General features: G+C 41.2%; 11 protein-coding genes and 2 long non-coding RNA genes across 16 annotated transcripts; 8 read left to right on the plus strand and 5 right to left on the minus strand.

Annotated features, from left to right (window-relative positions):
- Nucleotides 1–1,556: 1,556 nt before the first annotated feature.
- Nucleotides 1,557–26,414, minus strand: slc27a6 (solute carrier family 27 member 6). The gene is made up of 10 exons (XM_085414744.1): nt 25,835–26,414; nt 22,556–22,765; nt 15,780–15,938; nt 14,034–14,158; nt 11,648–11,842; nt 4,893–4,983; nt 4,596–4,794; nt 2,417–2,514; nt 2,078–2,208; nt 1,557–2,004 (listed from the first exon to the last, which is right to left on the minus strand). Exons 1-10 carry the CDS (start codon nt 26,310–26,312, stop codon nt 1,828–1,830), a joined length of 1,863 nt encoding a protein of 620 aa, XP_085270870.1. The 5' UTR covers nt 26,313–26,414; the 3' UTR covers nt 1,557–1,827.
- A 14,574-nt stretch (nt 26,415–40,988) lies between these two features.
- LOC146666630 (uncharacterized) lies at nt 40,989–41,959 on the plus strand. The gene is made up of 4 exons (XR_014912786.1): nt 40,989–41,122; nt 41,376–41,614; nt 41,702–41,802; nt 41,895–41,959. It is a non-coding gene; the product is annotated as an uncharacterized LOC146666630 (long non-coding RNA).
- Nucleotides 41,960–41,968: 9 nt separating this feature from the next.
- Nucleotides 41,969–46,490, plus strand: LOC146666631 (uncharacterized). Its single transcript, XM_085410989.1, has 8 exons — nt 41,969–42,079; nt 42,569–42,763; nt 43,260–43,346; nt 44,033–44,286; nt 44,365–44,490; nt 45,390–45,530; nt 45,984–46,095; nt 46,273–46,490. Exons 2-8 carry the CDS (start codon nt 42,664–42,666, stop codon nt 46,488–46,490), a joined length of 1,038 nt encoding a protein of 345 aa, XP_085267115.1. The 5' UTR covers nt 41,969–42,079; nt 42,569–42,663.
- On the minus strand, nt 46,283–49,896 carry LOC146666632 (uncharacterized). The gene is made up of 6 exons (XM_085414745.1): nt 49,601–49,896; nt 48,568–48,701; nt 48,131–48,278; nt 47,771–48,019; nt 47,401–47,671; nt 46,283–47,050 (listed from the first exon to the last, which is right to left on the minus strand). Exons 1-6 carry the CDS (start codon nt 49,618–49,620, stop codon nt 46,850–46,852), a joined length of 1,023 nt encoding a protein of 340 aa, XP_085270871.1. The 5' UTR covers nt 49,621–49,896; the 3' UTR covers nt 46,283–46,849.
- Nucleotides 49,897–54,032: 4,136 nt separating this feature from the next.
- On the plus strand, nt 54,033–64,848 carry prrc1 (proline-rich coiled-coil 1). Of its 2 annotated transcripts, none has more exons than XM_085414746.1 (9): nt 54,033–54,150; nt 56,405–56,537; nt 58,012–58,395; nt 59,924–60,069; nt 60,285–60,387; nt 60,479–60,642; nt 61,220–61,323; nt 61,695–61,797; nt 63,297–64,848. In XM_085414746.1, exons 2-9 carry the CDS (start codon nt 56,444–56,446, stop codon nt 63,510–63,512), a joined length of 1,314 nt encoding a protein of 437 aa, XP_085270872.1. In that variant the 5' UTR covers nt 54,033–54,150; nt 56,405–56,443; the 3' UTR covers nt 63,513–64,848. The 2 variants fall into 2 exon arrangements, with proteins under 2 accessions (XP_085270872.1, XP_085270873.1); XM_085414747.1 differs by lacking the exon at nt 54,033–54,150 and adding an exon at nt 54,269–54,291.
- A 1,565-nt stretch (nt 64,849–66,413) lies between these two features.
- On the plus strand, nt 66,414–69,791 carry lage3 (L antigen family member 3). Its single transcript, XM_085414749.1, has 3 exons — nt 66,414–66,515; nt 69,020–69,148; nt 69,245–69,791. Exons 1-3 carry the CDS (start codon nt 66,469–66,471, stop codon nt 69,357–69,359), a joined length of 291 nt encoding a protein of 96 aa, XP_085270875.1. The 5' UTR covers nt 66,414–66,468; the 3' UTR covers nt 69,360–69,791.
- A 1,363-nt stretch (nt 69,792–71,154) lies between these two features.
- wdr45 (WD repeat domain 45) lies at nt 71,155–76,549 on the minus strand. The gene is made up of 11 exons (XM_085414748.1): nt 76,405–76,549; nt 76,143–76,229; nt 74,811–74,885; nt 74,383–74,487; nt 74,098–74,203; nt 73,925–74,019; nt 73,763–73,842; nt 73,463–73,671; nt 72,694–72,795; nt 72,453–72,598; nt 71,155–71,559 (listed from the first exon to the last, which is right to left on the minus strand). The coding sequence occupies exons 2-11, from the start codon at nt 76,189–76,191 to the stop codon at nt 71,450–71,452; spliced, it is 1,077 nt and encodes a 358-aa protein (XP_085270874.1). The 5' UTR covers nt 76,192–76,229; nt 76,405–76,549; the 3' UTR covers nt 71,155–71,449.
- Nucleotides 76,550–77,248: 699 nt separating this feature from the next.
- LOC146666636 (hatching enzyme 1.2) lies at nt 77,249–82,646 on the minus strand. The gene is made up of 10 exons (XM_085411385.1): nt 82,595–82,646; nt 82,467–82,499; nt 82,301–82,366; nt 81,832–81,881; nt 81,308–81,377; nt 81,126–81,240; nt 80,387–80,559; nt 80,010–80,091; nt 79,802–79,923; nt 77,249–77,298 (listed from the first exon to the last, which is right to left on the minus strand). Exons 1-10 carry the CDS (start codon nt 82,644–82,646, stop codon nt 77,249–77,251), a joined length of 813 nt encoding a protein of 270 aa, XP_085267511.1.
- A 619-nt stretch (nt 82,647–83,265) lies between these two features.
- zcchc9 (zinc finger, CCHC domain containing 9) lies at nt 83,266–88,391 on the plus strand. Of its 2 annotated transcripts, none has more exons than XM_085414751.1 (6): nt 83,266–83,307; nt 84,632–85,046; nt 86,736–86,886; nt 86,972–87,064; nt 87,478–87,546; nt 87,816–88,391. In XM_085414751.1, the coding sequence occupies exons 2-6, from the start codon at nt 84,648–84,650 to the stop codon at nt 87,926–87,928; spliced, it is 825 nt and encodes a 274-aa protein (XP_085270877.1). In that variant the 5' UTR covers nt 83,266–83,307; nt 84,632–84,647; the 3' UTR covers nt 87,929–88,391. The 2 variants fall into 2 exon arrangements, with proteins under 2 accessions (XP_085270877.1, XP_085270876.1); XM_085414750.1 differs by lacking the exon at nt 83,266–83,307 and adding an exon at nt 83,327–83,821.
- Nucleotides 88,392–94,824: 6,433 nt separating this feature from the next.
- xrcc4 (X-ray repair complementing 4) lies at nt 94,825–123,075 on the plus strand. The gene is made up of 8 exons (XM_085414752.1): nt 94,825–94,953; nt 99,187–99,321; nt 101,037–101,227; nt 104,506–104,672; nt 106,391–106,522; nt 106,758–106,897; nt 113,872–114,013; nt 122,594–123,075. The coding sequence occupies exons 2-8, from the start codon at nt 99,189–99,191 to the stop codon at nt 122,691–122,693; spliced, it is 1,005 nt and encodes a 334-aa protein (XP_085270878.1). The 5' UTR covers nt 94,825–94,953; nt 99,187–99,188; the 3' UTR covers nt 122,694–123,075.
- Nucleotides 123,076–126,144: 3,069 nt separating this feature from the next.
- On the plus strand, nt 126,145–162,755 carry vcanb (versican b). Its single transcript, XM_085414754.1, has 16 exons — nt 126,145–128,484; nt 129,728–129,805; nt 130,830–131,252; nt 133,751–133,925; nt 134,356–134,483; nt 134,901–135,197; nt 141,011–141,715; nt 145,207–145,340; nt 145,606–146,911; nt 148,074–148,187; nt 148,291–148,404; nt 152,906–153,064; nt 153,725–153,807; nt 159,321–159,465; nt 160,900–161,082; nt 161,188–162,755. Exons 2-16 carry the CDS (start codon nt 129,739–129,741, stop codon nt 161,433–161,435), a joined length of 4,281 nt encoding a protein of 1,426 aa, XP_085270880.1. The 5' UTR covers nt 126,145–128,484; nt 129,728–129,738; the 3' UTR covers nt 161,436–162,755.
- Nucleotides 162,756–176,625: 13,870 nt separating this feature from the next.
- Nucleotides 176,626–201,151, minus strand: hapln1b (hyaluronan and proteoglycan link protein 1b). 2 transcript variants are annotated; one of them, XM_085414755.1, is made up of 6 exons: nt 200,806–201,151; nt 184,544–184,676; nt 183,200–183,363; nt 182,573–182,771; nt 181,476–181,778; nt 176,626–180,007 (listed from the first exon to the last, which is right to left on the minus strand). In XM_085414755.1, exons 2-6 carry the CDS (start codon nt 184,647–184,649, stop codon nt 179,718–179,720), a joined length of 1,062 nt encoding a protein of 353 aa, XP_085270881.1. In that variant the 5' UTR covers nt 184,650–184,676; nt 200,806–201,151; the 3' UTR covers nt 176,626–179,717. The 2 variants fall into 2 exon arrangements, with proteins under 2 accessions (XP_085270881.1, XP_085270882.1); XM_085414756.1 differs by lacking the exon at nt 200,806–201,151 and adding an exon at nt 185,076–185,100.
- A 28,359-nt stretch (nt 201,152–229,510) lies between these two features.
- Nucleotides 229,511–232,340, plus strand: LOC146666641 (uncharacterized). The gene is made up of 2 exons (XR_014912787.1): nt 229,511–230,262; nt 231,477–232,340. It is a non-coding gene; the product is annotated as an uncharacterized LOC146666641 (long non-coding RNA).
- The last annotated feature ends 23,967 nt before the right edge of the window (nt 232,341–256,307 follow it).

Below are 256,307 nucleotides of genomic sequence, written 5' to 3' on the forward strand. Positions count from 1 at the left end.
TGTGAATGTCTCGTTTCCTGTTTTACTTTGATAGTCTTGTGTCCTTTGCTAATGTTTCCAGTTTTGCTTCCTTCCCGTCTCGCTATGTGTAATTTCTCCCAGCTGTGCTCTCCTCTTGTGTCTCATTCCCTTGTTTTCCATCTGTGTATTTAAGCCTTTTTGTCTTCCTCTGTTTGTTGCCGGATTATCTGTGCATCACTTGCTGCATTTTTCCGTGTTCCATGTCTCTACTGTTGGCCAAATGGCGCTTTCTGAAGCACTGAAGCTTGTATTGAAAAACGGTTCATTACGCAAAGCTTTTCAAAAGTCATCTTTGGTGACATCTGGTGGCCAAAAATATGAAGCGCAGCTCAAATCTACAACTTAGAATGAACTGCTTCATTATGATTGCCCACACTGAAGAGCTGAATTGACAGCTTCTGTTTGATATCATGTGACAGTTTTTTCTGATATCGTGTTTTAAAGTTTTTTCCAGTTTAGGTTTTTCTAGTTTAGTCATTCTGTTCTTTGCATTTGTTTGTATTTTTCTTGGCCGTCATAAATGCTCACTTTCATTTTAAGTCTGTCACCATCTGTATTTGGGTCCACACTCTCTCCACTCTGCCCAGTTCAACTGAGCCCTTGTCTCATGCCTGCCACAAATATTCAAAATATTACCCAGAAGTTACAATAAACCATATTAAATTGTTGCATTATCTAGTTTAGAGAGCTGCTAACTCTCTTAGAGTGGACCAGCTTCCATGAAGGTCTTTCTGTGAGTCATGCAATGTGCTCACATCCAGTGGCTATGGCATGAACTGCATCACAAAAAGAAAATGTGAAAGAGCTTATTTGATTGTTTATGCGATCACTTTGCTGAGGTAAGGGAGTGACAGGCTCAGGTTATCACTGCTACACTGTTGTCTAATGAGATCGAAGACAAGCAACAATGCTCCACCAGCTTGTAGAGTGTTATTAACTCACTATAATTAAGCATTTCTTTTCGCACATGAACTGCAGCCCTGGTAAGAAAAACATAAATTGACTGTTCATGTTCAGGCCATGACCAGGGGCATCTACAGGTTGATCTATACAGAAATGCAGAAGAAATGTGTATGGGCATAGACATAGAGAGAGGTAACTTCATTGTGTTGATTCTGGAATATTCTGGATTACTGCAATAGGACGGGGCTGCACAGCGTCAACGTGTTAGCACGGTTAGCTCGTTAACACGTTGACGCTGTCCAGCCCCATGCACGGGGCCATCTGCCGGTAACTCGTTAACGGAGGTTTGCTGAGTTAATGCAGTTATGGCGTTAACATCATTTTAACAAGATTAACGCTGACAGCACTAACTAAAATCAACCAACTGGCAAAACAAGAGCTGAGGAAATCTAGTATATTTGTCAGTGAGCTTAAAAATCCTATCCATCAAAAAAATGTGCTTCCAAAACAATGACAGTAGTCATTTTATACATTTTCTGACAGAAAATCCGGTTGAGGAGTTCCATGAAAAAGAGGGTGCAGGCACAGTGAGATATGATTGGGGAAAAATCTGACCAGAATTACACACAGAATGATGTAAAAAGGTATAATTTATTGTCTGAATTCTTCCAAAATTGCATTTATTATTACTACTAATATCTACAGTGTCATCAAATCCAAAAGATCTGAAGATCTTTTCTAGTTTTCCATTTGAAGTATTTCATTAGGCTTAGTCATTGGATTGCTGTGACATAGTAACACATTCAGGTTCATATTATGTGTCAGATGTTTAATATTCATTAAACATTTTCAAACTCTTGTGCACTATTTAAAACTGTATAGTCACACTCATACTTGTGAGTTCTATAGCTTGTGCTCTCCAGCACTGATGCTCTGGTAGATCGTGTCTGTCAGAGGAATGTAGCTCTTTTGCTTGTAGTCCAACACATAGAGAGGATCAACGACTTTTGAGGGGTTGAAACCACTCTGCACCAGATGGAACTTTTGCTGTTTGAAGGTACTTGTCGTTTCCATGACCTCCTGAGAGGAAAAAACAATCTGAGTTACTTCAGAGTAGCAGGATGTTTAAACTGATTTTAGTAACATATTTTACCTGAAGCCTTATGAAAAGTGGACGAGCGTATCCTGGTAGATCCCTCACTACATGCTCAAACAGCTTCTTTCCATCAAATATGAAGCCCGGTCTTACAATGATTGATGCCATTCCTCCTCTGCCCTCGTGTCCTGTGAACAACATGGATCAATGTTAAGGGATACTGTTTTTCACTGATGCCACATGGACATCCTGCTTGTGTTTAATTGGCTAAGGACAGCAAAAATGTAGCACTTGGCGAAGTAGATATTGTGGATATTTAAAAAAAGAAAACATCTATACTACAAGTTCTCACAGTCTTAGTAACTGCATTAATAATTAAGCATGGCGACATGATACCTGGTACTTGCACTCCATACACGTTGACTTCTTGGATAAAATCTACCAGCCCAAGAATCTCTGTCACCTCTGTCGTGGATACATTTTCACCCTTCCACCTGAAATTGGGGGGGAAAAAATTAATTGGTAGAAGCATAGTCTGTGTCAGACCAGGCTTTACACTCGTATGGTAACAACCTGTGTTACTGCTGGCATCTGTCCTTTTTAATTTTTTGATTTTTTGTTTAATCCTTATTCAGTGTGGGCCTTTGGCAAGTCTTTCCCAAGGGTAAACTGATCTCTTGTTTTTCCTTGCTTCGTAGGAGTTGCCAGGGCCTTGTCACTGATTCTGTTCATATTTTTTTAAAAGCTAAAGGTAGCCAAATAGTGGATGATTTACACTCTGTTGTTCTCAAGATCTCACATCTGCTTTTTTCTCATAATGTGGTTCAGGTGGCTTCATCAAATGACCTACAGCTTGCCTTCAAATCTTAACTAGAAAAGAAGTGGACTGACCACACTGGCCAATGACAAGTTACTGCCCCAAGCAGAGGAGTTCAAGTTCACAAGTGAACAAGAAAACCAAGCCTACCTCATCATAGAAGCAAGAGAGAGAGATAACTAAAGCCATAGTGGCTCAGACGTCACCTGGATTGATAAGGTCCGTGTCACAAATTGAGGAACCAGGACACACAGATAAGTAGTGGGCTACTGGAAAAAGCAGGTACAAGTGAGCAAGGGATGAGAACAGGGCCTGTTAAATGGACTTCTTATATAGCTCTTATCTACTCTAAGCACTCAAAGCTTTTTACACAACTTACCTCATTCACTAATTCACACAAGCACTTTTTTTCTAAGCTGTTGGAACGCTACTATGCAAGTAACCCCAGCAAAAGTGGTTACATGAAGAGGATGTGGGACCTATGGAATCCTCAATACCCAACATCTAGACTGACGGCAAAATAACTGGTAGCTCAGTGTTCCGACATTCAGAAGCAACTGGTATCACAACTGGACAATGATGAGGTACGACACAAATGCTATGGGAAGAGGGAGCCAGGACATTTCTTTTGGCTGTAGTACTCACGATTGGGCACCAAGCCCAAAAGTACACCTGGTGTGTTGAAGGCACTGAGTGTAAGAACAGCTGACCTGAGCAATAGGATCATGGCTAAGCTGGAAAACTGAACCCCTAGTGGCCAAATACCAGAACTATGTGAAGAACCCTTCGAAGGTCTACTAGAAGATGTGCATGCAGCATCCAACAGTCCCTGCTGCGACCATCACTGAAAGCAGCAGCTGATCTACTGACTGCAGTCACTGAGCATCTGGCTAACTGAAGGCCGGACTGTCCTGTTCGAGGACATCATCAGATAGACCAAGTGGCTGACATCCAGAAATCCTACCAGTGGCTGGACAAAGCTGGACTGAAAGACACTAATCGTGGCAGCGCAGGAACAAGCTCTGAGCACACGATCCATACAGGCTGGGGTCTACCACACCCGGGAAGACTGCAGTTGCAAGCTGTGCAAAGATGCCACTGATGCCACAATCTAGCACCTAACAGCAGGGTGCAAGATGCTAGCAGACAGGGCATACATGGAATGCCATAACCAGGTGGCTTGCATAATACACAGGAACATCTGCGCCTAGTAACTCCCAAGGCTAAATGGGACATGCCCCCATTCAGAATGACTGAGCTAAGATCCTGTGGGACTTCCAGACAGACAAACTGATGATGACTAACCAATATTGAAACGGTGGAGGAAGATGGCTGTAGTGATAGATGTAGCTATACAGAGTAATAAGCTAACTACACTTTCGAGAGGCGCAAGAAGTGTCAAGGGCTGAGAGAGAAACTCAAGAAGAGGTGGAGCGTAAAGGCCACTGTGGCAATCAGAGCACTTATGGCAATGAAGCCTAAGCTGGGCAAGTGGCTTCAACAGATCCCAGGACCAACATCCAAGATCTCTGTCCAGAAGAGCGTAGTCGTAGAAGCAACAAAGATACTGTACAGGACCCTCAAGCTCCCAGGCCTCTGGTAGAAGACCCGAGCTCGAAGGACATGAGCTTGAAGGATCAAGAGCATATGGTCTTGATCCTTCAAGCTCAGGTCTTTTACCAGAGGCTACATAGAAGTCTATATAGAAAATGTATGCAAATCAAATCTAAGAACATCGTAAACATCTTATCTAAGTACCTGAATGTGTCTCCGACTCGGTCTCTAAAGAAAATGAAGCCCTCATGGTCTTCCGCCATGAGATCGCCTGTGTTAAAGTAGGCATCACCCTTGACAAACACATTTCTCATCAGCTTCTTTTCAGTCAGTTCCTTGCTTCCAGCGTAGCCAAAGAATGGGCTAATAGCGCTGACCTTGGAAAGTAAAAGCCCCATCTCACCTAAGAATAACAGAAGTTCAAAATCAATACAAATACTTGTTCAAAACGTTCAAGTTTAAAAGGGAAGAATAAGAAATGAATTTGTATTCCAACCTTACCCTTGTCCACTCGCCGGCAGAAACCATACTGATCTTTCACTGGTTCATCTTTCACAATGTCATACTTCACCAAATCATACTTAAACAGGAGCTACACAAAATGTCAAAAGGAAATAGTGTTATGGTGGGTAACTGATGAACAGAGTAATCAACTATGAGGATTGGAACACCATGTGGATTGAGAGAAGTATCTAAGCAGCTTTAAAGTCCTGAAAAAAAAAATCAATACCTTTTGTAGTCACTGTCAAAAAAACAAAACAAAAAAAACTTTATACATAATTTCTACATCTTAGCAGATGGCATTAACTCACTGTAGACATTAAAATGTGCTAGTTTCAATAAGAATAGCTAATTAGCCCACAGATCTGCTTAATGCTAAATGTCTTTAAGGGCATTTAAACATATACATTTGCATTAATATGTAAAGCCAGCACACACCACTTCTAAACAATAGTGCAACAGTGGAAATGGTCTGTAGCACCAAGTTCCTGGAAGTACAGAAAACAGACACTCAGTGATGCAGATCAGAGCTCTTCCTAAGACAGTTCTGCATCGCCTGCACTTCTTTGCAGCGGTTGAGGAGAGCTCACCCACCCTCTCCTATCCTTAACACTTTCTATGTGCATATCTGTTTGCTTGGGAGCTCGCAGTGCCACAAACTGGAAATCTGTAGAGAGGGTGGGGACAGCAGAGAAGATCAATGTGTGTTCACTTTCCCCCATCCAGGACATTCTGCAGAAACGCTATCTGACCAGAGCAAACAAAATCCTACAGAAACCCTCTCATCCCCAACATGGTCTGTTCTCTCTCCTGACATCTCGGAAGAGGTTCTGCAGCATTCGTACCAGAACAGCAAGATTCTGCAGCTTGTACCTTTCCTGCTGTATTCAGAGCCAGGCAGGTATTTTTGTTGTAATGTACAGTGTTGGTGTATAGAAGGAATGACAAAAGTCAGTCAGTCAGTCAAGCTTTTGTTAACCAATAGGTAATGAAACTAAATGCTAAATAATTAATGGATTGGTTCTTACAATTTAGCCCAATGATTTTCACAACTACAGAGGAAATGCTCACATACAAATTATAAACAATATGGAAAACTAGATACAATGAAACTATGAAAACTGTATGAATAAACCCTTGTTTCTTCATATGTTGTTTTTAAGGAGCCAGACTAACATATAACAACCAGTGTTGTGTCTACACTTACACATCCTCAAGAGTAATTAGCTGAAAATTTGAAAACTATTAAAAGAAATTTCAAGAAAGCTTGCCTAAGAGATTTCAGATGTGTTGACGAACAATAGTGTTGATGCCGACTATTGACCTTCAGGTCCATTAGAATTGTAAAAACTCTGCTTTGCTTTGTACATTCTATTTACATGTTTGTATATGTTTCAGTTGACAGCTGGACACATTTAGCATTTTCCTAGCAAAATATAAAGAAACTAGAGAATGCATTTACTAAAGAAAATGCAGTGTGAATTGCTAAAAGCTGAATGACTTGAGCTGAATTGTTGAAATATTTGGGAAAATTGTTGAAGCTGCTAAAACACAATTTTCCTGAAAGCCAAAGTGCAGAACTGTTGAAAGCTGAATCACACAACAATGCAGAAGTGTCACATTTAATCTGCATTTCATGGGAAAAACACAAACAGTACATTGCTAAATATGAAAAATGCCAGCAAAGCATGATGACGTACATGCTCAGCCGAAAGATTAAGGAGAATGATAATACGGAATGTTTTAGGACAAATTAAAATGCGTGTAAAACATTTTGAGTATCTATTAAATAAACATTAGAAACAAAATGACTGATATAAGAAAAGCAGATTTATGGTCAGAAGAATTCAGAATAAATAACAAAGCTCACATACTCTGAATCACTTCAAGACCTCAATCATGTTTTTAAATGTCTAAACTCAAGAATATCACATCAAAAGGTTTAATATTTACTGAGCAAATGTAAGCTGCTCTGTGTGTGTGTGTGTGTGTGTGTGTGTGTGTGTGTGTCAGGGAGGGTGAGGATGCAACAGAAAATGATGACTGACTATTGAATTGACCTCAAATGTATCTAAATGTATCTAAATGGATTGAATTGGAATTAACAGATTTTCATATTCTGCTTTTGCATTTGTTCTCTGTATTAATTAGCCTTAAGGTTTGTGTTTTCTAGCGCTATCTTGTTTGTCCTAGTTTCTCACTAATAAAAAGTGGCTTCAGGCTTTGCACAGAACAGGTATGATACATAAATATGTAAACTACTCCCCACTTTTAGACAAATAACTGAAGGTACTATTAATAATTTCAATAGAATATTTACTTTTATAGATGGGTCTAAAAGTACATGAGTCTTTGTTTTTGTTTAATACAAGACATTTGATTGACAAGTTATGTGATCAGATGGACATCTATGCCACCTACAAAGACTTACTTTCAAGACTTATATTTTTCAAAGTATATTAAATTAATAAAAAAACAAATATGGTTATTTGCCTTTTATATATACTCATAATACAGCCACTTTATTAGATACATCTGTTCAGCTGCTTAATAACACACATACAGTATGTTAAATGGACAAGTTCCTAGGATAGTGCTTTTCTATCCCACCTGAGAACTCAAAGTGCTTATCTAATCAGCCAATCACACGCCAACAACTCAGTGCATTTATGTTTTTAGGTATAATCAAGATGACAAACTAAAGCTGAAATTGAGCACCAGAATAGTTAAGAAAGGGGATTTAAGTCACTTTTAATGTAGCATAGTTGTTAGTGCCAACAACACAAAAGAGACAACTCGTCAGGCCAGGACTCTACAGTCCATCTACACCTACAGTGTACTCTTACAACGATGAGGATGTACACATGGGATAGGGAGGGAAGCTGGTTTGAGCGGGGACAGATGAAAAGGGAAAGACCATCTCTCAATCTCTGAATGGAAGCGGGAGTCATCTTTCAACATCTTACAATGCTGTGATTGCAGCCATTCCCCAACCTTCTGTGAATGGTACTCATGGCCTTGATCAATGGTCAAGGTAATTCGCATTTTAGTGATCTAGAAACTGAATGTAATTAGGGCAGTTATAAAATGTATAAAGAAGGTCCAATCTAATACACTTTATATTAATAGACACTCATTATTCCATAACATTTTCATAATTGTAGACCAACAAAAGAAATCTAAACAATACATTTTAACTGCATGTTACAGAACTGACACTACTTTTAACCATATGTTTTATAACTTCACTTTTACAACTTCTTTTATAACATTGTGGGTCAAATGAAAAGTCACCTGGACACATCTAAGAATAGCTGAAGTCAGAGATTAGAGCCAAATACATGGATCCACTCTTATGTAAGTCCACTGATTAACAACAGCCAGCATTAATACCTACCAAAGCCACAGTAAAGCAACTTCACTACTCATTCTTCTCCACAGTCACAACAGACTTACAGTACATGTATAACTATGTAAGAAGTTGTTTAATAATCTGACATTAGTATTACATGTATGACATATTCAATGTATGACAAGTTTTTAGTTTGTGTAATATCACCTTGATGAGGGTGCTGTGTATTCTACTGGGTTGAGATGATGCGACAGACTTGACACTGAATAATATCCCATATCCTAAATATATCCTTGGGCTACCTTTGCAATACAGTGTTGGTCATTATTTATTAGCACTGTGAAGTGCTGTCCAATCAGTTTTGAATCTGAACCTGAGCAGGTTCTAAACTACTTGCACAAAGGCGGTTGTTTGATTGTTGGGTTTTTCTCTTTATTATTGTAGTCTTTCCTTTATAATATGACTTTGTAAATAAAGCTGAACTGAATCAGTAAATACTAGCGGCAGTCATGGGTAATCCAGTATGTTAAAGATCATGAAGGAGTTCTCTCCATGCCCGTACTTTTATGTTCCTCTCAATTTGTTAAGTTCATCTTGGTTTCATCAGGCCTTGAGAGAGGACTTTCAGACCTTGAAAATGTATCTTTTCAAGAGTTCTTGAGTTAGATGGTGCAAAGCTGCTTTTCTTAATCACAGAAATAATTATACCATCATGCACTTTAGATTTAGACTGACATTTTGCACTGGAATAATAGTGGCAATTGATTCAGTGAGCTGTTAAAAATGACCATCAACTGTGCCAGGGGTGGTGGGCATTCAGTTCAATTTAGTTTTACTTACATAGCTCCAACTGTAGATGGGGCTGATGAAACTACCTGTGAGCCCATTATCTACATTTTTGAACCTCTGAAAATGTATGTAAATGGCTGTGACTCCTAAAAAGTTAATGCAGTACTTCTGTAAAACTCCTTGAATGAAAGCTGTCTGAACATTAATCCCGTATTGACTGTTTGCTTTAAAATCCATCTGCAGTGGTTTAGAAAGGCAATATTATTAAAATGATCTTTGCCCAACAAATAATAGACCCAACTGTATTCATGGATGGGCAGAAGTGTAGTAAAGCAACAGGGTTATGTGAAGAACATTGTTAAGAAATGTCAACATCCGCTCGCTTACGAAAAAGGGACATTTCGTCCAGAATCTCCTCACAGACCATAAGTTTGACTTTTTCTGTTTGACTGAGACGTGGCAACAGCCCAATGACTTTTCGCAGCTCAACAACTCCACTCCTGGGTTTGTTTACACCTGCCAGCCTCGTGAGTCCAGCCGTGGTGGAGGTATCACGGTAATCTATTGCAAGATCTTTCTTTCAATGTCAAAATAACCTTTTCTATGCCCAAGAACCCTTGTACCATTTCTTTTCAGAATTTTAAGAAAACCCATCCTGACACCCTTTCTTTTGCTTTCTCTACTTATTTGCATTTTCATAACCTGCTCACCCAAGAGGACTTGGTTTCCTATTATAACTCTAGTCTCAATAATATTCTAAACTCTGTTGCCACACTCTAAACCAAACCTGTATCATTCCCTCAGTCAGCACCCTGCTGAGAGAGTTTACAGCTGAACTCAGGCTTCTGAAAGCAAAAGGCCGACGGCTTGAACGCCTCTATAATAAGAAAACTGGTCTTACTATTCATAAGGAAATGTTTAATAATCATGTTTTGTATTATAAAGAGTGTATTAATCAAACAATATCTGCTTATTACTCCACCATGGTCTGTGCAAATGATGATTCAACCAAGACACCGTTTTCACTGTTCAACTCTTCTTTCAGGTCACCAGATTTTTACCTGCTCATCCAAGACCTGGTTTGTTCCACGTAGCGCTTCCTTTGCATTTCCACTCCCATCACACTCTTTTTCTGCTTTCCAACTTCCCTCTGTCACTGATATTTCAGAACTCATCTGTAAGTCAAAACCTGGTCAAGGCCTGTTTACCCTCTTTGCTTCCCCTCATATCTGCTATCATTTATTCTTCACTTACTACTGGAACTGTTCCTGCTTCCTTCAAAGTTGCTGCCATCGCCCCAATATTGAAAACAAAAACAAAACGCAAAACAAAGCAAAACAAAACAAAGTCTAGATCCCAATAACTTTGATAATTTTTGTCTTATTTCCAATCTACCATTCCTCTCAAAAATTCTTGAGAAGATAGTTGCCACACAACTCCACTCATACTTAACTAATAATAATCTGTATGAACAGTTCCAGTCTGGTTTTCGGCTCTCCCATAGCACTGAAACAGCGCTTATAAAAATAACCAGTGATCTTCTTATGGCAGCTGACTACAGTTTACTTTCCATTCTTATTCTCCTCGATCTGAGAGCTGCTTTTGATATAATAATGTGTATGTGTTAGTCCCCATAGGGAAATAGTTCTTCTGCATTTAACCCATTCACCCAGTGAAGCAGTGGGCAGCCACCAATGCAGCGCCCGGGGAGCAGTGTGTAGGGACGGTACCTTGCTCAGGGGTACCTCAGGGTAGCCATTCAGTGGAGTTGAACCCCCGACCTTCCGATCATGGGGCCACCACTCTACCTACTGAGCTATCCCTGCCCTGAGCTATCCCTTGACACCGTCTCTCACTCCATTCTCCTTAGTAGGTTAGTCTCCATCGGTCTCTCCCATACTCCACTAGCCTGGTTGTGGAGTATGTCTCATCACACTCCGTTTATTCGACTCAAATCCTTCACCTCTCAGCCCTTTCGTCTGGTCACTGGCATATCAAAGCAACCTGGAATCGTCAGTTTTTACCTCCTCGAGCCATTGCTCGTTGATGCAGTAATTCATTTTATATTTGTAATATTTATATTTAATTTCATATTTGCCTTGAGGCTTAACAACACAAAAAATTAGATTTACTGAGGTTCGACTTAGGGCACTACATGCAATAGTTACTATGACAATAATAACATGAATAATAAAACTCACATGTTTTACACAAGAATTGTGGACAAATTCCAAAGCAGAATCTGTCTTTAGTCTTGTATTAAACAAAAATGTTTTTAATCATTTTATTTGATGTTTCAGTGTTTTAAGACCAGCAAGTAAGACTTTAGACTTATTTAAGAGCTTGATGTCATTAGAAATGCAGCTTCCCTTAATGAGCATTCCTTATAAAGAAATTATTTTGTTATGATGGTGAAGTGAATCTGTGCAGTTCTACTGACATGTCAAATTACTTGACATTATAACATGATTTATTATAATTATTATAATTATTATAATTTACTTTTGTCTACCTTCTCTTATGAAAGCACACACCAAGGTAGTGCTCGTTTACTAGAGAGTAGCGTGTAGGCTTGGTCACACACACATGGAATAGCTTATTTCCATGCACTTACCCTGTAAAAGAAGTTGGAGCGGCCTACTGATCCAATCTTGCCAATGTGGTTCATGAAACACAGATTTCCTTCAGTGGAGCCATATACTTCACACATTTTGATTTTCCCAAAGCGACTTTGGAACTCCTGCCACACATCCTGATGCAGCCCATTTCCCACTCCCATCCGCACCTTATGAACTTTATCAAGCTCTGTCTGATGGAGAGAAAAATACAAATACATCAGCACAAGATTTCTGAAAAGTATTACGAAATCATTTATTTAAAAAACTGTTAAGTGGGAAATAATTTCCACTTAATAAATGTCTCTGATTATTACACTGACAGGGTGGCATATAAATAGGAAAAGGCTATGTTATGTAATGTGTTTTAAAGAAATGTTTAAGTGCATGTTCAGTTTATTTCATTTTATTTATACAGCGCCAAATCACAACAACAGTGGGAAGGAAAAACACCCTTTTAACAGGAAGAAACCTCAGGGAGAACCAGATTCTGGGGAGGGGCAGCCATCTGCCCATCTGCCCAGGGAATCTCCCAGCAGCCGACACCTATTGCAGCATAACTAAGGGAGGATTCAGGATCACCTGATCCAGCCCTAACTACATGCTTTAGCAAGAAGGAATGTTTTAAGCCTAATTTTAAAAGTAGAGATAGTGTCTGTCTCCTGAATCCAAACTGGAAGCTGGTTCCACAGAAGAGGGGCCTGAAATCTCAAGGTTCCCCCTCCCATTCTACTTTTAAATACTCGAGGAACAACAAGCCCGCAGTGCGAGAGTGAAGTGCTCTAATGGGGTGATGTGGTACTATAAGGTCATTAAGATAAGATGGGGCCTGATTATTGATATATGAAGGGAAACCAATACAGGAGAAATATGCTCTCTCGTTCTAGTCTCTGTCAGTACTCTTGCTGCAGCATTTTGGATTAACTAAAGGTTTTTCAGGGAGTTTTTAGGACAACCTAATAATAATGAATTACAATAGTCCAGCCTAGAAGTAATAAATCCATGAACTAGTTTTTCCAGCCACTCTGAGACAGGATATTTCTAATTGTAGAGATATTGCACAAATGGAAGAAAGCAGTCCTACATATTTTTTAAGGAGGAAGTAATTACTGAGGTTAACTCAGAAAGCTCAATTGAAGAAAAAGACTAAATGCATTTCAATGGTACTGAAAGCAGCTGTAGATAATGGTCTAATAATGATGGTGCATATGTTCCAGGTACTCATGTTTTAGGGGACTATATCTATTAACTTTGTCCTCCTTACTTAGAATGTGCATTTCTAGGGCATGTTGCAAGGTTTATAATTTACACTGTGTAGAAACACAGTATAAGTGTCACAAATATGACCGCCATAAATAATTAAGAATTGTATAAAGAGGATATACAAATAGGGATATCCTTTGTAGACTAGCTACAGTTAGCTAACTGGTCCTAGTCTAAAGTCCTAGTCTCTATGGAATTTGGAGCCAAATATCCAGTGCGATATGATGACATCTATGGTATTTGCTTAGCTGGTGGTATTTGCTTTGCATAATCAAAGTGCAGAACAGGACATTGAGTAATTAGTATCCATCCTTGTCAGCACATATTTTGTGAAAAGGTTCTTGTGTCTTGTGTACGTTTCATTTACCAATCACTGATGATTGGTAAATCATCGGCGGCCAACCTTTCACCCACACAGCCAAATGACACAGAACATGGACAAAGAGGACTTTGAATTCATGAATGGATGAGCTTGGCCCTGACACTGTGTGTGCGTGCATTTCTACATGATGTAAGGAGGGCAGGAACAGTAAACAATGGTCCTGCTTATTTTTCTGTCACAGTTGTGAACAGTATTACTTGAATGACTCAGTGGAGCAGTTACAATGACAACTTCCATTAAAAATAATAAAAGAAAAATACTTATTGACATAAACTCTAACAATAACATAGTAATATTATAAGAACATCTAACAGAACATTTTAGGTACATCTATAATTTTGTCTGCTTCTCCTTATTTAGTCCCTTTGCTCTGTCAACCATTACTATATGCAGATTATCTGGACCCTTTTCTAACCTCATGGTTTAGTAACATATTTAGACGGATGAAAATTGTGATGAGATATTAACAGAAAAAAATGTCTGTGTCATTTCCAGCTGAGCCTAGGTGAGAAGAGCAAGTAATTGTTGCATGCACTTTCTGTATGTCACCCCACGCCAAAGCCAAACATATTGCCAGGAGTGAGAATGCATCTGACACAACATCTGTCCTGCCCTGATCTACTTATATTATCTAGAGCTGTTAAAAAGTTTGAATTTCAAATGACGATGGTTTTACACCATAATGTAACAAGAATAAACTAATTTAGGGTAGTGAGTGGGTCCAGCCAGCAACAGGTTACCTTTGTCTGGTTGCAGAGGTACCTGCAGAGTTCACCAATATACTGGAAAATAGTAACATCATGTTTTCTGCAGTCATTCCAGAACTGAGAGGCTGAGAACTTCTTCTTCAAGACTAAGGTTGCACCTATGGTAGAATAGACAACAATGCAGTTAATAACACTGTTATGGGATGAAATTAGAATGATTCCTCTTTTTAATACATCTGTTAAGCTCTGTTTTATTATACTGGCCCACAGAAAGACAAGTACAAAACATAATGCAGTAGTGACATGCAAACTGGGAGCTGCCTGAGAGCTGAAGTCTCTGCATTCCATTGTACTATCCACAAGAAAGCCTACATCATGACAGTCAAGTGCTCAGTGGGTATAATATGATACTATGAGGTTTTTAAAATAACAGAGTTCGTGATCGTTCTTGATTGGATTTAACATGGAGGCGGCTAAGAGAAGCTAACGTAAGAGACATTAAAGTTCTATTTCTAGTCCCTGTTAGTATTCTCATAGCATTTTGGACCCTCTGAAGGTTGGTACTAGAGGCCAAGGTAATGCCATCAAGATTAAGGATATACTAACCTGATTTTTGGATTGGCTATAGGCCCAACCCTTACCCCCCAAAAATCAGATATCACTGTCAATTCTTTCCTTGGTTAGAAAAAAAACCAAAAACAAACACAACAACAAAAAAAACCCAGCCTTCGCAACATCTAGCCAACCCAATAACACTTTTGAGGACTTCAGTATAAAAGTCTACAATCAACAGACCCCATCATAATTGATTTTTAAGAAAGTTTGCAAATGGTGCAAACCACTGATTCCACTCAATAACAGAAAAACCAGATCAGATTTTGCCCTATAATTTCCTTCTTTTAAATTCAGATAACACTGAGGTCATTTGTACTTGGCCCTAAAAATCTTAGACATATGGGATCTAACCCAATGCTTAGTCTGCATGGCATTGATTTTGATCAGGATATGTGCATATTAACTATCAGGGCATTAGCTTTACCAAGGATTGTTTTCAGAACTTGTCAAGATGTTGATCTCAGAATGTGAAGGATTCAGCATCACTAACTTTGGCATAGATGGAACAGATCCGCAAAGCAGTTAATCATCAATACTATGAAACAACAAACAAAAACTCCTCGAAATTACTCCATAAGCAGAAGAGAATGAACCGACTGATGAATTCAAAAACATACGAGATTACTTTTATGTTCAAACTGCAGAAACAGTTTTCAGTGTACTTAACAACAATAATATTCCCATCTGAGAATCTTGCAGAATAAAATAAAGCTGCTTGTTAAAGTGAAACATGAGATCTTCAAAGAGGTTTGGTAGTTACATTGTGCTGAGTAGACAATGTCTGCAGCTCTGAAAAACAGCCAATATTCAATATTCAATGCCAATAGAACCAACTCTCTGAAGCATGGAACTTAAATCATAAAAGCAGCAAAAGCAAGTTGCTGGGTGTCATAAGAACACGTCTCTGTGTAATCTTATCATCTTGAATTATAAAACAGTCCAAGATAAATCTTGCTTACATCCTTAAACAATAATGTCAATAGGGCTCATTTACTAATATTTGCATGGAAACATCTTAACCTGTGCAAAAAGTTCACATGCAAAATTACCATCGATTACCATATCTTTTTTTTCTCACAGCTATACTTACTACAGCAAGTATAGCTATACTGTCAGACCCTAATCGTGAAGGGATTAGCAATGCAGAGATATTTGTAGACCTACCTAGCTCTATAGTTCCACCTACACCAATCAGGGATGCTGCGCTGTGATAGAGTGGCAAGGTGACATAAATTACATCATCTTCAGTTGCCCCAAATGCCCAAAAACCTGCTGCTGCCTTCAGGCTCTGGAGGTGAGAGATCACTGCAGCCTTAGGAAGACCTGTGGGGAAATAACCGCATAACGTTATATTTGGGACGCTAAATTTACAAAATAGCAAATAGCATGCTTTTGATTGAATAAGCGGCCATCTGAAGAACAATTCAAGCTTGAATTCTGCATAAATGAAGTGAACACCTTTTTGGGATGCGAAGCTCTCGGTCCAATAATGAAAGAGGAGGGTATACCATAGATGCAATAATGCCAGTCACCAACCTTTCAACCTTTCCCACTCTGTGCTGTCCCTGTTTTAAAAGCCCATCCCTACCTCTGACCTTGAAGTCGAGGTTTCTGAGATTTGAACTGTCTGAGTAAGTAAATGCATCTATGCCGTCAAGTTGAAAATCCTACATTGCCTAGTTCTCGAGTTATGGCACTCACAAACTCGGGTGTCCATGCCACCTGCGTGTCCCGCCAGGGTGGCAGCAATACCTCAACTTTTATGGCTTAAGGGATAGAAATCATTGTCCCCACTGTATAGATGGGACAAACCCTGTGTTGAACCAGTTTCTGTGTTCATGTGACAAAGAAAAACACAATATGACAAAACTATACATAGATAGTTGTACTTTATTAAGCAAACTGTGTAACCTTTCATAGTGCAGGCTGGTAAAAGTAAATTAATGTTAAACTTAGTAACTAGTAAAAACATCCATCAGGCAGTTTGAGCAATGACAAGGAAATTAGGATCATTTGTCCTTCAAAATCTTTTCAGTTCACCAGTATTTCTGGCCTAATTTAAACACAAGCAGCAGTTTATTCTTCAGTATCACATTTATGTTAAGATCATAACTCTGACTCAGCCATTCCAATAAGCCAATCTCTTTTAAACATCAGTATATGGATATCCCCAAATTATTATGTTCCCCTGACTATCCTTCACACATGGGATGATGGAATAATGAGTCTGGTGTGTGGTGTGCACCGGCTTTCTTGCTCCAAACATTTCAATGTTTTCACTAACTTGTTGTGCAACTTTAGATCATGTAAATCACAAATACAGTTTCCATGTCAAATACTGTAGAATGTATGAATGAGTAATTTAAACTGTATTAAAAATGAAAACAGAATTTTATCACCTTCATGCTCCCCCAACCGACACAACCATCCTGCCCAAATACAGGCTTGAGATTTTAGGCTCTCTTTTCTAGGCAACTGCTTCTGATCTCATCCACAATGCTCGACACCAACACATGAAGCGCTTTTTTAATAATATAATATAATATTCTTTGTGAGTACTGAACTGGTCATCACACTTTCATCAGTTTGCTTCTCAAACCCTCAAACCACCCTGCTTATAAACCACTTGCACAGCTATATAACAAGAGTATATCAGATAGAGTAACATTACACTTTACAGACTGCATAAAATAGAACATCCACTCTTCAAGAGTAATTTTATCGAAAACAATGGACAACACCAATACTTCTTAGCCAACAGGCTTCAGTTCATCTCAGAATGGTTAAAACATACCTTCTTAGTTGAGCCCTGGCTAGATGTTGAACAGGCACTATGCAAGGATCTAGAGATTTCAGACCTACCATTTATTAGCTCAAACATCAAAAGACATGAATGCTTTAAAAGTATCAACATCAGCTTTTCTCTGACAGCATGGTGGGAGTTTCTAAAAATAACGGAGTCTTCATTAATCCCATGCAAACGTACACCTATCTGGAATAACCCTGACATATTACAAAACAATAATATGATTAATTTCCCAGAATGGAGTTGTAAAGGAATTAAATACTTAGAACATATATTAGAGGGAACAGAATTTATTCCATTTGACAGACTAGTTGCACAATATGGGATCAACAAGACAAGATTTTTAGAATATCAACAAATTAAATCCATAGTAAAAAAGAAATTTAACCTCAGTCAAGTTGAATTACAAACACCACTAAGTGCGGCACATTTTCTTACTCTTAAATCCCCCAAATTATTATCTAAAATATACAGAACACTTTCTAAATTAGATGAATCAATATCCCTTCCTATTGCAAAGTGGGAAGCAGATTTATCAGTCAGCTTAGACCAAAACTTCTGGTCTCAGATTTGCTTAAAAACCTTTAAATTAATTAAAAATCCCAGTCTGCAATTAATACAATACAAAATACTACATAGAGTGCACTATACAGGTCATCGGATGTTCAAGATGGGCTTTACATCTTCCAACAACTGCTCACACTGTCAAGGCAATACACCAGACAATTACATCCACGCTCTTTGGTTCTGTCCACCAGTGCAAAAGTTTTGGCGCGAGATATGTGAAGACTTATCAAAGTGTCTGAAATGTAACATTCCAACCTCCCCCTTAGTGTGTTTACTGGGCAGCTTAGATAATGTCACTTCAGAAAAGAATATAGCCCATATGATTTTCACTGCCCTATGCATAGCCAAGAAAACAGTCCTCATGAACTGGAAAAATAAAAATAATCTTAATTCTAACCAATATAGAAATTATCTATTAGATTACATTAGTCTTGATACAGCCTCTGCCACCACATCAGATCAATTGCTCTGGACTCCTTTTATCAGCTCCATCACCTAGTGGGGGTGGGGGGTCATAGTTTGGTCCTGCCTTCACTGTTGTGATTGGTGTGGGGGTAGGGACAGGCTTAGGGCGTCGGGGGGTTCCCCGGAGGCATCTTCCTTGGGGGGCTCAACCCGGGGTAGCGGTCATGTCCGGTTGGGGGCTCTGTTGGCTCTCAGGTGACTGTTTCCTCGCGGCTGCGTGCAGCGGGGCTAGGGGAGGGTCTGTGCTGACGGACATGGGTTACTGACCTGGTAGCCTGGCTGGCCCTGGGTGGGTCCGGGATGGGCGTGAGGTTCTGGGGGCGCTCCGTCTCTGGGCTGGGGCTCGGGCCGGGCCTCGGGGGCTTGGATCCTGGTTGGTGTGTTGCCGGGGTTGTGGGCGGGTGGGTGCATGGGGGCCCGGCCCTGGAGCAGGGTGCCGCCGGTGCGTCGAACCACCTGGGGGGCTCTTCAACTGGTGGGGGAGATGGTCACATCTTGCAGGAGCTTTCCTCTCTTCAGGAACTCTCTCTGCAGGAGGGGGAGATACAGGAGAGGTGGAGGAAGATCTCAGCCTGGGCGTTTATTGTCTTATGTAGTCTGGAAGATGAGTGGATGGTGGGGTGGGTGCAGTTTTCTCTGTGGTGGGGTTGGGTGGACTGTCCCGGGCTCTGTGGGGCCGGGAGGCGCTGCTGCACTGGGCCCCGGTCTGGATGGGCCTGGGCCCCCTTTCCCTGGCGGGTCGCGGAGTGTGGGAGTGCCTACTGGGGTCAGCGGGGGAGCTGGCCCCAGGGAGGGGTTACCTGCCCCTCCCTTCCTTCCCTCCCCATCTCCAGCTGCCTCCCTCTTCCCGCTCCACCACAACCACCCACACATGCAGGGCCTTGGAGTAGGGGTATGTCACCAGGGTGCAGAGGAGGCTACCCCCCCTCTGTCCCCTTCTGGTTGCCTCTGCCTCAATTTTATCTCACAACTTAGACATTCACATTATTCACACTCTCATTACACATACATATAGGATCTTGGGGGTGGGCACAATCACGGAGTCCAAATTACCATCAGGGTGTACACCTCACCCCTGGCGTCGCTGCCCACCTCTCAATTTTAAATACACTTAGTCATTGAGGGCTATCAGGAGGGACTATGCGCTTACCTGCTGCTCCTTGGCAGGTAGCTCCATGCCCTCCTGTGTTTTAATTGCACCTTAGAACACACATGCATCAACACTACAATGAGCGGGTGGAGGGAGGTTTGGAGTCTTCTCCCACCCCCATTCTCTGCGGCCTGCTGGAGCGGGAGGGCTAGGTGGAGTTGGCCGTCCGACTGCGGTCTGGAGTGTGGGGCCTCCCTGCTGCTACGGAGTCGGGGTGGTCTGCCTCTCCCCACCGCAGGGAAAAGGGTAACACCACCTGGGTCTGGGTGCAGTTCCCCCCTCCAGGGGCAAGGGTACCTAGACCCGGTTTGTAGAGTACGCTTGGGGAGTGTGATCGTGTGTACAGCGTCTCTTTATGTCTGTCTCCACGTTGGTTGAGTGTGGAGTGAGTGCATATGAGAGCATGAGGGGGGGAATGGATGTTTGTGTCTGTGTGTGCCTGTATGTCTGTGTCTATATGTCAGGCTGGGTATCAGACGCCACCTCTCTGGGGACACCTCAGGCCCTCCAAGGTTTGGAGGCCTATCTCCACCTACCACCACTTCCCCTGCCGGTGGCGGACTCCCTCAGGTGTCGGTGCGTTGGTGGTTCTTTGTGTCCGGGGATGGGCGTCCAGGTACACACCGGCTCACTCCTTGGCGGCCGCTTATCGGGGCCTGGAGCCTGGGGCTCGCTCGGGCCCCTTTGGAGGTGGGGTGCCCCCGGCCTCTCGGCCTGGGGCTCGGTCACTCAGGCACAGCTGGCGGCCGGCGGAGCTCACGGGCGCGTCACTGCAACCCCCCCTGGCTTCTGCTCCGCGGCTGCTGAGTGAACCCTCATCTGGGACTCTCCTCAGCTCTTACTGGGACAGTGGCGTGGCTGCCCCTCTGTTGGTCTTCCTTGGTCTCTTGTGTTCTGGGGGCCTCTGGATGTCTGGAGTTTTGATCTCCTCCATCCCTGCTTCACACCCCGGAGGACGGGGCTGTGGCCCCCCCACACTCCCTAGCAGATCGTTACATGGAGAAACCTTTGGAATACAAGCGCGCTGATCCACACAGGTATGCACATGGGTGTTCACTGCTCGTAGACCCAAATTACACCTTTCTTGGCTGCTACTTCGAAGCACATCTGTCCTGCGTGCTGCACAACAACATTGAATATTTAGTATTTACTGCTGTTTACACTTAGCTAGATTAATGCGATGGTGTTGTGTTTAGTATGTTGCTTTATTATTATTTTTTGTCTTTTTTTGCTTGTTTTCTATTCTTCTCTCAACAGGTGATCCAGGAGATTTTTATTTTTTTTCTCCCCCCCTTTCTCACTGTCCCTCTCCCCTTCTGTTTTTCCTTTCCTTCCTCTTTCTTTCTCCCTTTCCTATCTCTCACTCATGTCTGTCCCGTCTGTAACATCTGAAAATAAAATATAATAAATAATAAAAACAAAGATCGACCAAATGGACCAATACGGCAATGCCACGATGATCCATTTGGCAAAGTAAATCCATTGGGTATCCTTGTTGGTCTTCAGACAACAATTCTGATGGCTAAAGAACCAAATGGGACAGGCGAGAAGAGAAAAAAAAAAAAAAGAAAAAAAAAAAAAAGAAAACAATGGACAACTGGTACAATTTGTCCCAACATATAAATAAGCACCACTCATTAATTAATAATTGGGGGTCACTGCACCTAGTGCTCCGATTATCCCTGGGACCACTGTTACCTTCACCCTTTACACACTCGAGCTCTTCTCTAAGCCCTTGGTATTTCTTAAGCTTCTCATGTTCCTTATTCCTGATGTTGCTGTCATTCGGTATTCCTACGTCTATCACTACGGCCGTCTTCTTCTGCTTCTTGACCACCATTTTGTCCGTCTGTATCTGGAAGTCCCACGGGATCTTAGCTCGGTCATTCTCGGCCAACCTAGGGGCCGTCTCCCATTTTGATCAATTTCTGTAATGTTGCCTTCTGGTAGTGTGATCCCCCTCAGTTCGGACTACTGTCCCTCTCTTTGTTATCATCTAACTACACTTCTCCAGTCTGAATGACATTCCAATGTCGTTGCTGTATATCCTGGTGGTGTGGATCAGTGAACCGATGTCTCATTTACTCTTGGCACACAGCTTAATGTCATCCATGTAGAGGATTGCTCCATTCACTCTGGCAGTCTTGGCTGACTGTTTGGTCTACCAGTAGATGGGGTTTTGGGCCTCTGGTACTCTTGCTAATTCCTTTCTTCTGCCCCACTCATGTATTGAGCCATGTGCCTGTTCATCTTACTGGACCCTGTTCAGGGAGGTTGCTGTGGTCTGCTCTGAGACCGACTAACCAGTAAGCATTGCCGTTATGGGTTGCGTCCTTATCCCATATGCTCTTCCAGTATTACACTGTCTTCAGCCTTGGTGCTGCTCTTCTCATATTGCTCTGCCAATGAGAGCGCACCTTGGCTGGTGCCGTGGAGAACAGCTGGTTTATTCTCCTGCCTGGTGTACCTCTTCAAGTGGCAGGCCAAGGCTGTGAGTTTTTGCTTGGCAGTTTCCAAAGCCTCTGGTATGGACAGCTTGCTTCTTAGGCACCTTCTTCTGAAGATTCGATAGTTAGCTAACCTCCCTCCGTGCTACTTTAATCTTGGTCTCTAGTCTCCTTCTCCAGGTAGGGTACTGCTTCTCATGGCTGTTCAACTTGTAGTCAAGAATCTCACTGCTGTAGTGTACATCAGATGGTTAGCCTCGGTAATGGTTGCAGCAGGTATTGCCCGTAGCTACGCAGGATCCAGGTGTCAAGCTTCGCCATGATCCCATCTCTCAGGTCATTTCCTCTCGCACTCAATGATCCTTCTTCCAGCGCGCTTGGTACCCAATCTCGGATGCGGGTGACGATACACCCCCCCCCCCCATGACCTGTCGTCCTGGCTCCCCCTTGCTGTAGCATTTGTGTTGTACCTTGTCAATCTCTAACCATATATATATACACTCACCAGTTGTTCCTGACGTAAAGATGTAGAGTGTAGGAGTTTTGAGAGAAGTGGCAGCATGCAGTGCTGCTGGTACAGGCTTCTCAGATGCAGATTCAAGCTTATCCAGCAGAGAGTGCACCTCCGTGTGTTTGGTCCAGCTCCTCATTGCCCACACCTGGATGTTGTCCGACAGCAGACTGTTTAGGATGCCATCCAGGTCTTCCACTAAGTCTAAGACATAGAGACACTTATATCATAAAAGGTTACCTTGACTTTGCTTACTCCTGTAAACTAAATTGATCCTAAAACTGAAAATTTAGGTTTAGGAAGGTTTGATTGCAAATGTACATGTACAAATGTGTTTTCTCAGTGAGACGTAGAAGCATCTTGCAAACAGGAAGCCAATTATATACCATGACACTTAATCTCACAGAATAAAACGTTTAATTGTAGTTTATGGATCATTATGTGCCTTTTTTTTTTTTACCTACAGTGCAAGTAGTGACTGTAGGTGAAAATGGAACTGCATCAGTGTTTGCAAATATCTTTCTGTATGACTGACCTTAAAATTCCTGCAGGAAGTTTTTGTCAGGTACCTGAACGGAAAGGACTTAAGTCACACATGTAATGGTTTCTTCACAGTGAAGCTGTCTATGTATTCCATTATTCAGAAGACAGAATTATAGAAATAGTAGAAGCAAAACAATATTTCTAATAATTGCAAACATAATTTGTAATTATGTTAGCATAGCAGCCATTTCTTCAGCATAAGAGAAAGTTGGTAATTTGTTTTGTTTTTTTAACCTATACACTACGTGTCATGAATTTAAAGAAAGAAAGAAAGAAACAGGAATCCTTGGACACTGCTCGCATAATAGACAGGTTTTTGACGGGGCTCCCACAGAAATGCAAAGCAGAAGGTGAAGCATCGGCAAATATGCTTCCAATAAGAAGATTTTACTGTAAAAACAAAGGCGGGGCCTAGCAAAAAAAAGTCTGGGTTCACAATTTAAAGCTGTTCTACGGCAATGGAGGTTGATCAAGCCTTGAAAGCTGGTGCTGCTGGATTACTAACAACCCCCTCTGTCTGTATAAAAGCAGCGTTGGCACCCACTGTGTGGTACCATACCCGAGTGAGCATCAGCTGAACAGTACTTTACAGCAGAAAGTGGTGTGTTGCTACAAACATGCTGAGATTGTAGAAAGATTGCCAAGGGTGTGCTCAGCTGTTAAAGCTGCCACAAGGTGGCTACTTTGATGTGTCAAAGGTTTAGAATACATTTTGGTATATAAATTGATATAAATTGATTCTCTGATTTATTTTTTAACTCCAACTACTTATTTGTATTTTGCTTTCATTTCAGAATCCAATGAGGCATTAAACTGCACGATTTTCAATAAAAAACTTGAAAAACTGGGGTGTGTAAACTCTAAAAACTAACCACGGTTGTAGTGAGGACAGCATTTCTGACAACATCATGTTTGTCTGGTTGAGCAATCTGTCACTCTGTCACATGATTACGACATGGTTAATCCAATTAAATGTACAAACAGGAAACTTTCAGTGAAACTTAATTTGTATTAAACATATATTTGCTTATCACCAATTTTTTTGATCCATCCATTGAATTTCTGAATAAATTCCATCCCAAAGCAGATTTGTGGATTTGTGGAATGATCTATATTTAAATTGCAGCTAACATTACACAAACTTATAATAATCTTACAAGGGATCAGCAAGTTACAAGATTTTAATGAGGAGCTATTAAGTTCATCAAATTTTATTTTGTCATCTATTATTCATGTGTTACTCACAGGTGTTGGTTCACTTGTGAGTTCAGGGAAGTAACTAAGTACACTGAGTCAAGTAATATGCATAAGTAGCATTAAGTACATATGATTTTCACTTAAGGCTACTTAAGGGAAAAGTTAATTAATCATGACATCCATAAGTGAAAGTAAGCCAGGTTTGATACCTGCAGTTCAGAACATGAAAGTTGTCAAAGATGTGCCTGACTATCAGAACTGGGAAAAGTTACAATTACACCAAAACTGCATGCACGTTTTAAAACGTATATCTGCCATTAATAAATCCGCACTTTAGTGTTGCGGCTTCATTACTTGGCCAATTAAACTTTAAAGAGGCCTAATATGAAACATTATTCGCAGTACTTGAGAGGTGAAATCCTCACGTGTTTTACACTGCTTAACAAATTCATTAGCTCGCCTGTCGTAAAAACAAAGAAAAGGAAACAAATATTTTACAAATTTGTCCAAACTTGAAACTGAATTCATGTTTTTATACCAAAATTTGAGTAGTCAGAAATGAATCAACCATAACTTCAGGTGCTATTTTTATGTTCAGAAATGCAAGTATATAAATGAAATGTAAAATTCATGAACAATAACAATAATTATATTTTTGCATAAACTATATCATATAATGACTTTTCCTGTGACTGTTTTTGATTTCAGTACGTTTTTACAGGGAATACATTGTAAAGACAGACAAAGCTCTGGTGGAGGGTACCAGGTTACTTGTGGCTGGTGGTATAGCCAGTCAGGAGAAGATAGCCAAGACTGCCCAGTCCCCAGTGTCCACCCTTACCTAACTGGAAAATGTGGTAAAACTGGTAACAGCCAGCCTGGGTTCTGAAGATGCAGAAACCCTGGTGGACAGCATACCTGTTTGTTTCTATACTGGCAAATATCTGCTACTTTATTTGTGTAAATTTGCTTCTTATGTAAATCTACAGTGCTTAACAAACGTATTAGATCACTTCTCCTAATAAGAAGAAAACAAATATTTTGGAAATATGTCAAAAACGTGTTTAAAACAACAACAAATTCACATTTTAGACCCGAATTTCAGTCTGCAGAAATTAGTCAAGCATTACAGTCAACCACTAAAACGTTTTTTCCCTGTTCAGGAAAGCAAGTAAAATATAATAATAAATAATAATAATAAATAGTAATAAAATGTAAATAAAATACCATTTAAACTAATGGACGATAGAAATGATATTTTAGCATTAATATATCATTTTGAACTTGTACCTACTAGTGGATTAACTTAATTATAGAAACACACACAAAGCTTACTGGCAGAATAAGCTCCTGTGCTACATTGCAAGGACAAATTTGAGACAAAAATAAAAGATGTTGCGTAATATATATAGAGAAAACTATCAATACACAATATTAAAATATCGAGAAAGAATGTTGAATGCTGTACATGAAGATAAAACTGTTTCTAGAGCCACTGTGGTGTATACCGCTTCAATGAAATGAGACTTTTACCTGAACCAACTATTAGAGTTTTAGCTCCACAGGAGTTAAAGCAGTGCAACAGAGACTTGGACTTGATGTTAGTGTTGAGGAAAGCAACCGAGCAGCCGACCTTCGCTAACCCGAACCAAACGCACAAAAAGTCGGGCTCGTTGTTCATGAGCAAGGCAACGCAGTCTCCTTTCCTCAAGTTGGCTTTCTCCAGGAACACATTTGCCAGTCTATTGCTACGCCGATCAATGTCCCGGTAGGTGTGGACGTTCCCGTCGTAGATTACAAACGGTTTGTCCGGGATGCGCTGTACCTGCTGGAGGAACCTGTCCAGGACCGTGCGCACGCTGGAAGTCAGCTTGAATACCTCCAGTTTCACACCGTATCTGACGACTTTCTGCAGAAAAAGAAGATCTCTCCAAAAGTATGGGAAGCAGAGTTTTTGCAGAACATAAACTGATAAAGCAAGAGCCACGAGAATGGACAGACACAGAGTCATGCTCACGGCTAAGGACCACGAGAGGAGAGGAATGTCACACTGAAAGGTAGCCACTGCGCCCCCTTCAACGTCCCAGGTAATAAACACGGTGTGGCAAGTGGCGTAACAGGGACCGTCCAGAAATGTCAATTTCCGCAACATAAGAGTAGAAGATCACAAATGCTGCCTTCAAAATAAAAGGTGATTAACTTACAAAACATCACCTGTGGCGGTTTGCTTTTTCAAATGATCTCTCACGCATGCATGGTGTTAGATGGAAAGAATTAAGATGCATGTGAAGATTGTGAGACAGGAAGCCCTGAATGCATGTGTAAGACCTTGGTGTCAGCAGATATTTTATATTAAAGCACTCTGTTCACAAGTGGCATCCCCATCTTTAATCAGGATTTGTGAACTTCCATCTAAAATCATACCGCCAATAACCAGGATAACTGTTATTTAAATAACTAAAGCTACTGTGCAGTACAAAAGGAAAATATGCTCAAGACAAATGTATTTAGCCTGAAACTGTTCAAGACAGAAGCCCCGAATCGCATTTTATTTTGAAGGGCAAACTTAAATATTTCCTGTTTTACTGCCTACTAAAATCAACATGACCGCGTGTTTGTGGAAGTGAAATCATGTGACAGTTGTTGTGGAGATGAGTGGGAGGGCATGCTGAGCCTCACCCCTTATTTAAAAAGATAATAGAACGACTGTATTCTGGAAGTAAATAGTGAGAAGCGGCTGGTACATTCTGTCTGCAATGATATAGCACAGCTGAAAGTAGTAGGGAAGTAAGGAAACCAAAGACAATGAGTTATTTTGACCTTCCGCTGCAAATAGCCTCATGTGTCTAAACTCCACAATATTGAACAAAACATCAGTTATTTGGTATATTAAGTAAGACCACTTTTAAAAGATATCACTAAATTTAACTACTGTAATCGTCTCCGCGAGAGGTGGATAAAAGAGGCTATGTTAACAGCAGTGTTGGGACTAACCCGTTATTAAGTAACGCGTTACAGTAATTACGTTATTATTGTGGTAACGAGCACGGTAACTAGTTATTATGCCAAAACCGGGAACGCGTTACTCGTTACTGGGATTTAAATAGGCTCGTTATTCGTTACTTCGTGTGGCGGCATCGCGGAGCTTCCACAGATTCAGTAACATTAGCAAGTGGTGGAGGCCAGCAGGTGGATGAAGGAAAAGGGAGGCAGGAGCAGAGACCCGAAGCAGCCGCTGGTCCGAGAGTATCAGGTGAACTGAACTTCAGGTAAGAAGTTATAACCTGCAGTCCATCTGGGTCAGATATGAACCAAGTTTAGTTGGAGTTTATTTTCGTTATGCTGACTTTTTCGTACTTCGTGCTAGCTAGCATGACGGAGTTTCTATACAGCTGGGTGGTGCTATGTTACTGATGTTGAACTTTATTTTGTTCATAAGGTTAATTATTAGAGTTGCCAACCGTCCCATAAAAAACAGAATCGTCTCGTATTCAGAGAAAATATCATGTATTTCGTATTTAGGTGAAAAGGAACAGTTTGTCCTGGACTTCAGCTACAATGAAAAAGACACAAAGCTGCAGTTATTCTGTGTTTACGCTGCACAGCTGCCTCTTCTTCTCTCATCCTCTCACCCTCTCTCTCTCCTGATTCTACTTCAATCATGAAACTGATCAATGATCAGCTGATCGGCTCTCTTGTTTATTTATCGCCCACTTTGCGCCAGAAAGAGGAAACCAGCGGATGTCGCGCTAAACAACAGCTGCACTTTTAAGCTTGATCAGCTGTTGTTAGAATTTATTTAATATTAATTTCTAGTATCAGCTGATGTTTGCTGGAGCCACAGCTGTAAACCTGCTGGTCATGATATGGTTTGGTTATGTGATGAGAGGGAAACATGAAGATGAAACCAGGAGATGTCCTTACTGGATCATCAGAGCTGTGATGGAGAAACAGGTTTACCTTTTAGTTAACATGAATGAGTTGAAGGGAAGTTATGAACTGTTTCTGAGAGACAAATAACACCAGGATCCTTTTCTAAGTAGCTGACAGCTGGTAACTGTGCAGGGGCGGGTCTAGCAAAGTGTTGCCAGGGGGCCAGGTAGGGCATTAAAAGGGAAAGGGGGGCACAAGGAAATACTTTCTTATTCTCATTTAAAATGTCTCACTTGTAAAAAAATAATTATCTGAGTCTTGCAACAAACAATTGATAAATTGATACATATATACCATCAGAACAGTGTACATCACTGTCACAACAGTGTTTATTTTTATTCAAAGGCTTTATGATTTTTCCTATAATGGCGGCCGGTCTCTAGTCAAAATGCCCGGGACGATTTTTCTGTCCCAGTCCAGCCCTGTAAGCAGCTCATCTGCAGTCTGGTGTTACCTACATCTTCCTATTCAGAAGGCAGAATTTCCGAGTTCTGAGTACAATCGAAAGCACCACGACTGCAGTTTTTGTGTTGGATGTAAAAAGCAGGCTAGGATAGAATCAGGCGTGGGATTTCTCTCGTGGAAATGTGCACATTATTTTTTCCTTTCTATTGGTAGGTGGCACAGTGCACTTGTGGCAAGTAAGCAAGCTAGAAGACTGGCAAAGTTATGGAAGCAACACATTAACAAGAGAATTCTGAGTAAAACCAAAGTTACTTTCCCTAGTAACTAGTTACTCTGAAAGTAACGAGTAACTTGAAGTAACTGAGTTACTTTTGATAGAAGTAACTAGTAATGTAACTAAGTTACTAATTTAAAGTAACTTACCCAACACTGGTTAACAGCCTCTCTGATCTATTACTGCACAGCTCAATAGGGAAATTGAGTAGAAAGCCACACTAATGGCCAAATTATCTGTTCAAACTGTAAGAAGACAGAGCTCAGTATTAAGGTAAGCGGCTTAAGCAAAGTTTGCCACTCTGTTTATTTAAAATAACCAGAAATAATTATATGATAGGGTGTTTTTTTCCGTTTTTGTGTGTGCTGCTCCTTCTTGATGATTGCACTGTCCTTGTTAGGTTCACCTCTATTATTAACTGATAATTTCCATATGTTTTTTTGAATTAATCTACATCTTTCATTCTTTTGTGACTTGTCATGTGTCCTGTGTATTCCTAGAATTCAGTTCTCTACCATTTCTTTTCTGGAATTTCTCCTTCTGCTGGTTTCAATCTGTATTATTTGGACCCTTTTGTTATACAGTACTTTGCAAAAGTCTCCGAATTTCTTTAAATTGTGCTAGTAACTAGTAGTGGTGTGATGTGCTGTGTTGAGAAATCCAGGAAGTCTTTTATGTAACGTACAACAAGGATTGCTTCCTTTATAAAAGCGCCCCCAAGCCAGTAGAAGCAAGACAGAATACACTTGTCTGGATAATAGGGAGATAGGTGGAGAAGTGAATTTTCAAAGAGTAAAGACAGTGAAAGTAAATAAGTTTAAATGCCTGAGGTCAGCCATCCAAAACAACACACATTGTACAAGAGAGTAAAGGCATTTTGGAGTGGGTGGAGATTACTGTCAGGGGTAATATGGAAAAGTGGTAGTAACAAAACACAGGAGGCACAGCAGGAGGTAGAAGGGTAGAGGATGTTAAGATTTTCATTGGTACTGAACAAGGATGGATGTGATTAGAAATCAGTATATAACAGGAATAGTAAATATATTGGAGAAAGGATGTTGAATATGAAGCTGCAGACAGGAGGAAAAGAGGAAGACCTCAGAGTAGGTTCGTGGATGTAGTGAAGCAGTACATGCAGATTGTTGGTAAGCTGGCACCACTGATGTGACACCGAATTTCTTCAGGAACTATAACCAGAGGGTGACTCTGGAGGCCAAGGCCACTCAGGTCAAGAGTGGTGTTAGTTTATGGTTACTATGCAGAAATTATCTTCTGTTTAACTTTTGCTATGGTAAAAATATTTACTGTTGTTTGATAGAGCTCTGGGTTTTCCCCAGGAGGCAACCTCTTTAAAGGTTCACCAGCAGTCACATTAAATTAAAATTTCTGTAGCTTAGAAGAATACGAATGAAACAGAGACCAGAGACCTACTTATACAGCCCGAGAGTCACCTTATTTGGGCCCTATCACTATTTAAATGTTTATAATAATAAGAGAGGGGCTAATAATATATTTAGAGAATATTTGTTCATAGTAGTCAAAAACTAACTTTTGATAGTGGATATATTTAAATGTGGAAACATATCATTATCTACAGCCTCATTCTATACATATACATAAAAACATAGATATAGTCCATACATTACTACAAACATACATACATTTAGTGGTCGCCAAGCTTTATCAAAATCGTTGGTTTTTGGACACTGGTTACTTTATAAATCTTTTTTAGTCTAGTCCTTGTGCAGAAGAAAGTTTTTTGTTTGTTTATTGAGTCACTTAACAATGAGCTATGAAACATTCAAAAATGACACCTAACAACAGGTTTTATAAACAGACGGAGGTCAGTAGAGAGACAACAGGGAGTGTCTACAGCCATCAACAAAAACAGTGGAAGATCTGTCATGGATTGGAGGTCCATTTGTTGTTATGTTGGAAACTGAAGCAGTGTCGTTGTAATAATCAATGGAGATATCGAAAGGCAGCCAACATTCAAATGAGAGCTTTACAAATCCTTCGGAAGCCTGGAGAACTACTTCCTGAAGACTACAACTACAAGAAGAAGAATTACAAGAAAGCTATAGTTCAGGCTGTGTTGGAGAAAAAAGGTGGTAATGCCAATGACTGATTTTCAAAATCTGTTTTAACCATGCAAATTAAAGTGTATTAGATGGATTAACCTGATGGATATGGCTGGGCATGTAAGGCAGATCTGCAAATGGGCGACAGGACTGAGCGCGACAAACAAAGTGGCCGCATGATCCCTTTATTAGAAAATTAGGAGACTACTACCCCCCCCCCCCCCCCCCCCCCCAAAAAAAAAAAAAAAAAGGCTGCTTAGACTAGTATACAAATTGTCATGGGCCTCGGTGTGCGGCTGGAATTTTCTATCAGAGTCCTGAGCCTACCTGGAATCCACTCCTGGCCAGTTCCTCTCACCTGGAGCTGAACCCATGTTGGTAGCTGGTTTTCATATTTCAAGCTCTCTTTGTGATTTTCCTTGCTGACCATAATTTTTTTGTGCTACAGTTCCTGGATTCACCTTGTCTCAACCCTCTGGCTTACGCTCCTCTCTCAGACTCAGGATACCAAACCACTATTTTGGAAATCACACTGAGCCTCACCTGCCTGCTGTCCTGCCACCACACTCCATCAGGAACCTCCAGATCCCCGAGCCACGTTACCCAGGTCACGCCACTTCACGCCACATCAAGTTCTGTGTTTCGTTGTGTTTTGTCCTTGCCTCTTAGTCTAACCAATAAATATATTGTAAAACCACCTGCTGTCTCTGTTCTGGGTTTCTGCACCTGAGTCCAGTTTTGGTACTGACCACTCTGTCCTGTGACACAAATTCCCTAAATTTAAGGTTTTCCTACTTAATTTTCAGTTTTTGTTCAGTTTCTTGCTTTTTTAACTGACAGTTTCTCTTGAGAGTACGTGCTCTAACAATTGCCCCAAAAGTTCACTCTTGCTTATCTTTACTAAGATAACAAGAGTGAAATGCACTACAAAACAGCATTAACCTATATTAACCTCTCCAGGCTTCTGAAGGATATCTAAAGATCTCGTTTGAATGTTGTCTGCCTTTCAATGTCTCCATTCGTTATAGTCATAAAATTCTACCTTGTAATTAACTTGGGCATCATCTGGGAAGTTTATGTACTGTCTTCTCAATACACAAATGGCCTTGAACACTCTGTGAAAGACTTTACACGCTGTTGGGTCACTAACTCCACATAAATCCCCAGTTTCTTGGTGAAAGGTGCCATCACCAGTGTGTGAATGTGTGTGTGAATGGGTGAATGACTGAATGTAGTGTAAAGCGCTTTGGGGTCCTATGGGCTAGAAAAGCGCTATACAAATGCAGGCCATTTACATGCCGAAAAACATAAGGTTATGAGCACCTGCAGACTTATTGGAACAGGCAGTCCTCTTTGGTTAACAGATGAAAGACTGGGTTCCAAAAGGGAAATGATCCCCCCAGCATTTACTTTATGCATTCAAAAACAGTCTCAAACTGATGTTTTGTAGTGGGTCACTTCTGTCAGCAAGAATTTGTCTAGCAGGTGGTATTCAGTGACCATCACTGAGATACTCCAAGTAATCCATGTGTCCTCTTCAGCAAACAGCACTAATGTAAAGTTAGACCTGCCTGCTGGGAGCTTTTATTTAAACCTCAATTTATGCCTGTATTAGCTCTAATCCTCCTTCAGGAAACAAGTTTGTTAGTTAGGAAAAGGCTTAGTCTAGTACTGTTTTATACTTTGACTGAGGAAACAGAGTTCTGTTAGTCTGCATTTAAAGGTTGTTTAAATCTAGGACTAACTTTAATCTCTGTCTGGGAAACTCTCCCTTATTGATTAAATTTATACCCGATTATGTTCTGATCAGTATGAATTATGGTTCTGTGTCTACTACAACATTTAGAATCAGAGAGACTTTATTAATCCCAGAGGGAAATTGAGTTGTCATAGCAGCAAATATACAACAAACATCAAGCACTCATATAAAGTGAGTGTAAAAACAGAGATTTTGATAGATAAATATTAAGATAAATAGATAAACAGATATAGGTATAAATATACATATAAATTTAAGTATGTGCGCAAATAAATGTCGTGGTGTATAAAAGTGACAGGGTGCATTGATGTGTGATTAATTCTGTTCCATATGTGTGAACCTGACCCAAGTGGATGAATTAAAGAGTGTGATAGCAGATTCTTCATATCATGTGTTTGTGTACACACTTGTATTTACATATCGGAAAATATCGGGCATTAAAGAAATAATATTATATTTTAAATATGCCAAAGCACGGTGATCAAGTCAGTTATCTCCTTAGCTGAAATTTGATTTTGAAGTGGTTTACAGAGTCACATGTGGATTTGCTAATATGTTGGTCAGTCTCTTCAGTCATGCACCAAATGTGTAACTGAAACTCACCCTGCCTTTCTACACAACTTATTTCATTCTGATTGGATCTTGTGTCAAGAGCGGGGTCTGCAGCAGTTTGAGTTTATTTTGTAGTTTTGATTCCTTTTGTTATATTGAAATATGTTAAGTTCATGTGGTATTATTGAAGTTTAGTCTAGTTGTGTTATCACCTATGTCTCTGTGTTTGTGAGGCTTTTCCTGTCTTGTGTGTCAGTCTAACATATGTTTCTTGTCTGTTTCATGTTGTCAAGCTTGTGCTATCATGTCTACCGATTTTTCCATTTTTATTCTGATTTTCCTGTGGCATCATGTTCATTTGTGTCAGCTGTGTCTCCCCAGGTGTTTCCACTTCCCTCATTACCCTCTTGCGTATTTAACCAAACAAGGAAGAAGAAAATGATCAGAGATGTAGTCTATCAGAATAAAAACTAACAAAAATGAACAACTGTCAACAACTGGAGCTTTTATTCTTTCAAGGGAGTGAAAACATCAAATACAAGGTTTCATGCAAGTTCCTCGAACGGTGAACATTCCATAACATATTATTTCCATCATTTCCCTCCTGTTTATGCAATCATGCTTTAAAATAAAGCATGACACAACACACATTATAGATAAAAGTATATATGCATATACAGTCATTTAATCAAGGCTAAGTTGTGTCTCTTCTGATTTTCAATGTGCTCGTCCTAAGTGCTTTACACTTCAGCTACTGCCTTTATGCCTTCATAATCTCTGTTCTCCAGCTCATGATAATACTGGTCCATGTGTGGATTTGGTGATAGGTACGTCTTCGCCACAGCAGTCTCTATCAGCCTTTGGGCCTATTTTTATTATGTTTTATCAATCCCACCCTCCTTTGTCTTAAAACTGTCACACAATGACACATTTCCTTCTATTGGCTTCTCAAAAAACAGTGATGAGTCTTTGGGCCGGTCCCCTCAGACACGGGATGCAACAGCACCTGCAACTGCTACAGAGACTAACACAGAACAGATTAGAGTGCTCCATCTCGTCTAATGGATTGTCTGCCCCCTGAGTTTTCAGCTCCTCTGTTAGTGTAGTTAATCCCACCAATGCTCTTGTCATAGATCCATCAGGAGTAGTATTGCTAGGTATGACAGTTCAACAGCTAGATCTGAACATTTTACTTACTCTATTAGCATATCTAATGCCATTCTGTTTTGCCATGTTATCAGAGAGGTTGCTTGCAGCTGTTCTGAAAACCCCTCTACTGTGATTCAAGGATCTTTGTTGATTATAATGAGGTAATTTATCCAATCAACATTTTTATTAATAGTCACTGTAAAAGGCATAACAAGATAAGCTATGGCACATGTACCTTTCCACTCCGCAGGTAGTTTAGCGCACAGCTTCTTATTCCCACACAGCCACCAAATATCTGCTCTGCCAGTGGCATAGTTTAAAAACCAGCATCCCTTATAGAAATTGGCGTCAGAGGTTATGTTTATGGCAGTGTTGCACCACTCTAGCTTACCCAAGTTCCTACCTTCACCGGCCCTTGTGAAGGAAGTCTAGTTTCCAGACTACATGAGTGCATCAGGAGGGACTTGTGGTTTAACTGCAGGAAATAAATAGTGGTGAGTGTGACAAGCAGTGTCATTAGGCAGTGAGGAGTTTGGGAACAGCTGCAGAACATACTTTAGGCTTTTTGGGTTGTTATTTCTATTAAGTCTAAATGGCACATTGCCGAGGTGTGGTCTTGCTGGAACACAGGGCACACAGGCTGAAACCACAGATTGCTGGGCTGTCTAGAACATCCAATCTTGCTATACATTCTTATCAGAGTAACCAGTTTCTATTTCTAATACTTTCTCTGGATCTTGTTTTTATTTTGTTTTACCTGCCTCAGAGTTTTCTGTAGTGTGGTTAGTGGTTAGTTAGTAGTCATGTTTTGGTTAATGTCAGTAATCTGTGTATTTGTTTCTGAAGCTTCAGGGGCGAGATCAATACTGTTGCTACAGAAAAGAAACCGTTAGTTAAGTCTATCACTGAAAAGCATTCAGATTCTCCGGCACACAGGACAGTATTGTTTAGTGGTTGGAGGCCCTACACTGGCTGCCATCTGTGTGATGGGGGTGCTTTCTTTACAGGAAACAAAGGTGTATTGCACAGGGAATCTGGACACTCTCTTTTTAACCCTGCCTTCCTTAAACCTTCAACTATTGGTTTTATACCTTCTCTTATAAGCTTCTTTTTTTAGTGGGTACTGTCTTTGGTGAGGCCAATAAAATGCTTTGGGGTATGGCTTGAATGATTATTTTTACTGGTTCATTTGTATGGCCTAGGGTCCATTCAAATCAGATTGATTCAAATATACAGAAAGCAGCATTCAGGAAACCAAAAACCAAAAACTGGGTCATGTAAAAGCCAACGGTGAGGTAAATATGATGATTTGGTGAATTTGAGTAAATTAAATGAAGTCTGACGCGTGTCTTTCTCCCCAAGTTGTATGACTTAGTCTCAGTGTGTTTTTCTCATACTTCCTGTTTTATTCTGATAGTCACTTGTCCTGTGTGCATCATGTTCAGATTTGCTTCCCTGTCTCAATTAGATCATGTATATATAATGTCTGCATTTCCTCCTGCTCCTCATCGTTATTTTTCTCTAGCTGCGTGTTCCACCTGTTTGTATATCTGGGGCCCTGCCAGTGAAGTTACAGTGGTCCCTCGCTATAACGCGATTCATCTTTCACGGCCTTTGAGCAATTTTACATGCTTTTTGTGTGTGTGTTGTTTTTTTTTACAGTGCATTATATTCTGTGTCGTGATTGGCTGTAGACCATTGTCAATCAATCGGTCCTGTACAGTACAGAATGCGTAAAGCTTGTCAACTTTACATAAATCTTTGATCGCTAGCAGTGTGACTCTGAAGGGCTGTACTGTATGTTTGTAAGTTTTCTCCCCAACAAACACAACAATGTTGATGAAACGTTTTTCACAGTCAAAGGCATCTGTGGGTGCCTTTGGTTTCATTCTGTAATACTGGACTTATTTTTCTACCAAGGTTTGAACTTTGAGAGTTTGAGAGAGTCATGCCTGTCTGAGACAAGTGTATAAAGTGTGTAAAGTTGGCTACTTTGCAGATTTAACCTATCGCGGGTTATTTTTTAGAACGTAACTACCACGATAAACGAGCGACCACTGTATTCATATTTACCAGCAAAATAAAGCTGTTTTGAGCTCAGTCCTGTCTCTGAGTCTCCATATTGGGTCCGCAACTCTGCCTGCCATACACAGCATAACCTAACAGGTGATTTAACTTCCCATATTTCTGTCCGTCACTATGCTTTGAAGTCAGGGAAGGAAAAGACAAATTCATTTTCATTAACATCAAGTAATCCACTGATTTGATTTGATTTGATTTGGTATTTGCCTATAAATGGTTTGTTCTAAAAGAAACTGCTAATAGCTCAGGGCCAGAATCAGGATCATTTTATGATTAGTTTGCCAAAATATAATAAAATTTTCTTTTTTTATGCTGGTAACTATGTCCTATAGGAATAAAACTGCTTGCCACAATTTCACATTTCTGAATAAAAATGGCAAACAAAGCATTTACCTTAATTGTCTTCTGCCAGTATAATTTCACTCAACATGTATCTCTTTGAATGAAGCATATTTAACAGGGTAGATTTTACTTGCCTGTTTAATGAAGTGCTGCTGTTCAGCAGCTTTATGACTCCCTTCATATGTCGTGTCCACTGTAGTGTCCACTGTAGTGTCCACTGGTATACTTCAAGGTGGTTCTAGATCCCAAGCTGTTTGCTGAGTAGAGCCAAACCATATCTAGCTCAACCTCATGCACTAGCTCAGTTTCCTTCTGTGGTGGCAGATTTCTTTTCTCATGCATTAATCACATATTTTAATCATATCACTTTAGAATAGCAAGAGCACTCCTGTCACTTAGTTGTATGCATGTGCACTACAAGTGGGCCTTATGCTCCACACACACAGTGAGGCCATTGTAATGGGAGACATAAAACAGATAGTGAGACTCCTTCTACTTATCAGGGATTTAAATCCTTAGGTGATGGCTAAGCAGAAAACAAGGTCATAATTCTCTCTCTGAGGGAGAAGGTTTTAAGGATGGGACTGAAGATATAGAGATGTTGTTTGTTTGAGAGTGTTCTGGAAAGGTATAAAAGAGTCCAGGGCGGTGTCCATCCTCATAAAAATGTTTGGCGTTTGATCTGAACGATTTCTCCACATTGCAATGTGTTAAAAGTAAAAAATAAAGTATACATTATTATTATTATTATTATTATTATTATTATTATTATTATTATTATTATTATTATTATTACATTAATACATTACTTGTCAGTTGCAGGTTATTGTTAAAATTTCCACAACACTTCCTCGCCAGAAAGGTGTAGTTCCATGTCTCAAGAGCTAATTTCAGCAGCCAAGGATTGGATCACCAGGGCTACTACCTTTGACTGCCGCCTGACTCACAATTTTGTAAACCAGTTTTACACTGTGTGTATGTCATTAATGCTTTTTATAACAAGATGTTTCTGCTAGGGATAAATATAAATAAACACAAATAATTAACTGAATCGTCAGAAACCTTGAAAGCTTTTTAGAGTGACTAGAGATTTGAGACTTTGAGATTCATCATGTGAAGCTACCTGCTGTGGTGACTCCTTGTGTGTAAGGGGTCAACCAAAAGTAACTTTTTCACTGTGACAGCACAATGATGTATTAGTTAGCACTTCACAGCAAGAAGGTTCTGAATTCAAAAAGTCTTTTTATGTAGACTTGGTTGCATGTTTTCCTTGTGCCTGTATGAATTATTTCCAGGTACTCTGACTTCCTCCTAGGAGCCGAAGGACACACATACTTGAATGTTTCACTCTTTGTCAGGAGTGCCATGCTGGTGACTTGTCCACACGGTGACTGCTATGATAGGCTCCAGCTCACTGACTGAAAGTGCAGATGTTTTGTTATAATGTAGATGACATTTTGTAAGGTATAGAAATTAGGGATGTCCGAGCTTAGTAGATTTGCCAAATAATCATTGCTATTGGCACCAGATGTACTAATACTAATCTAATTGTTTTACATTTTAATTGATACCCAATGTTTTTTTAAATAATTTTGTCCTAACCAGATGGAGCATGGCTGGTGAAAAAACAACTTAAATTCGTTAATCTTGGCCTGATCTTTTTATTGACATTGTTATTGCTAGTTCTTTTAAAGGCTAAAAAAATTTAGCTTTCTCTAAAAGTTGCATGGACTTTCCCTTAGCAACAGGGTGAAGAGTTCAGTCACTCAGGACGGACTCTGAGTAGAGTCAAAAGGAGCCAGTACAGGCAGACACCTCCAGGTTTGGCAAGGTGTCCCAACCAATCATGTCCTATTGTAGTGTAAAGCGCTTTGGGGTCCTTAGGGACTAAGTAAAGCGTTATACAAATACAGGCCATTTACCGTTGGCAGGAGGCCCTGGCACAGACCTGGGACTCACTGGAGAGAATATATCTAGCCTTCATGTTTCCCCAGATAATCTGAAGGAGGTGGCGAGGGCGGTCTGGGCTTCCCTGCTTAGGCTGCTGCCCCAACAACCCGAGTTCTGGTAAGCAGAAGAAAATGGATGGATGATTAATCATTTTGTAATATTAGATTTTGATCTTTTATTGAAGTGGATGTCATGAATTTTCAACCAGCGTGCATCGTTAATATTGCACAGCGCAACGCATCACACTTTTCAGTCGCAGTTTATTTGTTTTTCGGATGTTTATTTCAGGCATTTTTCTTTCACTGTAACACGTAATGTTAATGTTGTTAATGCATGATGCGAAGTGCCGTACAGTTAAATGGCATGATCCATTATTGAAGAATCCGATTAATGGTTTAAAATGCCTTTGTTTAGTGAGCTTTTGACATTAAATGGTTTTTGAATTTAGCTTGTCGGTTAGTCAAATTTATTTTAAAGAAATAAAAGCATGAATAATCATGAAGATGTCCAAAAATCTTTTGTATATATTTTGTATATATTTAGCTTGCATATTCTAGCATGCTAAAAAAAAAAAAAAGCAAAAGAAGGCCAAGGGAAAAGAAAAATGTAATTATTGCCTCAACAACAGCATTAGTCCTCAAGTCTTTAACAATTAAAATGTGTTTATTTTTCAGCTTGTACAGTTTTGTAGTTTATGATTAACAGCAGTAGAAGGACACTATATATCACAGAGATCGTCTAAATTATTGGTATATATGTCTTCTTTCACCTATCATAGTGATGTGCAAACGGGTGTAAAACTGCATCACCACAAACATGTGTTTGCTCACTCAGTTGATGATCAGACAGCCAAGACGTGGTTTGTGACACATCATACACAAGAAAAAGTACATTAAAACACAGAATATGATGATGAGTTTATCATGAGGCGAGCTGAAGGAGAAGTATATGGAACGCCAGGACTGCCATAATGAATTAATTAAATACACCATTAAATAATTAATTAAATGTGTCAATAATTAATTAAAATTGGAATTAATTAATTAAATAAATAGTTATGACACATGTAATTAATTAATTATTGACACATTTAATTAATTATTTATGTATTTCACATTTTAATTAATTATTGACACATTTAATTAATTAATTATTGACACATTTAATTAATTATTTATGTTTTTCACATTTTAATTAATTATTGACACATTTAATTAATTATTGACACATTTAATTAATTATTGACACATTTAATTAATTATTTAATGATATATTTATTTATTTCATTTTGGCAGTTCTGGCGCCTGGCTCTCATCATGAAATAATTTTATCTGTCAGCCTCACTCATCAAACTCAGGGGGCGGGGTTAACGCTCTCCCTGTGGCTTGTCTGACATCTGATTGGTTAAACTGTAAAGCAAGTCCAGACAGATCGATCCCTGATAATAGATTGATGTACTCCCAGTAAATCTCACTCCGATCCTTTAGGTGGTGATATTCATTTTTAACTTTGCTTGGATGCGCTATGCAGTTGGAAGCAAGAAGTTGCCGCCATAAAAATCAAGACACTTGACAATACTTGTGTACCTCAATTGATACATTGCACGACGTGTACGAGAAATGTCAAAAAGCTGTCCGGAGCTGCTGAGAGAAGCAGCGAATTTAATTGAAGAAGCTCTGAGGACAAATTCCCCAACTCCGTCAGCTCAGACACAGCAGATACCTGCGGCACCATTACATACACCTGTCCAAAGTAAGTAACGTCAGCCACGTGTTATACTAATTGATGACTTAGCACACAGTTAAATCTTAGCAATCAATATGAGCATCTAAATTTCAGTGGGCGGGGGTTGTGCACCTAGGTTTATGTGTGGTAGTTAGCTAATTATGCTTTGTGTGTGACTCACTTTCGTTGTGTGTGGATGGGGCATGAAACTAGATAGTCAGTAAAACGCCCTTATTTTGCAGCACCATGCCTGGTGCTGATGTGTAGCGTTAGTGACGTTTAAAATGATGCTAAGCTGAAAGTTCAGACTGTTGTAGCTGACTGGTGGTCTGTTCCGCTGGGATATTTTCTTTGTGTTGCAGCCGAGCTAGCAAGGCTCTTTGCTCCGTATAATGGTGGGAGTAGAAGAAATATGATAAGACGGTCAGCACAGAGCCTAGTACCTAGAAGAAGCTACACACATACGTTCTGTTGCTTGGCTGATCACAAGGCTAACAAAGTTCCAAGCATTCAGCTTAAAGCAGACCTCCATGCTGCAGGACTTGGAGAGCAAAAAGTGACATTTTCAGGTAAGTCTGATAGTAGAAATTTACCAGAGCCCAGTTTTGATTGTGGTTCACTGTAGGTTTTTTTGTTTGTTTGTTTTTTGTTTTTATAATTTTTAGCGTGAATGTGATAAATATTTTGTCATTTTAATTTAAATTGGACTTAAATTTCAACTGTGTGATTGTTATTTTGTGGCTATTAGATAGTACTGGCTTGTTTTCAAATATGTGGGTGTTTGATTGAATGGATATTATCTGTTTATTCTTTTAAATACAGGGAATGACAATGATCCCGAGACTGTAAGAACTAAACTGATGGAAGTGTTTCCAAAGCTCCAAGAAGGGGGAGGATTTGAGTTTCTAAAAATTACAGGATCTACTCGTAGTCGAAATCTTGCATTGCTTCAATGTCCCAGCACTGGATATACCATTGGGTATCTGAAAGACCCATCTGCAATGATTGGGCAGGCTACAATCTACATCCGTCCACTTCAACAGGACTTGCACTTTGATTGTGTACATAAATCTATATTGTCATCATTGTCATCAAATAAATAGCATTGTGGAATTTAAATTTATAAATGGATGTTTTTTATCTTTTAGGAGAGCTCAGGTCATGCCTCTGGTCCACTCATCTCCTGTATTACTTGTCAGAAGGAATTTTCCTTTTCTGAAATAAAAATGCACAGAGACAGCTGTGCTGGGTATGTACTAACAAAGACATATGTGTACTACATATTCATTTTACATTAGGAAAATGAGAGAGTATGACTATGTCAATTTTGTTAACTTCAAGGACATCCACGCAGGAATCACATAGAGAACGAGAGGGAGGCCATGTTGAAGAAAATGATAGAGAGCAAGCCACAGTCAGTGAAAGTGTGCCAGTTAGGCCTGAAACATCAGAAACCTCAGCTCAAAGTGCAGTAGTACCAGTAGTAACTGGTACTGAGGAGTTTGTTCACAAAGAACCTGACAATGGTCTGTGTAAACACATAGAGGTGCTATAAGTTTGCAAACAACTTACATTCATTCAGTAAAAAAAATATTACCTTTAATAAAATTACTTTAAAATAAGTAGTACTGCATGTAATCAACAATGTAATTCATGACTATTAATGTTAAAATACTTTCTTGGGTTCTTAATGTTGTTTGGAAACCCTGAAAGTGATGCTAGGGTAACTGAAACCAGGAATCAAACCTCATTCTGTGCAGAAATGGAATATTTAGAATATTTCTGGTAATATGTATTAGAAGATTGATTGGGTGAATGCGACTGTAGCATAAAGGCCTTTTAGTGTTTGTGGTAAAACACTATATAGGTACTAGGCCATTTGCCTTTTGGTGCTGCACTGAATGACATTTTTCAGGTGTTCTTCATCTTTGACTGTAAAGGAATGCATATCTGCATGTAACATGTTAAGAAGGTTTTTTCTATGTGTAATTTTTTCATTTATTTTTGCGGTCTAGATTGGGTGGTGATTAAAGATCCAGCTCATGCTGCCAAAGTTTTCAGAGAAAATCTACTTCGGGAACATGCATCTGGGACACCACTTCAGCTGAGGATGGATGTGAGGGACTCTGAGGAGGACAGAGACCGGGCACTTCTCTCATTCTATAAACGGCAACAAGAATGGGCATGTCCACTTCATTGTACCCTTGATGGTTAGTAATAGAAATCTATTGTGTTAAATAAATTAAATTAGTTAAATGTCTTTCAATGGAGTTGTCTTAGTGGCTTACTGATTTCATGTGGCTGAAATGCATCATACGATGAGCTCCGTTGGCCAATCATGCTAACTACAATGACAGTTATAGTGTTTTTACTCTATCACACAGAATTAGCCCTGTTACTGTGAAAAACTGAATTGAATATTAAAAAAATTTAATTTGTTACAGGTTAATAAGTTGGTTGTGAATGGGCCCAGTGGTCCTAAATAATATACCTTACCACTATTAATATAAATGTGTATTGTACAATACTCCTCTTTTTTTGTTTTCTGGCAGGGTCAGGATTCTAGGATTCCAACCAAAATAATATTGCTTTCTCTTTAAAAAAAAAAAAAAAACAATGTTTTTAATTAAATAGGTTTGGCAATAATACTCAGCCATTTTTTATTTTTTATTTTTGTACAGTGTAATCATCTGTATTTTATTTCAGGTGATGCTGCTGTTGGACAAGGGGTGATGCGGTACTTTGTGACAACAATAATATCCAAACTCCAGTTTGGATTCAGAGTAGATCTTGGTAAGTGTACCACTATTTTCATATGCTTTTGTTGTGGAATTTTTCCATTAAAGAAAGCCTGCAGACGAGCGGTGAGCGGTAGCTAACATTCTTTAATCCAAACACACAAAGAACAGACAACCAAGCTTGGTGGAGCCTGCATGTCCGCGGGACAGACGGTCAGCAGAGTCTCTCTGAGCCCAGCATGGCTCTCAGTTAAATACCTTTTTCAGGAACAAAAAGCAGTACACAGCTGTTTCACACCTTAAGGTTCACACTCCCTTGCTACCTCCCAGAGTCCTCGAAGAGACAAGACTCTTCCTGTGGAGTTGTCTGCTTCCCTAACTTCCTTACTAGACCCCCATCATTTGTCTTGCTGTATGAGTGTGAGACTTGTTAAAATCCAGTGGCACCAAGGCATTATACGATAAAATAATGTGATTAATACATAAGTAAAATAAATTCTATATACACGGTATTTCACCACTTTTAAATGTATTTTACTCTTATGTGGTGTTTGTGTCTGGATTTTTTTTTTTTTTTTTTTTAGAAATTAACTAAAGGATAATATTGGTATATATTATCATAATTACCTCACTCTCCTTGCTTTAAAGCTTGTGATAATTTTGAAAATCCAGTTTTACATAAAGCACTGGCAAATTTAAAAAAGTAAAATAAAGAAAACTCTGCTTTCTTGGTACTTCTAGGAGGAATGGGTCGAACACTGCTATTTGAGGGTGAACCGGACCATCTGGTCCCAGCAACATCAGAGGTACTTATCGAGAGCAGCCTCTTCCGGGTTGCAGGAAGGATGTTGGCCCACACCTTTTTGCATGATGGTCCCCGTGTCACAGGATTAAGTCCTGCAATAATTCACGTGCTGTTCAATGGTGACCCGGAATTGGCAACAATTGTTATAGAAGACTGTCCTGATCTGCACATCAGGAGTATCATACAAATGGTATGTAAAATTAAAAAAATTATTGAATTACAATCAGTGTGTGGACTACCACAATAACTTGTTTAATCTTAATTTTAGCTTGAACTCGAAGAACTTACTCAGGAACAGCAAGACACAGTCTCTGATCTTTCCCTGTCTTGGGATCTCCCAGCAGTAAATAAAACAAATAGGAGATGGCTGCATAACAAACTTCTAGTGCATGCGGTAGGTTCTTGCTGGTTAAGTATCAAAGACATTGTTGTAGTTGTTGAAATTAATAAGCAGACGGATTTGTATAGAGTAGCTTTTTATTCTACACTGGCAGGCAATGGTCATGTTTCCTTTTTTCCCCCCCCTTTTTATTAGTGCCGAAATTAGTTTTGTAAATATTTGGTTTTTAAGCACTAAAATTTACCATTCTCCCAGTCAAGTTGAAATTCTTCTTCTTTATTTTTTTTTTTCTTAAATCATGCACATATTTTTTTCATAACCAAAAGCTGACCTTGTCCTTCATACCTGGAAGTGTTGGCACTCACACCCTAATTCCACAAATGCGCGCACACAAGATGAAACTTCAAATACAGAAATCCCTTTACAAAATATCTTCAGGCTGTAGTATACTGACAGCAGTTAAAAAATTTACTGTATGTTTGTGTTTTTAAAATTCCCTTCTTAAAATAAACACATTCCAAATCACTACTTGATTTAGAAAGGGAATCCTCCCACTCACCCATCAGTTGTGCCTTCAGCAGAACAGTTATCTCAAGTCTGCATTACCACGTTTTGCACTTAAATAGGCATTAAAGACACATTGTAGTTAATGAAAAAAGTTACCTTAGCAATTTTTTTTATTTATTTATTTTTTTAATGCAGAATGTGGTTTGATGTTGGGAAAATAACAAAGCCCCCATAAAATATGTGTGTGTGAATTGAAGAGTATATTACTGTAAACTGTGCAAATTTATTATATTTGTCTTTGGTGTATACAGTCTACTACAGTGTAAATAGATATGGCAAAGCACGTCAGTGTGTCTTCATGTAAATTTCCTCTACCGTGCCAACTTGTGTAGAATTCAGGAGGATATTTGTTCTTATACTATGGCTTGTGTCTCTCTGCCTGGAAGGTTATTGGGAGAACCATGCGCCAACTCAAACAGCTGAGAAAGGGAATCAAGGATGTCATGGTATGGTCCCTGCTAACGAGTAGGCCAGATGTTGTCCCGCTTCTTTTCCCACGAATGGCAGAAATGCAGTTCACACCACAGGTAAACCAGTTCTTTCTCATCACTGATAAGAGCGGTCCCCAACCTTTTTTGCACCATGGAATGGTTTATGTCCGACAGTATTTTTAGAGACCAGCCTTAAATCTGTAGTGGATTAATACAAGAAAATAAAACCAGTACCACTAACAAAAAAAGATGTATTCATAGCACACGGGTAAAGAACCAAGGATACCGAGTTAACGATAAAAACCCTGAAAACCATAAATTTCACACCTGAGCATCAACTCTCACAGCCCTGTACCTCATGACTCACCGACCGTTCCGTGGCCCAGGGGTTGGGGACCAGTGATTTATGAGACCTTATTTATAAATGTATTTGATGAACTTTCCATGAAATAATATACTGAAGTTGGTGTTTCCTATTAATAAAAATGGTAAAATATATTCTTTTCACCAGTACTTTAGACTAAGTTGTCCTCTTCCATGTTCTATCAGATGGTAATAGACAAAATCACATGGCCAGCTCAGGATAGTGATGAAGATGAGGAATTTGATGTTGAGTCCATGTGCCGCATCACTGGATTTCTACGGATCTTCATTGAAACTGGTATAGGCACCTTTTTTTTTTTCCTTTTTTTAAATAAAGCTATTGCTCATATTGCAAATGCTTGATAATAAGCATTTAAAGTTATAATGTATGAAATTCATAATTTCACTGTATATTCTCTGCAGCATGATGAACAATTAACTAAATGTTTTCTTAACTCCATTTCTGACTTTCTAGCTTCATCAAGTAGACTGGCCCAACTGATGAAATTCTGGGTTGGCTGGGAGATGCTTCCTCCTGAACTCAATGTGGAGATCTCTGGTGGCACCTTTCCGACAGCGTCTACTTGTTTTGAAACGCTAAAGCTGCCAGCTCATTTCCAGACATACCAAGACTTCGAGGAAGCACTTATTTCTGCAATAAATAGTGCACACACAGGTTTTGGACTGGTTTAAGATTTTTCAGGCTGAAATTTCGCCATAGTTCAAACAGAAAGCAACCAAAGGCGAATGAAACACATGTTTAATGGTTCACATTTTTCTAAAAAGCAATTTTACATTTTGATATAAAATGGGAGAGACAGCAGTTCTGCATCCCAAGCTGTCATGTCTTTTTTTTTTTTTTTTTTTTTCCCACAATTACAATAAAACAAATTATAATTTTGTTAACCAAAAAATTATGTGACAAATGTCATGATGGGGGAAAAACTTGAAAGAAAGAAAGGAACTTGTAAGATTATGTGAGGGGAAGCAAATTGTTTTACATTGCATGTCTGTTTGTTTTAGCATGCTAAATAAAAAGCTTGGATTGTATATCAGTCTCCTATGGTTCTTGACAGAATTTGGACGGTCTCCAAGTAAGATCCGATTGCATCTGTCAATGAAACTCCTGGAACTGGCAAAGTAGCAAGCTCTTCATCTGATAGCTCACGGCCCAGCTGAATGTCAGGTACTGATGTAGCGCCTCCATGGTTAGTGTGAGGCCCGTTCCAGTCAATCCCGTAGTCTTCAGAAACCTGAACGTGGAATAATCTTTAGTGTTGTAGTTACAACTACTTTAATAATGCTTTAGGTCATTGCACAACCTATTTGGGACTTTTTTTTGGTCCGCATGTTGGTGAGTATTTAAATAATATGTTAACAATCAAATACTATAAAACAGTACAATTGTGCATAGGCTAGAAAAATGTACATGCGACAAAGAAATCTTAGCTCAAAACGTTGGAGAGCTTAGGTTTGAATCGCTGACTATCACCTTTTAGCACATGGGTTTTCTCCCCTAGTCAAAAACTAAACAGTATGTAGCAGGGTTTTGTTTTTGTTTTTTGTTTTTTTTAACTTTGTTAAAAGGCGGTTGTTCTCTAACCTCTGAAGGATCCTCCACGGGGCCTTGGTCTCTGTATCTTATCCAGAGTTGCTGTGGTGACTGATTCCGTTCAGTTCTAAGACCATGACTGTTCCATGCATCTTGGAAAGAGTCTAGGTTGCTCTGTATGTGTGGACGGAAAACTCGGTGCAAGGCGTACAGATGGATTTCACTGTCTGGATTAAGTGTTCCCTGATGTTCCAGTGAAGTGAACAGCTGATAGAAAAGGTCTAGGGCATGCTCGTAGACATCTCTCCACATCCTCTCTATTCTGTGATTAAAATAAAATTGAAAATTTTTATGTGATGTAATTTTCATAAAGCATTACACTGGTAGAGTCTATAACACAGCAACAAAACATGTTATTTACCGCTGATTGTGGACACTTCGGCCTGTGATGTGAGAGTTCCTGTTGGTGCCTCTGCTCCTGATCATGAATTCAGCTACATCGGCATTCTCCCCACCTTTATCAGACCGAACCCTTGATGGCAGTCCGTACTGCTCAACAGCAGCAATAAAGCTCTCCAAGACTGTTCTAGCTCTGTTGTTGCCAGCCACTGTCAAGTAGACAATTAGTCGACTGAATCCATCCGTGCCACCATGGACAACAAATCTCCATCTGTGAGACAATATGTAAAACACACACACAAAAAAAACAACCTTTTTGTAGAACAATTATTTAAAATATCTATAATATGGTTAATGATTCCTATGTCAATACCACTGATACCTTATTAGCTTATGGTTGCCGTCAATGTGCCATAAGGAGTTTGGACCTGGAACAGAATACTGCCGTCGTCTTAATACATGCAGCCGTAGACGTCTGATGTTCACTCCTTCTGCATCGACTCTGCGTAAAGACTCCCGCAGTCTTGAGACTGAGAGGTGGGCAAAAATAACCACAAACTAACTGGCCACTTCATTAGAAATACCTATATTAACCACCTGACCAATATTGTAAAAATATCTACCAGTAGAATTTCAAATATTCATCAGTTAGTGATACTGTCATGGTCACTTTTGAGGAAAGAGTGTCAGTATAATAAACTGCATAACAAATCATGGTGCTTAGGAAAGGATACATACACAATCATGAGCTTAACTTTAGCTTGGCTCACTAACAGATCACTTATTCATAAATTTCAATAACAGGCTTATTATACTCACCAGGGACACGCACACCTCTTGCATTCAGAAATCCATGCATTAGCTTGTAGCCGGTGTTTGGATGGCTTCTGTGGACTTCATTTACAATACGATCCAACTCCTCATCAGTAACAGATGAATAGAGGTCTGTCTTTCTACACAGATGAAAAACACTGAGTAATGTTGGAGTTTACGAAATATTATCTTAGACTGGTCGACAATCAGGTCTATAAGTGATGACCTGATGAATCCTGCTTCCACGCTCAAACTGCTCTGTGTTTTTTAAGGCTGTTGTGCTTTTAACACGTTTTAATGCTTTGCATCTTGGTCTATCTAATCTCAACAAGCCCCTAAAAACAGTTAGTGATCACTGTCGGCCTCTCTAGGGTTTCATTACCACTGTTGATTTTAAAAACCAGTTTTTAAAACCTGGGTGTAACTGCAGCCCAGCCCATGCAGCAGTATATTAATGACTAACCTATATTAATGACTGGGTGGATTATCTCGATTGTTCTCCTGACTGAAGTTTTGTCCATTTACAGCAGGGGTCTCGAAGTCCGGGCCTTGAGGGCCGATGTCGTGCAGGTTTAAATGTGTCCTTGACCAAAACACAGCTGATTTAAATGGCTAAATTACCTCCTCAACATGTCTTGAAGTTCTTCAGAGGCCTGGTAATGACCTAATTATTTGATACAGGTCACTGTGTCTATGCTGTGTAGCTAGCGATCACATAGCACATCATTATATACCAACTAGCCCAACTTCATTAACCCCACAAAACGTTTATTTTCCTGTCTTCATTTATGTGAAGTGATAGCAGAGCTGTACATCTTAATTTGATTTAGAAAATCTCTTGGTGTGAACATGCAATATTATACTTAGATGGAAACTAGCTAGCTAACTTCCTGCTAACTTCTAACTTCGTTAAATTGCATAAATTCTGTTTTCATGGATGCCTGGATGTTAAACTTAATTGTTGCACCTGGTAAAGGAGCAACGCTGATAATTTTATTACAGAATTTAGACAGTTTTTCAATTCTCAGTGAGTAAATACCTTAAGCCGTTTTGTTCCATACGCCTCCTGATTGTCCTTTCAGACACTCCGAACCTCGTCGCAATTTCACTCGCTGTCAATCCACAGAGAACATGATGCTCGAAAACGTCAATCGGTATATCAAAAGCGGGGCGTCCCGTTCCGTGAGTTTGCCGCTGTTCCGCGATGCTTTGCTGGAGTACTTCATGTAAGTTTGCAGTCACTCTACCATCAATGTCTTGGTTGGAGAGTGCGGAAATAAGTCCAAGAATTTCAATAAATTCCTCAGTTTTATTTGTCACATGCTCCGGCTGAGCAATTCCTGCTTCAACATTATCTGCTAGGTCTAAAATATCTCTTACCAACTCGAGAGCGATTTCACGAAAATCCCCCATGACGGTAGCGATGTTTTGCATGGAGCCACTCCAGACCAAAGCAATGGTTTTGACTCGATCAGCGTTAACCCCGCCCCCTGAGTTTGATGGGTGAGGCTGACAGATAAAATTATTTCATGATGAGAGCCAGGCGCCAAGACTGCCAAAATGAAATAAATAAATATATCATTAAATAATTAATTAAATGTGTCAATAATTAATTAAATGTGTCAATAATTAATTAAATGTGTCAATAATTAATTAAAATGTGAAAAACATAAATAATTAATTAAATGTGTCAATAATTAATTAATTAAATGTGTCAATAATTAATTAAAATGTGAAATACATAAATAATTAATTAAATGTGTCAATAATTAATTAATTACATGTGTCATAACTATTTATTTAATTAATTAATTCCAATTTTAATTAATTATTGACACATTTAATTAATTATTTAATGGTGTATTTAATTAATTCATTATGGCAGTCCTGGCGTTCCATAGAAGTACAGCCTGCTGCTAGGGCAAGACAAACATCAATCGCAGAGTCCTTTGGTGTTGCAGGCAGATACTGTTGCAGAATTTTGGAAAGCGACTTATGTCTAGACTTAGGTTTTTGTGTCTATGTTTAAAAGACGAGAATTCACCACATCCTTAGAATTACAGAATCCCATTTGTTCACATTTTAGCGCACCTAAAGTGGATTATATAGACTATCCTGTATCTTTAAACATATATAGCATACTTACAGTAAAACAGCAACAGCAAGGGGTTATATAACAAATAATAAAATCAGAATCAGAATCAGAATCAGAATACTTTATTGATCCCTGGGGGAAATTATTTTTTGTTACAGTGCTCCATTTTAAACCAACATTAAGACAAGACAGACAATATGCTAACTAAGAATAGTACAATATATACATATATATACATACATACATACATAAGTCACTTATAAATAAATATTTGGAAAAGAAACATGTGTAGTTGTAGCAGCAAACAGTGTGTTAAGTGGATGCGTTGTACAGGGAGATGGCCACAGGCAGGAATGATTTCCTGTGTCGTTCAGTGGTGCTTTTCGGTAATCTCAGTCTCTCACTGAACGAGCTCCTGTGACTGACCAACATGTCATGGAGTGGGTGGGAGGTGTTATCCAACATTGTCTTTATCTTGGACAGCATCCGCCTCTCCGACACCACCTTGAGGGAGTCCAGCTCCATCCCCACAACATTGCTGGCCTTACGGATCAGTTTATTAAGTCTGTTGGCATCTGCGACCCTCAGCCTGCTCCCCCAGCATGCAACAGCATAGAGGATCGCACTGGCCACCACAGACTCATAGAAAATCCTCAGCATTTTCTGGCAGATGTTGAAGGACCTCAGTCGCCTCAAAAAATAGAGACGACTCTGGCCCTTCCTGTAAAGTGCTGTGGTGTTTTTAGCCCAGTCCAGTTTATTGTCAATGTGTACTCCAAGGTATTTATAGTCCTCCACAATGTCAACACTGACCCCCTGGATTGAAACAGGGGTCAAGTGTTTCCTGGTCTTCCTGAAGTCCACGATCAGTTCCTTAGTCTTTGCCACGTTGAGCTGCAGATGATTCTGCTCACACCACGTGACAAAGGAGTCGACCACAGCCCGGTACTCTGTCTCATCATCCCTGCTGATGCATCCAACCACCGCAGAGTCATCAGAAAACTTCTGAAGATGGCAGGTCTCTGTGCAGTGGCTGAAGTCTGTGGTGTAGAGGGTGAAGAGGAAGGGGGAGAGGACAGTCCCCTGTGGTGCCCCTGTGTTGCTAATCACCTTGTCAGACACACACTGTGGGAGACGTACATATTGTGGTCTTCCTGTCAGGTAATCAACAATCCAGGACACCAGAGAAGCATCCACCTGCATCGCTGCTAACTTATCACCCAGGAGGGTCGGCCTGATGGTGTTGAAAGCACTGGAAAAGTCAAAAAACATGACCCTCACAGTGCTCGCCGGCTGGTCCAGATGGGTGTAGACACGATTGAGCAGGTAGATGATGGCGTCCTCTGTTCCGAGACGAGGCTGATAAGCGAACTGAAGGGGATCCAGATGTGGTCTTACTATGGGTCGCAGCTGGTCCAGGATGAGCCTTTCCAGGGTCTTCATGATGTGGGAGGTCAGTGCCACGGGCCTGTAATCCTGGGGGCCACTGGGACGAGGCGTCTTTGGTACAGGGACGAGGCATGATGTCTTCCACATCACCGGGACCCTCTGCAGACTCAGACTCAGCATAAACAGTTTATGAAAGACTCCACACAGCTGGGGGGCACAGGCCTTGAGGACAAGGGGACTCACTCCGTCTGGTCCAGCAGACTTGCCTGAGTGAAGTCTCCTCATTTGCATCTCAACCTGGTATTGAGTGAAGGTGATGGGTGGGGGAGGGGTGTCAGGAATCTCACAGGAGGCAACATGTGAAGAGAGAGGCTGGCACAGTGGTGTGGCTCTGGATTCCAGGCTGACTGCAGGTGAGGTTGTGGGGGTGGGAGCAGACACTGTGGTGTCGAATCTATTGAAAAACAGATTCAACTCGTCGCCACTTAGGGGAATTTCACCCCCAAGAACTATAAAGTCTTCTTAAAAACCAGAAAAGGTCGCACAGGTTTAGGGATGCACAACTGAGGCAGATTGGGTCCAATATTGATATGTCTTTAATTAAGCTTATAAAAATAAAAAAAGAATAAGACAATAGAAGTTGACTGTGGTATAGCTTATTCTATAACAGTGTCCTGGATTACATAAAACCATACACTGAACTGGACTTAGGAAGGCCTGAGAATTGCTGGGAATATGTAGTGGCCACCAGCTGCGTAACGACACCAGGTATCCGTACGGCTCGTGGCCCGCACACCTTGACAGTGCCTACAGGGTCCTCTGGCACTTGGTCAGCAGACTGGTGACACTGATGCAGGGCCTCCAAAACTGGCCCTGGTGCCTGGGACACGGAAGGTGAATTAAACAAAGACCCACCATATGCCCCAAACAGCTCTTGATAAGAGCGGTCACATTCATCCCTAAAATGCCAAGAACAGAGGGCATGGCAGCAGGAGTGTCTCTCAGTACAAGGATCCAACAAGAGGACATTTCCTTTCCACACAGGAGTACACTGAGCTCTAAATAACCAATAAAACGAATGGAGAGCCCATTAGCAGCCCAAAGCTGCAACCAATGGCATGAATGAAGGCATTCTTGTCCCCAAGGTGCAAAATGTGTCAAAAAGAAACTCTCTGTGATGGTGGAAACCATAGACCCAGTATCCACCAAGCACGGGACAGTCAACCCATTTATCAAACCATCAATCTCAACAGACAGCAACTTAGGGACTTGGTAGGGACTGCACTACCAAGTCCAATATTGATATGTCTAACCCTAACCCTTTTATAAATTTATAAAAAATAAAAAAAGAATAAAACAATAAAAGCTAAGTGTGGTATAGCCTATTCTATAACAATGTCCTGGATTACATAAAACCATACATTGATCTGGACTTAGGAAGTGTGGAAAATAACCCACCACCAAAGGTTCCACGGCTACTGGTGTGTCCTCGCTTCACTGTAATAAAAACACAACACAACACGTTAAAAGTCAAAGAAAAACTCTAAAAGAGCACCAAGTTCGTTGCGCACAGTCAGGAGACAGTGTACATTTTAATAAAACAAGAAACCAGTCACACGCACAACCCTTTAAAACAAAATACAGAATACACAGACTGAATAGCTTGCACCACACGAGTAAATAGTGGCCTGTACTCCGGCTACAGAGACAACTAAAATGTTTCTCAGCTTTGTTATAATTTTCAATTCAGTCACATTTTAAATGCAGGTATTACATTTTCAGGGTTTTTTTATTCCTTGTATGATCACTCTTCATAAGTAAGAAGTCTGATGGCTTGTATACATTATTATGGTATAGTTTGAAATACACTACTTGTGATTTAAATTTTCCAAACACACAGTTTCACACAGCCGATTCCAGCCTGAATTTTACTTGGAATCAGATCGGAAAGGGAAATCAGTAGCCTCTCACATCACTAGTTTCGTAAGCCACGTAAGACGGCGGCAGGCGTCACGCTGGAGCAGACGTGGCAAAGCACCACGTCATCACTGTGGGTCGGCGCTTTATTATTATTTATGGGTGTATTGTGTTAGTACCGCCAGCAGGTGAGTAGTTAAATTACTTGTTCTGTAGAGATTATCATAATAGTGGCACGTGTCATGCTGAGTCTTTTTTAGAGAATTAGATAAAGATGTGTATGGTACTTTGTCCGTTTTGCTGTTTTTCTTTGGGGTTGTGAGGCACGTGTAAGTTGTGAACAGTCTTAAAAAACGCTACACTGCATTCATTTGGATCTCCTGTCGTTCTGTGGCGTGGCAGACACGGAACAAACCTTGTGTGTCCGCGTCAGACGATATAGATCCGCTTTGTTTCAGAGCACAGCGCTTGCCTCTTCGTGTGCGAAACTTAAGGTTTAACCCTGGGTTTTTGTACTACGAAGGTGGTTCATGTCTTACTGGGGTAAATCGCTGTAGTAGGTTGTGCTGCAAAGCCTGACCTGCAGCAGTCTAGATTCCAGATTAGAAAGGACCATGCGTGAATTCATGGTCTGCTGATCAATCAGAAAATATGATCACGCTTCCTGGAAGACCTCTGTGGAGACCGTAAGAGGGTCTTCTGTTGGGATCAAACAATTTTATTACTATATGCTCCTAAAACAGCGCATCTGATAACCTGCTCCCAGCATGTTATCTTCTGAGTTTTGGATTAAAATGCGTTGCAATACAGATTATTTTCTCTGGGAATATGTTTTACATGCGCAGCTTAATGCCCAAGTTTAACAGGGAATCTATGTGGGAACCTATGACGTCACTGTAAACTCCTGACGTACCATGTAACCTGAGGTGCACCTCCCGAGAATGTAATTACACAGTGGGTCAGTGCAGACTGCAGCTGTTATGATTGGTTTGTTCAACGCGCTTGAATCCTTATTTGCATTTCTGGCTACTTTTTCACCACAGTTGTTTTTTTGTTGTTTTTATTTAACAATAAGATAAAATCACTGCCTCAGAATGATCCATCTAAGGACTCACAAATCTACAAAACCAGTCAAAACTTTGGACACACCTTCTCATTTAATATTTTTTAAACTTTATTTTCATGACTATTTGCATTGTAGATTCTCACTGAAGGCACCAAAAAATAAATGGACACATATGGAATTATGTAGTAAACGAAAACTTGTTTTAGGCTCTTCAAAATAGCCTCCCTTTGCTTTGATTACTGCTTTGCACACGCTTGGCGTTCTCTCGATGAGCTTCGTGAGGTCGTCACCTGAAATGGTTTTCCAACAGTCTCGAAGGAGTTCAGAGATACTGAGCACTTGTTGGCCCTTTTGGCTTCACTCTGCGGTCCATCTCATCCCAGACCATCTCAATTTGGAATGGTTGTAATTAGGTTTAGGTCAGGTGATTGTGGAGGCCAGGCCATCTGATGCAGCACTCCATCACTCTCCTTCTTGATCAACTAGCCCTTACACAGGCTGGAGGTGTGTTTGGGGTCATTGTCATGTTGGAAAAATAAATGATCAACTAAATCCATTGGGATGGCGTTTTGCTGCAGTATGCATACTGACATAGGAGGGTGCAGCCATGCTGATTCTGTGTGCACTACACACAGGCATAAATGTGGGCAACAACACTTTTGTTTTCATAGGCTCCTCGAATCCTCAAAGGTTCTCTGCAGAAGTCTAAATCAGGCACAAGTCTACCTTACTTAAGCCAATAAATGAGGCTCAAACTGTGCGATGCATTGTCACAGGAAGGTGCATGTATCAATTTGTTGATTTAGAAAACCGAGGATACCTGTTCAATCAATAAAAAGAAGTTCACAATAATCTGCACTGGACGGCAGGCAGGCCAGTTCAGCACCCTTACTCTTTTAATACAAAGACATGCTCTTGTAATAGATGCAGTGTGTGATTCAGCATTGTCTTGCTTAAATATGCAAGGCCTCGACATCATCTGAATGGGAGCATATGTTTCTTTAAAATCTGTATATACCTTTTAGTATTGATGGAGCTGGTCTACCTGCAAACAACCATGGCATCACCAGTGCAATACTTTAGTTTATATCCACTAACTTAAAGCTGAAAGTCAGTACTAAAATATTGATTGTTTGATAGACAAAAAACATTGGTAGTGTGCAAAAAAAAAAAATAGAAAATTGTGTCTGTGTTCATATACTTATAGATTTAACTTGAGAAATTTCTAAATTTCTTCCTTGGTGTGAAAAAAGGTTTAATAAACATTATTGTCAGTCAAACTTTATGTGCTATAGTTCCCAGAGTGTACATGCAGGAAATGAACAATCGACCGACAAGTTGAACACAATATAATTCATCACAACATCTTATTGCAGCAATTCTGGGCTGAAGTTAAAATAAATACTACAGAGAATATGATGGAAGAAAGTGGGATTGAGACTACACCTCCTGCCAGCCCCACCCCTCTGACTGTGGGTGGCCCAGTCGGAAGCCTGCCCACCACTGCTGGTAAGACATTTGATGTGCAAATCAACATTCCCTTTGCTTGTAGCTTAGCTGAGTCGAGATTTTAAATGTCATTTGCTACAGTTCACATTGTTGATACAAATTCAAGATTGGTAATACGTGTAAATAAATTTTAATTGTGTTGATGTGGACATTATGGATACAACATCTATCAATTTTCTACCACTTATCCAGAGCTGGGTTGCAGGGAAGTAACAATAACAGAGAAGCTCAGCCATGTGGCTCCGCTTAGAAATTCTGTTCATAACAGAATCAATGACAAAGTGCATCCCTGATGAAGTCCAACATCCTCTGGAAACAAGTCCAACTTGTTGCTGGCAATGCTAATTAAGCACTCGCTGTGGTTGTACAGGGACTGAATGGCTTGTAATATTAAAACTGGAAAATTAATATTCAATTAAGACACTCACTTGCAACAGTATTGATACCGATTGTGCTGTCTTTGCCTTCTTCAGCTGGCAAGGCAAGGCAAGTTTATTTGTATAGCACAATTCAACAACAAGGTGATTCAAAGTGCTTTACAGAGACATTAGAAACAAGAACAAATAAAAAGCATGATTTAAAATTGATTAAAACAAGCAAATAAACTAACTAATTAACAAACAAACAAACAAACAACAGTATATAAAATCAAAACAGATAAAATCAGAACAGTAGATAAAATCAGTAGTTAAATGTAAGTTTTGAAATTTAAGCTTAAAGTGTGGATTTGGTGCTTTATTCAAATGCAGCTGAGAACAGGTGAGTCTTCAACCTGGATTTAAATAAACTGAGTGTTTCAGCTGATCTGAGGCTTTCTGGGAGTTTGTTCCAGATATAAGGAGCATAAAAGCTGAATGCAGCTTCTCCGTGTCTGGTTCTGACTCTGGGAACTGATAAAAGACCGGATCCAGATGACCTGAGGGATCTGGAAGGTTCATACCGGGTCAGGAGGTCATTGATGTATTTTGGTCCTAAACCATTCAGAGCTTTATAGGCCAGCATCAGAACTTTAAAGTCTATCCTCTGACGGACAGGCAGCCAGTGTAAGGACCTCAGAGCTGGACTGATGTGGCACACAACATGACAGCCAAACATGGCTCCTCCTTTCCTCAAAAGCTATAGTAGTTAACATTCATAACTCTAAATAGCAGTTTAGGAGTAAGAAGAGTAAGAAGTAAAACTCTCATTTCAGCAATATCAAAGTATTACACAGTTATCATAAATATTTACCTGTGCGGTGTGAATGTTAATATTAGCAATTTTACTTCTAGCAGTTACCTAATAGCGAGATGTTGCAAGGTAACCCGAGCAGAGAGTCTAGAGAACTAATTCAAGCAAATAAAGAGTGAAATCAGACGGGTTTCAGGCCTAAAGAGCAGAGCTGAGGATATAAAGACCTGCAGAGTGAGAAAATGGCAAGCAGATGAGTAGAGGGAAAGCTCTCTCTGATTGGATGTTTCTCTTTGTTTTTCAGGTCTGTCCACTTCGCTCCCTCTCCCAGGAACAATCAGTTCCCCCTCAGTCTCGACTTCTCTCCCCAGTGTCCCACCACTTCCTGCCTTCAGCAGCCCTCTGGCTGCACCGCTTTCCCTTTCTTCCCAATTTCCCCCCGCCTCAACACTGGCCTCACCTTTCACCAGCAGCTCTCCCGTCCCTCCTGCTGCCTCCTTCTCTTTGCCTCCTCAGGCCTCTTCCATCAGACCTCCTTCTACTGCTTCCAGCATGTTGCCCCCTCCTGTAGGTCCACCTGTATCGAGCTTCTCCGTGGGTGCAGGATATGACATCACACGGGGTCATGCTGGTCGAACCCCACAGACACCGCTGATGCCAACATTTTCCAGTCCTGCTTCTATACCAGGTCAGAGTGAAAAATGTGAAGCTCGGGTGAAATTTTCGAATCTGATAAACACATTTATGCTCTTTTAAAAACTGGAACCAAATCAGTTTGACACCCAGAATACCCACATACTAGCCAACACTAAATATTACTATCAAATTAGATACTCATTTGCAACAGTATTGATACCAACAGAGGCATCTTTGCCTTCTCCAGTTGAAAAACACCTTCACGTTATACCTGAACAGGCAAGCACACCTCGCTTGACTAGCTGTCATTCACAACACTGAACAACCCTTTTGAAAGCAATTTTGGAAGGTCCGTGAAACTCCAGTTTCTACACCACTGGCACTTAACGTTTAGTTAAGTTATCATTAAGGATGCGGCTCGTGGTTATGGCTAATAACAAATCAAAAACATCAATGTGGGAGCAATGCTATCAGAACTGCCCATCTATATTATTATAATGGACCTAAGAACTGTTGTTTCTTATGAAGTCCCAGTAAAGTCAGCGGTCGAGTAGCAAGCCCCAAGTATGACTGGAGGTGCATTGAGTGTGAGAGAAGCTGACCTGAGAGAGAGGATCATGGTGAAGCTGGAAACCTGAACCCTTCATGGCCGATTACCAAGACAAATGTGAAGTACCCTCTGAAAGTCTGCTAGACGATGTGAATGCAGCATTATGGACAATCCATTACTGGGATGATTAGGAAACTAACCAGCCGATCTACATTATGACAGTAGTGATCACAGAGATGTTTGGCCACCAGATGAACAGCCACAAGGAGCAGTGCCCTCCATGGAGAAGGAGACTGGAGGCCAAGATCAAGGCAGTGTGGAAGGAAGTCAGCCAACTATTGGAGCTGCAGAAAGGTGCAATGAGGAAAGGGGTACCCAAGAAGTACAGCAAACTGTCCATACCTGAGGCCTGGGAAACTGCCATGCAAGGACTCACAGCCCTGGCCACATGCTTGAAGAGGTGTTCCAGAGAGATATGAGGCAGAAGAATAAACCAGAAGTTCTCCACAGAACCATCCAAGATGTACTCTAGGTGGCAGGTGACCAATATGAGACGGCACAGAGGCACTAATCATGGCAGCACAGGAACAAGCTTTAAGTACAAGATAGACGCCCGATAGTGTGGTACCACACCTGGGAAGACCTCATGTGCAGGTTTAGGGCCCCTGAGACACATAACAACAGGGTGTTGAAAGCTGAAATGAATGTCCCTTAACTTAGAAGTAAGACACAAGGGTAATAAATCATATTTTTTACAGTAGTCCTCAAACTCACAGCAGATTTCCAGAGCAGAGAAAGATCTAGCGTTGTTAGCTGAATTCCAAGACGACTGTGTAGTTAAAGTCTGTCAGACTACAGAATCAGAGACTGGAGAAGCAACTGCATGGGCTACCGCAGCAGCAACCTCACAATCTAGCCAATAGGGAAGCGCAAAACAGAACAGCAGCAGATGCTCAGAGGACATTCTGTAAACAATTGATTTATTTAAAAAAAAAAGTACAACTTGTTAAAAAATGTTCCATATTTTCAGGTGTGGTGTCCAACCCCATGCTTCAGCAGTCAGTCATTAGAGGAGGATTAGATACTGGATCTTCAATCACGTTCCCGGAGGAACAGGAGGATCCCAGAGTGTCTGGAGACACCAACAGTGGTGGAGGCATCTGGGGCTTTTTTAAGGTAGAATACAAATGTGTGAAAGGGGACTTTTGAAGCTTGATGTTCCCTATAGCTTTTTTGCGATATGGTTGGACATATTTTTCAAACATAAAAAGTCTTTACAATGATGAAGTTCTTCTTTAATTAAAGTTAATAGGAACAGTTGGTTAAGTGTGGTGTGTGTGTGTATATATATTTTTGGGTAGTCTTATTCTGTGTGTATTGTGTCCCCTCAGGGAGTAGCAGGAAACGCTGTAGTAAAGACAGTCTTAGACAAAACCAAACACTCTGTGGAGTCCATGATCACTACTCTTGATCCTGGCATGGCCCCATACATCAGTAAGTTACCCTGTTTTACCCAATTTAAAAAAAAAAATGTACAAAACATTCAAATGTTCTTAATAAATGTTTCTGTGTTGTTCATCCTCAGAGTCTGGTGGGGACATTGACATCGTTGTGACTTCAGATAAGGAGATGAATGTGGGGGCAGTTAGAGATGCTTTCCAGGAGGTTTTTGGGCTGGCCATGGTCACCGGAGAGTCTGGTCAGTCAAACATTGCTCCACAGCCTGTGGGCTATGCCGCCGGTGTCAAGGTCAGTGGACTTCGCTTTTACGTTACTTCATTTCTTTCTCGTTCAACTTTTTTCAAGCATCAAATGTTTGTTTTCCTTGAATAGGTTTTATAGCTTATTTATTTATAAATGACATGGCTTTTAAGACCATCACGTGTGAAGATAAAAATGTATATAAATCATGCAGTGCTAGATTTGTTAAGAGGAAATATTTTGAGAACTGAGTCTTAATATTGTGGGAAAAACGAAACACAAAATAGGTTGCTTCTGAAAAATTGTGTGTAACCTTTTAATCATAATAACTGGATTGCATAGAGAGTTCCACATTTTATGAGTCAAGGCTCATTTTAGTTAATATCTCTACGCACAGTAAAAGAGAAAAATGTTAATTATGATGATGTATTAGTTTATTAAAATATCAGTCTGGTCATTTTTAAGTTTACTTATTTTTTTCTTAGTTCAAAATAAAATGCTGAAATATCCCAGTTACATAAGTATTACTAGTGTCTGAGTTTGTTTCAGTTTAGTTCTTGACAGCACTGATGTTTGCAGCTTCAGTCATACATGTGTGTGTCTGTCTGTCCCTGCGTGTCTGCAGGGGGCTCAGGAGCGCATTGACAGTCTGCGTCGAGCTGGTGTGATCCACGAGAGACAGCCAGTGGTCTCTTTAGAAAACTTCATTGCTGAACTTTTTCCTGACAAGTAAGAAGGTTTTGACTGACTTCTGAAAAGAAAGCACACACATTCTTAGAGGCCTAGCGGACTTTCTATCTCACAAACAGTGCACAGTACTGCTGTAAACAGCTTGGAGCATCCCATAAAAAACAAAAAAATGTGTGGATGCTGGGCTACAACAGTTTTCATCTACAACAGGACAGAAATGCTTTTTGACATTTCTATTCACCTTTCATCTTCCATTATTTACTTTATAATTAGTCATGTGTTGAATAAAATGCAAGCCAAATATTCACATGTTTGATGCAGTTTGATGTTTTTTTGTGGCAACAAACAAAAGCGTTAACATTTAGTTAAAAGCTCTAAAAACAACAACAAAACCTTCTTTTTGTTTCCAGGTGGTTTGACATCGGATGTTTGATCCTCGAGGACCCTGGTCAGAACATTCACATCGAGCTCTTCACTCAGGCGACCCCTGTAGCATTAGAGCACGTCCAGCAGGTATCATTTGGTTTACAAAGGAAGAGCTTTTCTGGTTGAAGTTTAAATATTTAAAAAAAATGTTCAGGAAAAAGAAACTTTTACAATTTATAAAACCAAACAGAAGTAAAACTGTGCGGGTGAGGGTGGCGTGGAGTTTTTTGGCTGTGTATACTGTATGTATGGTTGCTCCTGGGGCCTTGTATCTGTACGTGGAAAAAATGGTGGTCATGGGGAATGTTGAAATGAAGCCCTGCCTGCTTAAAAAGGCCTGTTACTTTCTATAGTCAAGCTAAACCAACACTGCTTGAGTAAGTATTGTAGGTTTCCCTTAGTTTTTGATTTGTTATACAGTGGTCCGTCGTTATATCGCGGTTCAGTTTTCACGGCCCCGCTGTTTTTTTTTGTTTTTTTTGTTTTTTTGTTTTGTCACAGTGCGTTGTGTTCTGCGTCCTGATCAACTGTAGACCATTTTCAATCAATTACATCGTGCCGTGTCTCCTGTACAGTACAGTTGCGTCCAGCTTGTCAAATTTACATAAATCTTCGCTAGCAGAAGACAACAAACACAAAAGGATTATAAGGAGCATTAAGTGAAACCAAAACGTCCGATAAGTCAAACTTTACTGAACTCATTCTTCTTGCTTCCTCTACTTCCGTACCATTGATTCATTAATGTTGAATTCTCTCGCAGCTGCTCTGTGCCCATGTTCTGGACCTGAAAACAGGGTTTGATCTTTGGTTTCATTCGATAATGCTGGACTTATTTTCGAAGATTTGAAGTTTGAGAGTGTTTAAACAAGAGAGAAACGTGTGAAAATGTCGATCCCCTTTCTGAGAAATGTGTATAAAGTGTGTAGTGAGGGGTTTTACAGCCTTAAACCATCTATAATAATTGTAAAAAATAAAGTTCGCTACTTTGCGGATTTCACCTATCGCGGGTTATTTTTTGAACGTAACACCCGCGATAAACGAGGGAACACTGTACACTCTACTGACAAAAGTATTGGCTTGCCTGGTTTTACACTCAAACAAATTTGAGTAGCATCCCATTGTTTATCCACAGACTTGAATATGTTGTCCGCCCAACCTTTACAGCTGTAATTCTTCTGGGAAGGCTTTCCACAAGGCAGGTAATGTGTTAGTGGGAAGGTCATGAAACTGGCAAACATATCTTGGGATGCTAGAACTAAACCCAACTCCTGAGCAAATAAGAGGGACCCATTGACAAATGTTTTTAAAAGCAATCTTCACGCCTAAGTGTTTGATTTTTATACACCTTAAAGTGATTGGAATCCCTGAATTTAATGATTTGGAAGGGTGAGCAAATACTTTTGGCAATATCCTGTCATGCTGGTAGAAGATAAAGTTTCCCACCTTTTTCAGGCTCTACAGTTTTCTCTTGACTTTTTGTCTTTGAACAAAAAATGTCAGGTTGTACCGTAGAATTATTTTATTCAAAATCTCCCATGTAGAAACCTGCTACAACTCACAGTGTTTTTGTAACCTTCCCCATATAGGCTCAGTCCATGACCCCTCCTGACTACAGCCTGCGCTGGTCAGGTCTGAGTGTTACCGTGGGTGAGGTCCTGGAGCAAAGCCTTCCCAACATCAACAGAACAGACTGGCACCAGGCCATGACAGGCCTAACCCAACGCCAGATGATCCACAGTGCTTCCAAAGCTCTGGCTGGTATCTACAAACAGCAGTTGCTTCCCAGGACTACGTCAGGCTGAGTGCGTCAAGTTTCTGTGACATACTGAGAGGAGGTGGACAGTAAACTAGCTGATGGGACATGAAGGTTCCACGTACCTCCCTCCATCCGTCTGTCCTGCACAACAAAGCCAACTGCACATTTCGTTAAAGATGTTTGTGCCCACAGACGTTTTGCTGGCATTCTCGTGTATTTTAATGGGTTTTACTGAAAATTTAGATTCCATTTTGTTACGATCAAGCTATAATGCATTATGATCCTCTCCATCCTTTTTAAAATGTTTATCAGTATAAGCACATATTAAGGCAAAGTTTAGTGTTTTATTTAGGCATTCTTATTGTTTGTCCCATTTGTACTTTTCTGTACCCTAAGTCCAGTTTAGAGGGAGTAATGCAGCAACTACCTGATGTGATTAGGCTGAGTGCAACATCAAGAAGCCCTACAATATAGGAAAAAATCTTTTTTAGGGGGGAGAATTTTCTACCATGCCCTAGGGCCATTATTACCAGCTACTCCCTATACAATGTACTAACTGCATGCCAACATTGCAGTTATCAAACATTAATTGTTATGATTTACTTTTATTTGTTGATACAATGCTCAATTAATACAAAAATAAATATATGTGACCATTTAACCCAAACAAAAAAAAAGAGCCATGTCATTACAACATATCTATACATAAAAATCTTAATTTCACATATTGTTACCTTGATAAGTGTGACCTAAATTAACTTTGTAGCAAACAGCCGACATCTTCCTGATGCTACTGACCTCCATCAGCAGGATAGTACATCCTTCAGCATCACAAAAACTGCTAATGGATGGCTCAAGGACTGTAGCATGGAGTGTTGAGATTGGCCCAAGCCTTCCCTGATATAAATCCAGTGGAGGGCCACGAGTCATATTTGCAGATTCATTGGATAGCCACCCAATTAGTGAAGTATTTTGATTTCTTGTCCTACATAAAGACCATGACTGACGTGAATGCTAATACAAATTTATACATAAAGTGTTTCTGTCCCATGCAGCTAAACCATAACAATGATTTACTTAATTTATTTCTTAGGGCTTCAAGTGGTAAGAAACTGTCAGAAACACTAGATCTAACTTTCTGTCAGTTACAGTTGGGTGTAAAGAATATTCTTATGCATATCTTGTGCTGTGCCTTTTTACATAAATCACTTTTTAATGCTGATTTGGATGCCCCCCTCCTTAACCAAAGGATATATCACTGCTATATAATACTGTGCAGAATTCTTAAGGAACATTGGAGTTTCCTGAGAAGTCCAGCATAACATTCAACTCCAAAAACATTTTTTCTGTTCATTACTGGAAATAAATGACTATCAACAGTCTGGAAGTGTGTTTGGGGTTATTCTCCTGTTGAAAAATAAATGATATCCAACTAAATGCAAACTGGATGGGATGGCGCTGCAGGATGCTGTGGTAGCCGTGCTGATTCAGTGTGTCTTCAATTTTGAATAAATCCCCAACAGCGTCACCAGCAGACCACATTATCACACGTCCTCCACGTGTTTCACGATGGGAACCATGCATGTAGAGACAGTCTATTCACCTTTTCTGCATCACACAAAGACAAGGCAGGTGGAACCGAAGATCTCAAATTTGGACTCATCAGACCAAAGCACAGATTTCCACTGGTCTAATGTCCATTCCTTGTGTTTCTTGGCCCAAACAAATCTCTTCTGCTTGTTGCTTTTACTTAGTAGTGGTTTCTTGCCAGCTAATTGACCACGAAGGCCTGATTTGTGCGATCTCCTCTGACCACTGTGCAGTTTCCACTGAACAGTTGACGTAGAGATAGTTAAAATATCAATACTACAGTCTAAATATCAGGAGAGCAAATCAATATGCTTTCAGATGTGTGGCTACATGTTGTTGGAACTCTGTGTGGCATTTATCTGGGCTCTAATCTGAGGTGCTGTCAACTTGCTATTTCTGAGGCTGGTGACGCAGATTAACTTATTCTCAGCAGCAAAGGTGACTCTTGGCTTTGTTTCCTGGGGCGGTCCTCATGTGAGACAGTTTTGTTGTAGCGCTTGATGGGTTTTTGCAACTGCACTTGGGGACACATTCAAAGGGACACATTCACATTCTCTGCATTATTGTAGAGTCTTTGCCTTGTGAAGACCATTGAGGCAACTGTTGTTGTGATGTGGAGCTATATAAATAAAATTGAACTGAACTGAATACCATCATAATGAAGCCATGATGGCTTCAGGAAGATATGAACAAAGCAGTTATTAGTTGTATTAGTTGCTTTTAAACACAAAAAAGAAACCACCTTGAGGCATTCCAAATAGATTTGACTGGCGGTTCTATCCATACAGTTTTATGTAGTGATGAAACGTGAAATTAACGTATTGGTATTATTGCGTATTGCCCAATACCCAATCCCAATACCTCAAAGTAGCTGCCCAAGTGCCAGGAGGTGTTTCAGGTTGGGTGCAGGTTGGAAGACTTTGATTAGAAATTTGGAATTAGTGGCTGCTAATTTTATAGCAGAAAAGTTACACTTCACATTTCTTTTGCAAAAAGTTTCCTTTTCAAAATAAATAAATGAAAACGTCAAAGAAGTCACAACCAGGCTACCTTTTTGACATGTTTTTGACATGTGACGTGTATTTTCTCCATAATTTCTTAAAAATGTATTTTTCATTTCAAATTTCTGTTGTCTTTTCGGTTGGATTTCATCCATTTTGAGTTAGTATACTGTTGTTATTATTATTATTATTGCAAAAATCTATTTTTCGTTTATATTAGTGAATTTAAATGTTATTCACACCTAGTTTTGTTAATTTTTAGTGTATTTTCAGTTCACTAAAAATATTTATTTCTATTGTTGTGCAGTATTCACTGTTGTAATACTGCATTCTGCCACTGGGGACAGCTGTCCTTTTCCTCATACATGGAAAGCGTTTCCGTTTCCGGTTCGTTTCAGCACAACAATCGCAATGGCGGCAGCTGGAGAAGCTAACGGAGGAACAGGCAAACTGGAGTTGTATCCTTTATTGTTGTCAATATTTACCACTGAGGTCTATGAAAACTTTAATGATATTTTCTACTAGCGAAGGGCAAAGCGAGGCTTCTTGAAACAACGAAACATTCGAAGTATTTGTGCCGGTAATTGTATTGAGGTTTCGAAATAACCTGAATCTGAATCTGGGCTCTTTCTGTTTGGGTGTGTTAGGTTGACTTTTAAGCTTAATAGGAGTTTGTGTCATCAGGTTTGTTCTACACTGTCAAGCGAAGCTAGAAGCTGGCATAGAGTTTGAAGTTTAAACATTTTTAAATCATCCTCTAAAGAAACTTTCCTTAATTTTATTTACTACTCACCGATGACTGTAACTACTGTGGATGTTGTAACATTATGTTTGAGTCTGGAGTTTTGGTTATAGTTAGGGTTGCCAACTCCCTGAAAAATAAATAAGGGACACCTCGTGGCCAGGGCCGGGCGACCCAGTTGTCTTCACCCTTCCCAGTGTGGTGAATTTTCTAGCTCTTTTTTTGTGTGTGAAATTATTTTTTTAACCATTTGACTTGAATTTGATTTAAGTAGATGTGTATTCTTTGTGATATGAACACATGTGAAACAAATGATCATTTAGCCATTTATTTTTAGCTCAAAATGACAACATTAACACGATAAAACAGGTCTCCTTCTTAAACAGAAGCCTGTCATGCTTAACTTTTGAGAATATAAGTAAATCTTTCTTTAACTCTGTCCTGCTTAACTTAAAATAATATAAAACAATAGAAAGAAAAACATTCTTGTAACAGTGCACATTTAGTGCATTTAGTACAATTTGCTTCAGTTGAGGTATTATTTCAGCTTTTCTAATGCTAATCAGCTGCTCCTGTTTGTAAACCCGCTTGTTCCCATGATTACGCATCTTAACTCATCATCATTATTCATCTATGTATTACTTTTATGTATTAGTCATCAATTTGTTGTAATCATCTATCCTTGCAGTTGTTTATTACACAAAATAAATTATATTATCACACTTCTGGCCACATAGCGCTGATATTCACTGCACATGCCCATATTAACTTTTTCCAGCCAGGTGTTTTCCTTTTCCCATTCTTCCCTTTCTCTGAGGGGAACAAACATTGCTGCTCTAATGCTGGGCTCACACTGTGCGGTTTTAGGCCCATTTTGAGCCGATTTTTGAGTGATCGGACCGATTTTGGCCTTCATCGTGCATCGTGTAGTATACGTGGGGTAACGAGAAGTGATTAACACCTCACGACCAGCTCCCGATCAATCAATCGCTCGTGAGGGTCTCACCACAGCCGCTCACACTGCTCGCGCGCAAACACGTAAACGTTGGTGTAAAAGATGGAGCAGCACAGCTGATCTGGACACAAGCGATGGAGGCACAACTTGTAGAACTTTGGAAAGCTCATCCGAGCCTTTTCGATGTGGCATCACAAAATTATCACGACCACAACAACCGTGAAAATAGTTGGATTTACATTGCTGCTCAATCACAGCTGCCTGATCATGTTTTTCATTAGCAATTTAGCAAAGTTGATGGTGGTGGTGTGTCTGTGTGAGTGAAAGACAGAGAGAGCGAGCGCGACAGATTTTCTGTTATAACCTTCATTTTATGGAGGCACAGTGTGAGCACTCAGGTCGCATCAGAGCATCGGGCGGTATAGTGTGAGACCTGCATCGTGACCTACCAACTTCTAACCCCTGCGAGTCAATCATGCAGTTTGAGCAGGAGCTGAATATCGCGACTGAAAAAATCGCAGTGTCTGCCCAGCTTTAGGTGTACTGTCGTCCGAGACGTGCACCGCAGTGTCGGCGTTTGTTTCCCTGTTGGCCATGCTTCTTGTTGTGGTCATCTGTTGTCTTCCGGTATTTTCTCCGCAAGCGACCTTTCCTCGACCAATGAGATGAGCGGTAATCTGAATTGTCATACTCGAATTGTCATAAGTGTGCTGTCAGCTCATTGGTCACAAAGCAGGAGAGGGGCTGGGAATTATGTTTTCAAACAAAGCGTTAATTCCATTAAAAGTTATAGACTACTTTTGATTCTCACTGTATTACGGGACAAAGTGCGTCCCTTATTAGCTCAATACGGGACGTGTACTTTTGTTTCTAAATACGGAACGATTCCGTATTTTAAGGGACGGTTGGCAACCCTAGTTATAGTGAACCTGCACCTTCCTGTTGTTTAAGAGATATTTGCACAAGAAGAGTCAGTGAGAATAAAGAAAAGGGGTGAAAAAAAATGTTAAGAAATAGGTCGCTTGTAATAAATGGGTGTGTTTTTCAAGCTTTTATTTTTTAAAGCATAAATATATTCCTTATGGTGGGGCAGTGTGTCAGTAACAGATTATAGTAAGGATGAAGCCTTTTTAATGCAGCAAATAGCATTTTCCATTGCAAGTAGGGCAAAATGAGAGAACAGAGTCAGAGATGAAAAACCCGGCCTCTTTTATTTTTCTCTTTTGTCTCAGCCATGTCCTCAGTCTTCCTTGACCCTCGTGCAGCTCTCTGGATGTTCCCTTCCCATCATCTCGTGAGGCCACCATCGCTCTGCGGTCGCTCTCCCCGGACAAAGAGCCCCGGAAAGGCGGCATAAGCAAACTGATTACAGTGTCTGGAAGCACGCTTTCTGTGTGAGATTATCTTCCTTGGCTCCTTCATAGCCTGTATCAAACTGAGCCCTAACATCTGTGTCCTTTTTGTACTAAAAATCCTTCGCTGTGTTTCAGGAGGTGGAGCGCTGATGAAGCACGAATCCTCAGAGTGTCTGTGAACTCGTTTCTCGATCATCTATCCCTTGTTATGGAGACCATGGAGATGTTTGGTCCACCTGTTGCCGTATGATGTATAACAAGTGATTCTGGACTCTGTTTTTGATGCTTGGAACTAACTGAGGTTTGATTAAGTGAGCTAAAGTCACTGGCACCTTCGAACACAGTAAAAGGTGGTTGATGAAGTGGAACTGAGGGGGAGATCATGACACTGGCTCAGTGCTCAGTTGAATAATTTCTACAGCTGTGATTGAAATAGATTCACAGAATGTATCTGATGGGGGTATAACCATAATAATTCTTTTCAAAAATAAAAATGTATGATTATACAAATATTTAAAACTAACTGAGGTTAGTTTTAAATATTAGTAAGTTCAGTCTTGCTTTATTTGGCTACAGCTTCTAGATGCCTTTTAATTTTGTTTTGCCGGCAATCATAAAGTTACCATTTTGGACAGCTAAAAAGATACTCTCACTGAATGTGTATGTGTTCAGATGAAGACTTCTCATCCAAACAATGAATTAAAAATCTGTCCAGCTATCACTACGTAAACCAGTCCGAGGCTTAGACCATCAAACTGATAGAACTTTATAAAAATGAGAACTTTTTGGCACTTGTTTTCTCACACAGTTACTTTTGAGATCATTTATGTACATGTAAATAAAGAGTTTGATTACTGAAAGTAGTGCTGCAACAATTCAGCAACAAATTCGAATAACTCGATTATTAAAAAAAATTCAACACACATTCTTTGCTCCGATGCTTCATTTAGTAGATGGCTCTGTAGCGTGCCATTGTCACCATGGAAATGTGAGTGTTTTACCCACATTTGCGATTAAAAACATACTTGCAATAGACACTAACTTAGGAGCAAGTTGTGGACCTAAGAGCAGACCACAGTAACCTCCTTGAACAGGGTCCAGTAACCATCACAGTGGCAGATATCTAATAAAGGGTCTCCAGTATGAAGAGTTGGACAGCAGCAGGTCCCGACATGCTTCACGCATACTGACTGAAGAAGCTGATTCCACGAGCATATGGCAGCACAAATGAACCAGCTGCTAATCGTTGAGAAACACCCAGAATTGCTAACTGAAGGTCCCATCAAACTACAAGCCAATAACCTGCCTGAGCACCACATGGAAACTCCCATCAGGAATCATAGTGGCTAAGATGAACAAGCATATGGCTAAATACATGAGTGGGGAACAGAAGAGAATAGGAACACCAGAGGAGCGAAACACCAGCTACTGACTACAAGACCACCTGTGATTTAGTGCCCCACACCTGGATCCCAGAATGCCTAGAATTGTACAAGATCATTAGGACCCTAAGACCCTTCATCGAGAACTCAATGGGGATGTGGCGTACAACGCTAGGGGCAAACTTCAAGCCCATAGCACTGTAGCTCTGTCCCCACTGCTGTTCTGCTTAGGCCTGAACCCCCTCAAGTCAGATCATTGACAGGAGTGTCTACGGATACTGACTACGGAATGGAGCAATCATCTGCCACCTCCTCCATGTAATAAGCTCAATGCCTTTTATCCATTACCTGCTCCTACATGACGTTTGTGCAATCAGAGTAAACTTCTGTCATGCTACTCTTATCTAATTTTTACTGCACTACCAACTTCTTAACCATGTTTAAAAAGAACAAAATATACATAAAATAAGTACATGTTCTTTAAAAGGAAATACTCCCCAGAGAGTGGCAGCTCTGGAGGTTTGTGATCTGCTACAGCAGCATGACAAAGCAACATTTCCACGTAAGTGCTTTTTGTTTATGCCATGAAATGTGCACCATACATTCACTAATGTAACAGGCAAATAACAGGGCTTCATGTTCTGCTTTCTTAGCAAAAGTGAATTCAAATTTTAGTATCATTTTAATTCAATATTAGTTTCCAAGACATACCACATATACATTCCTGTTTTTGTTATATAACATGAACTTTTCAGAGTGATGGTTAACAGCCCAATAGAAAACTTTATATTTACACTGCTATACACTAAGTAAAACTGATTACATAAAACTTCATATAACAGACTCTTTGCATTAAGTCTGTGCTCCTCAGATTCACAGCAGGAGATAATTCATTAAAATCAGTCTTTTTCCATTCATAATCCTCATGTTCATCTAGAACTTGTTTCTCTGTGTGGCCTTAAAAGTCGTCATCATCACATATGTCCAGATACACATCGAAGGCCTCTCGATTGCAGTTTCCATCAGGGGTGAACACATACTTATGGAAGGTCCCGTCCACACATATGGCTGCAGGAGACAAAACAGAACTACAATGACAATTTTCTTTTTTAAAGAAGTTTAAAGAGTTTAGCACTGTGGCTCTACGGCATATGGAGAGAGAGAGAGAAAAAAAAAAGGCACAATGACACAAATTCTTGTTCTTGTTAAAATATCAGATGCCATATGTAAATACAAGTGAACTCATGCTAAGTGTAAAACATGCGTCCATGGTGCATACAGTGCAGAATGGTCATTATGGGAGTTTTTTTCTGGACTACTTTTTTTTTTTAAACCACAAAGGCCGACACACACATGATCCAGGGCTGCAGCTACCGATTGTTTTAGTAATCCAGCAATCCACTGAATATTCAAGCTATAAAGTTTGTTTTTCTTCACATGCCACTATCGTATTTATTTATTTTTTTTAATAATTGCAGACATGGGTAAAATGTTTGTGTTTACATCCTTAAAACGCATTAAAAACAGCATCAAAGCAAAGAATCTTATGAATTTTGGTAAAACTCCCATCACTATCAAATCCTAACCAATAAAGAAAACGGGATCAGCTGTTTGAGAGTCTATAGGTTGGTGTGCTTCCAGTGTGGCTCTCTCCCCTCCCCATCTTGACTCTCGGGATGTTACACTGTGACCGACTTCTTTTTCAGATTCCCGATAAGCATTATTTCGCCACACATCTCCTCCTTTATTGTTGAGCCCCAATAGCAGGGTCTCTGGTGCTATGCTACCATGTCCTCACGCCGGAAGTCCCGGCTCTTCCTTCTTTGTTTAGCAGTGAACGAGCCAACCATAACATGCTAGGTGTGAATTTATGGTTATGTCACTGTAACAACCAATGCAGTCATGTTGCTGTGTTGTGTATATGACAAAAGACAACATTTATATTTTGACGTTTCCCTCACCAATGACTGAGTTGACGTTCTTGGAAGTATTCTTTCCAAAAGCACAGATACAGGCACACTCAGCAGGCACAGTAAAGCTGGCCAATGACCATTGGCTGTCCACATACTGACCAATCACAGGACCCACCTTCCCAACACGTGCCAGCCTGTGGGATGAAGAGGAGCAGAGGCGTGAGGATCACGATGGTGTGTGTGTGTGTGTGTGTGTTAAAAGGACTCAATTAGCAGAAAGTGGTCTTACGCAGAGCGACGGTTGAGTTTGGTGTCTTTGAGTGCAAAGATGTGAACTGTGCCTTTGTCACTGGATGCGCACAAGAAGGATGAGTCATGGCTGAAGTTGATGCTGGAAAGAAAAACCACAAGTATCATTTTACAACTGCCAAATGTAATGTAACCGAGCTACAGGCCATTCTGTAGCTCTGTTACATTAAAACCCTCACCTCATATTTCATGACTTTTCCTAAAATCAGTTTATTCATCATGCAGAATAAATATGGAATAAGAAGGCCTTTTTCTTTGTCTTTAATTTCTCTGATCTTGATGGAGGAACAGAATTAATGTATTGTTCTATTGCCAAAAAAAAAATCCTAGTTTTTAAGATGTAAGATATATATTAGTTTAGACTATTGTAATTCATTTAATTAATTAAAGAAATTACCAGAGAACATAATGTGCCCATTAACACATAATGGGCCAGATTCAGCAACCCCTGTTGATGTTACAACGTATGGTTAATATCAACTGAAGCTGTGCAGTGGTGATCTTTTTTTGAATGAAATGTGTAGACAGATATTTTTGTAACTGGCTCTATTCATATACATTCATAGGAGTTTTAGGAAGAGGGCATTTATTTATTTATTTTTGATTTATTGGGTGAAGGATCTCTGTAACGCTAAGTGTGCTCCTTGCTGCATGCACTGAGGTCTGATTCTGAGAGGTTTTGAAGACACAGGAACATTGAAATATTCTGGAACATCGGTGCACTACCCATTTACTACTTGAGTGTTTACCAGTAAAGAGTGGCAGGGTCTGTTCCTCTGCGCAGCTCCACCAGTTTGTCCCTGGTCGTTGTGTCGAACAGGCGGATGAGGGTTCCTTTACGAGAGGCTGAAGCTGCCACGCTGCCGGGCTGGTTGAGTGCCACACAGGCAATCTCGCTCTGATGGGCGTTGATAGTAAAAGGGGCAGATGATGTTCCAGGTTTGGTGTTGGACAGGTCCTGAATAAAAAGCAACATGTTAGACTACGACTTTTACGACACAGACATTTTCTTCAGGAGAAATAAAACGTCCTGTTTGTTTGTGACTTACAACCAGCTGCAGGCTGCCACATTTGTGACCTGGGAAGACCAGAAGCTGTTTCTCCAAACTGGGACACAAATCACAAAGACCTGAAAGAAAGAATTCACTGTATTCAAAATGCTAAGCAGGATGTTGCAATGGAAAAACAGCTCTACACAAGTAGTATGATACCTTTGGGGTTATCTCTGGTGTCAAACTCAAAAAGCTTGACAGGGTTGTCTGGAAAACTGTACACATAGATCCTGTTCTTCAGCACAATGATGATCCTAGAGGGAGCAAAGGCAACTATCATTTTGACAGTTCAGTGACAATAAACAGCATGTGTGAGGTGATGTAAAACTCACTTGTCGTGTCTCATGCGGACAGCCAGAACAGGCTTGGTGAAGGTGAATTCCAGCACCAGTTTGTCCTTAGGATCCCGTGACTCCCGAGCATCGTCCCAAATCAACACTGAGACATTGACATTGTTTTGTTAAAAACTTATTTTTCCATCATGTTTTTAAGGTGCACTCACATATCTTGGGTATAGCAAACACCTCTCATAATAATGACTCCCCCCCCCCACACACACACACACACACACACCGGTCAAAGCTGTACAATGCACGTCCTACTTTAAACCAACTCACCAGATATTTCTGAGAATTTAGGATTGACTCCACCTCCAATTATGGCCAGCAGGTTAGAGCGATGCAGCATGGAGCACAGGGCTACACTGCCAACCTGCTCATGGTCTGCAAATGACACAAACACATATTCAAGTCCTTTTTAGGGAAAGGTGCACAAGAACAATGTTTTCCTTGTATTCTCGTTATGAAAGTCATCGTTTTCCCAGCATTTCAGCCACTTGAGGTACCACGAAAAACATTTAAATACACTAATAAAAGTCTGAAAAGTATTAACATCTATAAACACATAACATGTCTGAAATATTCATGAAACATTTGAAAATAATTACCAAAATGTCTTGAAAAATATTGGTAGCATGTCTAGAAATAATGAATGAGCTCTCTCTCAGGCACTGCTCTACATGTGAAAGCCGGGTCAGAGGACTCACCCAGGTGGCCCTTCTCCATCAGCGGCTCCACGTTGTAAATCCTGACCCCCGTCTCCATAGCGCAGCAGAAACAGCCTGGTGATGATTAGAGGACAGAGAAGATTTAAACCTATGAATCATTCTTATTCAGCTTTGGCAAATCTAACATGTTAGCTGCCTGGAGCCGTTTACAGCCCAGTAATAATCCTCCAAACTGAACCAGGTGCTGGGGACATCAGGGGCTTTTTCATTGTGTTGCCTCCATAGTTCTCTGTAATATTCTGGATATTTATAATTGAGCTACTTGTATATATTAAAGTTATTTCTTATATTTTGTAACTTTGTAATCTATTTTATTATCTAATTTAGTTCAGTCTGTTGCTGTTCCTATCGTCTTGGAGCAACTGTAAACACATAATTTCCTTAGGAATTAATAAAGTATTCTGACTCTGATTCAAGTGCTACATGATAGTGCTAGCAACAGCAACAGTAACAGACTCATCAGACTGATTTTGCTATTATATACTAGTTTAATATATTCTTTCTAAATAATGCTGTTTATCTTCTATATTATCTGCACATGTCCAAAACACACCTCTCTAACTCTGTCTCCAAACTACTCAACCCACACCTTCCCTCTGATCTACACATTCATCAACATATTGCAATACATTTTCAGTTTAGACAGAAGATAAGTCTCAGCGCTGCCTTGTTGGGGGAAGGCTGTGCTCACCAAGCAGTGACCAGGTCAGAAAATCAGACGATTAACCGGCAAAACAAGTAATCACTGGTAGTTAATGAACGTGTGGATGGATATCAGGAGAATAACTGAAGGTACATATAGATTTTCCTTTATCACACATTTGCCTGGTTCTGTATTTCTTACTAATTCTGTTTTTGTATATGTAATATGTTTAACCACAACCAGCTTAATACATGTAGTTTCTGTCTGGCGGTTAGCTCGTAAATCGTTCTGGGTTTTTCACAGCAGTGTTCAGTTTCATCTATGTGTATTATTCTAATATCATACCCATCCAACCTAATTTACCAAATTAGGTTGGTAAACTTTATGTTGAAAAGCTCTGAAAAGAATGTAGTTACAGAACAAAGCCATTTCCCTTGAAGGCCTTCCCTTTGTGTAGCCAGAGAACGTGCCACCGTTCTCACACCACTTTCTCTAGTTTCATTGTACCCATTGTTATCTTGTTCTTTTGGGTGTGCATTTTCCCCTTTGACGTTAATATGAATAAAATTTTCGAGCCTCTGTAAATCTGCCAGGTTTCTCCTCAGTAACTCAACTTAGTTTGGTTCTAAAACGTGCACCAACTCAGTTCATGAACAAAGGCAACTTACTTTGGTCCTGATTGAACTGCAGGCTGTTTACTCCTCTCTGCTGGGCCATGGCTCTCAAACAAGCTATTACCGGTAAACTGCAGCAACCTGAGAAAGATGGGACAAAAGAATAGGACGGATCTTCAGCCCACAGTCTTCGTTTTTCTCTGGATGCTTTAAGCTGAGCAACACAAGCTGGCAGAGGCAGCTAGCCACATTAGCAGGAGGCAGAAGCGATCATTTGTTGGTTTTCTCTGGATTTAAATACATATGCAAGTCTTACCATAAGGCGCACACCAAAAACGAGACGAACGATTTCAGGCGCTGATCAAACGTCGACTGAAAACAGAAATATTGCAACACACAGGTTTGTTTTTGTTTTTCAAGGAAGACGTCACCGACACGTGCTTCCGGTTAGGTTCCGCTTCCTGTTAAAAACAAGTAAACAAAAGAATTTCTATTAAACGTTAAAAGACTAATTGCATAATCTGAGTTCATAATTGTAATAAACATATTCATATCAATTATTAGCCAACCAGTTTATTTTCATCAGAATAAGTGGTCCTTCAAACTGGAATACTCACACTGGTTTCTGTGGGGCCTTCTATCTTTTTATACCGGTTGCCAAACACCTTCAGGTGCATTACCGCCACCTTCTGGACTGGAGTGTGGATCAGAACAGCTTTTACACCCATGCTCTCGTGAGAATATGGGTGTTGCTCTTTAAAACCCAAATATCGCACTATAAACTACATCACCTGTATTCCTTTGTGATATTTCTTTTACCCTTAATTGAAGTCTATTTTTCTAAAATTCAGAAATTGAGTGAGTTCAGTGTGCACATCTGATCATCAAGCCTACCATTTCTTCCCCCAGAAGCCAAAAAAAGTGCAAACAATAAAGTCTTAACAAATTCTGGTTAGAGAGAAACAAAGTATTTTGGTTTATTGAACAGTGGAGATGAATCCACCAGATCCTGGCCAGCATATTTTCATTAATAGATGTGTCAGTGATGACAACTAGTTTGTTTGCTGACTGCTAGTGTCATTGTTCAGGTGCTGGAGTAGGCAGATAGAACCACAATGCTAGTAATCTGGTTCTCATAGCCTCCATCGGTGGCACCGAGATCAGACATCATCCCAGTCATGGCTTTCCTTCTCAGTTTGTTTAAGGGAATCTTGGAAAAATGAGAAACAAGCAAAGATTAAAAACAGCATTTTTTTAAACTCATTGAGTCTGCATGTATAGAATTACTAGTTAACTTTGACTTTTTAAAAATATAATAAATGGTTGTCTAATAAATGGTTTTAATAAGCTTTTAAATCTCTGGAAGTTAAACTGCTGCTATCATCTTCGTTGTACATCCAAATGCATCCTCAATAATCGAGGCAAGGAAAACCCAGAAAGGACATTCTGGGATCATCAGGTCATCGCTTTTTTTTTTTTTTTTTTTAAAATTTTAATTTTGCAAACTCCAGATGAACAGAATCAGCTTTCAAGGGCATCTTTGTTGTCAGTTCAACATCATTTGACTGCCATGTCTCGGTCAGACATCTTTTCTTTGTTTGACATTTTTCCCTCTCTGTAGTTGGTTTGCATCTTTTCAGTCCTTAATTTCTGAGACTTTAGCAGTTTCTTTAACACAGCCCCCCTCTGGCATTTTGTAATCTGTTCATTCGGGTCTTAAAGTCTATATTCTGCCACACTAGTGTTTTGGCCATTTCTGCTGGCTGACTTACATTGTGAGTCTGTTCAGAGTGAGACTTATTATTAGGTCTTTAGTTTCCTTCAGTTATTCTTATACTTGCTATTGAGGCCAGAGCTCAGGTATCTATTCCAGCTTTCAACTGTTGAATGCGGTAAGTAACAAATTACAAAGCCCACCCTATATTTCCTTACAGATTTTCCTTTATGTTGGTATTATATTGGACGGCTTACAGAGTGGTTCAGACTTTAACCAGATGTGCTACAAATTCTGGGTAAACACAAAGGTAACTGCTGATGTCCTTTGCCAATACATTTCATTGGCATATTTTATACAGTTAGGTCCATAAATATTTGTACAGAGAACTTTTTTTTTTCTAATTTTGGATCTGCACACTACCATAATGAATTTTAAATTGAAATGCGGTTGAAGTGCAGACTTTCAGCTTTAATTCAGTGAGTTACATAAAGATTGCATGTACGTAATCCCTTAATTTCAGAGTGCAAAAGTATTTGGACAAATGGAATAACTGAAAATAAAATATTCATATCTAATACTTGGTTGAAAACCCTTTGTTGCCAATGAAAGCCTGAAGTCTTGAACTGATGGGCATCACCAGATGCTGGGTTTCCTCCTTTTTAATGCTCTGCCAGACCTTTACTGCAGCAGCTTTCAGTTTCCGTTTGTGGGCCTGTCTCAGGTTTTCAACAAATGAAATTCATGCTCAATTGGCCATTCAAGAATACGCCACTTATTTGCTTTAATAAACTCCTGGATTGCTTTGGCTGCATGTTTTGGGCCATTATCCATCTGTATAATGAAACACCACCCAATCGATTTGACTACATTTAGCTGGATATGAGCTGACAGCATGTCTATGAACACCTCAGAATTCACTGGGCTGCTTTTGTCCTGTGTCACATCACCAATGAACGCTAGTATCCCAGTGCCACTGGCACCCATGCACGACCAAGCAATGACACTGCCTGTGCCATGTTTTACAGGTGATGTGGTATATCATCATTCTGGTAGAATCTGTCCAAAGAATCCAAATCTTTTTGCATTGCTGAGTTCACTAGTACTTTCCTTCTTTCTCAGGATGTACCAAATTGTACATTTAGCCACTCCTAATATTGTAGCAATTTCTATGATTTTTTTTTTTTTTGTTTCCGTTTTCACAGCTTCACCTGCACAGAAAATGTCTTTTACCGCATGGTTCACAGCAAAATCTTCCAAATGCAAGCGCCACATCTCAAATCAACTCTAGGCCTACTATCTTCTTAATCAATAATGGGATAATGAAGGAATTGTCCACACCTGCTCAGGAAATAGCCTTTAAGTCAATTGTCCAATTACTTTTGGTCCCTTTAAAAAAATAAATAGCGTAGCACATGTTAAAGAACTAAAACTTCTAAATCCTTCATCCAATTTGAATGTGGATACCCTCAAATGAAAGCTGAGAGTCTACACATTATGTCCATGTCAACAATATGAATATGTTTTAGTAAACAGGCAAAACCTGTGTCAGTGTCTAAATATATATACACATACGGCCCTAACTGTATATATAAATCATATGTACATATAAAATGATTAAAAATGCAAAATGGTTGTCACAAGGAAACTCACTTTTGCCACTTGGAGGGAAAACAAAAGTCCTATATTAGGCTGGGGTGCTCTTTTTAGCTAATGGATCTTTACAACTCACTTGGGTTTGGGTAAGACTTGAATTCAGAGGCATGGCTACTTTGACAGGCAGCTTGGCTGACAACTTTTTGATGGACAATCCCAGACATTTTGTTGGATCACTTTCTCCACATTAGCACCAAACAGCGCCTCGGTGCACCTTGCTAAGATTCCACATGCGATCACTTCTGGTTCCAACAAAAATATGGTGGCCACACTAACTTTAAAGCTTCAAAATGTGGAGACCACAAATGAAATTTATGTGCAGTGAGCAGAGTTGAGAATATACCACAGCTGTAGAGACGTCGAACCCTTTCAATGTCAGTCTTTGTCAGTTTATCTCTCTGTCCCATTTCCTTCACATCTTTCTTTGGGAAGATGGTGGGCAGGCCGGTCGCTGAAAAAAAATCCCTGACACAAGAGTAATCACCTTGAAGTACCACATAACCTTTACAGAGAAACGGTTTGTTATGCATTTGTCATTTTGGGTACTGTACCTTCCATAGTGCATGATGGAGGTAGCGTCATATGGAAGAGAAAAGGTCTCGCCATCTTGCATTCTGAAGTTTTTCTCCATCCCTGAAAGACATGTGATACTTTCCCTGAGTGTAAACAATCAATAACCCCCAAAAAGTTTTGGTAAATGCACAATGTGCAGTAAACTGTGGTGAAGCTCATCTTCCAAGATGAGAGCTGTGTTTGCCTCACACATGTAAACAGGTTCATTTTTTTATGTCAAATAAAGGGAAAGCTGGAGTTTGAAAAACACATACATACAAAACACTTTTTCTTATTGTACAAGTTCCAAGCATTATGACCATTTAGCTACCATAGCGTTTAAACAGTACAGATAATATTTGAGGAGAACCCTTACCTGGCATAATGTTGCTGTGAATAACGGTGATGTGCTGTTCACGGTCCATCCTTGTGTGTTCATGGTGGAAACCCAGAGCATGAAGAATCTCATGTGCAATGTTACCTACCATGCACTGGGGCCCAACAAAAACAGGCTGCTCGCCCCCCTTTAAGCCCACAAATGACGCACAGCTAGAACAAAACTGCAGGTTAGTGTCCTGTTTTTTTTTTTTTTTTTTTTCTTTTAAATGAGACATCCATCTTTAAACATTAATATCTGAAAAATAAAAAGCAGTTGTTGCTGTACTTAATCTTGCCAGCAGTGAGGAGAGTCTTTTTCTTTTTAAACCAGCGTTATGTGCCTTGGTCAGGGTGCTTAAACTCACTTTCAACTGATCCATTTCCATCCTCACAGTCATGAGCTCTGAGGCATGACTGAAGTACCAAATTCACCATTTTTTCTTTTGTAGACTGACATTGCTGAGTGATTCTCTGTTACGTGATAGCAGTTACTAGATTTAGTGAAGCCTGATATAGGTTCTGAGTATGCTGACCTGCAGTACAGGCCAGAGGTTTCTGCAGCCAGGATGCCATATTGTCATGTTAAGATACAGAAACTGAATATTTCAGAAACCCAATATTTCAGAAACCCAATCAGAACACTAAGTGCTGCAGAAAACTTGGGGTGTTCAGCATACAATCTGAGCTCCAACTGCAGTTCAAACAGAGTTTAGACTGAGCTTCAGAAAACTACATACCCTGTACTGGTTTTGAAGAGCAGGTAGTTTTGCTCGATGGTTCGCTTGTGGAAGGATACACAGGTGTGTTTGGACACCATCTCCATAGCAGAGAGAATATCATCTGTGCGACTAGCTGAAAAACAAAGTGGCAGTAAGACAGACTTCTCAAAGATCCAATGAAATGCACATACTGTGCTTACCTAAATCTGGGCTAATGATATAGGGTATCTCCAGAGTTGGCCAGCTACTGCTCACTGCATTCCTGTCATTCTGCAGAAGAAATGAAATACTTAGAGTGTTCACCGACTGCCTAGTCCACATCACATCTTTGCTCAGTGTTATGAAGCTTAAATGACCTCAATGAACTTTTTCCTACGATTTTCTGGTCTTAACTGCCATGTTCATGCCCTTCTGAATTTGTTTTGTAAATTATGGTTCACATTAGACTCAAAGGAGGCAAGGCCCCACCTTGTTGTTAGTTTCTGTCATTCTGATCATGTTTGGATTCAGAACACTAGAATTATGGTGGCAAAAATGCTCAGCTGGAAGTTTACCACAGGTCCCACTAACATGGCTGTGGTTATGTCCATAATTTACAAAGAGTACAATTCTTGCAAACTTTTTTCCTAAACTCAATGTGCAGACATTTCAAACCAAATTTTGTGTAGAAGTCTGTCTGTGGATCTGTTGCCTCAGTTTTGGCATGTGTTCTCAGGTAACTCACCAACAGCACCATGTCTCCTTCTGCCAAAGCATAGTTTTTGTCCATCAGCTCTAACAGAACGACAAGAGGAGATCAGCATGAAGCTACAAAGTGCTACTACAAAGTTGTATTGTTCAATCACATTCACTTATTTTCTACCATTAGTTCATGTGATAACTTTAAGGTTTCCAGTGCTTGTTTTGAAAAGGTTTGACTATTAACTACAAATGATATCCTAAAAACTTCATAAATAACGGCTGATAAAACATTTATCAGCCACACCCTTGAGGTGCTTCCTAGTTAGCCAAAATGATCTGATCCATTAATAATCAAACTCCATCTAGAAGAATTAACTCAGCCCATATGACTAACTAACACTGAATAAACCTAGGTAGCTTGTGGCTCCTGGTTGCGCACAACTGACTGTGCGCAGTGAGGTACAGCATCATGTATGAAGAAAAAATATGACCAAAACACTGTTAGGGCTCACCTTCTAAAGTTTCTGGGTTTTCCTCCATGTAATGCACCGCCTTGATTAGCCAGTCATCTTTAAGAGCTGTAAAAACACATTTACACAGCATAACGCTCAAGAGTGTTCTGATATTTAAAATACCAGGACACTCATCCCTCCAGGCTTAAACGTGAACACATTATACCTCGTTTGGCTTCTTGTAGAGGACTGCAGTACACTGAAACACAACAGGAGAGAAAAACACCCGCTTGCTTATTTAAAGAGGAAAAATGTAATTTAAAAAAATAATCATGTTAGATGCTGACTTTTTACCGTCTTTCAGATATTCTGCACACACAAGAGCAACACAGAGTATTTGCAGCATGTTGTTTAAGGTCAGGACACAAGTGAGGCTTCCAGCTCCTCATCCTCATTAATTGCACTAAATAAAATCAGCTGTGAGCTGATGCTGCTTCCTCCTTCAGTCCTGTGAGGCTCATAGGAGGAGGTTTCACAGTTTTAATAAGGCAATACATAAATACATTTTAATATGCTAGTTTATGGTGTAGGGTTTCACACATCTATTCAAATTTTTCTGTTGTTTTTTTTTTTAAGATATCACCAAATCACAACAACAGTTACCTCAGAGTGTTTTATAGTGAAGGTAAAGGCCCTATAATAATACAGAGAAAACAGAGGAAACCACAACAGTCAGACGGCCCCCTTTTTCCTAATTTATTAATATTTATACTATATTAATATTTTATTATCAGCAGTGGAGAAAGTATAACTTTCCAAATTACACAATACACACACACACACACACACACACACACACACACACACACACATTTATATATATTTAGTTTTTTTAATGTATTTTTTATTTTTTAATTTCTTTATTTTTTATTATTGCGCTCATATGCAGTAATGACTCCACACCAAAGGGTGGCAGACCTGCGCCATACACATGCACACAAATCACCATTAAGAAAAAGAAAGTATTTCCGGTTTAAAAACCAAACACGGGCTGAAGACGTGGGGAGGTAACGCTATTTAGCCGAAGTTTCTTGACATTTGTAAAGACACTTTTATCAAAATGTCGAGCAGACAGGGGGTTTGGTACGTGCTCAGTGGTCGTTGACGATAGAAGAGAATAGGCTGCGGTAGTGATGCATGTTAATGTGTTAATGAGCATGTGGTTCAGCTCTACATGCGCTGGTTTGAAGCTTTGACTGATTTGGAAATGCTACACGTTCACTGCTGCGTTTAAACAACGATGAGCGGTGGAGGGGACATTAGAAACTACGCATCCTCCTTCGAAAACTTTGTACCTTGGACTGATTTGTTTTTGGACTGGCACTTTGTATTGTAAGGTTAAGCCCCAACAGCAATACGGAGAAACCCCAAACATCAGATGGCCCCTATGAGGGGAGGAAGACAGGAAGCAGACATGCAGTGGAAGAGAGCAAGAGATGAATAATAATTCATAATTAAATGCAGAGAGGTGTATTAATGTATGGTTAGTGACGATGCAACCAGTGCATCATGGGAATTCTGGTAAGATACCATATTTCTAATATGTTTATGGCTGAGTACAAAAGTCTTAATTTTCTCTGAAGTGAGGTGACTGATTGGAATCTTTGCTGCTGTTTCATTCATTATGAGGAGACTTGGAATGTTCAGTGTTTCCTCCCTGCTTCATGGTGCTGGGAGAGATCTTCAGTTGCTAGAACTCACAGACTTTAAAATCATACCTCCAACACTGTGATGTTAAAATGTCTGTCATCTCACGTCACAAAACAAAACTGTCTGAAATCTAACAGGACAACACATTTAACACTAGAGCCAGGAGGGATCATTTTAACTCCTACCTGCAATAACAGCAGTAATGATGAAGTTGTTCATTTTCATCTAATTTCTGTTCCAATTTTAAGTGGGATTTGACAATATCAGTATTTAAGATTACTTTATAAGGTTATTATGATCATTTTACAACAGCCTTCATGTCAAAAGGTGTCCAAATAACAAGGGCTACGTAACCAGGTTTACTAGTGGGGCAGCCTATTACTAGTTTAGCATGAATTTCTACGGGGTCAAAATGAGGTAGGGGTGACGCCTACTGTTGCTTTAGAAGTCATGGCTGCTATAATTGCAGCTGACCAATAGATGTTACTGGTAGGATCCATCTTTGAGGGTTTTAAGCTTCAAATCATTTTTCAGTACAACCAGGAAGTAACCTCAAAAGCTTACCAAGGCTTTATTCACCCATCTATATCTGAATGCTTTTATGAAGACGTTTGGAAATATTCCTGTTGATGAAGTGTATGTCACCACGTTTCCTTTGAAATCCTTCTTCTTGTGCTTCAGTGTTTTGTTTGCAGTCATGACGAGGTGGGCGAGAGCTAACAACGTCCACAAACACAAACCAGCGGAGGCCACCCCCTGGAGTCAGCTGAGAACAAGACGACCACCAGGAGCCGGAGGAGGCGACGGTGGCAGCAGCAGCACTGCTGGCGTTAAAGGAGTAGCTGAGAGGAATCCTCTGAGAAAGACACAGCCCAGTGGGTCTGCTATAAAGAAACCCAACGGCAAGAAAAAGCAGTACGTCAGCGAGGATGTAAACGGCTTCCTGGAGTATCTCCAGCAAACGGGGCAGCACCTGGCTAAAAAAAGTCAGGAGGGAGAGCATGAGCTCAGAGAGGAGGTGCAAAATGCTCTAAAGAAGGACAAGAAGAGGGAGGACAGGAGGATAAAAAGACAGACCAATAAGAAGAACAAAATGGTGAGTTGTTGAAAGTCTGAAACATTTTCCCAACTAAGACTTTTGGAAACTCCCAACATGTTCACAGTAGTGAAGTAGTGGTAGTAATAGTAGTAGTTCACAGTTCATTGAATTAGAATACCTACATTTGGTCTGAAAAAATAAAGTAGACACAAAAAGTGAAGAAAATTGTGTTTGGTCCATTATTTCTTTGTTTCAACAATATGTAAATCTTATACAACTGGAAAGCTTGTATTTGTAAGGAAATTCCATTTGTGGTTTGAGCTGTAATCGTCTTACATCAGTTTAATGTTGGTAGAGATCCCACATAGTGCTCTCAGTACTCTTGCTGATAGATGGAAAAAAACCCAAGTTTTATCAGTTTATACATGTAATGTAAACGGAATTGGTCCTAGTAGGGAAACCTGCGGAACTCCACAAGGTTAACTTGCATGAACAAATTGGAGTCTATTAGATATGATATAAACCACTGCAGCGCAGTACCTGTAATACCTACAGCATGTTCTAATACAATGTTATCATCATTTGTAACCTTCACTAAAGCCGTTTCTGTGCTGTGATGAGCTCTGAAACCTGACTGAAACTCTTCAAATAAGCCATTCCTCTGCAGGTGATCTGTTAGCTGTTTAACAACTGCTCTTTCAAGGATTTTTAAGATGACAGGAAGGTTGGAGATTGGCCTATAATTACCTCAGACAGCTGGGTCAAGAGATGGCTTTTTAAGCAGTGGTTTAACTACTGCTACCTTGAAAAACTACAGTACATAGATTAATAGAGATTGGTTCGTCATATTTAAGTTTGAACATTAATTAATGGTAGGACTTCTTTGAGCAGTTATGAACAGCACGCAAAGGTGATCCTACAAGTGTTCTATGGGTTTAAGGTGAGGACTGCAGGCAGGCCATTCTATCCACTCCTGAATTCTGGGGTTAGTCTCTGATAAACCACGCTGTTTGAAGGCAAACATGTTCATGTTGGAGGATGGAGTTCGGTCTTAGACTGTGGAAAGTTAGTTAGCTGGTGAGCTATAGTTCAATAAAGATAGGGCAGGAGTGTGAGATACTGCCACCCGTGGTCATTTGGGGAGCACTGCAGTTGTTGAAATCTGCCACCACAGCCGTGAACATCACACCTGTCAGGAGGCTTCATGGTGGCTACACCTGATCTGGAAGTGACACTTTGTTCTCATTTCTTTAGCCGTAGTTGTCCAGGCTTTCTGAAGCTCCTTCAAAGTTTCAGTTTGGACGTTGGCTGCTTTTTCACTCTGCTTTAGTGTAGTTCGTGTTCCTGGCATTTTGACAGGAATCTATTAAGCCACTTCACACTGACGAACCAGTGTTGTGCCTACATGTAACTTTAGGCACAGCTTTGTTACCAGCAGCTCATCACAAAAACACACCACACTGTTTCTTTAGTTGAATCTATGAAAAAATCCTAGGATAACTAAAATAAGATAAACAAAAACAGTAAATCTCTGTGATCAATTTGGGAAGCTGTGAGTTGACATATAAATATTGAGCTCACACACTTTTCAATGAAAGTGTTCAGTGCGCATCAAACTGGTATATTTTAAAACGTTTTTAGAAGTTGTGATGTTTTTTTAAATCTTCGTGAACTTATAGAAATTCTGTTGACCCCGATGTGATCTATGATGCTCCTCTGAATCCTCACTCACGTGTCTCTTCTCAGTTCTGTTTTAACTGCAGGAAGCCCGGTCACGGGTTGGCAGACTGTCCAGAGGCTGACAGAGATGAGGAGATGGGCCGAGGCATCTGCTTCCGCTGTGGCTCCACTGAACATGAAATCTACAAATGCAAAGCTAAAGTGGACCCTGCTCTGGGTGAGGAATAAACACAGAGACTAACACCTGAACAGCTGTATCAGATTTGCCTGTAACACTGCTGTAACCATGCTGCTTCTCTCAGGTGATTACCCATATGCAAAGTGCTTTATCTGTGGTCAGACTGGACATCTGTCACGATCCTGCCCTGATAATCCCAAAGGACTTTACGCTCAAGGTAAAAAGACAGATATTCATACATCATGTCCTCGATAAGTAATTTCACACTCGCATGAGAGAGGATAGCTGGTTCCATGTTGGCAGTTTACTCAGTCTTTAAGCTACAATGGCAGGAGGTCTTCATCTAACCTTTTAGCTCTCTGAGGTAGTTTTAATCAGAAAGGAGAACATTAGCATTCAAGTGTTTGTGTTTTAAAGCGCCTTGAGGCAACTGTTACTGTGATTTGGTCCTATATAAATAAAATTGACCCAGCATGTTTTTATGCATCCGGTTCCTAAATCTGTAAAGCAGACCTATTGTGCTCATTTCTAGTTTTATATTTGTATTTTTGGAAGCTAGCTTTGCACCATTGAATGTTTAAAATAACCCTTTACGATGACAGAACTGCATCTGCATCTTGTGTTTTGCAGGAGGTTGCTGTCATATTTGTGGCTCAGTGGAACATTTTCAGAAGGACTGTCCAGAGCACCAGACTCCAAGTGAGTACCTTTGGAATTAAACGTTTGCTTTTGGGATTTCAGTGCACCTGAAAAATGATCCATTTTAGATTAGTTTGCAAAATCACTCAGAAGTCTGATATTAATTAGAGAACATCTTTGGCTTAGGAAGCTGAAAATGTAAATGTCTGTAGGTCTATAACAAATGTGTTTCTAGCCTGTGGTGTGGTGGGTAGCTAGAAATAATGGGAAAGGATTTGGGCGGGGCATGGCTGATGTTTCTTATTCTTTCCCTCTTCATATGCTTCCAGATAATCATGTGACAGTGGGCTGGTTGTCCAACAACATGAGTGCAGACCATGAGGAAGTGCACATTCCAGTAAAGAAAGCCAAACCCAAGCAGCCTAAAGTGGTGAAGTTCTAATCACAGAACTGAGCAGTGCTAATGTGTGTCCCTCGTTGTACTTCTCTGACCCACCTCAGCTTCTGGACTTCATAAATGGACAGGTTACCCACTAACAGGGAATGAAGTCTTGTATACCACTGTATATGAATGAGATCTTTTTAATAAAAAGTTTTCCACAGCTACTTTTGATATGCTATAGTTAAGAATTCTTGTTGCAGGAAGTAGTCATAAGTGGACACAGACTAAGGCCCCTGCAATTTCCCTCAGCATATGGATTGCCCGCTCAAACAGTGGATTGTAAATTAAACAATCAGGATGTGATTGAAGGGAATTTTTATTTCACCAAGAATTTTACAGTCATCCACTGGGTTGTCTTCAGTTGTCCAATTACTTTTGAGCCTCTGAAAATCACAGGGTGTATAAAAATGGCCTAAATGGCTTGTGCAATACCTTTGTTATTAAAGCTGTCATTAAATAAAAAGTCTTTGTACAGCGGCTGTTACTTAAGGACTGTATGTGTGGATGTGGACTCCACTTGCTGCATAATCAGTACATGTGTGGTTGTGATGCTTTGTGGAGCTGCAATGTGGAAGCACGGCCACTCAGAGGCAGTACTAAGTCTTTCTAAGCTTCTGTTATGGACCAGTTAAGCTTTGGCCTGCAAAATGTAGAGAACTTATAGTCAGTAGGCTGCAGGCCTTCCTCTAAAAAATTGTGTCTTTGATTCTCACAGCGCTGAAAGTCCTGTTTTTGTTTTGCATAAAAATCTGGTACAGTGTCAACAACCAACATCTTTTTCTCTTTAAGGGGTGTTTTAAAGCTGCAAGGAAAATTTCCTTCTCATAGGCATAAGGGAATAATGTGATAATATTGCAGTGTGTTTTCAGTTTTCACAGCTCACCAGGGGGGCTTATATGACTGATCAATAAGAATGTCAGCAGTCCGACTTGATAATAAACTGAACCTCAAACATTATACACTGGCAGCTACAGAGAGGAGGCTCACAGGAAGCTTGAGGAATAACAGATCATTTTTTTGGACTTTACTCAAATGTTCACTCCAGACTTTTTCTTTCAAGATGAAGATAAATCTTTGTTTTCAGTGCAACAGCAAGGGCCTGTGTTGCACTGAAAACCTCCCCTGAGAGCACGAAGAAAAGAAATTACATCATTGATGATGCAAAAGGTTTCTTGGAAATCCAGTGCAGTCCTCGGCAGACAAAACTGCTTTAGTTGATGAGAAAAATAGTGGCTATCAATGCTGACCTGATGTAGTGCTGGCCTAGAAAGATCTTTCTTCTTGAGTTTATTTATATTAAAAAGAAAACGCTTTACATATCAGAACATAATAATCATCTACTCAACAATGAATTACAGTACTCCAGCCTAGAAGTAATAAATACATAAACTAGTTTTTCAACATCGGGATGTTTCTAATTTTAGAGATATTGTGCAAATGGAACAAAGCACTCCTACATATCTGTTTAATATGTGCATTGAAGGATATATCCTGGTCAAATACAAGCCCAAGAAAAACATCAGCAATCTAATTACTCTGGAAAGAGTTACAAAGCTCTATCCGAACAATCTAAAGTCCATCATTGTAGCCCAAGAAAAATTCTTCACGAGTGGAAAACAATTAAGACCCAAAGGTCTGACTGTGCAATGTTCAGAGAAACTGCAACAACCCTTCTTGATCTTGGACTCATTACACTACAACTTGCAAAGGTTTGTGCGATTATGACTTCTAAAAGCAACATGTCAGCACAGAATCAGAATACTTTATTAATCCCTAAGGAAATTATGTAAAAGCACAGTGTAGCTTTGCAGAGCTGCATCTAAACAAAACATTAAAAACTTCTGGAACAATAAAACCAAAGAGATGTTTGTCCATAGTAACAGCAGCACGTTTGGAGTAATGGCACAAACACCTCAGACCAGCTGTGAACACAGTGGTGGAGGATGATTTGGGCACCTTGCAGTCACTGAGCGGAGCATGAACCAAAGTTTTCTAGAGTCAAATGTGAGGCCATCTGTATGAAACTGGGTCATCTACAGGGCAGTAAATGCAAGCACAGCAGCAAATCTACAAAAGAATAACTGAAAAAAGAAAGAATCAGTGCTGCAGTGGTCCAGTCAAAGTCCAGACCTCAAACACACCCGTACGCCTGAAAGGCTGTGATGGGACCTTCATTGAGCTGTGTATGAACAAATGCCCACAAACCTCAATGAAAAGAAGCAACACACTTACATTAAGTAGTGGAGCACAATGATGACATTGACTCGTCCCCATGCAGTTCAGTTCAATATTATTTAAATAGTGACAACAGTTGCCTCAAGTCGTTTTATGTTGTAAAGTAAAAACCCTACAGTAATACACTAATGCACGGTTGAATTGTGGCTCGTGTCTAAGATAATGCAACCACAGTCTTACGTTCATATGCATTAGTCAGTTGTAACTAATCACAATTGTATGTTAAACTGATTTCATGAATTAGATCATAAAGTCCTCTGTTTCTCCATCTTCATCAGCCACATCTCTGCTTTACCTGGATGTGTTGTGTTCCTCTTCTTTCTCTGCCATTTCTCTCACCTATTCACAGCTATGGTTTTGGTTAAACCTGGATCATGCAGTCTGAGTTGGTCTCTCTCTGTGACAATAATGGACTTTAATGCCTCTGTGGAACAGATTTGGCTGGTACTGCACATGTTGTTTATGTTAGGGTTAGGTTAACATCTTGGCTTCACTTCCAAAAGAGTTAATCAAAGAAAAGTCTTACACAGGAAATTATGACAAATGTATATTTGTTTTATATGCTTGCATGTTAATGATAGTATATTTTTCACACAGTTGCTCATAGGAAGGATAGTTTCTGGAAATTGTGACACAGTAAGTCATAGCAGAGTGAGTGGGGGAGAGTGGCTACCCTCATAAGACCCCCCCCCCCCCTCCCCCAAACACACACACACAGTCTGCACACAGCTGGATTCTTTCTCATGGAGGCAAAGTGAAACTGCAGCCAGACAGCTCCTGCACTGTGCCAGCTCGCAGCCCACAGTGGAGGATTACACAACTTACCAAAAAGTTTTCATCCACAGGAGAGTGTGCCTTATAACAAAAGCACAGAGGCTTCATTCTCTTATGTCTCCTGGTTCCAATTTCAGAGAAACTGAAAGGGGCCTTTCCTCCAAGTATTGTTTTTATGATTTTGAATTGCCCAACATCTTGCCTCAGTCCTGTTCTCCTCTGAGCATGCATACATACGTAAATCTTCAGAACCTCAAGGTCATATCCCTAACTACCATAATGATGGCACCATTAAAAGTAATCATACACTACTCTTTTCGATATATTAGCAACATGGCTCAAGCATCGATGGTACAAACAGCTATCAGATGCTAATGGCTTTTTGTACATTTTTTTTGTAGTTGTTTTGTGTTTCTTTGCTGTAGTGCTGTGATATTTTGCACTCTGTACTTTTTATGCATTTCTTTGCTGTTGTATTCTTCCTCCTTTGAGTTTCTTTTTATCTATCTTCGTGTCTTATTTTATTTTTTCTGCCTCTTTTGTGTCTTTTTGGAGTCTTTCTGTCTGCTAATAATTGCGTGACTTTTTGATTTTGTGTCTCTTTGTAATCACTTTATATTTTTTTGTGCAGATTGAAGCCAGTGGTCCTTTTTGTCTTTCATTTTAAAGTTAATGCTAACCACTAACACTAACCGTGTTAGTGCAATTCTATGGATAAATGCACGTGAAATTTGTGCTGAATTTATAAGATGGTAAAAAAAAAACATGGGCTAGTAATTATATAGCACTATTCTACTCTGAGTACTCAAAGCCTCATTCACCCAATGACTCACACATTCATACAATAACTTTTTTTCTATACCTTGTCTGACATTCTCACACATTTAGACTCTGATGAATACTTCAGGGACAACTCAGGGTTCAGTATCTTGCCAAAGGACACTTTGACTTGTGAGGAGGAGGCGAGCCACTCTACTCCCACTCTTCCTTAAAATTGAGCTTTAAAACATGTGTTTACTGTTATTAATTTAACCCAACCTATGATCTGTTTCTGACCCAAGTCATGTTCTCCTTCTGTCTGCTCCTTCTAGCATAGAATCTACCTCCATCTCCCCCTATTCCAGCATAATGGCCTCCTTCACTACATCCATGAATCTTTTCTGTTTCTTTGTCTTTTTATGTCTCTCTAACTTTGTCTCCAAACTGCTAAATTGAGGCAGGCAGCCAGTGGAGTGAAGCTAGAACAGGGGTTATATGCTCTCGTTGAAGAGTTCCTGTTAAAAGTCATGCAGTATTTTGTCTCCAGAGGGTTTTGGAGTAGTCACCCAATGTGTTTGTTCAATATTCAGCTCTGTAGCCAGGTGAATCCCCATTGTGTCTTGTAGAAGCTTCTTCACAAAATCCCTCCATTCCTTCAGGAATAGTGAATATTCTTATTCTTTAAAGATCTCCCTTCTTGGTCAAGTAGTTGGTTTTCCTGATATTTCATCATTTTTATCATCTTATACTGTTCCACATTTTGAACAAAATCTTCCATCTTTTCAGTTCGTATCTCAGCCTCAGCTATTTGTCTGACTGATGTTAGTGAATCCTGATTGAAAACCATTTAGCTGTTATTTTTAAAGTTTTGTATCGACTCCAGTTAAACTTCCAGTTTCATTTACATTCATTTTAGTTTAATTTTCATTTACATTTGCCATCTTGTGCCATCGGTTCTTAGTGGTGCTTTTTTTGTTTCTTCCCATTGTCACTCCTCTTATAAGTTCAAATATTAACCAAGAGTTTTGAGAACAGCGGTTTAACATGACAAGATATGTGGGATTGGTTACTTTATGCTTTTAATTAATAAAAACATATAACCTTATAATTAACATAATAATTAGTAGATGACCTGCTTAACCCCCTCACATACAGACATCCCAAGTCTTAAAGACAAACTGGAGGACTTCTAATTCTCTGATGTTTAACGGACACAATAAGCACAGTTTTCTTTATAGTTAAATAATTTCAAGCGAATTGAAATGTAGACCTTACCACAAAACAGGGATTTAAGTTTGGTAAGCAGTTATTTCAAGAATAATGGCTTTGAGAGGCTGTCCTTTCACTGATGTTCTTTCTACTATGTTAAAGCACATAGAAGTACACACAAAAGCCCACAACAGCTGTTTTTTTGTAGTGATTTACTAAAAGTGTGATCAGAAGTTCAGAGATGTATGTATGACAGATTTGATTTGGAGTAACCTGTACAGTTTCAGTTCTGATCTTGACGTTCATAACTACATGAATGGGACTGTGCTAAAAAAAAAAAAGACAACCATGGTTTCCAAACGGACAGGAAATGAGTGTATGCTAAATCCCTCCCAAAACACTGTCTAATTAAACTTTCATAGCTATAACAAGGTCAGACCCAAATGCTCTCGGTTTAGTATCAGCAAAAGGCTATCCATAAAGTTTTTCTTGCAGTTGGTAATTAAGTTCCTGTGGGACTAAAACTGTTCCAGTAGCAAACTACACAAGGTCAGACACAAATACATCTGAAGCAGTGTACAGTCCAGCCTGATCTCTTTTATTCTTTCAGCCTCAGTGGGATCCATTGTTTTCTTTGCTTTTTTTATTACTTGGCTGCATTTCCTACCCTGAGGTGGAGCCTACTAATGTAACGGGTTCACTGTAACAGTAATCCCTTCCTGTTTATCTATTTGCATTTCCCACAAACCCTTCACACTACACACCCAAAATCACTGGGTTAAAAATGTTCCCAGTTTGGTTCACTGTTTACACACTTTTCTGACAGGATCAGATATAATTTCCTCTGTAACCCACTGTTGAATTGTTGGATGTTGTGAGTAATATATCCCAGAAAGTTGATTCTGTTCATCTGGATGTTGTGTTTTTAGTGGGAGAAACATTTCGTCACTCATTCAAGTGACTTCTTGTGTCAGTGCGCCCCAGGGTGGCTGTGGTTACAATGTAGCTTGCCATCACCAGTGTGTGAATGTGTGTGTGAATGGGTGGATGACTGGATGTGTAAAGTGCTTTGGTGTCCTTAGGGACTAATAAAGCGCTATACAAATACAGGCCATTCTTCACTCTCAGTTGACAGCAGGTTTCCCCAACCTAAACAGTACACTTGCATAATGACCAAAACTAGCATTACTGGCTAACAATGGGTCATGAACTCAGTTTCATAAACAGTAATATGCAAATTGTAATGGCCAATGATCAAGGGCCATGAGTACCACTCACTGAGAGTTGGAGAATGGCTGCAGTCACAGCATTTTAAGATGGTGAAAGGTGTACCCTTACCTTTACCCTGAGATTTGATTTTCACTCAGGTGTCATACACATCCTTGAACCAATGTGCTGAATCAGTGGTGTTCCAGGATAGGATAACAGAGCCCTCTCTTCCATTTCCTCTATATACAAATTGGTCACAGTGGGGGAAATTGGGGAACCAATGGCACACCCATGTTTCTGCCTATAGTACTGGTCCTTGTGTGTGAAATATGTGGCATGAAGACACTGGATAAGCTGAAGGAGGTTCTCTGCTTAGGCTACTAGCCTCCATGAACCAGTTGCAGATAAGTGGAAGAAAATGTATGCATGACAGTATTTTTTGGTAATAGTTTAATGAAACAGCTAGATATTCTAACTTGAGGTCTATTATATAGCAAATGCAGAAAAAAATGTTTAAGAAAGTAAATAAGCAGGTGTTCTAAAGGATATGAATGTTTGCTTGCAGGACACCTGGAGAGATGTATAATTTTTTTTTCTTTTTCTTGAGTCTTTAGTGATATTTTCGTAGTTTCCCATCATTCTTACCACACACACACACACACACACACACACACACACACACACACACACACACACACACACACACACACACACACCTCATCTGTTTGGTTGCTGGATGTCGCTGGGTGATGACGTACATCCACGTTCCCGGTGCAGCTTGTCAACAAAAACCCAAAACAAATTGGCGGACGCATAAAGGTGCAGCTGAAGCGCTGAAGGTAGGGCATTAATAGATGTGCTGTTCTCATATAGACGTGAAGGAGCGCTTCTACCCTCGTGCTTGTGTTTACAAACAACCCGTGTCTCACTCTGAGCTGAGCTCGCTAGCACTTGCTAGCTGCTTGTTCTTGTCATGTTAGCATACAGTGCAGTCGCGGGATCTGTTCTCAGTGTAAATCTCAAGTTGCCGCCAGTCTTGGAAAAGCAAAGATCGCTGACGCGTTTTAATAGTTGAGACTGAGTTTGCTGCAAGAAGCACCAAGAAGTTTGTTTGATTCGGAAACAGACGTCCAACTGTGAGAAGGAGCGCATTTCTTTTAATCATTCATGGGACAGTTGTTTGGACATACATCCTAATACTTAGAGTGGACTGTGAGAAAACATTAAACGAACGGGATTTTAGTACATATATTAGTCTCCCAAATGTTGCTGCTCAGCACACTTGCTCTGTAACTAGAAATCCTGTTCAACAAAGTCTGAGTTTAAAAATAAACTCCGAGTTGATCACCTCTGAGATGGGCAACTTTGAATTTTCTGTTTGAGAACAGCTGATCAGAGTAAATTTAATCAACTTAGAGTATGTTCACCTTGTTCACCTGCGTGCGTGAGTAAAAGCCGTCGTCAGTGGAGCTCTATATATGTTATTTTATGACGTCTGTTGTCATCATTTACTCAAATTTTCGTTAAGCTAATTATTCAGCTGTAACCTGACAGGAGCGAGATATGGGAGCCTGACGATCTGGAAAAGAGATCAGACACAGTTAGTGTGTCACCTTCTATTTTTAAATTGAGTCGGTTTTGTTAAATTACTGTTGTGTGTTTCATGGAGGAAGCCATAGTGATGCAGTGGTTAGCAGTGTTACCTCACAGCAAGAAGTTCCATACCCTGCTGCGGTCTTTTTGTTTGGAGTTCTTCATATTCTTCCTGTGTCTTTGTGGGCTCTCTTCTACTAATCCAGCTTCCTCCTACAGTACAATGACATCAATGTTACTGTGATTGGTCATTGTAAAATGATCATAGGCATGAAAGTGAGTGTAAGTGATTGTTAACCATTTACAATGGACTGGGCTAAAATACATGTAAAGGGAGTCTGCTCAAGTTTTTATTTTTCCTTTTTCAGTTTGTAAAATTCTGTGTTGATGTTTAAGAGTCGGTGATGTTTAAGGCTTTCCAAGGGTCCAATTCTGTTTGTGATCTTTAAATTAAAATAAATTATAAAGCATAACCGGCCTCTAGTCACATACATAAAATGCGATGTCAATTTTGGCTACTGTATTGGCTAAAGTGGCAACATGGCCAAGTTGAGCTTTTTACAACCATGTTATCATAACTGTGTAACTATGTAACTGCTCTAATGCACTGATACACAGCCTTTAATTAGGTCTAAACACAGGCTGTGTGCAGTGGAGAAGGTTGTTGGATTGATAAACAGCACCATGAAGCCAGACACATGTTTGAGAGCACTGCACCTTTAATTACATCTTTCCAACATCTGCTTCAGTACTAAATGCTTATGTTAATGCTCTGAAGTGTGATGTGCAAAAATAGCAGCACTCTTACAAATCGAAAAGCAGTCTTGTAGACAGTGTGAGGACAGGTCTCCAGTAGACCCACATGGACTGATTCTTATATTCCGGAGTACTCAAAGCGCTGTACACAACATGCCTCATTCACCCCATTCACGCCCACTCATACAAGCACTTCTAAACACAAGTGCAAACTAACCAACATTCACACGACGCTTGGGGAACTTGGGGTTGTGCCCAAGGATATTTGGGCCCATGCAGACTGGGGAAGCCAAGGATCGAACCACCAACCTTCCAATCAGTAGCTGATCTGCTCCACCACCTGAGCCACCCCTGGCTTGAAAAACCTGTAGAAAGTCAAAGCTTCTGCTGTTTAGATCCTATTGACACAAGCTCGCTTTTAATCATCTTGGCTTGAACTAAACAGTAAATGAGTTTGCTCACTGCTGATGTCTGCCAATTTTTTGTGACAAAAAGAAGGGCTGAATTCCACAACTTCAGAGAAATTAATGTGAAGCTGAGACATCCAGCCATGCCTATGCTTATAGCAACTGACTCTTTTTAGTGAGGTTAATTCATTTCTTTTATTTTGGTTTCTAGTTTTGATGTATTTTTTGTTTCCCTAGGTTGGAATGAAACTAGATACTTATTATTTGGTAATTAGTGAATACCCTTTGATACCTTGTTGTGTCCTAAATGTTATGCAACCATCTACCACGAGATGGAGCATTGTTGTAGGAATTAGACTAGCTGTCGTTTGGATTTTACAAGGAGGATGTCGAACAATTTGCAAATTTGCAAAACCTGTCGTAAAACTATTGCTGTTAAAGGTTGCAGTACAAGAAATTTATTCCACTGAAAAATTACGACTGTTTTCAACTCTGCATGTCAATGTCTCCCCGCATACCAAAGAAAACTTTAAATAAAACCAGCTCTGTTACCTGTGACTGTTCTTCGTCAGTTGTTGTTTTTTGGCACTATCCATCTTCATGGATACAAGCAGTGGAAATGAGATTTCTGTGAAAGGTGGATGGGCTTTCCCTTCGTGACAGCGTGAGTTCAGTTAGTCAAGAGAGGCTCAGAGTAGAGCCGCTGCTCCTCTACATCAAAATGAGTCAGCTGAGGTGGGCGCCTCTTGGATAAAGTATTCCAATTAGTCATGTCCTAGTGAGACGAGGCTCCGGAGGAGACCCCTGACTAGACCCAGAGAATATATATACTGGATGGCCTGGGAGTGCTTCGATGTTTCTTTGGATAAGCTGGAGGAGGTCGCTGACAAGTTGAAGGTCTGGGCTTTCCTGCTTGTCTGGGCTTTATGGTCCTGTAAATTTATGACCATTATCTGGTCATATTTGGTCATATTATTTGTACATTATTTGGTTGGACAGAGGAGGGGAGAGGTGGTTTTCACCGATGTGAGAAGAGCTGGCATGCAGTCCTTCAAGATCTTGACTGCACAGATGTCCGAGTGACATCTGTTGTCAGATGAAGGCAGTGTACAAAGTATGTGCTACAGCTGGTCTGTGGGCAGCTCTTGCTTACGGTTTTGTTGGTCCGTAAGCCACCCGCAGAAAAGAACGAAGTCATAACATACAAAGAGCTGAATTGAAGCAGAGTGTTAAAAATAATAAGAAGTGTCTGCTGCATCCACTATCTGTGCTTTTCAGTCTTTAAATTGTTGGTCTTAGAAGTTTTTTTGCCATTCTCCTCTTCCCGGGAACTCAGCTATGCGTCATGAAATATTAGATACGTTTACACCGGCAGGACACTGGTGGGACGGGGCACTGGAACATGTGTAAGGCAACATCAAGCATGCCCACAAAACGACACCCATCCCCTACCTGGGACTCTGCTCCTGCTGAAACGCATCCAGTCGTCAGGTCTGCCAATCCCCATGCTAACAGTCTCTAGCTTTTAAAGAGCCAGTTTTAGCTTTAGTTTCAAAAGATTTACATCAATAATGATCAGACCATGGTCATACAGAAAATTACAAATTTACAAAAGCAAAGAAGTAAAAACCATTTTATTTTATTTTCCGAAAAATACTTTGCATTCACGAACCTCTTCGTGGTTTCTTAATTTCTTTATGTGAGAGAATGATGAAGAGTTGCAAAATGAGACAAGCTCACTCTATCTATCTATATTTCTTTATGTCATAAAATAAAATAAATTATTGACCACTTTGACAAGTACAGTTACAGGTCAAGTACAGTGGATAGAAACATTGTCAATTTTTTTTTCTCTAATGAAGAGCACAAGCATGTGGCTGCTCGATGAGGGAATCCAGAAATGCGCTTCAATGAAAAGACAATTACAGACTGGAATCTTTTTTATTTTATTTTATTTTTTTAGGTGGTATGTCCTCTCCACTTAATCCCTTAAAGCTGGCTTGGCCAACTCGAGGCCTCGAGGGCCGGTGTCGTGCAGGTTTTAGATCTCACCCTGGGTCTACACAGCAGGACGCCGGCCCTTTGAGGCCTGGGTTTGGACACCACAGCCTCAAAGGGAAATCAGTACAAAGTTGTTCTGAGTGATCGTCTTTGTCCTGTAATCAAACATTTCTGTCATGCTGACCTCACACGTGGGGCCATTGAAAGGTTTGATGTAATGAAATGATGTTAACCAAATCCAGTAGTAAGTACCTATTAAAGTACTCGGAAAACTTAAGTGATCTTTTAATCAGTTTTTGGTCTGTCTGTCTGCAGGGATGCACACGTCAGTGCGTGAAATTAATCTCTGCTCAGACACCTATTTCCTGCGGGTGGACTGGGAAGGGTGCAACTTTAGTACCGGTTTCCAGTTGCTGCTTACTGATGGACAAGATGCATGGAGAGGGGAAGGTAAAAACAAAAATCACTCAGCATGACTTCACAGTTTATTACCTTATATTATACACTCTTACCTCTTTTACATCACATGCCATTTTTATACACAGTCCTCAGTTTTCAGAGGCTCAAGATAAACTTCAAAGGCTTAAAGTCCTTTGAGATAAATGTTGCCTGGGACATTGGAAATTGGTACCAATTTCACTGAGCAACTGCTGGCAACCTCCAGTAACCACCTGCTAATCATTCCTGAAAATACATTTTTCCTTATCAACCGGTGGTTACCAAATGGTCACTAATGGGCTTCTGGGCCTGTGTGACGGGGCCAAGTTGTTTTCTGCTGTTCTGGTGTAGCTGACTTGGCCATTCTGAAAGTTTTTGCTATATCTTTGATAGATGAATTTAGTTTGTTCTTCAGAAAGCTGCTGCACGCTAAGCTGAAAATTAGTTTAGAAAATGCTAAATGCAAAAAATAAAGACAAAGAATGTTTTGTTGCAAGCTCAGTAATTCAGACAAAAATCCTTGATACCATTTATCTAGACCCAAGTGACTTCTTCCGTCTCTACAGTCTGAATCTGAAGAGGGTCAAGAAGTCAGTTGGATGAGTGATGACTAAAAACCAGATGACTATAAACCACTGAAAACCGCTGTATTCAGAGGAACTGAATGACCTTTTTGGTTGATTCAGTTCAGAAACTAACGATTCTTGAAATATATGTGAAACTTAAATCAGTAATTTGTAACATACTGATTTGAGGGATAGCTGTAGCTCAGGATGTAGGACAGGTCATCTACTAATGGGAAAGTTGGTGGTTCTGGGATGTACACAGTGCTTAGTAAATGTATTAAATCAACACACAGTGCAACGTTTATACCACAGCAGCCCTGTATTTACAGTAATTATCAAAATCATTCAGGGCCCAAGCACGAAATATGTGAAGGCCTTATTGTAATCACTCCATTCATTATTGTAATTATTAAAGCAAATGAAGGGGCTTTTTGGGGGGTTTAACATATTTAAAAACTCATGAAGTATTGCACACGTGTCAAGTCTGGTGAAAATTTTATTATTATTTTTGTTTCAGACATGGGTGGGGCAAAATGGCTCGGAAAACCCCCCTGCACAGTGAGGAAAAATTACGTCCCCGTGCTGGGTTTCACATAGTTGTATGAAATTTGGTACACGTGTGTAACATGCAAATCCATGGGTCCGATAGACCCATGTCCCAAAGCCAACAGAAAGACCGCCACTTCGAGTTTTGGCACAGCTTTGACCATTTCCAGTTGTTGTACTTTCGAGAACTTCTCCTTGGGGTTTTATCAGATGAACTTCACATTTGGTCAGTCTAAACTGCAGACCTAGGCAATATTGAATTGTAGATCTTTTGAGTTTTTGTCAAAGGGCGTGGCTGTGGCGCCCTGGCAAATTTCAATTATTTGCCATCAAATTTTATTTGCTCTAATTCACGCATACATTGTCCAATCTGGACTAAACGTGTGGCTGCACTTTTTAGCACTGGAGGTTCCAGCCTCAATTCATTAACAGCAACAGATTCTGATGTTGCTAAACTTAAATGTGCCCACTGTACACTTTTTCCCCTCAAAAATCAACACTGTTTCCATCTCATTGAGTAACATGCTGAATTAGCTGCTAGAGGATTTGGGATAATCTTTTTCTTAATTTTAATTTTAGACGTGATTCTCTTTTTATTTATTTTTTCCTATACAGTGAGGGGTGAAGTGGTGTGCAATGAGGCAGAGGAACTGGAGATGCCATTGGAAAGATATATCGAGGACGTCGAGCAAGCCTTTACAGGGAGAGAAAACTCCAACACCTACAACTTCACTTTGACACCTAATCCCCCAGGTCACAGTTCCACTTTGACACTGACATATGAGAAGATGCAGAAGGATATCTCAGTAAGTGCTGCATGTCTAACTCATGAATGAGTTAGACCTAATATCTCACTATGACACCCAGATAGCAGTGGGTTAGATAAACAGTGTAGTGTGGTTAAGCTGGCCCATTTTTGGCCCATTTTGAGTCGACTTTTCAGTCGAGCGACGGTTGTGGGATCGGCCCGAGTTTCGCTTTAATCGTGTGTTGTGCATCGTGTAGTATACATGGGGTAACGAGAAGCGATTAACACCTCACGACGAGCTCCCGATCAACAATTGTATGGTTGCAAGAAAATCAAACCTGTTTGAAATCCTGTCGCCCGTCGTGATGGTATCAAAGCAACCTCTCACACTGCACACGCGCAAACACAGAAATGAAAGTGAAAAAGACTTATTTAAATGTCAGCAAGCCTTGTATTTTGACTTTTGCACTACTTTTCTGCAGGTTAAATGAAACTACCATGTTTTCTGGTTGTCATGGTTCCTCAGTGTATTTTTTTGTCTTTTTGTGGTTATTGTGTATCTCTGTAGTGTGCTTATTTTTGTCTCTTTCTTCATATTTTGTGGTTATTTGTTGTAGTTTTATGAATCTTTTTGATTTGTTTCTTGTATTTTCAGTTGCTCTTTGTCATTTGAATCTTTGTTCTTGGTTTGTGGCTTCACATTTAATATCGATTAGTGGCTTTATGAAATATGACCTTTAGTATATTTGCACTGCTGGTGTTTCATATTTCGACAGACGGAGTGATGGTATTTGGCAGTTGACTGAGTAATGCTTCTGTAAAGGTTCACTGTGTGAATACACGTACAAGATTTAGACACAGGGCCTATGTTCTCATCGTAGTTGTGAAAAAAATGGAAATGTTGAGTGCTTCCATAACAGCAAAAGGGAAATGAATCTATGTTGCAATTTAAAAAAAAAATGAAAGTACCATGTGTCAGTTTACTGACGTGTGCAGCAATGTGTTATTAGAGGTGACCAAGGCTTTTCTTCCACAACAGAGAAAAGCCCAGTTATTCATCTGTCATAAGGTTTTGAGTCATAACATGAGCCTTCACTGTAATGTCTCCCTATTTCTGCTCCTGTCAAGCTCTGCTGATTGCCAGCAGAGCCCAGAAATGAGTCTCACACTTGGAAATAGTCAACCACTTCAGGGAGCACCTAACTTTAGTATTTTAGATGGTATCTTTGGACACTGGCTGCATTTTCTCTCCTTTTCACTCCTTCCAGTCCTTGTATCTGACTATTTGCGCACCCAGTTTTATCTGATCTCAGAAGCTGAGCAGGGTCAGATGGGTGAATACCAGGTGCTGTAAGCTATTATGCAGCTGTGGTTTAGGTAGTAGAGCGGGCCGTTTACCATTCCAGCGTTTTGAAGTATTCCTGAGCAAGATACTGAAACCTGAGTTTTGAGTGTGTGAATATTAGATAAGGAGCTTGCGTACAGAAAACAGCATGTGGATGAATGTGTGTGTGATTGGGTGAATGAAGCTTGTAGTAAATTGTGCTTTAAGTGCTCCAGGTAGAAAAGTGCTATGTAAGTATCAGTCCATTTACCATTTCTCAGGAAAATTGTGAATGTGAGGGTGAATGAATGGTGGAATTGTAAAGCGCTTTGACTGTCTAGAAAAGCGCTATATAAATGCAATCCATTATTAATATTATTAGTTGTTAATGGGAATACATCTTAGATTTTTAGTGTTAGACTATTAGGTGGGGGGATAAAGGAGAAATGCAACATTCACTCTTCTTGGTTGTAAATTTGGAGTAAGTGGCGGACCAGTCCTGAAATAAAAGTGTCTAGCTGTTAATTTATGTGAATATGTGAATCAGTGAGTCAGAGTTACAAACAGTACTGTTGCTATGATGACATTGGAAACCTGTTGCTCTCAATATTTTGTGTCCAGCCGGCCTGCTGGTGCCTAAAACCAGTCAACAACATCCAGTTTGATTAGCAGCTTTACAACCTACTGCCCCTCACATAAACCCTCAGGTAACAGTTGGAGGTAGGCTTATGATGACTAAGAGCACAATACTAACTCAGTGAATACAAGGAGAAGATAACTAGAACGTTTTTCCCAGAGCGTCTTAGAAAAGCCATTTTCATTTCAATATGTAATATTTCAGTCACATGTTATTTACTTACCATTTGTAAGAGTTGATGAAGTAATAGCTGGCAAAGGTTAGACACAGAAAAAACAGAAAGTGTGGAAATGCAGGAAGGGATAAATTACTGGTTTGTCTATTCAGTAGAAATTGCAGTTCCTCAAATGTACTGCGAGGAAATAGTGAGTAAATAGTGAAATGTAAAGTCTTCCACTTCAGAGAAGAAAAGATTGTTTGTCACGTAATTCTCCCTTCATACAACCCGAACAAGAGCCGAATTGTGACTGTAACTCACCACAATTGGCTTTGTTGATACTTAAAGTTGCGTTGTGGCTGTGTTGATTGAAACACAGGGGAAAACTATCCTTAAAGAATAAAACACTTTTTATTTCTTTGGTTTGTGCCAGGATTTAAAGATGCTTTTTAATGCTGTGAAGCTGAGTATTTTTACATTGTAGTCTGTGGGTAGTTTACGCTGGCATCAAATGATTAATCCAGGAACTGCGACTTAATTAAAACAGTACGTGGAGGATAGTATGTCAGCATTTGGTGTTGATTTTCTGCTGTTTATCTCTCTTATCCAGTCTGGAGACACACAACTATTACTTCCCCCATGAAACAGAGTTATTTATGGAGCTGTGGATCACAGGGGTCAGAAGTTAGAGCTGATACCCACATTTGTGCTCCATGTCTTTGTGTGAATGCAAACATGTTTGAGAGAAACGTTTGTTCCCCAGAGGCCACTGATCACTATGCTTGTGATATGAGTGAGATGGCCCATAACCTCAAATTAAGTCTAAACATAGTAGTTAAACTTTAATACTGTCAAATCAGACAGTTTTGGTTAGAGTTTTATTTCATTCTTTAAGTTTTCACTCTCTCTGATAGCCTTTCTTTAGTATTTAACCTCTCAAAATACATTTAGTAGTTCATCAGTAATGAAATACTTGGTAGTAGGGCTGTCATGTTATGATATGGTTATGACAGCCCAAAGATCTTATCAAGAATATCAAATCATCTGTCAGTTATTTTGGATAAATACGTTATGAACATGTGCCAGTAATACAGGTCCATGAGAACACCACAGCTTGGTAGTTGTAGCTCTAAAAACATATATTTAGGTCACAAAGACTGCCTTTACAAAACTAAACAAGTCAGTTTGTTTGGTTGATTTTTCACTCCTTTCTTCCAGTTCAGGCTGGGCTGCGTTCTGCTGAAGGCCGTCCCAGAGCCAGCAGAGGCAGTGAGAAATTTACTGATTCACAGTCTGCAGAGGGGAAATAACCTGCAGCACCACAACCAGAGACTACAGGAGGAGAACGAGAGACTTCGAGGAGAACAGCAACACATCACTGCAGAGTAAGTACATGCATGGATGAACACACATGCATACAAAATCACAGTAAAGTCAACTTTACACCCAAACCACACAAACTGGAAGGTGCGAGTATGTAATCTTGTGCTAGCACATAGTGCACAGAAAATACAGGAATATTTTGGTTAGGGATGGGTACCGGTGTCCGGTGCCATGATGGCACCGGTTCTGACATAAACGGTAGTAACCAGACCGAAAAGCAGCGCACATTTCGGTGCTTTATTTCGGTGCTTTTTTTTCCTGAGCTGTGATACACTTCTAGCCAATCATTTTACGTTTCCGAGGATAGTAGGCGGGTCCAGGTACGTGCGTTCTTTTAGAGCAGAGCTACAGATTAAAAATGCCCAAGGCGAAGCGGTCAAAAGTCTGCCTGTACTTCACAGCAAAATATGCAAACTCAGCAGCAACAAGTGCTTTAAGCTGATACTGTGATACTGTCAAAGGAGGTAACACCTCAAATCCGATGAAACACCTGGCGACGCATAGCGTTTTTTTTAAAGCCGAGAAATGCGCCGTATGATAGCTTGCTGCGAGACCTCACATCGAGCGCATCTACTCTGCGTGGGTTGCCTGTTATCTGACCCGGAGTTAGCAATATCCCCCAAAAACCCCGAAGAGGAGAGTCCTGGCCCCTAGCCCTGCCAGTGTAGCAGAAATGATGACGGATGATGATGCAGCAGCAGCCGTTCTTCTCTGCGTGAGTAGCTTAATGTTGTTCGTGTGTCATTTACGTTGAGTAGGCTAACCACATTATTACATTAATGCAGTAAGGTGAACTAGCAAACACCGTCGTAGTTACATGCAGCTGTCTTCTTGTTTGATGGCAGATACTCCCTTCACCCTGCCAAAAAGGCTAAAAGGACCAAAGAAAAAGTGGAAAACAGTTAAACATGAGAGGTTTTTGGATAAAGTTTGTGTTTTTTCCATTGTTTAAGCACTGCTTCCAGCCAAGAGTGATACCATATATGCCCCATAGCTGCAGAAAAGGCTAACATTGTTATCTTTTTACAAAAAACCAGCTGAACATGAGAGGTTTTTGGACCAATTTTGTGTTCTCCATCCTTTAAGCACCGGTTTGAGCACCGTTTGAGCACCGGCACCGTTTCAAAAATACCGATTTGGCACCGGTATCGGATAAAACCTAAACGATACCCATCCCTAATTTTGGTCCACACCAAAACTGTTGCTTTGTCTTCCTGTCACTGCACACTCTGTTTCAGATGTTTTGTTTTCTATCCGTGGCTCTATATAATGTCATAAAGTGTCAGCATTTTTAATATGATCATCTAGTTTAGTCCATGTTAAATGGACTGTAATTTATGTTTTGTTTTGTTTTTTACTCTCAGCCTTTTACACTAGTAGACTGTACTAAATCCTGAGTCACCATAAACATTATTATATTTGAAGAGGCTGAGTCAGGTTTCAAAATTCATTACAGGATAGAAACAGCTCTAGTACAGGTTACAAATGATCTCCTTAGGAATTAAAAGTCCTCTTCACACACTAAGGATAACAATAGAGTTCCACAGGGTTCCGTGCTAGGACCAATTCTATTTAAAATATACATGCTTCCCTTAGGCAGTATCATCAGAAGGCATGGCATACATTTTCACCAACTTGATCTTTCCATGAAGCCAGATTACACAGACTAATTAGTATATTTGGGTTTGCTAAAGAACTTTTTTGTTTCTGTACATTCAAGACTGAAGCGTTACATTGGTGGTAAGGAAGCCCTGGAGGCAGAGCTTTACTCTCGGTTTGTCCTGGTTCTGAATGAGAAGAAAGCAAAGATCCGCAGTCTACAGCAGGATGTCACAAAACTGGAGGAAATGAGGTGCACTGCTTATACCACATTGACTCTCAAACACTGAAGCTTTTCCAAATGTTTAAAAAGTAGATTTTTAGCTGTGAGTTTTAAGGCAAGCATTTTTTAAAATGAAATATATGCCATAATTGCTTATTAAACAGGTCAAGGGTATTTTTCCTTAATTACAACATTCCTCTGATTTCTTTGTTGTAAAAGTTATGTTAAGCAGTGAATCATGTATAATGTATGGTTTCTGATACAGGAGTAATGACCAACGAAAGAAAGACTCAGTAAAGTCAGGTCAGACAAGAGGTCAGGATGATGGTGTTGAAGCGGATGATTATGGCGGCAGTACTGATGAGGACCCAGTGGAGACGCAGTCGACTCCAGCCTCCAGTTTGGGTAAGACTGGTGACACTGGGGAAAAAACAATTAAGTACAATTTCGTCAAAACATCAAAACAAATTGCTAAAAATCAAACTGGGAATCATTGTTGGTGAGTTTTTAGCTGCTTTTAAAAAGAGAATCGACTGTTCTCAAGCTCAGAGGAAGAGACTTCGAGAGTCCGGGGTTACAAAAGCTCTGTCTGCTTTAGTTCTCAGCCTTGTATGATGCACAGGCAGCAGGCCCTCAACCTGAACACCCAGAGTGAAAACTGAGTCTGAAGTTACACCAATGTTCTTGAACTGAAGATTTAGCAAAAGAGGTAAGAGGACCTAGAGTTTCCATTACCTTAGCCATCAATCTGTCAGGGATACAAAAAACGAATTTCTGTTTTCTCTTCATTAAGTTGGAGAAAATTGTCATCCAAATAACTATTAATAGAGTCTAAGCGCCTATGCGGGATAGATTAGAAGTATCTTGGGGATTAAAAGAGACGTACAACTAAATCTCATCTGTGTAGCAGTGATAAGAAGTGTATTTAAAAAGGCTCAAAGTGTGTAGAAGAGTGTGTAAGTGTGTCACAGATATAACAGAAACAGTAAAGGACCCAGAACAGAACCTTGTGGCACAACGTCAATAAGAAAAGAGGGAGCTGCTCTTAGAAGCTGCCACAGAAAATTAAATAACCAAGTAAACTTAATCTTAATCTCTTAATTAATCTCTTAAATTAATCTCCAAACATTCTTGTTAAACCATTACTTTGAGGAGGTACTTGTGCTCCTTTTGTCATGACCAACTTGTTTTAGTTCATAAATAGATGTCACGATATTTTCCTTGCGAATTTACTGAAAGATTCCTAGCTTTTAATATCATTGATGGTAAGCTTTTCTGGTTTAGTGGTAACTAAACAGGTAAAAACCATAATACCACCACAATGTTTTACAGATGTAGTTATGCCAAATTCTGTTATTGTCTTTTCTCCAAACTGAACACTTATTTAAAGTAAACATGCTGTTTTGGCCACATCCATCCAGAACATTGTCTCGTGGCTCATCTATGTCATCTTTAGTAAACTGTAGATGAGTAGCAGCGTTCTTTTTGGAGAGCAGTGCTTTCTCCTTCTAGCCCTGCCCTAAACACCAGAGAACCTCAGGGCCTTCAGAGTTACCTTGTCTTCCTTCGTGACCTCCCTGACTCACGTAGAGGGTAATGCCGATCTTCAAGTCATTTCGTTGAATAAAAACAAGGTGCTCACCTGTACTGGATCATCCCATTGATTAAAAGGCCTGACTCTAATTTCTGCTATAAATTTGCTGGTAATCCTACAGGTTTGCATACTTTTTCTCCTCACTCATATGTATTCTCAGGAAATTTCATTTCTTTTACTGGTTTCAGTTTGTCTACTTTTAGATCTTGCACATATATTATTAAATATAAAAAAAATCATGAAGCCATGTCCATTTTAATCTGAGTCTTACTTACATATTTTTGTGCTTTGGAGTTTGGCGGAGAAGTGCTTTTACCGTTTTTTTTTTTTTTTTTTACTTTGCTAGCTGATGGAAAACACCTGCTAAGATGAGTGTGACATGTCACTGAGAGCAGGTCTGAAACACCACTACCTTCACATTTATTGCTCTAAAGTTGGCAAACCAGCAAACGTTGGGCATTTCCACACTTTGACTTGTCAGCTATGGCTTAAAATACATCATTGGGAGCTGTTGTTGTGGGAGCTAAGTGTGTTTGGACTATCAAGAGACTTTGTTTTCCTACTCAGAAACTAACCATGACCTCAGTTAGCAGTTATGCAATGCAGAGTAGTGTGCGTCCATGTAATGACTTCAATAAACACCTTTAAATGTGTGGTGGAAGCAGGGCAGACAGCAGTTCCGGAAGCCTCAGTGTATATCCCCGACTCCATTAATGAGAGGTGAGCCATTATTGAACAGTCATCAGCCTTTCCCTTCCCCAGTGGTCTACTGGTGTTGTTAACCTGCCAGCTAAGAAGCCCTGTTAACTGCCAATCATATTAAAAATGAAACCAATCACAACGTTGTTGTCCCTTCAGGCTGTGTGCTAGCCAACATTAATGCCTTAACCTGAGTCCTACATACAGAACAAATAGAGAAGGTGCCAAAACCCTCAGACCAGTCAGAAGATCGTACTCAGTCTAAAAAGATCAGTTTTGACTTTGGAAGTAACTTGTCTGCTGAATGGAAAGATTGTGTCACAAATATGCTTAATTCAGTGCCAGAACTGTTTTCACAGCATGAGTTAGATTTTGGACAGACAGAAAAAGTACACCACCAAATAAAGCTTAGTGAGGAAACGCCTCCAAGAACTACTCGACATTGGAGTGATACGAGAATCTGAATCTCCTTTTGCCGCCCCAATTGTAGTTGTCAGGAAAAAGGACGGGTCTGGTAGTTTGTGCATCAATTAAAGGAGGCTAAACCTCTAAACCATAAAGATGCATACACACTTCCCAATCTAGAGGAAGCATTTTCAGCTCTGGCAGGGTCAAAATGGTTCTCAGTCTTGGATCTCAAGTTCGGATACTATCGGATTGAAATGTTGGAGTCAGACAAGCAGAAAATTGCCTTAATGTATCCCTTTGGGTTCTGGGAATTTAATAAGCATTTCAAAGGCTCATGGAGCGGTGTATGGGTCTGATGAATCGTAAGGAGGTCCTCGTCTTTATTGATGATCTCATTATTTTCTTGTTATCCCTCGAAGAGCATGAGCAGTGTCTGAAGAGAGTCCTGTTGAAATTGAAAAAGTTTGGCTTGAAATTAGCACCCGGCTGAGATATTTAAATATCTCAGTTAAGTACCTCAGCCATATAGCATTAGAGTATGGAGTCGAAACAGATACAGAGAAAATCAAAGCCCTCACAACTTGGCCCATCTCCACCAACTTTAAGGAGCTAAGGATCTTTTTTGGGCTTTGCTGGGTATTAGCGGGGATTCATCCAGGACTACTCTAACATTTTAAGGCCATTAAATGAGCTAACCGCCGGTTACCTACCAATAAAAAAGGGGAAGAAAAGATCCACAAAGCAATAAAGGTCTGTATACCAAAAGAGCCATTTGGCCAGAGATGGACTCACAAATGATCTGTTTGAACGTTTACCTCAGCCCCAGTGTTGGGTTTTGCAGGCCTCAAACTCCCATATATCCTCCACACGGACGCTAGTACCATTGACCTCGATGCAGCTCTTTACCAACTTCAGGATGGACAGTTGAGGGCCATAGCATTTGCTAGCAGAGGACTTGATCAGTGTGTGTGAGTGTGATGTCTGCCGGAAGTGTAGATGTGAGAGGGCAGCCCCTCTCATGAACATTCAGACAGGTAGTCCCCTTGAGTTACTCTTTATAGTTTATCTATCTATTGAGTCAGAGCAGTCTAACACAAAAGATGTATTAGTTATGATCGATGACTTCACTAAGTTCGCAATGGCTGTCCCTACACCCAATCAATGAGCATGCACTGTTGCAAAAGTCTTCTGGGAAAAGTTTATTGTTCATAACGTTGTCCCAGACAGACTTAAGCGATCAGGGCCCCGATTTTGAATTGAACACAATAAGCAAACTATGCAAGATTGATGGCATGAAAAAGATACGTACAACACTGTATCATCCCAGAGCCAATGCCGTTGAGAGGTTCTATAGGACGCTCCTCCAAATGCTTGGTACTTTGAGTGACAATGAAAAGTTGCATTGGAAAGAATATGTAAAACCTCTAGTACATTGGTTCTCAAACTTTTCACAATGAGTACCACCTCATAAAATATATGGCTCTTAAAGTACCACCTTTATGAACAACATTAAAGTACAATAGTATAGGCCTATTTAACACCATATACAGTTTACACTAGAGATGGACCGATCCGGTATTACGTATCGGTATCGGTCCGATACTGACCTAAATTACTGGATTGGATATCAGAGAGAAATAAAAAATGCAATCCGATCCATTAAATATCAAAAAAGCACCTCACAAAACTTGCGACATGGCATAACTCGGCTCATAACTGTAGCACGTCGGAGCAGTATGCATCACCTGATAGAGCAGCTGTGGCGTGCGAGACCTGTCGTGGTCTGGTTGAGCATTTGGAGCCTCGCTACCAAATTGGCATTTCATCTCTGAGAAAGTGATCGCAGAGAGAAGTAAAGCAAGTGTGTAAGTTCATCTCTGAATGTTTCTAAAGCATTCCCGCGTTAAGCTGAACAACCGATATATGGAGCGACTGCCTCTTCTCTCCCCTCCCTCTCCTGCTGCTACTTCAATCGTGAAACTGATCAATGATCAGCTGATCGGCTTTTCTGTCGCAAGTCTGTCTCTCTTGCTTGTTTTTGGCCCACTTCACGCCAGAAAGAGGAAACCAGCGGCTGAACAACAGCAGCACGTTTAAGCTTGATAAGCTGTTGTTAGAATTTATTTAATATTACTTTGTACACCAGGATCCTTTTCTACGTAGCTGACGGCTGGTAACTGTGCAGGGGCGGATCTAGCAAAATTTAGCCAGTGGGGCTAACAGGGAAAAGGGGGCACAAAGACATACTTTTCTTTCTTATTCTCATTTAAAATATCTAGCTTTTAATAAATAATTATCTGAATCTTACACCCAAAGTTTTAATCTTATGTAAAACGTATAGAAGTCCATTACTGTATATAGTAACTATTAAGTCTAATATACCCTAGTAAGCTTTACTACTTTTTCCTTTGGGAAGGTACCATCTGTGCAGTCTGCAATTCTGTTGAAGAAAGATGTTGAATCTATTTAATTATTCTTGAAAAAGAATTGATTTCTTTGCATTTTTTTTCACACTGCATCAAATTAAAGTTGATTACGTCGATTAAGCGTCATGAGGTGGAGGGTGGGGGGTGGTTCCTTTTTTTTGCTGGGAGTTTGCAACCCTATTAGTTAGGTTGCTTACTCTTTAAAATACCAGAATAGGGAGGATGGAGAAGGTTTAAGTTCATTAGATTGATCAGTATTGCTGAACTATGAAATATTTTCGGTGCAGTATAGTTTTTGCATACAGGTATAACAGAATAGCTTTAGTGTTTTGTTTTGTTTGTAATTTGAGTTTGAACTTATACAAAATGCAGCAAGATATTAAAAAAACAAAAAAAACAAAAAAAGTTTTATTGATTAAGAAACACTATATTGGATTCATATCGGTATCGGCCAATATCCAAATTTATGATATCGGTATCGGACATAAAAAAGTGGTATCGTGCCATCTCTAGTTTACACAAGACAATTTTACTTCTTTTATGAATGTAATTTTTTTAACTGTCATAAACGGGATGTGACAAGTAATAATAATAACAACTGCACTGCTTTAAAACATTCACAGCAGGTGGGATATCCGGTCTTTAAGTGATGACATATGAACCCTGCTTCCGCGTCCAAACTACTCTAATGATGTGATGCGTTAAGTTCAAAGCTATTATCTAGTTTTGCTTCTCTCCGTGAATGTTTTTTTGTAGAAAGTCAGGGCTTAGAGGTGGTGCCATTTCATGCTACTGTGGTCTCATCTTGAGTGAAATATTTTATCTTTCCATGGTTTATTTGCACTTTTTATGAGTTCACTGTAAGTAAAACATGTCTAACCTTTACTGAAGAAATAGTTTACAATGTTTTGTACTTTATTTTGCTGAAAAACATTTTTATTCAGAATGTTTTTTTAAATTGTAAACATTTAAACTATTGAGATTAACACTGAAGAAGCATTTAAAACCAATGTGAAGATTTTTACATCACTATTTTATTTTCTATTGTAAACAAGATTAATGTTACAAGCAGTACTTTTATGTGCTACCAAATATTGAAGTGTAATTATTTGAAAACTTGGTGTGTCCTATGTCACTGACAGGTCAGGTTTTTTTTTTTTTTCACACCCTTTCGACTTTCAAACCTTTGTTGAAGTCTCATTCATTTCACTGCTTCTGTACATAGCCAAACCTTCTGGTCCAAATCATTTGAGCTCCTTTAAAGGTTTTGATGAAGTAAATTAAGGTGAAGTTAAGTTTTTTTTTAAGTAACTATAGTATTACATAAGCAGCTTCTACCATTGACATTACCCTTCATCAGCCACTAGATTTTTACTCCCAGATGGCATGGATGTAATTAGTGTGCCAAGTATGTAAGTGTAAGTAGTGAACATAAGTTAGCAATAAAGACACTGCAAGAGATTTTTAGGGGACTTTTGCCTTTCATGATTTTTCCACTTTGAAATGGTTTACTTCCAGATTAGATTTCTTTTTTTATACGTCAACAATTTTTGGATGCTGTTTTCCTTGTTGGGCTTTCCCTTCCCATCACCAGGCAAAACTTGCACCATTTGTGTTTTTTCTGTTGCCACGACAATGACTCAGATGGCTAGTAGGGAAGGGGGGCGTGAAGGGGTAAAGTGAATTCGTGGAATACTGTAGTGTTGCTGTGTGTCTGCATGGGTCTGTTTTGTGTAGTGTAGAAAGTGCTGCTAAGGTTCAAAATGTGTTACTTAAACATTGGATTAGTTGGTGATCCCATTTAAGGTTGGGAAATATGTGTGTTAGATTCTTTCAGTGGGCTAATCCAATGGGACTAGTAGCAAAAACCACCTGTTCTGCACTTCTTCCAATCCTTCATCCTGTATTTAGTTGTGACTCAAACCATTAACTTACAGATGACATCCACTGAACGTGACACAGTGAAAACAAACACAAATAGAGACTGCATCATTGCTTTTGCAGGGGGGGCAATTAAATGAACATAATATATACAAAAATCCAAAGAACTGGGGTTTATAATGAATCTTTTTTTTAAAAACACATAGATGTAAATAGTTGCTGTATGTGTGACAATGTTTTGTTTAGACTGGCCCACTGGTTAATGAGGAGATGGTGTCCATACTGTACAAAGATTATCATCAGTATAGTAAGATTGCTCTCATTTTGTTTGACTACTGTTTTTCACTCTCCTGACTCCATGCTCTTCTCAGAATCACTGACTCCGGGACCACTGGATGAAAGCCTGAGTGACCTCACAGATGTGGCCCCGTCTCGCAAACGGCGCTTTCGTCACCTCAGGGCCCCAGAGGCTGCAGTAAAGCGACCAAACCCAGAGACATCTCAGAGAAAAAGGTATGAGTGTCTCTGCGCTGCCTCATTCACATCAAGATCACTGCTGGTTATGCTGCTGTACTTCATTTTGTATTCAGAGTAGCTCCTCCAACTTAACATCGCTGCCTTTATAGTTTCAAACACATCATCTAGGTCTGTTAAAATGTGTTCAGATGTGACAGGGAGGGACAGCTCCACCTGAAATAACACATTCTATATCAATCAACTTGATTGTCATAATTCACACATCTCCCTCTATTGCTGAGGAACTAAAATCAAAACACAAAGAGCTTGATCTGTTTTTTAATTTCCCAGTCCTTTCTGCTGTGTCATATTTTCCTTTCCTTCACATCCATCATCCCTTCTCTTCAGGGGTGGATCCAGAAGGGTGGCATGGGGTGGTATGTGCCACCCTAAAATGATCTCTTTCCACACCAAGTGCACCCTAGTTTTGCATATGACAGTGTTGTTTATTAAAATAAGATAGCATTAACACTTTGAGCGTAGTTACAGTTAACAGTGAACATAAATTCTAAAACTGAATATATTGCATAGTGTCCACCCCCTGCACAATTAACAAGTGGTTCAGCCCATAGCGCAGAATGGCTTTTTGTTTTCAGTAGCATGTGATGCCTATGATTGTGCCAGAGCACATTTTGAACAACACCATGGGAATTTCAGATTTCACACAGGTGGTTGGATGTTACACTCTGGAAATGGAATGAAGGTGAGTGTTACTAACCCTCTGGGGTTCACGGACATGCCACACCTCCAGATCACATGACTGATATAAGCTGACATCAAGCTGCAGCCGCGCAGAGTCTCAGCCAGTGTTTAAAGTTCTGACTTCAAAGTATACACCGGTGTTTAAATTTTAATGACAGGCCACTAAATCCAGAGTTTTATGATTAGAAAGCATACATAAGCAATGCTTTTTTCTAAATACTATTGTCACGTTTTTTAAAAAGCATTTACTAATGACAGCGCAAAAACAGTAAAGAAAAAAAAAATAGCCACCTCTTTCCTATTGGTGGAAAAATGTACCATGTCGACCAATTAAAAAAAAGTCAACACGTGGGATTTGGTTGTTTAGGAAGAGGGGCACGTTTTGGGAGTGACGGCGGAGAGACAGAGCGAGCGAGTGAGTAAGACAGAGAGAGAGAGATATCAATAGCGATTAGATTTGGGAGATTTGTGACGTTGAGCGTGGAGTGTGTAGTTAGTGTGTTGCGTTGTCTTGTGTAGTTAGTCTGTTGTGTAGTCGTTGTTTTGTTTTGTGTCAGTGAGGGCCCTAATGACTTATTGTGACACCTGATTGTTCTCTCAGTTCAGTTAGAGTAGTATTTTTAAATTGTTGTACAAAAGACAGCAGGTGTATTGGTTGCATTTTTAGATCAATATTTGGATATGTTTACAAAATGTGTGCATAAGGTTTCCAAAATGAACAATTTATATTTGCATTTCAAGTTATAAAAATAATTTACTAAACATGTCTGTGGTTTTTACAGTTAAAAAAAAAAACTACTACTAGGATTTTATTGTCTTTTGTGTGATTTCAGATGAGTTGTGATAATACAGTATGTCAATGAAAAAATAACTGTAAATTTAGACACGTGAAGTTGTGCTGAAAAGAATGATTCCAAGCTAGGCAAACAAATAAAATGAAGCAATTTAAAGGTGAAATACAAATGTAAAATCAAAAGGAGTCAAAAATAGCCAGTTATATTTTGGACCTCAGAGGGTTAACTCAACAAATCATGAAAAATTAGGTGTAAAAGTTTGTTCATGACAGTGCAAAATTCTGACGTTTTGTGGAACAATTTGATTTTTTTCTAACAAAAAACGGTGTGAAACTCAAGTTAGCTAGTTGAGCTACATATTTATTTATTTATTATACAGGCTATACAGTACATAAAATCAAAATTTGCACGTATTATGTAACTAAAATGTTTAATTATGTGGGCTACAGAAAATAATTAAGTTATAGACTATATTTATGGAAAATGTGTATACTTACTGCATTTGAATCATTTTAACCATATGTAACCACCTGCATATGTGTTTAGAAAAATAAGGCTTTGATTTTGCCACCCCATTTGTTTTCCTTCTCACCCTAAGACAATTTCTCTAGATCTGCCCCTGATCTTACCCCTTGGTAGTTACTTTAATAAAAAATATCAAACATTCACTGTAGGGAATCATCTTTATGCTGTGTTATTAAGCCCAGTGTGTAGAGACAACTAAATGTGTTACAAACATGGATAAATGTTTGTAACACAAATTTTGGATTAGGATTCAGATATGTGTGTTCACTTTTAAAAGAACGTGCTTTATTTTTACATAAGTGGATAATATATTTTTTTTCATAATCAACCCTTTTAATATCTTGGATATCAGTGAATGCCGTTATTGTCTGGTTTGAAGACAGTTTGGAGTGCGGCTGCTAGGATGGGGGTGGGGGATTGTCAAAGGAAGTCTAGCATGTGAAGTGAGGAGCCAAAGAAACAATTGTGCAACTCTCTTCTATTCTCCTCGCTGTTGTTTCTATAGCCCCTCTTTTCAAGCTCAGTCAGACCATCACACTGCTCTGAAAGCCCCATTGCTGCACATCCAAAACCTCTCAATACCATTGCTCTTGTTCCCATTTCGTCCATTTGCCAGCTTCTTTTGGAGGTGTCTGTTTAGAAAATATTCTTAAAAGCATGTCTCAATCTGACATTGTTTCTGTAGCAGTCCCTACCAACAGAGTAAATATACTGTGTCCAGGTTTCTCAGAGTGCCAGTGACTGTAAAACACATGCAGATAAGTGTTGCCATCCATTTAAAGCTGCTGTCAGGATTTGGTACTGCTGCCCATTACCAGCTCTGCCTTCTCTAACAAGAAGCAGCAGTGAGCTAATGTACAGTTGTAGCTGCTGGATGTTTGATCACTGCAGTGGCTGCTAAAACTGCCCCCCTCTGAGCTGGCACACACAGCAGAAAAGAGGCCCTTCTCCTGGTGGTGGCTATTAACCACTGTTACCTCCACAGAGAAGATGGAGACCAGGATGAGGAAAAGTTAACATAGTAAGAGAGCCACATAAACAGAAGCATGGCTGGCAATGTAAAAAAGTGCTCAGCATTTTGGGAAATTCCTTTTTGTGTCACTTAACCTCACTGTGACTCCAGCAGCACCAAGCAGGTGTATAAAAGCAGTCAAGTTTGTATTTAACAAAATATTTATACTTGAATGATATATAGATTAGAGATCAGTGGCTTAACAAAGAACCCATTTATGTCAAATTGGTCAGGTACAAGGACTGAAAATGTGTGATAAAGCAGGCAATGCCAAAAGGAACAATTTTAAAGACCTACAGGAAGCTGGAGAACTGTTGCTCAAGAGCACTTGAGCACAAAAATACAAGAAAGTCTGACTCCTTGGATACAAACTGTGAAGAAGTGAGTTTTTCACAGTACTGCAGGCTAGCAGCTGTTCTGCTCTTTGCAGTAAATATGTATTCCTACAATAAACTAACCAATTCCCATATTCTCTTCTTTACTTCACTAATACACATATTTCTAACCCAAAACTCTTTGTTTGATGAAAGAAAGAAGGATTTCTCAGTTCCTCTGAAAATAAAGAGAGGTTTTCAGTTTACTACCCCATCTCCCTCTCCTGATCTTTGAACATGTGGTTGGGATATAATTGTTTGTGTACACAGAGGACTGTTTTCCCATGAAAGGAAACTAAAAGAAAGTTACAGTGAAATCCTTCCTCCCTTTTACACATGGACTGGTTCTGTAAACGATCAAATATCACTCCAAGCCATCACAGATAATCACTACAAGCCATGGCACTGTGAGGGTCTCACAAGTGTTTTCATTTTGATTTATACTGGGATCAACACAGATTTAATACATTCTTTGTCGTTTGAAAACAGTCTAATTCATATATATATATTTTCTCGATATTTTAGGTTTAAAAAATATGGGGTGGCTGTAGCTCAGGTGGCAGAGCAGAGCAGGTCAGCCACTAATCAGAAGGTCGGTGGTTCGATCCCAGGCTGCCTCCTGGCTGCATGCCAAATATCCTTGGGCAAGATACTAACCCCATGTTCGCCTACTGGTGGTGGTCAGAGGGCCTGGTGGCGCCAGTGTCCGGCAGCCTCGCCTCTGTCAGTGCGCCCCAGGGCAGCTGTGGCTACAATGTAGCTTACTATCACCAGTGTGTGAATGAGTGGATGACTGAATGTAGTGTGAAGCGCTTTGGGGTCCTTAGGGACTAGAAAAGCGCTATACAAATGCAGGCCATTTACCATTTAAAGCGTCACAGTCTAATTAGCTAATTAATCCAAAACACCTGCATAGTGGGCTTTTAAATGGTCTCTTAGAAGAGGTTGGATGTTCCCAAAGTGCTCTATCAAAGCACATTAATAGAAAGTTACGTGGAAGGGAAAGGTGCACAAGCAGCAGGGATGACCACAGCCTTCAGAGGATTGTCAGGAAAAGGACATTCAAAAGTGTGTGGGACCTTCACAATGAGTGGACTGAGTTAGTACATTAAGAGCCACGGCACACAGACGGATCCTGAACATGGGCTTCAAATGTCGTATTCCTCTTGTCAAGCCGCACCTGAACAACAAACATCAGAAGCATCTTACCTTGGCTAAAGGAAAAAAAGAACTGGTCTGTTGCTGGTCTAAAGTCCTCTTTTCTGATGAGAGCAAATTTTGCATCTCATATGGAAACCAAGTTCCCAGAGTCTGGAGGAAGAGTGGAGAGGCATACAATCCAAGATGCTTGAAGTCCAGCGTAAAGTTTCCACAGTCTGTGTTGATTTGGGGAGCCATGTCATCTGCCGGTGACGGTCTACTATGCTTTATTAAGTCCAGAGTAAGCGCAGCCATCTACCAGGACATTTTGGAGCACTTCATGCTTCCTTCCGCAGACAAGCTTTATGGAAATCCTGACTTCATTTTCCAGCAGGACTTGGCACCTGCTCACACTGCCAAAAGTACCCAAAACCTGGTTCAATGACACTGGGACTACTGTGCTTGGTTGGCCAGCAAACTTGCCTGACCTGAACCTCAGAGAGAATTTATGAGGCATTGCCAACAAAAAGATGAGAGACATGAGGCCGAACAATGCAGAAGAGCTGAAGGCTGCTAATTAAGCAACCTAGTCTTCCAAAGGCTGATAGCATCCATGCCATGCTGCGTTGAGGCAGTAATTCATGCAAAAAGGGGTCCAAACCAAGTACTGCGTACATATGTATGATCATGCTTTTTAGAGGTCCAACAGTTCTCTATTTAAAATCCTTGTTTTATTCATTTCATAAAATGTTCTAATTTTCTGAGATTTTGAAATTGGGGTTTTCATAAGCTGTAAGCCATAATCATCAAAATAAAAAAATAAAGGAATGAGTCTATATCATATTTTAGTTTGAACTTTTAAGTTGAATTATTGAAATAAATGAACTTTTGCACGATATTCTAAATTTTTGAGTTTCACCTGTGTACGTACACACACACACACACACACACACACACACACACATACACACATAACTCTCAATGGTCATGAGAATTTGCATATTAATAATCAAGGAACTGACCTGCCAGCCCATTGTTCATTCAGTGGTGCTAGTTTCAGTCATTGTGCAAATATAAGATTGGGGAAACTTGCTTTCAGCTGAGGCTGAAGAAGTCACTTGGATGAACATTTCTCCCACTGAAAAAACTATCTCCTGATGAACAGAATCAACGTTTTGGGATATGCACCAGATAAGTTTGATATTGCTACATAGAGAAATCACATTATAAAACAGCTTTCAGTTTTTGATGTATCGGCTGCCTAATGTGCCTTATCTACAAAGCTGTAGTCTTCAGTGGAAATGCAGAACAAAGGTTTTGGACATTATCCTTGTAAATAAAGTTTCCAGGTGGGAATGCTGCTAAAGTACTTTATAAGGAGTTCATACGCCTATGGCTTTGCCAAAGTTAACCAGTTAGATATAACACGCTCATTAATGGCAGAGGTTGTATGCCCCCACCCTCCCGTCACTCCCACTTTCTTGCTAAGCTAATATATGTTTCTATTCATCAAGATGTAGCACAGAAATGTGGAGACTCTTAAAGCACTAGTGTGACCAGCTGGCCCACATTTGTGTTTTCCTTATCACTTTTTCTCCCTTGATCCCCTCTTGATTTCTTTTCTCTGTTACCCATTGAGCTTTCATGATCCCCTTTTGTCCTCTCTTATCTCCACACTTAAACATCACATGGTGTCACCATGGTTTCTAAAAGGCTGATCATTTAAATTTTGTGAGCCCTTTAAATCTTTTAATGTAGCATAGAACCACTGTTGGTAGTCACACGAAGAAAAGAAAAATTACAAAACCAGTATTTATTGATGAAACTATTTCATGTTTTGGGGTTTGTTTGTTTTTTCTCAGAACCTCACATGAAGATGACCTGCACCACCTGGGTTCAGGTGGCCTGTATATTCATATTCAAATAACCACAAAGAGAAAAATATACAAGAGACACAGAAAGCCGCAGAGTCAAAACCGGAAAGGCATAACAGTGAGAAGAAAGAATCATGACAGACGCAGAAGCAGGAAACTTCTTATGGACAGGGGCGTATCTAGAGAAATTTCTTAGGGTGGCATGGAAATCAAATGGGGTGGCAAATCAAAGCCCCCCCCCCCCCCCCCCCCCCCCCTTTTTTTTTTAAACACATATGCAGGCCTGACAACAGGTGTATCACTCCTCCGGTTTTCCACCTCAAGACGGTGTTTTCATTGCAATCTGCTTTTGTGACATTCATTAGTACCCTCACTGACACAAAACAAAACAACGACCACACAACACACTAACTACACACTCCACGCTAAACCACAAATCTCTCACATCTCAAAACTCGCTTTCTCTCTCTCGCTCACTCCTAAAACTTGCCCCTCTTCCTAAACAAAGAAATCCCACCTGTTGCTATTTTTCTATTGGTCGACATAGTACATTTTTTTTCACCAATAGGAGAGAGGTGGCTTCTTTTCTTTCTTTACAGTTTTCGGGCTGTCCTTAGAAAATGCTTTCTCTAGCATTTCTTCCTGCACAAACGTGATGATAGTATTCAGAAAAAAAGCATTGCTTGTGTATGTGTGTGTGTGTGTGTGTGTATATATATATATATATAATATAATATAAAAATTGTAAATCTGGGTTTAGTGGCTTGCCATTAAAATTTAAAACTGGTGTTCACTTTGGAGTCTGAACCTTCAAAACAAGCTGAAATAGAGATTCAGGGTGGCTGCAGCTTGTTGCTATGTCAGCTTAAATCAGTCATGTAATGTCAGGTGTGTCGTGTCCTTTGACCCCAGAGTGTTAATAACATTCACCTTCTTTCCATTTCCAAACAACCAACCACTTGTGTGGAATGTGAAATTCCCATGGTGTTGTTCAAAAGGTGCTCTGGCACAGTCATAGGCATCACTTGCTTCTAAAAAAAAACAAAACCCATTTGTTAATGGTGAGTGGGGGGGCACTATGTAATATATTCAGTTTTAGAATTTATATTCAGTGTTAACTGTAGCTACCCTCAAAGTGTTAATGCTATCTTATTATAATAAACAACAACCCCTGAGCAAGGTACCGTCCCTACACACTGCTCCCCGGGCGCCTGCTTAGTGGGCTGCCCACTGCTTCACTGAGTGAATGGGTCAAATGCAGAGAAAAACAAGTAATTTCCCCATGGGGATCAATAAAGTATCCATTATTATTATTATTATTATTATTATTGTCATGTGCAAAACTAGGGTAGCACTAGGGGTGGCAAGAGATCATTTTAGGGTGGCACATGCCACCCCATGCCACCCCTCTAGATCTGCCCCTGCTTATGGATTAACTAGTTTAAAGTATAAAATGTAAAAAATATTCATTGCTTGATGAAACTAAGTTTTAGAGACCTTCAGTGTGACCTTCAACCAAGGCAGCTCACTGTCTGGGCATTATTTCCTTTTAGAGCTCAAATGTGACATGATATTTAAAACCCCTGTGTATCGTTCCCTATGTGCTTGTAGGTAGAACAACAACCGTATGAAACATAGTTTTAAAAAGCTCGATATTGATTTACTACAGCTTTAACCATGTCAGAGGTCAAATGTGACATTATTTGTCAATTTTTCACCAATAAATCATAACATTTAAAATATTGCATACAACAGCTATGATGTATATAGACCGAATGCACGCTTATGCCACAGGAAAAAAAGCCTGCTTTGGGGAGGTACCATCATCAGACTTAAAAACTGGTGGAGAACATGAGCCTCTATGTTGAAATGCACAAAAACAAATAGAAGTAGTGATGTGTTTGATGTAGAACACTTAAAGTAGGGGAATTGCTGGGCCACAGTTACACACACGCACACACACATTGCCCATTCTTGTCTTGTGTCCTATAGAGCACATGACATATTTCCTGTTTCAACAGGCAAACGGTCCTGTAAACCAGTCTCATTAGCCCACTGACCTCTTTTCTGTGTGTGTGCGTGTGTGTGCATGTGCGTGCGTGTGTGTGTGTGTGTGTGTGTGTGTGTGTGTGTGTGTGTGTGTGTGTGGTTGACAGGAATGACTCCCCTGCAGGATCCAGTAAGCATCAGACTCCACGGCTCTCTGCAGATGCTGCAGCAAGTTCTGCAGTGGAAGACCTTTTTGAGGAATTCTGATGTTCCACGTCTGCACCTTATAGACGTAGACAAGACCACAGCAGTGAAATGCCAAGGCATCATATTTTTATTGTGATTGAATGCATCTAGTGCTGTATCTATATAGAAGGATAAAGCACTGCAAAAAAAGGCGTTCAATGGATGCTGATGAGAGAAATGCTTGGTGATTCTTTATAAAGCACTGTAGAGGTTGCTTTTTTTTTTAGTAAAGTACACTAATGACCAATGTTTGGAATAGTAAAAATAATAAACATGTTTTTATCAAAGTTTACATTAGCTCAGGACTTCTTTGAAATGTATTTTTTCTGATATACTTTGCAGGCTACACATCAACAACTAATTTTGATATTTGTGTAAATAAAAAGTGAAAGCAAATAGTTAATGGACTGATTCTTACATAATTTTCTACTCTTCTGGAGCACTTAAGCGAAGCATCTATAAAGCACTTTTAGTGCTTTCTGTCTAACATTCACACTCCGATGGATACATCAGGGTTAATATCTTGCCCCAGGATATTTGGCAAGCCACCAACCTTTTGATTAGCAGAACTGATCTAACTCCTAAGCCACCCGGGCTGTAGCTTAGGACTTGAACAGCCAGGGATCAAACCCACAACCTATTCATCAATACAATTACAATTACTTTTTTTTAATTTGTCACATACACAGTATAACATATAGTGAACATGCAGTGAAATGCTTGTGTCCTGAGCTGCAGACAGGCTGCAGCTGTAGCCGTGCCATTCCAGGGCTGGTTTTTAGCAGTAAGGATACCCACCTGGTATCGTGTATAATCTGGGTTGTCTGTGAAGGTTCTCAGTCATCCAGGTCATCGTAGTCAAAGGAGCTTGCAAAGAAAAGCGTCTGGACTTCTTTAAGTTGCTTGAAGACGTTTCACCTCTCATCTGAGAAGCTTCTTCAGTTCTAAGGTCAAATGGTGGGGAGTCCCAGATATAAACCTAGTGGGAGTAACCCCCCACAGAGGGACAAAAGGACCCCCTGATGATCCTCTAATCGCCTGAGCCAAGGTGTGAAACTGGGTGTGGGTCCCAATCAGCCAGAGTTTCGGGTGTGTTCATTGTGAAACCTGGCCCCACCTTATCATGCGAATTCCTGAGGTCAGATGGCCCAGGATGTGAGTGGGCGTTAAGGCGTCTGGGAAGGGATCTCAAAACTGGATTATAGATGGCAGAGAGTTGGTGTCGTAAACCCCCGCCTCTGTTCAAAGATGGTCGCTCACAGTGGACATAGATGGCTTCTTTCACTCCTCTTTCAAACCATCTGTCCTCTCTGTCCAAACTGTGAACATTGGCATCCTCGAAAGAGTGTCCTTTATCCTTAAGATGCAGATGGACTGCTGAGTCTTGTCCTGTGGAGGTGGCTCTTCTGTGTTGTGCCATGCGCTTGTGAAGTGACTGTTTGGTCTCTCCAATGTAGAGGTCTGGGCATTCCTCGCTGCACTGTACAGCATACACCACATTGTTAAGTCTGTGTTTAGGAGTTTTGTCTTTCGGGTGAACCAGTTTCTGTCTGAGCGTGTTGCTGGGTCTGAAATGCACCGGGATGTCATGCTTGGAGAAAACTCTCCTGAGTTTTTCTGATACACCGGCTACATAGGGGATGACAATGTTGTTGCGTCTGTCCTTCTTATCCTCCCTCGCTGGTGTCTGGTCTTCTTTTCTGTGCCTCTTTGCTGACTTTAAGAACGCCCATTTAGGATAGCCGCACGTTTTGAGTGCTTCCTTTACATGTGTGTGTTCCTTCTTTTTCCCTTCAGGCTTAGAGGGAACATGTTCTGCCCGGTGGTGTAGGGTCCTAATTACTCCAAGTTTGTGTTCCAAAGGGTGATGGGAGTCAAAGAGGAGGTACTGGTCCGTGTGTGTGGGCTTCCGGTAAACTTCGATGTTGAGTTTGCCGTTCTCTTCAATGTGCACAGCGCAGTCCAGGAAAGGCAGACAGTTGTCCTTTGTGTCTTCCCTGGTGAACTTGATGTTCTTATCCACAGCGTTAATGTGCGCAGTGAAGGATTCCACTTCTTGTGTCTTGATTTTGACCCAGGTGTCGTCCACATATCTGTACCAGTGGCTGGGTACTCTTCCTTTGAAAGAGCCGAGAGCCTTCCTTTCCACTTCCTCCATGTAAAGGTTGGCTACAATAGGTGACACGGGGGAGCCCATGGCACAGCCATGTTTTTGTCTGTAAAAGCCTTCGTTGTATTTGAAATATGTAGTGGTGAGGCAGAGGTCTAACAGTGTGCAGATCTGATCGGGTGTGAAGTTGCTCCTGTCCTCCAAGGAGCTGTCTTCTTGTAGTCGTTTTCTGACAGTCTCCACTGCCTCCGTGGTGGGTATGCAAGTGAAGGGAGAGACTACATCAAAGGACACCATGGTTTCATCTGGATCCAGGGTAAGTTTCTGGACCTTGTCGGTGAAGTCGGTGGAGTTCTTGATGTGGTCTGGGGTGTTCCCCACAAGAGGCGCGAGGATGGTAGCAAGGTGTTTAGCAATGTTGTAAGTGGCTGAGTTTATGCTACTGACTATGGGTCTGAGTGGGACAGCTTCCTTGTGGATCTTAGGAAGTCCATAGATGCAGGGTATGGCATTCCCTGGGTAAAGGCGGTGATATGTAAGGCGGTCAATAATTTTGTCCTTTTCAAAGTCTTGAAGGCAAGCTATAACTTTCTTTTTGTAGCTGCTTGTGGGGTCTCGCTTTAGGGCTTCGTAGGTATTGTTGTCACTGAGGAGAGTAGTGATCTTTGTATGGTAATCTGTAGTGTTTAGGACCACGGTGCACCTTCCCGTATCAGCTGGTAAAACAGTGCATTTCAGACCCAGCAACACGCTCAGACAAAAACTGGTTCACCCGAAAGACAAAAAGCCAAAACACAGACTTAACAATGTGGTGTATGCTGTACAGTGCAGCGAGGAATGCCCAGACCTCTACATTGGAGAGACCAAACAGCCACTTCACAAGCGCATGGCACAACACAGCAGTCCATCTGCATCTTAAGGATAAAGGACACTCTTTCGAGGATGCCAATGTTCACATTTTGGACAGAGAGGACAGATGGTTTGAAAGAGGAGTGAAAGAAGCCATCTATGTCCACTGTGAGCGACCATCTTTGAACAGAGGCGGGGGTTTACGACACCAACTCTCTGCCATCTATAATCCAGTTTTGAGATCCCTTCCCAGACGCCTTAACGCCCACTCACATCCTGGGCCATCTGACCTCAGGAATTCGCATGATAAGGTGGGGCCAGGTTTCACAATGAACACACCCGAAACTCTGGCTGATTGGGACCCACACCCAGTTTCACACCTTGGCTCAGGCGATTAGAGGATCATCAGGGGGTCCTTTTGTCCCTCTGTGGGGGGTTACTCCCACTAGGTTATATCTGGGACTCTCCACCATTTGACCTTAGAACTGAAGAAGCTTCTCAGATGAGAGGTGAAACGTCTTCAAGCAACTTAAAGAAGTCCAGACGCTTTTCTTTGCAAGCTCCTTTGACTATAATCTGGGTTAGACTCTCAGTGTGTATTTTGTCTTCTCTAGAGGTTTAGGATAATTTGACTTTAAAGATTTGTATGGTTTGAATGAATGCTTGCTGTAATTTTCCACACAAAAATAATAAACAATGTTCACTGTGTCATAGGACAGCATTTAAGTGGAAACTAAAATATTGGAAGAAAAAGATTCTCCCATTTAATTCAGTGTCACTTTTATAGTGCCTAATCACAACAGCAGTCGCCTGATATTGTAAAGACCCTGCATTGCTATTCGTAATTGGAACATGAACTGCAGAAGCACCTGGCTCTCTATTAAAGTGCATAAAACACTACTCCACAGTCCGTACAGATGTTCGTTGAACGTGTGTGTGTTCATGATCTGCTGATTAGCGTTACGGACTCCTCCACAGTGTTGAAAAGTCAATCATACTTATTATTGAGTTAAGACAGTTTTTGCCTTGCCCCCTGGAACACCCTTCATTGTAACCTCCCCTTGTTCTTACTAATACACTTGTCCAGATGTTAACTTGTCGTCACTTAACCGATTAAATACATTGCAGACTGTGTTCCTACAGAGTGCGAGAACAACATTAGGGGAGACCGGGGATAGTTGTAACATTTTTGACATTTCTGTCTGTAAATTGGAGCTCTTTTAAGGTAGTGGATTCAAAATGTAATGCAAAGTATTTGCATGTCTCAGCTATTAAATAGTGCAGCTATTTTCTCTGCAGCACAATTACCCATTGCATGGTATGGCCTCAAACACAAAGAGTGAAATGTTACAATTAACCCCATAGTCTGGGTTAGTTGTAACATCCCGGGGTGAAATGTAACACAATGAAATAAGGGTACTGACAAAATATTAACATGTAATCTTTGTTTATTCAACACATGAATGCACTTAGAGCCATTTATGTAGCTGTGTGTGTGTGTGACAGAATGCAGAAATCTAGCTTTTGAACATATTCCAACCCCCCAAAAAAGACAAATTATGGAAATTTCTGCAACTGAATATTTCATTAATTTTGGTTGGTCTTCCTTGAGTTTGGCCTCATTGGCTCAGTGGGCATTATAACCTACAACTCTTGCACCAATTTTGAACATAACAATGAAGCTGGAAAAATGTAGTTGTTCACCAGCATCGCAATTCCATTACTTTTTATCATGGCTTACCTTGGTGTGGTTTGCAAAGTGCTTCAGAAAGATGAGGAAATCTGTTTCTTGCATCCATCCTGATTTATTTCCACTACCAGTACTTCCTACTGGTCCATCTCTGACACAGTGATCTGCATAATGTATGTGTGGGAACACAAACAGTGGAGGAATTGTGTTGCCAATGGCATTAACCGCATATACAAATGCGACCAGTGAATGTCTCTCTGCTGATGTCGTTGCCCCAACTTGTTTAATATAAGTTAAAGTAATAGTGTGGTAAGTTGTAACATCTGCATTATTGTTACAACTAACCCAGACTGTTGCTGTTACAACTGACCCAGACTCCTATAGCCATGAACTAGCTAACATTACAGCCAACGGCTAAAACATTAGCACTAAAGACCTACACAGAATATATCCCCATAGACATACAAATAACATAATTTAAGTTTGATGAGTTTAACTGCAAAGCGGATAATGCTATTAAACATTGAAATAAAGTAGAAAAACTTACTTTTTGGCATACAGATTACTTTTTTTCATGTTAAATTGTCTGTGTTTGACAAAATGTGCTGATTTTTCACATGTGACAGCAGAACTGAATTGGGCATGCACAGGATGAGTCACATCATTTGAAACTTAGCCCTGATTGGAGAAATTGGAAGTGTTACAACTGACCCACGTTACAACTATCCCCGGTCTCCCCTACTAAACAAATCACACTCGTTAAAGGAATATGAGGCAGTTAGGGTTCCAAAGCCATCCCGCCCAGGAGTCAGGTCTTTCTGCCAAAGAAAAGTCTCTCCCTTTCCTTCATTTCTCCAAATTCAGCCTATCTATACTTTGCTCTTTTTTGTCCCACTCAGATCTCCTTCCGCCCCCAAGTCCCTCCCCCGTTTTTACGTTACTTTAGGGATTGTGCGCTCCTCCTCTTCTTAATATCAAGTTAATAACGCGTGCAGAGTGGATTTGAACTTCCAGCCAGACCAGTGAAGTGGGTGAGTACAGTGGTCTGAAAAATAAGCACGCTCACACTCCGCGGATCATTTGGAGTCTCCGGCAGTTTCATTTGGAAAAGTTTAAGAAATCAACCCGAAACGAGCCAGCTGGACTTTGGATACACTTCCAAGGTTGTATTACATTATTATAATTATAATTATAATAATCATAATAATTATGATTATTATTATGTTTTCTCCGTGGCTCACCTGATGTTAACTAAGGGTAATATTTGTGTGGTTATTTAGCGATATTACTCTAATGTCAGTGTTTTATTCCCATATCAGGAGCTGCTTTTTAGGTGACGGGAATGTTCCCACACTAGTAGATCCAAGTGATTAGACACTCATTGATAAAATTGAGCCAGGGACCAATTACGTCCCCTCAACCAGCTGATTGATCACTTGATAAGCGGTATCACTGCAGCAGCCTCAGTGAAGCCCTGGAACAGCTTAGCACACACGTGGTTTCAGAAGCAGCGCTTTTCTCTTGTTTTTGAATTATTTTTTAATAATAATTATTATGCAAACTAGAGCTATGTAAAGCATTAAAGCAAAACCTAAATGTGATTCACCGACACGAAGTGTCCTAATAAGATTAAGAAAGGTTTCTCAGTTATTCATAATTACTCAGAGACAGTTAACTGTATTTATGAATTAATTTATTTTTATTTAACGTTGAAATAGAACAAATAGTACTTTATATAGTCCAGGCAATGTGAATTCCAGACATACATGTCCTAGTTCGTGCAATAATGGAAGAAAATTGGGAAAACATGTTATTCCATTATGTCTGTTCATTTATTTTAGTTAACAGTGATTCAAAACTGTAGGTTATATGAGCTACAATAAAACATTTGATTTTATTTCTATGAGATTAAGTGAGTAAAGAAAAATAAGATTTTAAAAGCCTAATTTTGTCCAAGTGAAACTGTACTATAGATTACTGAAATGCTGCATAAAAATCCACTTCACCTGGAAACACAGTCTAGTCTTTTTATTTACAGTCTAAGGCTACAGCGCAGCAGTATTTGTGCTCGTCTGCACCAACACTACTGGTTGATATTCCTGTACAAACTACTAATCTAATAATTAATGGCTTGATTGGTCAGTTGAGACTAATTGACTACAGTTTAGAGGGTATTACTAATTTTTAAAATCATTTTAGGTTATGCTACTAGGTACTACACTAGACTGCACTTTCTGTGGTTTGTGGTCACTGTGTCGCTTCTATGTTTTTTAAAAAAAGCTTATCTCATTCGAACATTATAACATATATTAACTAAAGTTAACTGTAGTCTTACAGTAGGCTAATATTTGGCATTTATTATAAGGTCCCACACTGACTGTCACTGCTTTTTTTTCTTTCTTGCAGATACTGTTGAGATGATTAAACACATCCTTATACTCCTGCTCTGTCTTGTGTGTCTGTGTTCACCCCGTCCTCAGCCAGGTAAGTTGAGTCTAGCAGGATATGATGATTTTGTAGCTGAATCCAAACTTTGTAACCCGCCCTGGTGCTTTCTCTCTGACGTAGCTGTAATTACGTGCCAGATTTGCAGATCCAAGACTGACAAAGTGGAAAATTATTATACTCTCAACACAACACAAATTCACTCTGCATACACACGTAACCAGCATTCCCTGGTTAAGTGTGTATGCAGTCGCACACACACACACACACACACACACACACACACACACACACACACACACACACACACACACACACACACACACACACTCTTTCACTTGTTTTTTTTCCCATTTTCTTCTTGCAGCTGAACGCTCCCACACTTTCTCAGAGCAGGTATTAGTGCAATACTTCTGCAGATTCCACGGTTGTTTATGCAGGTTAAAGATATATTTCCATATAGAATTTCAATTCTCCAAATGGATTTATAGTTGAACTCCACAGAAACTGGTTTCCTGCTTTGAACCAAACCCTGCTCAGGTGTAGCTGGTCACTACTCTTGCTTTGAGATTGATCTGCAGCTATGTGTATATTGAGATCAATACAGCCATTAGGCCATGGGCATAGACTTCTGGGTATGACACATGGGCCTGAGGGGTCTGGTACTTAGCTATTGGCAGCAGATCCTACTTTTCCTGATTCTATTTTGGGTCCTGAGAGCTAAGGAGTGGGTCGCTGTGGATCAGTGTTTCATTGGATGGGAAGTGATGTTGATTCACTGCATTGGGCCTCTGCCTTGTATTTTTGGAGCCAGACATGATCATATTTAGACAGGGTGGAGTACTAAGTTATCAGCTAATGTCAGCAAGCTGAGTTAGCTAGCCTCACACAAAGACGCGGTGTAACACACAGACAGAAATAGCAAAACTAGTAAAATACTGGAATTGCACTCATGAAAAGTGGAGTCTAGACTTCTTAGTTAGGTTGTACGTCCATTAAAATGCTGCAAAAAGCATTGCTTTTATTCATTTTAGACTCAAACTGGTTCCTGTTTTCCTTCCAGCACCTCCAGAGATGGCAGTGAAGATGGAGGAGAAATTGGCTGTAGCTGGCTCTCTAGCAGACACAGTGGTGCTACCGTGTTACTTCTCCATAACGCAAGCTTATCCCAGCAGCTCCGCACAAGCTCTGACGCACACCCCTACACCTGCGCAAACTCACAGCCAGAGCTCTGATGACTACGGCAGGATCAAGTGGACGAAGCTAGATGGGCAGGAGGAGAAAGTGGTGCTGGTGGCCCAGGGACTGGGAGTAAAGTTGGGGCATAGCTTTGAGAGCAGGGTGTCAGTGCTCAGCTACCCGCAGTGGTTTGGAGATGCTTCTCTGGTGATAGGGAAGCTCAGGGCCAGCGATGCTGGGTTATACCGCTGCGAGGTGATGCATGGGCTAGAGTCCACTCAGGTCACAGTCATCCTCACTGTCAGAGGTGAGTAAAACATACAGGAACACTAGCAACTCACCATTTTATAGTCAGGTTAGGAGTCTGTATGCAAGTCTACAAACTTCATTGTCTGTATCCAGATGTGCCCAGCTGGCAGAGACTTCAAAGTTGAAGGTGTCGCCAAAAGTATTGACTGAAATGTGTACACGTGCCATTTTCTTTAAAGTGCCCTTCCTCTCTGGTCATTGTAATGGTCTGTTTTCTAATCCATCTGCTGAAAGAGGAAAGATTCTCTGAGATGACCTAAAAACTTTTAGGCAACTAGTCCAAAGCTAACTGTGTCCAGCAAACACTTTACTCCAGTGTGATGTGGAAACCTAAAGTCTGCTTTACACAAACACTCGCACCAGTCCCAAAAAGCTGATTCTGTTCATCGTAGCGTTTTCAGTGGGAGAAATGTTTCGGTATCATCCAAGTGACTTCTTCAGTCTCAGCTGACTGCAAGTTTCCCAACCTCATAAACAGTACATTTGCACAGTGACTGAAACTAGCACCACTGGCAAACAATGGGCTGGGAGGTCTCACATCAGTCTTTCACTCATTCAGGAGACATCTTGTGTCTTGTTGTGTGTGCTACAAAGATATTACCACTATTTTAAGCTGTGTGCTGTATTGTGAGGAGAGAGTGTTTTAAAAAAAACAACATATGCTGGAGATCCAGATCTGCATTATTTGCAGCCTAGGAGAGTGGCCAGCATTCATTTTTTAAAAGTTTAATTCTGATTTTTTAAAATTCTCAAAACACAACCTTTCAATTTTAGACAAAACTTTATTTAACACAGGCATCACTAAAGTCAAAGCATGGTGGACAAAGAAATTCACAGGACGGAGCCACTGCGATAGAGGGAGAGGTGTGTTATTTCACAAGCTCAGGTAGAAGGTGTGTATGATTGCAATGGTGAGTGAAAGGAGAAGGGTAAGAGGGCGAAGCAAGGCTACAGAGAGGGGTGGTTCACCAGGTGAGTGGGTGAGTGATGAACGAGCAGATGTCCGACGTCCTCTTTTCCACAGCGGGGGTAACTTGCAGCAAGCCGGAGGGCAGGCAAGTGAGATTTCAGGCTTACTCCAGGAAAACTAGAGGTAAGACCAGTGGCAGCTGGTAGGTAGCAAGTGGGCGAGGAGGACCAGCATCAGAGGGAATTTGGTTCTTAGTGGAGATGCGTGAATGCTGATCCAAGGATGCAAAACTGGAAACACAGAGCAATGTTACACAGGGAAATGAGTATGCTAACGGAACATGGAGACATAAGGAAAGGTGGACCTGGGAACTAGAAACAAAGCCTCAGGAGCAGAATGGAAAATATGCCAGAATACCAAAACACACCAGATCTTGACAGTACCCCAAGAGTCACCTCCAGGCACTGATCAGACACAGACCTGCAAAGACACTCGTAGAAGAAAGAGATTAAAGAATGGTCAAGGATGAATGCCCGCAGGACCCAGGAATGCTCCTACGGGCAGTACCCCTCCCAGTCCAACATGAACTGATTGCGCTGGCCTTGCTGACAAACGTTAACGAGCCAGCAAAAATCATAGGCTGGGTGGCTGTCGATGAGCCGGGTGGGTAGTGGGGGAGGATCGCATAGAGGGCACAGTTGACTGGAATACACCGGTTTGAGTCGAGACACATGAAAGGTGAGATGACTGCGCAGTGATGGGGGCAACTTGAGTTTGACAGTCATGGGACTAATTACAGAGTCTATTTCATATGGACCCATAAAACGAGAAGCTATTTTTTGGGTTAATGATTTTAATGGTAAATCTTTAGTTGGAAGCCATACTGACTGGGTAAGTAACTGGGTGCAAGGGAGCAATGACAATCAGTGTACTTTTTGTTGTGGTTTTAAGCAGAGTCCCCCTGGTTTGAGTCCAGACCTGCTGACTCAGTTGGAGGTAATGTAAAAGTAATGCTGCTCATCACCCTGAACACACCATCCCCACTGTGAAACATGGTGATGGCAGCATCATGTGTGGGGATGCTTTTCTTCAGCAGGGACAGAGAAGCTGGTCAGAGTTAATGGGAAAATGGAAGGAGCTACATACAGGACAATCCTGAAAGAAAACCTGTTGGAGGCTGGGAAGGAGATTAACCTTCCAGCAAGACGATTATCCTAAACATACAGCAATAGCTACAATTGAATTGATTAGATCAAAGAATATTCATGTGTCAGAACGGCCCGGTCAAAGTCCAGACTTAAATCCCATTGAGCATCTATGGCAAGACTTGAAAATTGCTGTTCACAGATACTCTCCATCCAATCTGGCTGATTGGCTATTGATTTTGTTTTGATTTTAAGTTTGATTTCCTGATATGTAGATTTGTTTTTCAAGCATGAACTGAAACCTTGACTTTCGGATATTCATAATTTTGGTCATATATTTCGTCTCGAGGACCTTCAATAATGGATCTAAAATTATGTTGATTTAATAAAACGCTATTGAAGGCATCCATATATTCCTGATTGTTGATAACCCTTCTGCAGGTGTGGTGTTCCACTACAGAGCTAACAGCAGCCGCTACAGTCTGAACTATTCTGAGGCTGTGGAAGCGTGCCACTCTGTAGACGCATCCATCGCTACACCTGAGCAGCTGACGGCTGCTTTTGAAGATGGCCTCGACCAGTGTGATGCGGGCTGGCTTGCAGACCAGTCAGTTAGGTATGTTCCTACATTTCTTTAAACAAATAATCTCAAGTTTAATGTCCCTCGTAATTTCATGATAAATTAGCAGATAAAATAACCGAAATTCAAAAGTTGAAGTGCCATTTTGAATCTCAGCGAGCCCAAATGTGATGGTAAATCAAGTGCGGTAGGCCAACTCTGCCACACCAACCCTCTGTATTTCCTCCTTCATTACATCCATGGATCTTCTCTGAGACTCTGCACTTAAGTCACATTTTCGTCGTGTGCAGTTCACTGTGTTGGTGCACAGAGGCAAAACTACAAAAACTGTTATTGTACACGTACTTAGGGACCCAACTATAGAACATGAAAACCGAATAAACAAATAAATATGACCTCTTTAAATATCAGATCATTTCTTGCTCTGCTTTTAAAAATATTGTCATTATTATTGTTCATTTTTCAGATATCCAGTCACAGTGACCCGTCCAGGCTGCGAAGGTAATCTAAAGAATCGGCCAGGTGTGAGAACCTACGGCATCCGTGACCCCATGGAGAAATATGATGTGTACTGTTACGTAGACAAACTACACGGTAAATACACATGCAAGACACATACATACTGAAATACAGAATTATAGAGGCAGTGGTTAGCTTAGCTTAGCATTAAGTGTTTAGCAGAACACTTTTCTGAAGTTAAAATTTCAACCTTGTAGCTCCTCCACTAGTTTCTGCTAGTCTGCTGCGGCTCTATACCAGGGGTGGGGAACTCCAGGCCTCAGGGGCCGGTGTCCTGCAGGTTTTAGATGTGTTCTTGAAACAACAAAGCTGATTTAAATGGCTAAATTACCTCCTCAACATGTCTTGAGGTTCTCCAGAGGCCTGGTAATGATAATAATCATTTGATTCAGGTGTGTTGATCCAGGGTGACAAATGTAATTCATTTAAAACATCAAGTAAAAAGACTGTGGTTAGCTGTAAACTGACTTTGTGTATCTGCTCTGTCTGTAGGCGAGGTATTCTATCCTACTTCCATCAGCAGTAAGCTCACCTGGCAGCAAGCAAGGGAAGAGTGCGAGAAGCATGATGCCGTGCTGGCATCGCCCGGTCATCTGTTTGCAGCCTGGAGGGGGGGGCTAAACCGCTGCGACTTTGGCTGGCTATCTGACGGCAGTGTCCGTTACCCCATCACCGTCCCCAGGCCTCAGTGTGGAGGAGGCCAGTTGGGGGTCCGCACACTTTACAAGTATGAAAACCAGACTGGTTACCCAGACCCCACTGACAGGCACGGGGCTTTCTGCTTCAAGGGTAAGACAGAAACACACATTGATCCAAACTGGACAGTAATTTACTCTGCTCATTTTCTTATTTGCATGAACTTAGTCTTGCAACAGAGTGGTCTCATATCTATTAAGTGTTTATCCCGTTATCTAGTTTCAAAGGGTGAAAAAGGCTGCGTAATAAACAGTTTTAAAAAGCATGTCAGTTTCGGCAGCTTCTTTCATTTAAGCCACATACATCGAGCTGGTTTCACAGGACAGGAGTCTGTCTCTGTTATTTAAGGGTTATTTTACCTTATATAAATATTAAGCACATTGACATGTCTGTGCTTGTGATTTGGCGCTATATCAATAAAATCAAATTGAATTGAATCGAATAGTTGAAGTCTCTGCATCCTAGTTGGCTTTTGAAACTCCAAAAACCACAAGCTTTAATTACAGATACAGTCCCACTCAGGACCTTTGCAGGTCACAGAGCAGTGTTTCACAAGACACCGAGCATGTATGTGCAAATTGTTTGGTCATATTTTAATGAGGAATTCTGCTTAGAGCAGTTGTGTCTTTAGATGCATTGTGTAACCTGGTTAAGAAAATTAATATTACAGATAAAAAATTAAGACAAATTACAAAGTGTATGGAATCCAGGTCCATGCTGCACTGTTGAGCTTGCAATACTTGCCCTCCTCCAAATATCCACAACACTTTGACAAGAAAAGTCTAATTTGGTCAATAAACACTGAGGTGTCACAATCTGCAACCACTTAAAAGCCGAGTAAAAAGAAGTTACAAAGAACAAACCCAACCAAGAGAAGAATGATCTCTTAGTAGCCATGTTAATGGTGGGCCATGTTTTTTACGAGGGGAAAAACCCAGCACGTGCACTCTAACACAGATAGAACAGAAACAGGACAAGTCCCTAATGTTTCACAGCTGCGACCCTGCCCAAACTCAGACAGACAGACGGAGGAGGAGATGTAAAAGAGAGGGATTTCTCCCATAAGTGACATCATTGTATAAAAAGCACAAAACTTTAACAGTGAGCCCAGCTCAGTCTGCAGTGTGAAGCTGCAGCATCAAGTATGAGGCACTAAACATAATTTCACTCACTTGCCTTTCTGAACATGAAACCTGTGTAATGTGCTTTACCAAGACTTAAGTATAGTGGCAGGACTGCAAGAGAAAGTAAATGTACAGTGACGGACAGACCCCAGCCAGATGGTTGAAGCTCGCCAAATACATGACATCATATCTGGGAAGGACTTAACATGCAGCCAGGGTCTCCTTCACTGTGCAAAAAGACAGACTCAACCACAGTTAAAGCACAAGTCTGCAGGCAATTCACACCTTTAGCAAGCTCTTTGATAGAAGCAGTAATCAAAAAATGCAGTTTAACAAGTATTCCTTCAATAAAAGTCACAATAAAGGTACAGACGTATAACAGCTTTTACTTAGTAAAAGTAGTGCAGAAACATTTGATTCAATTCAGTTCAATTTTATTTCTATAGTGCCAAATCACAGCATCGGTTGCCTCAGCATCTGCTCTGTGACTGCTTCACCTGTTCTGTTACAGACTTTCTGAGGACTTGTGTAACCCAGTGGAGTCTAACTGAATGGAGCATGACCGTAACATCATTTTCAGTTTTGTTTTAGGTTGTCAGAAAGGTATTTTCTCTAGATTATAGAGGATAATAGTGGTGTTGTACCTGCAGTATAAAGCATCATATAAGAATCAGTCCATTTACCATTATGTTGAAAAGTCTTCCTTATATGTCTCTCTAGATCTAAAATTATGGCTATAGTGCTAAAGAGAAACAGGAAAAAAGCACACTCACAAAACCCACCCAACCAAACACCCTCCTGCACATTCACACATGGAGGGGACTATGTTACATCCAGTTTATTAAAGCATTATGTATGTGACGCTCAAACCCCCCACTCACTCCCAGGACACTAACCATTTGAACTCAGCACTTAGACACATACAAAGGAATGCATTGTATGTTCAGGAGCCCTAATTGTTAGTTTTTCATGTGGTATATGCTCCATGATAACAAGGCATTAATCTTCCCTTTGTGAGGATTTATTCATGCACAGCTCTCTGAAGGTCCACTACATCATTTCTATCAGGTTGAGGTCTGGAGCACTGATTCTTTGCTTTTTCAGTTATTCTGTTGTAGATAAGCTGCTGTGTTTGGGATTATTGTCCTGTTGATGACCTAGTTTCACCAAGGCTTTAGCTGTCAGACAGATGGCTTAACATTTGACTGTAGAACTGTCACGGTCCTGGGTCGGTGACCCAGTGTTTTGGTTTTTGTCTGATTATTGATCTTTGTTTTTATCTGGAGTTTGACTGCTAGTGTGATGGTTTCTGTTTTGTATTTCTAGTTCTTAGGTTTTGGTCCCCTGTGTAGTTTCAAGTCCCTGCCCTTGAGCCAGTTGTATTTCCTGTTTTATTTTGAAGGTCCATGTCTCAGGTCATGTATTCTGCTTTGCTTCCCCGTTGTCTTGTCTAATTAGGTTCAGCTGTGTCTCACTCCTGTGTGCCATCTCCTTGTTACCTTGTGTGAATATTTAGTGGCATTTTAGGTCAGGGATAGCTCAGTAGGTAGAGTGATGGCCCCATGATCGGAAGGTCGGGGGTTCGATTCCACTGAACGGTGACCCTGAGCAAGGTACCGTCCCTACACACCGCTGCCCACTGCTTCACAGAGTGAATGGGTTAAATACAGAGAGGAATTTCCCCTTGGGGATAAATAAAGTATACGTTATTATTATTAGTGTGTGGTTACCTCTCTTCTGTGTTGGAGCATCTGTGTATCATTCTGTGTATTATGCCTGTTAGTCATCTTGTTCATCTTCCCCACTGTCTCTCCAGCTAAGTTTCCATGTTTCAGGTTATTTAGTTTTATGTTTCTAGCTTCATGTTTAGCTGTCCCCAGTTTAGGTTTTTATAGTGGTTTTGAGGTAATTCTTACAGCCACAATAAAGGCTCATTCTCAGTTTGAAACACTCCCCTTCATCATTGTCTGCACCTGGGTCCACACCTCTTATCTCCACGCTGTTTGTGAGACAAACCGTGACAAGAAAGCAGTCTTCTCTGCTAAGATGACTGGCAAAAGTCTTCTGTGTTTTCCACTTATGAATAATCGTTCAAACTGTACAATGATGGACTTGGAAAGGTTTGGATATAGCCTTACATTATAACCCTTCCTAGACTGATTGATTACTGATGTACAATTGATAATGTGATAATGTGCAAACTGCCAAACCATCAGTATTTATAGAGGTGTTCACACTTACTGATGATCAGATAATCAAGTGAATTTGGTTAGCAGCTTAAGTCCCGTGGAAACACAGAATTTTACGTAGTTTTTCACACACTTTCTGTATTTTGCCTCAGTTGATACGGTGTAATAAGTCATGTTTTTGTTCTTTATCTGAGGTTGTATTTAACCAATTTTAAGATAATTTTTATTATGTCTTGAGGGTGTGCTATTTTTTCTGGGGACTGAAACAGCTTCATTCTTGACAGGTGACTTAATGTTTCCAAAATCAGCAATCAATCTGCTGCATTTCCTTTTATAGCTTGCTGTGTGCTAGCTGCCGTCTGACAGCTTCCCAGACTCCTGTTTCTTTATTTAATGACTCATTGGTTTTGCTGATTTCATTCTGTGAACATTTTTCACTCAGTATAAATGTTGCTTGCTTGGCTAAATGGTTTTTAACGCACTCATAGTTTTCCACATTTTCCCACTGCCGGTGCTGTGTCTTATTTTCCAAAGCAGACGGGTTTATTTTCTACCTAATCATTCTTTACATTACAGGGAGTGCAGAATTATTAGGCAAGTTGTATTTTTGAGGAATAATTTTATTATTGAACAACAACCATGTTCTCAATGAACCCAAAAAACTCATTAATATCAAAGCTGAATGTTTTTGGAAGTAGTTTTTAGTTTGTTGTTAGTTTTAGCTATTTTAGGGGGATATCTGTGTGTGCAGGTGACTATTACTGTGCATAATTATTAGGCAACTTAACAAAAAACAAATATATACCCATTTCAATTATTTCTTTTTACCAGTGAAACCAATATAACATCTCCACATTCACAAATATACATTTCTGACATTCAAAAACAAAACAAAAACAAATCAGCGACCAATATAGCCACCTTTCTTTGCAAGGACACTCAAAAGCCTGCCATCCATGGATTCTGTCAGTGTTTTGATCTGTTCACCATCAACATTGCGTGCAGCAGCAACCACAGCCTCCCAGACACTGTTCAGAGAGGTGTACTGTTTTCCCTCCTTGTAAATCTCACATTTGATGATGGACCACAGGTTCTCAATGGGGTTCAGATCAGGTGAACAAGGAGGCCATGTCATTAGTTTTTCTTCTTTTATACCCTTTCTTGCCAGCCACGCTGTGGAGTACTTGGACGCGTGTGATGGAGCATTGTCCTGCATGAAAATCATGTTTTTCTTGAAGGATGCAGACTTCTTCCTGTACCACTGCTTGAAGAAGGTGTCTTCCAGAAACTGGCAGTATGACTGGGAGTTGAGCTTGACTCCATCCTCAACCCGAAAAGGCCCCACAAGCTCATCTTTGATGATACCAGCCCAAACCAGTGCTCCACCTCCACCTTGCTGGCGTCTGAGTCGGACTGGAGCTCTCTGCCCTTTACCAATCCAGCCACGGGCCCATCCATCTGGCCCATCAAGACTCACTCTCATTTCATCAGTCCATAAAACCTTAGAAAAATCAGTCTTGAGATATTTCTTGGCCCAGTCTTGAAGTTTCAGCTTGTGTGTCTTGTTCAGTGGTGGTCGTCTTTCAGCCTTTCTTACCTTGGCCATGTCTCTGAGTATTGCACACCTTGTGCTTTTGGGCACTCCAGTGATGTTGCAGCTCTGAAATATGGCCAAACTGGTGGCAAGTGGCATCTTGGCAGCTGCACGCTTGACTTTTCTCAGTTCATGGGCAGTTATTTTGCGCCTTGGTTTTTCCACACGCTTCTTGCGACCCTGTTGACTATTTTGAATGAAACGCTTGATTGTTCGATGATCACGCTTCAGAAGCTTTGCAATTTTGAGACTGCTGCATCCCTCTGCAAGATATCTCACTATTTTTGACTTTTCTGAGCCTGTCAAGTCCTTCTCTTGACCCATTTTGCCAAAGGAAAGGAAGTTGCCTAATAATTATGCACACCTGATACAGGGTGTTGATGTCATTAGACCACACCCCTTCTCATTACAGAGATGCACATCACCTAATATGCTTAATTGGTAGTAGGCTTTGGAGCCTATAAAGCTTGGAGTAAGACAACATGCATGAAGAGGATGATGTGGACAAAATACTCATTTGCCTAATAATTCTGCACTCCCTGTATATGCCAGCTTTACAATAGGATTTTCGCAAATACTCATTTGTAACTCACTGCTACGTTGATCACTAACACTTCTTCCTTCCTAGCATTTGTTTCTGAATGACTGACAATAACATGGACAAATGGAAAAGAAAGAAAGGAGGAAATGAGAATGATTGCACTGACAGCACTGGTGTTGTTAGGCCCTTGCAGTGATTCAAACCAGTAGGGAGCGCCTCTTGCTGCCACCACATTTGATATAAAGAAAGACTTGTGAATATGGCTAGTTTTAGTGAAAATGTTGCTTCCTTACATTAGTATTATGTGTTTTGCAATTATTTTTTTTGTAGTGACTAAGAAAAAATTATGCCTTTTTCATTAACAGAGTTGCAGTTGGGCAGCACTTCTTAACTGCCGAGCTCTTTGTAGGACCCACTTCTAAATTCTTGTCTTGCTCCTGTGTTCCCCTCTTTTACAGTTAGACTGGAAGAGCCAACAACTACGAGTTCCCTGATGACTCCAATTGTGTACAAACCTGACATCCCTACATATAGTCCCCATGCAACAATAGCTTCACACGTTGAAAGAGCTGAAATCCAAGGAAAAGGACCAGAACCTGTTGGACATTCACCCACAGACAGCCCACTTACTTCTACACACACCACAGCCTCAGCAACTCTTACTACCACTTCACAAGAGCTTGTATCAGGAGATATCTTGCAGCTGCCTCCATTACCCACCTCCCGCACTCAGCCTCCACGTCTGGACATCTCCCAATTAGATCAGGCAGGACCAGGCAGGGGTGAGACCAGTGGCAGAGGGGAAGAAAGCAGCAGCCAGGGCAACTCTGGTGGGTCTGAGGTAGGAGCAACAGCAACCCCGGAGATCACATCAAGGCCTAGTAAACTTCAGGACATCAGTGCACGGGTTGAAACGTCATCAGTTGAAGACGCCGCTGCACACCCAGTTCCATCAGAGATCCTTACACCAAAGCCAGACATTGCAGCTGGGACTACTGAAGTGGGGGAACAACCTGCAGTTGTTTTCAAAGAGGATTACACCATTAGAGCTCAAACGATATTTGACCATGAGAAGTCTCTGGACATTCCTGAGACGGCATCAGCAAAACCTCCTATCCATCTCATCATTGTCAATGTGCAAAGCACCAATGGGTCAGAATCAGGTGAGCTGGGTGGGGTGGGGTGTTAAATAAGTCATGTAGTAATTTAAGTCATACTGTTAGGCCCTGGAAAGCATTAAGAGAAATGGCATATAGATGCCAGTACTGTGTTGAAAATTTGGTTGGAAGTACTGGCAAAAATAATAAGTACATGTTAGCATGTCATGTAAGCATCGTTCTCTAGAAAGAAGGAGAAGTATGATGACAAAAACACACATATGTCCATGCCAAAACATGTCTTTTTTTCTTGGCGTGATTTAAATAATAATCTATCCCACGACAGAACATATTAACTGGAAGCCAGCAGGCATTTAAAGCCCCCAGTATGGGGGCTGTAGAGGTAGACCTCCAGAGTGGGAATATTTCACCATTGGCAATAAAAAGATTATTATCTAACATGTGGTGTAATGTGCCCTCCTGAATCTTGTAAAAGGCTTTGGCTGAGAACATTTATCTTGGGAATTACTTTATGTTTGTTATGTTGTGCTGTCAAGGACTGAAGAACAGCTGATTTTGTTGTCTCAGTGGAGCCACATACACCACAGCCTTGAACTTGTCTAAATACTAGTCTAAAGAGGTTTATGTATAAACATAAGTGTTAACACAGCTTTAAAATGATTGAGAAATCTTGAATGTAAGCACACTGATTTGCAGCACTGTGATAACAGTGCAGATAATTCAATTCAATGGTATTTATACAGCGTCAAATCACAACATTAATTGCCTCAAGGCTTTATGTCGTAAGGTAGACCCTAAAATAATACATACAGGGAAAAAACCCAGAACAACAGAACCAGGCTCAGGGAGGGGCGGCCATCTGTCACGACCAATTGGGGTGAAATGCGATAACAGCACCTTGCAAGTGGCTCTCCTGTCTACTGCATGTTATACCGAGGCAGCATCCATTGCAGCAGTGAAATAACACTGGAACAAACTGTAGACTGACCCGATTCTATCAACAATTTGTAGTAAGAACTTCATGTGTAAAATGGCAAAGGACACAGCTCATGGTGTGCAACCTTTTTTTTATATGCTCACACATTTCACACAAAACATGCTGTATTTGTAGAGCCAGATGTGGAAATGAAGTCAGTCATTGCTGTGCAGCCAGTTTGTAGTTAAACACACTGTAAACACACCACAGCACTGGAAAAAACAGGATGGGTTCGGCAAAAGACAAACACTGTATATCAACAGTCTTTCTGAACACTTTCTTTTCACTCACACGCAAAGAGACAGTGGAGGTCTGATGGAGTGATTAGTCTGCTGGCTTTAGACATGCCTACAGAGTTTGGTCTTCAACTTTCCCATCAGGATTTCTGCACAAAGAGTTGCCAACAAACCACAAATACTGGACTGTAATAATCTTTTCTCCAGGGAGCAGTTTGAGTTGCTAAGATTAACAAGTTCTCAAACAATCCCTATATTCTACACTTCATTTTCTCTTAATTCGTTTGAATTAGCACCATTACCACCAATGTTTGATTACATTAAACAGGCTAACCAAGAACTGGCACGCAGTCATGTTATTTTTCCCCCTTCTGATTAGGCTGGATATGGCCACAGTAGGTCCTGTGTTGTGTCTTTAATCTAGGTTCTCTAGAGAGAAGAGAAATTTCTCCGTTCGAATTACAACCATATCAAAAGTACATATTTATAATTAAAAAATTAAAATCACTTGCTGACAAATGTGAGATGTAGGGCGTGATTTGCAGTGAATGCAGTGGTGTTTACAGCAGTAAAACAAAGACACTGTATTTTCACCAGCTTGCTCAGATCTTTGTTTTGGCATATTTTGTGCCTGGAAATGGTTAATAGCACTTGACAAGAGAGAGGCCCTGTCTGCCCAGAGCCTAATAATCATTGATTCAGATTACAGTGCATATGTGTTTGCTACCCTTAGCCAAGTGGTACCATCTTCCAGAAGTTGTGTTTGTTATTAAAATGATGAAGGCCTGTTCTGTTACATGTGTAATATACCATCACATGAGGCCCTCCAACTCTCAGTTCATATCCTCAGGAAATTAGGAAAGTTGAACCATTGAGTGTTACAATGAAGAATGACTTCTTCATGTGGTGTCAAGTTCAGAGTGACACAGAGGCTGACATGGACCAATTAACTAGTCACTTAACAGTAACAGCATGCTTCTTGGTCAACTGTTTTTTTCTGCTGAAGTTTTGTACATATTTAGACAATTTAAGGTCTGTAAGTTCTCTGTTATGACTTTATATACATTTGCATACTCTGCTTCCCCTCTGTATAGCTTCCATGTGTACCACTAGGTCTTAATGAAGAGACACAAGCATGCATTGTTTGAGAGAAGCCGCTGGCACAGACTGACCTTAATTATAGGAAACTCAGACTTTTAACTGTTAACCATCCAAATATGCTCTTCGGCTCATTTTAACAAATGTCAGAAATGCGCTACTGTGGGTTTTTGCCAGAGCTGTAAGATCTTAGATCCTTCACTGAAGTTGCAGTACCACAATGCAAAAGCTCTGCTTTCAAATGCTTTACTGATGTTAAGGTGAAGAAACGTCATCAGGAATATTAAAAAATTAAAAATATAAAAACCTCTGCAGGTTTACGATGAAAAGATCACCATAGCTAGTGTGTCTTCGAAGTGAAGCCTTTAAGCTTGGATTCTGATGGCAAACCAAGATTTCCGAATGTATTGTAGTCTGTGGTGAAGCCACCCTGGCTGGATTTTGTGAATGTAGTACAAACTCTTCTGATGAGTCTATGGTCTCGATCACATTGATTTTTAAAGCTAAGTAAGCAAGATATGCTTTAAAACTGGCTACCTTGATTCTAACTATAACTGCATGTCTGTCAGTATCACAGTCAAATCTGACCCTTGGTCTTGAGTTTTAAAAGTTTAAGGCAGCAAAAATGTCTAGCTTGAGGTATTATAACAGAACTTAACATAACAACATATGATGTTGTGGTGGATACATCCATCTTTTTTTCTGCTGTCTGTGATTCCCTCGCTCAAGAGCACACTTAACTACGACGAAACCACCAGAATGTCACCTGTTGTTTGGGATCACTGACTGATCTTTAGCCTGTGTGAGTGGGGCTTTAGCAATCAGTTTCACATCAACTGCCAGCAACCTGCCTAGGAACATGTGTTTTTCCTCTCAACTGCTGGTTGCTAGTTCATAACTGACCCGTCTCTAGACCTGTGTTTCTGAGGCCTTCATTATACATGACTTTATGCTACAATACCATGATGATCTAGTTTAATTATAATAAGCAAAACTTTTTTCTACCAGGCTGCAAACAATTTTAAATTTGCTCTAAAGTTAGTCATTTTAACATAGAGGCTGTATGGTGATTTATTTGATTTTTCCCAAGAGGCTGTGGCCTGGTACTGACATTGCACTTTAAGTAAGGAATAAAATCATAACACTTGTTGCTTGTTTTTCTTTTCTTTTTTTTTTTCTTTTTTTTGCCTTGATGTGTTATATGGCTGCTTATCATCTGCCTCTAGTGAATCGTCTCCTGGACCTCCTGAACCAGCCTGTGACCAGTAAAGGTATCCAGGGCAGCGGGGAGATCACTTCCCTTGAGGTGCCTCCGATTGATATGGCACAAATAGTCAGCTTTGTCAATGGAAAACATGAGGTACTTTCTATACACTGATATGTCTACTAAATAATTCTAGTTTAATCCTCCAATATATGTCTGTGTTTGTGTGTTCTCCCATTTTTTTCTATCACTGCTAGTAAACACAGCTGTGTCTTCAGCAAACTAATTCATTCAAATCATTCAACCAGACGCCCTCTCCGTGAATGTGTAAAATAGTCTAATCTGGTCTGAGTCAAGCTACTGGCTCTTTGTCATTCTTTCTCATTTGTTAAAAATAGCCAATTTGTTTCAATCCATCCAGGTAACACCTGAACCACAGCAGCCAGAGGAGGCCAGAGGAGATCAGTTTGAGACGGCCACTCCTGGAAATGTGAATGAGACAGAAGTAGAGGAGGAAGAAGACATCAGCATGACTGGAACCGGGGAGATATTTCCAGAGGAAACCACGGACAAGATCATTTATCTTCAAGCTGTATACCCAGATGATGTTGGAGTCTCAGGCCTGGATGCAGACACAGTTTCTTATGTTTTTACAGATGCCATGAGAATCAACACTCAAGAACCACATGAAACAGCAGTCTCAACCACATACACTCCCCCTGTCTCTACAATATCAACTCCAGTCCTGCTTGGTGTTTCCAAGGATGTTGCTCATGTTGCCTTAACTGATGAGGACATGGAAGGCTCTGCAAGCAACTCCACAGACGATGAGGTTGGCAGTATGCAGGAGGGCTCTACAGATGGTGCTATACCCACCCTGGCTACCGGACACCAGTTGGATGCGAGGACTGATGAGACAGAAATCGGAGGAACAGAGGTTGCGACTTTTATCCCAGACACAAAGTCACAGGAAACCACTGAGCAGGCCCAGACTGGGGACTTTGAAGGGTCTTCCTCTGGAGAAGATGAGGCTTCAGGTCAAGATGTATACCCGTCAGACACACCCAGTCTTAGCACCATGCTTAGCACTATGATTTCAAATGACCTTTATACCCAACAGCCTTCACCTGCAGTACCTACAGAAATCGCAGATGTGCTTGGAGTTTCATCAGGTGATGTTGCAGTTACAGACCCAGACTCTGGTGCAGACCAGCTGTCTGATGAGGAGGGAGCTTCTGGGGAACTTTTCAGAGAAGTCGCTATTACTGTTTCACCAGCCATGGCAGCTGTGACCTTCACCAATGTAAAGAGCACAACTGCAGAAATGAGCAAACTTAAACCCTTTACCCATCCCTCCTTTGAAAATAAGAGCCATCCAGCTGTCGCTACTGAGTCTCCGTCTGCCTCCTCTGACATCCACGCTCAGTTTTACAGAGAACATGCTGACCTGTCCACCATGGAGAACATAGACCAGACCACACTCTCCACTACTTCACCCTTTTATACTTCTGAGCAAAAAAGCTATTCTGTCCCCCAGCGGGCTCTAATCCCTGACCCGGCTGCCACTGCTGTAGCAGAGGAGAAATTTGTAGACGATGATAAAGACATCACCCCCTTTTTTGTGGAGTCCCAACCTCAGATGCCTGAACAGACAGTGGCCACAGTTCAACCTGAGACCAGCTCGGACACAACTTATTCAGTCATGACCAGCACTATAAACATTACAGGTACATGAACTCTGTTGTTGTTGGTTTGGTTCATAGCTGCTTCAGTTGTTTTAAACAGCACAGCAGCTTGGTTTCATTCCCCTGCTTAACATTTTTGCCAGTTTTGGCAGCAGCTATAATGTTTGAGGTGAGCCCTCTCTCAGCCTTCTGCCGTAGTTAAAAGGGATAGAACATGCTTTTTCAATGGTAATACCCACTTGTGCTATCAAAAGTCTGTAATACACTTTTAAAGTTCCCAAATACAAGGTTTTCCCTTTGCACATCAAGTATTAAATAGACAGCTTAATAGCTGCTCACAAAAAATTATTACATAGTTTCCACCTTCATAACAACTCACCCATTGTTAACACACCCTCATGGATTTGTAAAACTTTAGGGGCATGATGATTTCAGTCAGATGTGAGGTAGCTAGCAGGTGTCTGGTAGGCCTGACCTAGCAGTTTTAATGAAATTATACGACAAATAATGTACTGTCAGATCCGTGAGCTGACCTTACTGTCCTTAGCTGACATGTTAGTCCACCTGCTTGTTCAAATGCGGTTACTTCATGGCTTCACAAAACGAACATTTTGGCATTGTGTGATGTTTTTCAAACCAGAAGTGACCAAATCCAGCTTAAAAATGCAGAGTCTTGAACCCAAGACATTCAATTTAGTTTTATTTATCCATTTATTCTCTTGTGCTTACCTTTTTCAGGGTGGCTGCAGCTTATCCCAGCTCTCTTAGGGCAAGAGGCAGGGTACACACTGGACAGGTCGCCAGTCTGTCGCAGGGCTAAGCAGCATTTAGCATTTAGCTTCCAGGTTTGCCTATGTGATTTGTAGCAACAGTGTATTTAAGTTGTCCCTTGTTGGCCTCGCTTTTCTAGAAGATGGAGAGGTTCTACAAATATATGCATTAAAAATTCACAGCAGGATAAAAGCCTGTCCTGTTTGCAATTGAAGGTTCCTTGTAAACATTTGTGCAGATGTTGAATTTTCTGATATAGTTTAATATGAGCAGGTCAGCCCACCAACAAACCGAGTGTCTATTACCACAAACGTGGACAGCCCTGCTGTGCCAATAAGGAGTTGCAAAGCCTTTCTGAACTGCAGTACGTTTCACCGCTCTTAATGATGTTGATGATTTTAATCGTTTTCCATTCTCATTGTCTCCTTGGCAGATCTCCTGCCATGCTCAACCAATGTGTGTCAGAACGGAGGCTCGTGCTACAAGAAAGGACCACAAAATGTCTGCATCTGTGCACCTGGATACACCGGGTGGCACTGTGAAACAGGTACAGAGAGCCTCAGAGCCAGGTGTGCTCTTTTAACAAGCCATCCTGACCCTTCCTGACAGGTGGATGTATAATAATGCTGGTCTGTGTTGCATGTCTGAAGATATTGATGAGTGCCAGTCTAACCCGTGTCTGAATGGAGCCACTTGCCTGGATGGGATCAACTCCTTCACCTGTCTCTGCCTCCCGAGCTACAAAGGAGAGTTCTGTGAACAAGGTCAGGAAACAGAATTAATAAGCAACTGTGTCAAAATCATTCATCTATGGAAGTCAGTTCTCAGATATATTATTTTCAAGTAAGTCTGAACTTACTGCAGAGTTTGGGTCTTTGGGCCATCATTCAGCTTTGGGCGTTGGCTCTTCAACAGATGAGTTCCAGCCGTAGGACTAATATTTCTGCCGTTACTCAGCAGATAATCAAAACTCAGGCACACAAGAGGACTCCGAGGATTAATATTTTCCAACCAAGGAAACAGTTCTCAGCAGCAACAGTTTTTTTTTCTGCTGCTCTGAGCAAAATGTTTGGTTTCAGAATGAGGCCCCATAGTTTTTCTTTTGTATCATGTAGTCATGATAAGAAGCCATTTAACTAAATTCCGCTTTTATTTGCTTGCTTAAATTATTTTACTCAGTCTATTAATGGTTTGGAGTCATACATTATACACTACTTAATGCAGTCATTGTAGAATAAAAGTACAACTGGATCTGTCAATTCTGAGGTTTCACAGTATATATCAGGATATTTAAAAAGTTATTTGGTCCTTAGCAAGTCTTGAAATGAGTTAAATACAACCACAGATGAACAAGAACAAATTACATATTATGTGCTATTATTTATTTAACAAAAATGTAGCGGAGGTGTAGTGTGGTGTGCCACTCCACTCGCTAGTTCAGTGACACTGGGACCTGGAGAAGGGTGTGTGCCAAGCAGAAGATGCTCCACTCAGTGACTGCAAGGTGCTCAAATCATCATCGCTCCACCACTGTGCTGACAGTTGGTCTGAGGTGTTTAGGCTGTTTGGTTTACTCCAAACATGCTGCTCTTATTATGGTCAAACATCTCCATTTTGGTTTTGTTGTTCAAATTTAGCTCTGCAAAGCTAAGCCATGCCAACATCTTCTTTTTGGAGAGAAGCAGCTTTCTTCCAAACATCCTTTGCGCTTAATATTGTGGTACCTACACTCCTGAGGAAATTTGCATTTTGTTCTGCTTATCCAAGTCAGCATTGTTGGGGTCTTGTGGAAAAAATAGAGACATTGGTGCTATAAGAATTCCCAGTTTGCAGGGCGTATCTATTTGAATGATGAATACAGTGTGTAAAGCTAAATGTAGACACTCGGACATAAATTATGGACTGTTTACTGCTTATTTTTCCTTCCTAGTATATGCAAGAGTTCAAAAATCAGGGACACAGCTGTCCTCTTGCAGCTTTTTGCCAATGGAAAGAATGAGGGAAGAAAGATAATTGCTCTCTATTTTTCCAGAAAGCTTTTGCAGCTGCGTGTGGAATTGAATCAATACTGACAATACTGCTTCAGTTTTTTCAGGCTGGGCTTAATATCCTGGGTGATGCTGAGTGATGCTATGTTTCATACTCAACTGACCACTCTGCTAATTTCAAACTGGCAGACAGAGAGCTGTGGCTTATAGTGCTGCATTCATTAGAGACCTCACCTTTCATTCCAGGTAGCTGCACAGAGGCAGGATTAAAATGAGGTCAGTTGATGATGGCTACTACCTTAAAAGACTCGACAGATACTGTCCATCATGACTTTACTGGCATGTATAATTCTGGTGCCACTGATACAAAACAGCCATTGTTTGTATGGTCAGACAAAGCAAAGGGCTGATTATGTGACTTGTATATGAAGTTGAATGTGTGTTATACATGAGCTCTTTGTGTGTGTCTCTGTGTGCTTGACCTGCAGACAACTGGATGTTTGTGAGACTTAATGAAGTCCAACTGTGTGTTGCTGAGCTCATTCAGTGAGGGGCTTTCACTCCCCAGCTGGACCTCAGCTCTCTCTGTGCCTCTCTTTCTCTCTCACCGTCTCTGGCCAGAGCACAGAAATAAAATTCAGAGCTGTTGTGTTGCTGTTAGCTTCACCGTTACAACAGCATGTTTCCAAAACAACATGTAACTTCATCAACAAATGAAAATCTGATTCCAGATTATGAAGTGTACTAGAAGGCAGTGATAGGCAACCAGGGAAATGTAGTATAGCTACTTTTAGACAGAAGTTCGATTAGCTACACATTAACACCTAAGGAGTGGGTAAAATGTGGTTACGAAGCAGCAAAGTCTAAACATTTTCTTGAATATGCCACATGAAGTTTGAAAAAAGGCACTTATTCATAGTAAGAGATATTGTGTCTTACAGTCTGTTTAGTAGAAACCGCATACTAATGCTGGTTGAAGCTTCCCTTTGCTCTCAGACAGCTTCAGCTCTTTATTGTCATGATCCTAGTTTTGGTTGTTATAGTTTTGATTGCTAGGTTTTCATTTGTTATCTAGCCTTACATTTTCCCTCCTCCTGTCATATTGTGTCTAGTTTCCGGTAGTCGTATCCCTCTTTGAAATCAGTCCTGTCTCAATGCTCAATTTGTCTGTTTCTCGGTTATGCCTCCGTGTGTAGTCCATGTCTGTTATGTATTTTAAGTTCTATCCCTTGTTCGGTGTCTCCATAGTCTCGCCTCCGTCTCCATGTTTATTCGCTTCTTTCCCAGTGGTGCCTCTGTCTCTTGCTCCCTCTGTTCCTTGTATTTAGTCAGTCTGCATCTCAGTGTGTTTCTCATACTTCCTGTTTTACTTTGATAGTCTTCTGTCCTGTTTGCAGCATGTTCTGTTTTCGTTCCCCGTCTCGTTAGTTAGACTATGTTCAGCTCGATCCCCACCTGTGGTCTGTTCCCTTGTTTGCCTCTGCTCATTGTCATGATCTCTCTCAGTTTTGTGTGTTCTGCCACTATGTTTGTTTAGTTTATACGGTTTTTATTTTCATCGTCAAATTAGTGCTGCTGTCCTGCTGTATCAGAACCTGTGTAGTATCAGGTCCATAGACCATACTGTATAAACACTGATTTGCACCTGTGGTCTTTCTAATGGTGATGTCTGCAAGAGCAAAAAGGTTGGTTCTGTCACGATCCTGGGTCTCTGACCCAGCGTTTTCAGTTTACATTTTGAGTTCTGAAGTTATTCCTTTATTATGTTGAGTAATTGGATTATCTTTTGGTTGCCTTTAGTTTATTTATGTTTCACTTAGGTCTTTGGTGTTAGTCTGTCATGTTTCTTGTCTTCTTGTCCTTGTTGTGAAGTTGTATTGTCATGTCTGCTTTCCGTTCAGTTTCCTGTTTTATTTTGAAGGTCTATGTCCTATGTCAGTGTAGTCAGTTTTGCTTCTTTTGTCTCGTTATGTCAGATTAGTGGCAGCTGTTTCCTCCTGTGCTTCCACTTCCCGCTCGCCTTTTGTTAATATTCAAGTTTTGGTCCAAGTTCGTTGGTGTCTATATTTTGGGTCCTCTTCGCAAATTCATACAGTGTGGTGCCGCATACTGTGACAGGTTCTATAGAAGTCTTTTCCTCCTTTGAGTTGTGATCTTGGTAAACACTTTATTGATTAGTTTAAGATCTCAGTCACAGCTTTTAAGTGTTATTGAATACACTAGGATCCATCCATCACAAGGAGAGGTGACTTGGATTAGTTTGCTTTTGACTGACACTACCACGTGATAAGCTGTGATAAGGCATGCAGTGTCAAACCTGGTTTTATAACACCAAAAGAACGTGCTCAGCTCAAGGCTTTACAATGCGACCTCACCAACCAAAGCTGAAGTCACTATCTAACATTTTATTTCCAGTCAGTGATCTAGTTGCTCAGAAGGCCACTGAAAGCCACTAAATTAATTTTCTTCATTAAATTGATTTGCCAAACAATTTCTTTCTGCATTATCCTGATGAAAGTAGCTGTTAAAAGATGCCAAAAGGGATTCAGGTGATCTGTCACAATAATCAGTCAGAACGTGGTATTTAATTCAGAAATGAGAGGTGTACTATGAAACAGGTGTACATAGTCTTTGTTAGCTGGCCTAATAAAACCAAGAACCCTAGTCAGAGATACTGGCTATCACAACAGTGGTTCACAGTTTTTTGGGTTAACCCATGGTGTTAATTTCTATTGTAACATCTGTATATTAAAGCTAAGTCCTTGGAGTTTAGTCCTACGAAATGCACAACGTTTGGTGAATTGAAGATTCTAGACTGGCTGTAGGTGTGTAGGATAAGTCTCTTACCTGTTAATCTAATAGAAGGGCATCCCTCGGATACAGGCAGGTTGACATTCAGATTGCAAGCACGGCATCTGCCGCCAGATTAAATGTAGCTTTATCAAACATGGCTATGGTTTTAAGTCTTCAGGAGTGCAGTTTCAGTGAACCTGTTCATAGTTAATGACAGTAGAAACAAACATTCTGAGAGCCTATTTGATGTAGTTGTTAACCGAAGCTCCTGGCATGTCCTAAATTTGATATTTCAGTATGTGGATTTTGTTTTATTGCCTTAAAGATAAGTAGGGACTTGTCATTAGTTATGATATAGCCACATACATACCACATTTTAAATTCTGCACCAACACAAGAAGTCAAGATAAAGTGTATATCATATGAAATATTTTTTCCACCTCGTTTGATGGTTCTTTCACATTTTGTTTTTCTCTTTCTGCAGACATTGAGATGTGTGGTTTTGGTTGGAAGAAGTTTCAATCTCACTGCTACAAGCACTTTACACACCGTCGGACCTGGGACGCTGCAGAGAGGGAATGTCGGATACACGGAGCCCACCTGACCAGCATCCTGTCGCATGAGGAGCAAATTTTTGTCAATAGTAAGTTTGTGTTGTTTCGATGAGGTGTCTAAAATGTTCCTTATACTATCAGTCGACAGTATAAGGAATTATGGGTCTAGAGAGTCTGTGAAAAAGTCCTTCGGGGTACAAATACTAAAAATGCATATCATAAATGAAACAGTTTTTGGCCGTGCTAGCAGCACAACTTTGTTGTTTGTGGTCAACCACTCGTCCAGACTACTTTTGGTTGGATGGTCTAAAACTAAATCTGATCATATTTTTGAAAATACAGTAGAAATGGCTACCTAAAACATTAGTTACATTTTGAGTAGCTGCTTTGTTATTTGATTGCATTGATTTCAACATGTCTTTGGGTTTCATTCACAACGAATGTATGTAAAAAAACAAACAAGCAAACAATGAAACTTTGATGATAAATAATAATTTTACCAAATTTGAAAACGCAAGCAAATGCTACACGATTTGCAGTCACTGCTCTACTACAGAAATCAGTCTGAGAATAGTGATGGAGCTGCAAGTAAACTCTGGTGAAGCTACTGACACTGAGCTCAACGGTGCTTCACCATAATTCTTTGTTGTCTGTTTACACTCCTCTCCAAAATGCTTTGTTTGGTATTGATCAGGTTCTGCTTCGGTAAAATGATCTCGGACTCACTGCATCGTGCTTTTTCCCTGCAGATCTAGGAAGTGACTACCAGTGGATTGGCCTGAATGATAAGATGTTTGAGAGAGACTTCAGATGGACTGATGGCAGACCAATGGTAAGATAAGCACTATTGATAAGATAAGTGGCTATGGATATAGTTAGATTTACAGACATCAATGATTATTGATCGTGGGGCGATCGTGACTCAAGAGTTGGGAGTTCGCCTTGTAATCGGAAGGTTGCCGGTTCGAGCCCCGGCTCGGACAGTCTCGGTCGTTGTGTCCTTGGGCAAGACACTTCACCCGTTGCCTACTGGTGGTGGTCAGAGGGCCCGGTGGCGCCAGTGTCTGGCAGCCTCGCCTCTGTCAGTGTGCCCCAGAGTGGCTGTGGCTACAATGTAGCTTGCCATCACCAGTGTGTGAATGTGTGGATGACTGTGTGTGTAAAGCACTTTGGGGTCCTTAGGGACTAGTAAAGCGCTATACAGGCCATTTACCATATTGTTCCCCAGTGTAACCATTTGCAATTTGATTTAAAATCAGCCTTCAATGATACATGATGGCTCTCATATAGCAGTAGCAGAGGTGTTTTATTAAGGTACTGTTAATAGCCAGAGTATAATAGTTTCACATTTAACTGAAAGAAAGAAAAACACATGGCAGCTTTCCAAGTCTTTAATAAATGTAGAGCAAACACGTTACAAGAAATGTCTCGGCTCTTAGGGAGCTGTCTACTATCTACATTAGTCAGGCTTATTTCAGTACAGTTTCAAGATGAACCATTTTACATGAACGAATCCAAAATAGATCAGAACCAGATGAAGTGGGGAATGACTGGAACCGAACTGGACTTGGGCCAGATTGGGCCTCAAGATTCATTCCATGATCTTTATTCATTTTTGATATTCTTATTCATTCTACTGTGCAAGTAGAACCAGACGTGGTTTGCTAATCTGTTATGGAGCCTACAGGTTCAGGTAGATTTCTTTGATTTTCAGTGGAAAATATGTTGGGGTTCAGATGTTCTCAGACACTGTACCTTTCAGAATGTTGTTTGACTTCAAAAAACACGAGTCCAATGACAGAATCATGCCTGTTTTTAATGCTGTGCCACCTGAGGGCCCAGATTGATTTTCAGCCTTGTCCCGTGAAGGCAGAGATGATGATATTATGAACTGTAGCTGATGAAATATTGAGGCCTACTTTTTTTCTTCATTGAAGAAAATTATTCAGAAAATGTTCCACAATTAGTAGACAGTTTTTTTTGTGTGTGTGTGTGTGTGTGTGGTTTTTTTTTTTGCAGATTGGGGAACCTCTGCCCATCTTTACTTCTGCATCTCTAAGTTGCTGATTTTATCCTCAGTCAAGTTTACGACCTGTTGCTATATTTAACTTGCTGCTGTACCACTCTGAGCATGCCTGATCTCTGGTTAGTACAGTACAATCTGGGAATACCAGGTGCAGTAAGATTTCAATCTTAAATATCATCAGCCTCTCTCTTTTAATGGGTTATGTCCCACAGGCGTTCAAGCTGGCAGTAATTAAACCACTACTTAAAAAGCTACTTAAAAAGCTGGGTTAAGATCACTTGAGTTAATCTCTAGGAATAGAGATTATATCTTAAAGATATAATGATGTGGATGATTAATTTCCTTCTTCTAAATTCAGATAAAACTGATGTTATTTTACTCGGCCATAAATATCTTAGAAATATGATATCTTACACTTACACTAGATGCCATTACCTTGGCCTCCACTGTGAGAATTCTTGGAGTCATTTTTGACCAGCATATGTACTTCAATGCGCATATTAAGCAACTTTGCAGGACTGCTTTCTTCCATTTGCGCAGTATCTCTAAAATTTGAAACATCCTGTTTCAAAGTGATGCTGAAAATCTAGTTCATGCATTTATTACTTCTATGCTGGACTACTGTAATTCGTTATTATCAGGAGGCCCTAAAAACTCCCTGAAAAGCCTTCAGCGCGGCAACAAGGCTACTGACAGGGACTAGAAAGTGAGAGCATATTTCTCCTATATTTGCTTCCCTTCATTGGCTCCCTTGTAGATCCAGAATCAAATTTAAAATCCTGCTCCTCATATACAAGGTCTTGTATAATCAGGCTCCATCTTATCTTAAAGACCGTTATAGTACCATATCACCCCATTAGAGCACTTTGCTCTCAGGCAGCTGTCTTGTGGATATTTAAAGTAGAATAGGAGACAGAGTGTTGAGCTTTCAGGCCCCTCTTCTGTGGAACCAGCATCTAGTTTGGATTCGGGAGACAGACACTTTTAACATTAGGCTTAAAACTTTCCTTTTTGACAAAGCATATAGTGAAGTTTGGCTCAGTTGACCCTGAACCCGCCAAAGTTATCCCACAGCTAAGAGAAGATTCAGGCTACTATGGGGCTTCTCATCATGCACTGAGCGTTTCTTCTTCACTGATCTTTTATCACTCACTATGTGTTTATAAACCATTTTGCATTAGTTATTATTACTACTCTGGCCACCCTTCCCTGAAGCTGGTCCTGGTGGAGGATTTTTCCTATTAAAAGAGAGTTTTTCCTTCCCACTGTTGCTAAAGCACTTGCTCATAAAGGGGCATCTGATTGTTGGGGTTTCTCTATATTATTGTAGTCTTTACCTTTTAATATAAAGCACCTTTGGTGATATATAAATAAAATTGAATTGAATTTAAATTGGCAATAAACCTTATTCGGGGCAAAATGTTCATGTGATGTAGCAGTTGTAGGCAGTGATGACACAATCTCAAACACATGGTTCATCTGCTGGAAACTCAGAGCAAGAAAATTGAAATCTGATCCTGAAGAGGGAGGACTGTGTCATGTGTTATCATTCTTAATACAGACACACCCTGAATGGGGTCAAATCGGAGCCATACACCATGTTAAGTGCGTGCAGTAGATATACAGTATAAAATGAACAAAAATGAACTTTTTGTGTATTTCGTCTGGTATATAAGGCCACACAACCTTGGGTTTGTTTAGGCCTGTTGTTTTTTGTCTCTGCAGCACCACTGTCTGTATATTTTATGAATTACATCCAGTCACATGTGATGAGTATTGACTGCCTTCTGAAGAGGATAGGTGGGGACTTCATAGTCTATATTCACAAAAGAGATATTGTCCATAAGTTGTCCATAAGTAGATACAGCTATCAGTAGCTACGATCGTAAAGAGGACATTAATGAGAAAAATACTGGCAACAGCCAGTGCTGCCCCTTAACCATCCAGCAGTTTCAAAATCCTACATTACCTAATTTTTGAGTTATCGCATTGACAAGTTTTTCAGAAAACCTGACTTCGAATTTGAGTTTGAGGCCACTAAGATTCTAACTTGTAGATTTTTAGCAGATACAATTCATTTTCAAGTTCTCTTATTTACAAACCTTGGTGTCCACACAGTGTCAGGCTGACAGGTTAAAAATCCCCCCAAATGATCTTGTTTTTTTAAGTGTGATTTGACCCTATATAAATAAACCTGAATTGAATTTGTTTTTTTCTGTGCATTTTCCGAGAACAGGAAAGGTGCTTAAATCACAACTAAGATCACAAGTACCTAAAATATTTGGCCAGTAATGTATGTTTTTGCTAAATTTGCAGTTCAAGGTTCAAGATTACTTTATTTCTATCCCTAGGTAAATTTGCTTTACATAAAAAAATGATAGCATTTGGCATCCACTCACAAAGCACACACACACCCATTAAACCTGACAAACACATATTTGATAATTAGATGCGTGATAAAAAACAATATAAATAAGATGAAGATGAATCAAATAAAACAGTAGCACCAGTAGGGACAAAGCTGTTTTTATATTGCTAACTTGGGACTAGAAACCTCCGTCCAGAGGAAAGAAGCTGAAATTCACCCCATAGAGGATGGGGGGCCATTATTAACAATTGATAAAGCCATCCTTTGTATCTGTTGAAAGAACAGGGAGGCTAGACAGGGCTGTGACTCACCTGTCAGGACCATCTCACTATCTGATTCAATGAGTTTTTTCTCTGTGACAGAGGTCTGACTGAACCATGCCACCAAACAAAAAAAGTGCCTGTAGCTTATGCCCTACTTCTGTGATAATGTTGAGGTGGAGGGGGAGAGGTGAGCCCTCGGGTGAACATAGACTATAGTACTGAAAAGTTGTGGAAACTCATGAGGGGGGCAAAAAGGGCACAGTGGCAACCGATAAAAGTTCAACGTCTGGTGTGCAAATAAACTCTCTAACAGTCACAGCGCTATAGTAACGTTTATTCACATACAAGCATACTCCCCCTCCTTGGGATTTCCCCTTTACCCCCACATCCTGATCCCGATGAAATGGAGCTCCAAATCCATCCATCCATCCATCCATCCATCCTCATCCGCTTTATCCGAGGCCAGGTCGCGGGGGAAGCAGCCTAAGCAAAGAGGCCCAGACCTCCCTCTCCCCAGCCACCTCCTCCTCCAGCTTATCCGGGGGAACACCAAGGCGTTCCCAGGCCAGCCGAGAGATATTATCTCTCCAGCGTGTCCTGGGTCTGCCCCGGGGCCTCCTCCCGGTGGGACATGCCTGGAACACCTCACCCAGGAGGAGCCCAGGGGGCATCCTTGTCAGATGCCCGAACCACCTCAGCTGGCTCCTTTCGATGTGGAGCAGCAGCGGCTCTACTCTGAGGGTGAGGGACCAGACAAAGAGCGATTCAGAAGACCCTTATGAAAAGAACATCGAGGGAACAGTTTACCCTGCCCGGGATAGGGTTACTGGGGCCCCGCCCTGGGGCCAGGCCCGGGGCGGGTGCCTGAGGGCGAGCGTCTGGTGGCCGGGCCTTAGTCCATGGGGCCCGGCCGGGCACAGCCCGAAGAGGAGACATGGGCCCATCCTCCCGCAGGCCCACCACCCGCAGGAGGCGCCATAGGGGTCGGGTGCATTGTGTGCCGGGTGGCGGCCAGGAGCGGAGGCCCTGGCGGACTGACCCCCGGCTGCCAAGACTGGCAATTTGGAGCTTTCTGAGCTCTCTCAGAGAGCTCCAAATCCGTCAATTGAAAAATCGACGTCCTGGTCCTGCTCTGTCAGCCATGTCTCAGAAAAAGTCATCACACAGCTGTGCCTGTGTGAAGTCTTTCTGGAACCTAACGTTCCGCTGGAGTTCATGCAGCTTGCTGCTCACAGACTGAACATTTCCCAGGATAACAGAGGGCAGGGGAGTTCGACTGACCTGTTGTCTCCTCAGACACAATTTAACACCTCCATGTCTCCCTCTTTTTGTCTTCCTCTTATCACTTGTTCTGTCTTTTGGTATAAAACCCAGCATACATGGGGTGAGGTCCTTACCACCATACAAGAAGTTAAGTTGTAGCAGCTCCTCACGGGAGTAAACAATCCTCAGCGGGCTTACAGCCTCACACGCATCATGGGAAACAGGCCAGCACAGCTGGGGCCTTATTTAGAAAAGGAAAAAAAACAAACACAAAAAAACAGAAAAACAAACTTAGGATGCTAAGCGCTTGTTCATTGCTGGTCGCTAAGTGCACATGCCATCTTAAATGTAACAGCATTACTTTGTAAACTAATTTAATTAGACAGTCTGTAACATAATGCCCTTTGTAATTTGTCTTCTGATAGCAATATGACCATTGGAGGCCAAACCAGCCGGACAGCTTCTTCCAGTCAGGAGAGGACTGTGTGGTGATGATCTGGCATGAGGGAGGACAGTGGAATGACGTGCCCTGCAACTATCACCTGACATTTACCTGCAAAAAGGGAACAGGTATGCACATGGAAAAACATACGTGTTCTCTTTGGAGACTAAAGGACAACTGGGAAGAATGCTTTCTTTAAGTAAAAAAGCTTAGAGAAGCTTTTTTATTTAACTTTAACTTTGAAGCTTAGCTTCAAAGTTATTGGCTAGGGATAGTAAACATAGAATGAGCTGCATTCATAAACTGTGCAGGTGTAATACACAGACACATATTAGCTAATTTGTGCAGACTAAGTCTGCAGACCAAGTAACAGTCTTTTCAATTTAGTTTAGTTTTATTGCCAGCAGTTGCCAAAGCTGTGTTCTGTACCAGACTCTTCAACATGGATTAGGTTTAGAGGCCAGCCTCAAGTGGCCACGAGAGGAACTGTACTTTTGCGTTAGCTTTGTTTTGTTCAGTGCAGTACTTACATGGGGTGTGGATGAAAAAGTAAGTGTTGTCTGTTGCTTCTAATTTTGTCTCGGTGATCATTCTAACCTTAAACAACAGAATCACAGTACAGTCTTTATCTTTTACTTATCTTTATCTTTCACTTACAGTGCTGTGCATTGTATTAAAAAATGCACATTTTTTTGCATATTTGACACATGTTTCAGATCATCAATCAAATTTTGGTTTTTGACAAAGAGTAAAAACAAAATACAAAGATGGTGGTGTGTGGTCTAACGGGTGCCAGTTGCCATTTAACACATCTATAGTCACATGGAGGTTGAGAACATCATATTACAGTGTCAGGGTATAGTTATTAGAGAGTTCCACGGGAGTCATATGTTGTACAGCATGCCAGATATAGCCAGACTGCCAGAATCTTCCTGGTTTGTTCTCAACCCTGGAAAGTAGCACAGGTGGCATAGGGAGCACAGCTGGGATACCAAGCAAGCATGCTAACCATTTAAATCCCCATTACTCAACATATGGAAGAGCCATCTTGCATATGAAGACCAACAAACTAGAGCTATTGCTGGAAACTACCTCCTCTATTTGGGACTGCTGCGTGTTAATAATCATGGAGACCTGGCTACATCATTAGAGACCATGTTTATTCACACCAGAAGCTAAAAATGACATGAAGTCCAGTTACCACTACTGAAGTCCAGTCACCATGTTTGACTGGTAGTCTGATGTTCTGTTTATGAAATGCTGTGTTAGTTTGATGCCAGATGTAATGGGACTCAAACGTCCAAAAAGTCCAACTTTTGCCTTGTCAGTCAGTCTAAAGTATAAAAGTCTTGGAGATCATCAAGATGTTTTTGGCCGATCTGAGATGAGCCTTTGTTGTGTTTTGGGCAGCTGTAGTTTTCTCCTTGGGACTCACAGAACTGCAGCAAATATGTAGATTTTTGCTTATGTTTAGAGTTTCCTGCACTGTCCCAAGTGTCAATGGAAATGATTGGTACAGGTTTGTGAATAACATTATTAAACTCTGCATCTCCTGCCAACAGTATCATGCGGTCAGCCTCCTGTGGTGAAGGATGCCCGAGTTTTTGGGGCCACAAAATTGCGCTATGACATCAACACCCTGCTCCGTTATCAGTGTAAGCAGGGCTTCATTCAGAGACACACCCCAACTATACGCTGCCAGGCCAACGGCCAGTGGGACTCGCCTAAAGTCACCTGCACAAGCCGTGAGTCTCCTCCTAATTGTACTTTAGCTAACTTTTTCATTAAAGGTCTGTAAAGTATTTTCAACTGTACTCACTTTTAGTTAATTTCTACATCTGTGCTCTCAGCTGCAACCTACCATAAGACATTTGTTCTTCAACGCCGCCACACCCAGAACAAGCATCAACACAGGCACTATCAACACCACACCAAGAGTCAGGAGGAACACAGACAAAACCAAGGGCAACAGCAGATTTCCAACATCCTGCAGAGCAACTGGATCGCCATTCAGAGTCATCGACAGCTGAGTAAGGAGAGGCAGCTGCAGGTCCGCACTCGCAGCCAGGATCAGATGAAACACTCAGTGGGTTTGTAGTTGTGGACATCAGATTTTTGGTGATGACTAATTGCAGCAGTCTGTCTAGAGGCACCGATAGAGAGTGATGTTCCACTGAACTGTCTATCAGTGTCTCTTGAGGGGACATTTTTACAATTACATTCCAGGATCAGACACCAAGGACAGTTTAGCTTCATTTCCAAACTTCATTTATTGACCACATCAGTCTCCCCACAAAACCATGGTGCTCCGATTATTGATATGCTTCCTTTTCACTGCTTCAAACACCAGCTAGTGCCATTGTTCAAATACTTGGATATGTTGTGTCTGATATAGATATACACAGCCATGTCTCCTAAGGAGGTCGCCCTAAAACCAGGTCTATCAGTCACAACACAGGAGCACTGCAGCCTTTAGCTCCTCAATGCGTTCTACACTTAATAGTCAAAGTGTTCAGTGTAACTTAAGCCATCAGCTTTTAACCTGCGCTCATAAGTCTAGTGCCTTCTGTCAGATTTTAATGCAGCTCAGTGGCAAATTTTTCATTAAAAGGAATTCAAGTCTTTATTCTTTGTTAAACAGCGTAGTCACGTCCAAGCTGGTTAAAGACACTCACACTTTGTTAACTTTTAAAAGGGATGGAAATGGAAAAATTAAATGGAAACATTTTAGCAGTTCTTGAGCAAAACTAACAAAAAATGACAACTTTGAACTTGTCACTGAATTATAAAGATGAGCAAGAATTCCTCACCTCAAATCACCTCAGATTGTTACCTTTGACCACATTTTCAATGTGTCTGCCTATCTGAACTCATTGTTTTTCATTGTTTGTCTATGATTTTGTACAAAATATTTTACCTGAGTTTTTTTCTTAATTGAGATTTGATGAACACAAATAGGAAATTGTGATGAATATGTCGTCTGTCTATGCTGTGGCTATTAATCATAGGATATATATTATAAATATTATCTGAAGCCATAAGAATTTAATTTATTGTATACTTCAAAACTATGAAAGGACTGTGATATTGAATAAAGGTCCATGGAACTGAAGTGATATCTTCTGCACTGTTTACAGACTCTTGTCATGATCTTTCTTATTGAGAAATCATGTTATCATTGACAGTATGTATACGCAATGCCGTCCTCTAGTTTTATTGAGATTGTTGATTTTCTTTATTGTGCTGTGACTCAAAATTGACTTCCTCTATTGTCAATGAAAACACTTTTGGTTATTTCTACGTTATTTTTACATTATTAGACACATACCTTCATGTTGCCTTTTCCTGTAGACGTGGAATCAGTTTTATTGTTTTCAAGGAATAAGAGAATGTATAAGAAACAAATAAACATGACCACCTGCTCTATAAGATTTTTTTTATGCATCTCACGTTGTCTTCATGTCCTTCATACATTTTCCTTTAGTATGTTGCATAATAGTATGTAACAATATGAGAACAGCACCACCAAGGCTGGAGGCGGAGCAATATTGGAAAAGCACATGGGAGAAGGACGCAGCCCATAACGGTAATGCTCAATGGCTCGTGAATCTAAGAGCAGACCACAGCAAACTCCCTGAACAAGGTACAGTAACCATCACAGTGGCAAACATTCAAGAGAAGGTCTCCAGTAGTAAGAGCTAGACAGCACCAGCCCCCGACATGAGTCGCGCTTACTGGCTGAAGAAGCTGACGGCACTCCATGAGCATTGGGCAGCACAAATGAACCAGCTGCTAGTTGTTATTGGTTAACTGTCCGTTGCCATGCGTTTACATGCGTTGTTATGGGTTAACTGTCCGTTGCCATGGGTTATCTGTCCGTTGCCATGCGTTTACATGTGTTGTTATGGGTTAACTGTCAGTTGCCATGCGTTTACATGCGTTGTTATGGGTTAACTGTCCGTTGCCATGGGCTATATGACCGTTGCCATGGGTTAACTGTCCGTTGCCATGCGTTTACATGCGTTGTTATGGGTTAACTGTCCGTTGCCATGGGTTACCGGTCCGTTGCCATGGTAACCGGTCCGTTGCCATGGGTTACCGGTCCGTTGCCATGGTAACCGGTCCGTTGCCATGGGTTACCTGACCGTTGCCATGGGTTAACTGTCCATTGCCATGCGTTAACTGTCCGTTGCCATGCGTTTACATGTGTTGTTATGGGTTAACTGTCCGTTGCCATGCGTTTACATGCGTTGTTATGGGTTAACTGTCCATTGCCATGGGTTAACTGTCTGTTGCCATGGTAACTGGTCCGTTGCCATGGTAACCGGTCCGTTGCCATGGTAACCGGTCCGTTGCCATGGGTTACCTGACCGTTGCCATGGGTTAACTGTCCGTTGCCATGCGTTAACTATCCGTTGCCATGCGTTTACATGTGTTGTTATGGGTTAACTGTCCGTTGCCATGCGTTTACATGCGTTGTTATGGGTTAACTGTCCGTTGCCATGGGTTATCTGTCCGTTGCCATGCGTTTACATGTGTTGTTATGGGTTAACTGTCCGTTGCCATGCGTTTACATGCGTTGTTATGGGTTAACTGTCCGTTGCCATGGGTTATATGACCGTTGCCATGGGTTATCTGTCCGTTGCCATGCGTTTACATGCGTTGTTATGGGTTAACTGTTTGTTGCCATGCGTTTACATGCGTTGTTATGGGTTAACTGTCCGTTGCCATGGTAACCGGTCCGTTGCCATGGTTACCGGTCCGTTGCCATGGTAACCGGTCCGTTGCCATGGTAACCAGTCCGTTGCCATGGGTTACCTGACCGTTGCCATGCGTTATATGACCGTTGCCATGGGTTAACTGTCCATTGCCATGCGTTAACTGTCCGTTGCCATGCGTTTACATGCGTTGTTATGGGTTAACTGTCCGTTGCCATGGGTTATCTGTCCGTTGCCATGCGTTTACATGCGTTGTTATGGGTTAACTGTCCGTTGCCATGCGTTTACATACGTTGTTATGGGTTAACTGTCCGTTGCCATGCGTTTCCATGCGTTGTTATGGGTTAACTGTCCGTTGCCATGGGTTACCGGTCCGTTGCCATGGTAACCGGTCCGTTGCCATGGGTTACCGGTCCGTTGCCATGGGTTACCGGTCCGTTGCCATGGTAACCGGTCCGTTGCCATGGGTTAACTGTCCGTTGCCATGGGTTAACTGTCCGTTGCCATGCGTTAACTGTCCGTTGCCATGCGTTTACATGTGTTGTTATGGGTTAACTGTCCGTTGCCATGCGTTTACATGCGTTGTTATGGGTTAACTGTCCGTTGCCATGGGTTATATGACCGTTGCCATGGGTTAACTGTCCGTTGCCATGGGTTATCTGTCCGTTGCCATGCGTTTACATGCGTTGTTATGGGTTAACTGTCCGTTGCCATGGGTTATATGACCGTTGCCATGGGTTAACTGTCCGTTGCCATGGGTTATCTGTCCGTTGCCATGCGTTTACATGCGTTGTTATGGGTTAACTGTCCGTTGCCATGCGTTTACATGCGTTGTTATGGGTTAACTGTCCGTTGCCATGCGTTTACATGCGTTGTTATGGGTTAACTGTCCGTTGCCATGGGTTACCGGTCCGTTGCCATGGTAACCGGTCCGTTGCCATGGTTACCGGTCCGTTGCCATGGGTTACCGGTCCGTTGCCATGGTAACCAGTCCGTTGCCATGGGTTACCTGACCGTTGCCATGGGTTAACTGTCCGTTGCCATGCGTTATATGACCGTTGCCATGGGTTAACTGTCCATTGCCATGCGTTAACTGTCCGTTGCCATGCGTTTACATGCGTTGTTATGGGTTAACTGTCCGTTGCCATGGGTTATCTGTCCGTTGCCATGCGTTTACATGCGTTGTTATGGGTTAACTGTCCGTTGCCATGCGTTTACATACGTTGTTATGGGTTAACTGTCCGTTGCCATGCGTTTACATGCGTTGTTATGGGTTAACTGTCCGTTGCCATGGGTTACCGGTCCGTTGCCATGGTAACCGGTCCGTTGCCATGGGTTACCGGTCCGTTGCCATGGTAACCGGTCCGTTGCCATGGTAACCGGTCCGTTGCCATGGGTTAACTGTCCGTTGCCATGGGTTAACTGTCCGTTGCCATGCGTTAACTGTCCGTTGCCATGCGTTTACATGTGTTGTTATGGGTTAACTGTCCGTTGCCATGCGTTTACATGCGTTGTTATGGGTTAACTGTCCGTTGCCATGGGTTATATGACCGTTGCCATGGGTTAACTGTCCGTTGCCATGGGTTATCTGTCCGTTGCCATGCGTTTACATGCGTTGTTATGGGTTAACTGTCCGTTGCCATGGGTTATATGACCGTTGCCATGGGTTAACTGTCCGTTGCCATGGGTTATCTGTCCGTTGCCATGCGTTTACATGCGTTGTTATGGGTTAACTGTCCGTTGCCATGCGTTTACATGCGTTGTTATGGGTTAACTGTCCGTTGCCATGCGTTTACATGCGTTGTTATGGGTTAACTGTCCGTTGCCATGGGTTACCGGTCCGTTGCCATGGTAACCGGTCCGTTGCCATGGTTACCGGTCCGTTGCCATGGGTTACCGGTCCGTTGCCATGGTAACCAGTCCGTTGCCATGGGTTACCTGACCGTTGCCATGGGTTAACTGTCCGTTGCCATGCGTTATATGACCGTTGCCATGGGTTAACTGTCCATTGCCATGCGTTAACTGTCCGTTGCCATGCGTTTACATGCGTTGTTATGGGTTAACTGTCCGTTGCCATGGGTTATCTGTCCGTTGCCATGCGTTTACATGCGTTGTTATGGGTTAACTGTCCGTTGCCATGCGTTTACATACGTTGTTATGGGTTAACTGTCCGTTGCCATGCGTTTACATGCGTTGTTATGGGTTAACTGTCCGTTGCCATGGGTTACCGGTCCGTTGCCATGGTAACCGGTCCGTTGCCATGGGTTACCGGTCCGTTGCCATGGTAACCGGTCCGTTGCCATGGTAACCGGTCCGTTGCCATGGGTTAACTGTCCGTTGCCATGGGTTAACTGTCCGTTGCCATGCGTTAACTGTCCGTTGCCATGCGTTTACATGTGTTGTTATGGGTTAACTGTCCGTTGCCATGCGTTTACATGCGTTGTTATGGGTTAACTGTCCGTTGCCATGGGTTACCGGTCCGTTGCCATGGTAACCGGTCCGTTGCCATGGGTTACCGGTCCGTTGCCATGGTAACCGGTCCGTTGCCATGGGTTACCTGACCGTTGCCATGGGTTAACTGTCCGTTGCCATGCGTTATATGACCGTTGCCATGGGTTAACTGTCCGTTGCCATGCGTTAACTGTCCGTTGCCATGCGTTTACATGCGTTGTTATGGGTTAACTGTCCGTTGCCATGGGTTATCTGTCCGTTGCCATGCGTTTACATGCGTTGTTATGGGTTAACTGTCCGTTGCCATGCGTTTACATGCGTTGTTATGGGTTAACTGTCCGTTGCCATGCGTTTACATGCGTTGTTATGGGTTATCTGTCCGTTGCCATGCGTTTACATGCGTTGTTATGGGTTAACTGTCCGTTGCCATGGGTTATATGACCGTTGCCATGGGTTAACTGTCCGTTGCCATGGGTTATCTGTCCGTTGCCATGCGTTTACATGCGTTGTTATGGGTTAACTGTCCGTTGCCATGCGTTTACATGCGTTGTTATGGGTTAACTGTCCGTTGCCATGCGTTTACATGCGTTGTTATGGGTTAACTGTCCGTTGCCATGCGTTTACATGCGTTGTTATGGGTTAACTGTCCGTTGCCATGGGTTACCGGGCCGTTGCCATGGTAACCGGTCCGTTGCCATGGGTTACCGGTCCGTTGCCATGGTAACCGGTCCGTTGCCATGGTAACCGGTCCGTTGCCATGGGTTACCTGACCGTTGCCATGGGTTAACTGTCCGTTGCCATGCGTTAACTGTCCGTTGCCATGCGTTTACATGCGTTGTTATGGGTTAACTGTCCGTTGCCATGCGTTTACATGCGTTGTTATGGGTTAACTGTCCGTTGCCATGGATTATATGACCGTTGCCATGGGTTAACTGTCCGTTGCCATGGGTTAACTGTCCGTTGCCATGGTAACCGGTCCGTTGCCATGGGTTACCAGTCCGTTGCCATGGTAACCGGTCCGTTGCCATGGTAACCGGTCCGTTGCCATGGTAACCGGTCCGTTGCCATGCGTTAACTGTCCGTTGCCATGCGTTTACATGCGTTGTTATGGGTTAACTGTCCGTTGCCATGCGTTTACATGCGTTGTTATGGGTTAACTGTCCGTTGCCATGGGTTACCGGTCCGTTGCCATGGTAACCGGTCCGTTGCCATGGGTTACCGGTCCGTTGCCATGCGTTAACTGTCCGTTGCCATGCGTTTACATGCGTTGTTATGGGTTAACTGTCCGTTGCCATGCGTTTACATGCGTTGTTATGGGTTAACTGTCCGTTGCCATGGGTTACCGGTCCGTTGCCATGGTAACCGGTCCGTTGCCATGGGTTACCGGTCCGTTGCCATGGTAACCGGTCCGTTGCCATGGTAACCGGTCCGTTGCCATGGGTTACCTGACCGTTGCCATGGGTTAACTGTCCGTTGCCATGCGTTATATGACCGTTGCCATGGGTTAACTGTCCGTTGCCATGCGTTTACATGCATTGTTATGGGTTAACTGTCCGTTGCCATGCGTTTACATGCGTTGTTATGGGTTAACTGTCCGTTGCCATGGGTTACCGGTCCGTTGCCATGGTAACCGGTCCGTTGCCATGGGTTACCGGTCCGTTGCCATGGTAACCGGTCCGTTGCCATGGTAACCGGTCCGTTGCCATGGTAACCAGTCCGTTGCCATGGGTTACCTGACCGTTGCCATGCGTTATATGACCGTTGCCATGGGTTAACTGTCCATTGCCATGCGTTAACTGTCCGTTGCCATGCGTTTACATGCATTGTTATGGGTTAACTGTCCGTTGCCATGGGTTATCTGTCCGTTGCCATGCGTTTACATGCGTTGTTATGGGTTAACTGTCCGTTGCCATGCATTTACATGCGTTGTTATGGGTTAACTGTCCGTTGCCATGCGTTTACATGCGTTGTTATGGGTTAACTGTCCGTTGCCATGCGTTTACATGCGTTGTTATGGGTTAACTGTCCGTTGCCATGGGTTAACTGTCCGTTGCCATGGGTTACCGGTCCGTTGCCATGGTAACCGGTCCGTTGCCATGGTAACCGGTCCGTTGCCATGGTAACCGGTCCGTTGCCATGGTAACCGGTCCGTTGCCATGCGTTAACTGTCCGTTGCCATGCGTTTACATGTGTTGTTATGGGTTAACTGTCCGTTGCCATGCGTTTACATGCGTTGTTATGGGTTAACTGTCCGTTGCCATGGGTTATATGACCGTTGCCATGGGTTAACTGTCCGTTGCCATGGGTTATCTGTCCGTTGCCATGCGTTTACATGCGTTGTTATGGGTTAACTGTCCGTTGCCATGGGTTATATGACCGTTGCCATGGGTTAACTGTCCGTTGCCATGGGTTATCTGTCCGTTGCCATGCGTTTACATGCGTTGTTATGGGTTAACTGACCGTTGCCATGCGTTTACATGCGTTGTTATGGGTTAACTGTCCGTTGCCATGCGTTTACATGCGTTGTTATGGGTTAACTGTCCGTTGCCATGGGTTACCGGGCCGTTGCCATGGTAACCGGTCCGTTGCCATGGGTTACCGGTCCGTTGCCATGGTAACCGGTCCGTTGCCATGGTAACCGGTCCGTTGCCATGGGTTACCTGACCGTTGCCATGGGTTAACTGTCCGTTGCCATGCGTTAACTGTCCGTTGCCATGCGTTTACATGTGTTGTTATGGGTTAACTGTCCGTTGCCATGGGTTATATGACCGTTGCCATGGGTTAACTGTCCGTTGCCATGGGTTATCTGTCCGTTGCCATGCGTTTACATGCGTTGTTATGGGTTAACTGTTTGTTGCCATGCGTTTACATGCGTTGTTATGGGTTAACTGTCCGTTGCCATGCGTTTACATGCGTTGTTATGGGTTAACTGTCCGTTGCCATGGTAACCGGTCCGTTGCCATGGTTACCGGTCCGTTGCCATGGTAACCGGTCCGTTGCCATGGTAACCGGTCCGTTGCCATGGTAACCGGTCCGTTGCCATGGGTTACCTGACCGTTGCCATGGGTTAACTGTCCGTTGCCATGCGTTAACTGTCCGTTGCCATGGGTTATATGACCGTTGCCATGGGTTAACTGTCCGTTGCCATGGGTTATCTGTCCGTTGCCATGCGTTTACATGCGTTGTTATGGGTTAACTGTCCGTTGCCATGGGTTATCTGTCCGTTGCCATGCGTTTACATGCGTTGTTATGGGTTAACTGTCCGTTGCCATGCGTTTACATGCGTTGTTATGGGTTAACTGTCCGTTGCCATGGGTTACCGGGCCGTTGCCATGGTAACCGGTCCGTTGCCATGGGTTACCGGTCCGTTGCCATGGGTTACCTGACCGTTGCCATGGGTTAACTGTCCGTTGCCATGCGTTAACTGTCCGTTGCCATGCGTTTACATGCGTTGTTATGGGTTAACTGTCCGTTGCCATGCGTTTACATGCGTTGTTATGGGTTAACTGTCCGTTGCCATGGATTATATGACCGTTGCCATGGGTTAACTGTCCGTTGCCATGGGTTAACTGTCCGTTGCCATGGTAACCGGTCCGTTGCCATGGGTTACCAGTCCGTTGCCATGGTAACCGGTCCGTTGCCATGGTAACCGGTCCGTTGCCATGGTAACCGGTCCGTTGCCATGCGTTAACTGTCCGTTGCCATGCGTTTACATGCGTTGTTATGGGTTAACTGTCCGTTGCCATGCGTTTACATGCGTTGTTATGGGTTAACTGTCCGTTGCCATGGGTTACCGGTCCGTTGCCATGGTAACCGGTCCGTTGCCATGGGTTACCGGTCCGTTGCCATGGTAACCGGTCCGTTGCCATGGTAACCGGTCCGTTGCCATGGGTTACCTGACCGTTGCCATGGGTTAACTGTCCGTTGCCATGCGTTATATGACCGTTGCCATGGGTTAACTGTCCGTTGCCATGCGTTAACTGTCCGTTGCCATGCGTTTACATGCGTTGTTATGGGTTAACTGTCCGTTGCCATGGGTTACCGGTCCATTGCCATGGGTTACCTGACCGTTGCCATGGGTTAACTGTCCGTTGCCATGCGTTTACATGCGTTGTTATGGGTTAACTGTCCGTTGCCATGGGTTATCTGTCCGTTGCCATGCGTTTACATGCGTTGTTATGGGTTAACTGTCCGTTGCCATGCGTTTACATGCGTTGTTATGGGTTAACTGTCCGTTGCCATGCGTTTACATGCGTTGTTATGGGTTAACTGTCTGTTGCCATGGGTTACCGGTCCGTTGCCATGGTAACAGGTCCGTTGCCACGGTAACCGGTCCGTTGCCATGGTAACCGGTCCGTTGCCATGCGTTTACATGCGTTGTTATGGGTTAACTGTCCGTTGCCATGCGTTTATATGTGTTGTTATGGGTTACCGGTCCGTTGCCACTCTTCTCTTTCTTTGCTGTCTTAACACTAGGAGTCCCAGGCTTCTACCTTTCTACCTTTAAAACCCACCACCAGCCAAATGGCTGGTAGCCAAGTGGAAGCTAAATTGGCTAGTCATTCATATGTAAATTAGGTTGTTAGCTGGGAATTCTGGAGGGAGGGGAGTGGGGGTGTGTGGATGAGGGGGTGGGGGAGCTGCTAAAAGCTGTGAACTTCCTTTTGTGTTTCATCTTGATGCATTCTCAATCATCCAGGGAAATAAATCTCCAAAAGTCACCAACTTGGAGTGTTTCAGTTTGCCATCTTAGGGAGAAATCAACACACATGGGTGTAGGTCCTTTGTTGCTGAGATTTATTGATAAAAACAGTACAAAAAACCAACCATTTGTACACATATTTACAAATAATAATAAAAAGTGAGTTTCTCAATATATTCCTGTCCTTTGGACGTCTAGTGAAAAACAGTTTTCTGTCTTGACTGATCTGTAATCACTTTTCTACATTTATATCCAGTTTTTTGCCATCGAGATCACCACAGTCCAAATGCAAAAGCTTTAAAGCAAGACTTAGGAAACCAGTGGGTGTCGTTATGGTATTTACTTCTGGCATCTGTAATGAATTTTGGAATGAATATTGTTAGAATTATGTGAATCATATACTTTAGTTCTGATGAGTGGCTCCATAGTCTCATGGTTTACACGTTGTGGCTCGAGTGGTTTGTATACAGATCAATGCTTGGGCAAGATACTGAACCCTGAGTTACCTCTGTGTGTGTGAATGCATTCAGCAGATAAAAGCACAAGGCACTATATAAATACCATTTCTTTTACATTCACCTAAGAAGTGAAAAAATCTCCAGTTTAATCCCAGCTGGAGACAAAAATCCCTTGGGGGTGTCAGGAACGGAAATCCACTGTGAATAAGGGGAGCAGCTGAATAAAGCTTTTATGCTGGAGCCCTCATGGTCACTATATTCAAACACTTTTCACCACAATCATAAAACATCAAATGAGGAATTGTCCATAAAGTCCTGAGTGCTTAAAAAGAAGTTGCAAGTTCTTCACTGGAAATACACCTACTGGTTTGTTGGGGGCAGATGATTAGTGCCCAGACTTTCAGAAACAAATAACCAAACACAGAAAACATAACAAACCACAAATGTCTGCCAGGGTTTCAGCACTGAGCTGGGAAACATCTTGTTATTTATGCGAGCTGAGCCTATTTGAATAAGAAAAATACTGCTTCTTTCACAATATACCAAATCTTTTCATTTCTTTTGCCTGAGTCACTGAGAAATTTTCTTCACTCCGCAGCCCACCAACTTCACGAACCCAGTGTATGCCACCCTGTACATGGGTGCCCACAACAGCCGCAATTCTCTGGCGAGCACTGATGAAAAGAAGGAGCTCCTCTCCCAGGTTGACGAGGACATGAGCGACCCCCTGGCATAGACCTCGGCATGGACTGAACTCTGCCAACATTGCCCTGCCTCGCCCAACCTAGAGCCAGCGAGCTCTCTCATTTTATGCCTTTACCAACTGAAAAGAAAAGCAACAAAAAAACATAAAAACGAGAACACTGTATAAAATGTATAAAATGAAGAACTACTTTTTTTAAGTGATTGCAGTATTATATTTTGTTCTTTGACAAAAAGGAAAACAAATCCTCTGGTGACGGAAAAGAAACCATTTTATAGACATTTTATCCAGTTCTTTTTCATTTTGCTCACTTCCTCACAACTCAGAATGGCTTACTGAAGGCCAGACAGTCCTGATCTCCAAGGACCCCCAGAAGAGAACTTTCCCATCCAACCACTGGCCAATAACCTGCCTCAGTACCACATGGACGCTGCTGTCAGGCATCATAGCAGCTAAGAAGAACAATACATGAGTGGGGGGACAAAAAGGAATTGTCAGGAATACCGGTGTTCTGGGAATCCATCCTACCTGACAAACCATCCTACCCGTTGTTTCTACGCATGCGCGCAACACGAAATTCAGTGGCGAACCGTCTTACCTTTGTGAATATAAGCTACAAACATACTCTGACGGGTAAAATTATGTGCCAAACCGTCCTACCTTTGTAAAAGTGATGTACAAGCATACTTTAACAGCTATAATTAAGTGGCAAATCGTCCCACCTTTGTTAATATGGGCTAGAAGCATAATTTTACAGCTAGAATTCAGTGGCAAATCATCTTACCTTTGTTAATAAGAGCTAGAAACATACTCTGACGGGTATAAATACGTGCCAAACCATGCTACCTTTCTGAATGTGACCTACAAGCATACTTTAACAGGTAAAATGAAGTGGCAAACCATCCTGGCTTTATGAATGTGAGCTACAAGCATACTCTGATGGGCAAAGTTAAGTGGTAAACCGTCATACCTACTTACGTTTGTGCTGGAATTACTGTGTGACAGCAGAAATGTGCATAAACTACTTACGGTAGGACGTTTTGCCAAAGTAGGACGTTTTGTCAGAACAGCGGAGGAGTGAAAGACCAGCTACTGGTAGACAGGGCAGTGTGGACTAGGCTGACCAACCTGAGCACTCCCTGGAATGATTACAAGAAAGCCTATGACTCGATGCCCCACACCTGGATCCTGGAATGCCTGGAACAGTACAAGATCAACAGGACCCTAAGAGCCTTCATCAGGAACTCAGTGGGGGTGTGGTGGACAACACTAGAGACCAACTTCAAGCCCATAGGACAGGTTGCCATCAAGTGCGGGATCTACAAAGGAAATGCTCTATTCCCACTGCTGTTCTGTATAGGCCTGAACCCCCTCAGTGAGATTACTGACAGGACTGGCTACGTATACTAACTACAGAATGGAGCAATATGTATGTATGTATGTATGTATGTATGTATGTATGTATGTATATATATATACATATATATATATATATATATATATATATATATATATATATATATATATATATATATATATATATATACATATATATATATATATATATATATATATATATATATATATATATATATATATGTGTGTGTGTGTGTGTGTGTGTGTGTGTGTGTGTGTGTGTGTGTCATTGCAAGACATAATACAAATAAGCAACTGAAGTTAAAGAGGAAATCATGGAATCAATTATTAAACCAAAGTGTATTCTAAATTTTTGACTCATCAAAGTAGCCACCTTTGGCAGATGTATCAGCTGAACACACACGTGGCATTCTTTCTACATTCTTTTCTACTTCAGAAAGCTCTCCCCATATCTGTTGCTTTCACTCCAGTTCATCCCAAAGCAGGTCAATGGGGTTTAAGTCTGGAGACTGTGCTGGTCACTCCATGTTTTCAAGCTTACCAGCTTGTTCTTTTTTTCCTAAGGTAGTTCTGGCATAGCTGGGTCTTATATTTGGGTCATTATCTTGCTGTAGAATGGACCCCTGACCAACTAGGCACATACCAGAGGGTACTACATGGCGCTACAGAAAGTTGTGGTAGCTGTTTTGGTTTAGGGTGCCTGTCACTCTGTACAAGTCACCGACCCTGGATCCAGCAAAACAGCCCCAGACCATCACACTTCCTCCATGTTTAACAGTTGATGCCACACACTGTGGAACCATCCTTTCACATACTTGACGGCGTACAAAGATCCTGTGTGATGAACCGAAGATTTGAAATTTTGATTCATCAGTTCATAATACCTTCTTCCAGTCTTCAGTATCCCAATGGCAATGTTTCATGGTCCAGGGAAGCCTCTATGTCTTATTCTGACATCTTAGCAATGGCTTTATTCCTGCAACTTGTCCTGTCAAACCTACAGCTTGAAGTCTTCTCTTCTTTTTTTTTTTTTTTTGCCTGTCCCGTTTGGATCTTTAGCCATCAGAATTGTTGTCTGAAGGCCAAGAAAGATGCCAAATGGATTTACTTTACCAAGTGGATCATCATGGCCTTGCCATATCGGTCCATTTGATTGACCTTTATTATAATTATGTATTTATTTTATTTTCGTTTTTTAAAGACGGGACAGACATGACTGGGGGAGAGGGAGAGAAAGAAAAATAGAGGGGAGAAGAGATGGTGAGAAAGGGAGGAAGAAAAAAAAAGAAAAACAAACAAAACACCTGGATCACCTGTATGGAGATAAAAAAAAACAGAAGAGAAACAAACAAGAAAGAGCAACGTAATAAAAACAACACCATCACAATAAACTAGCTAACAATAGATAACAGTAGATACTTTTTTAATTTCACCTGTTGAGAATGAAAAAACAAAGCAAGTAGAAGAAAACGAGAGCAACATAATAAACAACATCACGATGATCTATGGGAATATGACAGTAAATACTAAATATTGAATATTATTGTGCAGCACGTAAGATCGACAGCGCACAGTGTGCTTTGAGGTAGGAGCCAAAAACGGTGTAGTTTGTGTGTGTGAGCACCCGTGTGTACACCTGTGAGCATGAACGCGCTTGTTTTTAAAAGGTTCCTTCATGTGTGCACAGCCCCGTCCACCAGGGCATGAAGCAGGTATGGAGGAGATCAAAACTCCAGACATCCAGAGGCCTCCAGAACACAAGAGACCAAGGAAGACCAACAGAGGGGCAGCCGCGCCACTGTCCCAGAAAGAGCTGAGGAGAGTCCCAGATGAGGGGTCACTCAGCTGCCGAGGAGCAGAAGAAGTCGGGGGGGGTTGCAGTGACATGCCCGTGAGCTCCGCCGGCAGCCAGCTGTGCCAGAGTGACCGAGCCCCAGGCCGAGAGGCCGAGGGCACCCCACCCCCGAAGTGGCCCGAGCGAGCCCCAGGCTCCAGACCTCTTCCTGTTTGAGTTTGCCCCAGTTTCTGAGTGCCTTTTGATGGTGAAGGAAACTGTACTCACTGACACCTTAACTTTCTTTCCAATTTCTCTGTAGGAAAGACCTACATTTCTAAGTGTTATGATGGTCTGTCTCTCTTCCCTTGTTATTTGCCCTTTTCTCACCATTTTTCTAGCAACGCACTACTTTCTGCAGTACAAGACAGTTCAACTGATGTTCACGAGGGTACCACAGTGTGTTCCAGCACTGCTGTTATGCAGACAGAGGGGGTTGTAAGTGATCCAGAAAAGTTGGAACACCTGTAGGAATTAGTAGCACGAGCTTTGAGGGCTTGATCAACCTCCATTGCTGCAGAACAACTTTAAATTGTTAACGCATTTTGTGTTCCCTGAAACAGGCCTTTTTGTATAATTCTGAAAATCTTTGACCGGTACTGCTGTCTTTGTTTATTGTGGATGTCTATATATAATCTGTGCTCTCTTTGTAATGTTAAACAGACAGCTTTCCTGAAAATAGCACAAACAAAAGAATCAGCATGAAAACCAACATGCCGTCACTCAGCTTTTAAAACAGTCATTTACTTTGGCAACATGCTGTATTTCAGTTACAAAATTAACTGATGCAGCACCATGAATGGCCTCAGTGTTCCCACTGGAAAAACATTTTCATGTAAGCAGGACCCCTCCCTCTGCAAACATTTACACATTACAGCATTACCCAAGAACTACAGCTCTGCAAATACACATCCTAACAAATAAAGGGCAGACATTAACTTTGATGATTTTTCTTTTCCGCTGCAACTACAGTGGAATCGCTCATCGTTGCTATGATGTATTTATGTTAATTCAGTAATGGTTGTATACATTGATAGAGGCTGAGTCATGGTTTATATATTCTTTTATTATCCCTTTGTCTGCAAATCCCTAAGATTGTTTTCTATGCTGTGGTTCTCGAAGAACAATATCAGAAAGACAATAGAATACAAAATAGAAGCTTTAAAATGAACAGTTGAAATGGTGAAAACATAGATATTTACTTTCTTGTGATATGACAAAAGTGATACCACTGTCATATCTGTACAGTAGATACAAAGTGGTAGATAAGCAGGAGACACGTAACTTCATTTAGCATAAAAGAAAGGCTAGTAAAGAGATGTGAAAACATTTGCTGAAATGTGATATTCCTGACAACTACTTGAACTTTAGCTACACACAGAATTTAGACTAGCAACTGGTAGAAACAGGTAATCTGGTTAGGAAAAATGTAACATACTAAGTAAGGCAAGTAACAAATGTAAACAGGTAGCTGAGCTGCACTAAACTTGAAACACTGGACAACGAATTAGCAAAATTTCCCCACTATTTTCTTCATTTAACGAGTAGCAGGTTGAGACAACTTGACTGTAGGAAATATGGATGATGTAACATCAATTGTGAAATTGCTTTCAATCCGCACTGATGCACTGAAGAACTGCCTTGCATATCTTATTATATATCTTATATATTAGTTTCATTCTATTTATTTTACAGGATTTTCCAGGTATTTTTCTATGCTAGCTAATGAGCTTGTGGGTGTCCTAAATTTAAACACTGGTGTGAGCTTGGTGTCAACATGTAGCTCAGAATCTTACCAATTAACACATAATACTGTTTACTTTCAAGAAATATCTTGATTTTATAGCCCATTATGAGATCTAGCTATTACACAGCTGTGTGTTAGCGTACCAGTTTGCACTTTCACAAATGTCAAACTATTCATTTAATTGACTGTAATTTCTGCAATAATTCTAATCAATACACTAATACAAAAGGAGTAAATTAAATAAAACAGATCTTTAGTAAGTGTTTACTTCATAGCTGTTATAGCATTTTATCTTCCACATCATCAGTGTGTGATCATTACAGGCTATTTTCGTCCAGCAGTTCACTGATGATAAGTATAGCAAAACTCTGATTGTGCAGTGACTTGAGTAGCCAAGTATAGCCAACTCTGCACCATTCCAATTAGATTACCTAAACTTCAGTCTTTTCCATCCTGGGCTGTGTACAGTGAGCTTACACATTACATTTACTGTTATACCCTTAAATGGAAGAAACCTTTAGAGGCTCCTGCAGGAAGAACTGGTCGGCTGCTTCATGGCTGTGCCTTGCAGAACTTAGACAGCAATTAGGGGGCCAGTTCAGGACCTTAGACTTCATCTCTATATACATTAGTGTGTAAGTCAGTCACAGAGTGTTATCTCTGTTAACCTCAGCACCTTAATCTTTTACCTGGTATCCATTAGTAGGTTTTCTGAATACTCTGACCTAGCCTAGCATTAGTCCCAATTTATTCAAAAGAGTTGCATATTATTTTTAGTCACAATTGAGTTTCTTGTCAACGTAAACTAAGACTTTATTACGTCCCCCCCCCCCCCCCCCCCCCCAACACACACACACACACAAAGCATCAATACTATATGACTTGTTAAAGAGAGGGTAGATTTTTGGGTCCAAAGAGTTTGCAAGTCTTGTTTAGGCTGACAATCCACAGTGTGAGTAGTAGTCATTGGCCATGTGTGTCTGTTAGCATGCTAACAGTCACTATTTTGCTTTTTTCTTTGTATTTGGCACAAAGAACTTTGCAATTTCAGTGGTACAAACAACTAAATCTTTGCTTTTGTGACATGACTAATATTTATTTCTTTTTATTGTTTTGCTTTTTTGTTGACTAAAATAGATCAAACATAAACCTGAGCATAACCTGGATTTAAATCTAAATTTTCCAATTCTAGCTACAATTCTAGTTAACAGCAGCCTAGCACCATCATAGGAGAGGAATGGAGTAGAAAAATGTGATTTAAAGGTCAAGCAACATTGTATGCAGAAAGCAGATTTTTATGATATTACAAACACATGCTGAAGGTCAAACCCACAACTGAATAACAGGATTTTTTTGATTGTCCTCTCAGGTTGCACTGGGATTGCTGGGCTAATGAGCAACATCAGTCACAAGCAGGGCAAAGCCTGGCTCTGGTAATAAGCTAGAAGAATCTATGGCATTTGTATCAAAAATAGCAGTCTATAAGGCGCTAAATAGATAGCAAGAGTAGCTATACTCTAATAGCAATTTTGCTGTTGAAGTCAAGGCATGCTCTGAAGAACAAAACGTACTCTAGCACTGCAAAGCATTTTTTCATGCCAGGCATTCTGTATTGCTGCAAAGAGCAAACTGCTGTTTGCCTTGTCTTCTCTCCTCTATGCATCATATTCGGTAAATTCAGTGCAAAATCATTTTTTGTGGTGTTTTTTCCACCGTTATTGTATGTTTCATGTAAACCCAATAGACTTGGATAGTTTGACCAGAAAGATAAAAATTATATTCTAAATATTTCTACAGTATATCAAAAAATAGTCATTAACAGAAATACATTTCTAGATTATCACATTCTACATACTTAGAAAACATAAACAATGCTAACAGTTAAATGATTTCTTTTTCATTTTGGTGATGAGACTAGTGTTTGGTTCATCACGTTTGTATAAAAAAAAATAAAACACTGGGTGGTAGGATGATTTACAAAGTACCTGTCTTAGCACCTTGTTAACATTGAACAGCAGAGATTGGATTAGTTACGTTTCAGACTTTCAGACTTTGACGAGCCTAGTCCATTTGTAAATGACAGTATGTCTGTAGCCGTAGGTTATCTAATCCCCACAACAATGTGCCCACCTCTCTGAAGGGCATTGATTAAATAATATAAACCTTAAATATGCGTAAACTATCCCTTGTAGAATATAAGGTCCCAGTTTACAAAGCACAACATGAATCGGTCTGGATAAAACATCTTAAGGTTTCCATTAAAAAAAAAAAACTATCACAGTTTGAATGTGCTTTTTTCTCTGTTTTCTTTCTCTCAATTATTATGCTCATTATTGTATGTGTTGATGCATGTTAGTGTATGTAATTGTTTGCTGGATGTGTGTTGTGGCTCAGTTGTGGCCCTTGAAACAATACACTCCATACAGCTTATGCTTCTTGTCAGGGAAGCCACTGAACCTAACAGCAGCTTCAGTGGGACTGCAGCGCCGGCGCGGGTGGGAGATGGGGTAACGGACACTGCCATCCTCCAACCAGCCTGCATCACAGCGGTCATAGCCCAGCAACTTCCAGGCAGCATACATCTGGCCAACCTTGGCAATTTGAGCACCATCTTTTTGGCATGCCCTGACTGCCTCATCATAGGTCAGCTTAAAGGGTTGGATCAGGTAGTAGAAACGACCTGAGGTGACAAGAAAACAGAAGGATGAACATAATGGGTTAGAACATACAGAAAATATATCAATGTATCAAATTCCTGCAACCTAACATGATCCTGTCACCACAACAAGACAGGATATACATGCTTTGATGCCTTTACAAATTTGACGAAGTTAAAACATCCATCATTTCATATTATACGCCATCGTTTGTTTTGTGGTGTTGCAAAATACACTGTTTACGGCAATATTGAGATGATGAAGATCAGATGAGAAGCAAAAAAGAGCCGTCAGGTGCTGAAAAATGAACCTTAGACTCAAACGTTAGAACAGCCTTTTTCACACGGCACGCCATGTAATAAATAGAAAGTAAATGGCAGCCGTTACAACAATCTAAAGATATATAGTTTCATGCATTGGTCACAGGTACACTCCAGGTACACAACGCCCAGCTGAAAACACTTTACCCAAGTCGAGTTGCCCAAGATTCACAGAATTTACCAAAAATGCGATATATATCATTATCGGGATGAGAAATGTCTTACATCGGGATAAGAGATTTTGGTCATATTGCACAGCCCTCAAAATCTGTTGAGACCATGTGTAACATTCAGACATTCCGGAATATAATAAAATAACTGTAATTTGTCATTTTCATCAAAAGATAATGATGTGATTTACTATCTTTTTTCAGCTATTTTGTAAAACTGTACATTAAAAGAATTTGGACTAGAATATTTGTATTTTATGATTAAAAATATTATCATAAAGATCTCTCAAATATTGGTGGAAGCATAAAAAATCATTTTGATAATTACCAGTACTTAGTACGCAGCTGTGACATAAAACTTACACTGAGTGGTGGTCTAAAAAATCGGATACCACATCCTAACCCCACAAGCTCTAAGTTACCCTCTGTTCCACACTATTCAGTATTGTGCCCTGGGACACCTGAACAAAGAGGGAGGAGTCCAGTGGTGGAAACCATGGTCTGTCTCCTGAGCCACATCTATTCTAGGTGCTGCTATAGGAAGTAAGATGCAAGCATCCCAGTTGGAGCTCACATGGCTCTTCATACTAACTCATATTAAAGCTGGATTGAATAGTGTGTAAAAAACAAAAACAACAAAAAAACCAACAACAACAATTTGATAAATATGAGGTCACTAGCTACATTTTAAAGACATGTTAATATCAAGTGTTAATTAACTTCTTTAGACCTGCTATCCATCAGGGCACTAGCATCCCATTTGTGGTTAGGGCTGGATTCTGTTTTAGCCACATAAAAAAGAAGCACACTTTCAGAAACTCTTACATGTTGGTATTATAGTATTAACATTCGTTTCTTTTTCAATTTTAGGTGGCCAAACAGGTAAAAATGTTTTCAATCAACTCATAACCCAGTAACCACAGAGAGCATGTTGCCCTCAGTATTGCAGATGTGTTTGTCGCCAATACCTACAAAAACACAGTTTTAGTGCTGTTCCTCACCTTTGTAGTGGGAGGTAAAGCAGAAAACATCATAGTGGTTCTTGTCCTTGTCTCTCAACCCATAGTTCCGAATGCCTGGCACTGTGTTCTTGCCACCACAGGGTTCTCTGGGGGTGTTGATGGGATACTGGACTGTGCCATCAGACAGCCAGCCAGCATTGCACCAGTCCATCCCTCCACGCCATGTGTCATACAGTTGGTCAAAAGATGCCACGATTGCATCCTGATCGTGGCACGCCCGCTCTGCATCGTAGAAATTAAGGTTGTAGCGTCCCAAGCGGGGGTAGTATGGGAAGACAACACCTGCACAGACAGGGTGAAAACAGAAAATGAGGGCAGAGAAGGAGATGCAATAGAATAGAATAGAATTTATTTTGAACATGTCAATATAACTAAAATAACAAGAAAACACATACACAAAACAAAGGCATCAAAGTTGTCATTAATATCTCTATATCCACTCAATTAATACGCTTGAAAAGGAGTAGAAAAGATAGATTTACACTTATTTGTTGCTACCCGCTTGTTTCAAATACCAAAATTTGCTAAAAATATAAAAATGAGACAAGGATTCAATAGAACACAATGATACAGCAACATTCATGTAACTTATTGTTTTTACATGAATCCTTACTACATAGGGTTTCCTCTAAGGGTATTTGGTCTTATTTGGAACAAGTTCTGAATGTTGTGGCTCAAAGATTTGTTTCCTACTTTATACATTATTTGTGCCGTTATCAGGTCAACCAAGTCTTTAAATTTAAGAATATTTAATTTAATAAAAAGTTGATTTGATGGTTCTTTTTTGCAGAATATATATTGGATGGGTGTGTGTTCTATAGGTGGCTCCCCACAATTCCACACAGTACAGAAGTATAATGGAACAATACAAAGTATATAATATATAATGATGTTTGATTTAGAAGATCCTTAACTTTATAGAGATGACCTGCAGCCAGGATAAACTGGATGTGTTTGGTCAGCTGTTTGTGTGTTTGACTGGCTCCAGCATTTTTGTCTTCAGCTGACATTACCCCCCCCCCCCCTTTTCCATATTTAAATTCTAGTAATTTTTGAAGTAGTTCCAAATATTATACCTTCAAGGTCCAGCGACACCACTGCTGTTCCATCTTCCAGCCCGTCAATTACTTCACATTTATACCTCCCATAATCCTCCAAAGTGATTTCTGTAATGACTAGAGAAGCATCCATGGCCGAAGAACCTTGTAGGTGGACACGTCCATGGAATCTGCCATAACTCCTTTTGTGATAATCCATGGCAACAAACACATCCACCTAGAGCACGATGAAAAGTGTTCATGTTATACTTTTCCACTGCTTTCAGTTTTTGGAATTTCTTAAGAATAGTCCAGCACATTTTGAACAGAATAAACAAGAAATTCAATTCAATTTTATTTAAACAGCGCCAAATCACAACAACAGTCGCCTCGATGCACTTTATATTGTAAGCTAGACCCTTCAATAATACAATAATACAACAGAGAAAACCCCGACCCTCTATGAGCAAGTGCTTTGATGACAGTGGGAGGGAAGATGTCTTAGCAAGTGATGAATAATAAGATAATAAGGCCACCATTGGACATGTGTAACAAAACTAGTTTATAATGCTTCTACATAAATTATATATTGATACTTTGGAATGCTACACACAATGTTTTGAAAAAAAAATTACTAATGACAGTTCATGTCAAATAAATGATAACCTCTTTTAGATAGTCTGAGGTCAGCTTGGTCCATTTGATCCGCATCTTACGGTTTTGTGCCAGTGTTTGGTCCCTTAGAATCGTGCATGGTAAAGTAGCATTTCCCCCTCGTCTCGACACCACTTTGGTTTTTTCTGCTACCACTGACAGTTGGGGGCCATTTTCTGAAAAACAGCAACCAAACAGAGAGCAAAGTGCTTCAATGGGACGGATTTTAAGAAATGAATGCAGACTGATTATTAACGACTTTATATGTGAGAAGAAGGGTTCTAAATTCGATTCCATATTTACCAACGAGGCAGTCAAGAGAAGCTAATAGACAGACAAAGTATTTTAGAAGTATGATTTTCTTTCTAGTCCCAACCAGAACTCCTGTCGAATGTTTTGGATCAGCTGACAAGATGTTTCTAGTCTTAGCAATTGTGCAGGTGAAAGAAGACAGATCTGTGGGGTATGAACCCTCTAAAATGTTTGTCCTCCAGTTTTAAAGAGGGAAATTCTATTACATTTTAGTCTCTAACTGAGATCAGACTATAACAAATTTGAGAATGCTGCAGCTATGCAGCTGAATATCCAAGCCTGCTGAAAACTTTGAGGTTCTGGCATTCTGCCATCTTCTCTATGTATGGTCATGTTAGACTAGAAAAACAAAAGTAAATAAATGAATGAACAAACAATAACAAAAAAACCCCAAAATGAAGCAAAACGTTAAAAAATGCTAGTCCAGTTAAGACGAAACTGCTCCAAGGTCTCAAACCAAACAGCAAAGAATATCTGTGCCATAGATCCAAACAGTGCCAAAGACTCAGCTGCTGCTAAACTGCTTTAAACTTTACTTTAAACAATAACTAATAGAGATTAATTTATCATGTTTTATTTTACTAAAAATATTATACAGTAGCTAGTGATATTGAAAAAAAAGGAAATTGGAAGTCATGCTGGTAAAGATTTATATCATCGTTCTCACTGAATCACGCAGCCTAAATGAAAAGGGCTTTGGTTTTGTTCGTATCTCACAAACAAGGAAAACCAAACAATAGATAAATAAATACATTTCCGAAGTGACTTGCATAACAAAATAGCTGTTATGTGTTGTTGTTTTTTTTTTTTACCATGTAAAAACTAGAGATATACAGTGTTTTAATTTGCTGATAAAAGCCAAACTGGATAGCTCTGTCTAAGTTAGCTAAAAGTCCCTACATAGCAGTCTTATCACTGAGAACATGCTGATAAACTGAGGGAAGAAAGGACACTGCAGAGTGAGTGTTCTAAACGAAACACAGAAACAGACGCTGGAATGACATTGTCACTCTCACAAAGAAACACAAGTGAACATGTACTCACCTGTGACATAAATGGTTCTCGAATGCTCCAGGTCAGGGTACAGAGCATCTAAGTCGTTTTCTGCTACATTCAGTGATATCAAAGCCCAGATCAGCACAGGAATCATCTTCACTCACCAGCTAGGTTCTGACCACTGCAGAGACACACAGACAGAGGGTGGGGTTATGCTACAGTGAGGATGCTAAGGAAAGTTTTCCATGTATAAGCTATACAGAAAGCCCGTTTATAAGCTTCTTCTATATGCAACTGTATGACCCTGTGTTTCTATCTGCAGTGCTTTTTCTCCCCCGAGAGCTCCGTAATTACAGTTGCTTAACAGGACGCCTGCCTGCTGGGTACTGAGCACATCTAAAGAGAAACACACACATCTCAAAATCCCATTTCTAAGTTGTTGAACGCAGTTAAACATACAGTCAGACTTAGCACATTAAAATAAAGCTTCTCAATGCACAAACCAGGCATCCCTACAAGCTACAGCCCACAGAAGACGTTCACACAAATACACATTCTGTGTAAGCCATATAGTACATACTGTGCAGGAAGTATTCTGTCATTCAGCACTGTGAGAAAGCAGCATGTCCTGATGACAGCCCACACCTTTAGAAGGAGACTGTCACCGTGCAGCGTCACCCCTGCACCTCAAGCTTCATTCACACTCACACACTGGCGTAGCTGTAGTTGCATCCTTGTGAGGACACCAGCTGACACAACAGAAATTCTTGATTTAACAGCTAACTAGCCCTTTGAGTTTCCCACATTTTGTTCATTGCCCTCAATTTGACTTAAAAAATTACATGTAAATATACATGTAATGTATTTACATGTAAAATATATATATATTGGTGGTTTCTGTGGTATTTGTTTAGGTGATGATGGGTGAAAAATTATTGTTGTACCCTTATATATCTTATACAAAATATAACAGAAGAAAAAAACCCAACAATTTCATTTTAATATTGGCAGGACAGGTTTTGTATAACCTGTAAAAAATATTTCACAGCTTGTGTGGCAATATATGTGCTGGAGGATGGTTAGGAGTGCTGGCCGACTTTGCCAGGTGGAGTTCCTGAAGTCAGCAGAAAAACTGCAGCGTATACACACACACACACACACACACACACACACACACACACACACACACACACACACACACACACACACACACACACACACACACACACACACACTTACTTTATACCCCTCCCAGCCTGTCATTATGGGCGGGACAACTGGGGAGGGTGCAATGATAAGGAAGTGAAGTATGTTGGGAAAGATGTATGTCGTTTAAAAAAAAGGTAAAAATGCTTGAGTCAGAATGTGCACTGCAGGACACAAGAAGAGCAGGTGATGTGTGAAATGATAATAGAGAAGCAGACAGAGAGCGACTAAGACTGGGAGATACGGCGAAAAAAAGAAGCTAAAGCAGGGAGGGAGGGAGGGAGGGAGGCGGAAGAAGCTGAGGGGACTGCAGCAGCAAAAATGATGCAGTTTGAATCTTCACTGGCACCATTAGGTGATGAGCTTCAGCACCTCATCATCCACAACTGTCATGTGCTGACTTTATTTGAACAAAATGTTAACATTATTAAATAAATATAAAAGTTAATAAGTAGTGTTTTTTCCATACAGCTGAAGAGTGGAAGTTTAGATCAGTTTGATAACATTTGCATTTATAGTACACCTCGTACGAAGAACTATTTCTTTTACCTACTTGGATACTTACCAAGTTATAAGTTCATTGAGTCTTTTTACTTATCCATTTAATTCATGTTTTTCAGTTGTGTAATCCTGGACATGTTACAGCAAGGGAATGTTTTTAATGTCTCTACATTGAACTGCAGGTCTGTGATGTTTTATCAAATTCTTGATGCCTGATTTACATTCACTTTTAAGACCTTGTAAGAGAAAATCTTATTTAAGTTTCTGAAGATGTTTCAACTCTTATTCAAGAGGCTTCTTCAGTTCTAAACCCAAAAGGTGGAGTGCACCAGGTATTTAAATCCTAGTGGGATTCTGTCTTCTCTGTCCAAAATGTGAACATTGGCATCCTCTAATCTCTGGCTATCTACTGCAAGATCTCTTTGATCTTTCTCCCCTCACCCCAACCAGTTGCTCAGATGGCCGCCCCTCCCCGAGCCTGGTTCTGCTTGAGGTTTCTTCCTATTAAAAGGGAGTTTTTCCTTGCCAATATCACCAAAGTAATGCTCATAGGGGGTCATATGATCATTGGGGTGTTCCGTTTTCTTGTCCATTTTTTATTGTAGTTTGTACCTTACACTTGAGTCAACTGCTATATAAATAAAATTGAACTGAAGAGGCATGTTTGTGTCTGTAGAAACCCTCACTGTATTTAAAATATCTCGTGATGAGGCAGACGTGTAATCGTGTGCAAATCTGATTTGGGGTAAAGTTGGTTCTGCTTTAGGAGGAGCTGTCTTGCTGTAGTCATTTCTGACAGCCTCCTCCTACAAGGTACAGCATCCCCTGGGTAAACATAGTGGTATGTAGGGCTCCACGTTCAGCTGCATGAAGCGTAAACACAAAACCTATTTGTACTCAAAGAGCATGATGGTTATGCTCAATCATACTCTCTCTCTCTCTCTCTATCGAGACAGAGAGAGATATAGATATATACCTAAATAGAGATATGTATGTATATATGTATATGTAGAGGAAGACAACCATTAATGGTCACAACTTATTTAAAATCACTAAACTGATCCTTGTCTTTGGACTGTTGGGGGAAGCCAGAGAACCCACCCAGAGTAGCTGGACAACCCCCACCTAGTTCATTTAAAGCCAGGACCTTCTTGCTGTGAGGCAACAGTGCTAAACAATGAACCACAGCTGAAATTGGAAAAGATTAATTCTTTTGAGATCTTATCAAAAATGTATGTTTTGCCACAAAAGGATAGCAGCAAGACAGAAAGGGAAGCCTTACGTAATAGTAGTGTGACCTGCTGTAAAGTATGGTTTCGAGAATGAAACAGACAAAGGATGTTGAACATGGAGCTGCCAGGCAAGAGAAAAAGAGAAAGACCAAAAAGAACATCCATGAATATAGTGAAGGAAGACATGCAGAGGGCTGGTGTGAGAGTGGAGGATGCTGGGACAGTGAGATGGAGGCACATGATCTGCATTTGGTGATGAAGACATGCCAAAAGAGATATCGTGTCATTTTTCAAAAAATAATACTTTTATACATTTGTTTTCCTAACGGTATCTTGAGGTAAAGCAAACTGTACCAGAAACAAGTGCATTCATGGGGTTCCTACCATTTTCAGCATTGCCTGTAGTCACTTAATAAATCAGTGTTTATGGTACAAAATTACATAATGCATTAAGTTGGATATGTTCATGCTTGACTTTGTTTTTAAGTGTATTAGCATAAGGTACTCAAAGTACAGGATCTCCAGGATTTTGTCAGACACAGGAACAGAAATACTCTCTCTTAGTTAAGTAAATGGTAAATGGCCTGTATTTGTATAGCACTTTACTTAGTCCCTAAGGACCCCAAAGAAAAAACTTTATACTACATTCAGTCATTCACCCATTCACACACATTCGCACCTTGGTGATGGCAAGCTACATTGTAGCCACAGCTGCCCTGGGGCGCACTGACAGAGGCAGTCATCAAAAAGGTTTGCTTCAAGTGCATATATTCAAAATTTCCACTCCTTGTTTGTTTATGAACATTTTTTAACATTTTTTTAATAGCAGCAACCAACCAAATTTAGTTTAACAGTAATTAAAGAAATCGAATGTCCAGTCACCATCTGCTAAATCTCTCATATTCTAATTAGCAAAAAGAAAGAAAGAAAGCACCTTTTTAAAAAGAAGCTGTTGAGTTGCATAAGGAGGATTGGAGGACTGAGTTTTTACACAGTTTGTCACTTTGTTGGAGCCCAGAAGTAAGATATTTCGCTGTCTTTTGCCTTGAGTTTGACATTGGCTGCACAGTAGAGTAAATATGCTGCTGGTGCTTCAGTTCATTGCTTTAGTCTAAGTATTATGTATGAAGAGGATGCTAGGGACAGGGCAGATTCTTTACCCTGCTGTTGGACATCCATTGATTTTTTTCCCCACCTTACTCATGAACCCACAGGTAAGTCTTAGTTTCAAAACTTACTAGTTTAGTATTATGCCATAAAAATAGAATTAAACCCATTTGGGATATATAAGTACATTCCTTCTTTAGCACTGAAAAGACATTGTGTATGACATCATAATGTGCCTTTACCCTCAGTTTTGGTTGAGTTTGATATGCTCAAAATGAGAACAGCAGGTATTGGTGAAAGGGGCATATACATAGCCTGAGGCTGGAAGGGGTGTGAATGATCCTGTTCCTGAAATTCAGATGCTATGTCCACTTGCTTCTTATCTGCATTTAACATATAAGATAATTGACTAATATGCTAATATGTCCTTTGGGCATGATAGCACAGGGGTCACAGCAGTCATAGTTTGGAATCTCTTGAACCTTTAGTGTTCCATGACTAACAGAGGACCAGAGCACTGATGGAAACTGGGAGTTTTCCAGTTGAATCTCCAACTTTAAGAGCTATTCCAGGCTACTTTTTCAAACAGACTGGATTATGAGCTGTGAGTTGAATCAAATGCAGCATTAACCTTGTTTAATTAGTCTTTAATCAACCGCCACTGGAACACTGTGGCACTATTTTAAGTGGACCCATGAATTCATTAAACCTTCAACATTTCTAACAAACTGCTGTGGCAGTGGATGTGGATTGGAGACGGGCATCTGAACCACCTCAAATCGCTCCCTTTAATGTGGAAGAGTAGCAGTACAGTACTCTGAGCCCCTTGTGAACGACTGAACTTCTTGCCCTTTCTCTGAAGGCCAACCACCCTTCAGAGAAATCTAATTTCTGCTGCTTGTATCCATAATCTTATTCTTTCGATCACTACCCCACATAGTAGACAGGTCTGGCCTGGATCTGGTGTTAAGTCGGCACTGCTGGCTGACAGCTGGCATGGTAAGTGGTATGTCATTCAGATATGGGCCAGGCCTGGCGTAGATGGCACTGTTTATATGATGGCATGCCACATCTGGCCCGATTGTGGATTGGTTTATCTGGCCAAGGCTCATAGAAAACAGGTCTGGCCTGTATCCGGCAATAAGCTGGAACTTCTGACTGACTGGTGTCATGTCAGGGTGTATGTCAACCATATGTGGGCCAGGTCTGGCAATGATAGTGCTATTTATTTTCCTATTTTAGTTAGAGGACCCAAGTGCCATGTTGCAATACTATACTGCTATGGTAGCCAACTTTTCAAATGCAGGTTTGACAGGTTTGTGAGTGTACACTTCATCCACAACCTAGTGAGGGTTTACTTATGTCTACTACCGGGCTCCTGTAGCTCAGGAGGTAGAGCGGGTTATCAACTGATCGGAAGGTTAGTGGTTCGATCCCTGGCTCCTCCAGGCTGCATGTCAAGAGTGTGAATGTGTATGAATGTACAGAGTTGGCCATTTATATGGATACACCGTAATAAAATGGGAATGGTTGGTGATATTAAAGTCCTGTTTGTGGCACATTAGTATATGTGCAATTGCACACTGCTTGCATGATCTCTGCGCACAGAAAATCTGCGTTGCGCACACAAAAAAATCCAAGCTGAATTGCAATTAAAACTTTAATAATTCTGTTTTGCGGTGTTAGTCAGTAAGTGACTGGCGGCTCCCGCATGGGATTAGAACGATGCCACCTTATCCCATAATCCAGCCAATATTTACTTTGGGGAGAAACGGTAAAAACGGCGTTTTATAAGAAAAGCCTCGAAAGCGCTCTCCACCTGTGAGCAAAACCAAAACCAAAAACCCCAGCCTTTCCTGTTGGTCGAAAAATGTACCATGTCGACCAATCAAAAAAATGATATGGCAACATGGTATTTAGTTGTTTAGGAAGGGGAAAGTTTTGGAGTGACGATGGTGTTTTGAAATGTGAGAGATTTGCGACGTTTAGCGCAAATCTTGTGTAGTTAGTGTGTAGTGTAGTCAGTAGTTTTCTTGTGTGTGTCAGAACAATGAGGCGACTGCTGAATGTGTAACAGCAGTCTGGCGAGGAAGGAGCAGCTAGCCGGTCCAGCGGGCATGTGGTGTGGAGGTTAGCCGGATAACACGGAGCCAGTCAGTTAAATTAAACAACAGACCTTTATTCCTTGTCAGCAACATAAGACCATACAAGCCAGGTCTCCACGGCTCTACACTGTCCGTACATACATGTGCGGGGATCGGTAGTCGCCGGTGCCAGGCCGTTACAATGGTGAGGTCTATCCTGAGAACAGAACACGAGCAGCATGTAATGGCTGCCACGCTATACTCACACACCCCCTAGGAGACTCCCCCCCTAGTGGTGCTATAACCCAAAAGGTTTGTTACATCACCCCCCCCGGCAATTCGCAGGCTGTCCTCAGCCGGACCCAGGTGACCCTCCTCCCGCTACCCTTCTTCACTATACATAGTTACATTAGGTACTAAGCAGGTTGTGGAGGAATTGTTAGACACCCTTACACCATTGGTACAGTCAATAAACAAAATTAGTGCTTGAAGCAAACAATACAGAACATGCAGTATTACTGCCAATCCATCTTCCAGAGATGGTCATAGACAAGGGAAACAGTCAGACATACAACACAACCGGTCACACAAATCAGTACAACCGAAAACCAAACAAAGGCTCTCACGGGCCACGATGACGAGGGCTCAGTGGAACAGAACAAGTAATCACCCCTTATGAACAGAACAATTACAGCATGTACATGTATGAAACCAACCCTCAGTCAACATTGAGTCTGTCCGTATGATGACGGTTAGTCCACCTGGTAGCAGTCCAACCCTCAGTGATTCTGGGGCACCGGCGGGGTCTCAAATGATAGTGTTCCCCCACGGCCGGTGGCGACTCAGAGGCGCCCTCGGCGGGGTGCCCGCCTGCTTCGATATCCCCTGAACTCGGGAATGAGGGCTGTTCCCCCGTTTCAGTCTCATCCAGGCTCTCCTGGGCCGAAGTCCGGTGCCCTGAAGGAGATGTGGAGTCCCAGGAGTAAAATGGCTGAACGTTCACGACGTGGAAGACTCCTGCGTCTTCACCAGTGTCAATCTTGGCTAATCTGTAGTTGACCTCCCCAAGCTTCTGAGTAACCTGGAGGGGCCCTGTAAACAAGGGTGCCACTTTGTAACAGCAGTCTGGCGAGGAAGGAGCGGCTAGCCGGTCCAGCGGGCATGTGGTGTGGAGGTTAGCCGGATAACACGGAGCCAGTCAGTTAAATTAAACAACAGACCTTTATTCCTTGTCAGCAACATAAGACCATACAAGCCAGGTCTCCACGGCTCTACACTGTCCGTACATACATGTGCGGGGATCGGTAGTCGCCGGTGCCAGGCCGTTACAATGGTGAGGTCTATCCTGAGAACAGAACACGAGCAGCATGTAATGGCTGCCACGCTATACTCACACACCCCCTAGGAGACTCCCCCCCTAGTGGTGCTATAACCCAAAAGGTTTGTTACAAATGTTACAGGTGTTACAGCAGTGATACATCTCCTGTTGTCAGGCCTGCAGGTATCAGGCTGTTGTTCCCCTTTATCTCATAGTGGACAGAAATTATGTTTTGGAGTGCATAATTGTGTGGCATCAGATTTGATGCAGAACAGCTGATTGTTCTGTAAATAGTTTGAAATGTTTATTTTAAAAAATGCCTTGGCTGCATTTTTAGATAAACAGCTGCAAAAAACTTGTTTGCAAAACTTTTTTGAAGAAGTAACTACATAATTAATTGCCCAACATTGGTCATTATATACTGTATTTTGCAGGCAGAGAGTTACAGGACTCTCTCCCAGACCACAGACTCATACTCATAATACAAGTCAGAGCTTTATTTAAAAAAAAAGAAAAAAGAAAAAGAAAGAAAGTTGTGTTTTCAAAATTGGAGTTCAAATTATTTTTACTTCCAAAAGTGTTAACATACTACGCAGGTCATGAACAAGATTTTTTTTAAATTTTCATTGTAATTGGGCTAAACACTTAATTAAAAGTAGTCTAATGCTTTCATTTGATTATTTTAATAAACCATGTAACTTGGATGGATTTGATGCTGGCGTGACCACAGTGCACACGTCTAATGTTGCTCTCAGTGGTCCAAGTGTCCGCTCAGGGAGTTTGTGTGTTCGCTCAGACACATGAAAAATTAGAGGGAACATTGCCTACGAGACCACCCATCTTCCATGCTACAGTTAGCAAACTGCTTGCTAAGTTTCGTGAAACTGGTTCAGTGTTGGATTTGCCAAAATGTGGACGCAAGAAAACTGTCACTAATGAAGAAACATCAGTGGCTGTCCTAGCTTCATTCAGCAAGAACCCACAGTGTAGCACTCGCCGCATGTCACTGGAGAGTGGCATTAGTCGAACATCCCTTCGGCGGATATTAGCTACTCACAAATGGCACCCTTACAAACTCCAGCTACTGCAGCATCTCAGCGAGAATGACCCAGATCGGCGGACAGAATTTGCAGAATGGGCAAAACAAAAATTGGAACAGGACCCTCAGTTCACGCAGAAGATTTTGTTCAGTGATGAGGCAAACTTTTATGTGAATGGTGAAGTTAACAAACAAAAACACTGCTATTGGTCTGACACTAACCCACATTTGATGGATCCCTCCAAGACTGTTGGAACAACAAAAGTGATGGTTTGGTGTGGTATATGGGGACAACGATAGTGGGTCCATTCTTCATCAATGGAAACCTCAAGGCCACTTGATATTTGAAATTGCTACATGATGATGTGTTTCCCTCTTTATGCACTGAAGCTGGCATGTTCCCTGAGTTTTTCCAGCAAGATGATGCACCACCACATTATGGGTGCCAGGTCCGAGCATTCCTAGATGAACAGTTTCCTGGAAAGTGGATTGGTCGTCGTGGGCCAGTTGAATGGCCCCCAAAGTCTCCCGATCTGACCCCCTTAGACTTTTATCTTTGGGGTCATCTGAAGGCAATTGTCTATGGTGTGAAGATACGAGATGTGCAGCACATGAAACTACGGATACTGGATGCCTGTGCTGGCATTTCTCCTGCGGTGTTGCTATCAGTGTGTGAAGAGTGGGAGAAGAGGGTTGCATTGACAATCCAACACAATGGGCAGCACATTGAACACATTTTATAAGTGGTCAGAAACTTGTAAATAACTCATGAAAGAATAAAGTTACATTGAAACCAAGCACACCATTGTTTTTCTTGTGACATTACCAATAAGTTTGATGTGTCACATGGCCCTCTTCCTATTGAAAAAACAAAAGTTGTATCCAAGATGGCCGACTTCTAAATGGCCACCATGGTCACCACCCATCTTGAGGAGTTTGCCCCCTCACATATACTAATGTGCCACAAACAGGACTTTAATATCACCAACCATTCCCATGTTATTACGGTGTATCCATATAAATGGCCCACCCTGTAGTTAGGAAGCACTCAGTTTAGAGAAATTGGGTGAATATTGTATAGAGCACTATGAATAATCCAGGAGAGTAGAAAAGCGCTATGTAAGAAACAGTCCATTCACTGTCTGAACAAAGTTTCATCATGTTTCTTTTGTGCTATCATGTTCTGGCACATGTTGTTATTACATGGCTTGATTAAGGTACACATTAGGCTGACATCTGGGGCCAGAGCTGAAACTGTTCTGGGCCAGCACAGGGCCAGCAGTGTGTCTGCAACTGGCCTGTGGGTGCACACAACTTACACATGGCCCACATACCACAAAGAATGATGAGCCTTTGGTGGCCCAGATCTGGTTTCCCAGAGGTAATCCAAACATGGGCCAGCACAGGACCACCAGTGTGTCTGCAACTGGCCTTGTGGTGGCCCATGTGTGGATCTGGACCATACCAGTTTTGCTATGTGGGACCCAGAGCTTATGACCATAGGTAAGGGTAGGGACATCTTTGCTTTTGCACTTAGCTTTCTCTTCACTACGACAGATTTGTACAGTGTCTGCAAGACTGCAGCCCCAATCCATCTGTCAATCTCTCGATCCTCTATCCACTCACTAATGAACAAGACCCTGAGATACCTAAACTCCTCTACTTGGGGCAGCAACACATCCGTGACACAGAGTGGGCACTGCACCTTTTTCCCACGGAGGACCACGGCCACAGATCTGTGCTGATTCTCATTCCCGCCACTTCACAGTCAGCTGTGAGCCACTCCAGTGCAAGCTATAGAACACCTCCTGATGGCTAACTAAGCCCAATAGGATGGACTCCTCCTTCAGCTTGATGGCTCTCTTCTCGGATTACCACCACAAAAAGCACCAACCACCTTGCAGTAAAACTGCAGTAAAAAACAGATGCCACAGATGTTCAAAAGCAGCCACAAAGCATTAAAGTAAATGCAGTTTAGAATACATCTATGTCATGGGCTTGTGAATTAATGTGTTGGGTTGATTTTGCTGCCTTACAATTTGTGTGGATTGAAAACAGGCCCCCACATTCTTCTTAACTCTTATGTAGAAGTTGCTAAGCTCATTTTTCCATTTCAAAGCAACAACAGGAAATTTTACTGAGAGCGTTTTATATAAGGTTTTAAAAGCCGTGGGGTTACTTTTTTATTAAGCTGAGAGGCAGCAGCAGCATGCAGAGAAAGCATCGGGATACGAAAACTAGGCTAACACTAGCTAGCTAGCAAGTTCATGAACCTGGTGCTAAACTGCAAGAAAGCACAACATAACAGTAAACCACTTACTCACCAAATCAGTGTACCACACATTAGAATCACAGCGGTGCCAATAATAACCACTTAAGTGGAAGCATTCTCCAGCTGCGCGCTGGTTTGCTCAACATATTCTAGAAGACCCGTGCTGGCTACAATATTCTCATCAGGTTGAAAAGAAGGGTAAACATCCTTTAAACTTCTTAAATGTCTCCTTTGCACACGTCATTACTACATGTGATGCAATTTTATCTTATGTATTCAGAACTGTTTTTCTTTTTATTAATATCCATATACTCTGTTTTGTTTTTTTTTTAATTTAATGTTCTTTCCAAATTCCAGGTTTGGAATATGGAAATTATTTACATTTATGACTAAGCCACAAAACAGAGTAACTTGAACCTCAACAAACCTCCTTTAGAGAGAAAACTAAATTTAGTGTAAAAACCTTAAAAGAGAGACCTGATGAGCCACTTAGAGGGAAAGAAAAGTCTGTGTTATTTTCTTTTTTATTTGTAAGACATCATTTGCTCAGTTATGGGTTATCTCCTTTAAGGTACACATTTGTGTGGGAGCCAAGCATCTCTGGACTGTTGCCTTCTTTTTAAACAAAAGCACCAAAACCTCAGGACAATGATACATGCAAAGGAATGCATGGGTAATGACATTAATGAGACAATGAGATGTGAAGACCACCACAAAGAGACAAAACAATCATTTATGTCATTGTAAAGTGACAGTACTTGTTCTTGTAAGAAATGCATAAGTGATCATGAGATTTGGAAAGTTTCTTTGAACACTCAACTGTATAACTAGAAAATAGTTCACAGGTTAATGCAGACATCTCTCTATCTTCTTTCAGTTATACAATTCAGGGTCACAGGGAGTTTAGAGGCTATCACAGAACAAGGGACAGACTCCACCTGGGTGAGGTCACTAATTTGTCTTAGGGCTAACACATACAGACAAACAACTATCACCAATGCATGTTTATGGACTGTGGGAAGAAGCCAGGGAGTTCATACAGAGAAGAACATGCAAACACCACACAGAAAGGCTGGATATAAGCCCAGGGCCTTCTTGCTGTGACGCAACAGCAACCACACCACCACACTTCCCCAGTGTAAGCTTACAAATAAAGTAACCATTATGAATTAAAGAGGCGGAGTTTTGTTCTGCTTGAATGGACATCTCACTTCTGACTGAGTGAGAAGGTGATGTAAGAGCTCCTGAGACTTTGTAGCCTGAGCGATAAACACAATACTTTCATTACATACAAGTTGTTAACCTGGCTTATGCTGAAAACCAGTACAAAGGAGATGCTTTCCTCCATGTGTTTATAGACCACTCTGCATTTAATTGTTAATCATTTTAAACTGTAACTCTTTTCCACAGCGTGTCTTTTATCCTGTCTTCCTCCTCTCAATCCATACTGGTCGTGAACAAGAAAAAAAGAAAGAAATCAGCAAGGGAGCATATACTTTTCACAGCACTGTACATGTCCTTCTGAGCGGTAGATTAAGCAGGACAATTGAAGCATTCAGTTTTAGTCAGTATCTTAACCAGCTACAGAGCAAGCTTCAGCTACAGCTATAAAAAGACAAAAATCTAGTGATAAAAGCAGCTTCTTTATCTCCCAAGTTGTAAAAGAGTCTGGGGAAAACTGGTTTCAGACAGGTATCAATTTGTAGGTTGAATGTGAATTCAATAAATGAGATTGCATTCAACAAACGTAACAATGCAACAGGCCAGATCAGGCTGTTGTGGTTGGGTGAATAACTTCATGGTACAGATAGTGACAGACTCCTTTAATGTGCTGCTATCTCTGCTGCAAGCCTGCAAATGTTCAGAGCTCTGGACAACATTTAGGGTTACCTGGCTTACACTAAAACTTCTGGCGAACAGAGAGGCATTCAGTCTCTGCAGCACCAGTGCAGAAGCATAAATGCTAAACATATTTATTTTTCTTATGAAGGAGTCCACAAAGATCACATTAAAACTCTGTAAAGGTTACATAGGAGAATCATTCTTAAAATAAACTGAATGGAAACTTGGAGGTTTAGTGTAAACCTTAGCCTAGGGTATGCTTATGCATTTCTTTTCCTCGTGTAGTCTTTCCACAGGGAAATGATGCAGAAAACATTCTATATTCAGCATCTCTAAAGTGGAGTAGGAACACCCTGTTGGAGAACGTCTTTTAAAAGCTGTGAGGCAACCTGCTTTGGAAAAGCAAACCCTGCCAAGCATACAGACATTAGCAGTCTCTAGAATCTACTATGTGTTTGCATGTGGGTGGGGTGCAATTCGATGGGTGTGGTATTTACTGTATATGCAGCCTTAGGTATTCACAAATAGTCTGTCTCCTTATTGCACAGCTGATATATTTTCCTCCTATGGTTGACGTGGTGAGTTCAAACTAGTCTACTGAATTCTTTATTATACATCACCAGCACACCACGTCATACCTGCCACAAAGAGCCCTCAGTACAGAGCACAAGATTTTCCTTTTAATATTCCATATAAATACTATGAGAAAACAGTAATACTGTTGGTGACACTGATTGTATTGCAGGAACGAGAATAGCTAGAAATGTATGATCCTACAATCCTGCCCATCTCTGTTTTTGTTTCTGCTTTTGTTTTCTGTGGGAAATCAAGCTTTGGTTAGGGTTAGATACACTCCTCATAAGCATCTAAATGGGTACAGGGTACTCACTGCTAGCCAAACACAGGAGGCACTATCAGAGCTAAAAGTAACTAAGTGTTCAAGTGCTTTTTTAATCCTTGCCTTGTTAACTGTCCATCCATTTTATTCCACTTATCTAATTCAGGGTCACGGGGTTGCTCTCCGATGTGTTCAGTAAGGTGTGAATTTTAGATAGAAAGCACTTAGACTTAGAAAAAAAAGTGCTGTGAATGGGTAAATAAGGTAAAAAGAAAAGTACTATATAAGAATCAGTCCATTGGAATGACCGGCTGCATCTTCTCCTTAACTTGCTGTCTGTCTGAGTGTTGTCTAGAAAAAACTATGTAGGCTTTATAGATAATTGAGAAACTTTCTGGTGGAAACCTGGTCTTGTTAGAAGAGACAGCATCCATCCCACTTTGGATGGAGCAGCTCTCATTTCTAGAAACTTTGCCAAATTTATTAACCCCCCCAAAAACGTTATTATCCAGAGTTGGGACCAGGAAGCAGAATTGCAGTCTTACAAGCCTCTCTGCAGCTTCTCTCCTCCTGTTATCCCCCAAACCCGATCCCCTTAGAGACTGTGTCAGCTTCCAAACAGACAAAAAACAAACTAAAAACCAGCAAAAAATAGCTTCAGTATGAGAAAAAGTTACCAAGAAAGATATTTCACAAATAGTCTTGTAGTGAGAAAAATCTCAACCTTGTGATTTCGTCCATCCACTCAACACCACAATAGACTCACCTACAGCATTTAACTGGGAGCATGGTTAAATAATAAATAAGGTAAGGTAATGTTACTGAAGAGAGAAAACGTTCAGAAAATTTGGCTCATGTGTCTTGCTTGTCATTTGCTATATAAAGGTGAATACACATAAATAGACACACACAAGACATACTGATGCAGATTTTTCCCTTTCAAGCTAGCAGCCAGTAGATGTTGCTGTTTCCTGCTCACTACTAATTCATATAAAGTGTGTGTGTGTGTGTGTGTGTGTGTGTGTGTGTGTGTGTGTGTGTGTGTGTGTGTGTGTGTGTGTGTGTGTGTGTGTGAAATAACACCCCCCTTTTGATTAAGGGTTGACATGGTCCACTGCAGGCCCCAGTCTGAATGTATGTTTGTGTGTGTGTGTGTGCTCTGGGTGGGTGCAGGGGTAATGGGTGGGGGTCCGGGTGGAGCCGCAGAGTCTAAGCCAGCAAACAGAGAGGGGTTGTTGAGCTGAGAGCTGCTCACAGTCCTGATGTTTTCAGCTCTAAATCACTTGGCCTGTTGCTGCACAACATGGTCGACCACAACTATTCTCAGAAGTCTCACAAATATGATCGGCTGCACGATTCCATGATGAGCAGATGAATGAAGATGGGGAAAGAAAACAAAACCTTGGTTTATAGCGCAATGGAGTTTATAGAAGCAATTTCTGCATTCCACTTGCAATAGTCCAATAAGTAAACTGTGAAAACTGTCAATATCAACTATTCTTAAAAAATAAATTCATCCTTGTTATGTAAGACACTGCTCTTTGCTCTTTACAGGTTGCTGCAGTGGGACATTCTTCTTTATTCACAGATATTCATCTCTTCCGTGGCTTGGTTAGATGTTCCTCCAGAACATTTTGCTTAGTGTTTCCATGGCCGGGCCCCTGAACAATGAAGCAACCTGGCTTTGAATAGCACAGATTTCCAATTCCCTGTTCGCAGTGTATAACAAAACCTGTATGTACATCAGTTGTAATATGTCTTGGTCTGCTCATGCTACAAGAAAAACTACCCGACTGCCTTTACAGATATTAGGAAAAAAATTCAGGTTGTATTACTTTACTTCAGAAAACAGTAGACTTATCACTGATAAGTTGATAAGTATCACTGAGCTGCAAGTCCCTCAACAGATGTTCCTGAACTGTGTGAAAGTACTACCCCCAAGCAGGAGCATTTTGTGGGTAAAAACTCCTAAAACCTAAGCGAGACCCTGCCTCATCTTCACTTCATCAAAAGATTACACCCTCTAGCATGCATATTGAAAACTCAACTAAAGCTCAAGTACCTTTAAGCCTATGTCTAAATATAGCACTCAACGAAGGGTGTTTGGAGTCTACTGCAGTGGAAATCCTTAAAAGTCCAGCTCCACAAGGAGACAAATATTTCCGTTACCTTTTACAAAATCCCCCAAAATGTTCCAGACCTGTGCACAGGACACAACCTCAGGCAAGTATTTATGTTGAGGAGGAAAAACAAGCAGGACTTTTTAAAAGGAAAAGTAAATAGTTTTTGATCTGTGGCAGTCAGAATGCTTTTTGTTTCTTTACATTTTAATATTTGTTATAAGATAGTAGAGTTGATGATGATAATAATAATAATAATAATAATAATAACAATAAAAATAATAACAGTAATAACTACAACAACAACAACAACAACAATAATAATAATAATAATAATAATAACAAAACAACAACAACAACAACAATAATAATAATAATAATAATAATAAGAAGTAGATTTACAAGGCGCTTAGTGAGTGAACGTTCGTTTCTGCTGTTAAAAGGACAAGTCGGTTTTCTTTATGAAAACAGTTATATAGCAAAAACAAAAACAAAAAACAAACAAAAATAGTGTTACTGCTTATTCCTATTAGGTTTGGTTTGTGATACGCACTTTAACGTCTTCATTACTGTTACACGTCTTTCCTTTTCCCTAAAACACCTTGAGATTATTACAAGGTGTTATATTTTTCATTCCAATAAACATCGCATTAATTCTCATATTCTTTGTAATGCGTCAAAGTGACAAGAGTTTCACAGGACTTTTTTTTTTTGTAAACACAAAACGAAATAAAAAACCCCAGCTCTTTACCTTGCCCTGTGCGCTGTTTGGAAGCCTCAATCCTGCGGCAGCCAAGAAGGTGATTGAAGCGTAAACCGTTTACGCACCAAGTTAAGAGCAGCAGGCGGTGCGGGTGTTTCTCTATCTGCTCCAATAACAGGTTCCACTATCAGCACTAATAGCAGTGCGGCAGCGCGGTCCTCCAGTTTACACGCACGTGGGTAAGAACAGTTCGACTTGCGAGCGGCACCGCGCGCATGCAGGTGAAGTGCGTGAAGTGCAAATCCACACTGTGAAGTGGATGTTTAGCCTTTTTGGACAACTATTTCCAAATGCCTCACACCCATTTCAGGAAAAGTGTCAAACAAAGGAGGTACCCGGCCCTGTTGCTCAATCTGTGCTTACAGACTAGATTTGCACAAGCCCATCACCCCGCCTTCTCATTGCTTCTCAGCGCCTCTCAGCTTTAATCACACGTCGTGTTTAAAGTTAGTAAACATTCAAACGTGCCTTTGTCAGCAGTAGTGATGTACTGTTTATGTGTTCTTCTCTTTTTACCTGAAGAGAAACGAAAAATCAGACATCAAATCACAAACATGCTCATGAAAAGAATGAAGTGTCTCGTGAGAGAGAGTCAGTCTTTCTTACACTCAGTAAAATGTAGTTCAGTATTTGAGTTCCACCATGATGAGCTCTTTTCACTGCTATGACAGAACAAATCAACTGTCATGGGCCCTATTTCAGGAAGCCGGTTTAGAAAACTCAGAGTGAAAAACGATACTCAGGGTTGAGTAACCCCGAACTGTCCAACTCGGAATATTCGGTTTCAGAAAGGCTGATAACAATTAGTTCAATCAACGCGGAGTTGCTTTAACCCCAAGTTAAGCGCGCGCACGAGGATACATAAAGCCCTGATTAGTGGAGCACAGATTAAGCGAATTACCATGGAGAAGGAGGGAAAGAAGGCGCGGTCAATGTATTTTACAGCGCTTGAGGCCGAAATTCTGATGGCAGCATATGCTGATAACATGCAAATTTTGCAGAAAAAAAGTAACACAGCCTCAGCTGCAAAAGAAAGGGAGCATGCATGGCAAAACACAGCCGACAGAGTCAATGCGTGAGTGTTAATTTAAACATTGATCTAGGGATTTCCACCCATTTAACACTTATTTTATTATATTTTATTTTGTATTTTATACCTTTTACTTTGTGATGTGATTTGAGCGCAGGTGCAACCCAACAGGCCCCCAACGTTCCTGGTATCAAGTAAAAATGAAATATAAAAATATAGTCCAAACAGGTAAGGTGTAATTGTATTATGAGCCATAGTGCTTGGTCTGTTTGTCCTATGTAAATCAATTGCAGTTAGAGGCTACATTAATTTCCCCTCTGTAAGCACTTATTGAAATTATCTGAGCACATTATAAGTACATATTTGCTTACTCTGTATGCTCAAATGTGACCCATTATGGCCACTAGAAAAAAAGCGGAGGCCCGAAAAACAGGTGGGGGTCCTCCACCACCACCACTCACAGAGCCTGGCCACTTGGCTTCCACATTTGTGATAATGTTGGCAGCATCACATATGATCTTCACAGTGCAGAGAACACAAATTAGCATCCATTACTATAATGAAATAATTTGTTAGTTTGAAATGCTACAGGGAACTATGTACCTGTACATTAATGCTGTGGAAAGACTTCCTGTTCACATAGTCTCCTTCATTTACTGAAGGAGCAATGATTGGAATGTGAGTCCCATCTATACAGCCAATCACGCCTGGGAACCGTGAGAATAAATGTAAAATTTAAGTAGTAGTTCAAGTATCACCACATCATGTATTAAGTTTTGTTCATCCTGCTACCTGCAATTTTGTGGCATCCCTCTTTGATAAATCTTGTGGGTCTATGACCGGGGAACACCACAGACGAGTACAGGAGACGTTTCAGTGCAACTGTAACATTCCTGACTGCCCGACAGACGGTAGCCTTGGGAACGTGCTCAGCATCACCAATATTATACAGAAAGCTCCCGTTTGCAAAAAACCGAAGTGCAATACGAATAATATGTACAGAACTGAGAGAATGTCCGCGATGTGTCACATGCGCAATATATGGCCTGAGGATGTTATCCAAATAACTTATTGATTGTGCTGAGAAACGGTAACGTTCGCACAGGAAATCATCAGGTAATGATAAAATGTCCATACGCGCTCTGATCACTCTCTCCCGGCGGAGAGCTCTGCGGAGTATTTGGGCTTCACGATCTACTGGCTCTTCAAGGACGGGGCACGCCATGTCCGACACTTCCTACTGTCAGGTTTCCGACAAAGAGACGGGGACAGTCAGGGTTAGTTGTAGTAAACCTGCTAGGGGGCAGGTTAGCTTCACGGAGTGTGTCGTCAGTGACTCACTCAGGCTTCAGCTGAACTCGCTTTGTGAAACCGAAAACCCAGAGTTTTCGTTAACTCAGGGTATACTTACTCAGAGTTTGCACTAAACCGGCTTTCTGAAACAGGGCCCTGGTCGGACGGTCCTTCCCAGGGCGACCTGCCTGTGTGTGTCTGTGTGTGCTTCTCTCTCTCTCCTCCTCCACCCAGTGGCTGACACACCTGCACCTAATTTGCCACCCAGCTGTCACTGATCATCCTTCGTTGTGGGCTGAGGTATTTAACTGTGTGTCCGGATTGTACTGGAAGCTCGGTAGTAAAGAGTGTTTGTTACTTGTAACATAGCTTTAGCCGGCTACCCTTCTCACCTGTTGTTGTCGTCACTCGTTTGTAGGAGGAAGTGATACGGAGCAGAAGGTTGGAGAGAAGGAGCCCGCTGGATTAAGCTCTCGGAGGAGAAACACACTCGGATAATCACTTGGGAGACTCACCTGCACACCACTGGGAATTTGGAGATGATCACCGTTGAATTTTTGCACTTCGCTTTGTGTTTTGAGACTGTTTTTGAGCACTGTAAATAAACGCACTGTTTGCTTCGCATCCAGAGCTCCGCGACTGAGTCCATATTTCCCCATTACCCGTGACATCAACAAAGTATTATAAACTGAGCCTTTACAGGGTCACCAGCAAACTACTGATATTTGGCATGCAGAATGGAGCTACAGTCACATAGTTTAGTTCAAGTTTGTAACAGGCATAGTTTCAGAAACTAGAAAATGGTAGATGCATTTTGGCCAGCAATTTTAATTCAATTCAGTTTTATTTATACAGCATCAAATCACAACAACAATCGACTCAAGTTGGTTTATATTGCAAAGTAGACCTTACAATAATACGACAGAGACCCCAACAATCATAGGACCCCAGAAAGCGCTTTGGTGACAGTGGGAAGGAAAAACTCCCTTTAATAGCAGAACCAGGCTCATCTGGCATGACCGGTTGAGGTTAGGAGAGGGAGACAAAACAAAAGACATGCTGCACAAGACAGCCACAGATTAATAACAAGCACGATTCAAAGCAGAGACGTCTATTAACACATAGCAAGTGAGAAAGGTGGCTGACTAAGAAATACTCAATGTATCATGCGAATCCCCCAGCAGTCTACGGCTATTGCAGCATCACTAAGGGAGGATTCAGGGTCAAATGATCCAGTGAAAAGGAAAGTTTTAAACCTGATCTTAAAAGTAGAGACAGTGTCTGTCTGCCAAATCCAAATTGGAAGCTGGGCGCCTTAAAGCTGAAGGCTCTCCTTCCCATTCTACTTTTAAATACTCTAGGAGCCACAAGTAAGACAGCAGTAAAAGAGAAAAGTGCTTTAATGGGATGATACAGTACTATAAGGTCATTAAGACAAGATGGAGCTTGATTATTCAAGACCTTGTATGTGAGGAATGGGACTTTAAATTCAATTCTGGATTTAAGAGGGAGCCAATGAAGGGAAGCCAATATAGGAGAAATATGCTCTCTCTTTTTCTAGTCCCTGTCAGCACTCTTGCTGCAGAAATTTGGTTTATCTGAAGGCTTTTCAGGGAGTTTTTAGGACATCCTGATAATAACAAATTACAGTAGTCCAACCTAGAAGTAATAAATACATAACTAGTTTTTCCCAAGTCACTCTGAGACAGGATATTTCTAATTTTAGAGATATTGTGCAAATGGAAGAAAGCAGTCCTACATATTTGTTTTAATATGTGCGTTGAAGGACACACTATGGTCAAAAATGACTCCAAGGTTCCTCAAAGTGTTACTGGAGACCAAGGTTATACTATCAAGAGTATAAGTATCTGGTTAGATACCATATTTCTGGTTAGATAATGTTGGATTATAATACTATTTTATGCCATGTTATACCCCTAATTAAAGATTGTGAATTATTATGTAGTTTTAGTTTGCATTATTCTCCTGAATTAGAAGAAGCTGATAACTATTGCATTTGTTAAACTGATTTGCATTACATTAGACTGCTGATTTGTTGTGAATGAATGATATTGTTTTATGATGCATTATACTGCTGAGTTATAAGAAATACTGTTCGCAGAAAGTCATCGCCTTATTTGTCTGATTCGAAGAGAACAGAACATACTGGAGTTTTCTGCCCCATCTCAGCAGGAGCAGATAAACAGGGAGCCAAGGTCGTAGCTTAGGCGCCGTGTGAGAGAAAGAATGTGAATGTTTAGGCTTTTATGATTAGGTGGGGGCCACTAGAGGCTATAAGAGTTTGATCAATGCTCCACCATTTTGAGATCTGATGCTGTCTGCATACAGTGTCCATCTCCCACGCGTGTGATCATTAAAATCATTGTTTGACTCAACCCGGCCGGACCAGTGTTGTTATTGTGGTTTTTCCTCTTGTATCCATCCCCAATATTTGAATCCGTAACAGTTTGGGGGCTCGTCCTGTTGTATTGGAGTGGAAGTTGGAGGTTTGGATGGTCCGAGGTTGTCGAACGGACAGGCAAGAGCCAGTGGTCTGACGTGAGTGGGCATAAGCCGGCTTATACAAAGGTAAGGCACTACCTGTTGAATCTAGTGTGAATCTAGTGTGCCAAATTGGACATGATAAAATTAAAGTCTACTCACTGAAATTACTGGTAGATGTCTGTTTTGATTTTGATGAAAAAATCTCATGAGTTAAAGCAGTTAGAGGCTGCTAAGAAGTGTTTAATGCAGTTAGAGGCTGCTAAGAAATTGAGTTAGAGGCTCAAGTAGTTTGGTAGGGAATTGGTCATTTTGTGAGTTAGAGGCTCCATTGGTTATATGGTGGACCTGAGTTGGTCATGTTGTGAGTTAGAGGCTCCATTGATATCTAGGATGCACCTGCCTCAGTCACACTCTTGTTTCGAGGAGTTGACTGCTGTTTCAAAGTGTTATAAATTATTATAGGACAGCAGTTAGAGGCTGCTAAGAAGCGCATAGCCCGGAGGTTACGCTCCCTCCTGGCCGTGGATGCGCGACCTTGACCTGTCGGCGAAAAGGGGTTAGTTCAGTTTGGCTTAACTGTGGGGTACAGGGCATCCTGGAATAAGCTAGGAGTTAGAGGCTCCTTACCATGTTAAACGGTATCTGCGCTTTTTTGGACACTGTTAAATTGAATTAGGGACTTTAGAGATTAGGCCAGATACAGTTAGAGGCTGATACTGGTTAATTGATTACAAAAAAGTTGGACTTTCTTCGGTTGGACCCGTTAACTTAAATTTGTCAAAATTGTGTAGGCGCAAAAGCTGTCAGGCCTGAGAGTGATTGTAAATATAAGACGTCTTTGTAAAATAAAATAATAGAGCTGAGGATTAACCTTGACAGGTTGTGGATTAACCTGTCAAGGGCAAGAACAAAAGAATTCTGCCTCAAATACAGGAAATCATAGCTTTCCTGTATTTCCTACATTGTTGGCATGCTGGTTAGTGCTGTTGCTTGACAGTAAGAAGCTCCTGGGTGCAAATCCACAGTCTGGCTAGTTTGCAGTGGTTTCTCTCTGGGTATTCTGGTTTCCTGCCACAGTGAAAAGTCATGCAGTTATTAGAGCTATGTTAATTGATGATTCTAAATTATCCATGAATGGAAGTGTAAACGGCTGTTTGTTTCTATCTGATGGACTGGTCAGCTGTCCGGGTTGTACCCTGCCTGGTAACCTGTCACTTCAGGGTTATTTCTCAGCCCTGTTGCAACCAGGATAAAGATAGGAGGATGGTAATTGTTGTAGACCCCTTCAATTTTTATGGTAACCAGGATCTAGACTTTGTTGAACAGTATGCAATATGAAGACAACATGTAGTATTTAAGTGACCAAGTAGTATTTGGATAAACGTTATTGAATAGTGTTGAAATAAACTGACAGAATTGTGAAGGATTAAAATATTCCAGGAGCTCAACTTACTCCATCTGAACATGTTTCAATTGTGTTTTATGAACACAAAATGCACAGGTTTACTGAATATGAAAAGGTTGTGTTGATTTAACTCAGGTGTTTAAGTTTCTGCCAAAGCAAAAGATTTGTGTGCAACCAGTGTACACTATTGAATCAAGTAAGTCCAACATGTTTTTTCAGTGCAAAAAGGAGTTACACAATATTGTCCCGGGAGGGAGAAAAACTTTCTGGTGAAGTTTTGGTTGATTTTTGGGTTTTTCTTGACACTAGGTTGATTTTATCAGTGAGGTTTGGATTGTTTTCTTTCTCTAAGAGAGAGAAAGATGGTTTTATGCTTGGACATGTTTGCAATGGGCCCCAGTATTTGTTATTATATGAGTATTTTATTGGTTACGTTTGTTTTTGCTTTTGTTACAGTGCACTGAGATAAGACCATCTGAGAGGTGTGATCCACCGGTTGTGATGTTTTGGTATTTTGTGAGTTCCTGATTTAACAAATCAGCTCTTTAATCCAGGCCTGAGAGATTGAACTTTAAAGCGCTATAAAATATTCTTACTGGAAACAGTCGCAAAGTATTTTTCTCCATGATTATAATGGGCTTGGGAGAAATTCACTTATATGGGACATTGATCACATGAGAAGTCCTGAGCCTAAAAGGATTGCAGCAAGTCAATCCAGTCCAAAAAACAAGGAACTGTTTTCCTTTAAAATGATGACGTCATCTTGCTGGTGAGGGAGGCTCGAATAGGTTGCGCGTGAGACTCCATTATCAGCAATATCTGGTATGAATGTGTGTGGATGTATGCATGTGACTGGACTGTGATGGACTGACGACTAAAAGTTTTAACTGACTTGATACTGAGACAAAAACGGTACCGACTTTAGGATTAGTAAATGTCCACAAACAATTCACCCAGCCTGTAAGAGAAGGGTGGATGTTTTGTCTTGCTTTGTTTTGTTTTTGCAGGAACAGAAGGATGACAGGGACTAAAGGGGGAGGCTGTAGCTTCACATGAGTGTGAACTGCAGACTTAACCCTTTGGTTGCTAATTTTGAGTTACTGATGTTTGCATTAAGAAAAGTGTGTTTTAGTAGCTGTGTTTCGATTAACGTATCACATTATATTGTTGGGAATGTTAAATGCTAAAGGGAAGAAGAGGTTTGATTTCACTCATGACTGAGCATGTTATTATTAACCATAGCGGGCCACTGTAAAGAGTCAATTAACTGGTCACTTAAATAGAGGTAAAAAAAAAAAAAAAGCCAAAAAACTCTAGTAATATCTATGGATAACAGGGAAATGGTAGGCTTGTCACATTCAAAATGGATATATGTAATAATAAACACTGGTCCCCGTCTTTTAGGTGCTTTCTTGAAATGGTCAGCAATTTAAAAGTAGGATAGAACCAACAGGGGCATGTGCTGAGAGGTGGTGCTGCACAAGAACAAGAGTAAAATAAAGAAAAATTATTGTGTTTAGCTTTGATAAATTCAAATTAAAATGTACCATTACACTCAGAGGATCAATATGAAATCAAATATATGCTAATTTTGTATGAAGTACATGACTGATAACTGTTCTGTCCTGAGCTTTTGTTTTTACAGCACCCACTTGACCACACCAACAGTTTCTCGCCACCAAAAGGGGGTACTTGCAAAGAATAGGGAGGAATATCATCAAGACTGGGAAAGGTAAGCCCCGAAGGGGGTGATAACACCATAACTTTCGTTTATGGTCAAATTCTCAAAATTTGCCCCAAACATGGAAAATTCTTCAAACATTTAGAGACAAGAGTGGAGTTCTAGATAAATATAATGTGCCAAACCACATGCGGATGGAGAGTTGGAATCGATAAGATGGTGAAATAACACGCAGTAAAATGTTGATCATGTTGATTATGTTTATTCCAGTGTGCAGAGCAAGGTTATTATTATTAACGAAAACTAACGAAATAACGAAAACTAGAAGTGAAAAAACATTTTCGTTAACGGAAATAAAAATAAAAACAAAAAAGGAAAACTAACTAAAACTGTAATGAGTGTTCACAAAACTAACTAAAATTAACTGAATTTATAGCAAAAATGTGTTTAGTTTTCATTGATGTGTGCATGTCCTACAATAGTCAAGGGTGAAAATGAAGTTTAGTTTCCCGATTTTTTCTTGCTGTCTCATTATGCCAGCCGGTGGCAGTACATTAGTCGAGTCATCTGTGTTGCTGCTCCATCCACGCGCAGAATCATGTTAGGAAAAGTCGGGGACATCTACATAACTGTGTGAGTCAATTGCCTTCAAAAAGTTTATCAATTCACTTGAACCAAAATTACGAACACCCGGTGCTGCAAGAGTTAATAGTCTCAATACCCAAGGATAAGCACAAGAGCATGACTGATATGATGAAACTGGGATTTTGTTACACTTAATTATTGCAAACACAACTAAAACTATAACTGACACTAATCAAAACTAAACTGAAACTAAGGATTTTCAGAAAATAAAAACTAGACTAAACTAGCAAACAATTGGTAAAAACTAATTACAACTGATATAAAATTGAAAATCTGAAGTCGAAGCTAAATAAAAATAAAAAATAATGAAAATTGCAAAACTATTAAAACCCTGGTGCAGAGATTGGCAAATCTGACCAGGAAATGTTATAAAATGGATTGTCGGAACAGTCAGCGTTACAGTCACCTTTGACAGTCCAGACTAAGATAGCGTTGGACATCTTCAGGGTGGAAAAGGGTTGGTGTGACCAAGGTGTGGTTTGGCTTGTTGTATGTATATTTCAAGATGATACAGCTCTGGATGAACCAGTTACCAGGGCATGGAAGGAGGACAGACTCATTAAATGAGGAGAAGGATTTTTCTGGGATTGGAGATCCTCTGGGTGAGTGGTTGACTAAAAGCATGCATAAAATAAAAGCTATTTTTTGTTATTGATTGGTAATAGATTGATAATTGGCCACATTTACAGCTGTATTGATTTGTTGTGGACACAGTCTACTTCATGTTTAAGCACTCTAATTAACAGATTGAAAATAGTGACATAAGAGGAAGAGTATGCAGCGCCACCCTGTCAGATGCCAGTGACGGTGGGGCTCAGTGATTAATCAGGTGAGCCGGATTCATGGCTGAATCAAAACATAGATTCCCCTGCTGTGGTCAGTAAGGGGAAAACTGTCATGAAACGCTGTGTGGCAGGCAGGAGATGAGGACTCAAAGTGCAGGACTCAGACTCAGGGGATGAACTCAAAATCACAGCTTTATTTGCTGGTCACAGAAAAACGAGCATACAAAGTAAACTAAGCTAATGTCATGATCCTGGGTCCTTTTGGTTTTGTGTTTTCTCTTCGCGATTTTGGTTCTGTTCTCTAATTGGTGTTTACCCTGTTCCCCCCGTGTGTTCCTGTTTTATTGTGAAGGTCTGCGTCTTATGTGAGTGTTTTCAGTTTGCCTCCCTGGTCTCGTCATGTTAATCACTCCCAGCTGTGTCTCCCACCTGTGTGTAATCTCCCTGTGTTCTGAGTGTATTTAAGTTGTATTTTCTGTCTTAGTAATCGCTGGTTCGTCTGTGTTGTTTCCCCTCGGTCTCCCTGCGTCTCCCCGTATGTATTTCTCCGGACCTCCCTGCATCCTCATTCTGGTTTGTCTTATTAGTTTACCCAGTTTAGGTTTCCGGTTTCATGTTTTGTCGCCACCGCTGTTTGTACTTACACCCCTGTAAATAAACACTCACCTGCACCAGAGCTGCCGCCTTTTGGGTCCTTACTACAAATCCACACGGCTTGCCCCGCAAACCGTGACAGAACGAACCAGCCACCATGGACCCAGCGGCAGTCAATCCGTCCGAGGAGCTCCAGGATGACATCGGCTACAATGTGGAGATCCTCCTCGGGCTGTGGCTGGAGAATCCTCCGTACGAGCTTCGCCGCGCCGTGGAAGGTCGGCTACAACGTCTCTTTTCCGGCCTGCCATGGCTACTGAATTCACTTCCTCCGACCATACAGGCTTTTCTCCGGCACACACCTCACCTTCTCTCAGCCACTCCTGCCTCGCCGGATGTGATCTTGCCCGGCCCGTCGGAGCCGTCTGCGGGGAGGAAACACCGATCGCGCCGCAAGCGCGCCACCCCACAGCCGGACGTTCGGGCTTCTAAATCGCCGGCTGTGGTGAGTGAGGACTCTTTTTCATTTTCAGACTGCATGACTGTTCATTCAGGGGCTGCGTTTTGTGTGGCGGATGTCAACGCGAGCTGCTTATCGCCTGTGCAGCTACCGGCAGCTCAGTTAGCTCCCCCGCAGCCACTCTCAGCTCGGTTAGCTCCCCCGCAGCCACTCTCAGCTCGGTTAGCTCCCCCGCAGCCATTCTCAGCTCAGTTAGCTCCCCCGCAGCCAGTGCTCCTCTCAGCTCAGTCTCCTGTGCCTCCTTCAGCTCAGTCTCCTGTGCCTCCTTCAGCTCAGTCTCCAGTGTCCCCTTCAGCTCAGTCTCCAGTGTCCCCTTCAGTTCAGTCTCCAGTGCCACCCTCAGTTCAGTCTCCAGTGCCACCCTCAGTTCAGTCTCCAGTGCCGCCTGTAGCGCAGGCCCCAGTAGCTCCAGTGCCGCCTGTAGCGCAGGCCCCAGTAGCTCCAGTGCCCCCGCTACCCGTAGCTCTGGCTCCAGCAGTACCGGTTCCACTCATTCACTCCATGCAGGGAGAAAATTTAAGGTCCAGTCAGGGAGTTTCTCGCGCTTTAGCTGCTTCAGGCACCGTTCTGCACTCCAGGGCTTCCCCAGAGGCTAGGTCTCAGTCCCCAGCTGATTCTGGACCCCTGAAGATTAAGCAGCCCTCAGAGAACAACTCCGTGTCAGTGCTGTCTGAGCAGGGCCAGTGCTCAGCACAGCACCCATTGCCTTCATGTCTGCCAGAGGACTCCATGCCTGCTGGCTTTGTGATGGCTTCTGCTGGAGGGTCCAAGGGGCCCGTCCAGCCTTCGTCTCGTGTCTCCGCTGGAGGGTCCGAGGGACCGCTCCGGCCTTCGTCCCGTGTCTCTGCTGGAGGGTCCGAGGGACCGCTCCGGCCTTTGTTTCCTTTTTTCTGCTGGAGGGTCCGAGGGACCGCTCCGGCCTTTGTTTCCTGTTTCCGCTGGAGGGTCCGAGGGACCGCTCCGGCCGTTGTCTCCAGTCTTCGCTGGGGGGCCCGAGGAGCCCGTTCAGCCACCTGTCTCAGCTGGAGGGCCCGAGGAGCCCGTCCAGCCACCTGCTGCAGCTTCATCATCATCCTCGCCGGCTGCAGCATCATCATCATCCTCGCCGGCTGCAGCATCATCATCAGCCTCGTCTGGTCCAGCCTCAGAGCCTTCAGCCTCGTCTGGTCCAGCTTCATCCGAGTCTTCATCCTCGCCTGGTCCAGCCTCTGCAGCCTCGCCTGGTCCGGATCACCATCGCCTGAGTGGCCGCCGTTGCCTTCCGCACGGCCGGCCCCCGGACCGCCATCGCCTGAGTGGCCGCCGTTGCCTTCCGCACGGCCGGCCCCCCGAACTGTGTCCACGTCGCCGCCGTTGCCGTCCGCACGGTCGGCCCCCCGAACTGTGTCCACGTCGCCGCCGTTGCCGTCCGCACGGTCGGCCCCCTGAACTGTTTGGACTCCTGTGCTGTCGGCCCCCTGAACTGTTTTGGACTCCTGTGCTGTCGGCCCCCTGAACTCTTCTGTTTTGGGCTCTGTTTTTTCCTGTGTTCTGGTGTGCTTCGTTTCTTTTGGTTTTGGGCTCGTTTTTTGTTTTTGTCTTTTGGCCTTCTGGTGCTCCGGTTTTGTTTTGCTTCGAGCCCTCCTTCCTGGGCCCCCGCCGCCCGCCCTGGTCGGGTTGTTTTCTGTTTTTTCTGGCTGTTTTGTTTCTTGTTGGGCTGTCTGGAGCCAGCCTTTGAGGGGGGGGGGGGGTACTGTCATGATCCTGGGTCCTTTTGACCCAGCGTTTTGTGTTTTCTCTTCGCGATTTTGGTTCTGTTCTCTAATTGGTGTTTACCCTGTTCCCCTCGTGTGTTCCTGTTTTATTGTGAAGGTCTGCGTCTTATGTGAGTGTTTTCAGTTTGCCTCCCTGGTCTCGTCATGTTAATCACTCCCAGCTGTGTCTCCCACCTGTGTGTAATCTCCCTGTGTTCTGAGTGTATTTAAGTTGTATTTTCTGTCTTAGTAATCGCTGGTTCATCTGTGTTGTTTCCCCTCGGTCTCCCTGTGTCTCCCCGTATGTATTTCTCCGGACCTCCCTGCATCCTCATTCTGGTTTGTCTTATTAGTTTACCCAGTTTAGGTTTCCAGTTTCATGTTTTGTCGCCACCGCTGTTTGTACTTACACCCCTGTAAATAAACACTCACCTGCACCAGAGCTGCCGCCTTTTGGGTCCTTACTACAAATCCACACGGCTTGCCCCGCAAACCGTGACAGAACGAACCAGCCACCATGGACCCAGCGGCAGTCAATCCGTCCGAGGAGCTCCAGGATGACATCGGCTACAATGTGGAGATCCTCCTCGGGCTGTGGCTGGAGAATCCTCCGTACGAGCTTCGCCGCGCCGTGGAAGGTCAGCTACGTCTCTTTTCCGGCCTGCCATGGCTACTGAATTCACTTCCTCCGACCATACAGGCTTTTCTCCGGCACACACCTCACCTTCTCTCAGCCACTCCTGCCTCGCCGGATGTGATCTTGCCCGGCCCGTCGGAGCTGTCTGCGGGGAGGAAACGCCGATCGCGCCGCAAGCGCGCCACCCCACAGCTGGACGTTCGGGCTTCTAAATCGCCGGCTGTGGTGAGTGAGGACTCTTTTTCATTTTCTGTCTTAGTAATCGCTGGTTCGTCTGTGTTGTTTCCCCTCGGTCTCCCTGCGTCTCCCCATATGTATTTCTCCGGACCTCCCTGCATCCTCATTCTGGTTTGTCTTATTAGTTTACCCAGTTTAGGTTTCCGGTTTCATGTTTTGTCACCACCGCTGTTTGTACTTACACCCCTGTAAATAAACACTCACCTGCACCAGAGCTTCCGCCTTTTGGGTCCTTACTACAAATCCACACGGCTTGCCCCGCAAACCGTGACAGCTAAACTGGGAAATAATGACCTAAAACTCACAGGGAGACACAGGGAGATCCACACAGCATGAGGGACGACGCAACACTGACTCAGAGAAACACAGGGTTTAAATACACTGGGGAGTAACGAGGGGAATGAGACAGAAGGAGGGCACAGCTGGGAGAAATCAGGACTGACGAGACAAGCAAAGCAGGACACATTCACATAAGACACGGACCATCAAAGTAAAACAGGAATTAGCACAGATACAAACTAGACTAGGGGAGACAGCAACTAAGAAACACAGAGGGCAGCTACTAAATACTCAGAGAACTAAACAGAATACAAGAACACCAAACTAAGACACTACACTAAAGAACAAGCTAGGACAACAACGAGAACTAAGAACATAATACAGAAAACTCAGAGGCACAAGAAACTCAAAACACTGGGTCACTGACCCAGGACCGTGACAAAAACAGGGGGAAATAAAATTAGAAGAGGCATGGATAAACGTTTATGTGTGAAGTTTATAAACAGGATAAAAGGGGGTGTTTTACTGTTATTTTAGCATCAGCATTATTATTGCATCAGAATCATATAACAAGCATTGCATTAATCATTTATTGAAGCTTTTGACATTGTACTAACATTTGTGTTCCATTGATGGTTATAACCTCAGGTTAATCTCCTATATACAGGTGTCAGGGTAATCATATGATCTTTCATTGCAGGTGTAACCATGATCATTTTTATACATATTGCAGTTTGTTGCTCATTATAGAGTTGTGCTCGAGTTAATAAGGGTTAAAAGCTACAGTCAACGCGATGTTTGGCTGATCTATGGACTGGAGTGACTTCGAGCATAGAAGGCCGCACGCGCTTACATAACACCGATGTCATGCTTTTCTTTGTGATCTTTTATTCAGTTATATCTTTTGCTAAGTTTTAAGTAGTGGCAGTTGATTAAACAACATTCATTTAATATTACATACCTGATTCAGAGCATTACACACAGATCAACTTAACAATCTGCAAAACCTTGTAGCTGCAATGTTGTGTCTCCATAAGGGACAGTTGGCTCCAGGAGATAAGTGGGAGTCAGTGCCTGTCCTCGAGAAGGAGAGAATGTTCCTTTGCTGTGTCAACAAGTTCATATTCAAGTGAAGTTCATATTAATAAAGGTTTTGTTTCTTGGCAATTCTGCGGACGCAGGCTCTGAGCGGAGCCAGGAGTTGAACAGATCTAACATGACAATTAAATTGATTTCATTCCCTAACACAGGATGACGGGACGGGAGCAACGACACTGGATAGGAGAAGGTCTCATACTTTCTAAGATATGAGGTCACTAACCTTTTCTTTTAATTTTCTAGCTCCGTTGATTTGACACATGGGAATGTGTCAAAAAAGGGGGGAAAGTTGAGTTTTAACATCAAACAAGGGTTATATGAACATTTTTATGACTTCATTTGTGTTTTTAATAACTTAGGTATGGTAAAGCTTAAGCTAATAGTGACCCAAGGGGTTTCCGGACTTTTTTAGAGAATCAGTGAGAAGCATAAATCATTATTTCCATGTTTAAGCATTAATCATTGAAATTAACTGAATAACGTTTAGAAGATAAAATGCCTGTGTTCATGAGAAGCTGAGTACCACAATGGAGAGGAAACCGTGGGACAGTAGGCGGAAGCAAACACATGATTTTTGGGGGGCAAATGTTAGGATTAAAAATGGCTAATTTGTTTTTGATGTCTTTGGTTAAAGTGAGTGGTTTTAATAGTTTTCTTACACACCTTGCAAATGTGCTTATAATGAGTTGGCACTCGGTCTTTTGGAGGTCATAAGCTTCGTTCGGCGTGATGGTCCGGACTGATATATTGCAGGTATTGACTTTGAGTGCAGAGGGCTAAATGCAAACACGCTTACACACACATAGGATATGATTAGAATAAGTCCCTGGGACATTCTGAATATTCTAAACCAATTCTGAATTGCCAGAAGATCAGTAGATAACAAAATTAGATTATTAGAGCTAGGAAGAGAGGTGTTTTGGTTTTCTGTCTCTTACAGAGAAAGGAACAGACACCAGACGAGGTCACAGACATACGAGGATCCCTCGCAGCAGAGACAGACACAGTTACTGCCGAGACACCAACTGGGTTCAAGTGTCATGGCGTTTGGGCTCCAGCTAGTTACCTCAAAAGGATGGATCCCATAAACACAACAATAACCATGAAGGGGTTGGCGGAAATCCAGGAACACCAGACCAGCGAGGTTCAAGAGGCTCTTGGGCAAAAGGGGGACACGTTCCTGTTCCTTTTTCTGGAGGATACACAGGATACACAGGACCCGAGGATACACAGATCGTTGTTTGAAATCGGGGCAGAATAATCCCCTGATCTGTGCAACGACTGAAGGGTTGTCTAACCCCTGAGGTTGAAGAAAGAAGAGCAGAGAATCACCTGACTGGAAGACACTGGTGGCTGCAGCAATAAAATAAAGGCTAAAAGCTCCTCGGACAGAGGTTCTAGTCTGAGTACGTCTGAAGGGTATAAGGTAGCACCAAAATAAAGCTGTGGAAGAACTGGGGAGTGTCATCTGTACCTGCTATTGTTGTAATAATAGTTTTTCTTGCATCTGAACTGCGCAAACTCAGAGGTCATCTCACATATGGTTCGCCCAACAGGGGAACAAAGGACCTCAGGAGTGAGAAGAAATGAACCCGGCCACACTGGATTACAGGGTGTAGGTGAGCTCTTTATTCTAAAGAGCTCATCAGGGGGAATGTTGGATTATAATATTATTTTATGCCATGTTATACCCCTAATTAAAGATTGTGAATTATTATGTAGTTTTAGTTTGCATTATTCTCCTGAATTAGAAGAAGCTGCTAACTATTGCATTTGTTAAACTGATTTGCATTACATTAGACTGCTGATTTATTGTGAATGAATGATATTGTTTTATGATGCATTATACTGCTGAGTTATAAGAAATACTGTTCGCAGAAAGTCATCGCCTTATTTGTCTGATTCGAAGAGAACAGAACATACTGGAGTTTTCTGCCCCATCTCAGCAGGAGCAGATAAACAGGGAGCCAAGGTCGTAGCTTAGGCGCCGTGTGAGAGAAAGAATGTGAATGTTTAGGCTTTTATGATTAGGTGGGGGCCACTAGAGGCTATAAGAGTTTGATCAATGCTCCACCATTTTGAGATCTGATGCTGTCTGCGTACGGTGTCCATCTCCCACGCATGTGAAAATCATTGTTTGACTCAACCCGGCCGGACCAGTGTTGTTATTGTGGTTTTTCCTCTTGTATCCATCCCCAATATTTGAATCCGTAACAATAACGTGTGTTATCTGGCTTCATGAAAAGATAAAGTTGGGTGTCATCTGCATAGCAGTGAAAATATATGCTATGCATGCTAATGGTACTGCCTTAAGCAGCGGTTCCCAAACTTTTTTTTGCCAGGCCCCCCTTTGTTTTACAAGAAAAATGTCCTCCGCCCCCCGCACGCACGCAAAAACACATCCTCCACACACCCATATTTTGCTCCATTGCGATTTATTTCACACCTCAAACATTTAGTAAACAGTTAAGCAAATACAGGTAATCTGCAATAAATTACAGGTAGTAATAAAATAAATTACTAACTCTTTTACGCTATGTCCACACCTACACGGGTATTTTTGAAAACGCAGCTGTTTCGTCCACACGTAAACGGCGTTTTGAATCACCGAAAACTGAGATTTTTAAAACTCCTTATTTTGCGTTTACGTGTGGATGAGGAATACAGAGTTGGTCACGCAACGTCAAAGGTATGTGCCGTTTTTCATGTCACGCTGTGCGCCACATTATTGTTTACATGAGATGAATTGCAGAATGGCAGATTGAGACAAAATACTGTTAATCTGACTATCTGCAGTTTTTACACGCTTACATACACACCCACAGTTACTGTCCCTCCATTTACAAAGGCAGAGGCTTCACGGTGTGATTATTTTAGGTGTAGTTGTTTTTTTCCTGTGTAACAATATTCAACATTGCTATCAATACATTTTTCAAAAAATGCTTCTCTGTGCAAAATGGGTTTAAAAACATAAACAGATGTGGGATACCGTTTGTCCGTGATTTGAACCGGGAGAACAAATTGTGGCAGGATCAGCCTGATATTATTTGTATCCCGCTGTAACTTTACTGTATAAAGAGCTAACATCTCCAAAATGTCAGGAGTAGTTAGTCATTACAACAAGTGTTTGTGAACTAAAACTCTAGAATGTGGGACACTGTTTGTCTGTGATTTGGAGAGCCCAGCTCCCGACGAAGGGAAAACCAATTCTGCTGAGGAGACCTACCTCGGCACTTGTGCAGATGAAGCCAAAGGGAGGATATGCTTCACCATATTTTCTAGTATTTGGCTTAGAATGAAGTTGGTTTGGAAACATATTCAGCTTCATCTCCTGCGTTGCGTTCGTGTGGGCGCCCCGTGCTAGCAGTGTCCAAGCGTTGTTTCCCCTCCCCCCCTTTTCATACCCCCCCCACAATGGCTCTGCGGGCCCCACACTTTGGGAAGGTCTGGCCTAAAGGAAGCATGTATAATGTAAACAGAATAGGTTATGCCCTGAACCCTGTGGAACTCCATAATTAACCTTAGTGTGTGCGAAGAGGACTCTCTGTTTACATGAACAAATTGGAGTCTATTAGTTAGATATAATACTGTACCTGTAATACCTACAGCATGCTCTAAATGCTCCAGTAAAATATTGTAATCAACAGTATCAAATAGTGCACTGAGGTCTAGAAAGATAAGCACAGAGATGAGTCCACTGTCAGAGGCCGTAAGATCATTTGTAACCTTTACTAAAGCTGTTTCTGTGCTGTGATGAGCTCTGAAACCTGACTGAAACTCTTCAAATAAGCCATTCCTCTGCAGATGATCTGTTAGCTGTTTGACAACTACTTATTACAAATTTGTTGAGACAAAAGGGATAGAGATACATTTCTTCTGTTATCAGATCTCCACTCTCTTAAAACAGAAGATGGAAAACAGTTGTAGGTAATCCCATGCACCCTTGGCAACAGAACAACCTAGATAGAGTATCTCTTTCAGTAAAAAAAAAGTGCTTGGCAGGCAATTTTGGTTACAAAGGATTCCAAAATAACCAGTTACTGTAATTACATAAAAATTTTCAGTAACATGCTAAATTCAGTTATCACAAAAATGTTGTAATTGTTGCTTTTGTTACAAAGATCCTTAAGTTATCTGCTCACAACCGTTGGACAAAAAAACAAACCAAAACAAACAAACAAAAAAAAACAAACCCCAGGCATACTTTTTTTTTCCTGTGCAGATAGTCAGCTGATTTCAGTTCCTATGCAGGGAGGTGGAACTTTTAAGGGGTGGAGATATGGACATTACTTTTACTTTTATTGCACAAAAGGACAAGAGCAAGATGTTAAAGTGTAAGTTGTGTCCAAGACATAAAACAACTGCATTATGCTGCTAATACAACTTTAGCTCTTTGCAAGCATCTCCACATATAGCATGCTAACGCAAACCTCACCCAGAACCTAGTGAGCTGTTATAGTTGAATGTATGCCGCTGTTGAGCCAAAAAGCGATCACCTGGCAAAAAACGATTGCAAGTTGTTAGATTTGTGTTCTCATGAGTAAATATATTAATTTATTTTATGTTGTGAAAGAAGTTTTCTGATTGTCATTTTATTTTGAAAAGGATTTTATTTTGGTGATTATAGATTACTTCACTTCCTGTTCCTGTTGTTCCGAAGCGCGAACTGCTGAAGTAATGTATCGTTTTCCCCTCCTGTGTTGTTAACAATAAAAGAAACGGGAAAAGTAATCAACCACCAAGTGTGTGCATTATTAAGAGAACATGGCCGAAGAAGAAGAAAACTCTTCGAGCTCAACAGGTTATGGGCCCAGGCGTGACACAACAGGAGGAAGATGGCAGAGGTTAGTGTTCAACGGAGACGAAAACAGTTACGAACTTTGGGAGGCAAAGTTTCTCGGCCACATGCGGATCATTGGTCTAAAGGACACTATATTATCAGCCACTAACCCAGATGCAGAGAAGAACGCTGAATGCTACGCTGAACTGATACAGTTTCTTGATGATAAAAGCCTTTCACTGGTAATGAGAGATGCGACTGACGACGGAAGAAAAGCTTTAAAAATACTACGTGATCACTACGATAGTAAAGGCAAGCCCAGAATCATCGCACTGTACACAGAGCTGACGTCTTTACAGAAGAAACCAGATGAGACAGTGACAGATTATATTATCCGGGCTGAAAAAGCAGTGACCTCCCTAAGAAATGCAAAAGAAGTCATCAGTGATGGACTTATTATCGCTATGATTCTAAAGGGGCTTCCTGAAGCTTATGTTACGGGTCCCAAGGATGAAGACCACGATGACAATATGTTACCTGTAAAAGCAGGTGAAGAGCGGAGTAAGGAAGACACGATGCGTCTCTGCTTTCCTCCAGAACGTGTCTGAGTCTGATTTATTTCACACAAATAAATGCTATAAAACACTAAACATGAGCTTTCAATATACTGTTCAGCTGGTTCCTCATTCACATCAATTACATTTACTTATTTCACAACATCAGTGAAATATACTCTTTTTAACTGGTTCAGTTTCTTAAGTTCACACTTCTTTCCATAACAACTACATTCTTTTATCATATCAATAAACACATCACATTGTCTTCTGCAGTGTCTTACTGGCTAAACAGTTATATTCAATAACAGCATTGGTAAATACATTACATTTGTTCCCTCCAGTAATTTACTGGCAAAATCACTATTTAGTGCATCATGAAACACAGCTTGTTTAATTAACCCGTGAATGCCTCTGTTAGCTACACAGAGTTGCTCAGAGTGCTTGTGTTACACTAGCTAATCTACTCAGTCACTTTCAACATAACTATTAACATTCACATCTCAGAGAACTGATTCGATTGGAGCATTACAACACGTTTGCACCGAGCATAGGAGCGCACTGACTCTGCTTCACGAGCGCTCCACCCAACGAGCGGGCTCGCGGCGCGGTCGCACGGGACACTCCTCTGGCTTTCTCCCGCGTCCACATGTAACCAACTCGGGCGGACCGCCCTAACTCTCTCATTCACGTTAACGTGGGTAACCATGGTAACAATAAACAACATTTTCGGTGCGAGCACCATTTACCGACCTGTAAAAGCAGGTGAAGAGCGGAGTAAGGAAGACACGATGCGTCTCTGCTTTCCTCCAGAACGTGTCTGAGGAAGCAGCGGAAGGTGGGCTCGACTTACTGCACCCCCAAACCCCGGAGCAAGCACCAAAGTTCCGCCCTCACTGCTTTCTAACATAAAATGAATCCCTATTACATGGATTTTCTATCCTCTTAAAGAACTGAAAATAAATACATATAGCAATGAAAAATGTCCCGTTACATGAGTGTTTTACACAAAATAACATTAATGTGGTCATTCCCTCACAGGGGTGCCACACACTCCCCTACAACAAAAGTGGCTCCTGACACTTGAAACAAATTTACACTCCCAATCTCTGTATTCTCGTCAAATCTCGGACAGTGAATAATCAAACCCTTAAATTAAAACTTCAAGCACTTAGGAATGTTTGGTTCTCTAGGATTAAGCAACCACCATAGTTTAGGGCTTCTTCCTAATAACTACATATGGGGTAGAGAAGAGAGATATATGGGACCTGGACGACCGGTGGGCCTGGGAATGAAGATAGGCTTGGTTGTGGGGGCCACAGGGTGGCCGAAGGCACGAGGTAAGTATCTACCATGTTTACAGTGGGCCGTGACTGGTATGTTGGATGACCCAGAGATGAATAGGTGAGCATTTGGCCTGGACGCCTCTGTCGGGTGGATCGCCTCAGTGGGGCAGGTGAGCTAGACTGAGAGTCTCCTACCTGCTCATCACAGCACTCATGTCGAGGTAACTCAGGTTCCACTTCTGACTGAGGCAAGCTAAGGGCTGCCGAACTGTTACTCCCCTCGCGGTCACACTGGTGAGTCTCAACTTCATCTCCATTCTCAGGTGCCATGGGACCCCCTCTTCCTAATGGACCTCCTTCGTGGGCTCCAGCCACCTCTGACAGATTCTCAACAATGTCCTCGGCATCTATCCCAGGTGTCCTTCGTCCTGGCTCTTCAAGATCTCTCGGGCTCAGAACAGATCCTCCTTCAAACTGAGCCTGCGTCTGCCTACCCGGTTCCAATCTGTCCTGGCTGACAGCCTGTTTCCCGGAAGGGACGGTTGTTCTGAACTCAGCCTGGATTGGTGGTACCCTCAGCCAGTAGCCACTACCCGGGTCATCATCTGAATCAGAGGTCTCAGCATTTTCTATCCGTCCTTCCCTGTCTTTACCCCTCACTCGAGCATTGGTCTGTTTGTGAGTCGATCTTAAGGTTAGTTTAGTTGGTTGTGGTGGGAACTCTACTGGCAAATCATTGACCAAGAGGAGCAAGTTCCGGTGCAGGGTCCGAGTCCTTCCCTGGTCATTACCCTCTGGATGGACGACATACACTGGGTTATCCGAAGCCTGTTCCTTGACCACATATATCCTGTTCTCCCAGTAGGAGCGTAATTTGCCAGGTCCACCCCGCTCGCCTAAGTTCCTCACCAACACTCTGTCCCCTGGTTTCAGTACCACTCCCCTCACCTTCTGATCATAGTACGACTTCCCCTTAGCACTAGCCGAAAGGCTATTTTTGGTGGCAACCTGATAGGCCTCTGTCATTCTCTTACGCCACTTTTCAGCATACCCCCCGTGCGACACTGGTTCAGTTTCCTCAACCAGGCCGAACAGCAGATCGACCGGAAGGCGGGGGTGACAGCCAAAAAGCAAGAAATGTGGGGAATAACCAGTGGACTCATGACGAGTACAGTTATATGCGTGTACAACCTGTGGGAGATGATCTTTCCATGTTTCCTTTTCTTTGTCTGTCAGGGTACGCAACATCTGCAGCAAGGTGCGGTTGAATCGTTCTGCAGGATTACCCTGGGGGTGGTATGGGGATGTCCGAGAATGACCAACCCCTGAGAGCTGCCCAAGAGTTCGGAAGAGCTCATTTTCGAACTCTCGCCCCTGATCGTGATGGAGTTTGTTGGGGAACCCGAAGCGAGGTATAAAATCATTGTAGATCCGCTCGGCTGCAGTCCGCCCGGATTTGTTCTTGGTCGGGTAGGCCTGAGCGAACCGTGTAAAGTGGTCGACCACCACCAAAATGTATTCATACCCGCCTTTGCTTTTCTCAAGATGTAGGTAGTCTACACAGACAAGTTCAAGTGGTGAGTTGGACTTCAGGTTGCCCATGGGTGCACGCACATGAACTGTGGGTTTCTTTTGTTTAATGCAACAGCATTTCTTAGTGACGTAGTCCTCTATGCACCTCTTCATGTGAGGCCAATAGAACCTCTCTCGTGCGAGATGAAGGACCCTCTCAGTACCGACATGACCCATCTGGTCATGAAGATGTTTCAAGACCATAGGCTGGTACAGGAGAGGTAGGACTAGTTGTTTCCGTTCGGGTGTTCGTCTGTACAAGATTCCACTTTCGAGGTGTAATCGGTCCCACTCGCGGAGGAGTTTACAAGCAGATCCTTCTAACGACCTCCTGATACTCTCACTGAGTCTGACATTAGACTCTTTAAGTCTGATGACCTCCTTCATCGTGGGGTCATCCCTTTGTGCCTGCATCAGGTCATCAGGTTTGACTTCCTGGAGAGCCGCGCCTGGCTGCAGCATGACATCCTGGGAGGAAGCTAAAAGGACAGCCGCCCACGCAACTTCTTTCTGCTGGGCTACTCTTGCTCCCTCCCAAGCCGCTCTCACCACCTCATGTGACAACTCTTCGGTGCACACTGACGCAAGGTTGTTCACATCCAGAGGAACGCGGGACAGCGTGTCGGCATCTATGTTTGTTTTTCCTGGCCTGTATTTGATGCTAAATCGGAAATCAGACAATTCCCCAACCCATCGATGACCAACTGCGTTCAGCTTAGCTGTGCTCATGATATACGTAAGCGGGTTATTGTCTGTGTAAATGGTGAAGTGTGGTGCATAGAACAGATAATCTCTGAACTTTTCACACACCGCCCATTTAAGAGCCAGGAACTCCAACTTGCCACTGTGCAGGTGGTAGTTCCGTTCAGCAGGCGACAGGGTTCGTGACCCATAGCCAATGGCGCGCAACTTCCCGCCCTGCTGTTGGTAGAGTACAGCGCCCAGTCCCTGCTCGGATGCATCAGTGTGCAAAACAAAGGGTTGGTCAAAGTCTGGATATGCTAGCACTGGAGGATGGACTAGCATGTCGACCAGTTGTTCCAGTACCCTCTGATGCTCAGGAGTCCAGTCTATGGGCGCCCTTGATGGCATTTGAGGCCCTTTGGTTTTACTCTGATGGCTACGAGTGGGCCGTTCTGAAGACTTGCTCTGGAGTAGCTCGTACAGTGGCTGAGCTATCCTCGAAAAGTTCTGCATGAAAGAGCGATAGTAGCTAAGGAAGCCCAGGACCCGCCTCAGATCACCCACCGTCTGCGGTGACTTGGTCTTCAGGGCCAAGACAGCCTCCAGATCCTTTGGGTCAATCCTGACGCCCTCAGCGCTAACTAAGCGCCCCACGTAACGAACTTCTGCTTTAAAAAGCTCACACTTCTCAGGCCGCAGCTTCACACCGTGGACCTGTAGGACCTGAAGAACTTTGCGGACCACCTCGACATGGGCTTCAAAAGACTGTGAGTAACAGAGGATGTCGTCAAGGTATGGTACGCAACAGTCATCCCTCAGCGAACCTAAGATCTCTTCCATACTTCTCTGGAAGGCGGCGGGTGCATTAGTGAGCCCAAACGGGATTCTTACCCATTCGTATAGGCCCCAGGGTGTGGTGAAGGCGGTGAGATGGCGGGAGCCTTCATCCACAAACCCCTGGTGGTAAGCCTTGCCTTGATCAAGGATGCTGAACCAGGAGTATCCCCCTAAGGTGTCAAGCAGGTCGCGTATCCGAGGTAGTGGGTGTCGGTCCGGAACAGTTTTCTGGTTCAATAGACGGTAGTCTATGCAAAGACGGAGTGAACCGTCTTTCTTCCGTACACACACGATGGGAGCAGCATAAGAGGACTTGGATCTTACTATCCATCCCTTCACCAGGAGGTCTTGCACGTACTCTTTAACCTCCCGTAGCAGCGGCTTAGGTATGGAAGTATATGCTCTCTGCACTGGTATGTCATCCTTTAGGTTTATCACCATTTTCAGATCAGGATTACAACCAATATCATTCCCATCCCTCGCAAAGGCCCTGCACTCGTCGAACAACATTCTCTCCACAATCTCTTTTTGTTCCTCCTCCAAATGTTCAAGGTTCACTGGCGGATGCCATGACGTTGGGAGAGGTTCAGCTGGCTCCACCGTTACCTCGCGAACTGTTACGGTAGGTTGGGACTCGTTTGGGGCCTCGGCCTCCACAATACGTTCAACCGGTTGTAGGGTGCCCAGGGCAGTCTTCCTCGTCAAGGTGATATCATGTTTGGTGTCGTTACTCAGGGCAATGGCGACGTACGGCTTAGCTGGATTCTGTATTTCAACTAACCCCGTCCAAACATCCAACTGCTCTAGGGCCTGATTACCCTCATCAGCCTCAAACAGCACCAAACAATCAGGTGGATTCATGAATGATGGAACCCGGCACTTTACCCAGGTGACCTGTCCAGCAGGGATAATCACATCCCTTTCACCTGTTCTCAAGCGCCCTTGCTTCATGTTTGGCTCTGCTGTCTGGATGAAGCTTACGACCACCTCAGCTTTCTCAGGGGGAAGACAGATGGCATTGCACAGCAAGGTAACAAGAGTAGGTATCAACCGCTCTGGTTGCCCCTCAATGATCTGTTCCAAGACATTGAAACCGATCAATGGTTTGTCCATTGGCAAAGTACTGACGAGGACCGGAGTACTGACGGAGAGGCTGGGGTCTTCACCCCCCGGTAAGTTGATCATGATGGGTACCCAGCCATCAAATGGTATGGTTTCCCCATTGACTGCGCACACTTTCAACTCATCAATTTCCTCGATGATCTCTGACAGAGGTCGCATGACTAAGTCAGGCAAGTATCTGTCTTTCCAATCTCGACTTATGATGCTAACTTGAGCACCTGTGTCAAGTAGTGCTTTCACTGCTAAGCCATTCAAATTACACTGTATGAGGGCTTTCTTACCAATTAGCTTAGCAACTGCCCCACGTTTAGTGTGGGGTGTCATAACACCAGACGTAGCGAGTGCCTCACCCTGCTGCCGGTTAACTCCTGATGTGACTGGTGAGGGGAGACTGGGTTTGCTACTGTTAAGGCTAGGTTGGGTCCTCACCTCCCTTAAGCGCTCACTGTGGGGCTCTCTTTTGGACTCGGTCACTGGGCGCCCCGCTGCAGAGACCGGTTCACGTTTCCCTGGTTCTTAGATTTTTTTAAGCAGCCAACCGCCCTGTGACCCTCTTCCCCACAGATGAAGCAATGGCAACAATCTGGACGGTTCTGTTCAACACAGTTTGGACACCCAAAGGTTTTGTCTTTTCTGTTTCTTGACCTGTTTTGTGAGTATGGGTTCGCTAGGTCTGAGGCTCGTGCTAGAGTCTGTTGTCTCATTGCCTCCACCAGCCCAGCGAGCTCATTAACTTTAGCTGTGAGTTCTTTAATCGGGTCAGTCTTAGTTATGTCAACTGGTCGGTCTTGCTTACTACATTCCTGGATGGTGTTGAGCTCAGACTGAGCACTATGTGCGTTAGTTGTGTTCTGTCGACGGGACGAGCCTATTCTCTTTTGCCTCTCACTTTCCTCACTAGTGATTCTCATTATGTGGCGCAAAATTGTTTCATCACTCACCTCTCCGCTTGACAACAGAGGTTTTAACTCTCGCCTAATGTCACTGTGCTTATACCCAAGCCCCTGGTAGACTGAGTGCAAGAAAACATCCTGAACAGTAGCTGGACTGTACTTTATGCCTGCATCAGACATTTTGGATGTGAAGAGGACCCGCTGCTTCAACCCTATCACCCGGTAGAGAAACTGCTGTGGTGTCTCACTCTCGTCTTGTCTGGCACACATTAATTCCTGAAAGAGTTCTGTACTATTTTTCTCTCTCAGGTGGGCCTGGAGGAACCCCTTCAGTTCAAGTACAGTCAAATCGTCTTTATTGATTAGCATATCTTTAAAAGTTCCAGGCTTTATTATCCTGAGCACTCCACGAACTATCTCTGCGTCAGGGAAGCCTTCTCTAATCCCCTCATCCATCTGTTTGCAAATGTTGTTGTAGCTAATGTCGGATGAATGGTCACCAACTTGACCCCCTTGTACTCTAAATTCTCTTCTCTGGAGATAAGAGAGGTCTCTCAGAGAGATCATCCCCTCACGAGTGGGCTGGGCCCGTGACTGCCCGGGTGGGTTGGGTTGAAATGGGTCGCTCTGTGTTAGGTTAGCTTGAACTAGCAAACCTGTTGGCTGTCGAGGTGACTGTTCAGTGGGGACCATTACACTTTGTCTCAGTTTTTTACCAAGCGCCTCATAGCTATTTAACATCTCCTGCAGCTCAGTGTTAGTGATATCAGAGATAGAGCTAGCTAGGCCAGTCAGACTAGTTGTACCTGCAACTGGCGGCCGGTTAACCATGTTAGCTATCGTGGTCACCGGAACAGGTTGCGTAGGACTATCACCCATGCCACTTGAGGGGTGAGCTGGTTGCAGAGTTTGTGTAAGTGTCTGTGTAACAGGTGAATCTGCGTACTCACTATCATCACATACTTGTCGATTTTCAATCACATCATCAATGAAGTCCTTTAACATTAACAAGTCCACCATCCCACCATCTTCTGCCTCAAGCAGTGGCTTACTGTACATGAAAGAACTGATGTGGTCAAAGCAGCCCTCCTGGTCTGTTGCGTCGAGCTCTGGCTGACCCGGGTCCGCTGGACCCACCTTCTTAGCGATCTTGTAGAGTTCTCCCACTGACAGGGTGAGTAGGCTTCTCCTAATGTCCCACACTAGGCTCTTCCTCCCTCCCTCGGCCATGGCTGCAACTCCTTGCTGTCCCTCTCAATGGGCCACTCAGCACGACGATGGATCAGTCTCGGCTCCAACTCTCAGCTCGCTCAGCCAGCATCAGCTCGCGTCCTGGTCCCAGATGTCATTTATGGATCAGCCCCGACCACAAGGTGGCGCCGATCCCGGACGAGCCCCCAAGATTTGTTACGGGTCCCAAGGATGAAGACCACGATGACAATATGTTACCTGTAAAAGCAGGTGAAGAGCGGAGTAAGGAAGACACGATGCGTCTCTGCTTTCCTCCAGAACGTGTCTGAGTCTGATTTATTTCACACAAATAAATGCTATAAAACACTAAACATGAGCTTTCAATATACTGTTCAGCTGGTTCCTCATTCACATCAATTACATTTACTTATTTCACAACATCAGTGAAATATACTCTTTTTAACTGGTTCAGTTTCTTAAGTTCACACTTCTTTCCATAACAACTACATTCTTTTATCATATCAATAAACACATCACATTGTCTTCTGCAGTGTCTTACTGGCTAAACAGTTATATTCAATAACAGCATTGGTAAATACATTACATTTGTTCCCTCCAGTAATTTACTGGCAAAATCACTATTTAGTGCATCATGAAACACAGCTTGTTTAATTAACCCGTGAATGCCTCTGTTAGCTACACAGAGTTGCTCAGAGTGCTTGTGTTACACTAGCTAATCTACTCAGTCACTTTCAACATAACTATTAACATTCACATCTCAGAGAACTGATTCGATTGGAGCATTACAACACGTTTGCACCGAGCATAGGAGCGCACTGACTCTGCTTCACGAGCGCTCCACCCAACGAGCGGGCTCGCGGCGCGGTCGCACGGGACACTCCTCTGGCTTTCTCCCGCGTCCACATGTAACCAACTCGGGCGGACCGCCCTAACTCTCTCATTCACGTTAACGTGGGTAACCATGGTAACAATAAACAACATTTTCGGTGCGAGCACCATTTACCGACCTGTAAAAGCAGGTGAAGAGCGGAGTAAGGAAGACACGATGCGTCTCTGCTTTCCTCCAGAACGTGTCTGAGGAAGCAGCGGAAGGTGGGCTCGACTTACTGCACCCCCAAACCCCGGAGCAAGCACCAAAGTTCCGCCCTCACTGCTTTCTAACATAAAATGAATCCCTATTACATGGATTTTCTATCCTCTTAAAGAACTGAAAATAAATACATATAGCAATGAAAAATGTCCCGTTACATGAGTGTTTTACACAAAATAACATTAATGTGGTCATTCCCTCACAGGGGTGCCACACTTACAAGCCATTTGCTATTCACACAACTCAAAGCAGTGAAGATTTAACATTCACACAGTTCAAAAGCAACCTACGAAGTTATGAGGAAACCGAGAAATTCGACAACAAAGTAAAAGCGGATAATGTGATGAAGGTTGATTTAACATCAATCACCTGCCATGGATGCGGAAACCGAGGACATTTTGTAAAAGATTGTCGCCAAAAGGGAACACCTAAGTGGTGTAGCTACCATAGAAGCTCGACACACAGTGATGAGACATGTAGAAGAAAAACCAAATACAGAGATGATGCGAAACTAACTGTAGTAAAACAAGAGGACAAGAAAGAAGAGCAGACTTTTGTATTTAAAGTTAGTCAAAGACTTCTGCCTACTGACATAATAAGAGAAGGACTAATGGTGGACTGTGGTGCTACTTCACACATCATTACAGAGAAGAACAAGTTCATAAAGTTTGATGAGACTTTTGATCCTGAGAAACACTACATGGAGCTCGCTGATGGATCCAGGACAAACAACGTCGCACTCAAGAGGGGAGATGCCAACGTCTCTCTACGGGACATACAAGGACACTGTACCACCATCACACTGAGAGACGCCCTGTTCATCCCATCCTACCGTCAGAGCATATTTTCAGTGAAGGCAGCTACAAACTATGGAGCACAGGTGATCTTCAAGAAGGGACAGAATGAACTGGTGAACAAAGATGGGACAGTCTTCTCCATCGAAGAATACAACAGACTCTACTATTTGAAAACGGTAAACAATGAAACATCATACAATGACATGATGTCCTGTGACACTGTTAATCTGGCTTGTGATGTGAAAACATGGCACGAAATTTTAGGACATTGTAATGTTAGTGATGTGTTAAAGCTACCCGATGTTGTAGATGGCATGAAAATCACAGGCAGTGGCATGTTAGATTGTAATGTGTGTACAGAAGGGAAATTCACTAACAACAGAAACAGACAAAGCGACCCAAAAGCGAGTGACCCATTACAGTTGGTGCACACTGATCTAGCGGGCCCCATTGAACCTAGTGGCCAAAGTGGTCATAAATACGCTATATTATTTACAGATGATTTTTCAGGGGCAGTGTCAGTTTACTTTCTAAAACAGAAAAGTGACACCACAGAGGCCACAGCAAAGTTTCTAGCTGACTGTGCACCATACGGCAGTGTTAAGTGCATTAGATCGGATAATGGCACCGAGTTCACAAGCAGTTCCTTCCAGTCTCTTTTAAGGGAAAAGGGTATAAAGCATGAGACATCTGCGCCATATTCTCCCCATCAGAATGGCACAGCTGAGAGGCAATGGAGAACTCTCTTTGAAATGGGGAGGTGTCTTTTACTAGAAAAAGAGCTGCCAAAAGAATTATGGCCTTACGCCATCCAAAATGCAGCACACACCCGCAACAGATGCTACAGTAACAGGACTAAAAGTACACCGTATCAGATGTTAACAGGGAAAAGACCAGATCTCTCAAAACTGTGGATATTTGGGTCAGACTGTTATGCATACATACATGATCACAAGAAACTTGATCCCAGATGTGAAAAAGGGATATTTGTGGGTTATAGTAAAAATAGCCCAGCATACCTGGTCTATAACCCTCACACAGGAAAAGTGTCAAAACACAGACTCGTGAGATTTATCAAGAAGAACACTGTTGAACAACAAACACAGACTGATGAATATGACACAGAAATTCAGACTTATGAACATGTAGTGCCTTTAAAAGAAAGTACAGAACAAAATGAAAATGCAGCAGAGAACATACCTCCTAGAGAAGAGGAAACCAACACAAATGAACCAAACCCTGACATAGAAAGAAATGAGGGTGATGAGCAAAACCAAACTGAGCGCTATCCTAACAGAGAAAGGAAACCTCCTAAATATTTAGAGGATTACACATCTAACTGCAAAGATTTAGCAAATGAAACCCCTGTAAGTGTTGATTATTGTTACAGAGCAACCTGTGGAATCCCCCAAACCTATAAAGAGGCGCTGATGTCACCAGAGGCACCAAGGTGGAAACAGGCAATGACAGAAGAAATCAACTCTCTGAAGGAGAATGACACATTCGAACTGACTACTTTACCTACTGGTAGAAATACCATTGGAGGAAAATGGGTCTACGCCCTCAAAGAAAATGAACAAGGACAAATATTCAAAGCCAGGTTTGTAGCAAAAGGTTACAACCAGACACAAGGAATAGATTACCAAGAGACATTTGCACCAACAGCAAACATGACATCTGTGCGAACCCTAATGCAAATAGCAGTCCAGAATGATCTTATTATCCACCAAATGGATGTTAAAACTGCATATTTGCATGCTCCCATTGAGGAAGAAATATACATGGAACAACCAGAAGGTTTTGAGCAAACAGAGTCAGGAGAAAACTTGGTGTACAAATTAAAGAAATCCCTTTACGGGTTAAAACAATCAGGTAGAAACTGGTACAAACTCTTGAATGACTACCTTGAACAAAATGACTTTGAAAGAAACCTTTCTGATCACTGTGTATACAGAAAGGACATTGGACATGAAACTCTACTCGTTATCATCTGGGTAGATGACTTGATCATTGCGGCTAGCAATACTAACTTGTTAAACACATTCAAAGAAACAATGAGGTCAAAGTTTAACATGAAAGACCTGGGGAAAATATCCAGTTTTCTTGGGATACAGTTTATACAAAAAGAGAATGAAATCAGGATGAATCAGAAGAGGTACATTCAAAGAATGTTGGAACGCTTTGGGATGTCTGAATGCAAACCCAGATCCACACCGTGTGAACTAAAAACGGACACTACTACATGTGGAGGAAGTGATGCAAATGAGACTGTTAACTCAAGAGAGTACAGAGAAATAGTGGGCAGTTTGATATATGCCATGACGTGTACGAGACCAGATATAAGCTGGGTTGTTAGCAGACTATCTCAAACACTAGCTCAACCCACGAGAGAGAACTTAGTAATGGCAAAACAAGTCCTCAGATACCTAAAAGGCACAAATGACTTTGAACTGATCTTTAAGAAAAGCAGTGAGAATCTAGATCTAATTGCTTACAGTGACTCTGACTCTGACAACAGGCTACTGTTTTGCACTTACTAAAGAGGGACCAGTAATATCTTGGAAAACAAAGAAACAGCCTACAGTGGCACTCTCAACATGTGAAGCTGAATACATTGGTCTTGCAACCACTACTCAGGAAAGCATGTACTTAACCCAACTGTTAAACGGCATGGACAGAAAAAGGTACACATGTACTAAACTGTTTGGGGACAACCAAGGGGCCATTGCGTTGAGTAAAAACCCAGTGAACAGACAGAGGTCAAAGCATATTGATGTGAAATATCACTTCATTCGTGAAGCGGTAAATGAAAGGAAAATCTGCATTGAACACTGTCCATCAGAAGAAATGGCTGCAGACATACTAACAAAACCAGTTACAAGAGTGAGACTCAGAAAGTTTCAAAAATGGTTCTTTGGAAATGCATAAGATGCTATGGGCTAGCAGCATGAGAACAAGGGGGGGTGTTAGATTTGTGTTCTCATGAGTAAATATATTAATTTATTTTATGTTGTGAAAGAAGTTTTCTGATTGTCATTTTATTTTGAAAAGGATTTTATTTTGGTGATTATAGATTACTTCACTTCCTGTTCCTGTTGTTCCGAAGCGCGAACTGCTGAAGTAATGTATCGTTTTCCCCTCCTGTGTTGTTAACAATAAAAGAAACGGGAAAAGTAATCAACCACCAAGTGTGTGCATTATTAAGAGAACATGGCCGAAGAAGAAGAAAACTCTTCGAGCTCAACACAAGTGTTTCTACTCATTATTGTAAAGTGTAATATCTTTGCTTATATTGGGAAATAGACATTATAAATAGACACTGGGAAATTGGGTATAGACAACAGGAGTTACAAAAGGATTATATATATTATTGATAACATATAAAAACCATTTAAACTAGCATCTTTAAAGAAATCCAAGGATACTTTACAGAAGAAAAGAATTAAATAAAAATATAAAAAATAAAAAGGCTTGAACTACAGTTTCTCTTTGTTATTAGAATAAATGCATTTCTTTTTCACCACTTAAAATATTTTTGTAAAAGCATTATGTTTGTTGAAATTTCTGCTTCCCTCTTCACCACATTTGTCTTGAAAAATACATTTGTAACTTAAGATTTGTAAATTGTGTTTTTTAGCTACAAAGATAAAAAGAATATCTAAGAATCACTTTGCCAAAATTGAGCAGTGTCACAGCCCGGTGGTCGATGTGTTGTAAGTGAAGACCTTAATGTAATAAAACAAGACAATGAGGCGGGAACTTAACGAAAGGTGAACCGATTTATTGGCTGATTCAAGGATAAGAAACAAAGGCACACGGAAACTAAGGCAACACTAACACTAACACTAGGGATAAGAGACAAAAAAAAAACCCTGAACATGAGATACATTGAACGTGATACATGATAAAAAGATAAACACAAGTTAAGCATTACGAGACATGGGGAAGCAAAACAGAACACACTAAACGCAGCACATGACACTGTCAAAGTAAAACAGGAAACACAAGACGCTGACTAATCACACACCAGGAAGGAAGGAAGGCTCAAGGAAACTGAACGGGCTGGGGAGACAATGAGGGGGGACACAAAGAGGGGAACACAGAAAACTGTCAAGGGAGATGAGAGGTAAAGAGGGACGCGAAGCGAGAGAGACACAAGAAGAACTGGGGAGAACATACACAAAGGAAAAACAAGCAGGGAAACTTGCAAACAGGAAGATAAGATAAGATAAGACTTTATTGATCCCACGGTGGGGAAATTTGTGTGTTAGGGGAGATGAGACACACCAACAAGACAGAATGAAAACAGAAATATAAATAAAAAGATAAAGCAATACTAAATAATAGAAAGTAAAACATTACAACACAATGAAATCACAAAAACACCATAACCCAAAATGCTGGATCAAAATGACCCAGAACCACGACATGCAGTTTCTACCTTGTGACAGGAACGATCATTGCTGCTCAATATAACTTAACAAAATTCATAAGAGATATAGGCAAACAACTCATTCGAAATATTTTAAATACTGGCAATGAGTTTTTGGCAAATACTGGAAATTGCAACCCACCAGCTAAGTCTGAACTTAAACAGGTAACAGAGGTACCAGTGAGCAGTAGGACTGTAGCCTCTGTTTCTACCTGTTTACGTAGAATCACTGTGATGATCATCTCGAAGTCTCTTTGTGCTCATCTTTGCTTTGCTGGTTTTATGTTCATTTGTGTGGTCTCACTAGGAGACCACACAAATGCAGGAGTTTGTGTTGGTATGTGGAACTGTAGCCTCAGGTTTATATTGTTAACTAATAATTATGGGGCCATCTATCTTTATGAAGTAGCGAGAAAGTAATGTAACAAGTTACTTTCTCTGAGTAATTACTGCATTACTGTTAAAAAATAAATAAATAAACAATTTGTAATAGATTGCTCTTTTTTAACGACTACATCTTTGCCATGGTCCCTGAGATTAAATGTGTTCTTTGCTTAAAATTCTTAGAGAATATAACTGAGGTTGAGTTCTAGTGTTGGGAGATTTTGACTCTTCTTTCAATTTCTGTGTAATTCTTTGATTGTTGTTTTCATCTCTTGCTATCCTGGTATGTTGAACATCAGTTTTACGGTACTATTTGAATCTCGTTTAATGCCGTTTTGTGGAATTTGGCATGTTTTGATGATTTACTGATTTGTCTTTCTTGAGTTGGTTAATTGTGTGTTTGAACCTTTGTGCTTTCTTATTCATGCATCCCTTTTCTTACATTTTCTTTCTTTCTTTCTTTCTTTCTTTCTTTCTTTCTTTCTTTCTTTCTTTCTTTCTTTCTTTCTTTCTTTCTTTCTTTCTTTCTTTCTTATCCATCCATCTATTTTCTTCTGCTTATCCAATTCAGTTTCAATGGAACATTAAAGGAACAGTAAAGTGGAAAATGAAAGTACTTATTGTTCTGTGATGAGATGTAAACATATTACAGAACATTATGTCATAGTGAACAAACAGGCACTGCTACACGCTTTCAACATTCAAATTTAAGAAACTGAGAGCTAAATGGAAAGTGTCCTATAGGAAACGACCTTCTTCTTTTTACATCTGTTTGCCCAGTCTTTAGGCTAATTAGGAGCATTTCTCAAGTGTCTCCAGTATGAACCACATGCTGTGGGAATGTTTCACAACACCCTAAGCCCAGAATTAATTACACTCTTGTTATCACACCCCATCCCTCCCCCCATGTCTCTCCAGCTATCATTACTTATCTTCTCCTAACTGCCTCACCATTGTCTGCTTTACAGCTTTTCTGGACACTGTGCTTCCTTCTTTTTGTTTCCCTATCTTCTGATCCTGTTGTTCTGGGGGTACAGTACGAGACTGTTAAAGACAAAAAAGGTACAAAGCCAAATGTCAAACAGTTAAACATCAAAAAATCAAAGCAAACAATTCCTTAAGCTTAGAGTGCAATTCAAACTATTTAGAAAGGATTATACTAAGTAAAATGTAATCTGTGCTGAATGAAGACAGACTGCTTTTTCCATGGAAAGAGTGCTTGGCTGGTGAAGCTTAAAGCTTGCCTTTTCTTTTCTTCAGCAGGTACTCCAACTGGTTATGCTCCATTCCATCGCATCCTAAGGCGTCTCCTTTATCCTGTTATCTCCTCTCTGGTTCCTGTGGAAGGACTATGTGTCCATAACCCTGCTAGCTGATGTTTTTCGCTTCTTGATAGTCGTGGAATAAGCTTTTTCAATTTTCGCCCATTAACTTGGGCTTCACAGACAACCTCTACCCAGGCTCTGGCTCCAACGAGGATGGCTCTAATACAGTCCTGATCAAAAGTTTAAGACCACTTGAAGAATGGCAAAAATCATATTTTGCAAGGCTGATATTAACAAGGTTCCAAGTAGAGCAACATGCAACAAGAAGAAATGGGAGTGAGACAAAACATTTTTTTAAGCGTGCAACTTATTGAATACAACGCTTAAACTGAAACGGGCTGTTTTACAGCTGATTGAAAGTTTAGGACTGCATGCCTTTAAACAGCTAAATCTGTGCAAAAATGGGGATTCTGTCACGGCGAGTGGAGTGAGCTGTGGAGAAAATAAAGGAGGATCCAATTGCAGGCAGTCGTGAAGGTGTGAAGGTGGTTTATTGAACACAGGGAAAAAAATGGCAAACGAAGATTAAACTAAACTGTTAGGTATTTTAGTACCATGGTAGCATTTACTGGATATTGTTTTATAGTGACATTATGCAGGAAAACTCTGTCATTCAATAAGGCCCCTTTGTTTTAGTTATTTTTCTCTTTGACCCAAGAATTGATGTGTGAGAATCACAGGCTGGTACAAGGTTGAAATACCACAGAGATCACTCCCTCAGCTACATTAGTTTCTTAATCTTTTAGATGCCTGTTGAAGGCCAAATGGTTTGTTTCAGAATTCACTAATGAAAGAACTCTTCGTTTTGTGCCTTGAAAATATGTCGCTGAGATAATCACAATTGTAGCTGAACTGATAAACTACACAAAGGATGCTTCTTCACCCAAGGGCAGGAAGACGCTGCCTTATCTTGGTCTGTACTGGTTTAAACTGATAATCTGCTGTCTCATGAATTTTACCCTCTATATAAACTGTTGTACTTGTGAATAAAGTTGAGTCAATTTGGGAAGACAACCTGAAGCAGTCTCTGTTTTCTTGTTCTCCCAAGCTGCTCCCGAGCTCGTACTAACACGCTGAATGGCATGCTTGAATATTGCTTGAGAATATATTTGACTGTGTTACAGACTAAGGGACATTCTCTGCTGATAGGTGAAGGTACATTCTCTGCTGATAGACGTCCACGCCTCGAAGGAAGTCGATCCACGGATTAGGCCTTGGAAACCGTTTCCTTCAATTTTGGTGTCAGAAGTGGGATCCTGACGAAGGTAGGCACTCGTCTTTTATTTTACAAGACTGTGTTATGCCTTTCTCAGTGATCCACATAGAAACGGGATACGCTGACGAGGCCTTCTTCAGTGGCCCACATAGTAACAAGTGGGATACACTGAGGAGCCTTCTTTAGTGGCCCACATAGAAACACAGGAAGTTGCCTGTTGTTTTGTAAATTAAAGCAGAAAGGACACAGGAAGTTGCCTGCTGTCATAAACTAAGAAGTTGCTCACCAGCAGAAAGGACACAGGAAGTTGCCTGGGGTCATAAAACGAGAAGTTGCTCGTTAAAAAGTGAGAAGTTGCTCACTAAAAAGATAAAATTGCTAGCAAAAAATCAAGTAACCTCAGGTGTGCCACAGCAAAAATAAAAACTAACTTAAAACCTTCAAAGCGTCTAAACCCCTCTGGAAATCACTGACCATGGGTCAGAATAATTCAAAGACCTTAGACGGGTCCGATAAAAACTCAAAATTAACTGTAAAACCGAAAAAAAAAAAAATATAAAATCACAAATAGCGGCTCAGTACGACTCCCACTTCCGGTTACGTTTAACTCACGCTCGCGAATCAATGAAGACTTCCATGATTACGTATCCAGAACATGCGGAAGTGCTTACGTGACTGATTTCGTCTCGAACTTAAGATCGCCAGAAAACAGGTCAGTAGAAATGTTGAATATCATTTGTGATAAGAAAAGTAGTCTGCTTAAAAAGTCCTGTAGAAAATATGATAGAATGCCGCGACGTGATGCATCAAATGTTACCGCTATGGAAAAAGGGACCGGAACCAGGTGTAGATGCTTTAACATCAAATAAAACTAGTGCAGGCTCCAGCATAAAAAATAAATCTACTGCGGGAAAAGCTAGTCTTGCATGCTCAGCCATTCAGCCTACAGCCCCGCCGCCTTACGAAAACGCTTTATGCACTGTTGGACAAGCTAGAGGTGCAAATTTAGCTCAGTTTTCCAGCAGCCGCAGACACCCAGAGCAAAAATGAATTTGTGTATTTCATTTAACATAAAGGGTGAAATGTTTGCTGACACTGATAACAGCTTATGTTTTCTCTGCCCTATGTACCGACATGATGGAGAAGGAACATCCTCTGTGTCAGCTGGACCCTCAGCAGAGAATGAACTCAACATCCTTTTGTCCGGTACTCTATGTCACACACTGTGCCAAAAAAAAACGTGTACAGACGCCACTAACAGGTAATCCCACATCTGGGAGCCACACTTTTGTTTCTCTCACACTGTTCAACAACATGATAACTGCTCACACAAGTGAAGGTCAAACAGTGATTTTGTTACATAACTCAGACATAAGTTACGAAATATGTCGACACATAGATCTAACCTACCCTATCCACTGTACTATTTCTGCACTTACGTTGCCAGCTGAATACCAGAATATGACATTGTGGTCAAAAAGTGAGAATGATATAGGATTTATTGACTGTACACTTTATCACGTACACCTATTAAAACACAACAAGCCAGTATATGTCAAGCAACATCCCATTTCTGCCGAAAAAAAAGCCGCAGCCCTAGATGTCATGATAGGAGATTTATTGACTACAGGAGTAATAAAGCCCACACTCCTGTCAATCCTGTGCCAAAGCCTAACAAACCTGGCGTATGGCGTTTCATACAAGACTTAAGGCAAATTAATGCAGTCAACATTCCTCTGCCACCTCTCGTTTCAGATGTTCACAGCATATTGACATGCATTGCATACACATTTTACCGTGGTGGATTTATGCTCCGCTCCTTTTTCTCATGAAGACACACAGCCGTTATTTGCATTCACACATAGAAATAAGCAGTACACTTGGACTCGTTTGCCCCAAGGCATGATAGACAGCTCTGCTGCTTCCTCAATGGTGCTTCACTCCTCCAGGGCTGCACCCTGATCCACATGTGGATGACCACCTCCTCTGTGCTGAAAGTGAAAAACTATGTCAAACTGCTACACACATGCTTCTCCAGCACCTCCAAAAGACTGGCCACAAAGCATCAGCAAAGAAAATGCAGTACTGTCAGACTTCTGTTCAATATTTGGGATTCACACTGTCTCACGGAAAACGTTCCATGACTGCAGACAGGGTCGAAGCTGTGACCTCCGTCCCTCGTCCCACTACACAGAAGGAAATGTTGTCCTTCCTGGGCATGGTGAACTATTGCAGACAGTGGATACCAGACTGTTCTTTTCATGACCACATTCTGCGTGACTGTTGTAAAAAACGACAAGCCTCCTCGAATACTGTGGTCCACAGAAATGACTGCCTCTTTCAATGCATTAAAGGGAGTGCTGACCTCCGCCACTCAAAGGTGCTGCCTGAATTGTTCAGGGAATGCCGGCCTGCCTGAGGGCAGTAGCAGCTTGCTCTATCATGATAAGGGACTGCGAGAAGCTCACACTCTCACATGACACTATTCTACACACCAATCACCAGGTCACGACCATTCTAGCAAACATAACTACACAACATATGCAAATCTCACTATAAAAGCGAGCAGCACACCTGATTCGCCAGCACATTTATTGATCCTATGCTGTGTTCTTCTGACCGACAGGATGGCTCAGACAGGCTTGATGATCATGACTGCATGACACGTATACAGGAATCCACAGCACCACGTCCAGATTTAGAGCAAACACCTATCTCAGACTCAGCCACGGTTTATGTGGACGGGTCCTGTTCAAGGCCGAATGACAACTCATTTCTTTGTGGCTATTCAGTGGTAACAGTGCCTGACATCATACTAGAGGCTCACTCATTACCATTTCACTCAGCACAAAAAGCAGAGCTCATGGCTTTAATACGCGCCTGTGAGCTACATTTGGATAAGCATGTGACAATTTACGCAGACAGCCGCTATGCATTTGGCGTTGTGCATGACTTTGGCACATTGTGGAGACAAAGAGGATTTAGATCTGCTGATGGAAAATAAATTGCTAAATTCTGATTTTGTGCAAAGACTTTTTCAGGCTATACAGCTGCCATCGGCCGTTGCAGTTGTAAAAACGAAAGGACACAGCACAGCTGACACAGACGAAGCAACAGGTAATGCCTTAGCAGACGTGACAGCCAAGGCTGCAGCTGCATCACAGCTCCCACCTCCACAGGAAGTATTATCTGTGCCCCTACAGCTGCCACTTGTTACACTCCCAGACTATTTAGAAACAAATGTTGATTTAAAATTCATACAAGAGCAAGCCTCTGCATAGAATAATGACTGTACCTTAGATGACAGAGATGGCTTATACAAAATCTTAAGGGTTTGATTGCCCTCCCATATTCCCTGATGCCAGTCCTTGCCCGACATTTTCACTGTGTGAGTCATGTCGGACACAGAGGGGTAATAGGGGCAATAAAATCAAGATTTGTAATTGAGAAAACATCACATGCAGTAAAAGCATATTAGCAACCTGTCTAACATGTGCACGAACTAATGTAGGAAAATCAAAAGCAAAACATCAGCATTTACCACAACCAGATTTTCCATTTCATACATTACAAATTGATTTTACACATATGCCAGCGCAAGGAAGCATCAAGTACTTACTGGTAATAGTGGATCAATTTAGTAAATGAGTAGAAGCTTATCCAACATCAAAAGAAACTGCAGAAGTAGTCTGTCAAAAGTTGAGCAATGAAATAATACCCAGATTCGGAATACCTCACCAGATTAACAGTGATAGAGGATCTTCATTCACATTAGAAGTAATTCAAAAGTGTGCTAAAACTTTAATGACCTGGGTCAAATTACTTACTCAAGTCCTGTGTGAGATTAGAATGACTCAATCTGCAGTAACCAAATTATTTCCATTTGAAATAAGACTATTTCCAACACCATGGTCAGCTTCCAGAGGGGCACCGCTAGTAGAAGGTGATGTATATTGCATTGTCCACTGATGTTCACAACCTGGTAGAAAAAAACTGAATAATAACTATCAGAAAGTTTGTCTCTCTCAGCTTTTCCCCTCCACAGTTCCACCAGTGGAGACAAGGAGATGCATGTTGGAGAAGCCACTAAAACCAAGGACTCTCTGGGAGGCCGCGCGTGTTCCAGCCCCAGACTGTACTGGCAGTGACGAAGAACCAGCATCCTAACAGACGGACAACCTCAGTGGATTCATGCCAGCAGGGTTAAGACCAGCCCCACCAAACCACCTAAGGCGTCGGATCAAGTAGATGACGTCTCCGGCGAGCCAGCGCCCGGATTCAATACACCTATAGATGACGACTCAGGCGAGCCAGCGCCCGGATCCAATACACCTACACACACACAATCACTGATTAACACACAACGCCGGAAAGAGCCAAGACTCAGAAAGCCCTTTGATCCCCCGCCTGAACAACAACAAGGTACTCGAACATCCAGCAGGAACAGAAAGCCTAGAGTACCACACAATGTCTAACCTGATAAAGATAGACTCGTTTCATCCTGATAATGGAGAAAATGAAATGCCCATTGTCATCACACGAACCTGGGACCAGGCCAGGAGACGACTAAAGAACTGTCTTTTTTATATATTTAGGTTATTAATCATATCTACTGCATTAACCTTAGGATTTTTATTTACTATTTCATATTGTAAAGTGCAACCCTGTTCACATTTCTGCAAGCCACATTTTCAATGATAACCCATATAGCTACTAGTACAGCTACTTCAATGTATTTGCAATTAGCACAAATTGATCCTGAGGATGTGCCAGATGTTCCCAATGATGTTCCTGATGTGTATATTGAACATTAGGTTGTGAACTATTACATTTTATGATTTGCTTTTTATATTATGTTATTACATTTGTGATTTTTCCTTTCTATTTGAGTTATTATTTTTAAAAATAATAAAAGAGGGGAACTGTTAGGTATTTTAGTACCATGGTAGCATTTACTGGATATTGTTTTATAGTGACATTATGCAGGAAAACTCTGTCATTCAATAAGGCCCCTTTGTTTTAGTTATTTTTCTCTTTGACCCAAGAATTGATGTGTGAGAATCACAGGCTGGTACAAGGTTGAAATACCACAGAGATCACTCCCTCAGCTACATTAGTTTCTTAATCTTTTAGATGCCTGTTGAAGGCCAAATGGTTTGTTTCAGAATTCACTAATGAAAGAACTCTTCGTTTTGTGCCTTGAAAATATGTCGCTGAGATAATCACAATTGTAGCTGAACTGATAAACTACACAAAGGATGCTTCTTCACCCAAGGGCAGGAAGACGCTGCCTTATCTTGGTCTGTACTGGTTTAAACTGATAATCTGCTGTCTCATGAATTTTACCCTCTATATAAACTGTTGTACTTGTGAATAAAGTTGAGTCAATTTGGGAAGACAACCTGAAGCAGTCTCTGTTTTCTTGTTCTCCCAAGCTGCTCCCGAGCTCGTACTAACACGCTGAATGGCATGCTTGAATATTGCTTGAGAATATATTTGACTGTGTTACAGACTAAGGGACATTCTCTGCTGATAGGTGAAGGTACATTCTCTGCTGATAGACGTCCACGCCTCGAAGGAAGTCGATCCACGGATTAGGCCTTGGAAACCGTTTCCTTCATAAACTATACTGGGAATAACTAAACTACTAAACACAAAAATGAAGGAGGGTGGGCAGAGGCAAACGACGGTTGACAGCAGGTAGAACACACGGGTGATACATGGTAGATACACAGACAGACCAGCAAGTATTACAACAGAAGACACGGCTTAAATACACTCAGAGAAAAACAGGGCGATTACACATGGGGCACACAGCTGGGAGTAATTAACAAGACGAGACAAGGGAGGTAAAACTGAATACACTCACATGAGACGCAGACCTTCACAATAAAACAGGAAACAAGAAATCACTACACAAAGTAGGGGGCGCCATAATGGTCTAGAGTGCTTTGTCCTCCAGTGGAACAATGGAACTTCAGGAGGATCCCTATCAGGATCCAACAATGCAAAATATAATTTTTTGCCATTTTTAAGTGGTGTTAAACTTTGAATCGGGGCTGTAAATGTGTAGTCTTTAGGAAATAAAACATTCATTATACATTTTTTTTTCTGCTAATGTGTTGGATCTATTTTTTGTGACTGAGACATGGATGAGAGTTGGTGAATCTAGCATTATTTATGAAATGTTACTCTCCAACTGCTCATTTCTTAATGCTCCAAGGATGTCAGGTAGAGGAGGAAGAATATTGACTGTTTTTAAATATAATTTTCACTGCTAACTACTCCAGGTGCTAGTTTCCTCCTCCAGCTTTGAACTTGCATATTTGAATGGGGATGTTCTCAACTAGTAGTGTACAGTAATCTAATCTAATCAGTTTAAAAAACATTTTTTAAATGACTTTTCATGATTTTGGCTGAAATTGTGCCTAAATATTTTAATAGTTAGTGATTTTAATATTCATGTCTGTTGCCCTGATAAACTGTTAGCTTAGGAGTTTTTAAATCGTATTTAGTGTTTTAACCTTGTACAAAAGACCCTACACACTGCACACTCTTGACCTGGTGTTATCATGTTATATGGTTTATCTGTTTTTAATTTGGAAATTGGGATTCAGTGTTTTCTGGTCACAAACCTGTTTTATTTGAAAGGCGCTGCTGTACGTTTAACTCCTCCATTGCGGCTCTCTTCTCCTCCACTTTTATGAAGAAAATCTTTAGGCCAAGCACCCAAAACGTATTCCTCAGTCCTGGTTAAATGAATCGACCCGAGCAGTCAGGCATCAGTGTAAGAGAGCAGAGTGAAAGTGGAAGAAAGACAAATTGCAGGTTTCGTTTGAAATGTAAATAAAAGAGAAAAACAGAGATTTTTCTCAGATCACTCTGCCAAATTGTCATAATCCCAGTGTTCTTTTTAAGACTATCAGCTCTATTTTAAATGTGCCACAGTCTACCGCCCTGAAAGCCTCTGCCGACTCATGTAATCAATTCCTTTCTTTCTTTGTAAACATGTCGAGGTCAGGTCAGCAATAGTACTTCCAACATATGACCCACCCATGCTAATTCCCTGCTCAGCTGTTTTACATCAGTTTGAGCCTGTTTCATTTAAGTTCTCAAAGAGGTGGTTAGGCAAATGAAACCCTCTGGCTCTCACGAGATGTTATACCTGCATGGCTCTTTAAAGAGGTTTTTCCCTCGACTGGAACCTCAGTCCTTGCCATTATAAAAAATAATAATAATAATAATGGATTGGATTTATATAGCGCTTTTCAAGGCACCCAAAGTGCTTTACAATGCCACTATTCATTCACTCTCGCATTCACACACTGGTGGAGGCAAGCTATAAAAAATAGCAGTATTACTTCCAATGTGTTTCCTGGTGGTTTTAGACATGCAATTGTAAATCTTTTATTTAAAAAAAACTGGCCTTGACCCTTTACTTTGCTCAAATTTTAGATCAATCTCAAATTGATCTCATCCTTTCAAAGTTATTAGAGAAAATAGTTTTTACCCAGTTGAATAATGGTAAATGGCCTGTATTTGTATAGCGCTTTATTAGTCCCTAAGGACCCATCCAGTCATCCACCCATTCCTACACACACTGGTCATGGCAAGCTATATTGTAGCCACAGCCACCCTGGGGCGCACTGACAGAGGCCGGACACTGGTGCCACCGGGCCCTCTGACCACCACCAGTAGGCAACAGGTGAAGTGTCTTGCCCAAGGACACAACGACCGAGACTGTCCGAGCCGGGGCTCAAACCGGCAACCTACAAGGCGAACTCCCAACTCTTGAGCCACGATCACCCCTTTAATCGAGGATTTTTAGTCAGGTTCTAAACATTTACATTCCACTGAAACAGCACTCTAATGGGTTTTCAATTACATCCTTATAGCAAATGATTCTGGAAGCTCTGTGATTCTTGTGCTTTTAGATGTTACTGCAGCATTTGATACTGTGGACCACAGTATTCTTATCTCACGTTTGGAACACTGGGTTCCAACTGGGTGGCAGAACATTTAGTGTTACTATTGAACATTTTTTATCCACCTCAGTCCCCCTTTCCTGTGGGGTACTTCAGGGGTCAGTCCTTGGTCATCTTTTTTTCCCCTATTCTTGCAGCCTTTGGGCTCTATTCCTAGAAAACATGAGATATCCTTCCACTGCTACGCAGACGACTGCCAAATTTACCTGCCTTTAACACCTAATAATCCAGGCACCATCAAACTCTTTTAAAACTGCCTTTAAGATGTCAAGGCTTTGATGGCTCTGAACTTTTTGAGCTTCAATGAAAGCAAAACAGAGGTAATTATATGCAGGCCTAATAATACCTGACGCAACCCAGTTATTAATTATGGTTGGCTTGGGTCATACATCAGACAGCATGTCACAAATCTGGGAGTCATTATGGACTTGGATTTTAAATTTAATAAATAAATCAGTTCTGTGTTGCAACAAAGCTTTTTCCACTTAAGGCAAATAGCAAAGCTTCAGCCAGTTTTGTCAAGGCATGGCTTGGAGAAAATAATACTTGCCTTTATCTCAACTCGGCTTGGGTATTGTAATGCACTTTATGCTGGAGTCAGCTAAGCATCCCTCTCACGTCTTCAGCTTGTTCAACATGCTGCTGTCCATCTCTTAACTGGTACACACAGGCATGAGCATATCTCTCCTATCCTGTCCTCTCTTCACTGGCTTCCTGTTTATCACAGAATTTATTTTAAAGTCCTAAAGTTGGCTTATAAGTGCCTAAACAGTCTTGCTCCTCCATACTTTTCTGATGTACTTCAGCCTTATATTCCCTCCTGGGCCCTTAGATCAGCCAACTGCTGAGAGAGGCACCTTCACTTCCTGTTTTTAAGTCTCTTTTGAAAACACATCTTTTTTCAAAAGCATTTGGACCAGTGTGAGTTGACATGCTCTTTTTATTCTCTTTGTTTTACTGGTGGTTTAGTGGTTTTGTCTTTCGTTTTATCTCTTGTTTTGTTTTTGTACAACAAGCGCTATATAGTCAGTATTGTATAATAAATGTCACTTCAGGAAGTATCAATTATCTTTAGTGCACAATTTTATTTATTTGACCACATTTTGAAATTGACTGTTAGTAACAACACATGGGAAATACAGTGGAACCCCGGCTTACGAAGACCCCATTTAACGAAAAAGTCAAGTTATGAAATCACTTAACGGCAATATTTTTGCCCGTGGTATGGCAAAATGCCCGCGTAACATACACGTACGTATGTATGCTTTCTTCAGCCTCCACCAAGAACTTCATCTTCAGCCAGCATCGCCTCACTCAAAAAGGCGATGGAAAAAGGCTCTTCGACATACGAAAATTTGGACTTACGAAACACCCTCTGTTCCACTGTATATTATTCTGAGACAGAAATTGTGGTATTATGATATTGAAGGCAAACGTCTGCAGTTAACACCACTTTCCTGATTAGTTTATTGGATGAAAAGTTAATTTCACTTCTTGAGGGAAACAGTAAGCTGTTTAGTTTGTTTTGTAGGTTAGAGGACTCATTAAAGTGAGAAGGGGGGTAAAGCAGTGTATGCTTATTGGTGAATGACTTATCAATCAGTACAAAGTACAAACAACTAGATGGCACTTTGTTGGTATAGATGAGACATGGTCAGTGTTGGGAAGGTTACTTTTAAAATGTATTCCACTACAGATTACAGAATACAGAATACATGCCCCAAAATGTATTTTGTAACGTATTCCGTTACGTTACTCAATGAGAGTAACGTATTCTGAATACTTTGGATTACTTAATATATTATCATGCTGTTTACAACTACGTGAATGTACTATTGCTGTGTGATTTATTACTATTACTGAAGGTCCGCGGCTCCGAACCGTAGTAAAGGGACCTCTGGCTAATACCGTGGGTTCCGTAGCCGAAAAATAGCTTTACTTTGTTGTGTGGGTCAACTTTGCTTGCGAGAGACAGAGAGAGGCGTTGAAAGGCTGCTCCAACGGAACTTATTGTTTTTGGAGGAAAACACGAACACGGTGTACAGTCGAGTCTTAATAGCTTACTTACAACTGGGCTCGTCAGGCACTCTTCTTGGCTGCAGTGGTTATTATTATATTTACATGCTTCCAGCTCTCGTTTCTGCTCGATGACAGCTCGTACGTTTCCTTTTTTACAAAGATTTGAACCATTTGACCCGGTTCACCCTGAAACTATGGTTCAGGGTTGTGGGGAAACTACAAATAGAAAAGCAGGCTAAGACCTTGAATTGGATAGCTTATGACCCGGAGTTTGTACCTGCCAGGCTGGATGGGACCTTTAAACAGTGGACTCTGAGAGGAATTACTTCTTTTTGTTCACTAGCAACAAATGGGGGATTCCAAAGCTATAAAACCATCTCAGATACATACGGATTGGCAAAGCACGACTTTTTTAGATACTTGCAGGTTAGAGACTATTACAACAAGACGTTGCTAATCAGAGATGAAAACGAATACAACCTAATTCATATCTTTCAAGAGGCATACAAGAGAAATGACTCTAAAAAGATGGTCTCGAAAATATACGGTAGTATACAAGCCTCTAAAAATCACTCTACGCTGTACATTAAGCATAAATGGGAGAGGGAATCAGGCTCACGAATTTCGGAGGACAGCTGGTGGGGAATATGTGAGTCTCAGGCTACCACTGCAAATTCAAGGTCCTTAAGAGAGTTTGGTTGGAAGAATGTAGTGAGATTCTTTAACACTCCTAAACTCACAGCTCGGCAAACAGGCTCACAGAGCCAGGGCCTATGTTGGAGAGGTTGTGGAACCCCCATGGCAAACCATTTTCATGTCTTCTGGGCCTGCCCAAGGATTCAGCCATATTGGGGGGAGGTGGCCCTTGAGATAAACAAAATAATTGGGATTACAATAGACTATTCATTTGATACGTTGTATCTTGGCAAATTGCCTACGGCACTCCCACATAAAGATATTTATTTATTGAAAATACTTTTGGCTGGCTGCAGAAAGGCCATAACCCGTAGGTGGCTAAAGGCAGACCCTCCAACTCGGGCCCAATGGCGTGGGATAGTGGAAGAAATTTTTGGAATGGAAAGGCTTACCTTTGTCCTTAGACTCGAGCTCGAGAAATTTAAGAAGCTCTGGGAAAAATGGGTTGTGTACTCCCCTTTGCACTGCATAAATGAATATTACCATGATGTAAGTAGATGCTATTACTGGAACTGTGAATGTCTCCCATGCTGACCTTAAGTTTTGTATTCCCATACTGTAAAATGATAAATAAAAAGTTATAAAAAAAAAAAAAACTTTGCTTGCGAGAGACAGAGAGAGGCGTTGAAAGGCTGCTCCAACGGAACTTATTGTTTTTGGAGGAAAACACGAACACGGTGTACAGTCGAGTCTTAATAGCTTACTTACAACTGGGCTCGTCAGGCACTCTTCTTGGCTGCAGTGGTTATTATTATATTTACATGCTTCCAGCTCTCGTTTCTGCTCGATGACAGCTCGTACTTTTCCTTTTTCTCCCTCCCGCGCTCACAGACACATAACGTGTATGGCAGTCCATTCTCCCTGCAGCACGGACTACACTGCCCATGAGGCTACATTCTTTAGAGCTATATCTGTAGCATTCTGCCTGTTAGCTTAGCACAACAACAACAAAAAGGCGCTCTCTCACCCAGGAAACACGCAGAGAGAGAGTCACCCTGTAACCATGGCAACCGTAACGCTGCCACCTGGGACAACAGAACACGGCTGTCAAACAAAACCCAAACAGTCCTGACCCGCCACAATATGAAACAGGAAAGTACCGTACTGTAATCAATTTATTTCAACAAAGTAACTGTATTCTAAATACCACCTTTTTAAACGGTAACTGTAACGGAATACAGTTACTCATATTTTGTATTTTAAATACGTAACGGCGGTACATGTATTCCGTTACTCCCCAACACTGGACATGGTGAGGGGCGAGGTGGCTACAGGTGGAGGTTGACAGGTTGCTGTCCAGTCAATCATCCAATCCTAACTTCAGGAGCTTGTTGGAATCAGCCAATCACAGACACACCCACACAACCAGCCTTGTGGAAGGAGAAAGAAAATACACACCCAACACCCCAGTGGGAGGAGCGACACATCAACACAGGCGGCATGTGATCACAAACCACAACACTGAATCATAACAGCAGAAACAGCTCTAGCTCAGGTTAAAAATGATCTTCTTATGGCCTCTGCAGTGGACTCATCTCTGTGCTTGTTCTGCAGTGTTCAATATTGTTGACCATAATATTTTATTACAGTGAGAAATGTTCCCTCTAATTTTTTCCGTGTCTGAGCAAAACTCCCTGTGCGGTCCCTTGGACCACTGTGAGCAACAGCAGACGTGTGCACTGTGGTCACGCCAGCATCGAATCCATCCAAGTTACATGGTTTATTAAAATAATAAAATTACAGCATTTACATTTATGTTAGACTACTTTTAATTAACTGCTTTAGCCCACTTACAATGAAAATTTAAATAAATCTTGTTCATGACCTGTGTAGTATGTTAACACTATTGGAAGCAAAAATAACTTGAACTCCAACTTTGAAAACAACTTTTTTTTTTAATTATTAATTTTTATTTTATTTTATAAAGCTCTGTATTATGAGTTTGTAGTCTGGGAGACAGTCCTGTAACTCTATGTCTGCAAAATACAGTATATAATGACCATTGTTCCTTCAGTGGACTAGTTTCAGTCATTATGCAAATGTACTGTTTATAAGGTTGGGGGAAACTGCAGTCAGCTGAGACTGAAGAAGTCACTTGGATGAGTGACGAAACGTTTCTCCCACAAAACGCTACGTCCAGATGAACAGAATCAACCTTTGGAGATTTACTTTCCTGGATGATTGAGGATGCATCAAGACTGCAAAACAGAATTGTTAAAGTATTAATTTTAATTTCAATTAAGGTTAGATTTTTTTTTTTGTGCGCAACGCAGATTTTCTGTGTGCAGAGACCGTGCCAGCAGTGCGCAATTACTTTTTACTAAAGCATATAGTTCAGGCTAGATCAGATGATCCTGATAATAGTAAAAAATATTAGGTATTCAAGCCTGCAGTGGTTTGAATCATATCTATCAAATAAATCCCAGTCTGTTCATCTAAATGGAGAGTCCTCTTCATACAGTAAGGTTCCACAGAATTCTGTGCTAAGACCAATTTTGTTTACATTATACATGCTTTCTTTAGGCAGTATCATCAGAAGGCATAGCATACATTTTCACTGCTATGCAGATGACACCCAACTTCATCTATTCATGAAGCCAGATAATACACACCTATTAGTTAAACTGTAGAAATGGCTTAAATATAAAAAGACATGGATGACCTCTAATTTTCTGCTTTTAAATTCAGATAAAACAGAGGTTATTGTAGTTGCCCCTAAAAATCTTAGGAATATGGTATCTAACCAGATTCTAACTCTTGATGGCATAACTTGGCCTGCAGTAACACTGTGAGAAATTTTGTCTTTCAATGCAAATATTATACAAATATATAGGACTGCTTTCTTCCATTTGTGCAATATCTCTTAAATTAGAAACATTATGTCTCAGAGTGACATTGCAAAAACTAGTTATGTGTTTATTACTTCTGGGCTGGACTACTGTAATTTGTTATTATCAGGATGTCCTAAAAAATCTATGAAAAGCCTTCAGTTGATCCAAAATGCTGCAGCAAGACTACTGACAGGTACTAAAAAGAGAGCATATTTCTCCTGTACTGGCTTCTGTTTTTTGGCTCACTGTTAAATCCAGATTCTAATTTAAAATCCAGATTCTCAGATACAAGGTCTTGAATAATCCGGTCCCATCTTATCTTAAAGACCTTAGAGTACTGTATCACTCCGTTGAAGCACTTTGCTCTCAGACTGCAAGATTATTTATGGTTTCTAGAGTACGTAAAAGTAGAATGGGAGGCCGAGTCAGCTTCTAATATGGACTTGGGAGACGGACACTGTCTCTAAGATCAGGGTTAAAGCTTTCCTTTTTACTAAAGCATATAGTTCAGGCTAGATCAGATGATCCTGAATCCTCCCTTAGTTATACTGTAATAGGTATGGGCTGCTAGGGGATTCCCATGATTCATTGAGTATTTCTTTTTCAGTCACCTTTTATACTTAATAAGTGTTTATACACCTGTCTGCATTGAATCATTACTCATTATTAATGTCTGGCTCTCTTTCACAGCATGTCTTTTGTCCTGTCTTCCTCCCCTCACCCCAACCCGTTGCAGCAAATGGGCGGCTCGCCCTGAGTCTGGTCACCAGTGTCGCCAAAGTACTGCCTCTTAGGGGGTTGAATGATTATTGGAGTTTTTTGTGTTGTATTATTGTAGGGTCTTTACCTTACAATATAAAGCGCCTTGAGGCAACTGTTGTTGTGATTTGGCGAACTGTCACTGGCATGTTGTTAGGGCGATTCTTGCAGATATTATGGTATGTAAATAGGGATGACGGTAAAAATATTAATTGCATATAAGTTGCTGTTTATAAGTGTTATAATTGATTGCGGTAAAAGCAATACTAACCAGCAGCTGATAGTGTTTGTACCACACTTAACATGTTAATAATTGTTAACTGTAAAAGCTTTACATCAATAGTGTATGAAAATCTTTTATGTTTTCAGCATTTACAAAACAGTAACGTCATACCTTTGGTAGGTCCAGTCTCCAGGACTAAATACAGCATGGTTGCTTTTTTCCCCCTGTACATCAACCCATTTCTTCTACCTTTTGAAAACACTCCTGATAACATGTAAAGATCACTTGATGCACATTCGTCTACCTTATTGGTGCCAGAGAACAAGAAAATCAGCTACACTTTAGATTAGACAAGTGGATCTTGATTTGCACAGTTTAAAATCACTTTGATAAAAATGTCTAATGGATCACCAAACAGCATAAATGACTCAGGACCACATGCAATACATCTTTTAGTGTAGCTCACTCTGCTCAACTTGCATCATTAACTACACCATTATGTGACTTTTCCGGCAGAATAAGTAATAAAACGTTGTAAGTGTCAGCAGTCAGGCTGTGAGCCGTAACAGCTGAGGAGGAGGTTTGTCAGAGGAAGTAAATCTTGCTCTGAACTTAATGAGTTTTGCTTGGAAAAAGTGCTGTTGTCATGTTACAGTCAGCGCTTCAGCAAAAATTGTTATTCTTCTGAATAACAGAAGAACAAGAACAAGAATAACAAAAATGAAGCCAGTTTTAAAGAAAACCCACACTGCATAAAAAATTGAAATGGGCACCCAAAAGTTCTCCCTGCACATTAAAGTGATCTTAAAGGTATTCTTGGTGTCATCGTATAACAGCCTCACTTTTCTGATTTCATTTCACCACAGTCACGTCACCATTAAAACTGCGAAACATAACTTTGAAATACATTCATTTCAGCAGTGTAGTAGAGTCCCTGGCAAGGAGCTTCCTGAACTTTAATTTAATATTTTTTTAACAGTGAAACATCCATAGCTGACCGCAGTAGACCTTACTAATTTGCAGTCAACCCAAAGAGAGCGAATAGACAGAAAGGGCAAAGCTGTCTGCATTTTGTAATCCAGTTTGTGATTAACTGCTCCAAAAATTCCTCCAAAATACATCCAAGCATTGAAAGTGAAGTGAGGATGCTTTCAAACATAATGCCACAAACAGTTCTTATGTGTTCAATAACTTCAGCAGACATGCTCACAGCTTTTCAACTACTTGTCTTCTATCTTGTTATCTGTCTTGTTCTGCTGTGGCTTTAGGGCACTCACTGTCTACTGCCTCTATCACAAGAAGTGCTACAGCTTAAGTAGCACCAAGGTGTGCAGGAACTATAGTTGGTATTTCTACTTGTTTAGTGAGAGTTCAGAGGGTATTGTTTTAATAAGGTGAATCACACACGTACACTTCAACTTTAACATTCTGCAGCCCCTCCCCAGACACCTTGAATGACTCTAGGCAACCATTCATAATTCATATTTTATAAGAAATTTTAATCTTTTAGAAACTGTTATTTATCATTTGTAGCTGGTTTATGTTTTTTTAAACAACCATTACAGTACTTGCTGTTTTATTTTGAAAACCTGTTCTATTGGTCAGTGTTAGGAAGATTTAATCCAATAGCATAACTATAGCATAGAACTGTGAACTGTGTGAATTCTGCTAAATCCTACTATGAGGAGTTCAGCGTTGCATTTGTAGTCAACATAAAATATTACAGTTACCTCAGAGGCCACAGAATAACGGTAAGTTCCCATAGAGTGAAGTATACAGAGGTATCCTAATATAGTAGTGAACGGTCAGTCACAGGGTAGTTACACTCTAAAGCATATCCAGATAATCTTCTGTTTTACTTTAAATGTAACTGCAATTTTCAAATATAACTTCACGCTCTATTGAAAAAGACTTGATACTAAAGATTTAAAACCATCAACAGAAGGGAATAGTTTAATAGGGCAATAAAGTGGAAGTCTCACCACTTTGCAGCTACATTAAAATGATGCTGTGTACTTTGCTTTTTCCCCCTGAAAAATGGTACTGCCATTGCTTTTTATTTTATTTTATTTTATTTTTATTATTAACTGTATCTAGGCATCTATCTTTTATTGTTGTATTATTCAACCAATAATGCGAAATACAACTTCAAACTATTTTTCTCTGTGATCTGCTAATGTTTTTTAATTGTTATTTTTTTCATTTACACAATCCAGTAAATAGTCTCCAGCAGTATGGTGAGCAAAGGCTTCACTACGTCAAACACTCTGAATTGCTTAAACTTGAATTTCATCAAAAGTTAAAGTTTGACAGCTATAAGTAATTATAAATATAACTAAATTTATAAAGGTCTGCTGAAAAAGAAATACAGTACACTGTACACTGAAATAGCCCAGGGTTCAAGCCTCAGACTCAGTTATCTGTGTATGTAGAGTGGAGTCCTTTAACAAAGCTCCTTTAACCAGAGCTAAGCTTCTGAAAAATGTGAATCAAACTCTGTCCGAGTAGAAACAAGCACTCCTTTCTGAGTCCAGCTCTCTAACCTGCCACCGATGCCTCCATTAGCCTACCTCAGGCAAAGTCAGACACACACACCTACATACATGCACAGGCTGACCGTTTGCTGGTCTGTTTGCATAGCATGTGCTTCAAGCGTCACGCTCACATGTGGCTTCTTGAGAAAGCCACCTCTGTGCAGCCTGCTGATCCTGAATGTGCTTGTTTTATTAGACCTGAAGAACTGGGTTCAACCATGGAGAGGGGGTATGAAATACAAGCTTGGTCTGAGGCATGGAGGTCTGACTCACAACTAGCTACAGTCAAATGCAGTACAGCGCTACTGGTTATTTTTATTACTCGGCTTCCTCCTCCTGACATAACTAGAACACATTACTGATTGTATTCACCTTCATTTGACAACGAAGTCCAAGTCTTGAGATTTAGACTCTCTTTTGTGAAGACCCATGGAGACAACCAGCGCAACCCCCGGGAAAACATCCAGAGTTAACATACTAGAACCCACCATAGGTTTAGTAACAAGCAACAGTCCTAACCACTAATTAAACAGAGCTTAATACTCCAAGTTGCTAGTTTCAAGTCTTCTTCAAAATGCATGGATGGCTCATATCGTTAGCTTCATAGCATAAGTGCCTAAGTCATTGACTTAGTCAAATGACTTAGGCAATTATGCTATGAAGCTAACGATATGCAAAAAAAGTGTGTCCATTTAGAGTAGAATGAGTGATTAAAGGTGTGCTTTAAGGCATGTCTGTCATGATCCTTGCTTTTGTACCCACTGTTTTCTGTTTCATATATTCCGTTTGAATTTGTTGTAGTTTTCAGTTTAAAAGTGACCTTTGCTTTGGTTAGGTTATGTTTATTTTTTTCTGTCAAGTTTATGTGTGCAGTCTCAGGCTTTTAGTTTCCTGTTTTATTTTGATAGTCTTTCGTCCTGTTTGTGCCATATTCAGTTTTGCTGCCCCTGTCGTTAGTCTGATTTAATTCACTTGTGCCTTGTTTTCCCCAAGTGCATCCCATCTCTTTAATTACCTCCTGTGTATATTTATATCCTCAGTCTCCCTCTGATGGTCATATTGTCATATTGTTCCCATTTGCTGTGTGTTTCCATGTGTTCAGTGCTTTCTATCAATTTTTCCTCATTCCCAATTTCTAATTCTTGGAATTTTGTACTTTTGTCTTTCTTTTTAGTCTAGCAGTTACAGCAAATAAAGCGACCTCTTTTAGTTACCGCTTCGCTTCTGAGTGCTGTGTTTTTAGTTTTCAGAAGTACATAAACCAGTGAGCGATGCCAATGGCCCATCCTTTGGCCAATTTCTCTCATATGCTGTAAAAAAAAATTTTTCAGACATTACCATGAGGAGAAGATTTATGGAGGGCATGCAGAGGAGGATATTGGAATAGTCATGGCAAGACAGAATTCATCTTTAAACAGCCCAGGATTTTTTTCCTCCAAGTACTATAAAAAGCAATAATAACAACTACATGTTTGTGTTTGTAGCTGACCAAGTGTTCATGTGTTTTGACTTTTAAGAGTGTAATTCATTTGACCTGCTGTAGTCCATCTGTTATGTTTGTGAAACAATATTTTGCAGCAACAGCCCAATTGAAAGCCTAACAGTGGGTTTTCCACTGTAATGCTGAAACTATTTCTAGATGTGAATACCATTTTTGAAAGCTGCAGTGTCTACAAATTAAAGACCACGCCACAAATTTCTGTGATGATGGACAAAAATCTCATAAAACTATAAACCTTCAGAGTTCTCTTGAAATGACAATACATAACGACAATCTATTTTCATAATCTGAATGAAACACAGCTTTAAACACAGCA

This window comes from Rhamphochromis longiceps, linkage group LG7 (assembly GCF_057381845.1).
Source record: "Rhamphochromis longiceps isolate RC_006_pf linkage group LG7, R_longiceps_female_GT1.1, whole genome shotgun sequence".
In the NCBI taxonomy this organism is placed as follows: Eukaryota; Metazoa; Chordata; class Actinopteri; order Cichliformes; family Cichlidae; genus Rhamphochromis; species Rhamphochromis longiceps.

Coding starts and splice junctions, on each gene's coding strand:
- zcchc9 (XM_085414750.1), top strand. CDS start 83,781: ATGGTTAGTGACGATGCAACCAGTGCATCATGGGAATTCTG. Junction 86,887..86,971: donor TAAAGTGGACCCTGCTCTGG/GTGAGGAATAAA, acceptor TGCTTCTCTCAG/GTGATTACCCATATGCAAAG. Junction 87,547..87,815: donor TCCAGAGCACCAGACTCCAA/GTGAGTACCTTT, acceptor ATATGCTTCCAG/ATAATCATGTGACAGTGGGC.
- hapln1b (XM_085414755.1), bottom strand. CDS start 184,649: ATGATTCCTGTGCTGATCTGGGCTTTGATATCACTGAATGTAGCAGAA. Junction 182,772..183,199: donor CCTCAGACTATCTAAAAGAG/GTTATCATTTAT, acceptor ATCGTGCTCTAG/GTGGATGTGTTTGTTGCCAT. Junction 181,779..182,572: donor GGTGTCGCTGGACCTTGAAG/GTATAATATTTG, acceptor CTGTCTGTGCAG/GTGTTGTCTTCCCATACTAC.
- wdr45 (XM_085414748.1), bottom strand. CDS start 76,191: ATGGCCCAGCAGAGAGGAGTAAACAGCCTGCAGTTCAATCAGGACCAA. Junction 74,886..76,142: donor GCAGTTCAATCAGGACCAAA/GTAAGTTGCCTT, acceptor AATCATCACCAG/GCTGTTTCTGCTGCGCTATG. Junction 72,599..72,693: donor AAACTCAACCGTCGCTCTGC/GTAAGACCACTT, acceptor TTCATCCCACAG/GCTGGCACGTGTTGGGAAGG.
- LOC146666632 (XM_085414745.1), bottom strand. CDS start 49,620: ATGGAACAAAACGGCTTAAG. Junction 48,702..49,600: donor ATGGAACAAAACGGCTTAAG/GTATTTACTCAC, acceptor TCATCTGTGTAG/AAAGACAGACCTCTATTCAT. Junction 47,672..47,770: donor CGAAGTGTCCACAATCAGCG/GTAAATAACATG, acceptor TTTTAATCACAG/AATAGAGAGGATGTGGAGAG.
- slc27a6 (XM_085414744.1), bottom strand. CDS start 26,312: ATGACTCTGTGTCTGTCCATTCTCGTGGCTCTTGCTTTATCAGTTTAT. Junction 22,766..25,834: donor AACTCTAATAGTTGGTTCAG/GTAAAAGTCTCA, acceptor TCTATGTCTTAG/ACTTAGTGGAAGACCTGGAT. Junction 15,939..22,555: donor CTTTACGTCAGGAACAACTG/GTGAGTGTATAT, acceptor ATTTCCCCACAG/GTCTTCCTAAGGCTGCAGTG.
- xrcc4 (XM_085414752.1), top strand. CDS start 99,189: ATGCACACGTCAGTGCGTGAAATTAATCTCTGCTCAGACACCTATTTC. Junction 104,673..106,390: donor CAGCAACACATCACTGCAGA/GTAAGTACATGC, acceptor TGTACATTCAAG/ACTGAAGCGTTACATTGGTG. Junction 106,898..113,871: donor GACTCCAGCCTCCAGTTTGG/GTAAGACTGGTG, acceptor TGCTCTTCTCAG/AATCACTGACTCCGGGACCA.
- LOC146666636 (XM_085411385.1), bottom strand. CDS start 82,646: ATGCTGCAAATACTCTGTGTTGCTCTTGTGTGTGCAGAATATCTGAAA. Junction 82,367..82,466: donor TCTACAAGAAGCCAAACGAG/GTATAATGTGTT, acceptor GTGTTTTTACAG/CTCTTAAAGATGACTGGCTA. Junction 80,092..80,386: donor TCACAGCAACATTATGCCAG/GTAAGGGTTCTC, acceptor CATGTCTTTCAG/GGATGGAGAAAAACTTCAGA.
- lage3 (XM_085414749.1), top strand. CDS start 66,469: ATGGCGGCAGCTGGAGAAGCTAACGGAGGAACAGGCAAACTGGAGTT. Junction 66,516..69,019: donor GGAACAGGCAAACTGGAGTT/GTATCCTTTATT, acceptor ACCCTCGTGCAG/CTCTCTGGATGTTCCCTTCC. Junction 69,149..69,244: donor TCTGGAAGCACGCTTTCTGT/GTGAGATTATCT, acceptor GCTGTGTTTCAG/GAGGTGGAGCGCTGATGAAG.
- LOC146666631 (XM_085410989.1), top strand. CDS start 42,664: ATGGATGTGAGGGACTCTGAGGAGGACAGAGACCGGGCACTTCTCTCA. Junction 44,287..44,364: donor TCAGGAGTATCATACAAATG/GTATGTAAAATT, acceptor TCTTAATTTTAG/CTTGAACTCGAAGAACTTAC. Junction 46,096..46,272: donor ACGGATCTTCATTGAAACTG/GTATAGGCACCT, acceptor CTGACTTTCTAG/CTTCATCAAGTAGACTGGCC.
- prrc1 (XM_085414746.1), top strand. CDS start 56,444: ATGATGGAAGAAAGTGGGATTGAGACTACACCTCCTGCCAGCCCCACC. Junction 60,643..61,219: donor GCTATGCCGCCGGTGTCAAG/GTCAGTGGACTT, acceptor GCGTGTCTGCAG/GGGGCTCAGGAGCGCATTGA. Junction 61,324..61,694: donor GCTGAACTTTTTCCTGACAA/GTAAGAAGGTTT, acceptor TTTTGTTTCCAG/GTGGTTTGACATCGGATGTT.
- vcanb (XM_085414754.1), top strand. CDS start 129,739: ATGATTAAACACATCCTTATACTCCTGCTCTGTCTTGTGTGTCTGTGT. Junction 131,253..133,750: donor AGTCATCCTCACTGTCAGAG/GTGAGTAAAACA, acceptor ACCCTTCTGCAG/GTGTGGTGTTCCACTACAGA. Junction 145,341..145,605: donor TTGTCAATGGAAAACATGAG/GTACTTTCTATA, acceptor CAATCCATCCAG/GTAACACCTGAACCACAGCA.